Source organism: Mercenaria mercenaria, chromosome 5, assembly GCF_021730395.1.
Source record: "Mercenaria mercenaria strain notata chromosome 5, MADL_Memer_1, whole genome shotgun sequence".
Taxonomy (NCBI): Eukaryota; Metazoa; Mollusca; class Bivalvia; order Venerida; family Veneridae; genus Mercenaria; species Mercenaria mercenaria.
The window spans coordinates 44,776-333,133 of NC_069365.1; the positions used below are offsets into that span (position 1 = coordinate 44,776).

At 37.3% G+C, this 288,358-nt stretch overlaps 2 protein-coding genes, 2 long non-coding RNA genes and 1 pseudogene across 4 annotated transcripts; 1 reads left to right on the top strand and 4 right to left on the bottom strand.

The window, feature by feature from the left end:
- Window positions 1-27,395: 27,395 nt before the first annotated feature.
- On the bottom strand, window positions 27,396-168,104 carry LOC123556266 (transformation/transcription domain-associated protein-like; annotated as a pseudogene).
- Window positions 168,105-207,591: 39,487 nt separating this feature from the next.
- Window positions 207,592-218,796, bottom strand: LOC123558726 (uncharacterized). Its single transcript, XR_008370842.1, has 3 exons — window positions 218,700-218,796; window positions 208,654-208,729; window positions 207,592-207,756 (listed from the first exon to the last, which is right to left on the bottom strand). It is a non-coding gene; the product is annotated as an uncharacterized LOC123558726 (long non-coding RNA).
- Window positions 218,797-242,165: 23,369 nt separating this feature from the next.
- LOC128556932 (uncharacterized) lies at window positions 242,166-244,358 on the top strand. Its single transcript, XM_053542953.1, has one exon. The coding sequence runs from the start codon at window positions 242,166-242,168 to the stop codon at window positions 244,356-244,358; it is 2,193 nt and encodes a 730-aa protein (XP_053398928.1).
- A 21,978-nt stretch (window positions 244,359-266,336) lies between these two features.
- LOC128556822 (uncharacterized) lies at window positions 266,337-286,263 on the bottom strand. Its single transcript, XR_008370843.1, has 3 exons — window positions 286,107-286,263; window positions 282,480-282,608; window positions 266,337-266,554 (listed from the first exon to the last, which is right to left on the bottom strand). It is a non-coding gene; the product is annotated as an uncharacterized LOC128556822 (long non-coding RNA).
- LOC128556821 (uncharacterized) lies at window positions 271,249-273,422 on the bottom strand. Its single transcript, XM_053542479.1, has 2 exons — window positions 272,889-273,422; window positions 271,249-272,247 (listed from the first exon to the last, which is right to left on the bottom strand). Exons 1-2 carry the CDS (start codon window positions 273,100-273,102, stop codon window positions 271,916-271,918), a joined length of 546 nt encoding a protein of 181 aa, XP_053398454.1. The 5' UTR covers window positions 273,103-273,422; the 3' UTR covers window positions 271,249-271,915.
- Window positions 286,264-288,358: the final 2,095 nt, after the last annotated feature.

Below are 288,358 nucleotides of genomic sequence, written 5' to 3' on the forward strand. Positions count from 1 at the left end.
GTTGTTTTTTTTTTCAGATTTTTTGTGTGTTTCCTATTCGTTTTCTTCCGTATTTTTGTTTCTTTCTTTGATGGTTTGTTGTCGAGCACGCTTGCGGTGAGCTCGGTATAGTCGCCACTTTTGGTGTATGTGCGTGCGTGCGTCCGTCCAATTTTGTCCGGACCATAACTTTGACATGCATGGACCAATCTTGTTTATATTTCGCATTAATGTTTAACTCAATGAGAAGGCATGTCATGCGCAAACCACATGTTCCTATCTCAAAGGTCAAACTGAAGTTTGTCTGGAGCATTTCTCCTTCATGCATGGTAGGATTTTGATGTAACTTGGCATGAATGTTCACCATTATAAGACGGAGTGTCATGCGTAAGAAGCAGGTCCCTAGGTCCAAGGTCAAGTTCGCACTTAGAGGTCAAAGGTGCTGGTGGGCTCGATATTCTGCCCGTGGGCATACTTGTATTTGTATAATTTATATGTCTTTATATAACACACTAGTATGTTCATTATTTGCAGGGCTTAGTGCATGCATTTAATCAATATCATCTTTGTTATGTAATAAACTATTCTGATCTGCCTTTAGATACCTCTCTGTCGTATTGTCACAGAGCTCATGAAGGAATCTTAATTTTTATGCAAAAGTGAAATAAAAATTAAAAAAAAAAATTAAATGTCGGTGCTGAGTTTCGAACCCATACGGCAAAAGATCTGTTGAACGTGGACTATATGCTTTACCACTGAGCTAATTCGTAACTGCTACAAAACCTGGAAGTATTTAGATTGTAACATGTTAGGAAAATGTTGAATTCCCTATGTTCCATTTTAATCTTTTTATAGTCATGTTTGTAAATATCAAGTTATCGTTGGGGCATAGTACAACACTTACAAACCGATTTTATTACTGTTATTAGAAGTTAACATAAAGTGATAAAATCAAATATATATTGTGTTTCATTTATAGTAAAAGTTACAGTGTATGGTTTTTAATCTAATTCAAAGTACTGTTAAATCAATGTATGCATGAACTTGGCAATATTATGTTTACATAGACTATAAGAGCGATTGTTGATATTTTCAAATTTGGTTGCGTTATCTATTATGCCTTATCTGAAATGTTAACAAAATATAATGTATTATGAATGTACAAATAATTTGAGATTATAGAAAAATCTTTTAAATGTAAACAATGAAAACAAGAATATATAACATGATAGTGTTTTTGTCAATCTGCAAATTTCATTGTAAAAATCTAAGACAAACATCCGATAAATAGTATGTCTTTATTTTGGAAAAAAGACATCATAAACTCCTGGGTTTTCCCTAACCTTACTAACTTTTCACATACTTCTAGAATAATAATTCATTGAAGAATATCTCAATTTACATTCTTTTCAAACAACAGACATCTTTTAGTAAAGAACTTGGCGTCTAATTAAAACATCAAGCATACTTCCTGAAATATTGAAGAAACAAAGATGGCGTAGTTTGATAATATTGAAAACTTGATATATGTGTTTTGTTTAGAAATACGATATAATTAAAACATACACATGCGGAAGCTTTTTATGTATTTGGTGCAATTCAATACAGCTGCCGATAACACAAGAGTCAATAAACTTCTGGAGCATGTAAAACAAATACCAGCATGACCAGATAGACAGAGTTGTCGAAATGATTACTCAACTGAATTCATTCATTTAAGATTTAAATGTATATATAGTCCAGTTTTTCTACTACAAGATCTAAACACAAATACATGGTACAAAAGTATAGATGTTGTCTTCAAAACCATTTTCTTCCAGAATTTTATACAAAGGATATGTCCTGTATTGTAATCTCGTTATTGTTATTTCGTTCGAAAATCTTCATGATGAATACGTAGCTATACATGTATTTTCAATAATATGTTGATGTGAATATTCTGTTCTAATTGTATTATAATCATTGTTGCAGAAAACTACATTCATGTGTCAACATTTGCTGTTATTAACAGGGATATACACAGATCATTCTGGATTATAAATGAAAGTAAGTAAAATGTCTTCTTCCTTTATATTACAGATTCTGTTGATTAACTTTTGTCCAATAATAGCTTGACATTCACAAATTTTATTCAAGTACGTAATAAATGATTAAAAAATGATGTTTTGTCATTTTATTCAAACGTCCATACATTTCTAATAATGAAATTTTAAAGCTGATTTTAAACAATAAACTGCTACGAAAATTTCTTTCACAATTCATACAATAAATATTTGCATTAACAGAATAAAAGTATGATAGGTGATAGGTGATAGAAAATCATACAGTCATATATTAAAGAAAACCGGAAATCTGAAGCGTATAACTTGTCTATAAATATATATAAGGGCTAAGGTATGTATTTTGGAAGTTAATACCCATGAATTCATCAAAATAGCTGACTGTATTATTCTTACCATGGGCGCATGATGAAACTGTGTTAAAGTAACTACTTTTCTTAAAAAGAAATCATATTTAATATTATGTTTTTATTACTTTCAGGTTGGATCTTTAAAAGCGACCACGTTACCTAACTGGAATAGCGTTTTGAAGGAGATGTATATTCGTATTGCTTTGAATATTACAAATATATGGACATTTGTTTTCGTAATGTGAAATGATAACGTTTCTCGAAAATGTCAGGACAGAAACATTCAATAATTACATTCTAACCGTATCACGTTGTGTAAGATGTGCAAACAGTGACAAAAAATCATGATGGAATATATCGAAAATCTTGTAATCTTTCACAATTTGTAATTATTTCTATGATGACTAATGGCAATACATGCAAGCAACATGTATTTTGTCTATTTACAGAAAGTTAAATGCAATAGGAATTGTATTCTTTTTCACACAGTATCAGTTACCTTGGACATTCAGTTTTCTGAAACTTATCAGAATTTTACCCGTTATCTTGGCTTTCCTGTATATATTTATTCTTTATTAGATGACATATACATGTATAATTACATAACACAGTGCTTAAATTCTGATAGCAACAGCAAAACTCATCTTTTCATCAGATTTCAGAATGTCTAGAATTTTGAGTGCAATGTTATCACTCATTTTATTTATCTGATTTAAGATAGATACACACAATATCAACATAGGTCGCTTATCAGAATTCTGATAGCCATAACAACGGTCAGATTTTCTTCTGTCAGATTTCAATTGTTTTGTAACGGCTTATCGGAATTCGGATAGCAACATTGACATACATTATTTATTTCCTCTGTTTATAATTCAGATAGTAAAGTCAATGTTCTTGTTTTCTACTGCCTGCTATCAAATGGTGTTTATCTGAATTCGGATAGCAAACGCAACGCGCAGTTTCTCTACTGTTCGGTTCCAGATCGTTTTACGCTGTGGCTTAGGCGAATTCGGATAACAACGATAATACATACACAAGATCTATTTCATATATTCCTGATGAGATACAAAACTTATAGTTATTTCAATTCAGATAGCAAAGTCAATGCTAGGTTTTTTTGAACTGCATGATTGCTTATCTGAATTTGGATAGCAAAAACGAAACACAATTTTTATTCTGTCCAACTTTAGATAGTCAGTATTTTATAAACTTGTCTGAATTCGGATAATAATACAAACTCACAATTTGGTCAAGTGTATTTACTTGTTCGTTTAATGATCAGGTACAAGGTCTCTTCCGTAAATTATCGTATTTGGTAAAGTGTATATTTGCTTAGGACAGCGTAGCATAATGAATATTGGATTTAATCTGACAGTATTTTGTATTTGTATAATTGATATAAAATGAATTGAAGATAATCTAAGTCTGCCTTTTATCTGATTTCGGATAGAGCAGTTTTCTTATACATATTTAGATATGCGGTTTCCTGTTCCCTGCTCGAGGTGTCTTATATTTAATATACATTCATGATTATTAAAGTTATGAAACATTTACTTGTTCTTTTTGTGATTTTCTGATAAGTTCTCGATAAATCAAGCATTTTGACAGTTTGGAAACTGTCAAATACAATTGGAACGTGTTCACTGTTGGTACTGATCACTTGTGTGAAGTTTCATTAAATTGTGTCAAGGGGATGAGGAGAGATGGTGCGCACAAGATTGTGTCTATGTATATAGTATAGTAACAAAAAAACAAAGTCCCATAACTCTGCAATTTTTTTTTCTAAAAGAACCTAACATGCCCCATGCACAACTACTGTTGGTACTGATCACTTGTGTGAAGTTTCATTAAATTCTGTCAAGGGGATAAGGAGAGATGGTGCGCACAAGATTGCGTCTACGGACAGACGGCCTGACGGACAGACAGACAGACAGACAGACAACCTGAAACCAGTATACACCCCCCCCCCCCCTTTCCTTACAACTTTGTTGTCGGGGGGTACAACATGTTGTAGAACTGGAAAATAAATATTTTGGCATAATTATCTGTAATTAGAATAAATTTATATACATTATACTGACAAAGTGAAAATGTACGGTTATACCTATTTTCCTTCAACCATTTTATTTTAAAACAAGAACTCGTAGAACACGAAATGCCCCCCTTGATGCATTCAATACTTGCAGATGAATAGAAATTATTTGGTCACTGAGCAACGTTCTACTGTTCTGGGTCAATGTGACCTTGACCGTTGACCTACTGACCTCAAAATCAATAGGGGTCATCTGATGGTCATGATCAACCTCCCTATTAAGTTTTGTGATCTTAGGCCCAACTGTTCTCAAGTTATCATCCGGAAATGGCTTAACTGTTACGGGTCACTGTGACCTTTGATCTACTGACCTCAAAATTAATAGGGGTCATCTGCTGGTCATGATCAACAACCCTTAAAAGTTTCGTAATCCTAGGCCCAAGTGGTCTCAAGTTATCGTCCAGAAATGGTTTAACTGTTCCGGGTCACTGCGACCTTGGACCTTTGACCTACTGACCTCAAAATCAATAGGGGTTATCTGCTCCCATCAACTTTCATTATCCTTAGGCACATGTGTTCTCAAGTTATCGTCCAGACATGGTTTAATGGTTCTGGGTTGCTGTGATCTTGACCTCTGACCTACTGACCTCAAAATCAATAGGAGTCATCTGCTGGTCATGACCAACCTCGCTATCAACTTTCATGATCCTAGGCCCAAGTGTTCTTAAGTTATCATCCAGAAACCATTTCACTGTACTGGGTCACTGTGACCTTGACCTTTGTCATTCTGACCTCAAAATCAACAGATATCATCTACTGGTCATGACCTCATACAGTGGTGTGGGAGACATAATAAAGGGTTAATTTATAGGTAATGATTTTAATACAATACTACTTAAATTGGATACTTTACCCAAACACACATGGAAACTAAACTTTTTATACTGTCCTGGCTAATCAGCTTCAAAGTAAGATAATAGTATTACTGTAGACTGTCAAAGTCTAATACACTTAACCTCAGGCCAAAAATCTGCAACCAACATGTGTTCAACTGCAAGTATATCTTTTTTAATTTTTCACTTTTAAAATACAAACAACGACTATATTTTTGTTTTTGTTGGGTTTAGAGTAACACCAACACAATATATTTGCTTGTTTTGGGTTTAATGCCGTTTTTCAACAATCTTTCAGTTATGTAATAGTTTGCACTTAACCTAACCAGTGTAATTTGCCCATATGAATCAGAGGTGGAGGACGAATGATTTCAGACACAATGTCATTTATCAAATCATCAGTCATAGAACACGTGTGCCCCACCCAGGAATCGATCTCACCACCCTGCGAACCAACACAACAGCGGCCATATGATGACTTTTCAAGCTTTTGGTGGAGAAAGACCCGAGGTGACCCCCTGGGCATTGTTTCTGGCATTGACCGGCACCTGGGTAGAACCACTGATTGGTAGATCCAGTTTGATGGCTTTTTCTCATGAGAAATTCTACACCTGAAGCATGGTTTGGAACTGGCATTAGTGAGGGGGAACCAGCATTAGTGTGGGGGAACCGGCACCAGTGAGGGGGAACCGGCACTAGTGAGGAGGAACCGAACCAGTGAGGGGGAAACCGGCACTAGTGAGGGGGAACCGGCACCAGTGAGGGGGAACCAGCATTAGTGTGGGGGGACCAGCACCAGTGAGGGGGGAACCAGCCCTAGTGAGGGGGGAACAAACACCAGTGAGGGAGAACCGGCATCAGTGAGGGGCAAGTGATTAGAAGTCTGTTTCCAGTTTAGTATGTTAATGAATCTATACTATAACTTATACAAGGTGTTCTTGCAAATATTTAATGAATCAAATGATGAGCTCTATTTTTGTCTCAGTTACATAGGGCAACAGATAAGCTTATTCAGAGTTAATTCAGGGTCTTATCCCATCAATTTTGTTTGAAAAGGTATTGGCTAATATGTATTAGGTATTCGTTAGCATGTTACCCTATTATTGTTGCTTCATCTCTGTGCACATGACTGAGCAGGCACTAAACAGTTTTCAGAGCTTCTTGGACTAAAGTTGCTGACATTAATTTCAAAGCCTCACACAAAAGTCTGTAACCACACACCTGAAATAAAAATATTGCAATATTAACACAACTATATGTTTATCATTTCAAACCATGTGCAATACATGTCTAATATCTAGTTTTTGCTTACAAAACCTGAATTTTGTGCTTTAACAGTTGCGAAACCTGATGACGGAAAGAGCTAAATCTGCCAAGTTTTTAATCGCTTCAGAAAATTGCATGCCAATGATAGCAACAAGTGCTACTCAGTTTCTTACTCCAGTAATACCGTAAAATCTGAAAGTAAACACAAATATATGTGCAATCCGTACCAATGTTACACTATTCAAATTTTACCGAGGCCTACGTCCTCTTTAAGCTAGATCAACAAAGGCATGGTCTATTAGCAATATATCTCTCTGACTTATTTCTTCCAATTGTCAATGAAATTAATCCTTATAACTTGAGAAACTTTTCAACTGTTCAAAGACATTCATTCCAAATGATCCCCACTTCTAAAATTATGGAATAAACTGGACCAAAATACTCATCATTAAGAGACCATTTTAAAGACATTTGCTGCAGTTTCTTGCAAGAGAGATGGGGCTAAAGTTTCCCAATAATAGAATTTGTTCAAACTTTATGTATGAAAACAATTTCATGTTAGAAACAGAAAAATGCAAAAACAATCATAGATCACTGTGCATGTTTAGGAGTTATCTGCCCTTAAAATGGATTTTTCTTCAAATTTCCATATTTAAAGGAAGACAACTCCTTAACAAGCATGGTGACCTTCGATTTTTTTCATAATTCTGTTTCTAACATGTCAGATCTGTTTAAAAACCACTTAAGACTAAACTCTACATGTGACTGTGGTAGTGTCATTGAAGATGCTGAACACTACTGTTTCAAGTGATAACAATTTACTTTACAGAGGCGTAATTTATTTTTGGCTACTAGAATCTTTCATCCTTTGAGTACAGATAAACTATTGTTTGGAAATGAACAACAATCAGATGCTGAAAATGAATTCATTTTTCAAGAGACACAACACAAAAATTCATCAAACATACAGAAAGATTCAAAACAAAATACAGGAATCAATCAGTAAACCATATCAGTCATTAACATGTCTAGCCCGCTGGCTGTCAATTGTTAAAAGGACGGGGAGTGCAAAAAAAAACAACATGCATGTTGTACCGGTACTACAGAAAAGTGGTCTGGATTTTTCCATATGACCAATAATAACAAGAGCTGTCACTAATGGTGACAAATGCCCCCGCAGCACTTTGACCTTTGACCTGGTGACCCCAAAGTCAGTAGGGGTGGTGTACTCAATAAGTACTATCAGCATGTGAAGTTTGAAGGTCCTGGGTGAAGTGGTTCGCGAGTAAAGTGCCTTCATGCTAAAAGTTAACATTGGCCCCAGTGACCTTGACCTTTGACCTGGTGACCCCAAAGTCAGTAGGGTTGGTGCACTCATAAAGTACTATCAGCATGTAAAGTTTGAAGGTCCTGGGTGCAGTGGTTCGCGAGTAAAGTGCCTTCATGCAAAAAGTTAACGTTGGTGCCTGTGACCTTGACCTTTGACCTGGTGACCCCAAAGTCAGTAGGGGTGGTGTACTCAATAAGTACTATCAGCATGTGAAGTTTTAAGGTCCTGGGTACAGTGGTTTGTGAGTAAAGTGGCTTCATGCAAAAAGTTAATGTTGGCCCCTGTGACCTTGACCTTTGATCTGGTGACCCCAAAGTCAGTAGAGGTGGTGTACTCAATAAGTACTATCAGCATGTGAAGTTTGAAGGTCCTGGGTGCAGTGGTTCGCGAGTAAAGTGCCTTCATGCAGAAAGTTAACGTTGGTCCCTGTGACCTTGACCTTTGACCTGGTGACCCCAAAGTCAGTAGGGGTGGTGTACTCAATAAGTACTATCAGCATGTGAAGATTGAAGGTCCTGGGTGCAGTGGTTCGCCAGTAAAGTGCCTTCATGCAAAAAGTTAACATTGGCCCCTGTGACCTTGACCTTTGACCTGGTGACCCCAAAGTCAGTAGGGGTGGTGTACTCAATAAGTGCTATCAGCATGTGAAGTTTGAAGGTCCTGGGTGAAGTGGTTCGCGAGTAAAGTGCCTTCATGCAAAAAGTTAACATTGGCCCCTGTGACCTTGACCTTTGACCTGGTGACCCCAAAGTCAGTAGGGGTGGTGTACTCAATAAGTACTATCAGCACATGAACTTTGAAGGTCATGGGTGCATTGGTTCGCGAGTAAAGTGCCTTCATGCAAAAAGTTAACGTGACTAACGAACGAACGAACTAACTAACGGACAAACAGTTGAAAAAAGTAATATGCCTCCCTTTGGGGGCATAAAAAGTTATAATATCAGCTATTTATAATAACAACAAAGGGAAATTATTCTAGGCTCTTGCACATGACACTCTATCTTATGATGGTGAACAATTGTGCCAAGTTACATCAAAACCCCTCTATGCATGAAAAAGTAACGCTCCTGACAAAGTCATTCTTCAATTTGACCTCAGTCTGTGACCATGACCTTTGAGATAGGATCATCGGATTTGCATATGACACTCCTCATTGAGGTTAACATTCATGACAAATATAAACAAGATTGGTCAATGCATATCAAAGTTATGGTCCAGACAAGATTGACCTTAGACCTAGGGACCTGGTTCTTGTGCAAGACACTCTGCCTCATAATGGTGAACAATCAAGCCAAGTTACATCAAAATCCCACCAAGCATTTAGAGGAAATGCTCCAGACAAACTCAATCTTCAATTTGACCTCAGTCTGTGACCTTGACCTTGGAGATAGGATCATGGGGTTTGGGTATAACACTCCTCATTGAGGTTAACCTTCATGCCAAATATTAACAAGATTGCTCAATGCATATCAAAGTTATGGTCCGGACAAGATTGGACGGACGCACATACACCAAACCGCCAAAAGTGGTGACTAAGTCTAGCTCAACGCAAGCGGGCTCAACAAAAATCATTAACAAGAGCTCCGCCAAGCAGGGCAATATACACCAGAAGGGTTACATCAGAGGATGGGAGAAAAATTGAAAGAACTTGACTGTTGATGCCCAAAGGACAGGAACAACAAAGGGAAGAAATTCCAAAAAAAAGTTCACAAAACAAGAGAGCCATGAAGGCCCTGTATCACTCACCTGACCTAGGAATCATTTAGATTAACATTCTGACCAAATTTCATTAAGATATGGTCATAAATGTGGCCTCTAGAGTGTTAACTAGCTTTTCCTTTGATCTGACCTGGTGACCTAGTTTTTGATCCTACATGACCAAGATTCAAACTGGACCTCGAGATTAAGCAAGATTAACATTCTGACCAAGTTTCATGAAGAAAGTCATAAATGTGGCCTTTACAGTGTTAAGAAGCTTTTCCTTTGATTTGACCTGGTGACCTAGTTTTTGACCTCAGATGACCCAATATCAAACTCATCAAAGATTTTATTGAGGGTAACATTCTGACCAAGTTTCATTAAGATTGGGCCAAAATTAAGACCCTTAGTGTTAACTAGCTTTTTCTTTGATTTGACCCGGTGACCTAGTTTTTGACCCTACATGACCCAGATTCAAACTTGACCTAAAGGTCATCAAATTTAACATTCTAAGTTTTATGAAGATACAGTCATAAATGTGGCCTCGTGTTAACAAGCTTTTCCTTTAATTTGACCTAGTGACCTAGCTTTTGACCATACATGACCCATATCAACTTGACCTATAGATCATCAAGATTAACAGTCTGACCAAGTTTCATTAAGATATGGTCATAAATGTGGCCTCCAGAGTGTAACTAGCTTTCCCTTGATTTGACCTGGTGACCTGGTTTTTGACCCTACATGACCTTGAATCATTAAGATTCTGACCAAATTTCATGAAGATACAGTCACAAATGTGGCTTCTACAGTGTTAAGAAGCTTTTCCTTTGATCTGACCTGGTGACCTAGTTTTTGACCCCAGATAACCCAATATCAAACAAGAGTGCCAGAATGTCACAATATACGCCCGTCACAGCAAATTTCTTTACACTAGCACCTGTATTTGCAAATGGAATTTTAATTTTCTAGTTATTTACAATGTTGTTTTTTTTTTAGAAATTATTGTAATTCTTTTATTTTTTTAAGTCCACAAAAAAAATCCTTACCAGGTAGAGATACCTTAAAATTCACCCAAAATTTGAAAGTAACATCAATGTTGTACCACAGAAAAGTGGTCTTGGTTTTTCCCTACGGTCAATTATAAAAAAAGTTATAATGTAAGTTATTTATAGTAACAACTAAGGGTAGTTAACCTTTAAAGAGAGAGAGAAAAAAAAATAAAAAAAAAATAAAAAAAAATTAGAAGTCCATACAAAAATCCTTACCAGGTAGAGATAGCTCCAAAAACACCTCAGAATTGGATGTAACATGCATGTTGTACTACAGAAAAGTGGTCTCGATTTTTCCCTACGACTTGTAATGAAAAAGTTACAATATAAGCTATTTATAGTAACAGCAAAGGGAAGTAATTCAAAAGAAGGAACCAGTGCATGACACTCCGTCTCATGATGGTGTACAATTGTGCCAAGTTACATCAAAATCCCTCCATGCATGAAGAAGAAATGCTCCGGACAAAGTCATTCTTGTATCTGACCTTTGGCCTCTAAGTGTGACCTTGACCTTAGACCTAGGGACCTGGTTCTTGCGCATGACACTCCTTCTCATGCTTGTGAACATTTGTGCCAAGTTGTATCAAAATCCCTCAATGCATGAAGAAGAAATGATCCGGACAAAGTTTTCATTCTTGTATCCTTGACCTCTAAGAGTGACCTTGACCTTACCCCTAGGGACCTGGTTCTTGCGCATGACACTCCGCGCATGACACTCAGTCTCATGATGGTGAACAATTGTGCCAAGCTACATCAAAGTCTTTTCATGCATGAAGAAGATATGCTCCGGACAAAGTTTTCATTCTTGTATCCTTTGACCTCTAAGTGTGACCTTGACCTTAGACCTAGGGACCTGGTTCTTGCGCATGACACTCCGCGCATGACACTCCGTCTCATTATGGTGAACAACTGTGCCAAGCTACATCAAAATCCTTCCATGCAAGAAGAAGATATGCTCCGGACAAAGTCATTCTTGAATTTTTCATTCTTGTATCCTTTGGCCTCTAAGTGTGACCTTGACCTTAGACCTAGGGATCTGACACTCCGTCTCATGATGATGAACAATTGTGCCAACTTTCATCAAAATCCCTCCACGCATGAAGAAGATATGCTCCGGACAAAGTCATTCTTGAATTTGACCTTTGACCTCTAAGTGTGACCTTGACCTTAGACCTAGGGACCTGGTTCTTGCGCATGACACTCCGTCTCATGATGGTGAACAACTGTGCCAAGTTTCATCAAAATCCCTCTATGCATGTAGAAGATATGCTCCGGACAAGGTCTGTGGACGCCGCCCGCCCGCCCGCCAGGGGCTTTCCCATAATACGTCCCGTTTTTCAAACGGGCGTATAAAATCGTCCAAGATTTTATTGAGGGTAACATTCTGACCAAGTTTCATTAAGATCGGGCTATAATTGTGACCTCTAGAGTGTTAACAAGCTTTTCCTTTGACCTGGTGACCTAGTTTTTGACCTCAAATGACCCAATACTGAACTCGTCCAAGATTTTATTGAGGGTAACGTTCTGACCAAGTTTTATTAAGACAGGCCAACATTGTGACCTATAGAGTGTTAACAGTCAAATTGTTGTTGACAGATGACGGACGACGAACACAGGGTGATCACAAAAGCTCACCTTTGACCACTTCGTGCTCAGGTGAGCTAAAAATCTTTACAAGGTACAAATGTCAAAATACACCAAATAATTAGAGGTACCATCCATGTTGTACCACAGAAAAGTGGTCTCGGTTTTTCTGTACGACCAATGATATAGAAAAAAAGTTTCAAAATAAGCTATGAATAGTAACATAAAAGGGAAGCAATTCAAATTCTTTTTTTGTATGTGAACAAACAAGAGGGCAGAGATGGCCCTAGGTCGGTCACCTGAGAAACAAACTATATAACAGTGTAAACATGTTTGATCTAGTGATTTCATGGAAACAAATATTCTGGCCAATTTTCATTAAGTCTGGACCAAAAATGCGGTCTCTCGAGTTTAAACAAGTACTTTCTTAGATATGACCTAGTTTTTGACCCTAGATGACCCATATTAAAACTCAACCTAGATTTCATCGAGGCAATCATACTGACATAATTTTATGAAGATAAATTGAAAAATATAGCCTCTATTGCAAACACAAGGTTTTTCTTTGTTTAGACATAGTGACCTAGTTATTTTTATCCAAAATGGCCCATATTCGAAACTGACCTAGATTTTATCAAGGCCAATTATTCTGATCAAATTTCATGAAGATCAGTTGAAAAATACAGCTTCTATTGCATACACAAGGTTTTTCTTTGATTTGACCTAGTAACCTTGTTTTGACCCCAGATGACCAATATTCTCTCTTAGCCTAGATTCCATCAAGGCAATCATTCTGACCAAATTTCATGAAAATCAATTGAAAAATACAGCCTCTATCACACAAAATTTTTCTATAATTTTTCTTTGATTTGACCTAGTGACCTACTTTTTGAACCCAGATGACCCATAATAAAACTCGATCTTGATTTTATCAAGGCAATCATTCTGACCATTTCATGAAAATCAATTGAAAAATACAGTCTCTATTGCATACACAAGATTTTTCTGTAATTTGACCTAGTGACCTATTTTTTGACCCCATAGGACCAATATTCAAACATGATCTAGATTTCATCAAAGCAAGCATTCTGACAAATTTCATGAAAATCAATTGAAAAATACAGTCGCTATACACAAGGTTTTTCTATAATTTGACCTAGTTTTTGACCCCGGATGACCCATTTTCGAACTAGGCCTAGACTTTATCAAGGCAATCACTGCAACCAAATTTATTGAAGATCAATTGAAAAATACAGCTTCTATCGCATACACAAGGTTTTTCTTTGATTTGACCCAGTAAACTAGTTTTTTACCCCAGATGACCCATTTTCGCATTTGGCCTAGATTCCATCAAGGTAATCATTATAACAAAAAATTCATGAAGATAAATTGAAAAATACAGCCTGGTGTGGTGAACATTTGTGCCAGGTTTCTTTGAAATCCTTCAAGCAATTCAAGAGTTACAGAGCGAACAAAAAACAAACTGATATGACTTTTGACTCCTAAGTGTGACCTTGACCTTGAAGCGAGACATCCAAAACAACACTCTGCATGTCATCTCAGTATGGTGAATATTTTTGTCAAGTTTCTTTGAAATCCTTCCAGGGGTTCAAGAGTTACAGAGTGGACACAAAATTGCTAACGGACAGATGGACACCGGGGGTATAACATACTACATCCTGTTGGGCGTATAAAAATGCAACATGTAGCCAGATCAGGACTTGGACCTGAGACCTTCCTATATCTATGCTCAGTCAAAGTCTAGACTGCTCAGCCTATGGGTGCCATCACTCGTCTGCAAGGGCTGGATAGTATGTATGAAATGTTATAGTTCAGAATAATTTCCAAGTCCAAGTGCCCCACAATCCTGCCACAGTAACATGGTTTAATGACTCAGGTTAAACAATTTTTAAGATGTTTGCAACACAAACTTTTAAGAACCTTATGTGTATTTTTCACTTAGTTGGCCATAACTCATGCCTAGCTGAGTAAAATCCTAAAGGAGAACACTTCATAGGCTATAAAACAATCCTCTAATGTTTTTTGATTCGAGGTCAAGTACATTTTAACATACATGTTTCACAAACCTTTTTTTTTTTGAGTAAGTCTGGTCTTGTGTAGTGAAATAATGACTGTAGCTAACATATTTTTGGAGCTACGCGCGACAAAACATTAAAATGACAACTTTTTCCTAGGTCAGGGGCAATAACTCCTACAATACTGAATGAATCCAGACGCGAAACCCCATGCTGTATTGTCCCGTACTTAAAATATTCTGAAAAAGTTGCCCCCCCTTTGAAAATGAATGCCATTTGTAAAGAAATAAAAATAAACGATGACGGCTGTGTTTCACCTTGTTATATGAAATTTCAACACTCGCACGCTATTGCAAATGCATCAAAACGAACATGTGTAACAGTTCCTTGAAAATGGTGAGTTTTTAAAGGCGTTTGACTGTCCGGAAGTGGGGCTCCTTTAGGCAGTCCTTTCCCGGAATTCAATGTTTATATCAATTAACTGACACTTGTTTTGAAGAGTATCTATCATTACAAAAAGGGGCCTCTGTGGCCGAGTGGTTAAGGTCTTTCAAATCACTTGCCCCTCATCGATGTGGGTTCGAGCCTCACTCGGGGCGTTGAATTCTTCATGTCAGGAAGCCATCCAGCTGGCTTACGGAAGGTCTGTGGTTCTACCCAGGTGCCTGCTTGTGATGAAATAATGCACGGAGAGACACCTGGGTTCTTCCTCCAAAAGACATTTTTTGCAACCAAAGATATTAAAGAAACCCAAAGATATATAATCAAAAGAAACTTTTTTAAGACATAAAAGAATTGAAAGAGTGCAAAAGATATCAAATTGAAAGAAAGACATTTAATGAAACCAAAGATTTTAAAGAGACCCAAAGACATCTAATCAAAAGAAAGTTTTTTAATGACACTAAAGAACTGAAAATGACCCAAAGATTTTAAATTCAAAGAAAGACATTTAATGAAGCCAAAGATTTTAAAGGGCCCCAAAAATTTATAATGAAAAGAAAGTTTTTAATGACTCAAAAGAATTGAAAGTGAGCCAGTGTTTAAATTAAAAGAAAGATCATTAATGAAACCAAAGATTTTAAAGGGGCCCACAGATATATAATGAAAAGAAAGTTTCTTAATTACACTAAAGAATTGAAAATGAGCCAAAGATTTTAAATTAAAGAAAGACATTTAATGAAGCCAAAGATTTTAAAGGGCCCCAAAAATTTATAATGAAAAAGTTTTTATTGACTCAAAAGAATTGAAAGTGAGCCAAAGTGTTTAAATTAAAAGAAAGATCATTAATGAAACCAAAGATTTTAAAGGGGCCCACAGATATATAATGAAAAGAAAGCTTCTTAATTACACTAAAGAATTGAAAATGAGCCAAAGATTTTAAATTAAAGAAAGACATTTAATGAAACAAAAGATTTCAAAGGGACCCAAAGTTAATAAAATCAAAGATATATAATCAAAAGAAAGTTTTTTAATGATACAAAAGAACTGAAAGTGAGCCAAGGAGTTGAAATTAAAAGAAAGACATATAATGAAAACAAAGATTTTATAGAGACCAAAAGATATATAATCAAAAGAAAGATTTTTAACGATACAAAAGAATTGAAAATGACTCAAAGATTAAAAGAAAGACATTTAATGAAACCAAAGATTTTAAAGGGACTAAAAGTAGATGAAACAAAAGATATATAATAAAAGAAAGTTTTTTAGTGACATTAAAGAATTGAAAATGAGCCAAAGATTTTAAATTAAAAGAAAGACATTAAATGAAAACAAAGATTGTAAAGGGCCCAAAGATACATAATATAAAAAAAAGGTTTTCTTATGACACAAAGATTGAAAGTGAGCCAAAGATTTTAAATTAAAAGAAAGACATTTAATGAACTAAAGATTTAAAGGGACCAAGATATATAATAAAAAAAGTTTTTTAATGACAGAAAAGAATTGAAAGTGAGCCAAGGAGTTTAAATAAAAAGAAAGGAATTTAATGAAGTCAAAGATTTTAAAGGGGCTGAAAGATATATAATCAAAAGAAAGTTTTTTAATGACAGAAAAGAATTGAAAGTGAGCCAAGGATTTAAATTAAAAGAAAGGAATTTAATGAAGCCAAAGATTTTAAAAGTCCAAAGATATATAAATCAAAAGAAAGGTTTTTTAATAAACAAAAAGAATTGACAATGAGCCAGATTTTAAATTAAAAGAAAGACATTTAATAACCAAAGATTTTAAAGGGACAAAAGTTAATGAAATCAAAAGATATATAATCAAAAGAAAGTTTTTTAATTACACAAAAAATGAAAGTGAGCCAAGGATTTTAAATTAAAGAAAGACATTTAATGAAACAAATCAAGACCACAAGTATAAATAAATATAATCAAAAGAAAGTTTTTAATGACACAAAAGAACTGAAAGTAGCCAAGGAGTTGAAATTAAAAGAAAGACATATAATGAAAACAAAGATTTTAAAAAGAAGTTTGTAATGACACTAAAGAATTGAAAGTGAGCCAAAGATTTTAAATTAAAAGATAGACATATATTGAAACGAAAGATTTTATAGAGACCAAAAGATATATAATCAAAAGAAAGATTTTTAACGATACAAAAGAATTGAAAATGACTCAAAGATTAAAAGAAAGACATTTAATGAAACCAAAGATTTTAAAGGGACTAAAAGTAGATGAAACAAAATATATAATAAAAGAAAGTTTTTTATACATAAAGAATGAAAATGAGCCAAAGATTTTAAATTAAAGAAGACATAAATGCTAAGATGTAAAGGCCAAAAGATATATTTAAAAAGGTTTAATCACAAAGTTAATGGCAAAATTAATTAAAGATTAATGAACAAAATTAAGACCAATTTATAAAAATTTTTAATGACAGAAAGAATTGAAAGTGAGCCAAGGAGTTTAAATAAAAGAAAGAATTTAATGAAGCCAAAGATTTTAAAGGGGCTGAAAGATATATAATCAAAAGAAAGTTTTTTAATGACAGAAAAGAATTGAAAGTGAGTCAAGGAGTTTAAATTAAAAGAAAGGAATTTAATGAAGCCAAAGATTTTAAAAGTCCAAAGATATATAATCAAAAGAAAGTTGTTTTTTTTTTTATGACAGAAAAGAATTGAAAGTGAGCCAAAGATTTTAAATTAAAAGAAAGACATTTTTTGAAACCAAAGATTTTAAACAGACCCAAAAATATATAATCAAAAGAAAGATTTTTAACGATACAAAATAACTGAAAATGACACAAAGATTAAAAGAAAGACATTTAATGAAACCAAAGATTTTAAAGGGACCCAAAGTTAATGAAATCAAAGATATATAATCAAAAAAAGTTTTTTAATGACAGAAAAGAATTGAAAGTGAGCCAAGGACTTTAAATTAAAAGAAAGGAATTTAATGAAGCCAAAGATTTTAAAGGGGCCGAAGGATATATAATGAAAAGAAAGTTTTTGAATGACAGAAAAGAATTGAAAGTGTGCCAAGCAATTTAAATTAAAAGAAAGGAATTTAATGAAGCCAAAGATTTTAAAAGTCCAAAGATATATAATCAAAAGAAAGTTGTTTTTTTGATGACACAAAAGAATTGAAAATGAACCAAAGATTTTAAATTAAAAGAAAGACATTTCATAAAACAAAAGATTTTTAAAGGGACTAAAAGTAAATGAAACAAAAGACATATAATAAAAGAAAGTTTTTTATTGACATTAAAGAATTGAAAATGAGCCAAAGATTTTAAATTAAAAGAAAGACATTAAATGAAACTAAAGATTGTAAAGGGGCCCAAAGATATATAATTAAAAAAAAGGTTTTCTAATGACACAAAAGAATTGAAAGTGAGCCAAAGATTTTAAATTAAAAGAAAGACATTTAATGAAGCCAAAGATTTTAAAGGGACCCAAGGATATATAATCAAAAAAAAGTTTTTTAATGACAGAAAAGAATTGAAAGTGAACCAAGGACTTTAAATTAAAAGAAAGGAATTTAATGAAGCCAAAGATTTTAAAAGTCCAAAGATATATAATCAAAAGAAAGTTTTTTAATAACAGAAAAGAATTGACAGTGAGCCAGAGTTTAAATTAAAAGAAAGACATTTAATGACGCCAAAGATTTTAAAGGGCCCCAAAGTTAATGAAATCAAAGACATATAATCAAAAGAAAGTTTTTTAATGACTCAAAATAACTGAAAGTGAGCCAAGGAGTTTAAATTAAAAGAAAGACATTTAATGAAGCCACAGATATATTATCAAAAGAAAGTTTTTAATGACAGAAAAGAACTGAAAGTAAGCCAAGGAGTTTAAATTAAAAAAAAAAGACATATAATGAAACCGAAGATTTCAAAAAGAAGTTTCTAATGACACTAAAGAATTGAAAGTGAGCCAAAGATTTTAAATTAAAAGAAAGACATGTATTAAAACCAAAGAGTTTAAATAGACCAAAAAAAATATAATTAAAAGAAAACTTAACGATTTAAAAGAATTGAAAATGACCCAAAGATTAACAGAAAGACATTTACTGAAACCAAAGATTTTAAAGGGACCCAAAGTTAATGAAATCAAAGATATATAATGAAAAGAAAGTTTTTTAATAACAGAAAAAAACTGAAAGTGAGCCAAAGATTTTAAATTAAAAGAAAGACATTTAATGAAACAAAAGATTTTAAAAGGGACTAAAAGTTAATGAAAAAAAAGATATATAATCAAAAGAATTTTTTTTAATTACTTGAAAGAATTGAAAGTGAGCCAAGGAGTTTAAATTAAAAGAAAGACATTTAATGAAGCCAAAGATTCTAAAGGAGCCCAAAGATATATAACCAAAAGAAAGTTTTTAATGACAGAAAAGAACTGACAGTGAGCCAAGGAGTTTAAATTAAAAGAAAGACATACAATGAAACCAAAGATTTTCAAAAGACGTTTCTAATGACAATAAAGAATTGAAACTGTGCCAAAGATTTTAAATTAAAAGAAAGACATATACTGAAACCAAAGATTTTAAAAAGACCAAAAGATATATAATCAAAAGAAAGATTTTTAACGATAAAAAAGAACTGAAAATGACCCAAAGTTTAAAAGAAAGTGTCTGGAGAATTGAAGAATAATGCGTTGTGTATTTGCTCTTTTTATTAGCGGAATCGATACAAGTCAATACAATGACGTAACATACGTCGACGCGCCGGTAAGTCGTCTGCTGCAGGAACGCGCCATAACGAACGCCTAGACTTTCCAACAGAAAGACATTTAATGAAACCGAAGATTTTAAAGGGACCCAAAGTTAATGAAATCAAAGATATATAATCAAAAGAAAGCTTTTTAATAACAGAAAAGAATTGAAAGTGAGCCAGAGTTTAAATTAGAAGAAGGACATTTAATAAAACCAAAGATTTTAAAGAGACTAAAAGGTATATAATCAAAAGAAAGTTTTTTAATGACAGAAAAGAACTGAACATGAGCCAAAGATTTCTAATATAGGTATATAATCAAAAGAAAGTTTTTTAATGACAGAAAAGAACTGAACATGAGCCAAAGATTTCTAATATGAAGGCCCTGTATCCCTCACCTGACATATTGACCTATAGATCATCAAGATCAACATTCTGACCAAGATATGGTCATAAATGTAGCCTCTAAAGTGTTAACTAGCTTTTCCTTTGATTTGACCTGGTGACCTAGTTTTTGACCCCACATGACCCAGATTCAACCTGGACCCAAAGAATATCAAGATTAACATTCTGATTAAATTTCATGCAGATGTAGCCATAAATGTGGCCTCTAGAGTGTTAACAAGATTTTCCTTTGATTTTACCTAGTGACCTAGTTTCTGACCCCACCTAACCCAGATTTGAATTTGACCTATAAATCCTTGAGATAAACATTCTGACCAAGTTTCGTTAAGATATGGTCATAAATGTGGCCACTACAGTGTTAACAAGTTTTTCCTTTGATTTGACCTGATGACCTAGTTTTTGAACACAGATGACCCAAAATCAAACTTGTCCAAGAATTTATTGACGGTAACAGTCTGACCAAGTTTCATTAAGATTGGGCCAAAATTGTGACCTCTAGAGTGTTAACAAGTTTTTCCTTTGATTTAACCTGGTGACCTAGTTTTTGTTCCCACCTAACCCAGGTTTGAACCTGACCTGGATCATCAAGATTAATATTCTGACCAAGTTTCCTTAAGATATGGTCATAAATGTGGCCTCTAGAGTGCCAATTAGCTTTCCCTTTGATTTGTTCTAGTGTCCTAGTTTTTGACCCTACATAACCCAGATTCAAACTAGACCTTGAAATCATCAGGATTAACATTCTGACCAAGTTTTATGAAGATATAGTCATAAATGTGACCTCTACAGTGTTAACAAGCTTTTCCTTTGATTTGACCTGGTGACCTAGTTTTTGACCCAAGATGACCCAATATCGAACTTGTCCAAGATTTTATTGAGGGTAACATTCTGACCTGGTTTCATTAAGAGTGAACCAAAATTGTGACCTCTAGTATTAACAAGCTTTTCCTTTGATTTGACCTGGTGACCTAGTTTTTGACCCCAGATGACCCAATATCAAATTTGTCCAAGATTTTATTGAGGGTAATTTTCTGACTAAGTTTCATTAAGATTGGACCAAAATTGTGACCTCTAAGAGTGTAAACAAGGTTTTCCTTTGATTTGACCTGGTAACCTAGTTTTTGACCCTACATGACCCAATATCAAACTTGTCCAAGATTTTATTGAGGGTAACATTATGACCAAGTTTCTTTAAGATTGGGCCAAAACTGTGAACTCTAGAGTATTAACAAGCTTTTCCTTTGATTTGACCTGGTAACCTAGTTTTTGACCCCGGATGACCCAATATCAAATTTTTTCGAGATTTTATTGAGGGTAACATTCTGACAAAGTTTCATTTAGATTGGGCCAAAATTGTGACCTCTATAGTGTAAACAAGCTTTTCCTTTGATCTGACCTGGTGACCTAGTTTTTGACCGCAGATGACCCAATATCGAATTCATTAAGATTAGGTAAAAATTGTGACCTCTAGAGTGTTAACAGTCAAACTGTTGACGACGGACGGATGAACGACGACGGACACAGGGCAATTCACAAAAGCTCACCTTGAGAACTTCGTGCTCAGGTGAGCTAAGAAAGAAAGACATTAAATGAAACAAAAGATTTTAAAGGGACTAAAAGTTAATGAAACCAAAGATATATAATCAAAAGAAGTTTGTCTGTAGTGTGTTTTTAGTGAATAAATGACATGTGTTTCACTTTGTCATTAGTTTTCGCGACTCAGAATTTGTTAGTGTTGCTGTATTAACTTTAATTTGAATAATGATGGTAGAGGACCACTAGTCAATGCAAACATACCAAATATCAAAAGCCTATGCCTTGCAATTTCAGACGAGAAGATTTTTAAAGTTTTTTTCCTATATATGTAAAACCAGAGACCCCCATGGCAGGGCCTCTTTTTGCACCAGGGTAATTATTTGAATAATCCTGGTAGGTAACGACAAGGCAATGCTTCATACCAAATATCAAAAGCCTAGGTCTTGTGGTTTCAGGCAAGAAAATTTTCAAAGTTTTTCCCTATATAAGTCCATATAAACCATGTGACCCCCCTGGGTGGGGCCATATTTCACCCTGGGGGGATCATTTGAACAATCTTGGTAGAGGCCCACTAGATGATGCTACATACTAAATATCAAATCCTAGGTCTTATGGTTTTGGACAAGAAGATTTTCCAAGTTCTTCCCCTATATAAGTCTATATAAACCATGTGACCCCTGGGATGGGGCCATATTTCACCCTAGGAGGATAATTTGAACGATCTTGGTAGAGACCCACTAGATGATGCTACACCCTAGGCCTTGTGGTTTTGGATAAGAAGATTTTTGAAGTTTTTCCTTTCGGTTTCCATGGCAACCAGAGTTTTGTATGGAATTCAATTCTTTGAATAATTTTTAAAGAAGACCATCCAGGGCTCATCCCTGTGAAGTTTCATCAAAATTGGCTTGGTGGTTTAGGAGGAGATGTTGTTTAAAGGAAGGTGTGGACGGATCGACGCTGGACTTGACCTAGAGATCATCAAGACCAACATTCTGACCAAGTTTCATAAAGATTGGGTCACAAATGTGGTCTCTAGAGTGTTCACAAGCTTTTCCTTTGATCTGACCTACTGACCTAGTTTTTGACCCCACATGATCCAGTTTTGAAATTGACCTAGAGATCATCAAGCCTAACATTCTGACAAAGTTTTCTAAAGACTGGGTCACAAAATGTGGCCTTTAGAGTGTTCACAAGGTAAATGTTGATGGACGCCTAACGTCGGACAATGACCGGGCACAATAGCTCACCTTGAGCACTTTGTGCTCTGGTAAGCTAAACACAAGAAAGTAGGTCAGTAGGTCAAGGTCACAGTCATGACCCTATTTACTTGGGGTCATTAGGTAATTATAATTAAACAGTCAAGGAAATAATTATGTTCAGGTAATTTTTAAAATATTTTTTCCTATTTAACTCATATACAAGTGTCCCCCAGGGCGTAATTTATGAGTTAAGTCTTGTTAAAAATATAAATAGGCAATGCTAAATACCTATTTGCAAACATCAAAGGTCTATCCTTGAACTTTAGGACAGGAAGATTTTTAAAGATCTTTCCTATATAAGTCTATGTAAAACTTGGGACCCCAAAGGCAGGGCCTCTTTTCACCCTAGGGACATAATTTAAATAGTTTTGGTAGAGGACCACTAGGCAATGCAACATACAAAATATCAAAAGCCTAGACCTTGCAGTTTCAAGCAAGAAGATTTTTAATTCTTTTTTTTCATGTACAAGTCTACGTAAACTTGGGACACACTTGATGGGGCCTCTTTTCAAATAAGGGGCATTACTTGAATACTGTTGTTAGAGGACCACTAGGCAATGCAGCATACCAAATATCTAAATCCTAGGTCTTGTGGTTTCAGATAAAAAGGTTTTTAAAACTAGATGCCCACGGGCAACAGGTCGAGTCCGTCAGCTGTCAAAAGAACTGGGAACTTGCTGGTCATGGCCAACCTTACTATCAATTTTCCTGAAACTAGGCCCAAGCGTTCTTAGTTATTGCCTGGAAACCATTTTACTGTTCCTGGTCACTGTGACCTTGACCTTTGACATACTGACCTCAAAATCAATAGGGGTCATCTGCTGGTCATGACCAACATCCCTATCAATTTTCGTGACCGTAGGCCTAAGCGTTCTTGAGTTATCATCCGGAAACCGTTTTAGTGTTCAGGGTCACTGTGACCTTGACCTTTAACATACTGACCTCAAAATCAAAAGGGTCATCTGCTGGTCAATACCAACCTCCCTATCAACTTTCATGATCCTAGGCCCAAGTGTTCTTGAGTTATCATCCGGAAACTGTTTTACTATTCAGGGTCACTGCTACCTTGACCTTTGACATACAGACCTCAAAATCAATAGGGGTCATCTGCTGGTGATGTCCAACCTCCCTATCAACTTTCATGATCCTAGGCCCAAGTGTTCTTGAATTATCATCCGGAAACCGTTTTACTATTCAGGGTCACTGTGACCTTGCCCTTTGACATACAGATCTCAAAATCAATAGGGGTCATCTGCTGGTGATGACCAACCTCCCTATCAACTTTCATGATCCTAGGTCCAAGCGTTGTTGAGTTATCATCCGGAAACGGATTGGTCTACATTCCGACCGACCGACATCTGCAAAACAATTACCCCTCCTTCTTTGAAGGGGGGCATAAAAAAAATTATTGTAAGTGAACAAAAAAGAGATCTGCCAAATAAAAACAAGAGGGCTGCAATGCAGAGCATTATACACAAAGCAAAGTCATATATGACATTCGACCCTTAAGTGTGACCTTGAACTTGAAGCGAGTCGTCCGGAACATGCGCTCTGCACGTTGTCTTGGTGTGGTGAACATTTGTGTCAAATTTCTTTGAAATCCTTCAAGGGGTTCAAGAGTTACAGAGCAGACACGAAACAAACTGATATGACCTTTGACTCCTAAGTGTGACCTTGACCTTGAAGCAAGACATCCAAAACATGCGCTCTGCACGTCGTCTCGGTGTGGTGAACATTTGTGTCAAGTTTCCTTAAAATCCTTCAAGGGGTTCAAGAGTTATAGAGCAGACACGAAATTGCTAACGGACGGACATCAGCATCATAACATAATACATCCCTTCGGGCGTATAAAAAGATTGCAAAATGTTACATTATAACTTATTTGTAGTAACAACAAAGGGAAGTAAATCTCAAAAAAAATAAAATTATAAGTCCACACAAAAATCCTTACCAGTAGAGATAGGTCAAAATACACCTCGAAATTGGATTTAACATGCATGTTGTGCTACAGAAAAGTGGTCCTGATTTTTCCCTATGACCAGTAATAAACAAGAGGGCCATGATGGCCCTATATCGCTCACCTGTTATCATTGCACTTGAGGGCAAGAAGGTCCTTAGAAAAAAATATCTAAGCCCGAAGGACAGGAACAACAAAGGGAAGAAATTTAACCAAAAAGAAAAAAAAATCTTACAAGGTATAGATATGTTAAAATACACCTAAAAATTGGAGGTACCATCCATGTTGTACCACAGAAAACTGGTCTCGTGTTTTCCCTAAGGCCAATAATAAAAAAGTTACTAAAAATAAGCTATTTATAGTAACGTAAAAGGGAAGTAATTAAAAAAAAATAAATATTGTAAGTGGACAAAAGAAGGATCTGCCAAATAAATCTGTTGACATAAATGAAATTTCAGATCAGTATCTTCAGTAGTTATGGAGATATATCAATTTTAATTTGAAATAAAGGGAGGTAATTTGACATAAAATCAGTCCATAGTTATCTACCCTGATTGTCTCAGTCCAACTAATAACAATAATGAAATTTCAAATAAGTCCTGTAAGTACTTACTGATATAAATCCATTTTGATTCCAATCAGGGGAGGTAATCAGATATGAAATAACTCTGGAACCTACGATTGGATCTGATTTGTCATGGAATCCAAGATTTATTGTTGTTGAAGATATTTTGGAAGTTTGTATCAAATTAAAACCATAAATGAAGTCTCTATATGGCTGCAAAAGCCCAAATAGCCAATTTTGGACCTTTAAGGGGCCATAACTGTGGAACCCATGATGGAATCTCGCCAGTTGAAGAAAGGAAGCAAGATCTTGTGGTGATACAAGTTGTGTGCAAGTTTGGTTAAAATCAAATCATAAATGAAGCTGCTGTTGTGCAGACAAGGTCAAAATAACTGATTTTGGCCCTTTCAGGGGCCATAACTCTGGAACCCATTATGGGATCTGGCCGGTTCAAGAAAGGAACCGAGATCTTATGGTGATACAAGTTGTGTGCAAGTTTGGTTAAAATAAAATCATAAATGAAGTTGCTATAGTGCAGACAAGGTCAAAATAGCTAATTCTGGCCCTTTCAGGGGCCATAACCCTGGAACCCATAATGGAATCTGGCCAGTTCAAAAAAGGAATCAAGATCTTATGGTGATACAAGTTGTGTGCAAGTTTGGTTAAAATGAAATCATAAACAAAGCTGCTATTGTGCAGAAAAGGTCAAAATAGCTAATTTTGGCCCTTTCAGGGGCCATAACTCTGGAACCCATAACGGGATCTGGCCAGTTCAAGAAAGGAACCGAGATCTTATGGTGATACAAGTTGTGTGCAAGTTTGGTTAAAATAAAATCATAAATGAAACCACTATCGCGCAGACAAGAAATTGTTGACGGACGCACGGACGCACAGACGACGGACGAAGGGTGATCACAAAAGCTCACCTTGTCACTATGTGACAGGTGAGCTAAAAATCCCTCTATGCATGAAAAAGAAATTCTCTGCACAAAGTCATTCTTGTATCTGACCTTTGACCTCTGTGACCTTGACCATAGACCTAAGGACCTGGTTCTTGCGCATGACACTCCGTCTCATGGTGGTGAACATTTATGCCAAGTTACATCAAAATCCCTCCATGCATGAAGAAGAAATGCTCCGGACAAAGTTGTCATTCCTGTATCCTTTGACCTCTAAATGTGACCTTGACCTTAGACCTAGGGACCTGATTCTTGTGCATGACACTCTGTCTCATGATGGTGAACAATTGTGCCAAGTTTCATCAAAATCCCTCCATGCATGAAGAAGCAATGCTTCGGACAAAGTCGTTATTGAATTTGACCTTTGACCTCTAAATGTGACCTTGACCTTTGAGATAGGAACCTGGGGTTTGCACATGACACTCCCTCTCACTGAGGTTAACATTCATGCCAAATATAAACAAGATTGCTCCATGCAGGTCAAAGTTATGGTCTGGACAAACAAATCCGAATGGAGGCACGCACATACACCGAACAGCCATTTGGACAACTATGTCTTCACTTCCTCAAGCGGGCTCGACAAAAAATTCTATATATGTTTATGTAAAACCTAGGACCCCCGGGGCAGGGCCTCTTTCCATCCCAGGGGCATTATTTGAACAATCTTGCTAGAGCACCACAAGGCAATGATACATACCAAATATCAAAGGCCTAGGTCTTGTGGTATCAGACAAGAAGATTTTTAACGTTTTTCCCATATATGTCTATGTAAAACTTGGGACCCCTGTGGCAGGGCCTCTTTTCACCTCAGAGGTATAATTTGAACAATATTCATAGAGGACTATTAGATAATGTCACATGCCAAATATCAAGGCTATACGGCCTTATTATTAATGCCGCTTCAATACACTTAACAGTGCAATATTGCGACTTTGACCTTTGACCGGGGTTTTTAATGCATGTTGTCTAGAGAAGTTTAACAACTGATGCTAGTTTTATGAAAATCCTTCCCATGGATAAAATATATGAAATTTAAGATATTTGATCCTTTAACCTGAAAATGTGACCTTGACTTTGGATCTAGTGATCCGGGTTGTGCACTCTGTCTGGACACTCTGTCTGGACGAGGTTAAAACTAGACACTAGCTTTATTATTTTATCAGCTGTTAAGAAGATAAAGGGTGGAGCAGTGGATGGATGGTAGTATAATAATGCTTTTTACCTCTTGTCATGAGGAAAGCACCTACAGAAGGACTTTAAAAGACAGTATCAGTACCTTTTAAGTCCTTTGCAGTTGAAGACCTATCCCTGAATAAACTGTCTCCTGGTTACCATGACGACACTAAGCTGGTCCCTGGTTAAACTGTCTCCTTGTTACCATGACAACTCTAAACGACGGCATCTCCTAGTTGCCAAGACAGCCCTAAGCTGGGTCTTTGTTAAACTGTCTCCTGGTTACCATGACAACACAAAGCCAGCGTCTCCTAGTTACAAATTCAACCCTAAGCTGGGTCTTGGTTAAACTGTCTGTTGGTTACCCTGAAAACCCAAAATACACTTGACAAATACATACAGTATAACAAGAACACGAAATGCCCCCCTTGATGCATTCAGTAATTGCACAAGGAACAGAAATTATTTGCTCACTGTAAACAAAAGTTCTACTGTTCTTGTTCAATGTGACATTAACCTTTGACCTACTGACCTCAAAATCAACAGGTGTCATCTGCTGATCATGATCAACCTCCCTATTAAGTTTAGTGATCCTAGGCCCAAGCGTCCGTAAGATATCATCCGGAAAGAGTTTAACTGTTCCGGGTCAATGTGACCTTAACCTTTAGCCTACAGACCTCAAAATAGGGGTCATCTACAGGTCATGACCAACCTCCCTATCAAGTTTCATGACCCTAGGCCCAAGCATCTCAAGTTATTGTCTGGAAACAGTTTAAATGTTCCAGGTCACTGTAACCTTGACCTTTGACCTACTGACCTTAAAATTAATAGGGGCCATCTGGCCAATCTGACCTTGAACTTTGACCAAATGACCTCAAAATCAATAGGGGTCATCTGCTGCTCATAATCAATCTCCCTATCAATTTTCCTGATCCTATGCCCAAGCGTTCTTGAGTTATCATCCGGAAACCGTTTAACTGTTCCGGGTCACTGTGACCTTGAACTTTAATATATTGACCTCAAAATCATTAGGGGTCATCTGCTGGTCATGACCAACCTCCCTATCAACTTTTGTGATCCTAGGCCCAAGCGTTCTTGAGTTATCATCCGGAAACCATTTAACTGTTCAGGGTCACTATGTTTTGTTTGTTTGTTTTGGGTTTAAAACCGTTTTTCAACAGTATTTCAGTCATGTAATGGTGGGCAGTTAACCTAACCAGTGTTCCTGGATTCTGTACCAGTACAAACCTGTTCTCCGCAAGTAACTGCCAACTTTCCCACATGAATCAGAGGTGGAGGACTAATGATTTCAGACACAATGTCGTTTATCAAATAGTCACGGAGAACATACGCCCCGCCCAAGGATCGAACTCACGACCCCGCGATCGGTAGACCGAGGCTCTACCTACTGAGCTAAGCGGGCGGGCTTCAGGGTTGCTATGACCTTGACCTTTGACATACAGATCTCAAAATCAATAGGAGTCATCTGCAAGTGATGACCAACTTTCCTATCAACATTCATGATCCTAGGCCCAAGCGTTCTTGAGTTATCATCTGGAAACGGATTGGTCTACATACAGACCGACCGACATCTGCAAAATAATATACCCCTCCTTCTTCAAAAGGGGCATAATAAACAAAGCAATATCTTATAAAAATCTGTTCTCATCAGCTTAACATCTAGTGTCCATAGGATACAGGTGCCCCCCCCCCCCCACACCTATCACTGTGCATTGTTTCATGACTCTATGTGAAAATATTTTCAAATGGACAAAGAGGGTGGGGGTGCTGTAGGGCACAAAAAAAAACAATTTTAAAAGCTAAAAAATTTGATACTGTGTTTTGTGCATATTTTCAACAAAGCAATTCAGTTATATATATTGGCAATCAGTTAAACACTCCTAATGCCTTTGTTTATAACATGGCTGCCACAGTTATGACTATAATAGATATTAATTTTTTGCTAAGACCAATAATCATTTTCACTTATATTTGTCAAAAGTTTGAATACTGATTAATATTGGAAGTTTTACTGAACCCATTTTTAGCTCGACTTTTCAAAGACAAGAGGGCCATGAAGGCCCTGTATCGCTCACCTGACCTATTGACCTAAAGATCATCAAGATAAACATTGTGACCAGTTATTAAGATATGGTCATAAATGTGGCCTCTAAAGTGTTACATAGCTTTTCCTTTGATTTGACTGGGTGACCTAATTTTTGAAACAACATGACCCAAATTCGAACTTGACCTAATGATTACCAAGATTAACATTCTGACAAAGTTTCATTAAGGTATGGTCATAAATGTGGCCTCTACAGTGTAATCTAGCTTTTCATTTGATTTGACCTGGTGACCTAGTTTTTGACCCAACCTGACTCAGACTCAAACTGGACTTTAAGATCATCAAGATTAACATTGTGACCAAGTTTCATGAAGATACAGTCATAAATCTGGCCTGTACAGTGTTAACAAGCTTTTCCTTTGATTTGACCTGGTGACCTAGTTTTTGACCCCGGATAAGCCAATCTCTAACTCATCCAAGACTTTTTTAAGGGTAACATTCTAACAAAGTTTCATCAAGATTGGGCCAAAAATGTGACCTCTAGAGTGTTAAAAAGCTTTTCCTTTGATTTGACCTGGTGACCTAGTTTTTGACCTTAGATGACCCAATATCAAACTTGTCCAAGACTTTATTGAGGGTAACATTCTGACCAAATTTCATTAAGTTTGGGTAAAAAATGTGACCTCTAGAGTGTTAACAGTCAAATTCTGACGACAGAAAACTGATGGACGACGGACACAGGGTGATCACAAAAGCTCACCTTTGAGCACTTTGTGCTCAGGTGAGCTAAACATGAGGGCCATGAAGGCCCTGTATCGCTCAGCTGACCTAATGACCTAAAGATCATCAATATTAACATTCTGACCAAGTTTCATTAAAATATGGTCATAAATGTGGCCTCTAGAGTGTTAACTAGCTTTTCCTTTGATTTGACCTAGTGACCTAGTTTTTGACCCTACATGACTCAAATTCGAACTTGACCTAAAGATTATCAAGGTTAACATTCTGACCAAGTTTCATGAAGATACAGTCATAAATGTGGCCTCTAGAATGTTAACAAGCTTTTCCTTTGATTTGACCTGGTGACCTAGTTTTGACCCAACCTGATCCAGATTTAATCTCGACCTAGGATTATCAACATCAACATTCTGACCAAGTAGCTTTAAGATATGGTCATAAATGTGGCTTATACAGTGTTAACAAGCTTTTCTCTTGATTTGACCTGGTGACCTAGTTTTTGGCCCCATCTGACCCAGATTTAGAGCTGACCTGAAGATCTTCAAGATTAACATTCCGACCCAGTTTCATTAAGATATGGTCATAAATGTGACCTCTAGAGTGTTAACTAGCTTTTCCTTTGATTTGACCTGGTGACCTAGTTTTGACCATACATGACCGCGATTCAAACTGGACCTAAAGATCATCAAGATTAACATTCTGACCAAGTTTCATGAAGATACAATCATAAATTTAGCCTCTAGAGTGTTTACAAGCTTTTCCTTTGATTTGACCTGGTGACCTAGTTTTTGACCCCAGATGACCCAATATCAAACTCCTCCAAGATTTTATTGGGGATAACATTCTGGCCAAGTTTCATTAAGACTCGGTCAAGATTGTGACCTATAAAGTGTTAACAAGCTTTTCCTTTGATTTGACCTGGTGACCTAGTTTTTGAACCCAGATGACCCGATATCAAACTCATCCAAGATTTTATTGAGAGTAACATTCTGACCAAGTTTCATTAAGATTGAGCCAAAATTGTGATCTCTAGAGAGTTAACAGTCAAATTTTTGACGACGGACGGATGGACGTCGGACACAGGGCAATCACAAAAGCTCACCTTGAGCACTTTGTGTTCAGGTGAGCTAAAAAGTAGAGCTATTGCACTGACCCCAGCATCTGTATCGCCGTTGGTTAAAGTTTTTGATAAAGTCAAATATCTCTGTTAGTTTATTCTAATTTCTTTTAGCTCAATTGTGATGAAACCTTGAAGCTTATTTGAACCACTCTCAAGTCCACTTCCTGGAAAAACTAGTACTGGTGTCATATGAGAAGTCATGTTCGTGACCCCATTGGGGCTCGAACCCACGATCCCTGGATTGACTTGAAATTTAAAATACTTATTTATTATCGAAGTTTACACCAGGAGAATCAATGCCAAAAACTTGATTTGAATTTGGATGGAGTTATGCCCCTTTTTGACTTAGAACTTTTGGTTAGAGTTTTTTATAAAGTCAAATATCTCTGTTACTATCAAAGCTATTGACTTGAAACTTAAACTACTTATAAAATATCAAAGTCTACACCAGGAGAAACAATGCCCATAACTCTGTTTTGAATTTTGATGGAGTAATGCCCCTTTTTAACTTAGAATTTTTGGTTAAATTTTTTGATGAAGTCGAATATCTCTGTTACTATCGAAGCTTTAGACTTCAAACTTAAAGTACTTATTTAATATCAAAGTCTACACCAGGAGAAACAATTCCAATAATTCTGGTTTGAATTTTGATGGAGATATGCCCCCATTTTAACTTAGAATTTCTGGTTAAAACTTTTGATAAAGTCAAATATCTCTGTTATTATCAAAGCTTTTAACTTGAAACTTAAAATATTTATTCAATATCAAAGTCTACATCAGGAGGAACAATCCCCATAACTCTGATTTGAATTTTGACAGAGTTATGCCCCTATTTAACTTTCAATTTTTTGGTTAAAGTTTTTGATAACATCAAATATCTCTGGTTTTGATTTATTTTTTGGTTAACATTATATAAAGTTTCTACTAGCAAAGCTATAATTCAGAGTCAAACACTGTGAAAAGTAAAGCGCTTTGTCTTTTGGATAGCTCTTGTTTTATTACCTCCTTGTATGACTTTGATTCCACAAGTCCATTAACAGTTTTTCTAATCATGTCGTTCTATTTGGATATGCTGTTTCACCTGTTTTAAACATAACATTTAAAGCTTTAAGGTAGTCCTTCATGTCTGACAAACCGGAAATGATGGCGTAACGTCATTTATCCAGAAAACGTAGAATAAAGTCTGGATTCAGTGTACAAAATTTAAAATCATTTTATGAATTCATTGAAACCTGCAAGTAAATTTATTACAATGGCACTGTAGCTATATTTCTAGATCCAAAATATGATATTAAAACATATGACAGGTTAAACAATTCTAAAACAAGGCAGTCTGAAAGACAGCTAAATCCCCTGCCACTGCTATGGATAGTGAAAGGGTAAACCTTTGATTTAGCTGTGACCTTGACCTTGAACTGACATGGCTGACTCATGAATTCTGCAAAACGTCTTGATGAGGTGATAATTTGACCAAAGTTTCATGAAAATCCTTCAAGGGGTTTAGGAGATACAGAGCTGAAACCTTTGACCTTCAGTTGTGACCTTAACCTTGAGTTGACATGGCTGACTCATGAGTTCTTGATGAGGTGATCATTTGACCCAAGTTTGATGAAAATCCTTCAAGGGGTTAAGGAGATACAGAGTGGACACCAAATGGAAGGCTCAAACCTTCGACCCTTAGTTGTGACCTTGACCTTGAGCTGGCATGGTTGACTCATAATTTCTGCACATCGTTCTGATGAGGTAATCATTTGACCCAAGTTTTATAAAATTCCTTCAAGGGGTTTAGGAGATATAGAGCGGACACGAAATGGAAGGCTCAAACTTTTGACCTTCAGTTGTGACCTTGACCTTGAGCCGACATGGCTGACTCATAAGTTCTGCACATCGCCTTGATGAGGTGATCGTTTAACCCAAGTTTTATAAAATTCCTTCAAGGGGTTTAAGAGATATAGAGCGGACACAAAATGGAAGGCTCAAACTTTTGACCTTGAGTTGTGACCTTGACCTTGAGCCTGCATGGCTGACTCATGGGTTCTGCACATCGTCTTGATGAGGTGATCATTTGACCCAAGTTTTATAAAATTCCTTCAAGGGGTTTAGGAGATATAGAGCGGACACAAAATGTCAGGCTCAAACCTTTGACCTTGAGTTGTGACCTTGACCTTGAACCGACAAGGCTGACTCATGGGTTTTGCACATCGTCTTGATGAGGTGATCATTTGACCCAAGTTTCATGAAAATCCTTTAAGGGGTTTAGGAGATATGGACCGGACACGATTTTGTTACGGACGGAAGGACGGACGGACGGAAGCAGACCATTCCTATAATCCCTCCGCCACAGCGGGGGATTAATAATGTCTTAAAATTAGCATGACATATCCGGTCCACTTTAATCATGGTCAAATATCTCAAAATTGAGCACACAGACATATACATTTTATTTCAACAGATTTTAGGCCATGCACTTTATAACTGTAAGAAGTTTCATCAAAATCTACATTGTAGAAAAATTTCTATTTGCTAAAATGTTTTGAAAGTTATGATTTTCCCATAGACTCCAAATACGAAATATTGCACGAGATTCAAATTTTTCAAATCAGTCAAGAAAAAACTCAAGCACATGACCTTATCATTTTATTTGCTGGATTTTCTAGGTATATTCTGAAGTTTTGAAAAATCAGAGTTTAATCAAATTTTACATTGTCAGGATCCATGCTATTCGCTAACGGTTTCTCTGATTGCAGTAGGCTTTAAAAGCGAACAGCATGGATCCTGACCAGACTGCGCTGATGTGCAGGCTGGTCTGGATCCATGCTGGTCGCAAACCCACTATGTTGATTTTTTCATGGCACGGCTCAAATCAGTTAACAGTATTCTTCATGAATTTTGACTCTGTTGTGAAACACAATGACAATTACTTACAATATCAAAATCAATTTTCATTTTTATATATATGTCAATGTATAAATCATAAGAGAAAAGTCAAGTTGCATCCCAATATTGACTGTTTTTGCAGCGGGCCACTCAACAGTTGAGAAAGCCACTTTAAGTTGTCATATGCAATCTGAAATGTTCGGAATTGCGTAAGCAGGAGGACTAGTAACTTTCGGAATTACACCTGAAGTGTAGGAATTCAAGTTATGCTGAACATAGCTTATATTGTAAACCATGGTATCCGATATGTTAAACAAGAGCTGTCCATAAGACAGTCAATGCTCGATTATTCGAGTTTTAATGTTAAAATATCTATAGAGTTTCAATCAAGTATCTGCAACCAATAACTTGCATGTAAATCTTTAACCAGGACTTTTATGTCCAAAAGGTGGCATAATTTGGCCAAAATGCATGTCAAGGTTATGGGACTTGATGCTATCACGTAGATTTATAACCCCAAAGACACCTGTGAAGTCTCAATTCAATATCTGCATTAGTTTTGGAGAAAATAACTTTTATGTAAAACTTTAACCAGGATTTTCCATGTCTAAAAGAGGGCATTATTTGGCCAAAAAATGTCTTTGATAGTAAATAACTACTGTGAAATCATTTATTTTCGTTGGCACGCAATTTCGTGGTTTTGGCCAAAACGGCTGTTTCGTGGGGACGTAAATTCGTGGATTTTCATTTTTTGTAAAAAAAAAAAATCATAATTTCCACAGGAATAGATCTACAGGTACTTGGGTTCCTTACATGTGAAACCTACACGTGTCAAACAGCGCTACCATGGTTACCGAATTTGCAATCTACGCCGCAGGAGATTAGCGAGTGATCATGTGCCAATTTACAACCGCGTTACCTATAATTATACGACCCCTAATTTGCAAAACATTTTAAAACTGTGAAATATTCAATAAGAAAAGTCGGTGCCAATTAAAAAGTGTCAAAACGTAGCAGCTTGCACAATTAGCATTCATAATCAAAACAAATATAAAGTTGATCATTGATCATTTGATCGTGTTTTAAACAAAAACTAGTTATTATACTGCAAATTAAAACAAACTATAATAGATTTAAATAATGTTGTATAATAGATTTAAATAATGTTGTTTTTAATCCGTAGTGCTAGTATAACCATAGTAATCCTTCATAAACTATTATAAACTGGTCCGATTTTTTTTTCCAAAATGAATGGCGCGTGAGGCTGCATCTAAAATTACATTGTGTTGAAATTGTGCATGTGTTATTTCCTGCCGAGAAACGTGTAATGTGAATTAAGTATTAATGCATCGGACGCAAATCTAGCAATTAATTTATAATATTTAACTGTTCCAAAGTCGTAGTATTTTACTACATGTCAGTAAAAATAAAGGCTAGTGTATAAACATTGCATAGCGGGGTCGAAAAAATCAAATAACAGCCGTATTATAGTGTGGTTGGTGCGTGACGCTATGTCAAACTTCTATTTTTAGTATCTACTTTTACTTTGACAAGCATGTCATAAACAAACCATGGGTACATTTCTAAATTAAATAGTCGGTTTTGTTTCCACGCATACCTATGATTATCGTTGATGGAGTCTCCATAAACTACACGAAAGCTGCAGGTTAGTACTGCCGCATGTATACAACTACGAATCAGATTGAACGGCTATGGTGTCTTGTTTTGCGAGTTTGCGTAGGCCTACTATTTAAATTATCGTGGGCACAATTTGTTCGTTGGGACTTAAATTCGTGGTTGAGCTCAACCACGAAATCCACGAAAATTAATCCCCCACGAATAATAATGATTTCACAGTATTTAAGTTTATAATAATAATAATATAATAATAATAATAAAGACTTTATTTAACGAGGCTACATATTCGCCAAAACGATCTTCCATATGTGCCTCAACAATGTGTCAAAAGCTTTGTTAGTAACAGAGATGTTTGACTTAATCAAAACTAACCAAAACATTCCAAGTAAAAAAAGGGAATAACTCTGTCAAAATTTAAATTAGAGTTATGGGGATTGTTTATTCTGGTGTAGACTTTGATAGTAAATAATATTTTTAGTTTCAATTCAATAGCTTCGACAGTAACCAAGATATCTGACTTCCATCAAAAACTTTAAGCAACAGCGACAGCAACACCGGGCAAGTGAATTAGCTCTACTTTTTCTTCAAATAGCTTCCTCACATGAAGAATTCAACGTCCTGAGCTCAAACCCACATTGGCGAGAGGCAAGTGATTTGAAGTCAGCGACCTTAACCACTTGACCACGGAGAAAGAAAACAAGGGAATTGTGGCAGCAAAACTGACAGAAGCTACCGACCCAATTGCCTTAACAGTTGCTACGGTCATAGCAATTTCAATGTTTCATAGGTACTAATACAAAGTATTGGTTCTAATAGGTACTAATACAATGTATTGGTTCAAATCAAAGAAGTATAAAATATACAGAATGGCAACTGTTCTAATAGGTACTAATACTGTGACAATGTATTGGTTCAAATCAAAGAAGTATAAAATACACAGAATGGCAACTGCACTAATAGGTACTAATACAATGTATTGGTTCAAATCAAAGAAGTATAAAATACACAGAATGGCAACTGGCTGTAATCTCGCGTGATCTCATGTTAGAGCGTGAATCGGCGTTATCTTAGTCACAGCAAACATCGGCGAGCATGGAGTTACAATTTGTATCTTTAAAACTTAGTAACATTTAAAATACATGTTAGCTTCTGAAACAACATAAGTTTAATGTGAAATAGTCTTAAGACACAAATACACGTTTCTTACCATCAAAAGAAGCGTGGTCATATGGTGATAATTAATTTACCAATGAATAATTGACAGTGCATACAAACTGGCGTGTTGAGAAAGCGTCACTTGGTAAGGAGATCTCGTTCAGCTGTTACGTTTTTTAGGTGAGATTTGCTCTATATGTCTTTCAAGTTGCCGATCTATTTATTTTTATAGCTCTTTGTTCAAACTGATTGTATTAAAGTGTAATGATGTTAACTTTTTAATAATTCTGACAAAAAATCTTTTTTCAACAATTGTCTTTTATCAATGTCATCCCTAAACCTTTTGAGACTGGTGAATTTGTAAGTTAGATTATGTCTGAATTTAAGTCTGAGCATTATGTACAATTAAATGTGTGCACCGCATTTAGCCCATTTACAGGTTTGATTATATTACTGGTCTGACTGTAACAAGAGCTGTCTGTTGACAGCACGCTCGGCTATTCGAAAAATTGATGTAAGTTTGGGTTCCTAGTTATTTTTCGAATGGTCTAGCTAGAAGGTTTGAGTAGAAAAGTTCCATACCCCTGCCTACATACAGAGACCATGATGGAAAGCAAATGTACAAAGTTTCAAAGTCATATTTCAAACAGTCTAGACACAAAAAGGAATGGTATGTGAAACTTAACAAATTTCTATGTCCAACAAGGCAGTCTGAAAGATAGCTTAATCCCTCGCCACTATTACGGATAGTGAAAGGGTAAATCTTTTACCTTGAGCTGTCACCTTGACCTTAAACTGACATGGATGACTCATAAATTCAGCACATCATCTCGATGAGGTGATCATTAAACCAAAGTTTCATGAAAATCCTTCATGAGGTTTAGGAGAAACAGAGCGGACACAAAATGGAAGGCTCTAAAGTTCTAAATGGAATTCTGTTCTTTGAAACATTTTGAAAGGGGGCCACCCAAGAATCATTCCTGTGCAGTTTGGTGTAAATCTGCCAAGTTGTTTTGAAGAAGACTTCTTTTAGGAATTGTTGACGGACGGAAGATGCACTGTTGACATCGAGCATTCACAAAAGCTTACCATGAGCCTTTGGCTTAGGTGAGCTAATTAACTAATCTGAAATCATTGTTACAAGAGTTTTAACTTGTAGAACCACTGTCGCTCTGCTTCTATGAAAATCACCAATCTAGAATCAATGATCTCTAGTACAAGTCATTGAGCATGTAAATTCTTTATTTAAAACCAAATGTATTGAAAGTTTTTTAATTGCTGAAGAAAATGTTAACACTCACTGAGTATCACTGGTATATCTCTAGGGGCTCCATTTCTAATGTCATTTGTAATCATGGTATCTGTGACAGCTAGACAACAATGCTTCAGGTCTGAAATGAACATCAAACATGTTCTAGATCTCATTAATGTTACCACAGCAATAAAATACTTTGTCAAGAAGTATCAGAAAAACCGATGGATGCTCCACATCTTTACATCTCCTCTTGTTAGTAAAGCTTCCTATGAAGTTTCTCTAAATTCCAACCAGTGATTCCTGAGAAATTATAACTCTGGACAGGAATTGTATTATAGTATACTATTGCTGAATAATCAAATGGCCATTACTGGGTGAAAATCATCCAACCCGAATAAGAAGATAATATGCATATCTCCTCTTGATAGTAAAGTTTTCTATGAAGTTTCGTTAAATTCCAACCAGTGGTTCCTGAGAAATACCCCAGACGAGAATTGTACTATAGTATACTACGGTTGAATAATCAAAGGGCAATAACTATGTGAACAAGAGGGTCATGATGACCCTGGATCGCTCACCAGAGTAATATGAGCTACATGTTTCAAATGTCAAACTGATGATTTTTAGAATTTTTTTTGGAAGATTTTCTGATGTACAATCAAGTAACCCCTGGGGCGGGGCCAAGTTTACCCCGGGGGTCATGAATGGAACAAAGTTTGTAGAAGTCTACTAGGCAATGTAACATATCAAATATCTAAGATCTAGGCCTTCTGGTTTATTTTTAGCAAATTTATGAAGATTTCCCTATATACAATCAAGTAACCCCTGGGGCTGGGTAAATTTGACCCTGGGGGTCCAGATTTGAATTTTTTTGTAGAAGTCTACTAGGCAATGCTACACGTCAAATATCTAAGATCTAGGCCTTCTGGTTTATTTTTAGAAAATTTTTGAAGATTTTCCTATGTAAAATCAAGTGACCCCATGGGGCGGGGTCAATTTGACCCCGGGGGTCATGATTTGAAAATTTTTGTAGAAGTCTACTAGGCAATGCTACACGTCAAATATCTAAGATCTAGGCCTTTTGGTTTATTTTTAGAAATTTTTTGAAGATTTTCCTATGTAAAGTCAAGTGACCCCTGGGCCGGGGTCAATTTTGACCCCGGGGGTCATGATTTGAACAGATTTTGTAGAGGTCCATTAGGCAATGCTACATGTCAAATATCTAAGCTGTAGGCCTTCTGGTTTATTTTAAGTAAAATTTGAAGATTTTTCTATGTAAAATCAAGTAACCCCATTGGGCGGGGTCAATTTGATCCCGGAGGTCATGATTTGAACAAATTTTGTAGAAGTCTACTAGGCAATGCTACACGTTACATATCTAAGATCTAGGCCTTCTGGTTTATTTTTAGAAAATTTTTGAAGATTTTCCTATGTAAAATCATGTGACCTCTGGGGCGGGGTCAATTTTGACCCTGGGGGGTCATGATTGAACAAATTTTGTAGAGGTCCACTAGGCAATGCTACACGTGAAATATCTAAGCTCTAGGCCTTCTGTTTATTTTTAGAAAATTTTTGAAGATTTTCCTATGTAAAATCAAGTGACCCCTGGGACGGGGTCAATTTTGACCCCGGGGTCATGATTTGAACAACTTTAGTAGAGGTCCTCTAGGCAATGCTACATGTCAAATATCTAAGCTCTAGGGCTTCTGGTTTTTGAGAAGAAGATTTTTTAAGATTTTCCTATGTAAAATCAAGTGACCCCTAGGGCGGGGTCAATTTTGACCCCGGGGTCATGACTTGAACAAATTTGGTAGAGGTCCACTAGGCAATGCTTCACACCAAATATCTAAGCTCTAGGGCTTCTGGTTTTTGAGAAGAAGATTTTTTAAGTTTTTCCTTTCTGTTGCCATGGCAACCAGAGTTCTGCATGGAATTCAATTCTTTGAACAATTTTTAAAGAAGACCATCCAAGGAACATCCCTGTAAAGTTTCATCAAAATTGGCCTGTTGGTTTAGGAGGAGATGTTGTTTAAAGGAAAGTGTGGACGGACGGACGCCGGACGGTGAGCGATCACAATAGCTCACCCTGAGCACTTTGTGCTCTGGTGAGCTAAAAATCTTCCAACCATAGCAAGACGATGATATGTGCATCTCCAGTTGATAGTGAAGCTTCCTATGAAGTTTCGTTAACTTCCAGCCTATGGTTCCTGAGAAATATCATGGAAAGGAAATGCCGGACGGACGGACAAATCGGCAAAAATAAGCTTCCCCTTCAGGGAGCATAAAAAAGATGTCCATATATTCTCCAAATTGCCATCTATTTATGTATCAGGTTTCATGAAAAAATATCTTGTACTTTTTATTATAATAAGTCATAGGAACAACATATTTTGCCATAGCAACAAAACAAAAGGACAGTCTTATGACAATTTTTTTTTAATGAAAGTTTGGTGAAATATGTAATTTTTAATGTAGCAAATATAATATTAGTATAAAAGTTCTTATATTCATACAGTTCTTCAGGCTGAGAATATTTATCAAATAAATCTAACACTTACACTTAAATCATTCTTATTCCCTTAACTCCATCTTGTCAACCAAGATATAGGAAAGTCAAATTTCAGAAAATCTAACATATATTATGTTCTTTGTTTGTTTTGGGTTTAAAACCATTTTTCAACAGTATTTCAGTCATGTAGGCAAGCAGTAAACCTATCCAGTGTCCCTGGATTCTGTACCAGTACAAACCTGTTCTCCGCAAGTAACTGCCAACTTCCCAACATGAAATATCAGAGGAGGAGGACGGATGATTTCAGACACAATGTCTTTTATCAAATCGTCAGGGAGAACATACGCCCAGCCAGAGGATCAAAATCACGACCCCGCGATCCGTAGACCAACGCTCTACCTACAGAGTTAAGCGGGCAGGCTCATATTAAGTTGAGGTAGTACCTACACTTTTTAAAGAAAGGAAAAGTGAGATGTTTAAGAAGTTCACCTCTAAGACCATCAATTTCCCCAAAACATAAACCAACTTTTTGACTTGAAATCTTTGAATACATGTATATCAATCATGTCTTTTTATTTGTTAAATGATTCTTTGATCTAGAAGATACAATTCCAAGGGACACAACTAGTACAAGGTTGACCACCAGTGTGGAGAATGTGTTGCATGTAGATATAATAATAATGCCATTTTGTTGATACATATTTAAATAGATATAATATACTCAGCATCACTGAAAAGTTACCACCCTAATGGCCCTTATATTTTAAAAATCGCATTGCACTGTGTTAAAAGCATAACTCGACTACATTTTTGACGCAACTGAGACGTCACTGGTATAAAGATTTGTAAAATTCGATGAACTCCATTTGAGGCACGGGCTGCACGTGCAAAATGACTTTTTCGAGCAATATCGACATGTACGCAAATTCTATCGCAAATCATTTATCGCACTTGAAAGTTAGTCGACAGACTAAAAGGAATACGTTAAAAAAAACCAGAATATCTTTGCTAAGAATTCCTCATTTAAGGCACGATCAACGCCATCAGGGCATTGGCACGGTTGATGCTGAACTTTCATGTCGTTAAATTGCACGTCGTATGTGCTGTTCTCACCTGACAGTCATGAAATGGATTAGGAGACATGATCAGACAGGGTCTATGAGTAATAGACCGTGCACAAACCATGAAAAAGTGACATAGATATTGTATAAACAAGTAAAGAGGTATATATTGAGTGGTAACTTTTCAATGACACCCAGTATATTTAAAACAAACACTACACTTATAAATCTAAATGGTATCTGCGAATGTGTTATGCTTTGTAGTAATATAAATAAGTGATATAATTAATACCTGAAATATTCTCAACTTTAGAGCACCTGTCTGGGTAGTTTCTTTTTATCCCTTCCCTGCTGTCTGCCTGAATCAAGGTTTTGAACTTGTTCGTGACTGTAGTTTGTCTTAATTTTGTCTTGCTGACAAATTTGTGCCTGCTTCAGGCTACTGGTTTCTTCTTCCACAGTAGTTATGTTAACCTGTCTGATCTGTTCCCTGGTACATCTGGAATTGAAATTGAAATCTGTAAGATTTTAATTTTTATATTTAACTGTAAAACATTTGTCTTCCTATTAAACAAAGAAGAGAAAGTGTAACACTGTTATGCATCAAAGTCAAAAATTGTTCTTCACAATTATTTCTTTAAAGTGTCAAACATTTAAGTTGCATGCTGGGAATGAAAACCACAAAAAATGTAAATATTTGGTGGGTGTCATGAAGGATGAAGGTAGTCGGAATCTTAAATACTGTATACATGTACCATGGCATCGTGCACCTGGTATGAAATTGGAACAAGAGGGCCATGATGGCCCTATATCGCTCACCTGTTATCATTGCACTTGAGGACAAGAAGGTCCTCAGAAAAAATATCTAAGTCCAAAGGACAGGAACAACAAAGGAAAGAAATTTAACCAAAAAGAAAAATAAATTCTTACAAGGTACAGATATGTCAAAATACACCTAAAAATTGGAGGTACCATCCATGTTGTACCACAGAAAAGTGGTCTCGGTTTTTCCCTACGGCCAATAATAAAAAAGTTACTAAAAATAAGCTATTTATAGTAACGTAAAAGGGAAGTAATTAAAAAGAAAATTATTGTAAGTGAACAAAAGAAGGATCTGCCAAATAAATCTGGTGACATAAATGAAATTTCAGATCAGTATCTTCATTAGTTACAGAGATATACCCATTTTAATTTGAAATAAAGGGAGGTAATTTGACATAAAGTCAGTCCATAGTTATCCACCCTGATTGGCTCAGTCCAACTAATGACAATAATGAAATTTCAAATAAATTCTATAAGTACTTACTGATATAAATCCATTTTGACTACAATCAGGGGAGGTAATCAGATATAAAATAACTCTGGAACCTACGATTGGATCTGATTTGTCATGGAATCCAAGATTTATTGTTGTTGAAGATATTTTGGAAGTTTGTATCAAATAAAACCATAAATGAAGTCTCTATATGGCTGCAAAAGCCAAAATAGCCAATTTTGGACCTTTAAGGGGCCATAACTCTGGAACCCATGATGGAATCTGGCCAGTTCAAAAAAGAAACCAAGACCTTGTGGTGATACAAGTTGTGTGCAAGTTTGGTTAAAATCAAATCATAAATGAAGTTGCTATTGTGCAGACAAGATCAAAATAGCTAATTTTGGCCCTTTCTGGGGCCATAACTCTGGAACCCATTATGGGATCTGGCCGGTTCAAGAAAGGAACCGAGATCTTATGGCAACACAAGTTTTGTGCAAGTTTGATTAAATTCAAATCATAAATGAAGCTGCTATTGTGCAGACAAGGTCAAAATAGCTAATTCTGGTCCTTTCAGGGGCCATAACTCTGGAACCCATAATAGAATCTAGCCAGTTCAAGAAAGGAACCAAGATCTTATGGTGATACAAGTTGTGTGCAAGTTTGGTTAAAATAAAATCATAAATGAAGCTGCTATTGTGCAGACAAGGTCAAAATAGCTAATTCTGGCCCTTTCAGGGGCCATAACTCTGGAATCCATAATGGAATCTGGCCAGTTCAAGAAAGGAACCAAGATCTTATGGTGATACAAGTTGTGTGCCAGTTTGGTAAAAATCAAATCATAAATAAAGCTGCTATTGTGCAGACAATGTCAAAATAGCCGATTTTGGCCCTTTCAGGGGCCATAACTCTGGAACCCATAATGGGATCTGGCCGGTTCAAGAAAGAAACCGAGATCTTATGGTAATACAAGTTGTGTGCAAGTTTGGTTAAAATAAAATCATAAATGAAACCACTATCGTGCAGACAAGAAATTGTTGACGGATGCACGGACGGACGAAGGGTGATCACAAAAGCTCACCCTGTCACTATGTGACAGGTGAGCTAAAAAAAACAACAAGCAAACATTTAAAATGTATGTCAGAATGGCTATCTGCATGCCAGTAAAAGAATGATATGAAAATTTATACAATAATGCAAGTCTAAATACAAATTCTATCAACCTATCCTCTATACCCTAAAATCCGCTACACCCTTAAAGCACTGTTAACAAGTTATTGTTTTTTCTGATAGGACATTTCTCCCAAAGCAATATTTGGAAGAGATATTGCAACCTGTAAGGTGGACACCTTGATATAGGTTATGAAAATTCAGTTATTTTCGAGTTTGCAACACGAGGACAGATGGAAAAGATGTCCTTGACAACAATTACAGAGGAAAATATTACCAAGATGCCAAGGATACAGGACAGAATGGGGTGCCTATAATCTGCCGATATAAAAACAGGTCAGCAGTATTCGACCCTAGAAGAAACAGTCATAAATTGTTTCCCTAACCTGTCAATCTAGATCTTTAATGCTTCTTTCAGAACAGAATATATTGAGACTTTTAGAGCTTCCTTTATTCAAACCATTATTTTTTTTTTTTGGGTTTAACCTTGCACCAACACAATTAAAGGTCATATGGCAACATTACAGCTTTGATGGTGGAGGAAGACCCCAGGTGCCCCTCCGTGCATTATTTCATCATGAGCAGGCACCTTGGTAGAACCACCAACCTTCTGTAAGCCAGCTGGATGGCTTCCTCACATGAAGAATTCAATGCCCCGAGTGAGGCTCGAAATCACATCAATGAGGGGCAAGTGATTTGAAATCAGCGGCCTTATTCAAACCATAATAGTGCTAGAGTGGTATACCTAATTTCTTATAAAAAGTGGCAGGAATTCTGTCTGTTAGTTTTAATATTTATGTGTCTGTCAGTTTGTCAGTTTAACTGGCTGGAAAACATTTAAGGTAGCCTACATTACCGGTATGAGTTATAGACTCTGATATAGTAACTACTGCTGTTATAAACAACATTAGGTCCATACTTTGGCTAGGTTTACAGACATGTAAGGGCATAACTTAACTGCTAAGGTGCTTGGACACTTCTTATATATTCTCTACAGTTGTATTTTCTAGACATTGAAAATAGCTCATTTCACCCTTCAAAATGTTCAACTGTATACAAACATTGACTAAAAGTTTGTTTGCTTTAGTTAACCTAGTTTAGAGCTACTCTAGAACTACTCGGTTCTTGTGTTCCGCCTGCTTAGCTCAATAGGTAAGAGCATTGGTCTATGGATCTCGGGGTCGCGAGTTCGATCCTCGGGCAGGGCGTATGTTCTCCGTGACTATTTGATGAACAACACTGTGTCTGATATCATTAGTCCTCCACCTCTGATTCATGTGGGGGAAGTTGGCAGTTACTTGCGGAGAACAGGTTTGTACTGGTACAGAATCCAGGAACACTAGTTAGGTTAACTGCCCGCTGTTACATGACTGAAATACTGTTGAAAAACGGCCTTAAACCTAAAACAAACAAACAAAACAAACTTGGTTCTTGTTTAAGTTACAAGTGTATAACATCAAGGAACAAGCACAGACCTTAATATACATTATAACTGCTAATGTACAATGTAAAGCCAAAATGTTGTGAGGTCTTGAATGCCTTGCTGCTTATTATCAATAGATCTTTAAGCTTTACAACTGCGACTTCTTATCTGGTAGCTTACTATGTCCTCCGTCAAAATACTTAATTCAGTAAAATGATTTTCTAAAAACTCTGTTAGGGTTACCATAACTACCAAATGGTGTCGATAACTGTCTCCCCGACTTTTTGTATGTGTGGTTATCTTATATTCGTATTGCCTTAATGCTATTGCTTTATGGACTATCAGATGATGTGGATCAATAACAAGAGGGCCATGATGGCCCTATATATCGCTCACCAGAGTTGATCTGGCCTACTGACTTAGTTTTTGACCCCACATGACCAAGAGTTAAACTTGACCTAAAGATCATCAAGACAAACATTCTGATTAAATTTCATAAAGATTAGGTTACAACTGTGGCCTCTAGAGTGTTCACAAGCTTTTCCTTGGATTTGACTGGTGACCTACTTTTTGACCCCACATGACCCAGATTCAAACTTGACCTATAGATTATCAAAAAAAAAATCTGACTAATTCTCATGAGTTTCAACCTTAAATTATGGTCTCTGAAGTGTTGAAAAGATTTTTCTTTGATCTGACCTAGTGACCTAGTTTTTGAACCCAAATGACACAGATTCAAACTTGACCTAGAAATGATTAAGACAAACATTCTGACCCAGTTTCATAAAGACTGAGTCACAAATGTGGCCTCTTTAAAGTGTTCACAAGCTTTTCCTTTGATTTGACCAGGTGACCTAGTTTTTGACCCCACATGACCCAGACCCAAACTTGACCTAAAAATCATCAAGCCAAACTTTCTAAGTTTCATAAATATTGGGTCACAACTGTGGCCTCTGGAGGGTTCACAAGCTTTTCCTTTGATATGACCAAGTGACCTAGTTTTTAATCCAACATGACCCAGTTTCAAACTTGACCTAGAGATCATCAAAACTAACATTCTGACAAAGTTTCATAAAGATTGGGTCACAAATGTGGTGTCTAAAGTGTTCACAAGCTTCTCCATTTATCTGACTTGCCGACCTAGTTTTTGACCCCTCATAACCCAGTTTCGAACTTGACCTAGAGATCATCAGGACTAACATTCTGACCATGTTTCATAAAGATTAGGTTACAAATGTGGCCTCTAGAGTGTTCTGAAGCTTTTCCTTTGATCTGACCTACTGACCTAGTTTTTGACGCCACATGACCCAGTTTCAAACCTGACCATCAAGACTAACATTCTGATCATGTTTCATAAAGATTGGGTCAAAAATGTGGTCTCTGGAGTGTACACAAGCTTTTACTTTGGTCTAACCTACTGACCTAGTTTTTGACCCCACATGACCCAGTTTCAAACTTGACCTAGAGATCATCAAGAATTACATTCTGACCAAGTTTCATAAAGATTGGGTCAAAAATGTGGTCTCTACAGTGTTCACAAGCTTTTCCTTTGATCTGACCTACTGACCTAGCTTTTGACCCCACATGACCCAGTTTCAAAACTGGCCTAGAGATCATTAAGACTAATATTCTGACCAAGTTTCATAAAGATTGGATCACAAATGTGGCCTCTAGAGTGTTTCACAAGGCAAATGTTGACGGACGCCGGACAACTGATGACACACGCCGACGGACGTCGGACAATGACCAGTCACAATAGCTCACCTTGAGCATTTCGTGCTCTGGTGAGCTAATAAACAAGAGCTGTCCTTAAGACAGCCGGTGCTCGACTATTCGAATCCTTGTCACAAAAGCAGAAATATTAATCTAAGTCCAAAAGGGTGCATAATTTTCCAAAAATACATGTCAGAGTTATGGGACTTGATGCAATCAACTAGTTTTATAACCCTGAAGACATATGTGAAGTTTCAATTGAATATCTGCATTTGTTTTGCAGATGGTAACTTACACACAAAACTTTTAATCATTTTTATGATAATATCATTGCAGAGCATTCACTTCTTTTAAGGTTATGAATTATTGCAGTGATAATGCATGTTTTCTCTCTGTGTTAAAACATCAGTTAAGCTTCAGAATTATGACTGATCGATTGGTACCAGAGTCAGGTTTGCCAGTCTTCAAATATTTTCACAATTGATTCTTCCAATGTTATAACATGGACAAAGCATCCATTAACCCTAATCTAGAATAATACCTAGTAATAAATCCTCCCAAAAATAACAATTCGTGTCTATAAAAGCTTAGCCATATATAATGCACTGCCATTTGTAATCAGCTCAAAAATAACTGAGAAATATAGCCACATATACCAGATTGTTCCTTGGTCTAAGACAAAAACTAGATGCCCACAGGCAATATGCTGAACCCACCAGCTATCAAAAGGACTGGGTGTTGCACCTTTACCCCAACCCCAACCTTTTGGATGGCTTGCTTCAAGGTAAAGGTCACATGTGGGGGTGAAAGGTCATATGAATTTGTTTCATGTCTGCTCTGTACATCTTGAACCTCTTGAAGGATTTCGAAGACACTTGATACAAATGTTCACCACATCGAGACAACTTGCAGAGGGCATGTTTCGGATATCTCGCTGCAGTGTTCCCACTCAGATTTTTTTTCAGGGGTAAACTTACCCCCTGGGTACAAAAACTGGGGGTAAAACACAAATTTTTGGGGTATGAAATTTGCCGTGAAGCCAGACGCCGAAAGCTTCGACCGCGACATTCTTGCAGATGAGACAGTTTCCGGGGACCCGGATGTAGATCGGTAACCGTTTAATAAGTGTACATTCATTTACCAATGCGTTAAAAGATACAACCCGTCTACATTTTTTGACGTCAGAGAGCTGTAAGCCAATCGATTAGCAGATGATGCACTGCGGCAGTATTTCCAAGGTTTATTTTTGTACACATAGCGTGGGATTCCAGCTTAGCGGATTCGTCCCCGGCAGTTTCGTACGCGCGCGATCTCGCACCGGGTAAAAAACACTTGCGTGAATTTTATTTTTATAACGTGATTTACGTAGTATTTTACGTGAGTGGGAACTCTGTCGCTGCAAGGTCAAGGTCACACTAAGGGGTCAAAAGTTTTACCTTTGGGTGTATATTGCTCCACATTGCGATGCTTTTGTTAAGAACAAAGAAATACATTCAATAACACTTGATTTCCCCGGTGGCATCCTTGTCGATACAAAGCAACCCAAGTCCAAAACGAGGTCAAGTTCAAGGTTAAGGTCAAACTGAGGTCAAGTGATGTCTGAAGATGAGGAATGGTCACAGGTTACATCTGCATTAGTATCAAGTAATTCTAGTTAGGGGTATTGATGCTAGACGAAACGGTCCCATTTGGTTGACCTAGTAAGGAAGGACGGACGAACGAACAGACAGGACAATCACTATATGCCTCCTGCATCAGTTATTGATCTGAAATGGTTCTCCATGTTCAGGGCCCTGTGACCTTGACCTTTAATGGGGTGACACCAAAATCAATAGGGGTCATCTGTTAAGTTTCAACATTATGGGTCAAGTGGTTCTCAAGTTACTGGAAATGTTTTTCCATGATCAGGCCCCTGTGACCTTGACCTTTGATGGAGTGACCCCAAAATCAATTCTGGTCATCAACTCTGTCAGCTCTATCACTGTGTCAAATTTAAACATTTTAGATCAAATGCTTCTCCAGTTATTGATAGGAATTAAAGTGTGATGGATTTTGGCTCCTGTGACCTTTACCTTTAGAGTGACTGCAAAGTCAATAGGGGTCCGATGTAGTTTCAACATTCTGTCTCAAGTTATTGATCAGAAACGGTTTACCATGTTTAGGACCCTGTGATCTTGACTTTGTTGGAGTGACCCAAAAAACAATAGGGGTCATCTTCTCCATACACCATATCAACACATGAAGTTTTAAAGTTCTATGTCAAATGGTTCTCCAATCATTGGCTGGAAATGAAGTGTGATGGATGGACAGGGCCAAAACAATATGTCTCCCCTAAGCCGGACAAGATTTTTCTATTTTCAGTTCTGGTGGCCATTGTGTGCAGCAAAGCAGAACACATCAGCAATATGCACAACTAGGCTTAGTACTGATCACTCCTGTAAAGTTTCATAGAAATCCAGCCAGCAGTTTGACCTAAGAAAGCTGGACAAGATTTTTCTATTTTGAGCTCTGATGGCCATTTTGTGCAGCGAAGAGGAACTTGCTGGCGACATACACAACTAGGGCTGGTACTGATCACTTCCGTGAAGTTTCACAGAAATCCAGCCAGCAGTTTGACCTGTGAAAGCCGGACAAGATTTTCCTATTTTTAGCTCTGGCAGCCATTTTATGCAGCAAACTGGAATGTGCTGGCAATATGCATAACTAGGCTTAGTGCTGATCACTCCTGTAAAGTTTTGTCGAAATCCAGCTTGCAATTTGACCTGCAAAAGCCGGACAAGATTTTTCTTCTATTTTCAGCTCTGGTGGCCATTTTGTGCAGCGAAGCAGAACATGCCAGCTTTATGCACAACTACAGTTGGTACTTATGACTCCTGTGAAGTTTCATTGAAATCCAGCCAGCAGTTTGATCTGTGAAAGCTGGACAAGATTTTTCTATTTTTAGCTCTGATGGCCATTTTGTGCAGCGAAGCGTAACATGCTGGTGATATGCACAACTGAGGCTGGTACTGATCACTCCTGGAAAGTTTTGTTGAAATCCAGCCAGCTATTTGACACGGTGGCAAAGGCAAAACCAATATCTCTCATAAAATTGGGGAGACATAATTCTAAGTTTACACAAGAGCGCCGCCATGCGGGGCAATATACGCCCAAAGGCTTACATCATAGGATTGGAGCAAAATTTTAAGAACTTGACTGTTGTAGCCCCAAAGGACTGGAACAACAAAAGGAAAACTTCAAAAAACAAATCTAAGTCCACAAAAAAAAAATCAAAGTCTACAAAAAAAATCCTTATCAGGTATAGGTATGTAAAAATACACCTTAAAATTGGAGGTACCATCCATGTTGTACCACAGAAAAGTGGTCTCGGTTTTTCCCTATGGCCAATAATAAAAAAGTTTCAAAATAAGCTATTTATAGTAACATAAAAGGGAAGTAATTCCAAAAAAAAAAATTATTTAAGTACAAAAAAGAGATCTGCCAAATAAAAACAAGACCACTGCAATGCAGAGCAATATACACAAAGCAAAGTCATATATGACCTTTGACCCTTAACTGTGACCTTGACCTTGAAGCGAGTCATCCGGAACATGCGCTCTGCACATCGTTACAATGTGGTGAACATTTCTGCCAAGTTTCTTTGAAATCCTTCCAGCAGTTCAAGAGTTACAGAGCGGACACGAAACAAACTGATATGACTTTTGACCCCTAAGTGTGACCTTGACCTTGAAGCAAGTCATCCGGAACATGCGCTCTGCACGTCGTCTTGGTGTGGTGAACATTTGTGTCAAGTTTCTTTAAAATCCTTCAAGGGGTTCAAGAGTTACAGAGCGGACACGAAACAAACTGATATGACTTTTGACTCCTAAGTGTGACCTTGACCTTGAAGTGAGACATCCAAAACATGCGGTCTGCACATCGTCTCAGTGTGGTGAACATTTGTGTAAAGTTTCCTTGAAATCCTTCAAGGGGTTCAAGAGTTACAGAGCGGACACAAAATTGCTAACGGACACCAGCGTCATAACATAATACGTCCCTTCGGGCGTATAATAAAATCTTTACCAGGTACAGATATGTCAAAATACACTTAAAAATTGGAGACAGCGTCCATGTTGTCCTTTGAACCCTAAGTGTGACCTTGACCTTGAAGGCTCGGAGCCATCTGAAACATGCACTCTGTATGTCATCTCAATGTTGTAAACATTTCTGCCTAGTTTCTTTAAAATCCTTCAAGCAGTCAATAGTTACAGAGAGGACATGAAACAAACTGATATGACTCCCAAGTGTGACCTTGACCTTGAAGCGAGCCATCAAAAACATGCGCTCTGCACGTCAAGTTTCTTCGAAATCTTTCAAGGGGTTCAAGAGTTACAGAGTGGACATGAAATTGCTAACAGACAGACAGATGGACACCTGGGGCATAACATAATACATCCCTTTATGTGTTAAAGGATTTTAAGAGACCCTGAATCTGATAAGATATAAAGCATTTACCTGTCCAGGAGCATTTGAACCCGAATGTGCAAACTCGTATTCATTGGCCCCGCCTCTCTTCGCTGGCCCTGATGGAGCATTATCAAATGCTATCTGTTCCAACAATAGGTGAGATCTGTACCAGAGGTTATGTGTTTGACCCAAATACTGTAATGATATTGAAAAAATCTTAGTCAGGGTAAAATATTTCTGCACAGTACAGAGATAGTTTGTGATTATTTCAATCCAGTCTTTTTTTCATTAACATTTCATACCCAATTTAGTCACAAACTAGCTGTTTTAATTTTGTCACAAAAAGAGGGTCATGATGACCCTCTATCGCTCACCTGAGTAATATGAGCTACATGTTTCAAATGTCAAACTGATACTACAATATTAAGAAAATATGTCAGTAGGTCACATTCATAGTCACTGAAAATCATTTTTAAGATTGGTGTGCGAAACTGTACATGTCATCAAAATTTCAAGGCTGTATCTTAAAAACAAGAGGGCCATGATGGCCCTATATCGCTCACCTGTTATCATTGCACTTAAGGACAAGTCTTCAAGGTCAAAAGATCATAATAGAAATCAATCAAAAGAATTATGAGAAAATATAGTTGAAATTTTCTTTAAGTAACTTTAAAAACAAGATTTGAAAACTTTTTGTAGAGGTCCACTAGGCAATGCTACATGTCAAATAGCTAAGCTCTTCTGGTTTATTTTTAGAAAATTTTGAAGATTTTTCTATGTACAATCAAGTAACCCCATGGGGCAGGGTCAATTTGACACCAGGGGTCATGATTTGAATAAACTTTGTAAAAGTCTAATAGGCAATGCTACATGTCAAATATCTAAGATCTAGGCCTTCTGGTTTATTTTTAGAATTTTTTTTAAAGATTTTCCTATGTAAAATCAAGTGACCCCTAGGGCGGAGTCAATTTTGACCCTGGGGGACAAGGTTTGAACAAATTTTGTAGAGGTCCACTAGGCAATGCTACATGTCAAATATCTAGTCTCTAGGCCCTCTAGTTTATTTTTAGAAAATTTTTGAAGATTTTCCTATGTAAAATCAAGTGACCCCTGGGGCAGGGTCAATTTTGACCAGGGGGTCATGATATGAACAAATTTTGTAGAGGTCCACCTGGTAATGCTACATGTGAAATATCTAAGCTCTAGGCCTTCTCGTTTATTTTTAGAAAACTTTTGAAGATTTTCCTATGTAAAGTCAAGTGACCCTTAGGGCGGGGTCAATTTTGACCCCCGGGTCATAATTTGAATAACTTTAGTAGAGGTCCACTAGGCAATGCTACATGTCAAATATCTAAGCTCTAGGGCTTCTGGTTTTTGAGAAGAAGATTTTTTAAATATTTTCCTATGTAAAATCAAGTGACCCCTGGGGCGGGGTCAATTTTGACCCCAGGGGCCATGACTGAATAAATTTTGTAGAGGTCCACTAGGCAATGCTACATGTGAAATATCTAAGCTCTAGGCCTTCTGGTTTATTTTTAGAAATTTTTTGAAGGTTTTCCTATGTAAAATGAAGTGCCCCCTGGGGCGGGGTCAATTTTGATCCCGGGGTCATGATTTGAACAATTTTAGTAGAGGTCCACTAGGCAATGCTACATGTCAAATATCTAAGCTCTAAGGCTTCTGGTTTTTGAGAAGAAGATTTTTTAAGATTTTCTTATGTAAAATCAAGTGACCCCTGGGGCGGGGTCAATTTTGACCCCGGGGTCATGATTTGAACAAATTTGGTAGAGGTCTACTAGGCAATGCTTCACACCAAATATCTAAGCTCTAGGGCTTCTGGTTTTTGAGAAGAAGATTTTTAAAGTTTTTCCTTTCGGTTGCCATGGCAACCAGTGTTCTGCATAGAATTCAATTCTTTGAACAATTTTGAAATGGGGCCATCCAAGAAACATCCCTGTGAAGTTTCATCAAAATTGGCTTGTTGGTTTAGGAGGAGATGTTGTTTAAAGGAAAGTGTGGACGGATGCCGGACGGACGTACAACAGACGGACGGACGCCGGACGGTGAGCGATCACAATACCTCACCCTGAGCACTTTGTGCTCAGGTGAGCTAAAAAAGTAGGTCAGTAGGTCAAGGTCACAGTCAGGTCACCCCTAATAGCTTGGGGTCATCAGGTATTTATAATTAAACGAAGTAGGAAATATTATCAATTAATTTTTGAAGTATTTTTTCCTATATAACTCATATAACAAGTGACCCCTGGGGTGGGGCCTCTTTCAACCCAGGGGCATAATTTTCACAACCTTGTCAGAGATCCACTAGGCAATGCCAAATACCAAATATCAAAGCCCTAGGTCTTGTGATTTCAGACAAGGTTTTTAAAAAAAAAATTCCTATGTAAAACCTAGAACACCCTGGGTGAGGCCTTTTTTCAACTCAGGTACATAATTTGAACAAGAGGGCCATGATGGCCCTATATCGCTCACCTGTTAAACATGGCCTCAGAATCATCAAGATAAACATTCTGACCAAGTTTCATGGAGATTATAGGGTCATAAATGTGGCCTCTACAAAGGACAGGAACAACAAAGGGAAGAAATTTAACCAAAAAGAAAAAACAATTCTTACAAGGTACAGACATGTCAAAATACACCTAAAAATTAGAGGTACCATCCATGATGTACCACAGAAAAGTGGTCTCGGTTTTTCCTTACAGCCAATAATAAAAAAGTTACTAAAACTAAGCTATTTATAATAACTAACAAGAGTGCAAGAATGTCACAATATACGCCCGTCACAGCAAATTTCTTTACTCTAGCACCTGTATTTGCAAATGGAATTTTAATTTTGTGGTTGTTTAGTAATAACTGTAAGTGTTTTGTTTTTCTAAGTCCACAAAAAAACTCCTTACCAGGTAGAGATACCTTAAAATACACCTAAAATTGGAAAGTAACATCTACGTTGTACCACAAAAATGTGGTCTTGGTTTTTCCGTACGGTCAATTATAAAAAAGTTACAATATAAGTTATTTATAGTAACAACTAAGGGAAGTTAATCTAAAAAACAAACAAATAACAAAAAAAAACAAGAGGACTATGATGGTCCTGAATCGCTCACCTGTTCCCACATGACCCAGTTTTGAGTATGACGTCGTTTTTTCTATTATTTGACATAGTGACCTAGTTTTTGAGCTCATGTGACCCAGTTTTGAACTTGACCTAGACATTATCAAGATAAAAATTCTGACCAATTTTCGTGAAGATCTATTAAAAAATATGGTCTCTAGAGAGGTCACAAGGTTTTTCTATTATTTGACCTATTGACCTAGTTTTTTAAGGCACGTGACCCAGTTTCAAACTTGATCTAGATATCATCAAGGTGAACATTCCGACCAATTTTCATGAAGATCCATTCAAGGGTATGGCCTCTAGAGAGGTCACAAGGTTTTTCTATTTTAAGACCTACTGACCTAGTTTTTGATCGCAGTTGACCCAGTTTCAAAACTGACCTATATATCATCAAGATAAACATTCAGACCAACTTTCATACAGATCCCATGAAAAATATGGCCTCTAGAGAGGTCACAACATTTTTTCATTATTTGACCTACTGACCTACTTTTTGAAGGCACGTGACCCACTTTTGAACTTGACCTAGATATCATCAAGATGAACATTCTGACCAATTTTTATGGAGATCCATTCACAAGTAGTGACCTCACTAGGTTTTTCTATTTTTAGACCTACTGACCTAGTTTTTGACCGCACATGACCCTGTTTTGAACTTGACCTAGATATCATCAAGATGAACATTCAGACCAACTTTCATACAGATCCCATGAAAAATATGGCCTCTAGAGAGGTCACAAGGTTTTTCTATTATTTGACCTACTGACCTAGTTTTTGAAGGCACAGGACCCACTTTCAAACTTGACCTAGATATCATCAAGATGAACATTCAGACCAACTTTCATACAGATCCCATGAAAAATATGGCCTCTAGAGAGGTCACAAAGTTTTTCTATTATTTGACCTACTGACCTAGTTTTTGATGGCACATGACCCAGTTTCAAACTTGACCTAGATATCATCAAGGTGAACATTCTGACCAACTTTCATGAAGATATCATGAAATATATGGCCTCTAGAGAGGTCACAAGGTTTTTCTATTTTTAGACCTACTGACCTAGTTTTTGACCGCACGTGACCCAGTTTCAAACTTGACCTAGATATCATCAAGATGAACATTCAGACCAACTTTCATACAGATCCCATGAAAAATATGGCCTTTAGAGAGGTCACAAGGTTTTTCTATTATTTGACCTACTGACCTAGTTTTTGATGCCACGTGACCCAGTTTCGAACTTGACCTAGACAACATCAAGGTGAACATTCTGACCAATTTTCATGAAGATCTTGTGAAATATATGGCCTCTAGAGAGGTCACAAGGTTTTTCTATTTTTAGACCTACTGACCTAGTTTTTGACCGCACGTGACCCAGTTTCGAACTTGACCTAGATATCATCAAGGGGAACATTCTGACCAATTTTCATAAAGATCCCATGAAAAATGTGACCTCTAGAGTGGTCACAAGCAAAAGTTTACGCACGCACGCACGGACGGACGATGGACGACGGACGCTGCGCGATCACAAAAGCTCACCTTGTCACTTTGTGACAGGTGAGCTAAAAAATTTTAAAAAAAATTGTAAGTCCTCACAAAAATCTTTACCAAGTAGAGACTGGTCAAAATACACCTCAAAATTGGATGTAGCATGCATGTTGTACTACAGAAAAGTGGTCTCGATTTTTCCCTAAGACTAGTAATGAAAAAGTTACAAAATAAGCTATTTATAGTAACAACAAAGGGAAGTAATTCTAAAGAAGGGAACTGCGCATGACACTTCGTCTCTGATGGTGTATAATTGTGTCAAGTTACATCATAATCCCTCCATGCATGAAGAAGAAATGCTTCAGACAAAGTCATTCTTGTATCTGACCTTTGGCCTCTAAGTGTGACCTTGACCTTAGACCTAGGGACCTGGTTCTTGCGCATGACACTACATCTCGTGGTGGTGAACATTTGTGCCAAGTTATATCAAAATCCCTCTGCATGAAGAAGAAATGCTCGGGACAAGGTTTTCATTCTTGTATCCTTTGACCTCTAAGTGTGACCTTGACCTTAGACCTAGCGACCTGGTTCTTGCACATGACACTCCGCCTCATGGTGGTGAACATTTGTGCCAAGTTATATCAAAATCCCTCTATGCATGAAGAAGAAATGCTCCGGACAAAGTTTTAATTCTTGTATCCTTTGACCTCTAAGTGTGACCTTGACCTTAGACCCAGGGACCTGGTTCTTGCGCATGACACTCCTTCTCATGATGATGAACAATTTTGCCAACTTTCATCAAAATCCCTCTATGCATGAAGAAGATATGCTCCGGACAAAGTCATTCTTGAATTTGACCTTTGACCTCTAAGTGTGACCTTGACCTTAGACCTAGAGACCTGGTTCTTGCGCATGACACTCCGTCTCATGATGGTGAACAACTGTGCCAAGTTTCATCAAAATCCCTTCATGCATGTAGAAGATATGCTACGGACAAAGTCTGTGGACGCCCGCCCGCCCGCCAGGGGCGTTCCCATAATACGTCCCGTTTTTCAAACGGGCGTATAAAAAGGGAAGTAATTAAAAAACAAGAGGGCCATGATGGCCCTATATCGCTCACCTGTTATCATTGCACTTGAGACAAGAAGGTCCTCAAAAAAAATATCTAAATCCAAAGGACAGGAACAACAAAGGGAAGAAATTTAACCAAAAAGAAGAAAAAAATTCTTACAAGGTATAGATATGTCAAAAAACACCTAAAAATTGGAGGTACCATCCATGTTGTACCACAGAAAAGTGGTCTCGGTTTTTCCCTATGGCCAATAATAAAGAAGTTACTAAAAATAAGCTATTTATAGTAAGGTAAAAGGGAAGTAATTTAAAAAAAAAGAATATTGTAAGTGAACAAAAGAAGGATCTGCCAAATAAATATGTTGGCATAAATGAAATTTCAGATCAGTATCTTCATTAGTTACGGAGATATACCCATTTTAATTTGAAATAAAGGGAGGTAATCTGACATAAAATCAGTCCATAGTTATCTACCCTGATTGTCTCACTTCAACTATAACAATAATGAAATTTCAAATAATTCCTGTAAGTACTTACTGATATAAATCCATTTTGATTACAATCAGGGGAGGTAATCAGATAATAAAATAACTCTGGAACCTACAACTGGATCTGATATGTCATGGAATCCAAGATTTATTGTTGCTGAAGATATTTTGGAAGTTTGTATCAAATAAAACCATACATGAAGTCTCTATATGGCTGCAAAAGCCAAAATAGCCGATTTTGGACCTTTAAGGGGCCATAACTCTTGAACCCAAGATGGAATCTGGCCAGTTCAAGAAAGGAAGCAAGATCTTGTGGTGATACAAGTTGTGTGCAAGTTTGGTTAAAATCAAATCATAAATGAAGCTGCTATTGTACAGACAAGGTCAAAATAGCTAATTTTGGCCCTTTCAGGGGCCATAACTCTGGACCCCTTTATGGGATCTGGCCGGTTCAAGAAAAGAATCAAGATCTTATGGTGACACAAGTTTTGTGCAAGTTTGATTAAATTCAAATCATAAATGAAGCTGCTATTGTGCAGACAAGGTCAAAATAGCTAATTCTGGCCCTTTCAGGGGCCATAACTCTGGAACCCATAATGGAGTCTCGCCAGTTCAAGAAAGGAACCAAGATCTTATGGTGATACAAGTTGGGTGCAAGTTTGGTTAAAATAAAATCATAAATGAAGCTGCTATTGTGCAGACAAGGTCAAAATAGCTAATTCTGGCCCTTTCAGGGGCCATAACTCTGAAACCCATAACGGGATCTGGCTAGTTCAAGAAAGGAACCAAGATCTTATGGTGACACAAGTTTTGTGCAAGTTTGGTTAAAATCAAATCATAAATGAAGCTGCTATTGTGCAGACAAGGTCAAAATAGCTATTTTTGGCCCTTTCAGGGGCCATAACTCTGGAACCCATAATGGGATCTGGCCAGTTCAAGAAAGGAACCAAGATCTTATGGTGATACAAGTTGTGTGCAAGTTTGGTTAAAATAAAATCAATAATGAAACCACTATCGTGCAGACAAGAAATTGTTGACGCACGCACGCACGGACGGACGGACTGACGACGGACGACGGACGAAGGGTGATCACAAAAGCTCACCTTGTCACTATGTGACAGGTGAGCTAAAAAATTATTATAAGTGACCAAAAGAAGGATCTGCCAAATAAAAACAAGAGCACTGCAATGCAACGCAAATGCAGAGCAATATACACACAAAACAAAGTCATATGACCTTTGACCCCTAAGTGTGACCTTGACCTTGAAGTGAGGCTTCCGAAACATGCACTCTGCAGGTTGTTTCGATGAGGTGAACATTTGTGTCAGGTTTCTTTGAAATCCTTCAAGGGGTTCAAGAGTTACAGAGCGGAAGGGAAATTGCTAACCAACAGACAGACAGACAGACGGACACCAAGACGATAACATAATACGTCCCTTCGGGCGTATAAAAAGGAATCGAGATCTTAAGGTGATACAAGTTGTGTGCAAGTTTGGTTAAAATCAAATCATAAATGAAGCTGCTATTGTGCAGACAAGGTCAAAATAGCTATTTTTGGCCCTTTCAGGGGCCATAACTCTGGAAGCCATAATGGAATCTGGCCAGTTCAATAAAGGAACCAAGATCTTATGGTGATACAAGTTGTGTGCAAGTTTGGTTAAAATCAAATCATAAATGAAGCTGCTATTGTGCAGACAATGTCAAAATAGCTAATTTTGGCCCTTTCAGGGGCCATAACTCTGGAACCCATTTTGGGATCTGGCCGGTTCAAGAAAGGAACCAAGATTTTATGGTGACACAAGTTTTGTGCAAGTTTGATTAAAATTAAATCATAAATGAAGCTGCTATTGTGCAGACAAGGTCAAAATAGCTAATTCTGGCCCTATCAGGGGCCATAACTCTGGAACCCCTAATGGGATCTGGCCAGTTCAAGAAGGGAACCAAGATCTTATGGCGATACAAGTTGTGGGCAAGTTTGGTTAAAATAAAATCATAAATGAAACCACTATCGTGCAGACAAGAAATTGTTGATGGACGCGCGCACGCACAGACGACGGACGAAGGGTGACCACAAAAGCTCACCTTGTCACTATGTGACAGGTGAGCTAAAAATCTTTGGAGGGGACCACTAGGCAATGCAACAAACTAAAACTCAAAAGCCTATGCATTTCAGTTTCGAACAAGAAGATTTTTAAAGGGTTTTTTTTCACATGCAAGTATATGTAAAACTTGGGACTCTGGGACAGGGCCTGTTTTCACCCCAGAGTAATAATTTGGACTATCTTGATAGATGACCACATACCAAATCCCAAAGGCCTTGGTCTCGTGGTTTCAGAAAAGAAGATTTTTAAAGTTTTTTTAAATATAAGTCTATGTAAAACTTGAGACACCCGGGGTGGGGCCTCATTTCACCCCAGGGGCATAATCTGAACAATCTTCATAGAGGATCATTAAATGAAATCACAAGTCCCCCCAAAAAATTCTTACCAGGTAAAGTAATGTCAAAATACATCTAACAAGAGCACTGCCTTGCGGGTGCTGATGCTCATCTGATTTTTTTTTTGTATAATAGAAAAATTGTCCTACCCATGATTTTCTAAGTCCAAAAAGGGCCATAATTCTTGTATAAAGTAGGATGGAGTTATGTTTCTTGATGTACATAGTCAGCTTATGACGGTGAACAACTGTCGCAAGTTTCAAAGCAATAGCTTTGATAGTTTAGGAGAAAAGCTGACCTAAAAATAAAACTTAACCAAGAAAACTGATGTTCTAAGTCCAAAAAGGGCAATAATTCTTGCAAAAAGCAGGATGGAGTTATGTTTCTTGATGTACAGGGTCAGCTTATGATGGTGAACAAGTGTTGCAAGTTTCAAAGCAATAGCTTTGATAGTTTAGGAGAAAAGTTGACCTAAACATAAAACTTAACCAAGAAATCTGATATTTTCTAAGTACAAAAGGGGCCATAAATCTTGCAAAAAGCAGGATGGAATTATGTTTCTTGCTGTACAGGGTCAGCTTATGATGGTGAACAAGTGTTGCAAGTTTCAAAGCAATAGCTTTGATAGTTTAGGAGAAAAGCTGACCTAAACATAAAACTTAACAAGGCAACGCCGACGCTGATCAAGTGATGACAAAAAATCAGATGAGCTAAAAATTGGATGTACCATTTATGTTGTACCACAGAAAAGTGGTCTCGGTTTTTCCCTACGGCCAATAATAAGAAAGTTTCAAAATAAGCTATTTATAGTAATAAACAAGAGCTGTCACTAATGGTGACAAATGCCCCCATAGCACCTTGACCTCTGACCTGGTGACCCCAAAGTCAGTAGGGATGGTGTACTCAGTAAGTACTATCAGCACGTAAAGTTTGAAGGTCCTGGTAGACGTGGTTCGTGAGTAAAGTGCCTTCATGCAAAAAGTTAATGTTGGCCCCTGTGACCTTGACCTTTGACCCCAAATCCAGTAGGGGTGGTGTACTCAATAAGTACTATCAGCATGTGAAGTTTGAAGGTCCCAGGTGAAGAGGTTCCCGAGTAAAGTGCCTTCATGCAAAAAGTTAACGTTGGCCCCTATGACCTTGACCTTTGACCTGGTGACCCTAAAGTCAGTAGGGGTGGTGTACTCAATAAGTACTATCAGCATGTGAAGTTTGAAGGTCCCAGGTGAAGAGGTTCCCGAGTAAAGTGCCTTCATGCAAAAAGTTAACGTTGGCCCCTATGACCTTGACCTTTGACCTGGTGACCCTAAAGTCAGTAGGGGTGGTGTACTCAATAAGTACTATCAGCATGCAAAGTTTGAAGGCCCTGGGTGCAATGGTTCGCGAGTGAAGTGCCTTCATGCAAAAAGATAACGCTGGCCCCTGTGACCTTGACCTTTGACCTGGTAACCCCAAAGTCAGTAGGGGTGGTGTACTCAGTAAGTACTATCAGCACGTGAAGTTTGAAGGTCCTGGGTGAAGTGGTTTGTGAGTAAAGTGCCTTCATGCAAAAAGTTAACGTTGGCCCGTGTCCGTGACCTTTGACCTGGTGACTCCAAAGTCAGTAGGGGTGGTGTACTCAGTAAGTACTATCAGCATGTGAAGTTTGAAGGTCCTTGGTGCAGTGGTTAGCGAGTAAAGTGCCTTCATGCAAAAAGTTAATGTTGGCCCCTGTGACCTGGTGACTCCAAAGTCAGTAGGGGTGGTGTACTCAATAAATACTATCAGCATGTGAAGTTTGAAGATCCCAGGTGTAGTGGTTCCTGAGTAAAATGCCTTCATGCAAAATGTTAACGTTAGGGGTGGTGTACTCAAAAAGTACTATCAAGACGTCTTGATGAGGTGATCATTTGACCCAAGTTTCATGAAAATCCTTCAACGGGTTTAGGAGATACAGAGCTCTAACCTTTGACCTCGCGTGGTGACCTTGACCTTGAGTTGACATGGCTGACTAATGAGTTCTTGATGAGGTGATCATTTCACCAAAATTTGATGAAAATCCTTCAAGGGGTTTAGGAGATACAAAGTGAACACAAAATGGAAGGCTAAAACCTTTTACCCTAAGTTGTGACCTTGACCTTGAGCCGGCATGGCTGACTCATAAGTTCTGCACATCGTTTTGATGAGGTGATCATTTGACCCAATATTTATGAAATTCCTTCAAAACGGTTTAGGAGATAGAGTGCAGACACGAAAAGGAAGGCTAAAACCTTCGACCTTGAGTTGTGACTTTGACCTTGAGCCAACATGGCTGACTTATGGATTCTGCATATTGTGTTGATGAGGTGATCATTTGACCAAAGTTTATTGAAAATCCTTCAAGGGGTTTAGGAGATATAGAGTGGACACAAAATAGAAGGCTCAAACCTTTCACCCCAAGTTGTGATCTTGACCTTGAGCCGGCATGGCTGACTCATAAGTTCTGCACATCGTTTTGATGAGGTGATTATTTGACCCAATATTTATGAAATTCCTTCAAAACGGTTTAGGAGATAGAGTGCAGACACGAAATGGAAGGCTAAAACCTTCGACCTTGAGTTGTGACTTTGACCTTGAGCCGACATGGCTGACTTATGGATTCTGCATATTGTGTTGATGAGGTGATCATTTGACCAAAGTTTATTGAAAATCCTTCAAGGGGTTTAGGAGATATAGAGCGGACACAAAATAGAAGGCTCAAACCTTTCACCCCAAGTTGTGACCTTGACCTTGAGCCGGCATGGCTGACTCATGAGTTCTGCACATCGTCTTGATGAGGTGATCATTTGACCCAAGTTTTATAAAATTCCTTCAAGGGATTTAGGAGATATAGAGCGGACACAAAATGGAAGGCTCAAACCTTTGACCTTGATCCGACAAGGCTGACTCATGGATTCTGGACATCGTGTTGATGAGGTGATCATTTGACCCAAGTTTCATGAAAATCCTTTAAGTGGTTTAGGAAATATGGAGCAGACACGAAAGTGTTAAGGACAGACAGAAGGACGGACGGAGACCATTCCTATAATCCCCCACCACTTGTGGCGGGGGATTAACAAGGGAGGTAAAAATGTCTTTAAAAAAAATTTCCTTTAAATTGAAATTTATCTATAAAGTAATGTTTCATATGATCTAAACATGGATAACATATCACTAGCATAGACAAGCAACCATTTGGTACTGACAAATATACAAAGTTTACTACAAAATACTCTTATTTCTCAAGATACATACTAAAAAGGGAGGTAATCAGATTTTACTGTAATGTTTAATTTCAAAACTGCGTGTGAAAAGATGTTTCTTATGAAGAAAGCATGAAAGTTTGTTTTTAAATATTATAAAGTATACTTTTTGGGGCCTCATTTTAAGCTTATTGCATTTAGTGAACTGCGTGTCTCCTCCTTTTTTTGGATTCAGAATACTTCAAAATAGTTACATATGAAGTTTGGTGCTTTCTTCACAAAGGAAACATCTTTTTCCTATAACCTACTCACTAATGGTTTCAGAGGAGATGTTGTTTAAAGGGAAGTGTGGACGGACGACGGATGGACAACACCGAACGGTGAGCTTTCACAATAGAGCTAAAAACATATGTGTCACCCCTATGTATATATCTTTAGTCTGGCACCCATTTTATGCAGCAAAGCAGAATGTGTCAGCGTAATGCATAACTAGGTTAAGTACTGCTCACTCCTGTGAAGTTTCATCAAAATCTGTCCAGTTTGGCCTGTGAAAGCCGTCGAAGATTTTTTTTTTTTGGCTCTCATGGCCATTTTGTGCAGTGAAGTGGAACGTGCCTGCGATATGCACAACTAGGCTTGGTACTGATCACTCCTGTGAAGTTTCGTCGAAATCCAGCAAGCAGTTTGACCTGCTAAGCCATATAAGATTTTTCTTTCTGTGGCTCTCGTGGCCATTTTGTGCAGCGAAGTGGAAGGTGCCAGTGATATGCACAACTAGGGTTGGTACTGATTACTCCTGTGAAGTTCCGTCAAATCCAGCCCACAGTTTGACCTGTGAAAGCCGGACAAGATTTTTCTATTTTAAGCTCTGGCCGCCATTTTGGCAGCGAAGAGGGATGTGCCAGCAATATGCACAACTAAGCTTGGTACTAATCACTCCTGTAAAGTTTCATTGAAATCCAGCCAGCAGTTTTACCTGTGAAAGCCAGACAAGATTTTTCTAATTTTAGCTCTGGTGGCCATGTCGTTCAGCAAAGCTGAACATGCTGGCGACATGCACAACTAGGCTTGGTACTGATCACTCCTGTGAAGTTTCATCTAAAACTGGCAAACAGTTTGGCCTGTGAAAAGCTTAATGCAGATGGATGGCCAAACAGACTGCGAAGGCAAAAACAGTATGTCTCCCCCATATAACAGTTTTTTTTCCCAAAATGTTTATGCATCCACCATTTTTCACACATGCACTGGAAATTAATATGACAAGTAAAAATTTGTCAATGTTTTCTAAAAGAAACTGAAAAAAAATTACCTTGAGTATTCTTGGTCTGATAGGTACTGGTGGAACACAAGAGTACTAGACTCTCCACAAATGTGTGTATTGCACTGGGATCTCAGTCCTTCTGAACAACATGGCTACCACTACACATAAACGGAACTAACTCTGCTCCAAGCATCTTGAACAAAAATACAAAGTCAGTAAAAAAGTGAAATAGTAAGAAAACAAACTTATATGAGATAACATCACTGACATAGTAATCTGTCTGCATTCTTAACTTATCTTAATTTAACATTAATTTAAAATTTAACATTTAAGCAGTACTTAACCTAGTTATCCATTACGCTGACACATTCTGCTTTGCTGCATAAAATGGGTGCCAGATTAAAGATATACAAAGTGCTTTTTCAAATTCTTAATGAAAATTATACAAGAGCTGTCCGTAAGACAGCGCACTCGACTTTTCTCAATGCTTGACTCTGAATTTGAGCTTTGCCAGTAAAAAAAAATCCAAGTTAAAAAGGGGCATACCTGTAAAACTTCAAATAATAGTTATGAGAATTGTGTCTCCGTGTGTAGACTTTGATAGAAAATAAGTATTTTGAGTTTCAAGTCAAAAGCTTTAATAGTAACAGAGATATTTGCCTTTATCAAAAATTTTAACAAAAAAAATGTAAGTTAAAAGGGCATAATTCTGTCAAAATTCGAATCAGAGTTATTGGGATTGTTTCTCCTGGTGTAGACTTTGATAGTAAATAAGCATTTTAAGTTTCTAGTCAAAAGTTTTGATAGTAACAGAGATATTTGACTTTATCAAAAACTTTAACTAAAAATTCTAAGTTAAAAAGGCATATAATTCTGTCAAAATTCAAACAAGAGTTATAGGAATTGTTTCTCCTAGTGTAGATTTTGATAGTAAATAACTATTTTGAGTTTCAAGTCAAAAGCTTTAATAGTAACAGAGATATTTGACTTTATCAAAAATTTTAACAAAATTTCTAAGTTAAAAAGGGGCATAATTCTGTCAAAATTCAATTCAGTGTTATTGGGATTGTTTCTCCTGGTGTAGACTTTGATAGTAAATAAGTATTTTAAGTTTCAAGTCAATAGCTTTGATAGTAACAGAGATATTTGACTTGATCAAAAACTTTAACAAAAAATTCTAAGTTAAAAAGGGGCATATTTCTGTCAAAATCAAATCAGAGTTATGGGGATTGTTTCTCCTGGTGTAGACTTTGATAGTAAATAAGTATTTTAAGTTTCAAGTCAATAGTTTTGATAGTAACAGAGATATTTGACTTTATCAAAAACTTTAACCAAAAATTCTAAGTTAAAAAGGGGCATAATTCTGTCAAAATTCAATCAGAGTAATGGGGATTGTTTCTCCTGGTGTAGACTTTGATAGTAAATAAGTATTTTAAGTTTCAAGTCAATAGCTTTGATAGTAACAGAGATATTTGACTTAATCAAAAACTTTAACCAACCGCCGGGGCGAGTGCAATAACTCTACATTTTCTTCGAAAACTCGAGCTAAAAATCACTGAATCTAAACAGATATTGTTCAATAAGATCTGAATGAAAGTTTTGAAAGAGTTCAATGTCCTTACCTGTTGTTTTTCAGACAGACCCTTCCATATCCTCAGGTATATATCTATCCATGATATATGGCTCAGATCAGTCGAGCTGTGACAACAACTGGCTTAAAACTCCCAAATACTGAACAGTCTGTAAAATATCAGAAGTTCATTAACTACTGGTTGGGTTTTAAGTCAAACCAACAAATTTCATGTCATGTGGCAAATTTCCAGTTTAATGTTGGAGGAAGACCCCAGATATTTCAGGTGGAACAACAGACCTTCTATAAGCAAAATGGTATGCTTCCTCACATGATGGCTTGAAAGAAACTCAAACATACAGAAGTGAGGGATAAGTGATTTTAAGACAGTGGCCTTAACCACTAAACCACAGAGGCTGCATATATAATTGACAGACTGTCATATCCGTGAATACATTAGTTTGCACCTCATAAAATCAGTTGGATTACCGAGGATACTGTGAAATCATTTAATTTCATTGGCACAAAATTTTGTGGTTTTGGCCAAAACGGCTGTTTCGTGGGGATGTAAATTCATGGATTTTCAATTTTTGAAAAAAAAATCAAAAAAATCATAATTTCCACAGGAATAGATCTAGTAAATCATTTTGTTCTTACTTGTAAAACCTACGTAAGTACCTATACAACCCCTAGTTTGCAAAACTAAATGAAATTGTGAAATATTCAATAAGAAAAGTCGGTGGCAATTAAAAAGTGTCAAACATTTTTTAACCATAGCACTTGGGATACAGTCTTGCACAATTAGCATTCATAATCCAAATAAATATAAAGTTCATCACATTGATCATTTAACAGTGTTTCAAATAAGAACTAGTTATTGTATAGCAAATTAAAAGAAAAATATTATAGATTTACCGATTTTATGTTGCTAAAAAAATGTGTTTTTGCACACGATTGCTAAACTTTCATTCAAATGTTGTTGTTTCTTTTGCAAAATGAATGCGCGTCTGCTTCTAAAATTACAAACTGCAGAACCTGTACATGCGTTATTTCAAGAAATGTGTAATGTAAATTGGGTAATAATGCATTGGAAGCAAATCTAGCAGCTACTTAATATAATATTTAATAGTTCCAAAGTAGTAGTAATTTACTACATGTCCGTAAACATAAACATTGCAGAGCGAGGCCAAAAAATACAAGTAACAGCCGCAGCATAGTGCGGTTGACATGTGACACCACGTCAAACTTCTATTTTTAGTATCTACATTTACTTTGACAAGCATGTCGTAAACAAACCATGGGTAAATGTCTAAATGAAATAGTTCCTTTTGTTCCAATGCATACCTATGTTTATCATTGACGGAGCCTCCATATACATGCTGTAGGTCAGTACTGCTGCATGCACACAACTACGGACCAGATCGGATGGCTTTGTTGTCTGTTTTGGTGACACTGAGTATAATTTACATTATCGTGGGTGTAATTTGTTCGTTGGGACTTAATTTCGTGGTTGAGCTGAACTACAGAATCCATGAATATTAATCCCCCATGAATAATGATGATTTCACAGTATTCTATTTCACGACAATTTTTAAAACTCTAGATCCACTAACTAGCATAGATTTGCTTTAATTTGCTTCAAAATGATGCTCTTGTATAAACTAAGTCAAATTTATAACATTTTGTGACAGTCAAATTCTTCAATGACATTTTCTACAGCCTTACACCCTTGGGTCTTGTCAGTTTATCTTCAATTTCTCACAGGACCTTTACCAACATTTTCATCCACTTACTTCCTTCTAAAGACACCCCAACATGATAACTCAGGCTTTCCACTTTTATTTCTCACTGGCTCTTTGTACTTGTTACTCTTTCAATGAGTTCACCATAGTTTATTCTAATTAAAGTCTACTGTCATCCTATATACATCTACCAATGTTAGCTTAACTCAAATTGTTCTTACACTGACTTCCCTACAATTCTCCAGGAACTTTGCTTGTCTCTACAATAATGTCTGTAAGTTCTATTTCGGGTCCTGTATCTCTTTCTTTGGAGATTCTGTCTGTGTTGCCTCATCAGCAGCAACACCAAGTTCTACATCTATCTCATCCTGTATCAGATAAAGCACATAGTAATCTCCATGCAACAATATGCTATAACTGACATAAATATGTTTCATCTTCACCCAGCGAAATAAATGAATAAAACAGACAGTTTCTGTTTTAAATCTGTAAAGACAATTATAGTGCTTGTACTCCAAACCTGACATAGATATATAGTCTGTGAAACAATACTACTGTAGCTAACAGGTTCAATTTTTCTGTTGATATTAAGTTTGTTTTGTTTACTTTATTGGGACTGAGTTTACGTCACACAGCCATATTTAATGTAGGAACTGTCCAGATTTTGATGGTGAAAAAAATCAGAATGTTAACAATGGCTATCACACTTCTTAGTATTTATCACAGCAGACAAATATAATCATCTTGGCATTTTTTCAAAATATTTACAGCAAACAAGTGATTACAACAAATGATCTACACTGGCAGTTTGAAGATCTTTAAACCTTCAAAGTCATTAATTTTCTTTCACTGGTAAAACAGTCCTAATTCAGGATGTCAAAGAAGTTGTCTTCCATCATTACATGTAAAAATTTAGATAGCATAAGACCCATTTTCTGTTGGTGTATGTAGGTACCATCACACCAGACAGCAGAACAACCATTTCCAAATATAAAGTTGTCAAAATGTTAAAAATATGAAACTATCTACTTTGTTACTTAAGTTAAACATACTTTACTCAAACTGTAGAATTCCTTATATCAATTCACTGTTTGATCTAGAAGTGTCCACCCATCAGAATACTGCTGTTGAAAACCTTTAACAAACAAGAAATGTAATATTAATATTACTATACACAGTAACGAAATCTAACATTATGAAATCATTAATATCGACCAGGTACTAATTTTTGTTAGTTCGTCAGGTTTAGCATCGCACCAACAAAATTTATAGGTCATATGGCTACATTCCAGCTTTGATGGTTGAGGAAGACCCCTAAGGTGCTCCTCTGTGCCTTATTTCATCACAAGCCAGCTGGAAGGCTTCCTCACATAAATAATAGAACGCCCTAAGTGAAGTGAAGGTCCTGGGTGCAGTGGTTCGCGAGTAAAGTGCCTTCATGCAAAAAGTTAACATTGGCCACTGTGACCTTGACCTTTGACCTGGTGACCCCAATGTCAGTAGGGGTCGTGAACTCAATAAGTACTATCAGCATGTGAAGTTTGAAGGTCCTGGCTGCAGTCGTTCACGAGTACAGTGCCTTCATGCAAAAGTTAACGTTGGCCTTCATGCAAAAAGTTAACATTGTGACGAACGAATGGATGGACAGTTGAAAACTAATATGCCTCCCTTTGGGGGCATAAAAAAAAGGTTTGTAAAGATAATTTCTACTTTTTCCCTACTTAACAGTAGGACAGTTTTTAGTATATCATAGTTTTTCTTATCTGTACAAATTAGGTCATAAAATAGTTGAGTAACAAATCACAGTAAAAATTTATGTTATCTCAATTATCATTTTCAGTTCTTAAATTTTTTCTTACAGCTTGATAATAAATGTAAAATGCAGATGAATGTAACCTTACTAAATAATCTTTTAACCTTCAGCCTGCTGCCAGTAACTGATTCTGCCTTTGCGACCAGTGCAGACGAAGATCTTTCAAACACTCTATGTGGAATACTGCTGTTTTCATTAGGCAAGCCCACATAGGGACTGACCACAAGCTATTATAATTACAGCTGCTGTGTGTCCAGTGTGTATGCAGTTAATTATCCTAGTCTTTGTTATTAAACTATCAATTTATATGTTTTGAAAACTACCCTCTAATTTTATGCATGTGCCATGCTTAGCCTAATGTTGATAAGCTAGTGAGAATATATATTATATATATATGTCTGGAAAGGCACCTGGTCATGATGAAATACCGAGTGAATTTTTGAAAATCGACTTGGCCTTGGCAATGCTGCACAGTCTGTTTAATAGGTGTTACACCAGTGGAACTGTACCATCAGAGTGGTCTAAAGGTATTACAACACCTATTCCAAAGTCATCTACTTCTGACACTAGGAATCCCCTTTCTTATAGGGGTATCACATTAGCACCTTGTATGTACAAGATTTACTGTAGTCTTTTGAATACTAGATTAACAGATTGATGTACACAGGAAAATGTTACATGTGATGAGCAAAGTGGCTTTTGTAAAGGTAAAAGCACTGACCAAGTACATTCTCTTACAACAATTATAGAAACTCGTAAACTTAAAAGGCTTCCAACTTTTGCCGCGTTTATCGATTTCAAGAAGGCGTATGACATGTTAGATAGAAATACTTTGTGGAATAAGTTGCAGCATCTTGGAATGCAGGGTAGACTGTTTCATGTCATAATGTCACTGTACAAGGATGTTAAATGCTGTGTTCCTCTGAATGGCTTTGATACACATTGGTTTGATATAAAGTGCGGCTTAAAGCAGGGTTATCCGCTCTCCCCGATGCTGTTTAACTTGTATATTAATGATTTAACATCTACAATCAATAGTTTAGATAAAGGTATTAGGATAGAAGATACGAAAATAAGTATTTTACTATATGCTGATGATGTTGTACTTATAGCTGAAAATGCAGAGGACTTGCAGTTTATGTTGAATCAACTGTCAGTTTGGTGTTCTCAAAATAAAATGATGGTAAATTGTGAAAAGTCTAAAATTATACATTTTCACACAAATGGTACTACAGTGTCAGATCATGTTTTCAAAATTGGAACAGATGTATTAGAATATGTACATAGCTATAAATATTTAGGAACTGTACTGAATGAATTCCTTATTTCCATGAGATAGCTAAAACTGTTGCTATGTCGGCTTCAAGAGCTGGACTGATTATTTCAAAGAGTAAAGCTTTTGGTGGTTTTCACTACTCAACTTTCACAATGCTGTATGATAGTATGGTATGGCCAATTATTAGCTATAGCGCTCCATTGCGGGGGGACAGGTCGTTCTCATGTATCAATGCGGTCCACAATAGGGCCATGCGGTACTATCTTGGGGTAGGGAAATACACTCCAAATGCTGCTTTGATTGGGGAGATGGGTTGGAAGCCACTAAACATTAGACTCTGGGGTTCAGTATTCAGACAGTACTTAGAGTTATGAATATGTCAAATGCAAGAAAGAACAAAGTTATATTTTCATGGTCAAAAAAATGAAAATATTAGGTATAGTTATTATAGAATGAAAAACTGTCTTCAGAATATTAACTCTATTCATTTGTTGAATCATGTTGGTGGAAACTATAAACCTGTAATCAACCTTATTGAAGAAAAATTGTTTAAAGTTGAAAAAGTAAAATGGAAAGCATTGTTAGATAGAAATATTTCTATAAGAGGAAATGGTGGTACTAAGCTGAGAACCTATAGAATTTTTAAGTCAGATTTTTGTTCAGAAAAATATTTAAAATCCAATATGCCTTTTCATTATCGATCAGCTTTTACAAAATTTAGATGTGGTGTAGCACCATTACGAGTGGAGACCGGAAGATATGAAAACTTAGCATTAAGGAGAAGGTGCTGTTTTAATTGTCATGATGTTTTAGAAGATGAGAAACATGTTTTATATAACTGCCCCTTGTACAATGAATGAAGAACTGAACTGATTTCTGCAATAAATAGTATGCCAAATGTTACCTATGAAAACTTGTCAGATGATGAAAAACTACTTGTAACATTTAAACATGATAAGAATGCATATATTGCTGCCAAAACCTGCTATAAAATTTTATCCGAACATAGGAAATTCTTATATTCTAGGTCATAAATGTACTTTTGTATATATATATTTTGAATTCTCAGTCACTTCAAAAAATTGCCCTATCCATATATGATTTGAACACATTATATATATATATGAATTAGGCTTCTTACAATTTTAGCAATTGTGTACAGTAATTAGTGTTTTTTTAACTTGACTTTTAAAGTTAATGTAGAGGTTGAGTATCTCTGTTGCTAACAGAGTTATTGACTTTGAAACTTAATACTTATTTACTACCGGTATAAATTCTATACCAACTAGAACAATCCCCGTAACTCTGATTTGAATCTTGATAAATTTATGCCCCTTTAGTTTTTTTTTTTTTTTTTTTTTATACTTGAGGCTTAGAATGGTTATTTGCTATCACAGTCTAAATCCAAAGTCAAACACTAAGGTTGGCGAGTGCTGTCCTATGGATGGCTCTTGTTAGACATGTCACTGCGAAAAATATGTGCATATACGGGAGTATATGGTCCCGTATATGTCTAATATACGAAATATGTGCATATACGGGAGTATATGGTCCCGTATATGTCTAATAGACGAATATATATAAAAGGTATCTTTCCTGAAAGTATGATCAAAACCTACGTCTTAAACATACTTTTGGACCTTGACAATCCCTAACTTTGAATACTGACATAAACTGTTGAAACGTATTTATGCTAAGTATGAATGAACGGATCCATGTGAGAAAAACATGAATGTCCAATTAAAGAATACGGGATTCCCGTATATGGAATGTTCCATATACAGGAAAAATGTTTCCGTATACGCCCATATATTAGGAGTATACGGAATGCGTACACCCCCATATACGGAACCATTTTCCGCAGTGTGTGTTATTTTAAGAACATCATAGAAATGTTTTAAGATTCATTGATGTGATTTTATGGTATATCATTGGTTTTAATGATGATAAGGTTTTTATGGTATAGTATTGTTTTATTGCCGTAATGTACAAACTGCCGTATGTATAGTCTCATATAAATCATCTATGATTGGTCACATACATGTTCTTGTGATATTTCGATAATTGTAAATTATAATGTACATGTAATGTGAATGAGACTTTAATAAAATATTTGAATTTGAATTGAATTTGAATTTTATATTATGTATTTAAATAGCTAATATTCACTAACAGATAGCATTCATTTGGCCATTTAAATAAATATATTTTGACCAAGTTGCACCTAATTACAGATGACTTTCACAAGGATAAACTTCAAACAGGAGGGCCATGAAGGCCCTGTATCGCTCACCTGACCTATTGACCTAAAGATCATCAAGATTAACATTCTGACCAAGTTTCATGTAGATATGGTCATAAATGTGGCCTCTAAAGTGTTGAATAGCTTTTCTTTTGATTTCACCCAGTGACCTTGTTTTTTACCCAACATGACCCAGATTTGAACTTGACCTAAAGATCATCAAGATTAACATTCTGACTAAGTTTCATGAAGATATATTCATAAATGAGGCCTCTAGAGTGTTAACAAGCTTTTTCTTTGATTTGACCTAGTGACCTAGTTTTTGACCCATCTGACCCAGATTTGAACTTGACCTGTAGATCATTAAGATTAACATTCTGACCAAGTTTCATTAATATATGGTCATAAATGTGGCCTCTACAATGTAAACGAGCTTTTCCTTTGATCTGACCTGGTGACCTAGTTTTTGATCCCAGATAACCCAATATCTAACTCGTCCAAGATTTTATTGAGGGTAACATTCTGACCAAGTTTCATAAAGATTGGGTCAAAATTGTGACCTCTAGAGTGTTAACAAGCTTTTTCTTTGATTTGACCTGGTGACCTAGTTTCTGATCCCAGTTGACCCAATATCAAACTCGTCCAAGATTTTATTGAGGGTAACATTCTGACCAAGTTTCATTAAGATTAGGCCAAAATTGTGACCTCTAGAGCGTTAACAGTCAAATTGTTGACGATGGACGGACGACGGACACAGGGTGATCACAAAAGCTCACCTTTGAGCACTCTGTGCTCAGGTGAGCTAAAAAGCATGCTTGAACTAAAGCAGCATACCTTCAAAGTCACAATGAATAAAAAATATAAAGTAATGACTAATATCAGGTTTGAATTGATTATTACTCTGCATAGACGTTTTACAAGACGTCAAAACTCTGTAGGGTGACAGTAGTCATCTAGCCCGCCTGCTCAGCTCAACAGGGAGAGCACAGATTTACTTGCTGTCCCCTTTGAGCTATTCTCAAAGGAGCTTGCACTGAATAGAATTTTACCAACTTATGTATCAATAAATCTGAAAACATTTGGAAAGCTATATGCTTACACAAGATAAATCACTAAGATCAGAACAGTTAGACTAAAGGTGTTAAAACTGTTTTGTTGATTTGACTCATGCAACAGAAGATGCATGCATGACTCTTTAAAAGAAATTACTGGAGGAACTCTAACTATTAATAGTAAAATCTATAAAATTTAATACATTCCATGGATTTAGGTAATGTTCAACAGATATTTATTAATGTTCAACAGATATTATTAAAAGAAGGTACAATTAAGATCTATGTTAAAGAAATCTTGGCTAGAACCAACAGCCACAAAAAGAACATGCTTGTATCCCGCCTCCTACTCATTTAAAAGGTTTTGGAGATGGTAGCTGATATCCAGTAAGAGAAAAGAACAAAGCCTTGAGGGACTGCAGTCTACATACAGAAAAGTTCAGTCAATTGAATATGTACTAATGAAAGACCAGGTTGACCTAATGAAGTTCCAGAAAGACATTATTCAGCCTCATGACTGAACTACATCTATGTTACAAGCTACTAGAACCATGACCACTGACAATCTGACTGTTAGAACTGACTTGAGCATCATTTTGAAGGTCGGTGTCTAAGCAATCACTCTCAAATGGTGTGCATTGATGGGGAGTTATGGAAACTTTGTTGATGAAATACAGTGTACATATGGGTCACAAACTAAATCCCAAAAGTTACATATATTTACTGTTGGTGAAAAAAGGAGGTGCTATTGAATGATTTGTTGTTACTACACCAACACCTCTCAGTTGTTCTTTCCTTTTAAGCCTATAAAAGCTACAGTTTGGTTTTGCCACATATTATAACATGCTCAAATTCAATGCTGAGAAAACAGAAATAATAATGTTGATATCAAAGTTGAGGAAGACCAGTGCCTCTGCAACTATGTATGTGAGGAATACATGAATCTCAGGCAGTGTTAGACTTCAAATTAAGACACTTGCTGCAGTTTCTTGTATGAGAGATGGGGTAAAAATTTCCCAATAATAGAATTTGTTCAAATTTATATATGAACACAGTTTAATGTTAAAAACAGAAAACTGCAAAAACAATCATAGGTCACCGTGCTTGTTTAGGAGTTATCTTCCTTTAAAACTAGATTTTTTCTTCAAATTGGCATACTCAAGGGCAGATAATTCCTGAACAAGCATGGTGACCTTTGATATTTTTCAAAATTCTATTTCTAACTTGACACTGTGTTCATATACAAAGTTTGAAAAAATTCTATTATTGGGAATTTTTTTACCCCAAACTGTAGCATGCATCCTTAACGTGTTCAACTCTGTATGCAGGGCCGTGTATCCACAATTGCACATAATAGGCCAGACCAGACGGTACCTAACCTGTGATGCAATAAACATTTTTATGAATTGTTTCCCTACCTCGCATTTGATTATCGCAATGCATTGTTTCATAGCACCATATTGCACAAACAACAACGTTCACAAAACCTTTTCAGTCTCAGCTGAGTTTGATAACGAAACTTTATTTAAGAAATAATATATCTCATTCAGTGATCTGTCACTGAATAAATCATTGTTTGAAGTTCAGATGCGAAGAAATTATATCACGAGGGCCCAGATACATTATTTTGATTCTAACATGTTACCAAGGACTTTAAAGTGTATTCTTGACGGCATTCATTTAATATTTGCCAGTTTTCAATCGTTTTCTTTTCCAGCATGCCATTATGCCGTTTAGCGCAATGATGTCATAATTGTGACATCACAATCGTGAATTCTTGTTTAATAATTCACTGTTTTCAGCCGCCTTCTTTGTTTAATAGGAAAATGAATCAGATCGTATTAGAATTGTCATTTATATTTAAACAGCATGTTTAAAACTAAATTTTATGTTAATAACTATTTTCAAATGACTATCCAGTATTGATGGTCAGTGTCTGGTGGTATTTATCCTTCAAGATTCAGTAAAATTGATATTAAAATTTCAAACTCAGCTGAGACCATAAAATGTTTTGTGAACACGGGGCCAGAACTCAGCAGCTCGCATTACAACTAGAACATCTGATCATAGACAGGTACACCTTTATAGAAGGAATCCCACTGGGCTAGCAGCGAAAATATATACTCAAACCTAAAAATTTCTACTCAATCTTCCTCAGTCTTATTATTTACAACATGATAAAGTTTATGGGGAGAACAGGGACCCAAGATCAAAAGATACTGTGTCATTAGAAGTACCAAAGTCTTCAACCTTGATGTCGACAACTGGAACAACCATCTGAATCTCACTGACAAAAACTCATTGGAAACGAAATATTATTTGATTAAGTATAGCCAGCAATATAAAAATCTTATGATCTGAAGTTTTTTTGGTGCTATTTTTTATTTATTCATCTTTGTTAAGGTGTTTAATTCAATTTATGTGGTGAAAAACAAACTAAACGACAACATACACGTACTTTAGTCTGAATATTGAGTTGTATTTTCTACCTTATGCATCTAAAAATGTTCAGATAATATTTTTATTACACTTTGTTTTGTCGTTTGGATTAAGACTATTCTTATAGATCTTTTAGGATTTTTAACATTCTGCAAAGATCAAGCTGTCTGCAGTGTAAATAGTGAAACTGCAACAAAGGGAAGTAACTCAATTTCTGTAATTATATATAGTAAAGAAAAACCATAAATAGCTGAAATCTATTCTTAAAAAGTGTCTTTACTCAGCATTTGTATAACAAGAGGACCATGATGGTCCTGAATCGCTCACCTCTTCCCACATGACCCAGTTTTGAGTATGACGTCGTTTTTTCTATTATTTGACATAGTGACCTAGTTTTTGAGCTCATGTGACCCAGTTTTGAACTTGACCTAGATATTATCAAGATAAAAATTCTGACCAATTTTCATGAAGATCCATTGAAAAATATGGTCTCTAGGTTTTTCTATTATTTGACCTATTGACCTAGTTTTCGAAGGTACGCGACCCTGTTTTGAACTTTACCTAGATATCATCATGGTGAACATTCTCACTAATTTTCATGAAGATCTCATGAAAAATATGGCCTCTAGAGAGGTCACAAGGTTTTTCTATTTTTATACCTACTGGCCTAGTTTTTGACCGCACATGACCCAGTTTCGAAATTGACCTAGATATCATCAAGGTGAACATTCAGATTAATTTTCATGAAGATCCATTGAAAAATATGGCCTCTAGAGAGGTCAAAAGACTTTAATAATTTTAGACCTACTGACCTAGTTTTTGACCGCAGTTGACTCAGTTTCAAACTTGACCTAGATATCATCAAGATGAACATTCAGACCAATTTTCATACAGATCCCATGAAAAGTATGGCCTCTAGAGAGGTCACAAGGTTTTTTATTATTTGACCTACTGACCTAGTTTTTTATGGCACGTGACCCAGTTTCAAACTTGACCTAGATATCATCAAGGTGAACATTCTGACCACCAATTTTAGAAATTTTTATGGAGATCCATTCACAAGTATGGCCTCTAGAGAGGTCACAAGGTTTTTCTATTTTTAGACCTACTGACCTAGTTTTTGACCGCACATGACCCTGTTTCGAACTTGACCTAGATAGCATCAAGATGAACATTCAGACCAATTTTCATACAGATCCAATGAAAAATATGGCCTTTAGAGAGGTCACAAGGTTTTTCTATTATTTGACCTACTGACCTAGTTTTTGACGGCATGTGACCCACTTTCGAACTTGACCTAGATATCATCAAGATGAACATTCATATTAACTTTCATACAGATCCCATGAAAAATATGGCCTCTAGAGTGGTCACAAGGTTTTTCTATTATTTGACCTACTGACCTAGTTTTTGATGGCATGTGACCCACTTTCGAACTTGACCTAGATATCATCAAGGTGAAGGTTCTGACCAATTTTCATGAAGATGTCATGAAATATATGGCCTCTAGAGAGGTCACAAGGTTTTTCTATTTTTAGACCTACTGACCTAGTTTTTGATAGCACGTGACCCAGTTTTGAATCTGACCTAGATATCATCAAGATGAACATTCAGACCAACTTTCATACAGATCCCATGAAAAATATGGCCTTTAGAGAGGTCACAAGGTTTTTCTATTATTTGACCTACTGACCTAGTTTTTGATGCCACGTGACCGAGTTTCGAAATTGGCCTAGATATCATCAAGGTGAACGTTCTGACCAATTTTCATGAAGATCTTTTGAAATATATGGCCTCTAGAGAGGTCACAAGGTTTTTCTATTTTTAGACCTACTGACCTAGTTTTTGATGGCACGTGACCCAGTTTCGAACTTGACCTAGATATCATCAAGATGAACATTCTGACCAACTTTCATAAAGATCCCATGAAAAATGTGACCTCTAGAGTGGTCACAAGGTTTTTCTATTTTTAGACCTACTGACCTTGTTTTTGACCGCAAGTGACCCAGTTTCAAACTTGACCTAGATATCATCAAGATGAACATTCTGACCAACTTTCATGAAGATCCCATGAAAAATGTGACCTCTAGAGTGGTCACAAGGTTTTTCTATTTTTAGACCTACTGACCTAGTTTTTGATCGCACGTGACCCAGTTTCGAACTTGACCTAGATATCATCAAGATGAACATTCTGACCAACTTTCATAAAGATCCCATGAAAAATGTGACCTCTAGAGTGGTCACAAGCAAACGTTTACGGACGGACGGACGGACGGACGGACGGACGACGGACACTGCGCGATCACAAAAGCTCACCTTGTCACTTTGTGACAGGTGAGCTAAAAATGATTTAAAAACTGGCTAAAAACATTTATTGAGTGAGTTTGATCTTTACCTTACTTTTATTCATTTTTTTATAAATGGCAGCCATTTTGAGTAACTTCGGCCATACTAATTTTTTCAAACTTCCTTTCACTTATTTTTCAAAGACACTATATTCTTGCTTTCTATCAAGTTTGATACTTTTCCCGCAAACAGCATGATTTTTTCACCATATGCCTGCACCCCTTCTACCCAGTTAAGGGTTCTGTCCAAATTGGAAGACGGACAAGTTCATTACAGACATTTAGCATGGTTAAATAAACATGTCCGAAGGAAACACAGAACTTTGTCCTTTGTGCACTGGAAGAAAATTGTGTCTCATAAATATAATAATTACCTGTAGATGTTGATGACAAGTTCTAAAAATTGTGCATTTAGTTCCTGATCATCAATCTTTTCCCTATATGTACCATCAGTTTAACCAGTAGAATGGCCTTTTCTCAGATAAACTGCACCTGATTCAAAGCGGTTGTACCCTATACAAATAAAAAAATAATAATGTAAACAATAGCTGTCACAGGAGACAACGCGCTCGACTATTTCAATACTGGATAGTGAAACTGGGCACATCTGAGAAAACTGGAGCTGTCACTGAAGTGTTTAAGGTCTCCAGTGGTGGATAACGATACTGCACAATAGCTTGAGTGTGTGTCAAACATATAAAGTAATAAGAGAGGTAAAGATAGAGTACCAAAACATTATATAAGTACAATTCTAAGCAAAAAGGGGGTATAACTAGAAGATGCTTTTGTAGAAAAGTGCATGTCTCTCCAAATGCAAGAAATCAATAGGGGACAGGAGCAGAAGTCAAAGAGACACTGACGGCTGAAATAGGGATAATTATTTGGCATGTCCAATCATCCCACTTAGTTTCAACATTCTGAGCCTAGTGGTTCTCCAGTTATGAACTGGAAAACAGTTTTCCATGTTTAGGCCCCTGTGTCCTTGACCTCTGATCAAGTGACCCCCAAAACAGTAGGTGTCATCTACTCTGCATGTCCAATCATCCTATCAAGTTTCAACATTCTGAGTCAAGTGGCTCTAAAGTTATTGATGGAAAAGAGTTTTCTATGTTCAGACCCCTGTGACCTTGACTTTTGATGGAGTGACCCCTAAATCAAGAAGTTTACTCTGTAAGTCCTATCACACCATGAAATTTGAAAGTTCTATGTCAAATGGTTTTCAAGTTATTGACTAGAGATGGATTACCATGTTCTTTCCGCTGCAACCTTGACCTTTAATAGAGTGACTCCAAAAACAATAGGGGTCATCTACTCTGTAAGTCCTATTACCTTATGAAGTTTCAACATTCTGGGTCAAGTTACTAACCAAAATGGATTTCCATGTTCTGTTAGCTACGACCTTGACCTTCAATAGAGTGACCTTAAAATCAATAGGGGTCATCTACTCTGCTTGTCCAATCCCCCTATGAAGTTTAAACATTCTGTGTCAAGTGGTTCTCAAGTTACTGACCAGAAATGGTTTTCCATGTTCAGACCCTGTGACCTTGACCTTTAATAAAGCGACCCCAAAATCAAAAGGGTCATCTACTCTGCATGACCAATCATCCTATGAAGTTTCAACAAGTTTTAACATTCTGGGTCAAGTGGTTCTCAATTTACTGATCGGAAACAGTTTTCCATGTTCAAACCCCTGTGACCTTGAACTTTGATGGAGTGACCCCAAAAACAATAGTGTTCGTCTACTCCATACACCCTGCCAACCTATTAAGTTTAAAGGTTCTAGATCAAATGGTTCTCCAGTTATTGATTGGAAATGAAGTGTGACGAACGGACGATAGGAAGGACTGACAGACAGGGCAAAACCAATATGTCCCCCCAGTGGGGGTTGGGGAACACATAAGTCATAAAACATTGGCGCAAGAGTTATGCACCTTGTGTCATATGATATGGGTGATAATGTGGAACAACTACTTTAAGTTTGAATCAAATCTATTTAGGAACAACAGGAGATAAGGAGAAAAAAGACAAAGTGCAAAATTTTTTTAACCTAGGTGAGGACGCATAAAGATGCCAACACCGGGTTGAGTGGGATAATTCTCCTTATAGTTGAGCTTAAAAGTAACAAGAGGGCCATGATGGCCCTATATCGCTCACCTGTTATCATTGCACTTGAGGACAAAGGACAAGAAGGTCCTCAGAAAAAAATATCTAAGTCCAAAGAACAGGAACAACAAAGGGAAGAAATTTAACCAAAAAGAAAAAAAAAAATTCTTACAAGGTACAGATATGTCAAAATACACCTAAAAATTGGACGTACCATCCATGTTGTACCCACTGGCACCAGATCAGAAAGAAAATCCCTCCGTATGTGTTATACCCTACCCCGAGGTATTCTATAAGAACCATGGTCATGAACGGGAAAGTGCACTAACCCGTTTCAATCGTACATTTCTCAACTTAAACGCGCAGTTCGGTGAATGGGTACCTAGTATATTGAACAAGCGATAATTTATCTTCCATCGTGCACCATTCACATTGTCCCAATATTCCATATTGCTGAGATTATCAACATATTTTATACTTTCGTCAACGTTACAGAAAAAACTTGCTTGAACTTCCCTAATGAACATCTGGTCTAGAGGTCACGGCAGTACGCACATGTTTGGCGAAACGTAAACAAACAAAAACAGATTTTAAAAAAATCACAATTGTATATGATCTTTAATTTGAAATTGTACATTGGTCTGCATCTGTTCTGTATATTTTATTCATTTTGCACATTTTGCTGCATTTTCACATTTTAGCGAACACGTGTAGTAAAATGACGATTGACATACATTTTCACAACAGCCAATCAGAATGGTTTGTAATCTAGAACGGAACTTCACCAGGGAAGTTCAAGCAAGTTTTTTGTGTAATGTTGAAATTACTATAAACTATGCGTTGTTTTTCTAAGATAAAATGTATTGAAAAAATGTGACCGGTACACAATGGAAGATAAATTACCACTTGTTTGATATCCATAGTACACATTTACCCCACTGCGTGTTTTAGGTATGAAATGCGCGATTGAAACGGGTTAGTATATTTTCCCGTTCACGACCATGGTTCTTCTAGAATACCTAGGGGTAGGGTATAACACGTACGGAGGGATTTTCTTTCTGATCTGGTGCCAGTGGTTGTACCACAGAAAAGTGGTCTCAGTTTTTCCCTACAGCCAATAATAAAAAAGTTACTAAAAATAAGCTATTTATAGTAACGTAAAAGGGAAGTAATTAAATAATAAAAATATTGTAAGTGAACAAAAGAAGGATCTGCCAAATAAATCTGTTGACATAAATGAAATTTCAGATCAGTATCTTCATTAGTTGTGGAGATATACCCATTTTAATTTTAAATAAAGGGAGGTAATTTGACAAAAAATCAGTCCATAGTAATCTACCCTGATTGTCTCAGTCCAACTAATAACAATAATGAAATTTCAAATAAGTCCTATAAGTACTTACTGATATAAATCCATTTTGATTACAATCAGGGGAGGTAATCAGATATAAAATAACTCTGGAACCTACGACTGGATCTGATTTGTCATGGAATCCAAGATTTATTGTTGTTGAAGATATTTTGGAAGTTTGTATCAAATAAAACCATAAATGAAGTCTCTATATGGCTGCAAAAGCCAAAATAGCCAATATTTGACCTTTAAGTGGCCATAACTCTGGAACCCATGACGGAATCTGGCCAGTTGAAGAAAGGAAGCAAGATCTTGTGGTGATACAAGTTGTGTGCAAGTTTGGTTAAAATCAAATCATAAATGAAGCTGCTATTGTGCAGACGAGGTCAAAACAGCTAATTTTGGCCCTTTCAGGGGCCATAACTCTGGAACCCATTACGGGATCTGGCCGGTTCAGAAAAGGAACCGAGATCTTATGGTGATACAAGTTTTGTGCAAGTTTGATTAAATTTCAAATCATAAAAGAAGCTGCTATTGTGCAGACAAGGTCAAAATAGCTAATTCTGGCCCTTTCAGGGGCCATAACTCTGGAGCCCATGAAGGAATCTTGCCAGTTCAAGAAAGGAACCAAGATCTTATGGTGATACAAGTTGTGTGCAAGTTTGGTTAAAATAAAATCATAAATGAAGCTGCTATTGTGCAGACAAGGTCAAAATAGCTAATTCTGGCCCTTTCAGGGGCCATAACTCTGGAACCCATAAAGGAATCTGGCCCGTTCAAGAAAGGAACCAAGATCTTATGGTGATACAAGTTGTGTGCCAGTTTGGTAAAAATCAAATCATAAATAAAGCTGCTATTGTGCAGACAAGGTCAAAATAGCTAATTTTGGCCCTTTCAGGGGCCATTACTCTGGAACCCATAATGGGATCTGGCCAGTTCAAGAAAGGAACCGTGATCTTATGGTGACACAAGTTGTGTGCAAGTTTGGTTAAAATAAAATCATAAATGAAACCACTATCGTGCAGACACGAAATTTTTGACGCACGGACGGACGGACTGACGACGGACGAAGGGTGATCACAAAAGCTCACCTTGTCACTATGTGACAGGTGAGCTAAAAAGAGAAATTACCAGTGCTGTAAAAATTTCTGCTTGTGTTTTATCACTACTTTATATTTTATTGACAGTGGTCGTTAATAACACTGTTCTCCAGTAATATCAAGTTTTTGGAGGATAAGTGTCAACAGCCCCTATTGTACACATTTATCTGCACAAAATCAGCAAGCATGACGTTACCTTAGTTTTGACCAGTCCTCAACCACTTTTGTTCTAGCCTTCATCATTTGACAATCTGGAGTTTTCTCAACGAGCCCGACAAAGATCTGAAAAACTCTTCCTCATTAACATCGCCATGACAACAACCCCATTCTTCACTAGGTCAGGCTGAGTATCAGATGTTCACTCGCAACTGAAAATACATTATTATCGTATGCTGAGTCATCTGTTTCTTTCAATTTTATGCTTCAATGACATGCTCTCTATATCTGAATAGAACAGTATTTGCTTGACAATGCTTAATAATTTGTTAAAGTTTTACATATGAAAAACTTATTCAATACAACTGACATAACGGCTGGTCAAACATTCATATCAAATCCATACTTCTGTAAAGTGAGTTACCACAGACATACGATGTAAGATATAAAGAACTAAATACAATATATTTTCATACAATATCTATCTAGCATTATATAAATGTTTAACTGTTAAAGAACAGTAATTTTCGCTTTCATGAATATCATACATTATAGTTACGCAGCAACTCATACATTGCTCCCTCACTGAAATAAATTCAATCATGGGCAACATGTCAAGCCTGCCAGCTCTCATAAGGACAATGAATTGCTCTTACGCTCTTACTCCACACAAAGTCATTCTTGTAGCTGAACTATGACCTCTAAATGTGAACCTGACCTTAGACCTAGGGACCTGGTTTTGTGCATGACTCTCCAGCTTAAAATGGTAAACAATCATGCCAAATTACATCAGAATCCCGTCGTGCATTAAGAAGAAATGCTCCGGACAAATTTCATTTAACCTTTGACCTTGACTGTGACCTTGACTTCTGAGAAAGGAACATGGGGTTTTCGCATGACACTCCCCATTGAGGTTAACATTCATGCCAAATACAAACAAGACTGGTCCATGCATGTTAAGTTATGGTCCACACACACACTCATACACCAAACCACCAAAAGTAACAACTTAGCCGAGCTCACTCGAGTGGGCTTGACAAAAAAACCAAAAATATCCTATGCATCTACACATTAATTTCAAATTCAGACTAAATTGATTCAAAATCAAGAGTTTACCTGGGTTAGACATAGTAATGCTAGGCTGTAAATGCTCTCTAGCCATTTTAGTAAGCACTTTCGATAAAGTTGTGATCTATATAGCACTGGTTGTGTATACGTGGTGCTGTCTGTATCATCAGTGTACTGAACAACTGGGAGGTTGATCCATTCATTGCCCTGGAAACAGCAGATGTTCCATTTCAAAGGCTTTTCATGAAAATGAATGTACATGAAATAATAATGCTCAAGTTGAAATAAATGCTGTTTACAAATGTGCAAAATTTTGTCTTGTACACAGACTTTAATCATTGTGTATATAGCTTTTTATCATTGTGTACATAGCCTTTAATCATTGTGTATATACAGTAAACCTCGCTTATAAGGAACAGCATGGGACCTCTAAAAATTATTCCTTACAACCGAGGTTCCTTATATTCGTATAGCGAGTTAGTTCCTTGTAACCGAGGTTTGTATAACAAACACAATTTGTATAGCAAACAGTATTTGACTAACGTCTGAAAAGGGCTCACTCTTACACTCCGGAACGACCATGAATCTTTATGTGAGAAAGTTGCCAGTCTAGTACAGGTCCTTTCCTGGAGAGATGATAAGGTCTGCATGCATATGGCTGAGATACTGTTGAAACACGGCATTAAACCTAAACTAAACCAAAATGTAAGTCAGTAAGAATGACAGTAATTTGTGTTTATTTTTTGTCGGTTATTTCTATCTTCTTTTTTAGAGAGCGCTTCATTATGACTATAAGATATATGTTGTAGTTAGTTCCCTTACCTTGCTCGACTGCATGTTATGATAGGCATCAATACTAATATAAAATAACTGATCAAATTTTTATTATAAAAATGATAAATTTGTCTACCCATTAAGATCTAAAAGTAGGAAGTTTTGACATACTGTGTATTGCGACTAGACAGCGGCGCCATACATACAGATTAACGTGTACATTATAGTATCCTATAGTTTCCCACTGTCCATTTTAGCACCTGCTTCATTTTTTACAATTGGAAATTTGGTAACCTGGACTGTTTGCCATTGTTAATCACGCATTATTAGCATATTTGTTTAGGATAATATGACCGTGACTGATTTTCGTTCGCTATTGTTACGTGAAATACCCTAATACATGTAGCTTTAGTACATAATTTTGAGTAAATAAAAATCTACTAACTTCTAGTATTTGGTAAATATTAATGATGCTATTATATATTTTCTTTTTATCATATCCATAAATATCATAGAAATGAAATAATTTGTGTTTATTCATGCGCACGAAAGCGCGTGAAAGTGCTGGCATTACTCTGACGTCTTCAGCATTTCTGCTGCTTACTTCCGGTTTTCAATTATTTTTATTCTTTATGTCTGTTCGCTATAACCGAGGTGTTTTCCATTGAATTTTGTACTTTGGGACTGGAAGAAGTGTTCCGTATAACCGAGTGTTCCTTATAACCGAGTTCCCTATAACCGAGGATTTTTACATTGAATAAAGAAGGAATTAGATCGGGGAATTGAAAACTGTTCCTCATAACCAAGTGTTCTTTATATCCGAGTTCCTTATAAGTGAGGTTTACTGTAGCATTTCATCATTTTGTGTATACAGGCTAACCCTTCTTTCGCAGCCAGCCAAGGGAAACAGACAATTTGGCCACTAAAGCGAAGTGACCGCTGATCAGATGGGCAGCCAGAATATTTATATATTTCACATCGCAATTCTAATGATCTTCTCAGCAATTCACAACGCCAGTGTGTGTTGGAAAAAAAACTGTCATTTTCGCCATTTATTTCAGTAAAAGGAAACTACTCTACTAACTTTTAGCCTAAACTAAAATCTAAGATCGCTGTTAAGTTCCGAAAAAGAATTGGGATGCTTATATATCTTTCAAAACAATTATTCTTAGTATTTTGAGAAACAAGAGGGCCATAATGGCCCTATATCGCTCACCTGTCATCATTGCACTTAAGGAAAAGAAGGTCAAAAAATCATAATCAAGATCAATCAAAAGAATCATGAGAAAATATAGATGAAATTTTCAGAAAGGTACAGATATGTCCAAAATACACCTATAAATTGGAGGTACCATCCATGTTGTACCACAGGAAAGTGGTCTCGGTTTTTCCCTATGGCCAATAATAAAAAAGTTACTAAATAAGCTATTTATAGTAACATAAAAGGGAAGTAATTAAAAAAAAAATATTGCAAGTGAACTAAAGAAGGATCTGCCAAATAAAAACAAGAGCACTGCAGTACAACGCATATGCAGAGCAATACACACACAAAACAAAGTCATACGACCTTTGACCCCTAAGTGTGACCTTGACCTTAAAGTCAGCCAACTGAAACATGCCCTCTGCACATCGTTTCCATGAGGTTAAACATTTGCGTCAGGTTTCTTTGAAATTCTTCAAGGGGTTCAAGAGTTACAGAGGGGAAGGGAAATTGCTAACCAACAGACAGACAGACGGACACCGAGGCGATAACATAAAACGTCTCTTAGGGCGTATAAAAAGGAATCGAGATCTTAAGGTGATACAAGTTGTGTGCAAGTTTGGTTAAAATCAAATCATAAATGAAGCTGCTATTGTGCAGACAAATTCAAAATAGCTAATTCTGGTCCTTTCAGGGGCCTTAACTCTGGAACCTATTATGGGATCTGGCCAGTTTATGAAAGGAACTAAGATCTTATGGTGACACAAGTTTTTGTGCAAGGTTGATTAAATTCAAATCATAAATGAAGCTGCTATTGTGCAGACAAGGTCAAAATAGCTAATTCTGGCCCTATCAGGGGCCATAACTCTAGAACCCATAAAGAAGTCTGGCCAGTTCAAGAAAGGAATCAAGATCTTGTGGTGATACAAGTTGTGTGCAAGTTTGGTTAAAATCAAATCATAAATGAAGCTGCTATTGTGCAGACAAGGTCAAAACAGCTAGTTCTGGCCCTATCAGGGGCCATAACTCTGAAACCCATTATGGGATCTGGCTGTTTCAAGAAAGGAACTGAGATCTTATGGTGACACAAGTTTTGTGCAAGTTTGATTAAAATAAAGTCATAAATGAAACCACTATCGTGCAGACAAGAAATTGTGGACAGACGACGGACAAAAGGCGATCACAAAAGCTCACCCTGTCACTACGTCACTATTGTGCAGACAAGGTCGAAATAGCTAATTCTGGCCCTTTCAGGGGCCATAACTCTGGAACCCATAACGGGATCTGGCCAATTCAAGGAAGAAACCAAGATCTATTGTGATACAAGTTGTGTGCAAGTTTGGTAAACAAGAGGGCCAAGATGGCCCTAGGTCGCTCACCTAAGAAACACACCATAACAGTGTAAAACATGTTTGACCTAGTGATTTCATGGAAACAAATATTCTGACCAATTTTCATTAAGATTGGACTAAAAAATTGGTCTCTTGCGATAAAACAAGCATTTTCTTAGATATGACCTAGTTTTTGACCCTAGATGACCCATGTTCAAACTCGACCTAGATTTTATCAAGGCAATCATTCTGACCAAAATTCATGAAGATCAATTGAAAAATACAGCTTCTATCACATACACAAGTTTTTTCTTTGATTTGACCAAGTGACCTAGTTTTTGACCTCAGATGACCCATATTCAAATTCGACCTAGATTTCATTAAGGCAATCATCCTGACCAAATTTCATAAAAATCAATTGAAAAAAAACAGTCTCTATCGCATACACAAGATTTTTCTTTAATTTGACCTAGTGACCTAGTTTTTGACCTCAGATAACCCATATTCAAACTCGACCTAGATTTCATCAAGGCAATCACTCTGACCAAACTTCATGAAGATCAATTGAAAACTACATCCTCTATTGCATACACAATGTTTTTCTTCGATTTGACCTAGTGACCTAGTTTTTGAACCCAGATGACCCAATTTCGAACTCGGCCTAGATTTTATCAAGGTAATCATTCTGGCTAAATTTCATGAAGATCAGTTGAAAAATACAGCCTCTATCGCATACACAAGGTTTTTCCTTAATTTGACCTAGTGACCTAGTTTTTGACCCGAGATGACCCATTTTCGAAATCGGCCTAGATTTCATTAAGGTAATCATTCTCACCAAAATTCATGAAGATCAATTGAAAAATACCGCCTCTATCGCATACACAAGGTTTTTCTTTGATTTGACCTAGTGACCTAGTTTTTGACCCAAGATGACCCATTTTCGAACTCAGCCTAGATTTCATCAAGGCAATCATTCTGACCAATATTCATGAAGATCAATTGAAAAATACCGCCTCTATCGCATACACAAGGTTTTTCTTTGATTTGACCTAGTGACCTAGTTTTTAACCCGAGATGACCCATTTTCGAACTCGGCCTAGATTTCATCAAGGTTATCATTCTGACCAAAATTCATGAAGAATAATTGAAAAATACAGCCTCTATCGCATACACAAGGTTTTTCTTTGATTTGACCTAGTGACCTAGTTTTTGACCCGAGATGACCCATTTTCGAACTCGGCCTAGATTTCATCAAGGCAATCATTCTGACCAATATTCATGAAAATCAATTGAAAAATACAGCCTCTATCGCATACACAAGGTTTTTCTTTGATTTGACCTAGTGACCTAGTTTTTGACCCGAGATGACCCATTTTCGAACTCGGCCTAGATTTCATCAAGGTTATCATTCTGACCAATATTCATGAAGACTAATTGAACAAGAGGACCATGATGGTCCTGAATCGCTCACCTCTTCCCACATGACCCAGTTTTGAGTATGACATCGTTTTTTCTATTATTTGACATAGTGACCTAGTTTTTGAGCTCATGTGACCCAGTTTTGAACTTGACCTAGATATTATCAAGATAAAAATGCTGACCAATTTTCATGAAGATCCATTGAAAAATATGGTCTCTAGAGAGGTCACAAGGTTTTTCTATTATTTGACCTATTGAACTAGTTTTCGAAGGTACGTGACCCCGTTTTGAACTTTACCTAGATATCATCAAGGTGAACATTCTCACTAATTTTCATGAAGATCTCATGAAAAATATGGCCTCTAGAGAGGTCACAAGGTTTTTCTATTTTTATACCTACTGGCCTAGTTTTGACTGCACGTGACCCAGTTTCTAAACTGACCTAGATATCATCAGGTGAACATTCAGATCAATTTTTATAAAGATCCATTGAAAAATATGGCCTCTAGAGAGGTCAAAAAGATTTTTCTAATTTTAGACCTACTGACCTAGTTTTTGACCGCAGTTGACCCAATTTCAAACTTGACCTAGATATCATCAAGATGAACATTCAGACCAACTTTCATACAGATCCCATGAAAAGTATGGCCTCTAGAGAGGTCACAAGGTTTTTTTATTATCTGACCTACTGACCTAGCTTTTTAAGGCACGTGACCCATTTCAAACCTGACCTAGATATCATCAAGGTGAACATTCTGACCAATTTTCATGAAGATCCATTCAAGGGTATGGCCTCTAGAGAGGTCACAAGGTTTTTCTATTTCAAGACCTACTGACCTAGTTTTTGATCGCAGTTGACCCAGTTTCAAACCTGACCTATATATCATCAAGATCAACATTCAGACCGACTTTCATACAGATCCCATGAAAAATATGGCCTCTAGAGAGGTCACAACGTTTTTTCATTATTTGACCTACTGACCTACTTTTTGAGGGCACGAAACCCCACTTTCAAACTTGACCTAGATATCATCAGATGAACATTCTGACCAATTTTTATGGAGATCCCATGAAAAATATGGCCTCTAGAGAGGTCACAAGGTTTTTCTATTTTTAGACCTACTGACCTAGTTTTTGACCGCACATGACCCTGTTTCGAACTTGACCTAGATATCATCAAGATGAACATTCAGACCAACTTTCATACAGATTCCATGAAAAATATGGCCTCTAGAGAGGTCATAAGGTTTTTCTATTATTTGACCTACTGACCTAGTTTTTGAAGGCACGTGAACCACTTTCAAACCTGACCTAGATATCATCAAGATGAACATTCAGACCAACTTTCATACAGATCCCATGAAAAATATGGCCTCTAGAGAGGTCACAAGGTTTTTCTATTATTTGACCTACTGACCTAGTTTTTGAAGGCACGTGACCCACTTTCAAACTTGAACTAGATATCATCAAGGTGAACATTCTGACAAATTTTCATGAAGATCTCATGAAATATATGGCCTCTAGAGAGGTCACAAGGTTTTTCTATTTTTAGACCTACTGACCTAGTTTTTGAACGCACGTGACCCAGTTTCGAACCTGACCTAGATATCATCAAGATGAACATTCAGACCAACTTTCATACAGATCCCATGAAAAATATGGCCTTTAGAGAGGTCACAAGGTTTTTCTATTATTTGACCTACTGACCTAGTTTTTGAAGGCACGTGACCCAGTTTCAAACCTGACCTAGATATCATCAAGGTGAACGTTCTGACCAATTTTCATGAAGATCTTGTGAAATATATGGCCTCTAGAGAGGTCACAAGGTTTTTCTATTTTTAGACCTACTGACCTAGTTTTTGATGGCACGTGACCCAGTTTCGAACTTGACCTAGATATCATCAAGGTGAACATTCTGACCAATTTTCATGAAGATCTTGTGAAATATATGGCCTCTAGAGAGGTCAAAAGGTTTTTCTATTTTTAGACCTACTGACCTAGTTTTTGAAGGGACGTGACCCAGTTTCGAACTTGACCTAGATATCATCAAGATGAACATTCTGACCAACTTTCATAATGATCCCACAAAAAATGTGACCTCTAGAGTGGTCACAAGCAAAAGTTTACGGACGCACGGACGCACGTACGCACGGACGGACGACGGACGACGGACACCGCACGATCACAAAAGCTCACCTTGTCACTTTGTGACAGGTGAGCTAAAAATACAGCCTCTATCGCATACACAAGCTAAATGTTGACAGACGACAGACGCCGGACGCCGGACATCGAGCGATCAGAAAAACTCACCTGAGCATTGCTCAGGTGAGCTAAAAACAAATTATGAATAAAGCTGCTATTGTGCAGACAAGGTCAAAATAGCTAATTTTGGCCCTTTCAGGGGCCATAACTCTGGAACCCATAATGGGATCTGGCCAGTTCAAGAAAGGAACCAAGATCTTATGGTGGTCAAATTGTGTGCAAGTTTGGTTAAAATAAAGTCATAAATGAAACCACTATCGTGCAGACAAGAAATTGTGGACAGACAACGGACAAAGGGCGATCACAAAAGCTACGTGACAGGTGAGCTAAAAATATATAAATAAAATCACAAATATCTTGATACTAATTAAAGATCAAGTATTATCTTTTACTCAGATCAAACTGTGAATAGCAAAACTGACACGATTTGACACGCTAATTGCATATATTTACTGGCCATTTGATCGTAACAAAAAGACGAACACACCTTTTGTTATCAGTTTGAACTGAGAAGCTTCAAAGACCGCGAAGTGGGCATCCAAAGTCATACACTTCCATTTAGAAGACAAAATCCTTGTTAACACATAGAATTTCAACTAAGAGATCAAAATCAGTAATTATTATCAAAATGTCGCGAAAAAAAAAAAACAACCCCTCCGTAAATACACAAATGTTGATATTTTCGGAAACGTCCTTTGTGCTCGAACATTCCCGAGATTTTGGAAAAATAACTAGAGGGTCATAATGACCCTGGATCGCTCACATGTTTCAAATTACAAACTGATGCTAAAATATTAAGAAAGTCAGTAGGTCACATTCATGGCCAATGAAATTCAGTTTTACGATCGGTGTGCAAAACTGTGTATGTCCTCCAAATTTAGAGGCTGTATTTTATATAAGAGGGCCATGATGGCCCTATATCGCTCACCTGTTATCATTGCACTTAAGGACAAGTCTTCAAGGTCAAAAGATCATAACAGAAATCAATCAAAAGAATTATGAGAAAATATAGTTGAAATTTTCTTTAAGTAACTTTAAAAACATGATTTGAAAACTTTTTGTAGAGGTCCACTAGGCAATGCTACATGTCAAATATCTAAGCTCTTCTGGTTTATTTTTAGAAAATTTTGAAGGTTTTTCTATGTACAATCAAGTAACCCCATGGGGCAGGGTCAATTTGACCCCAGGGGTCATGATTTGAATAAATTTTGTAAAAGTCTACTAGGCAATGCTACATGTCAAATATCTAAGATCTAGGCCTTCTGGTTTATTTTTAGAATTTTTTTTAAAGATTTTCCTATGTAAAATCAAGTGACCCCTAGGGCGGAGTCAATTTTGACCCCGGGGGACAAGGTTTGAACAAATTTTGTAGAGGTCCACTAGGCAATGCTACATGTCAAATATCTAGTCTCTAGGCCTTCTAGTTTATTTTTAGAAAATTTTTGAAGATTTTCCTATGCAAAATCAAGTGACCCCTGGGGCGGGGTCAATTTTGACCCCGGGGGTCATGATATGAACAAATTTTGTAGAGGTCCACTAGGTAATGCTACATGTGAAATATCTAAGCTCTAGGCCTTCTAGTTTATTTTTAGAAAAATTTTGAAGATTTTCCTATGTAAAATCAAGTGACCCCTGGGGCGGAGTCAATTTTGACCCAGGGGGTCATGATATGAACAAATTTTGTAGAGGTCCACTAGGTAATGCTACATGTGAAATATCTAAGCTCTAGGCCTTCTGGTTTATTTTTAAAAAACTTTTGAAGATTTTCCTATGTAAAGTCAAGTGATCCCTAGGGCGGGGTCAATTTTGACCCCCGGGTCATAATTTGAACAACTTTAGTAGAGGTCCACTAGGCAATGCTACTTGTCAAATATCTAAGCTCTAGGGCTTCTGGTTTTTGAGAAGAAGATTTTTTTAATATTTTCCTATGTAAAATCAAGTTACCCCTGGGTCGGGGTCAATTTTGACCCCGGGGGCCATGATTTGAACAAATTTTGTAAAGGTCCACTAGGCAATGCTACATGTGAAATATCTAAGCTTAAGGCCTTCTGGTTTATTTTTAGACATTTTTTGAAGATTTTCCTATGTAAAATCAAGTGACCCCTGGGGCGGGGTCAATTTTGACCCTGGGGTCATGATTTGAACAATTTTAGTAGAGGTCCACTAGGCAATGCTACATGTTAAATATCTAAGCTCTAAGGCTTCTGGTTTTTGAGAAGAAGATTTTTTAAGATTTTCTTATGTAAAATCAAGTGACCCCTGGGGTGGGGTCAATTTTGACCCTGGGGTCATGATTTGAACAAATTTGGTAGAGGTCCACTAGGCAATGCTTCACACCAAATATCTAAGCTCTAGGGCTTCTGGTTTTTGAGAAGAAGATTTTTAAAGTTTTTCCTTTCGGTTGCCATGGCAACCAGTGTTCTGCATGGAATTCAATTCTTTGAACAATTTTGAAAGGGGGCCATCCAAGGAACATCCCTGTGAAGTTTCATCAAAATTGGCCTGTTGGTTTAGGAGGAGATGTTGTTTAAAGGAAAGTGTGGATGGACGTACAACGGACGGACGGACGGACGGCGGACGGTGAGCGATCACAATACCTCACCCTGAGCACTTTGTGCTCAGGTGAGCTAAAAACAAGAAAGTAGGTCAGCAGGTCAAGGGCACAGTAAAGTGACATCATATTACTTCGGATCATCAGGTAATTATAATTAAACAGTCTTGGAAATAGGATGAAAAAGGATCAGATAATCATTTAAGTATTTTTTTCTATATAACTCATATAATAACTAAATGACCCCGGGGCAGGACCTCTTCAAAGCCCTGGGGCATGATTTGAAAAATTTTGGTAGAGGACTACTAGGCAATGCATCATACCAAATATCAAAAGCCTAGGTCATGTGGTTTTAGACAAGAAGATTTTTGAAGTTTTTTTTCCTATATAAGTCTATAAAATACTTGGGACCCCCAGGGCAGGGCCTCTGTTCACCCCAGGGGTACATTTTGAGCAATATTGGTTGAGAACCATAAGACAATGCTACAAACCAAATATCAAAGGCTTAAGTCTTGTGGTTTCAGACAAGAAGATTTTTAAAAAAAATTCCAATATAAGGCTATGCAAAACTTGGGACCCCAGGGCTGGGCCATATTTGACCCTAGGGGGATAATTTGAACAAACTTGGTAGAAGACCACTAGAACAAGAGCACCGCCTTGCGGGTGCTGACGCTCATTTGATTTTTTTGTTTAATAGAAATATTGTCCTACCCATGATTTTCTAAGTCTAAAAAGAGCCATCAATCTTGCAAAAAGCACGATGGAGTTATGTGTCTTGATGTACAGCATCCGCTTATGATGGTGAAAAACTGTTGCAAGTTTTAACGCAATAGCTTTGATAGTTTAAGAGAAAAAGTTGACTTAAACATAATACTCAACCAAGAAAATGATTTTCTAAGTCCAAAAGGGGCAATAATTATTGCAAAAAGCAGGATGGAGTTATGTTTCTTGATGTACAGGGTCAGCTTATGATGGTGAACAAATGTTGCAAGTTTCAAAGCAATAGCTTTGATAGTTTAAGAGAAAAAGTTGACCTAAACATAAAACTTAACCAAGAAATCTGATATTTTCTAAGTCCAAAAGGGGCCGTAAATCTTGCAAAAAGCAGGATGGAGTTATGTTTCTTGATGTACAGGGTCAGCTTATGATGGTGAACAAGTGTTGCAAGTTTCAAAGCAATTGACTTAACCAAGAAATCAGATATTTTCTAAGTACAAAAGGGGCCATAAATCTTGCAAAAAGCAGGATGGAGTTATGTTTCTTGCTATACAGGGTCAGCTTATGACGGTGAACAATTGTTCCAAGTTTCAAAGCAATATATTTGATAGTTTAGGAGAAAAGCTGACCTAAACATAAAACTTAACCAGGCAACGCCTACGCCGATGCCGATCAAGTGATGACAATAACTCATCTTTTTTTTTCAAAATGGTGAGCTCTGGTGCATTTTATGGGTGTAAAGTTTGTGGTATGGGAGGAGGTATTCCAGTTATTTTAGGGGGACCACGGGGCTGTCCCCCTGGAAAATTTTGAAGTACAGGTACAAAATGGTGGGCTCTGGTGCATTTTTGGTCTTAATTTTGAGGGGTACTCTCCTCATTTTATGATTGGGGGTCAGGGGGCTGTCCGCCTGGAACTTAAGAAATACAGGTATGAAATGGTGGGCTCTGGTGCATTTTATGGATGTAAAGTTTGAGGTATGGGAGGAGGTATTCCAGTCATTTTAGGGGGTCAGGGAGCTGTCCCCTGTAAACTTCTGAAATATAGGCATGAAATGATGAGCTATGGTACATTTTTTATTGTAAATTTTTAGGTATGGGAGGAGGTATCCCAGTCCTTTGAGGGGAGCCTGGGGGAGGTTGAACAAGAGCTGTCACAGGAGACAGTGCCCTCGACTACTTTGATGCTGTATAGTGAAATAGGGCACATCTGAGGAAACTAGAGCTGTCACTGGAGTGTTTAATGACTCCAGTTGTGGATGAAGATATTGCACAATAGCCTCAGTCTATGTCAAAAATATCAACTTAAAGTAATAAGAGAGGTAAAGATAAAATGTATCAAAACACTATATAAGTATATCCTAAGCAAAAAGGGGCATAATTCATTAAATATTGGTGCCAGAGTTATGCACCTTGTGTCATATGATGTGGGTGATGATGTTGAACTTAAATTTAAAATTTGAATCAAATCCATTCAGTAATAACAGTGATAGAGTGAAAGTGCATCAAATCTTTAACCTAAAATTCTAAGTAAAAAGGGGGAATAATTAATGAAAAATTGGTGCCACATTCTCGGTGTCATATGGTGTGGGTGATGATGTTGAACAACTATTTAAAGTTTGAATCAAATCCATTCAGTAATAACAGAGACAGAGTGAAAATGCATCAAAATTTTAACCTAAAATTCTAAGTAAAAAGGGGAAATAATTCATAACAAGAGCTGTCTCCATAGGATGACACATGCCCCCGATGGCACTTTGAATGAATAGTTATGGCCGATGTTAGAGTTTAGGACCTTTGACCTACGGAGCTGGGTCTTGCGCGCGACACGTCGTCTTACTGTGTCACACATTCATGCGTAGTTATTTTAAAATCCATGCATGAATGACAAAGATATGGACCGGACACGCCGATCAATGCACTATCATGAAAAATGACCTTTAACGTCTAAGTGTGACCTTGACCTTTGAGCTACGGACCTGGGTCTTGTGCACGACACGTCGTCTTACTGTGGTACACATTCATGCAAAGTTATTTGAAAATCCATCCATGGATGACAAAGGTATGGACCGGACACGCCCATCAATGCACTATCCTTTAACGTCTAAGTGTGACCTTGACCTTTGAGCTACGGACCTGGGTCTTGCGCGCGACACGTCGTCTTACTGTGGTACACATTCATGCCAAGTTATTTGAAAATCCATCCATCGATGACAAAGATATGGACCGGACACGAAAATTGCGGACAGACTGACAGACCGACGGACCGACAGACGGACAGACGGTTCAAAAACTACATGCCTCCCTTCGGGGGCATAAAAAATTGGTCCCAGAGTTATGCACCTTGTGTCATATGATAAGGGTAATGATGTTGAACAATTGTTTAAGTTTGAATCAGATCCATTCAGTGAAAGTGCATAAAAATTTAACCTGAAATTCTAAGTAAAAAGGGGAATAATTCATGAAAAATTGTGCCAGAGTTATGCATCTTGTGTCATATGATGTGGGTGATGATGCTGAACAACTATTTTAAGTTTGAATCAAATCCATTCAGTAATAACAGAGGTAGAGTGAAAGTACACCAAAACTTTAACCTGAAATTCTAAGTAAAAAGGGGAATAATTCATGAAAAAATGGTGCCAGAGTTATGCACCTTGTGTCATATGATGTGGGTGATGATGTTGAACAACTATTTTAAGTTTGAATCAAATCCATTCAGTAACAAGAGCCATGTCAGACATGGCTAATCCCCCCACCGGGCATATCATAATTGAAGGATGTGGTCCGCATCAGGGGTTTTAAGATGTGGAAGAAAGAATAAGTCAGTAGTGAGGTGGTTTACTGCTAAATTTTATTAATTTTCATGAAGAGTATAGCTATGATGTTTTTCTATATGGCTACTGTAAAAAGAAGGAATGGAAAGCTAACAGGGAACAAGAGTGCCAGAATGTCACAATATATGCCCGTCAAAGCAAATTTCTTTACTCTAGCAGCTGTATTTGTAAATGGAATGTTAATTTTGTGGTTGTTTAGTAATCATTGTAAGTCTTTTGTTTTTTAAAGTCCACAAAAAAACTCCTTACTAGGTAGAGATACCTTATATATAATTAAAATTAATAAAATACACCTAAAACTGGAGAGTAACATCTATGCTGTACCACAGAAAAGTGGTCTTGTTTTTTCCTAGGGTCAATTATAAAATGTTACAATATAAGTTATTTATAGTAACAACTAAGGGAAGTTAATCTTTAAAAAAAAAAAAAAAAAAAAAAAAAATTGCAAGTCCACACAAAAATCTTTATCAGGAAGAGACTGGTCAAAATACACCTCAAAATTGAATTTAGCATGTTTGTTGTACTACAGAAAAGTGGTCTCGATTTTTCCCTACGACTACTAATGAAAAAGTTACAATAAAAGCTATTTAAAGTAACAACAAAGGGAAGTAATTCTAAAGAAGGGAACTGCGCATGACACTTCGTCTCATGATGGTGTATAATTGTGCCAAGTTACATCAAAATCCCTCCATGCATGAAGAAGAATGCTTCGGACAAAGTCATTCTTGTATCTGACCTTTGGCTCTAAGTGTGACCTTGACCTTAGGCCTAGTGACCTGGATCTTGCGCATGACACTCCGTCTCGTGGTGGTGAACATTTGTGCCAAGTTATATCAAAATCCCTCAATGCATGAAGAAGAAATACTCCGGACAAGGTTTTTATTCTTGTATCCTTTGACTCTAAGTGTGACCTTGACCTTAGACCTAGGGACCTGGTTCTTGCGTACGACACTCCGCCTCGTGGTGGTAAACATTTGTGCCAAGATATATCAAAATCCCTCCATGCATGAAGAAGATATGCTCCGGACAAATTTTTTTAAGAAAATATGATAAAGGGGAATAACTCAAAAAATAGGCAAGGTAGAGTTATTGTTCTTGCACACTGCACTTCCTCCCAATGTGTTCTATCAGTGTATGAAGTTTGAAGAAATCCCTCCAGTACTTTTGGGGTTATGCTCCGGACAAAATGTTTTAAGAAAATATGATAAAGGGGAATAACTCAAAAAATAGGCAAGGTTAGAGTTATTGTTCTTGCACACTGCACTTCCTCCCAATGTGTTCTATCAGTGTATGAAGTTTGAAGAAAATCCCTCCAGTACTTTTGGAGTTATGCTCTGGACAAATTTTTTTAAGAAAATAAGATAAAGGGGAATAACTCAAAAAATAGGCAAGGCAGAGTTATTGTTCTTGCACACTGCACTTCCTCCCAATGTGTTCTATCAGTGTATGAAGTATGAAGAAAATCCCTCAAGTACTTTTGGAGTTATGCTCCGGACAAAGATCGTTGCGGACGCACGGACGGACGGACGGACAGACGGACGCACGGACGGAGAGCATTTCTAATATCCCCTTCACCTTTGGTGGGGGGATAAATAACAGAGATAGAGTGAAAGTGCATCAAAACTTTAACCTGAAAATCTAAGTGAAAAGGGGGGACAATTCATGAAATATTGGTGCCAGAGTTATAACCCTTATGTCAGATGATGTGGATGATGATGAGGAATAAGTATTTCAAGTTTGAATCAAATCCATCAAGTAATTACAGAGATATGTTGAAACAAGCAAATTCAATTTGGTATCCCCCGCCGAAAGGGTTTGTGGTGAGGAATGGCAAAAAAATATATCCGTAAAAAAGTTAAGGATGTTAATAAGAAGCAAATAATTTCAACAGAAAACAAATGTTTCATTAAAGAGTACATAATAAATGTATGATACTTTGATCCTGACTAAAGAATTTATTTTGAATGGGATATGCTTACTGTAATAAGCTTAGCTTTTAAACTTAAATGCAGTTAATTGAAATGTGAGCTTGAAGTTTAACTGGAACGAAATATTGTCTTTGAGTGGTTAGGCACCAGGTGTTGCTGTTTAACATGTACTTAAAAGAACAGATGTCCTTAAGAGAACACAGGTAAGATATCTTGAACATGTCTGAGGGCAAGGTTTGTGCAGTCACAACTTAACATGTTGAAGGTTTGAACATTTAAAAAAAAAAAAAAAAAGGAATGGAAATATTTATATATACATATATGTATATATTTATTTTTTTAGGGAGTGGGGGTGCAGGGGAACGGGAGAGGAAACAAAATTTCACAAGTTGATTATAAATATTGATTGAAAATTAAAAATTAAAAAAAAAAAAAAAAAAAAAAAGGTGAAGTTGGGGGGTGGGGGGCAGAGGATGCATGATCAGTGGTGGGCATGACTGGGTGGAGAAGTGAGGTGGGGGAATGGTACAACTTGGAAGGTTTGAAAAAAATCTAAAATAAGAAATGAAAAAAAAAAAATAATTTTTTTTTGGCGGGTGGGGGGGGGGGGGGGGGGGGGGGGGGGGGGGAAGGGGGTGTGACCAAGGCAAGTGGGTGACAAGGTGTGGGTGGGCAACTTCACATGTTTATAATAAATGTTCACAGAAAAGAACGAAAGAAATTTAATGAAATTCTGCCAAATGGTAAGTTTGTTATGTATAAATATGTGGATTTTTAGACAATTAAAGGGCAATAACTCTGAAGTTACAAAAGAAATCCGTACAAAATTGTCTGTGCACAACCACATTATAGTACTCTAAATTCTGTTAAAGTTTCATAGTTCAAGGTCAAATATATAAAAAGTTATGATGCAGAAATTGCCATATGTATAGATCTATAGTACCCTATATGGTTAACACTAGAAACTTCTAAGGGCCATAACTATGGTGTTACTTGGGCAATCTGTCTGAAACTTGATGGGCCCATAACCCCATAGTGGTGAACATGTATATTATGAAGTTTGTTTGAAAAAAATCTAAAATAAGGATTTTGGGGGGGGGGGGGGGGGGGGGGGGGGGGGGGGGGGGGGGGGGGGGGGGGGAGGGGTGTGATCAAGGTAAGGGGGTGACCAGGTGTGGGTACACAACTTCACATGTTTACAATAAATGTTCATGGAAAAGAATGAAAGAAATTTAATGAAATTCTACCAAATGGTAAGTTTGTTATATACAAATATGTGGATTTTTATACAATTAAAGGGCAATAACTCTTAATTTACAAATAAATCCGAATGAAATTCTGTGTACACAACCACATTATGGTGATCAAAATTCTGTTTAAGTTTCATAGTTCTAGGTAAAATGTATCAAAAGTTATGATGCAGAAATTGCCATATTTATAGTACCCATATAGTTAACACTAGAAACTTCTAAGGGCCATAACTCTGGTGTTACTTGGGCAATCTGACTGAAACCTGAGGGGCCGCAAGAACTCACAGTGGTGAACATGTATATGAAGTTTTAAATAAATATTCCCAACCATTTCCTAGATATGGCTCCGGACGGACGGAAAGACGGACGGACGGAAAGACGGACGGAAGGACGGACGGACAACGCCAAAACTATATCCCTCCGACTTTCGTCGGGGGATAAAAAGAGAAAGTGTAAAAAAACTTTAACCAAGGTGGGGACACAGAAAGACGCCGACGCCGGGTCGAGTAGGATAGTTCTCCTCATACTTCGTATAGTCGAGCTAAAAACAGGTACAAAATGGTGGGCTCTGATGCATTTTTTATATTAATTTTAAGGAACTGGGAGGGTTTTTTTCCTCATTTTAGTGGAGGGGGGTGGGGGGGGGGGTCAGGATGTTCTCCCTTTGGACATTTTTTAAATATAGGTAAGAAAAGGAGACATCTGGTGCACTGTTGGGTCTAAATTTTGAGAAATATTAATCCTTTGCCAAAATAGTTGGGTGCAACTTTGATGAGTATATGTCACTTCCCAGCAAACTTGAGGGGAGGTGAGATTTGGGCACCTTCTGTCCAGTCCTGGGCCTTGGCCTGAATCTTTTATATTTACACAGCTGGACTTACTTCGCAAAATATATGGTCTGTCTATTTTCATGATGCTTTGAGGTCCTCAATGTACAGAGCTATCTGTTATCTCTTATACTTCAATATCAATGTCAGTACATGTATTCAACTCACATAACAAACTGTCAACAAGTTTCTGCATACATAAGAGGTCACTAGCAGCATGTCAAAAGTCTCTAGAGCCTTACCAGTACACCATCAGTCCTTATATTATGTAAACAAAAAAACATTATACAAACAGACTAACAACATTTGTTAACATATTTCTTCTTCTTTTATGATAAACAAGAGGACCATGATGGTCCTGAATCGCTCACCTGTCCCAACATGACCAAGTTTTGTGAGTATGATGTCGCTTTTTCTATTATTTGACATAGTGACCTAGTTTTTGAGCTCATGTGACCCAGTTTTGATCTTGACCTAGATATCATCAAGATAAAAATTCTGACCAAGGTTCATAAAGATCCACCAAAAAATATGACCTCTAGAGAGGTCACAAGGTTTTTCTATTATTTGACCTAATGACCTAGTTTTTGAAGGCACATGACCCAGTTTTAAACTTGACCTAGATATCATCAAGGTAAACATTCTCACCAATTTTCATGAAGATCTCATGAAAAATATGGCCACTAGAGAGGTCACAAGGTTTTTCTATTTTAGACCTGCTGACCTAGTTTTTGACCACCAGTGACCCAGTTTTGAACTTGCCCTAAATATCATCAAGGTGAACATTCTCAAAAATTTTCATGAAGATCTCATGAAAAATATGGCCTCTACAGAGTTCACAATGTTTTTCTATTTTTAGACCTAATGACCTAGTTTTTGACCGCACATGACCCAGTTTCGAACTTGACCTAGATATCATCAAGATGAACATTCTGAACAATTTTCATGAAGATCCATTGACAAATATGGCCTCTAGAGAGGTCACAAGGTTTTTCTATTTTTAGACCTACTGACCTAGTTTTTAACCGCATGTGACCCAGTTTCAAACTTGATCTAGATATCATCAAGTAAACATTCTGACCAAATTTCATGAAGATCCGTTGAAAAGTATGGCCTGTAGGGAGGTCACAAGGTTTTTCTATTTTTAGACCTACTGACCTAGTTTTTGACCGCACGTGACCCAGTTTCAAACTTGACCTAGATATCATCAAGATTAACATTCTGACCAACTTTCATAAAGATCCCATGAAAATGTGACCTCTAGAGTGGTCACAAGCAAAAGTTTACGCACACACGGACGGACGACGGACACCGCACGATCACAAAAGCTTACCTTGTCACTTTGTGACTGGTGAGCTAAACAGTAGGAATAGTAGGATTTTCTTTTTTTTAAAAAGTAGAAAAAAAGTAGGAAGAGACCTAAAAAGTAGGAAAAGTAGGAAAAAGTAGGACTACTTGAAAGCCTGCCTAAGGGGATAATTTGAACAATCTTGATAGAGGACCACTACATAATACTACACACCAGATATTAAAGCCCTAGGCCCTGTGGTTTTAGACAAGAAGACTTTTAAAGTTTTTCCTTTCAATTGCCACGGCAACCAGAGTTCTGCATGGAATTCAATTCTTTGAATAATTTTGAAAGGGAGTCACCCAAGGATCATTCCTGTGAAGTTTGGTGTAATTCTGCCCTGTGGTTTTCAAGAAGCAGATATTTTTTAGAAAATGTTGACGGATACATGACGGACGACACACGACAGACATCGAGTGGTCACAAAAGCTCACCATGAGCCTTTGGCTCAGGTGAGCTAAAAATGATTAGCCGCTGATAGGGGTAAATATGGGGGCAGTTGACCGCAGATGAGGGGTGACTGCTGAAGCGGGTAATAATATACAGTAAAAATCGACGGAGGCGTCACATGAAACATTCAACAAGAGTGCCAGAATGTCACAATATACGCTCGTCACAGCAAATTTCTTTACACTAGCAGCTGTATTTGCAAATGGAATTTTAATTTTGTAGTTGTTTACAATGCTTTTTTTTAGAAATTATTGTAATTCATTTATTTTTCTAAGTCCACAAAAAAAAATTACCAGGTAGAGATACCTGGTCTTGGTTTTTCCCTAGGGTCAATTATAAACAAGAGCTGTCACTAATGGTGACAAATGCCCCCGCAGCACCTTGACCTTTGACCTGGTGACCCCAAAGTCAGTAGGGGTGGTGTACTCAATAAGTACTATCAGCATGTGAAGTTTGAAGGTCCTGGGTGAAGTGGTTCGCATGTAAAGTGCCTTCATGCAAAAAGTTAACGTTGGCCCCTGTGACCTTGACCTTTGACCTGGTGACGCCAAAGTCAGTAGGAGTGGTGTACTCATAAAGTACTATCAGCAAGTAAAGTTTGAAGGTCTGGGTGAAGTGGTTCGCAAGTAAAGTGCCTTCATGCAAAAAGTTAACGTTGGCCCCTGTGACCTTGACCTTTGACCTGGTGACCCCAAAGTCAGTAGGGGTGGTGTACTCAATAAGTACTATCAGCCTGTGAAGTTTGAAGGTCCTGGGTGCAGTGGTTCGCGAGTAAAGTGCCTTCAGGCAAAAAGTTAACGTTGGCCCTTGTGACCTTGACCTTTGACCTGGTAACCCCAAGGTCAGTAGGGGTGGTGTACTCAATAGGTACTATAAGCATGTGAAGTTTGAAGGTCCTGGGTGCAGTGGTTCGCGAGTAAAGTGCCTTCATGCAAAAAGTTAACGTTGGCCCCTGTGACCTTGACCTTTGACCTGGTGACCCCAAAGTCAGTAGGGGTGGTGTACTGAATAAGTACTATCAGCATGTGAAGTTTGAAGGTCCTGAGTGCAGTGGTTCATAAGTAAAAGACCTTCATGCAAAAAGTTAACATTGGCCCCTGTGACCTTGACCTTTGACCTGGTGACCCCAAAGTCAGTAGGAGTGATATACTCAATAAGTACTGTCAGCATGTGAAGGTTTGAAGGTCCTGGGTGCAGTGGTTCGCGAGTAAAGTGCCTTCAGGCAAAAAGTTAACGTTGGCCCTTGTGATCTTGACCTTTGACCTGGTAATCCCAAGGTCAGTAGGGGTGGTGTACTCAATAGGTACTATAAGCATGTGAAGTTTGAAGGTCCTGGGTGAAGTGGGTTCGCGAAGTAAAGTGCCTTCATGCAAAAAGTTAACGTTGGCCCTGTGACCTTGACCTTTGACTGGTGACCCAAAGTCAGTAGGGGTGGTGTACTGAATAAGTACTATCAGCATGTGAAGTTTGAAGGTCCTGGGTGCAGTGGTTCATAAGTAAAAGACCTTCATGCAAAAAGTTAACATTGGCCCCTGTGACCTTGACCTTTGACCTGGTGACCCCAAAGTCAGTAGGAGTGATATACTCAATAAGTACTGTCAGCATGTGAAGGTTTGAAGGTCCTGGGTGCAGTGGTTCGCGAGTAAAGTGCCTTCAGGCAAAAAGTTAACATTGGCCCTTGTGACCTTGACCTTTGACCTGGTAACCCCAAAGTCAGTAGGGGTGGTGTACTCAATAGGTACTATAAGCATGTGAAATTTGAAGGTCCTGGGTGCAGTGGTTCGCGAGTAAAGTGCCTTCATGCAAAAAGTTAACGTTGGCCCCTGTGACCTTGACCTTTGACCTGGTGACCCCAAAGTCAGTAGGGGTGATATACTCATTTGACCTGGTGACCCCAAAGTCAGTAGGGGTGATATACTCAATAAGTACTGTCAGCATGTGAAGTTTGAAGGTCCTGGGTGCAGTGGTTCGTGAGTAAAGTGCATTCATGCAAAAAGTTAACGTTGTGACGAACGAACTAACTAACTAACGAACGAACGGACGGACAGTTGAAAACTATTATGCCTCCCTTCGGGGGCATAAAAAAGTTACAATGTAAGTTATTTATAGTAACAACTAAGGAAGGTTAATCTTTAAAGAAAGAAAAAAAAAAATTGAAAGTCCGTACAAAAATCCTTACCAGGTATAGATAGCTCAAAATACACCTCAGAATTGGATGTAACATGCATGCTGTACTACAGAAAAGTGGTCTCGAGTTTTCCCTACGACTAGTAATGAAAAAGTTACAATATAAGCTATTTATAGTAACAACAAAGGGAAGTAAAGCTTACGGAAGGTCGGTGGTTCTACCCAGGTGCCCGCCCGTGATGAAATAATGCACGGATGGGCACCTGGGGTCTTCCTCCACCATTAAAGCTGGAAAGTCGCCATATGACCTATCATGTATCGGTGTACAATTGTGCCAAGTTACATCAAAATCCCTCCATGCATGAAGAAGAAATGCTCCGGACAAAGTCATTCTTTTATTTGAGCTTTGGCCTCAAAGTGTGACCTTGACCTTAGACCTAGGGACCTGGTTCTTGCGCATGACACTCCGTCTCATGCTTGTGAACATTTGTGCCAAGCTACATCAAAGTCCTTTCATGCATGAAGAAGATATGCTTCGGCCAAAGTTTTCATTGTTGTATCCTTTGACCTCTAAGTGTGACCTTGACCTTAGACCTAGGGACCTGGTTCTTGTGCATGACACTCCGTCTCATGATGGTGAACAATTGTGCCAAGCTACATCAAAATCCTTCCATGCATGAAAAAGATATGCTCCGGACAAAGTTTTCATTCTTGTATCCTTTGACCTCTAGGTGTGACCTTGAACCCTTAGACCTAGGGACCTGGTTTTTGCGCATGACACTCCGTCTCATGATGACGAACAATTGTGCCAACTTTCATCAAAATCCCTCCATGCATGAAGAAGATATGCTCTGGACAGATATTCTTGAATTTGACCTTTGACCTCTAAGTGTGACCTTGACCTTAGACCTAGGGACCTGGTTCTTGCGCAGGACACTCCGTCTCATGATGGTGAACAACTGTGCCAAGTTTCATCAAAATCCCTCCATGCATGTAGAAGATATGCTCCGGACAAAGTCTGTGGACGCCGCCCGCCCGGGACGTTCCCATAATACGTCCCGTTTTTCAAACGGGCGTATAAAAAGGGAAAGCCTACTTATACTTTATTTATAATTCCCCTAGTCCTTGGTTGCTGACAGATTCATCCATACACAGAGAACTGACTAAAGAATACTGAAACCTGAAGTCATGTTTATAAAATCTGATTCTTAAAAGAAAGAAAGCGGAAAAAGAAAATACAAACTTGTCATTATTGGTGAGTTCCTCATAGACCACCTTGCTGACACACGCATACAGACATTCTAGTTCCTTGTACTTTGATGCCACTGGTTCTGTTGGGAAAAAGCTCATCAGTCGTGATTACAGACTGTGTACTCCTCGTAACCTTGGTGTTTGGACAGTTCATACAGGCAGTTATCCTTTTTCGTAGAGGCTTAAAACTGGCCAGTAACTGATGTTTTTCCTGTAATGAATGAATGTCATAACTGTTACTTTTATTACTTCAGAAACTCAGCGTCTTATGAATACTTACAAATCATCAATCATATACTGGGAAATCATCTAATTTTGTGAGTAATAATTTTGCTTCTAAAAACAGCTATTTTATTGTGGTATGTATTTGTGGTTTTCCGCAAGAGGTTCAGATGACGATGACCCTGGATTGCTCACCCGAGTAATATGAGCTACATGTTTCAAATGTCAAACTGATGCTAAAATATTAAGAATGTAGGTCAGTAGGTCACATTCATGGTCAGAAAAAAATTCTAGAGTAAGCCAACTGTGTCATATGATGGGTTGACTGTGTGGGAGAGGTGTAATAACCAAGATAAAGTGAAAGTGTATCACATCTTTAAACTGAAATTCTAAGTAAAAATGCTGCATAACCGTAAGAAGTAGTGCCAAAGTTATGGATACTGTGTTACACAATGTTGGTGATGATAGATACTAACTTATATAAGTTTGAATCAAATCCATTCAGTAATAAAGTGTGACAATGCATCACAACTTTAACCTGAAATTGTAAGTATATGGGGCAAAATGTATTAAATATTTGAATTACTGGCCTTGTGTCATAATGGTTCATCAACAAGACAAGTATTTTAATTTAAATCAAATCCATTCAGCAATAACAGAGATAGACTGAATGTGTAGTTTCAACCAAGTAGATGCATTAGTTTTAGAGATTATAATAATAATATTGCCATGCAAACATTTAACCTGTTGTTTTTTACCTTTGCTGAAATATAATTCAGAGTTATAGGACATGCATGTTTTTACATGTTTTATCCACTCAATAACTTGTTTCAATTCATTATCTGTACTGATTTATGGTGGGGGCAATTTGTATGCAAAACTTCAACCTAGATTTATTAAGTCCAACAAGAGTGCAAGAATGTCACAATATACGCCCGTCACAGCAAATTTCTTTACTCTAGCACCTGTATTTGCAAATGGAATTTTAATTTTGTGGTTGTTTAGTAATAACTAAGTGTTTTGTTTTTCTAAGTCCACAAAAAAACTCCTTACCAGGTAGAGATACCTTAAAATACACCTAAAATTGGAAAGTAACATCTATGTTGTACCACAGAAAAGTGGTCTTGGTTTTTCCCTACGGTCAATTATAAAAAAGTTACAATATAAGTTATTTATAGTAACAACTAAGGGAAGTTAATCTTAAAAAAAAAAAAAAAAAAAAAAAAAATCAAAAAAAAATTTTAAGTCCTCACAAAAATCTTTACCAGGTAGAGACTGGTCAAAATACACCTCAAAATTGGATGTAGCATGCATGTTGTACTACAGAAAAGTGGTCTCGATTTTTCCCTAAGACTAGTAATGAAAAAGTTACAATATAAGCTATTTATAGTAACAACAAAGGGAAGTAATTCTAAAGAAGGGAACTGTGCATGACACTTCGTCTCATGATGGTGTATAATTGTGTCAAGTTACATCAAAATCCCTCCATGCATGAAGAAGAAATGCTTCGGACAAAGTCATTCTTGTATCTGACCTTTGGCCTCTAAGTGTGACCTTGACCTTAGACCCAGGGACCTGGTTCTTGCGCATGACACTACGTCTCGTGGTGTGTGAACATTTGTGCCAAGTTATATCAAAATCCCTCTATGCATGAAGAAGAAATGCTCCGGACAAGGTTTTCATTCTTGTATCCTTTGACTCTAAGTGTGACCTTGACCTTAGACCTAGAGACCTGGTTCTTGCGCACGACACTCCGCCTCATGGTGGTGAACATTTGTGCCAAGTTATATCAAAATCCCTCTATGCATGAAGAAGAAATGCTCCGGACAAAGTTTTCATTCTTGTATCCTTTGACCTCTAAGTGTGACCTTGACCTTAGACCTAGGGACCTGGTTCTTGCGCATGACACTCCTTCTCATGATGATGAACAAGTGTGCCAACTTTCATCAAAATCCCTCTATGCATGAAGAAGATATGCTCCGGACAAAGTCATTCTTGAATTTGACCTTTGACCTCTAAGTGTGACCTTGACCTTAGACCTAGGGACCTGGTTCTTGCGCATGACACTCCGTCTCATGATGGTGAACAACTGTGCCAAGTTTCATCAAAATCCCTTCATGCATGTAGAAGATATGCTCCGGACAAGGTCTGTGGACGCCGCCCGCCCGCCCGCCCGCCAGGGGCGTTCCCATAATACGTCCCGTTTTTCAAACGGGCGTATAAAAAGGGGAATATTTCTTTTGCAATTCATATAAAGGACTTGATGCTGTAACCTATTGTTTATCACATGAAAACTGAGTTTAACATAGTCACAGTATATAAACGAACTGAACCCCAACCGGATCTTGCGAGCGGATTTCAGTGTTAGCCATTTTGCGTTGAGAGAGTTGAGTTAAAAATTCGTGTTCATGAGGATACTGTTGAACGGTAAGTAAGTCAATCTGTATGTATATTGTAGCCAACAAACTTTATTGTTGACCTATGATACGCAACATTATCATTTTTAGCATTAAGACAATAAAATTCATGAAACTCGCCGCAAGCTAGAACAAAATCGGCACTACATACGAAAGAAAATTGGGTTTTATCAAGTTTAGATTGGTCGAAGACGGAGTTTTGAGTTTGTACCGCTGCAATTAATTCATTACAAAAGGTATTATGGTTATTTGTTATATGACGGAACGATTTTGAACATAAAAACAAGACTTAAAGCCAGGGTGTAAAATAGGCCTACTGTACGTTTCTTGCCGGTGATTCTGAACCGCACTTGCGAGTTTACGCGATATATCTGTACCATGTTTTGGGAGTATTTTCAAAGATGCTTTACGTTTCTTGGGAGAAGAAATTTATCATTTAAAGCATTTTTTGTTTATTTTCAGGCAAAATGAAAGAATTAAGCTGCATAAACTGCAAGTTCCGGACAATAAACTTTGGCGAAATCATTTTTCACAATTTGGAAACCCATGAAGTAAACAATCTAAGGATCAAAGTTTCAAAATTCGACTTAAAAAGAAAGGAAATTATTTCATACTCAAAAGACTTCAAAGATATTTCCAAACAATTTAAAACACTCTAAAAGGACTTTAATTCCAAATGATGACACAAAAACAGTGAGAGTTTCAAGGCTAGAAGACGTTTCGCCCATTAAAAAGCTCCAAAACCAAAAAAACACCAGTGAAAGATGTTCACAAATTGCTGGAAGAATCTGAGGATATTGAGAGTTCAGATGAAGATGAAGATACTATGCAACTTGCTTTCCAAAATATGACTTTGCTACAATCCACATCTTCAACGCAAAGAGACACTTGCTTTGTCCTGAGCACAGATTCTTCGCAAACATTTACAAGATTCCTTCATCGATCAGAAGATTCTGTCATTAATTTCGCTGTGCCATCACTGACTTGTCTAGAAAAATATCTCATTTGGCTGAAAAACTGAAACAAAGTCGTCTAAACAAAGCCTGCAGTAGTCTTTAGTATATGAACCTGCAAGCAACCATCGGATAAATATTTTATAACTGCAAAAAGCGGGGTAATTCAGTAAATATGCCTGACAAAGTTATGTGTCTTAATGGTATGATACTGCCCTTCGATCGTTTCAACGAATTACCTTCAGCAGTACTGAAGACATGAAGTGGCACGCAAAACTTTAACCCGCATTTCTATGTAGAAAGGGGGTCAGTCAATCAAATGTTGGAATTATGGGCCTTGATGGCAAGGTAAAGGTAAATTTTATTTACCGTCGCTTTGTGAAACAATTAACATAAGCTCTGTAGAGCTTTTGAGCGACCATATTTGCAAGATACTGTTGACCCCGAAGACATGTGCGTAGTTTCTACCAAATACCTTCAGTTTTCTTGGAGAGATAAAGTTTCATGCAAAACATTAAGCAAAGCATTACGCCGGCGTCAACACCAAGGAAGATGCATGAACACGTGAGTAGAATAGCTCAGACTATTCGTTGAATCGTCGAGCTAAAATACAAAAGAACAATGATTGCAAACGCAGAGGAGACATGTTACTAGTAGTTATTATATCGTATCAAGATATAATTTCTCTTTCCATAATTAATTATCAGATTCATGTAAATATTTTTGTTTCCAGGTAGGGATGCATTAGGCAATAACTAGTCATTCTATGTGCAGCTAAATGCTTAACATTACTTATAGTACTTATAAAACTCGAAAACAACTTTAGATGCGCCATATTAATTGTTGTGGACACAGTAACTTCACATTCGGTACAATAAAAGACAAAAGGTGGATATAAAGGCAATGGAAATTCCCCTACGTGACTCGCAAGATATGGTTCAGTGAACTCACAAGTGAGGTACAGATCATAAGATTGATTTTTGCAAGACGGGTTCAGTATTCAAACAGTTGCCTTGTTTACTTTCCATAATTTTCTATATAACACACATGTCCTGGTAGGTATATGCCACCGGTTTAGTGAAGAAAATACATTAAACAACACCTTAAACACGAGTAATGGTATAGATAAACGGTTTTATGCATAAAATTCCTTGTGTAATCGGCGAGTGTTGAAATAAACGAAACACGTTGAGAAGAGTACAGCGTTTTATCCGCAATTATAGGACGAAAGCTGGTAAAGACTGAATTTATCCGGATGGATAAAGTATTTCCTGATATGATACAATCATTTACATACCGCCTCAGCATCATTGCAACAAGTTGTTTATAATTATTTAGATAGTCCCACCTATTTTCGTCAATCGGATCCTGAAATCTGCTTGCAAGATCCGGTTGGGGTTCAGTTCGTTTATATACTGTGATAGTATCTGCAATGGTTAACAAGAGGGTCATGATGACCCTAAATTGCTCACCGGAGTAATATGAGCTACATGTTTCAAATGTCAAACTGATGATAAAATACTAAGAAAGTCAGTAGGTCACATTCATGGTCAACGAAATTCAGTTTTACGATTTGTGTGCAAAACTGTGTATGTCATCAAAATTTCGAGGCTGTATCTTAAAAAAACAAGAAAGTAGGTCAGTAGGTCAAGGTTACAGTCAAGTGAGATCATATTACTTGGGGTCATCAGGTAATTATAATTAAACAGTCTTGGAAATAGGATCAGATAATTAAGTATTTTTCCTATATAACCCACATAATAACTAAGTGACCCCAAGGCAGGGCCTCTTTTAACCCAAGGGGCATAATTTGAAAAAATTTGGTAGAGGACTACTAGACAATGCATCATACCAAATATCAAAAGCCTTGGTCGTATGATGCGAATGGTATTTTGTAAGTTTTTTTTCGCCCCAAGATGGACATGTAAAAATCGCACTGTCCGTCCGTTCATGCATGTGTGCTTCTGGTAAATTCTTATCCGAGATGTAAGTCTTCCATCCATAAAGGGATTTTGAAATAACTTGGCATAAATGTTTACCATAATGAGATGACGTGTCATACGGAAGACCCAGACCTCTAGCTCCAAAGTCAAGGTCACATTTAGAGGTCAAAGGTTAACATGGTCTGTTTCGTGTCCGGTCCATAACCCTGCCAGACAACTGTAGCATTCTTGGGCATGCTTCGGAGGCATTTGCGACCAATATTAACAGCTCTTGTAATATTGAGCAGATGTGTCACGTTTATGACTGAGGCTTCTTAGGGCAGGGCCAAGGTCACAAAATGATACTAGTATGTGATTTTTTGCGCATACAACTGTGGCATTCTTGGGCCTACTTCGGGTGCATTTGTTACCAATAGTGACAGCTCTTATTTTTCATAATTATTATAAGAAACTTTAAGTTTATTTAGATCTTTAATTTGCTACCTAAATATACATTGCCGTATAAAAAGGTATGGGTATAGATTTATCATTACATTTTCACAAGAAATGATATCATAATATACTGTGATCAGGCAAACGCCAAGAAGACACAACGAAATGTGCTAAAAAAACTGTGCGCACACCATCGAGAAGATATTAAAACCTTCAGTCTTCTTGACAATGAAAGTAATGAGTACAACTAATCAAGAGGCTTGTAGTTCAAGGCCTCTGTTTTAATTGACATGGCAACGATTTGAATAAATATTATATAGTTTAAAGTCGTTCTAGTCCTCCAAATCTGATTCACGTGAAAAAGTTGTCAGATACTTGTGGATGTAAATACAAGTATTGAATACTGGAAACTGACAGTTTTCACGAATGAAAGATCAACAAAACAAGAAATGTAATTTGAACAGTTTCCCATCTATTACCACTTCCCATCTATTACCACTGTCAATCTTATTTCAGACAAGTTAGAATGTATCACGATCATTAAACTGGGCTATTTTCTAAATTTATGTTCCAAGTAATTGTACAGAAAATCATCACAATTTACAATAGCAGATTAATGATTAATCTGGAGGAAATTTGTGTTGTTTGTATTTTTTGCAATTATATCATTGTCATTTTTTTTGTTTGTATTTTTTGCAATTATATTATTATCATGAAGCATTCTCCTCCTAGACGGACGAGTTTGCCCGTATTAACTTTCAGACAAATATCAAGACCTGTTTAGAATTTAATGTTAAAACTTTATATATTAAGTAAAGTCATTTTTAGAACAATTTTCAAGATATGTAAAACTGGTTGGAAATTTCTCATTTAAAATGTACTTTATTTTGAAACAGAATAAGTTAGTGATACTGTATTTACAGAGTCAGTCACGCATTCAGCTTAAATGACAGGCACGGAATTCTCATGATTCTACTGCATTGTTTCGGTCACTTACGCATAACTTTAAATTTAGTCTCTGACAAGTGTGTGTGCCGACAATTCGACTTAGTGGTTACAGCATTGGACTATCATCCGAGCGACTGGGGTTCGATTCCCGCTACAGGCACTTGAGACTTTTCACCATCTTTGTGTAAACAGTAAAGGTATAGACCTCGTCAGAACAAAGAAGCCGGTAGGTAAATTCAATTTATTTCCATATAAGCAATTAAGCCTGGTGTGTGAGTCATTCTGTCAAGAACTTTTGCTTACTATTATGGTAAAAGCCACATGTCTGTAAGCAAACCCTGTTATACAATACTTACTTTAACTGGAGGTATACATGCAGTTAACTGACTCATAGGTGTCTTCAGCACAAGACTTAGTGCAGGTGATTTCAAGCTCACAGCCATTGGAACAGAGCACCCTCATCCTGAAGATATTAATATAAAGAAAAGAAAAAGCTGCCAAAAGAATGAAAGAAACATGGCCTAAATTTAATATTGCATGTAAATTAAGTTTTCTAAATATTATGTATTCATCATGAAGCAAAACTGTTTCAATACAGACCATCATGATGTAAGAGAAATAATCCACAATTGTTAAAATGAAACTATCTTATAAAATATGAAAGGTAATTTCATAAAATGTTTTCTCTTTACAAAAAACAGTGAAGTAAAAGTTTCTGAAATGCTTACTAAAATTATCTACATAAGAGACACTATCAGAATGTTCAAGGTTTATTTATTTAGACACAGTTCAAAACTTACTGGTTATCAAAATTGATTCTAGAATTTACAGTGAAGAACTTTATTTAAATGTAGTTCAAATACAGAAACAATAAGCTACTGCACAACCATTCTATACTATATGAAATATCAGGTTTTTGCCACTGGTTTACTTGAATAATTTTACTTAATCCTATTTTACTTTGTGTGGCTTTCTACTTGATGAATTACCACTGTATTTTGTAAGCTATCTTTTACAAATTAAATCCACTTAAAAAAGACTGTTGGTTGCCACTGTGAGATACAAAAATTAACTTTAACCTTGCTATTGTAACTTGCAAATTAAATACACTAAAATTCTTGCCACTTTGTAAAACAAAATATCACTAATGTACCATGCCATAGACTTACAAAGTCTGTTGAGATCAAATAGTCTGTAATAATATTAATTTCTTCACACCGACACTAAATTATTTTCTCAGAAAAACATTTTCTCTCTAGGCTCATCTCAACAGACAGAGGCAAGAGATATTGTAAATTTTTTAGAAAGTGGTATCCGAGAGGATTGATTTTATGGCCAGGTGCTTTACATTCAATGACTCTAACGGCTGATGCCAGTCTAACCATGCCACTGTCTTTAACAAACAAGAGGACCATGATGGTCCTGAATCGCTCACCTCTTCCCACATGACCCAGTTTTGAGTATGACGTCATTTTTTCTATTATTTGACATAGTGACCTAGTTTTTGAGCTCATGTGACCTAGTTTTGAACTTGACCTAGATATTATGAAGATAAAAACTCTGACCAATTTTCATGAAGATCCATTGAAAAATATGGTCTCTAGAGAGGTCACAAGGTTTTTCTATTATTTGACCTATTGACCTAGTTTTCGAAGGTACGTGACCCTGTTTTGAATTTTACCTAGATATCATCAAGGTGAACATTCTCACTAATTTTCATGAAGATCTCATGAAAAATATGGCCTCTAGAGAGGTCACAAGGTTTTTTTATTTTTATACCTACTGGCCTAGTTTTTGACCACACGCGACCCAGTTTCGAAACTGACCTAGATATCATCAAGGTGAACATTCAGATCAATTTTCATGAAGATCCATTGAAAAATATGGCCTCTAGGGAGGTCGAAAGATTTTAATAATTTTAGACCTACTGACCTAGTTTTTGACCGCAGTTGACCCAGTTTCAAAACTGACCTAGATATCATCAAAATGAACATTCAGACCAACTTTCATACAGATCCCATGAAAAGTATGGCCTCTAGAGAGGTCACAAGGTTTTTTTATTATTTGACCTACTGACCTAGTTTTTAAGGCATGTGACCCAGTTTCAAACTTGACCTAGATATCATCAAGGTGAACATTCTGACCAATTTTCATGAAGATCCATTCAAGGGTATGGCCTCTAGAGAGGTCACAAGGTTTTTCTATTTCAAGACCTACTGACTTAGTTTTTGACCGCAGTTGACCCAGTTTCGAACTTGACCTATATATCATCAAGATAAACATTCAGACCAACTTTCATACAGATCCCATGAAAAATATGACCTCTAGAGATGTCACAACGTTTTTTCATTATTTGACCTACTGACCTACTTTTTGAAGGAAATGGTGCCTCTTCAAAAATTTTAACTGTAGAAAAACTTAAGTGCATTATATTGTTTACATTCTGTTTTGAGATACAATCAAACCCATTTTGAAGTTTTTAAACAATACACCTAAAAAGTGGTGAAAATGATTCCAGACCAAATGTTTTGGACATTTTTTTAAGTAGGTTCTACCTTTAAACTACAGGTTGCTGCACTAGCTTATACTAAAGAAACACTGAGCTTCTATTAATGTTCAAGCTTAGAAAACATAAAATAAACTTCTTACTAACTGACCCTTAATATAAATTTAGTGTGAAATCAAATGATGAACTGTCTGACAGTAGTTAAGCAAAATATTTTTCTCCCATTTTATCACTGATTATCTATCCTCACAGCAACACTGACAGAAAACTGACTTGGTGGAATTCCTTCCCAAATAACTGTGTGAGACAGTTCCTCCCCAACAGCTATAAGGGACAGCTGGCTTGGTAGAATTCCTCCCCAACAGCTGTAAGGGACAGCTGGCTTGGTAGGATTCCTCCCCAACAGCTGTAAGGGACAGCTGGCTTGGTAGGATTCCTCCCCAACATCAGTAAGGGACAGATGGCTTGGTAGAATTCCTCCCAAACAGCTGTAAGGGACAGCTGGCTCAGTAGAATTCCTCCCCAACATCTGTAAGGGACAGGTGGCTTGGTAGGATTCCTCCCCAACAGCTGTAAGGGACAGATGGCTTGGTAGAATTCCTTCCAAACAGCTGTAAGGGACAGATGGCTTGGTAGAATTCCTTCCAAACAGCTGTAATGGACAGCTGGCTTGGTAGAATTCCTCCCCAACATCTGTAAGGGACAGCTGGCTTGGTAGGATTCCTCCCCAACAGCTGTAAGGGGCAGATGGCTCGGTAGAATTCCTTCCAAACAGCTGCAAGGGACAGCTGGCTTGGTAGAATTCCTCCCCAACAGCTGTAAGGGACAGCTGGCTTGGTAGAATTCCTCCCCAACATCTGTAAGGGACAGCTGGCTTGGTAGGATTCCTCCCCAACAGCTGTAAGGGACAGATGGCTCGGTAGAATTCCTTCCAAACAGCTGCTGCAAGGGACAGCTGGCTCGGTAGAATTCCTCCCCAACAGCTGTAAGGGACAGCTGGCTCGGTAGAATTCCTCCCCATCAGCTGTAAGGGACAGGTGGCTTGATAGAATTCCTTCCCAAAAGCTGTAAGGGACAGTTGGCTTGGTATAATTGCTCCCCAACAGCTGTAAGGGACAGGTGGCTTGGTATAATTGCTCCCCAACAGCTGTAAGGGACAGGTGGCTTGGTATAATTGCTCCCCAACAACTGTAAGGGACAGGTGGCTTGGTAGGATTCCTCCCCAACAGCTGTAAGGGACAGGTGGTTCGGTAGAATTCCTTCCCAATAGCTGTAAGGGAAAGGTGGCTCGGTAGAATTCCTCCCCAACAGCTGCAAGGGACAGCTGGCTTGGTAGAATTCCTCTATAACAGCTGTAAGGAACAGCTGGCTTGGCAGAATTCCTCCCCAATAGCAGTATGGGATAGGTGGTCTGGTGGAACTCTTTCCAGATAACTGTAAGGGACAGGTAGCTTGGTGGAATTCCTCCCCAATAGCTGAAAGAGACAGCAGCTGGCTTGGTAGAATTTTAACAGCTAATTTGAAACAGAATTATAGGACAGTATAGGACAGGTGTATGGAAGTTTGCTGGCTTGTGGAATATCCTCGGCAGCTGAGAGAGAGCTGGCTTGGTAGAATTCCTCCCCAATAGCTGTTTGGGACAGCTGGCTTGGTAGAATCTTCTTTAAAGCCGTTAAAACCGTTTTAACAGCTAATTTGGACAGAATCACAAGTCAGTATAGGACATGTGTATGGAAGTTTGCTGGCTTGTGAAATATCCTCCTCAGCAGCTGAGAGAGAGCTGGCTTGGTAGAATTTCACACAGCAGCAGTTTTGACAGTTAACTGGGTTGAGATTCCACTCAAAGAAGAACAGACAGCTATTTTTAGGAGAAGTATGGGACAGCTGCTAGCTTGGTTGAATGTCCACCTCCGCAGCAGATCTGGACAGTTGGTAGTAAAGATAGAAAAACAAGTGAGTACAACTGAAACTTCAACATTAAATTTTGTTGTTTGCAAAACTGACCGGTTTCCATCCCATGGTTCTATCAAGAATATAAATCAGTGAGTCAGTTAGTAATGCCTAATTCAAAAGAGAATGTTCTGATTGCCTTGACAGTAGAATTCTTCTCAAAAATTAATCAACTTAACAATCATAGACAAAAGTTATAAACTCTTACATTGTTGAACTTCTTAAATATTCAATGTAATAATATTTCGGAAGTGAACCTAGCCAGCAACCCAATGTCTAACTTCTTTACAAGTAAATACTGTTGCAATACTTTACTGATAGGAGTTTTGAGGCCAACTTCCATTCATCAAATTCAAGAGCAAGTCCCCTGTCTTTTATTTAAATTTACAGGTAAAGCCATTTGAGTAGGGTATAATGTTACTCAGAAAAAACACGCTGTGTTCTTTATCTTACAATGTTGATATTATACAACTTCAAAAGAAAGTGAATGGCTGATGATCTTCCTACATTCTACCATATCATCCCTGTCACTGAAATTTTGTCCAAAAATTATTAACATGATGGCCAAATATTGCCCTTAAAATGTGTTGATATGGTAGTTTTCATAAAAACCCAGTAGCCAGAATTGAACTTTTGCCTTGTTCTACCATATCCCTAACAGCTATCAGGATCTAATCATTATTATTCATTAATAATATGAAACAGGAGTAGTTTAACCAGTAGCCATTTTGTATTTGGCTTTTATCACCAGTACTACAGTCCTCTACCAATGAAATTCAGTGTTTGACCAATGAATATCTTAATTTTGAACAACAAGTTAGAGTGAATAGCCAAAAAAACACACTGTGTTCAGTGAGCTATGACTTAACAGAATGTTCAGGTAGAACACTGAAATCATATAGAAATAAAAAATTGATAGGAAAAAAATCAATGTCCTACAAATGCAAAACAAACAACAACAAAACCATGACGACCAGCAACCCTCAGATTTCAATGTGTGGATTTTCACTAAACCAAGTAAATGGCCTGGCTACAACTGATGCAAACACTGTATGATATGGTAGTACCTATTACCTTGTTATTTTGAGGGCTGACTTAAAACACTATCGTACAGTACTCTTTCACACTAACAGTGGCAGAAAAACACCTTATTTTACCTTATCATCCCTATCCACTGAAATTTAGTCCAAAAATACAACCCTTATATAAGATGCAGTGATATGGTAGTTTCTTGAAACCTTTAGCCAGTATGTCTTTGTCTTATCCTACCATATCCCTAACAAATAATTTCTAAATGAAATAAGATATAGCTTTTCCATCTTAACTATGGTCTGTTATAATACCTGGCCTCCGCTTGATTTTGTTTAAACCGGCCTGGCTATCTGTAAGAGTTGACAAAGTAAATGATAAGGTAGTATCCTTAACTGCAATTCAATTTTGGGGCATAAAGCATATTGGCAGACACCTTTCCTAAAATACTTCTATGAGTATTGCATTAAACTTAAAACAGAATCAATGTCTGCATCTAATTAACACTATAATTATGCTTTAGCTCTTAATAATTAGGAGAAATGATCTAATGACTATAGGTGACACTGTTACAGTGACTAATACCTTTCCTAAAGCAGTGGCTGGTATCTTCCTTCCAACAGTGGCTGACTCTTAAAATGTGGTTTAAGTTGCTACAAACATAAGAGTAGCTAACACTGTCTTGAAATGTTTTTTCTTTAATGTAGTTTATGATGAACCAATGTTATAACTTTGTAACGACAATTCAGTATAGAACCCAGTGGCTGTTTATTACCATGAAACTCATCCTATATTATACCATAACGGCAGTTCAGTAGCAAAACATTTCTGTAATGGTAGTTAAGATAATACTTAACAAGAGCTGTCCGTAAGACAGCGCGCTCGACTTTCCTCAGTGCTTGACTCTGAAACAGAGCTTTGCCAGTAAAAAAATATCAAAGTTAAAGAGACTTTATCAAACACTTTAACAAATATTCTAAGTTAAAAAGGGGCATAGTTCTGTCAAATTCAAAGCTGAGTTAAGGGGATTGTTTCTCCTGGTGTAGACTTTGATAGTAAATTACTATTTTAAGTTTCAAGTCAATAGCTTAGATAGTAGCAGAGATATTTGACTCTTCAAAAACTTTAACCAACGGCGACGGCAATGCCGGAGCGAATATAATAGCTCTACTTTTTCTTCTTTTTTGAAAAGTCGAGCTAAACATGTAGCCAGTATCAAATGATAAGTTCATTACAACAGAAAGTGACCATTATCTTTGTGTGTTAATTGGTAATATTCCTACATCTTTTTGTCTTAATCAGAACAAGAGCCATGTCAGACATGGCTAATCCCCCCACCGGGCATATCATAATTGAAGGATGTGGTCCGCATCAGGGGTTTTAAGATGTGGAAGAAAGAATAAGTCAGTAGTGAGGTGGTTTACTGCTAAATTTTATTAATTTTCATGAAGAGTATAGCTATGATGTTTTTCTATATGGCTACTGTAAAAAGAAGGAATGGAAAGCTAACAGGGTACAAGAGTGCCAGAATGTCACAATATATGCCCGTCAAAGCAAATTTCTTTACTCTAGCAGCTGTATTTGCAAATGGAATGTTAATTTTGTGGTTGTTTAGTAATCATTGTAAGTCTTTTGTTTTTTAAAGTCCACAAAAAAACTCCTTACTAGGTAGAGATACCTTATATATAATAAAATTAATAAAATACACCTAAAACTGGAGAGTAACATCTATGTAAAAATGTTACAATATAAGTTATTTATAGTAACAACTAAGGGATGTTAATCTTTAAAAAAAAAAAAAAAAAAAAAAAAAAATTGCAAGTCCACACAAAAAATCTTTATCAGGAAGAGACTGGTCAAAATACACCTCAAAATTGGATTTAGCATGTTTGTTGTACTACAGAAAAGTGGTCTCGATTTTTCCCTACGACTAGTAATGAAAAAGTTACAATAAAAGCTATTTAAAGTAACAACAAAGGGAAGTAATTCTAAAGAAGGGAACTGCGCATGACACTTCGTCTCATGATGGTGTATAATTGTGCCAAGTTACATCAAAATCCCTCCATGCATGAAGAAGAAATGCTTCGGACAAAGTCATTCTTGTATCTGACCTTTGGCCTCTAAGTGTGACCTTGACCTTAGGCCTAGTGACCTGGATCTTGCGCATGACACTCCGTCTCGTGGTGGTGAACATTTGTGCCAAGTTATATCAAAATCCCTCAATGCATGAAGAAGAAATGCTCCGGACAAGGTTTTTATTCTTGTATCCTTTGACCTCTAAGTGTGACCTTGACCTTAGACCTAGGGACCTGGTTCTTGCGTATGACACTCCGCCTCGTGGTGGTAAACATTTGTGCCAAGATATATCAAAATCCCTCCATGCATGAAGAAGATATGCTCCGGACAAATTTTTTTAAGAAAATATGATAAAGGGGAATAACTCAAAAAATAGGCAAGGTAGAGTTATTGTTCTTGCACACTGCACTTCCTCCCAATGTGTTCTATCAGTGTATGAAGTTTGAAGAAAATCCCTCCAGTACTTTTGGGGTTATGCTCCGGACAAAATGTTTTAAGAAAATATGATAAAGGGGAATAACTCAAAAAATAGGCAAGGTAGAGTTATTGTTCTTGCACACTGCACTTCCTCCCAATGTGTTCTATCAGTGTATGAAGTTTGAAGAAAATCCCTCCAGTACTTTTGGAGTTATGCTCCGGACAAAATGTTTTAAGAAAATATGATAAAGGGGAATAACTCAAAAAATAGGCAAGGTAGAGTTATTGTTCTTGCATACTGCACTTCCTCCCAATGTGTTCTATCAGTGTATGAAGTTTGAAGAAAATCCCTCCAGTACTTTTGGAGTTATGCTCCGGACAAAGATCGTTGCGGACGCACGGACGGACGGACGGACGGACGGAGAGCATTTCTAATATCCCCTTCACCTTTGGTGGGGGGATAAACAAGGCAGTCTGAAAGACAGCTAAATCACCCGCCACTGCTATGGATAGAGAAAGGGTAAACCTTTGATTTTAGCTGTGACCTTGACCTTGAACTGACATGGCTGACTCATGAATTCTGCACAACGTCTTGATGAGGTGATCATTTGACCCAAGTTTCATGAAAATCCTTCAAGGGGTTTAGGAGATATAGAGCTGAAACCTTTGACCTTCAGTTGTGACCTTGACCTTGAGTTGACATGGCTGACTCATGAGTTCTTGATGAGGTGATCATTTGACCCAAGTTTGATGAAAATCCTTCAAGGGGTTTAGGAGATACAGAGTGGACACAAAATGGAAGGCTCAAACCTTCGACCCTAAGTTGTGACCTTGATCTTGAGCTGGCATGGTTGACTCATAATTTCTGCACATTGTTTTGATGAGGTAATCATTTTACCCAAGTTTTATAAAATTCCTTCAAGGGGTTTAGGAGATATAGAGCGGACACGAAATGGAAGGCTCAAACATTTGACCTTCAGTTGTGACCTTGACCTTGAGCCGACATGGCTGACTCATAAGTTTTGCAAATCGCCTTGATGAGGTGATCGTTTGACCCAAATCTGATGAAAATCCTTCAAGGAGTTTAGGAGATATAGAGCGGACACAAAATGGAAGGCTCAAACCGTTGACTCTAAGTTGTGACCTTGACCTTGAGCCGGCATGACTGACTCATGGGTTCTGCACATCATCTTGATGAGGTGATCATTTGACCCAAGTTTGATAAAATTCCTTCAAGGGGTTTAGGAGATATAGAGCGGACACAAAATGGAAGGCTCAAACCTTTGATCTTGAGTTGTGACCTTGACCTTGAGCCGACAAGGCTGACCCATGGGTTCTGCACATCGTCTTGATGAGGTGATCATTTGACCCAAGTTTCATGAAAATCCTTCAAGGAGTTTAGAAGATATAGAGCGGACACAAAATGGAAGGCTCAAAACCTTTGACCCTAAGTCGAGACCTTTACCTTGAGCCGGCATGGCTGACTCATGGGTTCTGCACATCGACTTGATGAGGTGATCATTTGACCCAAGTTTTATAAAATTCCTTCAAGGGGTTTATGAGATATAGAGCGGACACAAAATGGCAGGTTCAAACCTTTGACCTTGAGTTGTGACCTTGACCTTGAACCGACAAGGTTGACTCATGGGTTCTGCACATCGTCTTGTTGAGGTGATCATTTGACCCAAGTTTCATGAAAATCCTTCAAGGGGTTTAGGAGATATGGACCGGACACGATTTTGTTACGGACGGAAGGATGGACAGACGCAGACCATTCCTATAATCCCTCCGTCACGGCGGGGGATTAAATAAGCAATTAGTGTCTTAATCAGTCATGAAACAATAGCTGTCCGTAAGACAGTGTGCTCCACTATTCGGCAATTTGACAGTAAAATGAATACATGTCTAAATAAGAGACCTCTACTTTAAAAGGAAGATACACCAAGGAGCATAATTCTGTCAAAAATATATGTCTATAAATGAAGCTTTCGAAAAAATGTAACATGAAAATTATAACAATTTTGTGACCTTGACCTTCGGTATAATGGACCCAGCCCCTGCGCATACAGTATTTGTATGCTGGACAATGTTTGTGTGAACTTACAGTAAGATATAAGCAATAGTAACAAAGATATGACAGAAAAACAAAGATTGCTGAAAAACTTTAACCTTAAAAATAACCTAAGTATAACACTTTGGTGACCTTGAACTTGGGTACCATGGGCCCAGCCCCTGCACATAATTTGTTTGTATGCTGGACAATGTTTATGTGAATTTTCAGTAAGATATAAGCAATAGTAACAAAGATATGACAGAAAAACAAAGGTTGCTGAAAAACTTTAACCTTAAAAATAACCTAAGTATAACACCTTGGTGACCTTGACCTTATTTATATTGGCCCAGCCCTGCACATACTTTGTTTGTATACTGGACAATGTTTATGTGAAGTTATTATTATTATTATTATACCAGATTTACATAGCGCCCTTTTCATGATGACAAGTTACAGTAAAATATAAGCAATAGTAACAAAGATTTGACAAAGGTTGCCGGAAAATTTTAACCAAAGCTCACGCCGAAGCCGGGGCAAGTAGAATAGCCCCCCTATTCTCCAAATAGTGGAGCTAAAATATTAACAAAGCATAGCCAGTACCTCTGCCTTAATCATTCAATTAATTTTAAAGGACAGCCAGTATTTGTTTGAAATCATACAAAATTTCCCCAATGCTATTTCAGTATGAAAATGCTTGAAGAAAGATTTATCAGGAAGAAAAACAGATCCATCAATTCTGGCCGTAATATGATAACAAGAGGGTCATGATGACCCTGGATCGCTCACCAGAGTAATATGAGCTACATGTTTCAAATGTCAAACTGATGATTCTTAGAATTTTTTTGGGAGATTTTCTGATGTACAATCAAGTAACCCCTGGGGCGGGGCCAAGTTTACCCCGGGGGTCATGAATGGAATAAAGTTTGTAGAAGTCTACTAGGCAATGTAACATATCAAATATCTAAGATCTAGGCCTTCTGGTTTATTTTTAGCAAATTTATGGAGATTTCCCTACATACAATCAAGTAACCCCTGGGGCTGGGTAAATTTGACCCTGTGGGGTCCAGATTTGAATTTTTTTGTAGAAGTCTACTAGGCAATGCTACACGTCAAATATCTAAGATCTAGGCCTTCTGGTTTATTTTTAGAAAATTTTTGAAGATTTTCCTATGTAAAACCAAGTGACCCCATGGGGCGGGGTCAATTTGATCCCGGGGGTCATGATTTGAACACTTTTTGTAAAAGTCTACTAGGCAATGCTACACATCAAATATCTAAGATCTAGGCCTTTTGGTTTATTTTTAGAAATTTTTTGAAGATTTTCCTATGTAAAATCAAGTGACCCCTGGGACGGGGTCAATTTTGACCCCGGGGGTCATGATTTGAACAGATTTTGTAGAGGTCCACTAGGCAATGCTACACGTGAAATATCTAAGCTGTAGGCCTTCTGGTTTATTTTTAGAAAATTTTTGAAGATTTTCCTATGTAAATCAAGTGACCCCTTGGCTGGGGTCATGATTTGAACAGATTTTGTAGAGGTCCATTAGGCAATGCTACATGTCAAATATCTAAGCTGTAGGCCTTCTGGTTTATTTTTGGAAAAATTTGAAGATTTTTCTATGTACAATCAAGTAACCCCACTGGGCAGGGTCGATTTGATCCCGGAGGCCATGATTTGAACAAATTTTGTAGAGGTCTACTAGGCAATGCTACATGTGAAATATCTAAGCTCTAGGCCTTCTGTTTATTTTTAGAAAATTTTTGAAGATTTTCCTATGTAAAATCAAGTGACCCCTGGGGCGGGGTCAATTTTGACCCCGGGGTCATGATTTGAACAACTTTAGTAGAGGTCCTCTAAGCAATCCTACATGTCAAATATCTAAGCTCTAGGGCTTCTGGTTTTTGAGAAGAAGATTTTTTAAGATTTTCCTATGTAAAATCAACTGACCCCTAGGGCGGGGTCAATTTTGACCCGGGGGTCATGATTTGAACAAACTTGGTAGAGGTCCACTAGGCAATGCTTTACACCAAATATCTAAGCTCTAGGGCTTCTGGTTTTTGAGATTTTTTTTAAAGTTTTTCCTTTCTGTTGCCATGGCAACCAGAGTTCTGCATGGAATTCAATTATTTGAACAATTTTTATTTAAAGAAGACCATCCAAGGAACATCCCTGTGAAGTTTCATCAAAATTGGCCTGTTGGTTTAGGAGGAGATGTTGTTTAAAGGAAAGTGTGGACGGACGGACGGACGCCGGACGGTGAGCGATCACAATAGCTCACCCTGAGCACTTTGTGCTCTGGTGAGCTAAAAAAAACAACCCAAAAAACTTCTATTTCGGCAATAATACAATTCCAGTATTCTGATAAATTTTAACACAATGCCCAGGAATTTGTCAGCTATTGTGATTCGGTCTAAAAAATATTTGAAAATCATTACACATGCACACTTAAAAAGTAAAAATTTTACCAGATATAACTAATCTAAGAATAATCAGTAGCTGCCAGTTCCTCTGAATTTTACAACAAAGCTAGCCAGTATTTTCTTGCCTCAGTCGAGCATTTAATAACAAAGCACAGCCAGTATTTTCTTGCCACAGTCGAGCATTTAACAAGGCAGTCTGAAGGACAGCTAAATTCCCCGCCACTGTTATGGATAGTGAAAGGGTAAACCTTAGACCTTTAGCTGTGACCTTGACCTTGAACTGATATGGCTGACTCATGAATTCTGCACAATGTCTTGATGAGGTGATCATTTGACCCAAGTTTCATGAAAATCCTTCAAGGGGTTTAGGAGATACAGAGCTCAAACCTTTGACCTTGAGTTGTGACCTTGACCTTGAGTTGACGTGGCTGACTCATGAGCTCTTGATGAGGTGATCATTTGACCAAAGTTTGATGAAAATTCTTCAAGGGGTTTAGGAGATACAGAGTGGACACAAAATGAAAGGCTCAAACATTTGACCCTCAGTTGTGACCTTGACCTTGAGCCGGCATGGCTGACTCATGGATTCTGCACATCCTCTTGATGAGGTGATCATTTGACCTAAGTTTGATGAAAATCCTTCAAGGGGTTTAGAAGATATAGAGCGGACACGAAATGGAAGGCTCAAACCTTTGACCTTAAGTTGTGACCTTGAGCCGGCATGGCTGACTCATGAGTTGTGCATATCGTCTTGATAAGGTGATCATTTAATCCAAGTTTCATAATTATCCTTCAAGAGGTTTATGAGATACAGAGCGGACACGAAATGGTAGGCTCAAACCTTTGACCTTTAGCTGTGACCTTGACCTTAAGCGGACATGGCTGACTCATGGGTTCTGCACATTGTCTTGATGAGGTAATCATTTGATTCAAGATCCATGATATCCTTCAAAGGGTTCAGGAGATACAAAGTGGACACAAAATGGAAGGCTCAAACCTTTGACCTTGAGTTGTGACCTTGAACTTGAACCGACATGACTGACTCATGGGTTCTGCACATCGTCTTGATGAGGTGATCATTTCACCCAAGTTTCATGAAAATCCTTCAAGGGGTTTAGGAGATACAGAGCAGACACAAAATGTTATGGAAGGAAGGACGGAGACCATTCCTATAACCCCCCACCACTTCTGGCTGGGGATTAATAACAAAGCACAGCCAGTATTTTCTTGCCACAGTCGAGCATTTAATAACCAAACACAGCCAGTATTTTCTTGCCACAGTCGAGCATTTAATAACAAAGCACAGCCAGTATTTTCTTGCCACATTTCCATTTTTTCTATTCCTACACACTATTAGACGAAAGTTTGCTTTAAAGATGACCTTAAATGAAATAAATCGAGACTGGTGGTGTAGTGGTTAAGTATCTGATGCTTACCTTATGAAGGCAGCAAATGATGGACTGGTTAGCACCATGTACTAAATACTGCTTGCTTACTTAATGTAAATGTGACAAATTAGACAAATCCTTTAACTTAGACATCCTTATTTCTCCAATACTTTAACTTGAGAAAGCAGCAAACATGCAAAGTGCAGTGCAAGGGAGGGAGGTGTATTGTGCAAGGGAGTAAAGTATGCCACCTTCTCAACTGAATGTTCATAGTCAAAGATCAGAAAAATAAAAGAATGCAGAAAAAGGGTTTAAAGTGTTAATGAAAAAAAAATATGTTTAAAGTTGGTAGATTTAGAAAAGCAGGCTTGGATTCAGTACTTGGTGGAAGATTAAACTAAGACTTTTTCTGGAGTTACCTAGATGGAATTCTCCATGTTACTCTCAAGACCTAACAGATTCATTTTGACCTTTGTATTTATTTAATTTATTATACAAATTTTAGCTATAACATTCAATGGTGATACATTTGGAGATCTGGTCTGATTATAAATTTAAGGGCCAAAACTTATCTTTAACTGGCTTATTCATTGGTCTTGACCTAGATTTTGCAAAAATAAATTGACTAATATCCAAACAAGAGCTGTCTCCATAGGATGACACATGCCCCCGATGGCACTTTGAATGAATAGTTATGGCCGATGTTAGAGTTTAGGACCTTTGACCTACGGACCTGGGACTTGGGCGCGACATGTCATCTTACTGTGGTACACATTCATGCCAAGTTATTTGAAAATCCATCCATCGATGACAAAGATATGGACCGGACACGCCCATCAATGCACTATCCTTTAACGTCTAAGTGTGACCTTGACCTTTGAGCTACGGACCTGGGTCTTGCGCGCAACACGTCGTCTTACTGTGGTACACATTCATGCCAAGTTATTTGAAAATCCATCCATCGATGACAAAGATATGGACCGGACACGCCCATCAATGCACTATCCTTTAACGTCTAAGTGTGACCTTGACCTTTGAGCTACGGACCTGGGTCTTGCGCGCGACATGTCGTCTTACTGTGGTACACATTCATGCCAAGTTATTTGAAAATCCATCCATCGATGACAAAGATATGGACCGGACACGCCCATCAATGCACTATCCTTTAACGTCTAAGTGTGACCTTGACCTTTGAGCTACGGACCTGGGTCTTGTGCGCGACATGTCGTCTTACTGTGGTACACATTCATGCCAATTTATTTGAAAATCCATCCATCGATGACAAAGATATGGACCGGACACGCCCATCAATGCACTATCCTTTAACGTCTAAGTGTGACCTTGACCTTTGAGCTACGGACCTGGGTCTTGCGCGCGACACGTCATCTTACTGTGGTACACATTCATGCTAAGTTATTTGAAAATCCATCCATCGATGACAAAGATATGGACCGGACACGAAAATTGCGGACAGACTGACAGACCGACAGACGGACAGACGGTTCAAAAACTATATGCCTCCCTTCGGGGGCATAAAAAGATATACACCAGTTCTGGAGTGCAGACACAATTTTCTTAATTTTCAGAAATTCAAGGGCAGTAACTCTGAAAATACTGGCTGTTAATAAAAACCTAACAATTCATAGGGAGGCCTATCCTCTATTACCTCAGTCGAGGTAAGTAAACCCGTCCTTTTTCTGAGTAGACACAACCAGCTGTCCCTTATTCACGAGATTCATTGGCCATAACTCTGGAAACTGACTTGTCAAATAAATAGGTAGAGATTTTACAGTTCAAAGAAAACAATTACAGAGTGGACGCTCAATTTTTATTAATTAAAAGGTAATTAACGCTAGAGAAAATATGTAGCAAAGTTATTTTGCCAATAAGCATTCTGAACAGCTTGATAAAAGTTGAAAAAGTGCTGAAGTAAGAGTTGACCGTTTTTGTGAAGCTGTCTGCTGCTGGTTATCTATGTCCTGCCAAAGCAGACCTTTAAATACTACACAAATATTATGCTATCTTTTCAAAAAATGCTTTTTAAGAAAATACTGGCTTTCTAGTAGTAGTATGCTCAACAATATCTGACTCTTACACGCAAAAGCTTTCCCAAAATTGTCGAAGTTAAAAAAGTAAAATTTTGGCATTATAGAAACTGACTAGAGTGGCTACTATATTTTATCAAAGACCTGTTTAGAGCCTAGATGCATTTTATGCATTCAGTACAATAATTTTACTTTGACAGAAATAAATTTTCACAAAAGTGTTCAAATTATAAAGATACATTATTTTGCCTAAATATCAACCAGAATTATGAAACCTGTCATGTAATGTCAGTCACCTCACAAACCTGAAGATATAAACAAAATTTGAAAAACATTTTTTTTTCCTTATCAAAACATAACAACTAGATGTTACTTTTTTGAAAAAATACACATTCCTATTTCTATATTGATTAAGAAGATTTTTAAGAAATGGAATACTGAAACATTATGAATGGTGTTGTGTCGACTTGATGTACAAGACATGCATTGTAATAAAAGTGCACTGAACTATTTGAAGTCACTAACCGACATTAAAAAGCTATGTTGAAAAAGAGCAACTATTGATCTAGCCAATCCTGTTTAAATAACTTTTGCACAATACTTACTTTAATTAAAGATATACATGTGCTTGATTGATTCATGGAAGGGGTCTTCATCACAAAGCCATGTTGTTTCATGCTTACAGCCATTGGAATAGAAGTATTCTAATATCTGAAATTGTAAATAAATGACTTAAATTTAATACTGCAAACATACTGAGATTTTTTTGTTTGTTTTGGGTTTAAATGCCGTTTTTCAACGGTTATGTAAAGGCGGGCAGTTAATCTAATCAGTGTTCCTGGATTCTGTACCAGTACAAACCTGTTTCCCGCAAGTAACTGCCAACTTCCCCCATATGAATCAGAGGCAGAGGATGACTGATTTCAGACACAATTATCAAATCGTCAGGGAGAACACAAGTTCTGCCAGAGGATCAAACTGACACAACCCTGCAATCCACAGATCTGCGCTCTACCTATTGAGCTAAGCGGACAGGCATTGAGTTTTCTATATTACTCAAGTACTTGCGGATTTTTTTCAACTGAGTACTCGCTTACTCATTAAAACTGGTTTCCGTAACTGGAATAGGTGAGAATTGGCCGTATTTAGCATTTGTCCACTATTAAAGGGAGATCATATGAAAATATCAGTTGTTTCACCATGGCAGGCTTTCAAGTGACCTTTGATGAAGAAACTAGGAGAAAAATAGGAACCTCTGATAAAAAACAAGAGGACCATGATGGTCCTGAATAGCTCACCTGTCCCCATATGACCCAGTTTTGAGTATGATGTCGTTTTTTTCTATTATTTGACATAGTGACCTAGTTTTTGAGTTCATGTGACCCAGTTTTGAACTTGACCTAGATATCATCAAGATAAAAATTCTGACCAATTTTCATGAAGATCCATTGAAAAATATGGCCTCTAGAGAGGTCACAATTTTTTTTATTATTTGACCTAATGACCTATTTTTGAAGGCAAGTGACCCAGTTTTAAACTTGACCTAGATATCATCAAGATGAACATTCTCACCAATTTTCATGAAGATCCCATGAAAAATATGGTCTCTAGAGAGGTCACAAGGTTTTTCTATTTTTATACCTACTGACCTAGTTTTTGATTGCATGTGACCCAGTTTCAAACTTTACCTAGACATCATCAAGGTGAACATTCAGACCAATTTTCATGAAGATCCATTGAAAAATATGGCCTCTAGAGAGGTCAAAAGGTTTTTTCTACTTTTAGACCTACTGACCTAGTTTTTGATCGGAGTTGACCCAGTTTCGAACTTGACCTAGATATCATCAAGATGAACATTCAGACCAACTTTCATACAGATCCCAATAAAAAAAAATTTGGCCTCTAGAGAGATCACGTTTTTTTTATTATTTGACCTACTGACCTAGTTTTTGACTGCACGTGACCCAGTTTCAAACCTGACCTAGATATCATCAAGGTGAACATTCTGAATAACTTTCATGAAGACCCATTGAAAAGTATGGCCTCTAGAGAGGTCACAAGGTTTTTCTATTTTTAGACCTACTGACCTAGTTTGGATCACACGTGACCCAGTTTCAAATCTGACCTAGATATCATCAAGATGAACATTCTGACCAACTTCCATAAAGATCCCATGAAAAATGTGACCTCTAGAGTGGTCACAAGCAAAAGTTTACGGACGGACGCTGTGCGATCACAAAAGCTCACCTTGTCACTTTGTGACATGTGAGCTAAAAAAAAGTAGGAATCTGGTGATAAATAGTAGGAACTTACGAGAGCAAACTCAGCAGTTTTAGAACAATAGCATCAACGGTGCGTCTCACCAGCAATGTGCATAGCGCCAAGAGGGGGTAGGTATGGCAGGAGGGCCTCTGTCCAAGTTGGGGAGTGATGAGTGGGGTCTCTCCCTGAATGTTTTTGATATAATGTCTAAGTTCTGAAGTACTGGAGGGGTACTCCCCTCCTTTTAGTGGTGACGGTGTGGGGTCAGGGGCCTGTCCCCTGGAGAATATTGAAATACAGGTATGAAATGGTGGGGCTCTGGTGCATTTGTTTTGTCTACATTTTGAGGTATGGGAGTGTATCCCAGTCATTTTAGGGGGTCAGGGGCTGTCCCCCTGGAAATTTTCGAAACACCAGTATGAAATGGTGATCTCTGGTTGCATTTTTTGGTCTTAACTTTTGGGTATGGGAAGAGGTATCCCAGTCATTTTAGGGGGGTGTCAGGGGGCTCTTGTCCAAGATTTTATTAAGGGTAATATTCTGACCAAGTTTCATTAAGATTGGGTCAAAAGTGTGACCTCTAGAGTGTTAACAAGCTTTTCCTTTGATCTGACCCGGTGACCTAGTTTTTGACCCCAGATGACCAAATATCGAACTCATTCAAGATTTTATTAAGGGCAACATTCTGGCCAAGTTTCATTAAGATTGGGCCAAAATTGTGACCTCTAGAGTGTTAATAATCTTTTCCTTTGATTTGACCTGGTGATCTAGTTTATGACCCCAGATGACCCAGTATCGAACTCGTCCAAGATTTTATTGAGGGTAATATTCTGACCAAGTTTCATTAACATTGGGTCAAAATTGTGACCTCTAGAATGTTGACTAGATTTTCCTTTGATTTGACCTGGTGACCTAGTTTATGACCCTATATGACCCAGATTCAATCTGGACTTTGAGATCATCACAATTAATATTCTGACCAAGTTTCATGAAGATACAGTCATAAATGTGGCCAATACAGTGTTAACAAGCTTTTCCTTTGATTTGACATGGTGACCTAGTTTTTGACTCCGGATGACCTAATATCAATCTCATCCAAGATTTTATAGAGGGCAACATTCTGACCAAGTTTCATTAAGATTGGGCCAAAATTGTGACCTCTAGAGTGTTAACAAGCTTTTCCTTTGATTTGACCTGGTGACCTAGTTTTTAACCCCAGATGACTCAATATCAAACTTGTCCAAGATTTTATTGAGGGTAACATTCTGACTAAGTTTCATTAAGTTTCGGTCAAAAGTGTGACCTCTAGAGTGTTAACAAGCTTTTCCTTTGATTTGATCCGGTGGCCTAGTTTTTGACCCCAGATGACCAAATATCGAACTCATCCAAGATTTTTTAAGGGCAACATTCTGGCCAAGTTTCATTAAGATCGGGCCAAAATTGTGACCTCTAGAGTGTTAACAATCTTTTTCTTTGATTTGACCTGGTGACCTAGTTTATGACCCCAGATAACCCAATATCGAACTCGTCCAAGATTTCATTGAGGGTAATATTCTGACTAAGTTTCATAAGACTGGGTCAAAATTGTGACTAGTGTTAACAGTCAAATTGTTGACGACGGACTGACGACAGACGACTGACGACAGACGACGGACACAGGGCAATCACAAAAGCTCACCTTAGTGCTCAGGTGAGCTAAAAAGTAGGAAAAAAGTAGGAACACACCTAACAAGAGTGCCAGAATGTCACAATATACGCCCGTCACAGCAAATTTCTTTACTCTAGCACCTGTATTTGCAGATGTAATTTTAATTTTGTGGTTGTTTAGTAATCATTGTAATTCTTTTGTTTTTCTAAGTCCACAAAAAAACTCCTTACCAGGTAGAGATACCTTAAAATACACCTAAAATTAGAAAGTAACAACTATGTTGTACCACAGAAAAGTGGTCTTGGTTTTTCCCTACGGTCAATTATAAACAAGAGGACCATGATGGTCCTGAATCGCTCACCTATCCCCACATGACCCAGTGTTGAACTGAGTATGACGTCGTTATTTCTATTATTTGACATAGTGACCTAGTTTTTGAGCCCAATGTGATGTAGAAAACATCAAGAAAAAAAATTTTGCCCAAATTTTTTTCATAGATTAAATTAAAAAATATGGCCCTAAAAGGGGGAACAAAGGTTTTCTTTTAAATTTGACCAATAAACCTAGTTTTTTAAAGGGCCGGGGACCCACTTTTAAACTTGCCCTAGATATCATAAAAGGTGAACATTCTCCCCAATTTTCTAAAGATCCCGTGAAAAATGGGGGCCTCTAGAGAGGTCACAAGGTTTTTCTATTTTTCGACCTACTGACCTAGTTTTTGACCGCACATGACCCAGTTTCAAACCTGACCTAGATATCTTCAAGCTGAACATTCTCACCAATTTTCATGAAGATCCATTGAGAAATATGGCCTCTAGAGAGGTCACAATGTTTTTCTATTTTTAGACCTACTGACCTAGTTTTTGACCCCACGTGACCCAGTTTCGAACTTGACCTAGATATCATCAAGGTGAACATTCTGACCAATATTCATGAAGATCTCATGACAAATATGGCCTCTAGAGAGGTCACAAGGTTTTTCCATTTTTAGATCTACTGACCTAGTTTTTAACCCCACGTGACCAAGTTTCGAACTTGACCTAGACATCATCAAGGTTAACATTCTGACCAATTTTCATGAAGATCCATTGAAAAATATGGCCTCTAGAGAGGTCACAAGGTTTTTCTATTTTTAGACCTACTGACCTAGTTTTTGACCGCATGTGACCCAGTTTCGAACTTGACCTAGATATCATCAAGGTGAACATTCTGACCAATTTTCATGAAGATCCATTGAGAAATATGGCCTCTAGAGAGGTCACAATGTTTTTCTATTTTTAGACCTACTGACCTAGTTTTTGACCCCACATGACCCAGTTTCGAACTTGACCTAGATATCATCAAGGTGAACATTCTGACCATTATTCATGAAGATCTCATGAAAAATATGGCCTCTAGAGAGGTCACAAGGTTTTTCTATTTTTAGATCTACTGACCTAGTTTTTAACCCCACGTGACCCAGTTTTGAACTTGACCTAGATATCATCAAGGTGAACATTCTGACCAATTTTCATGAAGATCCATTGAGAAATATGGCCTCTAGAGAGGTCACAAGGTTTTTCTATTTTTAGATCTAATGACCTAGTTTTTGACCCCATGTGACCCAGTTTCGAACTTGACCTAGATATCATCAAGGTGAACATTCTGACCAATATTCATGAAGATCTCATGGAAAATATGGCCTCTAGAGAGGTCACAAGGTTTTTCTATTTTTAGATCTACTGACCTAGTTTTTAACCCCACGTGACCCAGTTTCGAACTTGACCTAGATATCATCAAGGTGAACATTCTGACCAATTTTCATGAAGATCCATTGAGAAATATGGCCTCTAGAGAGGTCACAAGGTTTTTCTATTTTTAGACCTAATGACCTAGTTTTTGACCCAACGTGACCCAGTTTCAAACTTGACCTAGATATCATCAACATGAACATTCTGACCAATTTTCATAAAGATCTTGTGAAATATATGGCCTCTAGAGAGGTCACAAGGTTTTTCTATTTTTAGATCTAATGACCTAGTTTTTGACTGCACGTGACCCAGTTTCGAACTTGACCTAGATATCATCAAGGGGAACATTCTGACCAATTTTCATAAAGATCCCATGAAAAATGTGACCTCTAGAGTGGTCACAAGCAAAAGTTTACGCACGCACGGACGCACGCACGCACGCACGCACGGACGACGGACGACAGACGCTGCGCGATCACAAAAGCTCACCTTGTCACTTTGTGACAGGTGAGCTAAAAAGTTACAATATAAGTTATTTATAGTAACAACTAAGGGAAGTTAATCTTAAACAAGAGGGCCATGATGGCCCTATATCGCTCACCTGTTATCATTGCACTTGAGGACAAGAAAGTCCTCAGAAAAAATATCTAAGTCCAAAGGACAGGAACAACAAAGGAAGAAATTTAACCAAAAAGAAAAAAAAATCTTACAAGGTATAGATATGTCAAAATACAACTAAAAATTGGAGGTACCATCCATGTTGTACCACAGAAAAGTGGTCTCGGTTTTTCCCTACGGCCAAAAATAAAAAAGTTACTAAAAATAAGCTATTTATAGTAACGTAAAAGGAAAGTAACTAAAACAAGAGGGCCAAAATGGGCCCCAGGCCTCACCTAAGAAACACACCAAACAGGTAAAACATGTTTGAAAATAGTGATTTCATGGAAAAAAATATTCTACCAAATTTTCATTAAAATTGGGCCCAAAAAATGGTTCTTGCGATAAAACAAGCTTTGTTTTGATACGGCCTAGTTTTTGACCCCAGATGACCCCTGTTCAAACCGACCCGATTTTTATCAAGGCAATCATTTTGACCAAAATTCTGAAGATCAATTGAAAATACCCGCTTTATCACAACACAAATTTTTTCTTTGATTTTGGACCTAGTGACCTTGTTTTTTTACCCCCAGATGACCCATATTCAAATGACCTGATTTATTAAGGCAATCATCCTGACCCAAAATTTTAAAAATCAATTGAAAAAAACGTCTCTATCGCATAAAAAGATTTTTCTTTAAAATTTTACCCAGTGACCTAGTTTTGACCTCAGATAACCCAATTTAAACTCGACCTGATTTATCAAGGCAATCATCTGACCAAAATTTCAGAAGACAAATTGAAAACTACATCCTCTATTGCATACACAATGTTTTTCTTCGATTTGACCTAGTGACCTAGTTTTTGACCCCAGATGACCCATTTTCGAACTCCGCCTAAGATTTTTATCAAGGTAATTATTCTGGCTAAATTTCATGAAGATCAGTTGAAAAATACAGCCTCTATCGCATACACAAGGTTTTTCCTTAATTTGACCTAGTGACCTAGTTTTTTGACCCCAGATGACCCATTTCGAACTCGGCCTAGATTTCATCAAGGTAATCATTCTGACCAAAATTCATGAAGATCAATTGAAAAATACCGCCTCTATCGCATACACAACGTTTTTCTCTGATTTGACCTAGTGACCTAGTTTTTGATCCGAGATGACCCATTTTCAAACTCGGCCTAGATTTCATCAAGGCAATCATTCTGACCAATATTCATGAAGATCAATTGAAAAATACAGCCTCTATCGCATACACAAGGTTTTTCTTTGATTTGACCTAGTGACCTAGTTTTTAACCCGAGATGACCCATTTTCAAACTCGGCCTAGATTTCATCAAGGTTATCATTCTGACCAATATTCATGAAGAATAATTGAAAAATACAGCCTCTATCGCATACACAAGGTTTTTCTTTGATTTGACCTAGTGACCTAGTTTTTGACCCGAGATGACCCATTTTCGAACTCGACCTAGATTTCATCAAGGCAATCATTCTGACCAATATTCATGAAGATCAGTTGAAAAATACAGCCTCTATCGCATACCGAGGTTTTTCCTTAATTTGACCTAGTGACCTAGTTTTTGACCCGAGATGACCCATTTTCGAACTCAGCCTAGATTTCATCAAAGTAATCATTCTGACCAAAATTCATGAAGATCAATTGAAAAATACTGCCTCTATCGCATACACAAGGTTTTTCTCTGATTTGACCTAATGACCTAGTTTTTGACCCGAGATGACCCATTTTCGAACTCAGCCTAGATTTCATCAAGGCAATCATTCTGACTAATATTCATGAAGATCAATTGAAAAATACAGCCTCTATCGCATACACAAGGTTTTTCTTTGATTTGACCTAGTGACCTAGTTTTTAACCCGAGATGACCCATTTTCGAACTCGGCCTAGATTTCATCAAGGTTATCATTTTGACCAATATTCATGAAGAATAATTGAAAAATACAGCCTCTATCGCATACACAAGGTTTTTCTTTGATTTGACCTAGTGACCTCGTTTTTGACCCGAGATGACCCATTTTCGAACTCGGCCTAGATTTTATCAAGGTTATCATTCTGACCAATATTCATGAAGATTAATTGAAAAATACAGCCTCTATCGCATACACAAGCTAAATGTTGACAGACGACGGACTACAGACGACAGACGACGGACGCCGGACATCGAGCGATCAGAAAAACTCACCTGAGCATTGCTCAGGTGAGCTAAAAAAAAAAATCCAAAAAAAAAAAAAAAAAAATTGTAAGTCCACACAAAAATCCTTACCAGGTAGAGATTGGTCAAAATACACCTCAAAATTGGATGTAACATGCATGTTGTACTACAGAAAAGTGGTCTCGATTTTTCCCTACGTCTAGTAATGAAAAAGTTACAATATAAGCTATTTATAGTAACAACAAAGGGAAGTAATTCTAAAGAAGGGAACTGCGCATGACACTTCGTCTCATGATGGTGTATAATTGTGCCAAGTTACATCAAAATCCCTCCATGCATGAAGAAGAAATGCTTCGGACAGTCATTCTTGTATCTGACCTTTGGCCTCTAAGTGTGACCTTGACCTTAGACCTAGTTCTTGCGCATGACACTCCGTCTTGTGGTGGTGAACATTTGTGCCAAGTTATATCAAAATCCCTCCATGCATGAAGAAGAAATGCTCCGGACAAAGTTTTCATTCTTGTATCCTTTGACCTCTAAGTGTGACCTTGACCTTAGACCTAGGGACCTGGTTCTTGCGCATGACACTCCATCTCATGATGATAAACAATTGTGCCAACTTTCATCAAAATCCCTCTATACATGAAGAAGATATGCTCCGGACAAAGTCATACTTGAATTTGACCTTTGACCTCTAAGTGTGACCTTGACCTTAGACCTAGGGACCTGGTTCTTGCGCACGACACTCCGTCTCATGATGGTGAACAACTGTGCCAAGTTTCATCAAAATCCCTCCATGCATGTAGAAGATATGCTCTGGACAAGGTCTGTGGACGCCGCCCGCCCGCCCGCCTGCCCATCCGCCCGCCAGGGGCGTTCCCATAATACGTCCCGTTTTTCAAACGGGCGTATAAAAAGTAGGAGTAGAAGTAGGACTATTTGAAAGCCTGCCATGGGTCCTGTAAGCAGTGACATAATGATATAAAACCATTTTTTATTGTTGAATATAGTTTTCAATAATAACTTTGTGCTAATGGGGAAAGCTCGAGAATGTAAACCCAACACAGATGTTAACAGTTTATTGATATATTATAAGGAACATTTCATATCTATGTAATTACTTTTTTAAATTATAAAGGATATGTTTTCTATGATGTACGGTTAAAATTTAACATTTGTACACAGTTTGTCACCTTAGTGTTAAAAGTAAATAAGTCTAGTCGACCAAAAAGCCCAAAGTTGGAGTATGCACAAAATATTTTTACATGAAAAGGTTCGACAACATGTTCCTTCATAGAAACTGGATGATGTAATTTTGTAATCATTGAGCATTTTTAAATATTCAAGATGGCTGCCAAAAATGCAAAGATGACATGTCCCCTAAATTACAGGAGTTTAGGACAAGATTGCAGTGTAAAAATTATTATGTTTATTGCTAGAGGTAACATGACAAACATCAAATGTGAAATTTAGAGAAGAAATTCATTCCAAACTAGATGTGTGTCCATAGGACACAGATGCCCCCCCATCCTGCCACTGTAACATAGTTTTATGATTCGTGTTAAATAATTTTTAAGATGTTTGCAACACAAACTTAAGAACCTTATGTGTATTTTTCACTTAGTTAGCCCTAATTCTGGCCTAGCTGAGTAAAATCCTTAAGAGAACACTTCACAGGCTATAAAACAATCCTATAATGTTTTATGATTCTAGGTCAAGTACATTTTAACATACATGTCTCACAAACTTTTTTTTGAGTAAGTCTGGACAAGAAGTCTGGTCTTGTGTAATGAAACAAGAGGGCCCTGAAGGCCCTGTATCACTCACCTGACCTACTGACCTAAAGATCATCAAGATTAACATTCTGACCAAGTTTCATTCAGATATTGTCATAAATGTGGTCTCTAAAGTGTTAACTAGCTTTTCCTTTGATTTGACCCAATGACCTAGTTTTTGACCCACATGACACAGATTCGAACTTGATCTAAAGATCATCAAGTTTAACATTCTGACTAAGTTTCATGAAGATACAGTCTTAAATGTGGCCTCTAGAGAGTTAACAAGCTTTTCCTTTGGTTTGACCTAGTGACCTAGTTTTTGACCCCACCAGACCCAGATTTGAACTTGACCTTAAGATCATCAAGATTAACATTCTGATCAAGTTTCATCAAGATATGGTCATAAATGTGGCCTCTACAGTGTTAACTAGCTTTTCCATGATTTGACCTGGTGACCTAGTTTTTTAACCTACATGACCCAGATCCAAACTAGACCTTAAGATCATAAAGATCAACATTCTGACCAAGTTTCATGAAGATACAGTCATAAATGTGGCCTCTACAGTGTTAACAAGCTTTTCTTTTGATTTGAACTGGTGACCTAGTTTTTGACCCCAGATGACCCAATATCGAACACATCAAAGATTTTACTAAGGGTTATATTCTAACCAAGTTTCATTAAGATTGGTCCAAAATTGTGACCTCTAGAGTGTTAACAAGCTTTTCCTTTGATTTGACCTGGTGACCTAGTTTTAACCCCAGATGACTCAATATCGAACTCACTTAAAATTTTACTGAGGGTAACATTCTGATCAAGTTTCATTAAGATTGGGCCAAAATTGTGACCTCTGGAGTGTCAACCAGCTTTTCCTTTGATTTGATCTGGTGACCTAGTTTCTGACCCAGGATGACCCAATATTGAACATGTCCAAGATTCTATTGAGAGTAACATTCTGACCAAGTTTCATTGAGATTGGGCCAAAATTGTGACCTCTAGAGTGTTAACAAGCTTTTCCTTTGATTTGACCTGGTGACCTAGTTTTTTACCCCAGATGACCCAATATCAAACTCGTCCGAGATTTTATTGAGAGTAACATTCTGACCAAGTTTCATTAACAGTGTTAACAGTCAAATTGTTGACGACAGACGGACGACGGACGGACACAGGGCGATCACAGGTGAGCTAAAAACTTAAAATACAAAATAAGTCAGGGGTCAAAACTCCTACAATACTGAATGAATCCGGACGAGAAACCCCAGGTGCACAACTGCACATGCTGACCAACATTCCTGTGAACTTTGGTGACTCTAGGTCGAATACTTCTGGAGCTATGCACGACACAACATTGAAATGACCAATTTTTTACTAAGTCAGAGGCCATAACTCCTACACAACTGAATAATTCCGGACGCGAAATCCCAGGTGCACAACTACACATGCTGACCAACATTCCTGTAAAGTTTTGTGACTTTAGATCAAATACTTTTGGAGCTAGGCTCGACACAACACTATAATGACCAATTTTTACAAATTCAGGGGCCATTACTCCTACAATACTGAATGAATCTGAACGTGAAATCCCAGGTGCACAACTACACACACTGACCAACATTCCTGTAAAGTTTTGTGACTCTGGGTCAAATACTTTTTGAGCTAGACGCGACACAACATTTTCAGAAGGACGGACGGACAAAAGCAAGTCTATAATATTATGCCCCCACCACTCATTGGGGGGGTGGGGGGTGGTGGCCACAAAAATCCAAAATGGCGGTCAAAATGGAAAAACCCTGTATATTGCATTGAACACTCTGAATGTGCAGACTTTTTTGACGGAATATGGGTATTTCTAATAATTAAAATGTTTTCAACACTTTAAACGTTTCTTCAGTAATTTAATAACAAAATGATGGATAAAATGGATATTCTTATTTAAAAGCACAACAATTCGAACATAAATTTGCTATAAATGCTTGTAGTAATTTATCAATTGTCATTTCCATGTTTCTGCGCGAAAGATTGGCATGTTTAAATTTGTTAATATTTCATATTCTCCGTCAGAATGACTAGAATCATTCACTGCATTACTGAGTATTTCATCTACATCCTTCGCCGTTCTTTTTTGACAGCTATAGTTTTAATGGCAGTTACATGATATTGTGCAAGTGAGGTAACAGAAAGACAGCGGGATGTTGCACATGATTATTCTGATCCAGAAAGGATGAACAAAGCTGGGTTAGGGCATTTTTCCAGGATTATTGTCGGAACAAGTCTCTTCAGAGATGGATCCTTGCTCCATCTAAAAATGATAGCATCAAAATTTGAAGGGCCTGGGTCGAAACCATTCTATCATACGCATGTCTGTAATGTGTGCTCAGTCTTAACATTTTCCTTAAACGTTTCCAATGTAGGTGGCAACGGTTGTTGTTTGGACACCTTTTGAGCAGTTTTGTTTCCCATTTTTCATGTCCAATTATCATTTCTGATATCAGACAGCCTAACACCTCTCATTTCATAGCAGGCAGAAAAACTGATATCCAAAGACCTTGTTCATGTCCATTCTACACCTCCAAGTTTGTTTAGAATACATCCTCGTTTCACCCGTTTGACAGCCTTTGCATATCCAGTGTCACATGGTTTAGTAACAGTATCGCATCTAGACAGGGTATGAGCTGCTAAGAGCTGGAATGTAATAACTGAATGTTTTCCACTACGCGGGGAAAGCCGGGCTGGTTATTATATGGGCATATTGACATCATATTATGAAGTAGTGTCCTGTTTTCCATTCCATGCTGTCCCTCCGATTTTGGAAATCCTGTCTTACACAGGCAGTCATATAGGATCCTTATAGTCTTACATGTTGCTACAATATCCACTATTGTCTGCTGAACACAGTTTCCTGCATCAGTAGAGAGCATGAAAAATCCTTTAAAATTTATTTATTTATTTTGTTGGGTTTAACATCGCACCGACACAATTATAGGTCATATGACGACTTTCCAGCTTTGATGATGGGGAAGACCCCAGATGCCCCTCCATGCATTATTTCATCACAAGCAGGTTTTGGGTAGAACCAACGACCATCCGTAAGCCATCCTTACAAGAACAAGAGGGCCATGAAGGCCCTGTATTGCTCACCTGACCTACTGACCTAAAGATCATCAAGATTAACATTCTGACCAAGTTTCATTAAGATATGGTCATAAATGTGGCTTCTAAAGTGTAAACTAGCTTTTCCTTTGATTTGACCTGGTGACCTAGTTTTTGACCAGACATGACCCAGATTCAAACAGGACCTTGAGATCATCAAGATTACCATTCTGACCAAGTTTCATAAAGATATAGTCATAAATGTGGCCTCTACACTGTTAACAAGCTTTTCCTTTGATATGACCTGGTAGTCTAATCTTTCATCCCACCTGACCAAGATCTAAACATGACCTATAGATCATCAAGATTAACATTCTGCCCAAGTTTCATCAAGATATGGTCATAAATGTGGCCTCTACAGTGTAAACTTGCTTTCCTTTGATTTGACCTGGTGACCTAGTTTTTGATCCTACATAACCCAGATTCAATCTGGACCTTGAGATCATCAAGATTACCATTCTGACCAAGTTTCATGAAAATACAGTCTTAAATGTGGCCTCTACAATGTTAACAAGCTTTTCCTTTGATCTGACCCGATGACCTAGTTTTTGACTCGACATGACCCAGGTTTGAATTTAACCTACAGATCATCAACATTAACATTCTAAGTTTCATGAAGATACAGTCTTAAATGTGGCCTTGTGTTAACAAGCTTTTCCTTCGATTGACCTAGTGACCTAGTTTTTGACCTCACCTGACCCAGATTTGAATTAAACCTATAAAGCCTCAAGATTAATATTCTGACCAAGTTTCATTAAGATATGGTCATAAATGAGGCCTCTACAGTGTAAACAAGTTTTTCCTTTGATTTGACCTGGTGACCTAGTTTTTGAGCCTACATGACCCACATTCAAAGTGGACCTTGAGATCATCAAGATTAACATTCTGACCAAGTTTCATGAAGATACAGTCATAAATGTGGCCTCTACAGTGTTAACAAGCTTTTCCTTTAATTTGACCTGGTGACCTAGTTTTTGAACCAAGATGACCCAATATCAAATTTGTCCAAGACTTTATTGAGGGTAACATTCTGACCAAGTTTTCATTAAGATTGGACCAAAATTGTGACCTCTAGAGTGTTAACAAGCTTTTCCTTTGATTTGACCTTGTAACCTAATTTTTCACCCCAGATGACCCAATGTCAAACTCATCCAAGATTTTATTGAAGGTTACATTCTGACCAAGCTTTATTAAGACTGGGCCAAAATTGTGACCTCTAGAGTGTTAACAAGCTTTTCCCTTGATCTGACCTGGTGACCCAGATGACCCAATATCGAACTCGTCCAAGATTTTATTGAGGGTAACATTCTGACGAAGTTTCATCAAGATTGGCTCAAAATTGTGACCTCTAGAGTGTTAACAGTCAAATTGTTGACGCCAACACCGACAACGACAGACAACAGACACAGGGTGATCATAAAAGCTCACCTTTGAGCACTTCGTCCTCAGGTGAGCTAAAAATTCAACGCCCATAGTGAGGCTCAAACACACATCAATGAGGGACAAAGAGCTTAACCACTCGGCCACGGAGGCCCCTTTAGTGTATAAAAGTTACCCAACAAATCTGGATATGGCATCACATGTCACTGTCAAAAATTCTGGTCACACACCAACTGGTGTGAAATTATGACATCAACTCTCCTACTTGCTAGTCCTTAAATCTACTCTATCAATGACAACTTTCATTTAAATCTTTAAGGAGCCTGTGTTTGTCACCTTGTGACTGAAGCCTGCAGGTAGCCTCATGACCTTGTCTATCAGATGAACCTTGTTAATCGTAAACTAAATACCATGACACATCACAGACATATTATACAGTCCTGAATAAACACAGGCCACGGGGAGTAGAATATACTGATTGAAGGAACTAGTGCTACAGTGGATGATAGCTACATGTAAGGTACAAAAAATATTCAACTATTATGCCCTGTGTATTAGCTGCTCATGCTCTGTCTGTCTAAATACGATTATGCTTCCATGCTAAGTGGCATTGGAAAGACAGCTGTTGCCAATCTGGACAAAAGTGGATATGTTGATGCAAATATGAACAAGATTTTTGAAGAAGCTGTTATATTGCAGCCTGTTAGGGTAAAAAAAGAGCTGAAAGTAAATCAGGTACGACATTTTGGGTATCAAAAATGGGAAAGAAAACCATTCCAAAAATGCACAGACTATAACCATTCTCACCTATATCAGACTCTTTCTATGAGAATGTCAAAGGAGCACACATACAGGCACGTATATGGAGGAGTGCTTTGGACCCAGATCCTTCAACTTTTGATGCCACCAGGTTTTTTATGGAGCAATGGTCCAAACTCGAAGAGGCTTGTGCTGACGACAATCCCAGAAGACAACACACTCCCCCACTTTTCTGTTGTGATTGTGCATTAGAATAATCATTTAAATTATCCCCGCGGTATTGTTTTGTAGCTCTCATTGCCTGCACAATATTCTGTACCTGCCAGATGGACGAAGGCTATTGGTGAAATATTCAATGATGCAGATGATTATTCTAGTGATTATGTCAGTGACTTCGAAATTTGAAGTGCTCAATTTCAGTCCTCCATTAGCTTTTTTGAAAGTCAAACTGGATATAACATATTTGAATAATAGTGTTCTAATACCAAGACAGTGTAAAGGTAAGTTTATTTAATACAGTAACATTGAGATGACATTCATCCATATATGGCAAGATGTATTGAAATATTTTTATATTTGTCTATTATCAGTCATTTAATCTGATCCGATATTGTGTGATACTTGAAACCTGACTGGTGCCGCCTATGCAAGTGTAGATTGTTCTATAACTCACCTTATACAAAATTCACAGCGCGCATTTATAAAAATTAAATGTTCCTAAAAACGGAGCTTTTCAAAATCTTTTACTAAAACACTATAAATTGAAAATATTAATCACCAACCACCTCGATCGGTACTGGAGAGTCACCTAAATTATATTGGACAGGCTGAAGCTTTATGTTTTCTTGTTTAACACCACTATGCTAGCGTTTTACATTATGTCAACGTCACCTACTTTGGCGTGTTGCAACATAAAAATTAACTAGAAACTGCTTTTGTAACAAGAGGACCATGATGGTCCTGAATCGCTCACCTCTTCCCACATGACCCAGTTTTGAGTATGACGTCGTTTTTTCTATTATATGACATAGTGACCAAGTTTTTGAGCTCATGTGACCCAGTTTTGAACTTGACTTAGATATTATCAAGATAAAAATTCTGACCAATTTTCATGAAGATCCATTGAAAAATATGGTCTCTAGAGAGGTCACAAGGTTTTTCTATTATTTGACCTATTGACCTAGTTTTCGAAGGTACGTGACCCTGTTTTGAACTTTACCTAGATATCATCAAGGTGAATATTCTCACTAATTTCCATGAAGATCTCATGAAAAATATGGCCTCTAGAGAGGTCACAAGGTTTTTCTATTTTTATACCTACTGGCCTAGTTTTTGACCGCACGTGACCCAGTTTCGAAACTGACCTAGATATCATCAAGGTGAACATTCAGATCAATTTTCATGAAGATCCATTGAAAAATATGGCCTCTAGAGAGGTCAAAAGATTTTAATAATTTTAGACCTACTGACCTAGTTTTTGACCGCAGTTGACCCAGTTTCAAACTTGACCTAGATATTATCAAGATGAACATTCAGACCAACTTTCATACAGATCCCATGAAAAGTTTGGCCTCTAGAGATGTCACAAGGTTTTTTTATTATTTGACCTGACCTAGTTTTTTACGGCACGTGACCCAGTTTCAAACTTGACCTACATATTATCAAGGTGAACATTCTGACCAATTTTCATGAAGATCCATTCAAGGGTATGGCCTCTAGAGAGGTCACAACGTTTTTTCATTATTTTACCTACTGACCTTCTTTTTGAAGGCACGTGACCCACTTTCGAACTTGACCTAGATATCATCAAGATGAACATTCTGACCAATTTTTATGGAGATCCATTCACAAGTATGGCCTCTAGAGAGGTCACAAGGTTTTTCTATTTTAAGACCTACTGACCAAGTTTTTGACTGCACATGACCCTGTTTCAAACTTGACCTAGACATCATCAAGATGAACATTCAGACCAACTTTCATACAGATCCCATGAAAAATATGGCCTTTAGAGAGGTCACAAGGTTTTTCTATTATTTGACCTACTGACCTAGTTTTTGATGGCACGTGACCTATTTTCGAACTTGACCTAGATATCATCAAGATGAACATTCAGACCAACTTTCATACAGATCCCATGAAAAATATGGCCTCTAGAGGTCACAAGGTTTTTCTATTATTTGACCTACTGACCTAGTTTTTAATGGCACGTGACCCACTTTCGAACTTGACCTAGATATCATCAAGGTGAACATTCTGACCAATTTTCATGAAGATCTCATGAAATATATGGCCTCTAGAGAGGTCACAAGGTTTTTCTATTTTTAGACCTACTGACCTAGTTTTTGACCGCACGTGACCAAGTTTCGAACTTGACCTAGATATCATCAAGACGAACATTCAGACCAACTTTCATACAGATCCCATGAAAAATAATGCCTTTAGAGATGTCACAAGGTTTTTCTATTATTTGACCTACTGACCTAGTTTTTGATGGCACATGATCCAGTTTCGAACTCGACCTAGATATCATCAAGGTGAACGTTCTGACCAATTTTCATGAAGATCTTCTGAAATATATGGCCTCTAGAGAGGTCACAAGGTTTTCTATTTTTAGACCTACTGACCTAGTTTTTGAAGGCACGTGACCCAGTTTCGAACTTGACCTAGATATCATCAAGATGAACATTCTGACCGACTTTCATAAAGATCCCACAAAAAATGTGACCTCTAGAGTGGTCACAAGCAAAAGTTTACGGACGTACGCACGCACGCTTGGACGAACGCATGGACGACGGACGCTGTGTGATCACAAAAGCTCACCTTGTCACTATGTGACAGGTGAGCTAAAAAAGCACATGTCTCCCCAAATGCAAAGTCCTATAGGCAAGAAGTCAATAGGGGTCAGGAGCGAAAGTCAAAGAGACACTGATGGTTGGCTGCAATAGGGATCATCTACTTGGCATGTCCAATCATCCCGCTAAATTTCAACACTATTGGCCTAGTGGTTCTCAAGTCACTTTTCAGGCTCCTGTGACCTTGACCTTTGATCAAGTGACCTCAAAATAAATAGGGGTCATCTACTCTGCATGTCCAATCATCCTATTAAGTTTCAACATTCTGGGTCAAGTGGTTCTCAAGTTATTGATCGGAAATTGTTTTCCATGTTCAGGCTCCTGTGACCTTGACCTTTAACAGAGTGACCTCAAAATCGATAGGGGTCATCTACTCTGCATGTTCAATCATCCTATGAAGTTTCAACATTCTGGATCAAGAGGTTCTGAAATTATTGATCGGAAATGGTTTTCAATGTTCAGGCCCCTGTGACCTTGACCTTTGACGGAGTGACCCCAAAAACAATAGGGGTCATCTACTCTTCATGACCAATCATCCTATGAAGTTTCAACATTCTGGGTCAAGTGGTACTCAAGTTATTGATCGGAAATGGTTTTCCATGTTCAGGCCCCTGTGACCTTGACCTTTGACGCAGTGACCCCAAAAGCAATAGGGGTCATCTACTCTACATGACCAATCATCCTATTAAGTTTCAACATTCTGGGTCAAGTGGTACTCAAGTTATTGATCGTAAATGGTTTTCAATGTTCAGGCCCCTGTGACCTTGACCTTTGACAGAGTGACCCCAAAAACAATAGGGGTCACCTACTCCAGCAGCCCTACAACCCTATGAAGTTTGAAGGTTCTAGGTCAAATGGTTCTCCAGTTATTGCTCGGAAATGAAGTGTGATGTACAGATGGATGGGCGGATGGATGGACAGGGCAAAAACAATAGGTCTCCCCCAGAGGGGGGGGGGGGGGGGAGGGGGGAGACATAATTAACCCTTTTTACCAATTGACAAACTGGTCATTTTTTTATGTTTTAACAATGTATAGACGAAAAGATATTTGCCATTCCTATACAGCGACGGCAACCAATATCCGAATAAAACTTATCCGAATATGAGCTTCATGAACAGTAGTCAAGCTTTGTTTAGAACAGACAAATTTCCACCATTATACCTTTATTATGCATCTGCATTAAGATTATCTTCTTGAATCAAATTTTACAAATGCAAAGATGGGGCGTTTTAAAATCCTTGAGTGTATTCTTACAGTTATTCATTGATAAAGCAAACTGGTCACAAATCATACCATCCCATGGGATATTCTTGTATATGTTTTGTGTTCAATAAGAACATTTATTTTATCCACCGCTTTGTTATAAAATTACTGAAGAAAAATTAAAAGTGTTTTAAACATTTCTAACTATCAAAGGTACTCATTTACAGTAGGAAAACCTGCACATTCAGTGTGTCTAATGCAAAGTATAGGGATTTTCCGTTGTGGCGGCCATTCTGACAGCCATTTTGGATTTTGTTCATATGATTTTCTTCCTTTTTCATATAAATTTAGTGTTTATCTAGTTACCTCTAGCAACAAAATTAATATATACATTAACTAGAATGTGTCTGTAGGACACAGGGTGTGCCCCCCACAGGTACATTAGTCACAAATAAGGGGCAATAATTCAAATGTTTGCAGTCTTAATGGGGTATAGCCTCAACAAACATTTTATGAAAAGGGTTCATTATTCTAGGCCCTATACTTTTTGAGCTATGAGCATCACAAACAAAAAATCCACTATTCTGGCTATTTCAAGGGCCGTAACTCTGTAATAAGAGTAAGATTCTCAAGAAGAATGCCAAGTGTGTAAGGCCACATCATGATAAAGACTCCTGCAAGGTTTCCTGAACTTACATCTAATACTTTTTGAGCTAGGCACATAATTAGGTGAAAAAGTGCATTTTTTTACTATTTCAGGGGCCATAACTTTAAAAATAGGGGTGGAACCTGCCAAAAAATTAGAGGTGTGCAAGTTTATATCATGATAAAGACTTATGCAATTTTTCAACCATTTATATTAAATACTTTTTGAGCTAGGCGCGTCACAAGGTGAAAATGTGCATTTTTGACTATTTCAGGGGCCATAACTCTAAAAATAGGGGGCATAGCCAGACGAAAAATAGGAGGTACGCAAGTTCATATCTTGATATAGACTCATGCAAGGTTTCATCAATTTATATGAAATACTTTTTTAGCTAGGGGTGTCACAAGGTGAAAATGTGCATTTTTGACTATTTCAGGGGCCATAACTCTAAAAATAGGGGGCAGACCCAAAGAAAAACAGGAAGTGCGCAAGTTCTTATCATGATTAATACACATGCAAGGTTTCATGAATCTATATCAAATACTTTTTCAGCTAGGCGCGTCACACGGTGAAAATGTGCATTTTTGACTATTTCAGGGGCAATAACTCTAAAAATAGGGGGCAGACCCAAAGAAAAACAGGAAGTGCGCAAGTTCTTATCATGATTAATACACATGCAAGGTTTCATCAATTTATATGAAATACTTTTTGAGCTAGGCGTGTCACAAGGTGAAAATGTGCATTTTTGACTATTTCAGGGGCCATAACTCTGAAAATAGGGGGCGGACCCAAATGAAAAATAGGAGGTGCGCAAGTTCATATCATGATTAATAAACATGCAAGGTTTCATGAATCTATATCAAATAGTTTTTGAGCTAGGCGTGTCACAAGGTGAAAATATGCATTTTTGACTATTTCAGGGGCCATAACTCTAAAAATAGTGGGCGGAGCCAGATGAAAAATAGGAGGTGCGCAAGTTCATATCATGATAAAGACTCATGCAAGGTTTCATCAATTTATATGAAATACTTTTTGAGCTAGGAGTGTCACAAGGTGAAAATGTGCATTTTTGACTATTTCAGGGGCCATAACTCTAAAAATAGGGGGCGGAGCCAGACGAAAAATAGGAGGTGCGCAAGTTCATATCATGATAAAGACTCATGCAAGGTTTCATGAATTTATATCAAATACTTTTTGAGCTAGGAGTGTCACGAACTTCGGACGGACGGACGGACGCACGCACGGACAGACGGACGGACGCACGGACAAGACCAAATCTATATGCCCCCACCACTCATGGGGGGGCACAATAATCCTGTCCAAATCCTCCATAATTTAGAGATAAGTCAATTATGCATTTTTGGTGGCCATCTTGGATATTTCAAAATGCTTAATGATGACAAAATTGCATCATGCAGTTTCTATGAAGGTACATGTTGTAGATCCTTTTTATGCAAAAATATTTTGTGCGTACTGCAATTTGCGGTTAAGTAGCTAATTGGCATTTGGCATACTGACTAGTCCTTCTTTAAGTCAATGCAGTTATCAACTTCTTGCGCTGAGGTGTGATGTGATTCTAATTGTTTATGATTATATAAGTGATACTGCAATAAACGGTATTAATTACAATTTACAGTGAACATGATATCGCAAACAAATGTTACCTGTCAGGGGTCGTCATTGACCACTGTGTATCAGTTCACACCTTTATGTTGTATAATCTGGGTAATTAATAAAAAATATGACAGTTTGGTGACGTTTAAACAGCCACGTTAAAATGGACGTGTTTGTACAGCAGTCTTTCCAGCGTTTTTTCTTTTATATTTCTATTTATTTTCACCTCTACAGTGTTAACTAGCTATTACTTTGATTTGACCTGGTGACCTTATTTTTGACCCCACCTGACCCAGATTTGAACTTGACCTAAAAATCACCAAGATTAACATTCTGACCAAGTTTCATTCAGATATAGTCATAAATGTGGCCTCTAGAGTGTTAACTAGCTTTTCCTTTCATTTGACCTGGTGACTTAGGTTCTGACCCACACATCACCTAGATTCAGTCTTGACCTGATGATCATCAAGAATAACATTCTGAATATGATTCATGAAGATACTGTAACAAATGTGGCCTCTAGAGTGTTTACAAGCTATTCCTTTGATTTGACCTTGTGACCTAATTCTTTATCCCAGATGACCCAATATCAAACTGGAACAAGATTTAATTAAAGATAACATTCTGACCAAGTTTCATTAAGATTGGGCAAAAATTGTGACCTCTGGAGTGCTAACAGTCAAATTGTTGACGACAGATAACGACGGACGACAACAGCGGACACAGGGCAATCACATAAGCTCACTTTGAAAACTTTGTGCTCAGGTGAGCTAATAAGAGAGCTTTGGTCAATCAGTGGGATTACATTTCAAGGAATGCTGCAACCATGATTACCACAGAAATTAGTCCCCACTAGTATCAATGATTTTATAGTAATTACGTGTGAAAAAATTTCTGCTTAAGTCACAAACTATCATAAATCATTAAAGCAACTTCGACCAAATCACTCAAATTCAACATTGTACTGACTGCAGTATCTCACTATGACAGTTCTACTTCAGACTGCAATGGCTTCTTATGACCTTATGGGACTTGAAGGTTCTGGGTCAAATGGTTCTCAAGTTATTGACTGGAAATGGATTTCCATGTTCTGTCCACTGCGACCTTGACCCTTAATAGAATGACCCCAAAAACAATAGGGGTCATCTACTACGTAAGTCCTGTCTCCTTATGAAGTTTCAATATTCTGGGTCAAGTGGTTCTCAAGTTATTGACTGAAAAGAGTTTTCTATGTTTATCACCCTGTGACCTCGACCTTTGATAGAGTGATCCCAAAATCAATAGGGGTCATCTACTCTGCATGTCCAATCATCCTATGAAGTTTCAACATTCTGGGCCAAGTGGTTCTAAAGTTACTGACTGGAAATGTTTTCCATGATGTGAAAACTTTAGTGGTGTTAGTATTCTCATCATTTCGGTCTATAAAAACAAGTTTTCAAATCTATGTACTGATCCTGCATTGAACATTATGGTCAAACACATTTTGTTTAAGTTTGGTGAAAATCGGATGAGAAATGTTTGACTTAAGAGTGCGGACAAGCTTTGTGACAGACAGACACACAGACAGACTGGAGTAAATCAATATGTCTCCCACACCACTGTGTGGTGGGTGACATAATTAGTGCCCAACAAATATTAATGATTTCACAGTACTCAATGCAGTCAAACAAGACAGAACAAAATTTCCCAAACAGAAAAGCTGTAGTCATTTTCACACTGGACACAACTGATTCTGTAGTCTGATCACAATCTGTACTGTTTGCCATTCAGTCAGTATCTTTTTGGTAAGCACCCTTTTAACAGTTTTAAAATGGTATTGTTTAAATTGAAAGATAGAAATTCAGCAGGGTAAAGGTTAACTTACCAGTATAGTTAGAAGGAAGCACAATAACTCTAAGGCTGTACATATGCTGTTGAAATCTGGCTGCTGACTTTCTACAGTTTATCAAACCAAGCCATACATCCTGTCTCAAGGCCATTTTCAACAGTGCCACACATCTCGACAGCACCTCTCCCGGCGAGCCTGCTACCTCACTCACCTGAATAGATATTACTGCTTAAAAGCTACACGAGTTATCTTCAATATTAAATCAGAAATTAAATATTAAATATAATGCATATCATACTTGAGAGCAATTTCCCTATCAGCAGTATTTCATTGTTGGATTACTTTGTTGGGTTTTACGCCACATCAATAAAAGTTTGTCATAAGGTGGCAATTCAGAATTTGATGGTGGAGGAAAAGGTATCAGTCCATCCATCATTACAGGCACAGGTGAGCACCTGGGTAGATCCACTGGATGGCTTCCACAAATGAAAAATTCTTCACCCCAAGCAGTGTATTGAACTAGAGGGACAAATAATCAGTGGCCTTAACCACTTGAACATGGGGGCCCCATACAATATTTGATATTCTATATCTAAATAATCTTGTAATCTTGTGCAGTACAAATGAAGTTCTAAATTATTTGTGATATAATTCGAATAAGAAAAAATGCAACGAATAATAGGGCCATGATGGCCCTGTATCGCTCACCTGAGTTGCTTGCTTGAACAGTTAAAATTTCTACTAAATAATTACAGGTAGGCAATAAGTATATTTGTTTGTGTTTTGTTTTGTTATTTTCCCCCGGGATGGGGCCAGTTTTAACCCAAGGGGATATTTGAGCAATCTTGGTAAAGGACTACTACACAATGCTACATACCAAATATCAAAGCTCTAGGCCATGTGGTTTTGTACAAGATTTTCAAAGTTTTCCCTCTATAAGTCTATATAAACCATGTGACCCCCAAGGACCCATATCTGACCCTAGGGAAGTTGAACAATCTTGGTAGAGGACCATTAGATGATGCTACATACAAAATATCAAAGCCCTAGGCCTTGTGGTTTAGGACAAGAAGATTTTCAAAGTTTTTCCCTGTACAAGTCAATATAAACCATTGACCCCTATAGCTTTTAATTCTTCCCGCTGCCCTGCTCACATATCCATCATCAAGGTTTAGCAGTATATCACAAAACAACAGATTTTTTTAGCGAATGAACAGCATCTTGACACACAACTTATCTGTCCAATACATGTTTACTGTTCTGTCCCACGGAGTTGGATACTTAAAATATTCTAAATGAGTTGTCCCCCTTTAAATAAGAATGCCATTTGTAAAGAAATAAATGTAAACAATTGTCAAAACGATGTTTTACCTAGTTATATAAAGTTTAAACACTCGCACGATGTTGCAAATGCATCAAAACGAAGACATGTAACAGCTTTTTAAAAATGGTGCTGGACTGTTCAGAAGTGTGGCCCCTTCATGTAGTCCCTTTCCAGAATTCAAAACATATATGAATAAATTGACAATGGTTTTGTACAATAATATAAATGTTTTATATGCTGTTATATTTTCATGAAAAACCATGCTTTCTTTCTATGATTTGATAACATTTGAACTTTTTTTCTCCAAAACATGGACCTATACCTTAACCTCTTACCTATGTGTCATCTGTATCCATGGCCTCTATGTCTGCCGCAACTTGACTTTTCCTTGCATGATCTCTCCTTGACCTCTCCCTCTTTATCTATAGCCTGAAGGGCTTGTAGAATCTTCAACAGCTGTGGTTTATTCCAATCTTCTCTTTCTCGTTCTGTGCCTAAGCCAGTCATGAAGAGCAAAGGACTGAAAAAGAATTGTTTCAATCTCAGTAAAAAAAGGTCTGCTAGTTGCAAGAAAAATGAGTAGATTGAAATGATGGACTGAGCAGACAAATGAACTTTGGTATACAGGCATCTAGGTTCTTAATTTTGATATACAAATGTAAATGATGATTTGTTATCATTAGATAAAGTTCACATTATCCCTTAGCTCAGAATTTGAACAGTCTTTGTAGAGGCCCACTAGACGATGCTATATACCAAATATCAAAGCCCTAGGCTTTGTGGTTTTGGATAAGAAGATTTTCAAAGATTTTCCCTATATAAGTCTATATAAACCATGTGACCCCCAGGGTGGGGCCATATTTGACACTAGGGAGATAATTTGAATAATCTTGGTAGCGGACCACTAGATGCTGTTACATACTAAATATCAAAGCCCTAGGACCTGTTGTTTTGGACAAGAAGATTTTCAAAGATTTTCCTTTATAAGTCTATGTAAACCAGATGACCCCAAGGGCGGGACCATATCTGACTTGATCTAAAATCTTGGTAGGGCCATACCAAATTGATTAATAGTTCTTCGGAAAATTTTCAAAAAAAATAGGAGCGGGCGAGCAAAATTTTTATTTTATTTTTTTTTTCTCAATTTTGATTTTTTCAGAGGCGGGTAGATTTTACATGGAGCAAGCGGGCGTTTTTTATTTTTTTTCCCAGCTTGAACCCTTGAGGAGGCGGTTATGATTATATATAAAGTTAACATTTCTTTAGAAATAACACAGAAATCAAACATTTACAGTGTGGGTAACACAGTACATAGCTTTTCTATATGTTTTAAAGACTACATGAATGATTTTGCAAATAAATTCATGCCAAAACTCACTGAATCACTTTATTTTTTTATTTTGTAATTTTAATTACTAAGGAATAGGTGTCTTATTTTTAATTTAGATTTTTCTACATTAATCTGAAGACATGCCTATTTAATGGCACAGGATGAGGAATATTTAAGACAAAACAGGCACATGATTGTGTGGAATAACATTTCTTCTGAAACACAGTTAGATGGCTTTGACACATGAACAAATTTGTGCCCCTAGTGGAACTCCAACCCATAGAGGTGAGGGGAAGTAATAAACCACTTGACCAGTGAGACCAAACGGAGTTGGGCATACAGATGCTTCGACATTGCTCGAATCCCTTTGGAATAATTTCTTAACAGATCATGATCAGGCTAGCTTAAGCTTTTGTGGTAGAGATTCATTTCAGGCAAAAATAATAACAGACGGACAAAGAATGATCCCAATATGGCCACCCTTAAAAGTGTTGTTTGTTGTGCTTTGACTGAACTAGAAATTTAGAGTTGGGGAAGTCTGTTTTTTTCAGTTTCTTTCGTTCAATCAATTTACAGCCAATTTTAAATATATCCTGGCGTCATGTGTACAAACAGGCAAAACTGGGGTTACAAATTATTTTCATATCAACACTACTTATTTGAAAAGCTAAACAATTTTTAAATTGACTAAATGCGTTTTGATAGAATATCTGACTGCTGTACTAAAGAAGTTACGTTCAAAAAGATTTGGGCCGAGACAATGTGGTAGGTCGGTCAGGATCTGTGAACAAATATTTTTTTAAGATAGTAGTTGGCCTCAGCTTTGGGCTCTAGATCTAACATGCTGAATTAAACAACTGATAACAAATGGTTTGAAAACTTTATATATGAACAATATTTTCAAATATTTTTAACTGCATCCCCGTGCACGTCTTACAAGTCGGGCTTCGTTCTTTTCACTGTATTGAACAAAAGTAGAATGTGCCTATTTCATTACCTACCGGCACATCGAAGGCCATGTGTGGCACTAGCACAGACACTCCAGATTTAAAACAAATGATGAACAACACCATAATTCCTGACTTTTTGAGTTTGGATCATAAGCTACATGTATCACGGACGCATGAAATCCGATCAATATCACTTTGACGCATTAAAACAGCGATAAAACCTGTTTTGCCGTTATTATTCCGGACCGCGTAATCGAAAAAAAAAAAAAAAATTTCGGAGATTTTTATGTACGTGCGGGCGGGTAATTTTTATTTTTTTTTCTCGGAAATGAAATTATTGATGCGGTAGTTCCGACGAACGACATATCAATTTGGCATGGCCTAATATATCACGAACTATGTTACCTGGCAGGCTACCTTGAGGTAATATATCATAAACTATGTTACCTGGCAGGCTACTTTCAGGTAATATATATCACGAACTATGTTACCTGGCAGGCTACCTTCAGGTAATATATCACGAGCTATGTTACCTGGCAGGCTACTTTCAGGTAATATATATCACGAACTATGTTACCTGGCAGGCTACCTTCAGGTAATATATATCACGAGCTATGTTACCTGGCAGCCTGCCTTCAGGTAATATATACCACAAACTATGTTACCTGGCAGGCTACCTTCAGGTAATATATATCACGAACTATGTTACCTGGCAGGCTACCTTCAGGTAATATATCACGAACTATGTTACCTGGCAGGCTACCTTCAGGTAATATATCATAAACTATGTTACCTGGCAGGTTACCTTCAGCAGGAAATTCACAACCCCATTACAGTACTGTTTCACTATAGGTTTACCACTCTCTGTCCACTTAATGGCTGGACCTGGGATTCCTACGGCACCAGAAGAGTATCTAGCCTTTTTCACCTCGCCTGGTGGGTCAACTGAGCTAGCCCTTTTCATAGACCCTGGAGTGGCATCACCTGATCCCTGTAACACATTCAAGAAAAATTTAATACCTGGTGTAAAAAACACTAATAGTACAGATATAGTTTTACATATTAAACAAGAGGGTCATGATGACCCTGGATTGCTCACCTGAGTAATATGAGCTACATGTTTCAAATATCAAACTGATGCTAAAATATTAAGAAAGTAAGTTAGTGGGTCACATTCATGGTCACTGAAAATCAGTTTTAACATCGGTGTGATAAATTGTACATGTCATCCAAATTTAAAGGCTCTATCTTAAAACAAGAGGGCCAAGGTGGCCCTAGGTCGCTCACCTGTGTAACATACCATAACAGTGGAAACATGTTTTACCATGTGATTTCAGTGAGACAAATATTCTGACCAATTTTCATTAAGATTGGACCAAAAAAATCTGGCCTCTTGAGTGTAAACAAATGTTTTCTTTGATTTGACCTAGTTACCTATTTTATCCCCCACATCACCCATGAACTTGTCCAAAATTTCATGAAAACAAACATTCCGACAAAGTTTCAGGAAGATTGATAAACAAGAGGACCATGATGGTCCTGAATCGCTCACCTCTTCCCACATGACCCAGTTTTGAGTATGACATCGTTTTTTCTATTATTTGACATAGTGACCTAGTTTTTGAGCTCATGTGACCCAGTTTTGAACTTGACCTAGATATTATCAAGATAAAAATTCAGACCAATTTTCAAGAAGATCCATTGAAAAATATGGTCTCTAGAGAGGTCACAAGGTTTTACTATTATTTGACCTATTGACCTAGTTTTCGAAGGTACGTGACCCTGTTATGAATTTTACCTAGATATCATCAAGGTGAACATTCTCACTAATTTTCATGAAGATCTCATGAAAAATATGGCCTCTAGAGAGGTCACAAGGTTTTTCTATTTTTATACCTACTGGCCTAGTTTTTGACCGCACGTGACCCAGTTTCGAAACTGACCTAGATATCATCAAGGTGAACATTCAGATCAATTTTCATGAAGATCCATTGAAAAATATGGCCTCTAGAGAGGTCAAAAGATTTTAATAATTTTAGACATACTGACCTAGTTTTTGACCACAGTTGACCCAGTTTCAAACTTGACCTAGGTATCATCAAGATGAACATTCAGACCAACTTTCATACAGATCCCATGAAAAGTATGGCCTCTAGAGAGGTCACAAGGTTTTTTTATTATTTGACCTACTGACCTAGTTTTTTAAGGCACATGACCCAGTTTCAAACTTCACCTAGATATCATCAAGGTGAACATTCTGACCAATTTTTATGGAGATACATTCACAAGTATGGCCTCTAGAGAGGTCACAAGGTTTTTCTATTTTTAGACCTACTGACCTAGTTTTTGACCGCACATGACCCTGTTTCAAACTTGACCTAGATATCATCAAGATAAACATTCAGACCAACTTTCATACAGATTCCATGAAAAATATGGCCTTTAGAGAGGTCACAAGGTTTTTCTATTATCTGACCTACTGACCTAGTTTTTGATGGCACGTGACCCACTTTCGAAAGTGACCTAGATATCATCAAGATGAACATTCAGACCAACTTTCATACAGATCCCATGAAAAATATGGCCTCTAGAGAGGTCACAAGGTGTTTCTATTATTTGACCTACTGACCTAGTTTTTGACCGCACGTAACCCAGTTTCCAACTTGACCTAGATATCATCAAGGTGAACATTCTGACCAATTTTCATGAAGATCTCATGAAATATATGGCCTCTAGAGAGGTCACAAGGTTTTTTATATTTTTAGACCTACTGACCTAGTTTTTGACCGCACGTGACCCACTTTCGAATTTGACCTAGATATTATCAAGATGAACATTCAGATCAACTTTCACACAGATCCCATGAAAAATGTGGCCTTTAGAGAGGTCACAAGGTTTTTCTATTATTTGATCTACTGACCTAGTTTTTGACGGCACGTGACCCAGTTTCAAACTTGACCTAGATATCATCAAGATGAACGTTCTGACCAATTTTCATGAAGATCTTGTGAAATATATGGCCTCTAGAGAGGTCACAAGGTTTTTCTATTTTTAGACCTACTGACCTAGTTTTTGAAGGCACGTGACCCAGTTTCGAACTTGACCTAGATATCATCAAGATGAACATTCTGACCAACTTTCATAAAGATCCCATGAAAAATGTGACCTCTAGAGTGGTCACAAGCAAAAGTTTACGGACGGACGGACGCACGCACGCACGCACGGACGACGGACACCGCGCGATCACAAAAGCTCACCTTGTCACTTTGTGACAGGTGAGCTAAAAAGTGGCGAGTGTTTACAAGCTTTTCCTATGATTTGACCTAGTGACCTAGTTTCTGACCCAACATGACCCAGTTTTGAAAATTGTCCAAGAATTCATGAGAACAAACATTCTGACCAAATTTTACGAAGATAGAATAAAAAATTGTGCTCCCTAGGATGTAAACAAGCTTATTCTTTGATTTGACCTGGCGACCTAGTTTTTGACCCCACATGACCCAGATAAAAATTCCTATGATATTCCATGCAGACAAACATTCTGACCAAGTTTCATGCACATCAAATGAACAAGAGTGTTAGCAAGCTTTTCCTTTGATTTGACTGGGTGACCTTTTTTTTTGACCCCATATGACCAAGTTTCAAACTTGGCCTAAGAATCATCAAGATAAAACATTCTGACCAAATTGCATGAAGATAGGATCATAAATGTGGCCCGAAGAATGTTAACAAGCTTTTCCTTTGATTTGACCTTATGACCTACTTTCTGACCCCATATGACCCAGTTTCAAACCTGGCCTAGATATCATGAAGATCATACATGTGATATGTCCCGGATTGTCCCGGAAATTACATACTCGTCCCGGTGTCCCAGACAGTCTTGAAATGTCCCGGAAAAATAATAATACAGGAACAAATAAAAATAATTCCTAAAAAACTTGTTTTTTGTCTATAAGTTGAATTTTACACATTAAACAGTCTACGGTGTCACATTGTTTATTCCTAATCAGTTTCATGCCCTCGAGCGGGACACGTGTTGATTAAGCCTGCTTTGATCATGCGAAGATCTTTTGATGACACTGATTAAGTTACAGTCACTTATTATGATGACCCTGATTAAGAACTGACAGGATTATGCAATCAATAACTGTTTTATGATACTTAAATTAGGAACAATAGTCGTAAATCCCGTTGTTTTTAGCACGTTGGCGGTAAAGCTACATGTAGCCTTTATGGAAGAGATTGTTGAAAACAGTCAATTAAACGATAATTATTTTAAAAGGTTGTAATCATTTAAGATCTAGATCGATTGTCACACATATTCTAAATTAAAATGTTGAATGCCTTTGCCGACAGACCCATGGAAATTGACCCGACCCCAAATATTTTATATTGTCGATTTTATCTACAAGATTTATTTTATTCCTTTAAGGATTCAATTTAATCATTAGATAAATGTTTAAGCTTTAGAATGATACCAAATTAGCTAGAATCTAAATCACGATGACCAGGTTGATTCTTCGTATATAATAAGTCTCCGAATTCTGTTCACTTCGGGAATGCAATAAATTCACGTGCCGAACTATAGATGTGTTTTACCCGTACTGTACATGTATTTACCTCCCTTAGAAAGCTAGACGACATTTGCAGCAAATTAATACAAGCGAATTAACAATGTTTGTCTCAGGAAACTACATGTAACATTATGATATTTATGCATGAAACAAACGAATACCAATGTCACGGTGTATGTCCCGGACAAAAGGTAAAAATCCTGGAAATTTTAACTCAGAATCCCGGAAACGTTCTGAAAAATTATGGCATGTATGATGAAGATAAACATTTTGACCAAGTTTCAAGAAGATAGAATCATAAATGTGACTTCTAGGTTGTTAACAAACTTTTCCTTTGATCTGATCTGATGACCTAGTTTTCGACCAGACATGACCCAGTTTGAATCCAGGCCTAGAGATTATCATGATAATCATTCTGTGCAAGTTTGTATAAAATCAAAGCATAAATGAAACCTCTATATGTCCGAAAGGGCCAAAACAGAAAATTTTGCCGCATTCAGGGGCAGTAACTCTAGAACACATAATGGAATCTTGCCAGTTTTCGTAAGGAACAGAGATCTTATTGTGACTTAAGTTGTGTGTAAGTATGATTAAAGGGTAAGTAAAACCTGACAGTAAGTTGATTTTATATGAAAGCCGTCCTCAAGCCTTTCATAACGCTGGAAGAATTTTTAAAATCGGACCACTATTGAAAAAGATATGGCAGTTTGAATTTTAAGAAAATGGCTGATCATGGAGGCAGCCATTTTGGTGTGTTTATGACGTCATTTACACACCGCTGAATTCTTTATTTAGCATATAACCTTTTAAATAGATTATTTTTCAAGTTTTTTGAGTGTAAGGTGTAAAGCATGGTAATTTCTTCCATTAAAGCTGAAAAAAGCAGAGAAATTATTCTACAGAAATAAGTATATACAGTTCAAATGTGTATTTTAGATATATAATAAATCCGCTATTTGTTTTTTGTTGCCATGGAAACAAAATGGCCACCAATTTGACCAAATATTTAAATGCTCATAACTTTCTCATTTTTACTCCAATTTTGAAAATTCTTTCACTTCGTTAAATGATTTAAGAAATCCCAGCAGACGAAATTAAAATAAGAACAACGTTGCCTTTCCCTTTAAAATCAAACATAAAATGACACTTCTAACGTGTTCACAAGGTAAAAATTATCAAATTTTGGCTCTTTCAGGGGTCAATCAGGGGCCGTAACTCCAGAACCTATGAATGGATCTGATAGATTCATCATGGAATCCAAGATTTATTTTGTTGAAGATATTTTGCAAGTTTGTATTAAATCGAACCGTAAATGAAGTCTCTATATGACTGCAAAATGCAAAATAGCAAATTTTGGACCTTTAAGGGGCCATAACTCTGAAACTCATGACGGGTCTGGCCAGTTTTTGAAGGAACTGAGATACTACGCCAATACAAGTTTTGTGCAAGTCTGATGATAGCTGATTGCAAAATGTTGTCTCTATCATGTTCACAAGCCAAAAATAGCCAATTTTGGCACTTAAAGGGACCATAACTCTGTAACCCATGATGGTATCTTGCCAGTTTTCAAAAGGAACCAAAATATTATACCAATACAAATTTTGTGCAAGTCTGATTAATGTTGATCACAAAATGTGGTCTCGATCATGTTCACAACCCAAAAATGGTAAATTCTGGTCCTTTAAGGGGACATAACTCTGGAACCCATGATGGGATCTGGCCAGTTTTTGAAAGGAACCAAAATATTATGCCCATACAAGTTGTGTTTCAGTGTTTAGAAGACTGCATCCTTAATCTTTCTACAACTGAAATGAAATCACCAGCTATTACTCTGAACAACAGAATTAATTTGAAAGAAATTTAAAGAAACCATTAGGTCCATCCAGTCAAAAGATAGGAAACATCAAATATGCAGTAAGTTTTAACCCCTATATAGTAATATAGCTTAAGAAAGGAAATAGGCCAAACGGCAAAAAAATTCCTATTGACCTTTGATCTCAAAGTGTGACCTTGACATTTAAGCTAGGGTTCTGGGAGTTGTGCAAGACATGTCGTCTCATCATGGTGAACATTTATGCAAAGTAATATTGAAATCCCTTCATGAATGGCAGAGTTATGGGCCGGACAGGAAAAAACTCTATTGACATTTGACCTCCAAAACTGACCTTGAGCTAGGGGTTCGAGTTGTAGCCCATGACATCTCATCTCATCATGGGGAACATTTGTGTCAAGTAATACTAAAATCCCTTCATGAATGGCAGAGCTATGGACCGTACAGGAAAATCCCAGTTGACCTTTGACCCCCAATTGTGACCTTGACCTTTGAGTCTAGTGTCAGGGATTTGCGCATGACATGTTGACTCATCATTAGAAACATGAATGACAGAGTTATGGAACGGACACGAAACAGACCCTGTTCATGCCATCTTTACATTTGACTGCAAAGTGTGACCATGACTTTTGAGCTAGGGGTCTAAAAGTTGTGCATGACACATCGTCTGATTACTTGTGCCAAGTAATATTAAAATCCCTTCATCGATGTCAGAGTTGTGGAATGGACAGTAAAAAAGCCCTGTTGACCTCAGATTGTGACACTGACCTTTAAGCCAAGGCTCCCAGATTTGCCCACGACACATCGACTCATCATTGGAAACGTTTGTGCCAAGGGATATTAAAATCCCTCTATGAATAACAGAGTTATGGACTGGACACAAAACAGATCCTGTTCATGCCATGTTAAAATTTGACTGCAAAGTGTGACCTTGACATAAGGATGACAGGGTTATGAACCAGACACAAAATTGTGTATGGATGAACACACAAACGGACAGAAAAGCGCATTCTGATAGTCCCCAAAACTGATTTTCATCCAGTAGGGGACTAACAAGTGACCTCAGGGCAGGACCTCTTTTCACACCAGGGTCATATTTGAATGATCTTGTTACAGAACCACAGGCAATGCTACATACCAATCAACTTTAAGACAAGAAGATTTAAAGTTTTTTCCTACATAAGTCCATGTAAAACTTTTGAACCCCTGGGTGGGGCCTTTTTTCATCTCAGGGGCATACTTTGTATAATCTTGCTACAAGACCTCTATGCAATGCAAAATACCAAATATCAAAAGCCTAGGTTTTGCAGTTTCCGACAAGAAGATTTTTGAAGTTTTTACCTATATAATTTCTATGTAAAACTTGGGATCCCAGGGGCATAATTTAAACAGTCTTCATAGAGGACCATTAGATGATGTCATATGCCAAATATCAAAGCTCTAAGCCTTGCCGTTTTGGACAAGAAGATTTTTAAAGTTTTTCCTTTTGGTTGTGATGGCAACAAGAGTTTTGTGAGGAATTAAATTCCTTGAATAATTTTTAAAGAAGATCAGCCAAGGAATATCCCTGTAAAGTTTCATCAAAATTGGCTTGGTGGTTTAGGAGGAGATGTTGTTTAAATGGAAGTCAGAGGGTGAGCGATCACAATAGCTCACCGGGAGCACTTGTGCTCAGTGAGCTAAAAAGGGGAGAATGCTAAAATCGCCTACAGAGCAAAATCAACAGGAACACTTTATATAAACAGGAACTATGTTAAATGGCTAGGAACAATATGTTAATAAACATAAACACTTACATCAGCTGGATCACTGTTCTCCTTAATTCTCTGTATTTTACCACTTGATTATCACCTCTGCCAAATCTACCACCAGCTTACAATGTTCTATTGTTGCCTGAAATAACAACAAATTCCTATGTATTTTTCAGTTCTTACTACTACAGAATCATCCTGACAAGAAATGTCATCATCACATGTTAGGTTAAATGCTTGTTTTAGCAGTATTACATCTGTAACTTAACCTAGCCAGAACTCTTCATCAATAATACCCCCATTCTACATATACAAATGACAACTTCTACACAAGAATCAAAAGAGAATGTCTTCAGATAGCCTATCTTCATGAAGAACATTTGCCTGAGAAATAAACCTTTGAGCCCCTGATTCTATTGCACCAACTTCATACAAACAGCTATATTATTATGGCAACATTCTGCCTTACAAGTGAAGAGTCAGTCCAATGCATTATGACTTCTCGGCAAAATTCAACCAGCATCCCACAGAATCAGACTGCTTGTTCATTCTAACAAGAGCACAGCCTTGCGGGTGCTGAGCTCATCTGATTTTTTTTGTATAATAGAAAAATTATCTTACCCATGATTTTCTAAGTCCAAAGAGGGCCATAATTCTTGCAAAAAGCAGGATGGAGTTATGTCCCTTGATGTACATGGTCAGCTTATGATGGTGAACAAGTGTTACAAGTTTTAAAGAAATAGCTTTGATAGTTTATGAGAAAAGCTGACATAAACATAAAACTTAACCAAGAAATCTGATTTTCTAAGTCCAAAAGGGGCCATAATTCTTGCAAAAAGCAAGATGGAGTTATGTTTCTTGCTGTACAGGGTCAGCTATTGATTGTGAACAAGTGTTCCAAGTTTCAAAGCAATACCTTTGATAGTTTAGGAGAAAAGCTGACCTAAACATAAAACTTAAGGTGGAATAGCACTTTGTAATTTTTTTACAACCCGCATATGATTTTGATATCATATTAAAGTAGATGTTATCCCCGGCATGAATGTGTAACTGTTTTCTTGGTTATTAGTGAAACTTTTTAGCTATGACGTCGCAAACATTACCATGAACGTCTGTTTTGGCGCCACGTTAAAAAGCGATAAAAAATCGGTTTATTTTCTCTCGTTTGTTTATTTTTCAATTTACGGCAATGAAATTTACATCTTTATGTGTGTTATACAAAGGTCTACGGCGCTGGATAGTATTTGTCACTTTTGTTTTCAAAACGATGGATAAAATGAAGAAAAACGACTTTCTCAAAATTTTAGTTTTATTGAAAAAATCGCACACTCGTTTAATTAACGGGAAAACGGCTCGAAATATTTTTGCCAAAATTTTATATATTCAAGATAAAATTATGTTTAATAAAATGTCAAAAAACTGAGAACTTTTACCTTCTAGTATTCTTTTTAATCACTGATTTTGTTCCCTATCCGACGAACAAAAAGTGACGTCAAAGTGCGTTCTTTCATACAAAGCGGATATGGTTTCATAAGAATATTCTATATACTTAAAAAGGCATGTATGCACTGAATATTCCCCTGTAAAATTTAATTAATGTACTTCATTTTTCTCAATTCTTAATTGTTTTATAATAAAAATATTTCATGAATGAATTTTATAACAATTCTGTTTCCAGATCTTGTTTAATCTTGCAAAAATATGCCGTCATGTAGGCAATCAGTCATTCAAAAATATACCAATTTTTCATTTTTTTATGAAAGAAAAATTGTTTGAAAATTTTAATAGCTGAAGAATGTAAAAGCTGAAGAACGTTAAAGAAGGATCTCGAGCCCGCCCGCTTCGCTCAGTAGTGCGCAGATCTGCGGATCGCGGGTTCGTGAGTTCGAGCCCTGAGCGAGGCGTACGTTCTCCGTGACGATATGATAAAAGACAGTGTCTGAAATCATTCGTCCTCCACCTTTGATTCATGAGGGGAAGTTGCCAGTTACTTAGCGGAGAACATGTTTGTACTGGTACAGAATCCATGAAGACTGGTTTGCTCAATTGCGCTCCCTAACATAACTGAAATACTGCTGAAAAACTCAAGACAAACAAACAAAAGAAGAACCTCATGACTACAGTGAGATCACACGAACATGTGACATAACAGATTCAATCAAGTGTAGTGATAAAGACAATGTCTTACAGGAAGACTTTTCCGCAGGTAACATATCTTTTTCTTCCGCAGTCTCATTACTATACTACTATAAACGAAACCCGCTTCCAGAATGATAAAAATGGAATTACTAAATAATAAATTACAATATATAAAAAGTGAGCCGCTGTGCCATTCAGTTATTTCGCCTATCTGAACATTACCACCACTCCTACCCCCACCCCCCCACTCCGCCCCTCCCCCCACCAACAAAAAAATATCAAAAGAAAAAGAAACGTCGTATCAAGTTTGGTCTTCGGGAATAACGAAATACGATTGTATTAATCAAATTTGCGATAAAAAGTGGTGAAAGTAATGAATAGTTTGTGATATATTTGTCTGTCCCCAACGAAATATTGCTACTCTATCCCCACTTACCTGACCCCCATCCACCCCGCATCCTGAACAGTCCATCGGTGAGTCCAACAGTGACACGATTTGACTTTTAAATAACACAATTTTTCATGTCATATAGATACAGGAAAATATTCATGCACGAGTGCATGCAAGCGTGCGTGCGTCCGTCCATCTGTCCGGCTAATTTTTGTCCGGATCATTACTTCGTCGTATATTTTGAAAATACTTTATGCTTTACTCAGTGAGATCGATTCTCGCGAGCAACCATAAGACCTCTATCTGTAAGGTAAATGTCACACTTGACTGAGGGGGTTAGATAAAGGTTGTGCTCACAAAAATCATCACACTGAGCAAGTAGCATTTTCCCAATGTGGTGCAACAAAAATTAAACAGACGGATGTTGAGAATGATGTCATACTGACATAATTTTAATCATATACTAAGCGGTTTTCCAGCCCGTCTGTGCATTATTCAAGTGAAGAGATAAATTGTTATGCGCAGGAGATTATATGCATGCACGAGATAAGATGTCAAACACACAAGACAAAAAGACAATATATCATGCGCTCGAAATAAGACGTCGTGGGCTCGAGATAAGATGACTTAATCTAAAATAAATGTCTTTTTCCTAAACATAACATCGCATAATACAGTGCTGGTATCCTTAAAATATTAACACTGTGAAGTTCGATCTTGTTTGTAGACAGGGATTTTTCCATAAAGAATAAAAACATTAAAAGTATGTCAACATTCAAATTATTTGCAACAATTATTTGCAACTTTTTTTCCAACATGATGAAATGCATAAATTTGCACATTGTCATGACCTTGAGCAGGGCATACAAGCAATATTAAGTGAGATGGTCGGAAAAAGTGCTAGTGTAACTAACAGGTCAAAAATAATGAACTCATTGTCATCATATTTTGATAGAAAATGAAAATGTACTGTAGCAAATGCAATTTTATGTAGGTTTCAGCGCTGTTGTAAGTGCGCATATACGAGTAGCATTTCATTTCTTAATTTCGTATTTTTTTTAACTCCCGAGTTGTTGAAATTCAGAATACGACAGCTTGTGCAATTTCATTGTACACGCTTAAAATGCACATGTAAAACATAAATCTGATAAGTTATATTTTTAGCTATGTGTAACGGGCAAAAAGATGGAATTTATTTGTAAAAACTATGCAAGTTTTTTTTTTAACATCCATAAAAGTTCACTGCACGTACATGTAACAGTTTGGGATCGCATCGATATTGCGCGGAACAACCTATATCGAATGTTTAATCAAATGCAATAATTCTATAAGACTATGTGTCTTTCATTCTTATCCTTTCCTACTTATCTTGCTCAAACTATGATGTATGTATTTAATTTAATTTGTATATGTATGACTGGGAATAAAATATGTTTAAACTAAATGCAATAATACATTTTTCCCAATTTAATGCAGATACTGCTTGTTTTTTTTTTCACTCAATAGCCATTTTTGATTTATTCTAAAAACAAAGTTGTGATATGCAAGACATTTTTCACTTATGTTCATAAGATGTTTTTTTTTTTCAGTAAAAATGTTCTGAATAGAAAATAGAATCGAATTCTTTTATTATCTCCACACAGGAAGAGTACGTAATACATGCAAATAAACATTTAACATAAAGTAATTTTTCTAAAAAAAAATACATAATGCAAAAATACTTAAAGCTTGATACTTTGCTATTTCTGTCATATGCACATACAAACAAAGCGTGAGTGAAAACGTATTGTATCTGTTCATCCATATTATTCTATTGATGCAAGATTAATTAGATAGAGTTTATGCGTTATATTTTGACGTCACATTTTACTGACGGATATGTTTAATAAACCATAAATTAAAAAAATACTGGGTGGTAAAAGTACTTAATTTTTTAATATTCTATCAAACAGAAGTTTATCTTGAAAATATAAAAAATTGGCAAAAAAATTTCGAGCCGTTTTTCCGTTAAACAGACAAGTGTGCCATTTTTTTCTAAAAATCTAAAAAATGAGAATGTCGTTTTTCTTCATTTTTTTCAAAATTTTGAAAATAAAAGTGACAAGTACTGTCTAGCGCCGTATATCTTAGTATAACAAACATAAAGATGTAAGTTTCATTGCTGTAAATAGAAAAAAAAACAAATGAGAGAAAATAAACCGATTTTTTATCACATTTTAACGTGGCGCCAAAACAGACGTGCATTGTAATGTTTGCGACGTCATAGCCAAAAAGTTTCACTGGTTACCAAGAAAACAGTTACACATTCATGCCGGGGATAACTTCTACTTTAATATGATATCAAAATCATATGCGGGTTGTAAAAAAATTACAAAGTGCTATTCCACCTTAACCAGGCAACGCCGACACCGATCAAGTGACAATAACTCATCATTTTTTTCCCAAAAATCAGATGAGCTAAAAATGAATGAATGGGAGTGGGGGGGGAGAAGATGTGCATGATCAAAGTGTTTGGGGAGACTGGGTTGAGTAGCGAGTGGGTGGGGGTGGGGGCAGGGTACAACTCTGCATGTTGATAAATATTTATAGGTTTAAAATTTAAACAACAGGGTCATAATGACCCTGGATCGCTCACCTGAGTAATATGAGCTATTTGTATCAAATGTCAAACTGATGCTAAAATATATGGAAAGTAGGTCAGTAGGTCATATTTACATGTCACCAAAATTTCAAGGCTGTATCTTAAACAAGAGGTCCATGAACGCCCTGTATCGCTCACCTGACCTATTGACCTAAAGATCAACAAGATTAACATTCTGACCAAGTTTCATTAAGATATGGTCATAAATGTGACCTCTAAAGTGTTAACTAGCTATTCCTATGATTTGACCCCGTCACCTAGTTTTTGACCCGGATTTGAACTTGACCTTAAGATCATCAAGTTTACCATTCTGACTAAGTTTCATGAAGATACAGTCATAAATGTGGCCTCTAAAGTGTTAATAAGCTTTTCCTTTGATATGACCTAGTGACCTCGTTTTTGACCCCACCTGACCCAGATTTAATCTTGACCTAAAGATCATCAAGATTAACATCTTGACCAAGTTTCATTAAGATATGGTCATAAATGTGGCCTCTAAAGTGTTAACTAGCTTTCCTTTTGATTTGACCTGGTGACCTAGATTTTGACCCAGCATGACCCAGATTTGAACTTGTCCTAAAGATTATCAAGTTTAACATTGACTAAGTTTCATGAAGATACAGTCATAAATATGGCCTTTATAGTGTTAACAAGCTTTTCCTTTGATTTGACCTGGTGACCTAGTTTTTTAACCCCACCTAACCCAGATTTGAACTTGAGCTATAGATCATCAAGATTATTCTGACCAAATTTCATAAAGATATGGTCATAAATGTGGCCTCTAAAGTGTTAACTACAGTGAAACACCGCTCGCTCGAGGTCGCAAGGGGATGAGCAAAATGCTCGAGTTATCCATGGTTTCGAGCGACCCAAACATTGACCAACATACGAAGAAAATTGAAGTTTGTTTTTTACCAATTGTCATCGAGACCATTTGCAGAGGAAACGGTGAGGCGTAATCATAACACACTCGTGACGTTTTCACAAAAACATATTGCAAACGTTATTTATGATAGATCGTAAATGGCACATGTGAAGAAACAGCTAAGACATTTTATTTTCATGTTTTTTTTTTTTTTATTTTAAATACTGTAATCGAATTCGCAATTTTCTTCTCCAAATTAAGATCTCATAATTATTGTCTCAATTTTATGAAAAGGCTATCTTATTTCCTTTATTTGCGTGCAAACAACTGTTGATTAAAATATTAAGACCTCATAATTATCTCCTCGATCCCGCAGAAAAAAGTAATAATTAATAACAATATTGATCAGTAAAAATTTTTTTCCACCTTTCATCAATAATTAATCTCATTATCAGGTCAAATATACCGGCAAACATACATTTAAGATAGTCGGGGAATAGACCATGCAATCATCACGGCGTGCGAAAATTTTAAATTAACCGATACATTCTGACCGCCGAAGGTGTGAAAAATTTTGACACCTCTGCTCGAGTTTGCCATAAGCAACAAAGAGTAAATTAATACACAGGGACCAGGTGTCATGCTCGAGCGATCGAGTTATCGATGCTCGACCCAGCCATGGTAATTTCACATAGAAAATAGAAGGAAATCGGCCGGGACCACATGAATTGCTCGAGTGAGCCCGGGTGCTCGAGTCATCGATGCTCGAGCGAGCGGTGTTTCACTGTAGCTATTCCTTTTATTTGACCTGGTGACCTAGTTTTTGACCTGATATGATCCAGATTCGAACTTGTCCTAAAGAGCATCAAGTTTAACATTCTGACTAAGTTTCATGAAGATACAGTCATAAATATGGCCTCTAGAGTGTTAAGAAGCTTTTCCTTTGATCTGACCTGGTGACCTAGTTTTTAACCCCACCTAACCCAGATTTGAACTTGAGCTATAGATAATCAAGATTAACATTCTGACCAAGTTTCATTAAGATATGGTCATAAATGTGGCCTCTACAGTGTCAACTAGCTTTACCTTTGATTTGACCTAGCTTTAGATCCTACATGGCCCAGATTCAAACTGGACCGTAAGATCATCAATATTAACATTCTGACTAAGTTTCATGAAGATACAGTCATAAATGTGGCCTCTACAGTGTTAACAAGCTTTTTCTTTGATCTGACCCGGTGACCTAGTTTTTGACCCCAGATGACCCAATATCAAACTCATCCAAGATTTTATTGAGGATAACACTCTGATCAAGTTTCATTAAGATTGGGCCAAAATTGTGACCTCTAGAGTGTTAACAAGCTTTTTCTTTCATTTGACCTGGTGACCTAGTTTCTGACCCCAGATGACCCAATATCAAATTCATCCAAGATTTTATTAAGGGTAACATTCTGACCAAGTTTCATTAAGATCGGGCCAAAAATGTGACCTCTAGAGTGTTAACAAGCTTTTCCTTTGATTTGACCTGGTGACCTAGTTTTTGACCCCAGACGACCCAGTATCGAACCCATCCAAGATTTTACTGAGGGTAACATTCTGAACAAAAGGTGCAAACATCTGCGGGTTGACTATGGTTTATGACATAGTTTTAATATCACCAGCAGTGTAACTGCCAAAATCTAACATTAATGTTTAAGTGCTTGATCTTTTTTTTTTGAATGATAAAACTCATATAATCACTGACTCAAGACTAGTTATATTCTGTTATAAGTACAAAAGAAAAATTAAACACACTTTTACTCCTTTGTAAAAATATATCCACTTATAGAACTTTTATGATAAGTAAAACATACAACACATTTAAAAATGAGTATCTTTACTATTGTTTTCCATTTGATTTAATTTGTTAATTGTTATTTTTTATTTTTATTAGATACATTTCCATAATGCAGCTGGGCAGAACAAAAACAACTATGTCATTTGGTATGCAGTTATGGAGCACTTTAATAGGTAAGATTTCTTAGTCTAAAATAAACAATTTTCTATACTTGTTTTTAATGTGCCCATGATATATAACAAATAACTAAATGTATTGCATGCATGTAACAAGCATTTTTAGTATGTCTTCAAAAAAGGGTGTAAAATAATAATGTACTGAGGCAATGTACAATGTATCTGTTTCCAGCATTCTGTGTAAACATGAATTGAGCAGACTTACGATAAGCCTGGTCAGTTGTGCAGGGTGATTATGGTTAAACAGTTCACTTAAGCAGTACTAAATGGCTTCAGAAAGGTCTTGCCATTATTATGATGTGATGTAAAAGAAAGTTGTTTCCTGCATATTTTGCTAGACTTATTTTACAAGTTTCAGTTTGAAGATGGCTTGGTACCAGTTGATAATAATTATCTTTAGGTTCTCTAGACAGATCTATGATACAGATACTACAGTATTTTTATGCAAACTGTGGTCTCATTTTAGGCTGAAACACTCTCTCATGTTTCATTTTAGTAAAAGATTCATCAAATCCATAGAACAATTATAGAACCTATGATTGTATTTCAAGCTGAAAAACTTGGATGAATGCATGTAGTTCACTAAGTTTTGAGAAGTTTTATCTTTCTGCAATTAGTATTAAGCTATCATTTTAGCCACATCAGGAGAAAACCAACGTTGTGCCTTTGTGACTGGTAGGAAATTACGTGATTATATCTGACTATCATCTAAAGACAACTAGAAATTGCTTTTGTAAAAAAGCACATGTCTCCCCTAATGCAAAGTCCTATAGGCCAGAAGTCAATATGGGTCAGGAGCGAAAGTCTAAGAGACACTGATGGTTGGCTGCTGCAATAGGGATCATCTACTTGGCATGTCCAGTCATCCCGCTAAATTTCAACACTATTGACCTAGTGGTTCTCAAGTCACTGTTCAGGCTCCTGTGACCTTGACCTTTAATCAAGTGACCTCAAAATAAATAGGGGTCATCTACTCTGCATATCAAACCATCCTATTAAGTTTCAACATTCTAGGCCAAGTGGTTCTCAAGTTATTTTCCAGAAATGATTTTACATGACCAGGCCCCTGTGACCTTGACCTTTAATAGACTGACCCCAAAATCAATAGGGGTCATCTACTCTGCATGTTCAATCATCCTATGAAGTTTCAACATTCTGGGTCGAGTGGTTCTAAAGTTATTGATCGGAAATTGTTTTCTATGTTCAAGCCCCTGTGACCTTGACCTTTAACAGAGTGACCCCAAAATCGATAGGGGTCATCTACCCTGCATGTTCAATCATCCTATGAAGTTTCAACATTCTGGATCAAGTGGTTCTCAAGTTAAAGACCAGAAATGGTTTTCCATGTTCAGGCCCCTGTGACCTTGACCTTTAATGGAGTGACCCCAAAAACAATAGGGGTCATCTACTCTGCATGTTCAATCATCCTATGAAGTTTCAACATTCTGGGTCGAGTGGTTCTCAAGTTACTGACCGGAAATGGTTTTCAATGTTCAGGCCCCTGTGACCTTGACCTTTAACGGAGTGACTCCAAAATCAAGAGGGGTCATCTACCTTAATGTACAATCATCCTATGAAGTTTCAACATTCTGGGTCAAGTGGTACTAAAGTTATTGATCTTATGGTGATACAAGTTGTGCGCAAGTTTGGTTAAAATCAAATCATAAATGAAGCTGCTATTGTGCAGACAAGGTCAAAATAGCCAATTGGCCCTTTTAGAGGCCATAACTCTGGAACCCATCATGGGATCTGGCAGGTTCAAGAATGGAACCAAGGTCTTTTGGTGATACATGTTTCGTGCAAGTTTGATTAAATTCAAATCATAAATGAAGTTGCTATTGTGCAGACTAGATCAAAATAGCTAATTCCGGCCCTATCAGGAGCCATAACTCTGGAACCCATTATGGGATCTGGCCGGTTCAAGAAAGGAACCAAGATCTTGTGGTGATACTCTTTGTGTGCAAGTTTGGTTAAAATCAAATCATAAATGAAGCTGCTATTGTGCAGACAAGGTCAAAATAGCTAATTTTGATCCCTTCAGGGGCCATAACTCTGGAACCCATAACGGAAACTGGCCAGTTCCAGAAAGGAACCAAGATCTTATGGTGATACAAGTTGTGTGCAAGTTTGGTTAAAATAAAATCATAAATGAAACCACTATCATGCAGACAAGAAATTGTTGACGGACGCACGGACTGACAACGGACGAAGGGTGATCACAAAAGCTCACCTTGTCACTATGAGCTAAAAAAATTCCCCAAAAAAAATTTCCAACCCACCTACCCTAATTTTTTTTTAGCATGTTACCGGAAACAAAGAATTATTTTTAGGACTTTTCTATCAAATTCTAATCAAAATAGCCCATTTCCTTCATCATCTGGCCAGATTTCAATTTTCACCAATGTTACCTTAGGCGTAAAAAAAAAATTGTTTTTTTCCGGTATCCCGACCTACCCTAAATTTTTGGCCCGACCCTAAATGTTTTTATGGCCTTGGAGAATATTTTTTCAACTTTTTAACAAAAAATTGTAAAATTGCACTTTTTATGCTTTAAACATGGTCAGTGATGTTAGAAATCAACTTAGTAGTGCTCTTAAGGCATAATCCCTTGATTTGTATTCATTTTTTGACACAAAAATAATTTCCGAAAAGTCTCCCTTAATAAAAAAAATTTCAAAAAAAAAAAATTTTTCCGACCTACCTACCCTAATTTTTTTGAGCATGTTACCAGAAACAAAGAATTTTTTTTTTAGGCCTTATAGGTCATAGCACACTAAATAGTTGTTTTTCTTTATTCTATATAAAACTGACCTATTTCCAATGGCCGCAGCACACATCAGGACCCATTTTAAATGTCTGTAACCTACATTTTCTTGAAGAATATTGTCAGTGCTAAATAAAAATCAAAAGAAAAGTGGGGGTCATGTTTGATGCAAGAAAAATAATTTCAGTCAGACACACAAACTGCAAAATCAGCTAAAAAACTAGAAAATGCTTTTGTAAAAAAGCGCATGTCTCCCCCAATGCAAAGTGCTATAGGCAAGAAGTCAATAGGGGCCAGGAGCGAAAGTCAGAGACACTGATGGTTGGCTGCAATAGGGATCATCTACTTGGCATGTCCAGTCATCCTGCTAAATTTCAACACTCGTGGCCTAGTGGTTCTCAAGTCACTGTTCAGGCTCCTGTGACCTTGGCCTTTGATCAAGTGACCTCAAAATAAATAGGGGTCATCTACTCTGCATGTCCAATCATCCTATTAAGTTTCAACATTGTAGGTCAAGTGGTTCTCAAGTTATTCCCAAAAAATGATTTTACATGAACAGGCCACTGTGACCTTGACCTTTAATAGACTGACCCCAAAATAAATAGCGGGTCATCTACTCTGCATGTTCAATCATCCTATGAAGTTTCAACATTCTGGGTCAAGTGGTTCTCAAGTTATTGATCGGAACTGGTTATCAATGTTCAGGCCCCTGTGACCTTGACCTTTAACAGAGTGACCCCAAAAACAATAAGGGTCATTTACTCTGCATGAACAATCATCCTATGAAGTTTCAACATTCTGGGTCGAGAGGTTCTCAAGTTATTGATTGGAAATGGTTTTCCATGTTCAGGCCCCTGTGGCCTTGACCTTTAACAGAGTGACCCTAAAATCGTTAGGGTTCATCTACTCTGCATGACCAATCAACCTACGAAGTTTCATCATTCTGGGTCAAGTGGTTCTCAAGTTACTGACCGGAAATGGTTTTCAATGTCCGGGCCCCTGTGACCTTGACCTTTCACAGAGTGACCCCAAAATCGTTAGGGGTCATCTACTTTTTATGGCCAATCATCCTATTAAGTTTCAACTTTCTGGGTCCAGTGGTTCTCAAGTTACTGACCAGAAATGGTTTTCAATGTTCAGGCCCCTGTGACCTTGACCTTTAATGGAGTGACCCCAAAATCGATAGGGGTCATCTACTTTGCATGTACAATCATCCTATGAAGTTTCAACATTCTGGGTCAAGTGGTTCTCTAGTTATTGATCAGAAATGGTTTTCAATGTTCAGGCCCCTGTGACCTTGACCTTTGACGAAGTGATCCCATAATCAATAAGGATCATCTACTCTTTATGACCAATCATCCTATCAAGTTTCAACATTCTGGGTCAGGTGGTTCTCTAGTTATTGATTGGAAATGGTTTTCAATGTTCAGGCCCCTGTGACCTTGACCTTTGACAGAGTGACCCCAAAATCAATAGGGGTCATCTACTCTTCATGACCAATCATCCTATGAAGTTTCAACATTCTGGGTCAAGTGGTTCTCTAGTTATTGATCGGAAATGGTTTTCAATGTTCAGGCCCCTGTGACCTTGACCTTTGATGGAGTGACCCAAAAAATCAATAGGGGTCATCTACTCTTCATGACCAGTTATCCTATGAAGTTTCAACATTCTTGGTCTAGTGGTCCTCTAGTTATTGATCGGAAATGGTTTTCAATGTTCAGGCCCCTGTGACCTTGACCTTTGACGGAGTGACTCCAAAAACAATAGGGGGGTCGTCTACTCCAGCAGCCCTACAACCCTATGAAGTTTGAAGGTTCTAGGTCAAATGGTTCTCCAGTTATTGCTCGGAAATGAAGTGTGACATACGGACGGACGGACAGACGAACAGGGCAGTAACAATATGTCTCCCCCAGATGAGGGGGGGGGGGGGGGGGAGACATAATAAGGAAAATAGCTCTACAGAGCAAAAAAAACCTGAGAACTATATGTATCTGCCATTATGCGACTACCATTTTTTTTTCGCGCCATTTTTCTATTTAGTGTATGTATGCCTGGACAGTGTTTTACCTGATTATTCCTCATGTTGAGCTTTAGCTGCTGTAAATTCTACTCAGATCCAATTTCTTTACAATACTTGTTATCTCTGCCAATTTATTCCAAAGATAATTGTCTGTTAACTTGTATATTTTTCCTATTTAATTTCACACAATGTTTCATGCAAGCCGCCATTTTTCATGCATCTGCTGACCTTGATAAACAAGAGCTGTCAGTGGACAGCGCGCTCAACTATTCTCAGTGCTTGATAGTATAATATAAGCAATGAGTAAAACTTTAACATTACAATAAGCATATTCTAAGTCGAAAAGGGGCCATAATTCAGTCAAAATGCTTGATAGAGTTGCCTCCTCCTTTTTACAGACTGGGGTCATGATGGTAAGCAAGTATGCAAAATATGGAAGCAATACCTCAATGGACTTTGAAAATATTTGGGGTGGTACGCAAACTTTAACATTTATTCTAAGTTGAAAAGGGGCCATAATTCAGTCCAAATACTTGATAGAGTTGCCTCCTCCTTTTTACAGACTGGGGTCATGATGGTAAACAAGTATGCAAAATATGAAAGCAGTATCTCAATGGACTTTGAAAATATTTTGGGGTGGTACGCAAACTTTAACATTTGTATGACGTCCAAGCTAACCCCGACGCCGGGGCGAGTAGGATAGCTCCCCTATTCTTTGAATAGTCGAGCTAAAAAACCTCTACCATACAGTTAAACTTTTATTTTTGGCAATGATTATCAAGCCTAAGATCACAGTCATTTTTACTATTATGTTCTATATAGGCACTGGACACTATTGCAATTTTGCATGCATTCCAATCCCACTAAAAATACCTGAACTCAACAGCACTATTCAAGAGAAAAAATTCCAGCCACACTAAACATGGGGTTGACCAGCTCTTTTGTCCACCATTTTGAACCAAATCACATGCATATGAAGAATACTCTCTAGATGGCCGCAAACAGGCAAAAGAGGCCCTATCAAAAAGTCATGTTATGCATATTCTGACATTCTCATTCTGTCAAATTGTACATGTACCTACTATTTCATATCTCCTCTATTAAATTATGCCATTTATTGCAGGTCTTTCAATAAAAAATTCACCAATATTCACCATCAAACAGATGAACTATTTTCCACATAACCACTTCCTTATTGTGGTCAACCAAGGGCAAATAACTGTGGTCTTGTGCCTATGTAGCAGTTATGGATGGTCAGCAGGTAAAATGAAAATAAAAATACTCAAAATGACTTTTATTTTGTTTTGTCAAAAATTAGGGTCGGCACTCCCGTAAACCAGAAAATAAAAAATACTGGCCTTATGAAGATAAAACAGAAAATGTGACCTCTAGAGTGTTAATAATGTGTTTCTAAGATCTGATCTAGCAACTTAAGACTTTTACCTTAGGTAACCCAGTGTTATATTTACCTGAATTTCATAGCAACATACATTCTTACAGTTTTATGAAGATTAGGTAAAAAAATGTGGGGACGCAGAAAGGCGCTGGGTAAGTAGGATAGCTCTCCATATACTTGGTATAGTCAAGCTAAAAATTGTTGGCAATCAATGCCGCACAAAGCATGCCACATAGTAATGGACAGCAGACACAAGACAATCCTTCCTACGAAGTTTTGCTGAAGTATAATCTGAACAAGAAATGGTGCTATAGAAAACTAATGCTGAATAATTAAAGGGCAACAGCTCTGTGAAAGATCATCCAGCAATATTTGCATTTCCTACTCTAACACCAAAAGCTTAATAATGTTTACTGTGACATCATCTGACTTCAAGGGCATACAATTTCATTGTTAACCCTAACAATAACTGCAGTGATATTAATTTGTGTAAAATAAAAGGAAGTTTCATTTGTTCATTCGGACTGAATTTTGTGGATTTGATACAACTACGTAATCCATAAAAATTAACCCTCCCACATATATCTATGATTTTACAGTCACCTAGACCTGTGTATTTGTAGTCTAAATGTACTGTCTCAAAGTATGGTTCAGGCATTCTGTTAAGAAACTGATTTTTCACAAAATTACTATAGAAATTTTATCTTGTTACCATTTCTGGTGGGAGGTAAGTCCAAGTCGTATATGAGGTCGGGATCACTTGAATCATACACTTTGTTCAGGCTCTCTCTCTGAGGAAAAGTCCAGCACATCACTGCCCTTTTACTGAAAACAAAGTTGTGATTTCACTTACAACCACATGTTTAATGATTTACTGTGTCTTAAACAAAAACAAACACACGGTGGGGAAACCAAGAATGCAACGTCATCAAAAAGCAGCGCAAATGAGCTGACCACACACAAATTTACGCCGATTCAGGTAAGAAAAGTCTTGTAACTTTTTTATTACTGCAGCTTTCGACTCTAGATAAAGAGCACCGTACCCGGCCTGGAGTATACTATTCTGCGGTAGTGTTCCATATTGTACGTATAGCTTGGTTTTTGCTCGAAAACGCGAACAGTTGGCAAAGAGGGTATGAGCTGTACCACACTTTTGTCTAAGAAAGTGAGTTTTGACCGTATTTTCGTGAAATGAGGACAGATTTGACGCTCATTTAATATCAGTGACGAGCATAATAGTCAACCATTGTTTTATTTTGCTGTTTACAAGGATATCTGACGATATTTTATTCAAAACAAACAACATTATTAAAATGAGAACATCCACACTGACGACTTTGTTGGAGAACATCCACACTCTTAATTACCATTATTGCAGTTATGCTTCCTAAAAGCTATGTCTTAGGCAGTCAAGCTACGTTATTCAACAGCAAATGTCGTCTATACATACAATCAGCAGTTCAAACCATTTACCCCAAGGCTATAGCCCAGTTAAAATAGATCTGCCAAATCGTATAGCAATGGCTGAGCACATGTTAGGCTAACATTAATCTCTGTGTATAGTGTGGCATAAGGACACGGTGTTCAGATTGATTGCATCCTAGGAAAAACATTATTTTAAGATAACAAGACAAATGTGCATAGAAGTCCTGCACAAAAAGTTTAAAAGGAATAGAGGATTGGAATAGTTATTGTATTGTTATTTTGTTTATAACTATATCCACCCCAAAGTGCATAAAACGCGGATAGTTAGTACTTTAACTAAATATTATAACTGTAAGATATTTTAAATCTTATTTCAGCAAATGGAAGTCTCTTTCAAATATCAAATACAATCCAACCTTATACATAAAAAGGGCATTATCACTTAAGGTGATTATGCACATTTGATAAACCGGCAGAAAGGCATACAATGTATTATCATTACGTAGACTAAAGCCTGGGTTCTGCATACGGAACCGAAATTCATTTATTGAATGGCAATCCCATGACAACAATATTATATTTCTAAAAATAAAACGTGATATTAAAATTGTTCGAACATTAAATAGTTCTAACTAATGTCTTTAAATCAGCTTGAAATGCGCTGATCTCATAAAATAAAGGCAATGTCTAAAGCCTAGTGGTAGAGCGTCCGCTTCGAGTGCGCAAGGTCATGGGTTCGATCCCCGGCCGCGTCATACCAAAGACGTGAAAAATGGTATCAGTAGCTCCCTTGCTTGGCGCTCAGCATTAAAAGGGAAACTGGCCTCTTCTCTCATACCCTCGTGGCGATTAATCCTATCAAAAATGAGGGGTCGAGAGTGAATAATATAAGTTGTAGAACTTCCTTTACAATTGACCTAAAATGAATTCTGTATAAACTTAAATAAAGGCACATATAAGACCGTAGCTTATATTTTCGACTGAGAAGATTCATTAAAAGCTTCATTGGGGACAATTTACTTTTGAAAAGATGGTTTCCTATAGGCACATATTACAAAAAGTTACTTAAGGTCAAAACATTTTGTTTAGCAGAAAAATCACATGGCACTATCAACATACATGTGATCTCCCGCGCGGGAGGGTCAAAATCCCGATTTTTTCACCTTGCCTCCCGTCTCCCGACAAAAACCATGTTTCTCCCGCTTTTCAAAAGAAAAAAAAATCAGTATTATGACTGGGTTGATAATTACCGAGGACTGCCAAACATGTTTGCACAGTAAATCAAAGAGTCACCGACTGTTGTGTATTATACATGTTTGACACACATGTAGCTGGAGGAAAGAGTTGTTTTTCACAGGTGAATTATTAATTGTTTGTTTTGATAAGGGATTAGACAAGCAGGGCATTTTCCACCTGTCTCACGGGGCCGAATATCTGCCCATTCTCATTGCCAATTAAGCTCCATCTTTTACCAGTTTGAAGCAAAAAACTCCCAGTCATAAGAATTAATTCCCAACTGAAATGAATTTTGATTATTCAAAGAAAAATTTTGCTCGGTAGATCTAATAAAATCACATAAATAATTGTTGGAAAAACCAACCCATTACTATTTTTAGAACAGGAGTGTTATTTCCCCTTATGGAGTTACGCCATTTTCTTCCAATGTTTACCAAATTAATTTGCTACTAAATCGGACATATTTCATTGAAAATTGGATGAAAACACACACTCATTTATTTGATAACATCAATCTACATTATTTTGGTATTAAGGGTAAATACATGTTGACGCATTTCTGTTTTCTATTTTTCATGTCAAAATCATCAGTATTTTTATACGAAAGTGGGTGGGGTAAGGAATTTACATAATTTATGAGTTGTGTTCAGACCAATTTAGAGCTTCGTTTTTTTAAGTCCTCGAGTAGAATACATGTTCACCTTCATTTCAGACCTAAATTGAGACTTTGTTTCTACAAATAATCTGTTAAGAAAGTTTAAAGTTAGAACAAGAGGGAGCTTCTGTAAGATAGCATGCTCGACTTTTCTCAGTGATTGACTCTGAATTAAAGCTTTGCCAGTAAAAGGGGCAATTAAAGCTTTGCCAGTAAAAGGGGCATAATAGTAAATAGCTTTGAATGTAACAGAGATATTAGACATTATATAAAACTTTAACAAAAAAAAAAATGAAGTTAAAAAGTGGCATAACTCTGTCAAAATTCAAATCAAGAGTTATGAGGATTGTTTCTTCTGGTGTAGACTTATATACATTATTTTGTGGCCAAAAATGTTGGATTTTGTCTCTACGTTATGTGTCCGCGCGCTTAATTTATGTCGATAAAAAACCTCCAGTTTTGAGACCCCAACTCCAGCTGAAAAATGGCAAACCTCCAGTTTTGGGATTCTGAACTTATCACATGTATGCTATCAATTTGCCAAAAGTTGCAAGTTTATTCTATAATTTGGAAAAAATCGGAGTTTAATCAAATTTCAAATCCGTGAAGAAAAAAATGGATCCGAACTTGTAGAAATACCTTAGGCATCATACGGGAAAGATTTTCATGTGACGCTTAAACTTTCGCCAGTATTTATATACCTTTCCACACTCCTCACATCACTGGTTTTCTCTCTCCGCTGTGACTGTCTAAGTGTTCCCGCAGAGCAGGTTTTCCGGCTGAAGCTTAGCCCCTAATATCACACTTCAATCAAATGCTGATTTATTAAAATAAATTTCCCATAATTTGAAATGTACTGCAATGCCATTGGACAAAAAAATAATTTCAAACACTAAATACTGTATTTAATAAATTTACTAGTTGCGGACACCTATTCACATTAGCAGATCTTAATAATTTCAAACTGTTTTATAGAGCTTGAGCCGTATTGTTCATTAATAGTAGTTCAGCCAGGAAAATTGTAAGGGTGTTTAAGTATAGGTTTGTGGTTTGGAAAAAGAAATTTACATATACTTTGTTATCTCGCATATGTAATTGGTGCCAAAATAATTTGAATGGAATGAAAAGTTTTATTTTTCAAATTATTGGCTAACCTGTTTAGTGTTTAAAATTATTTTTTGTTAACAAATTTAAGCTCCGCGTACAGTATGTGACTTAGCGGGTTTATAAACGACTGGAAGTAAATGTTGATTTACCGAAATCAATTTCCCCATAATTCCAAAAATACTGCAATGACATTGGAGAAAAATAATTTCAAAAACTAAAAAGGTGGAAAAAAGATTTATGTTTTCTTTTCCATTTTTATATTATATATTATATTATATATAACACGATCTTATTCATGTAGAATCTACTCTACTAAATATTTATATAGATCAAACGCCCTACGGATTGCAACAATATTTTCAAATTGACATTATTAAATTTATGTCATAAAAAGAAACAAATACTGTCATCTGAAACAAAATAACGAATGACGCGCAGATTGAATGCAGTGAAGCTTATCACTTTTACTTTACTTTTTCAGATGTCAGATTTTAAAACAAAAACGGTTTTGTCTTAGATTTTTCTAAATAGTGCATGATAATAGTGTGGATGTTCTCCAACAAAGTCGTCAGTGTGGATGTTCTCATTTTAATAATGTTGTTTGTTTTGAATAAAATATCGTCAGATATCCTTGAAAATAGCAAAATAAAACAAAGATTGACTATTATGCTCGTCACTGATATTAAATGAGCGTCAAATCTGTCCTCATTTCACGAAAATACGGTCAAAACTCACTTTCTTAGACAAAAGTGTGGTACAACTCATACCCTCTTTGCCAGCTGTTCGCGTTTTCGAGCAAAAACCAAGCTATACGTACAATATGGAACACTACCGCAGAATAGTACACTCCAGGCCGGGTACGGTGCTCTTTATCTCGAGTCGAAAGCTGCAGTAATAAAAAAGTTACAAGACTTTTCTTACCTGAATCGGCGTAAATTTGTGTGTGGTCAGCTCATTTGCGCTGGGTTTTGATGACGTTGCATTCTTGGTTTCCCCACCGTGAAACATATACCATTAAAACTTGAAAAGTGATTAATTGGTCGACAGATTCTCAAACTTTCAACACATAGAAAATGTAAAACAAAAGAGCCATGATGGCCCAAGATCGCTCATCTGAGTTACACCGCTTGCTTGCTTGAACAGTTTAGGTATGGTTAATTGTTTATGCAAACAAGAGCTGTCCGTAAGACAGCCAAGCTCGACTATTCGAAATATTGTCCCAGAAGCAGGAAAATAATATGAACTTAGGTGCTACCTAGAAGGCAGAGCTCCCTTGAAAAAGTCACCAGTGCCCCTTGAAAATTAAAGGAGTGCTGCTGGAATTATCTGGAATCCGTTTTAGGAAGTTTATGTTCATTAAGATCTAGATTCTATTAAAATTTTACGAATTGATGATAATTCATGATTTCTGAATGAATGTCTTAGAATGCATTAAGATTAAATCTTGACATGCGAAAACACTACAAATATGCTATATACGAACTAAAGAAAGTTACGGTTCTTTTCAGAAGGAAGAATGTGTCCAACTTTAATTAAGGCAAAAATACTGCTATGATAGACGTCTGGTATGGGAGAATGAAAATCATTTACATGTACAAAGCTTGTTTAAAATCCAAAAGACTAGCCATCTGTAAAAGTTAGTGATGAGAATTTTACCCAGAGAAAATCACTGTTTGCCGAAATTCTCGAAAACTTCTGTTTTATTTACTGAACTGCTAAGTTAACAGTCTATGACATTTTTATGGTTAATCTTTTAGCACTGCTGGTATAGAATAGGAATGGTAGTAGGAGCCTTTTGATGTTTGATAATTCATAGGCAATAGGTTTTTTTCCTAGTAATAAACTCTGGTCAGTGATTTTTAAGCTTGTGGATGAAATATATGTGAACGGGGAGAAGAGCGTTATGTGCTTTTCACTGTTCAATGTCTTAATAAAATATCCCAAAACTTTTTTAAAAGTAAGTTTTATCTACAGACAGTACTTTGGAACCTGACATCACTAACAAAACACTTATTAAATTTCCCATGAATGACTTTATTTTTTACAATGCTTTTAAAACTCATAATAAATAAATAAAAACTGAAATAAAAAAAACAAAAAAACAATAAAAACAAGAGCTGTCTCCGTAGGATGACACATGCCCCCGATGGCACTTTGAATGAATAGTTATGGCCGATGTTAGAGTTTAGGACCTTTGACCTACGGAGCTGGGTCTTGCGCGCGACACATCGTCTTACTGTGTCACACATTCATGCATAGTTATTTTAAAATCCATGCATGAATGACAAAGATATGGACCTGACATGCCCATCAATGCACTATCATGAAAAATGATCTTTAACGTCTAAGTGTGACCTTGACCTTTGAGCTACGGACCTGAGTCTTGCGTGTGACACGTCGTCTTACTGTGGTACACATTCATGCCAAGTTATTTGAAAATCCATCCATCGATGACAAAGATATGGACCGGAGACGCCCATCAATGCACTATCCTTTAACATCTAAATGTGACCTTGACCTTTGAGCTACGAACCTGGGTCTTGCGCATGACATGTCGTCTTACTGTGGTACACATTTATGCCAAGTTATTTGAAAATCCATCCATCGATGACAAAGATATGGACCGGACATGCCCATCAATGCACTATCCTTTAACGTCTAAGTGTGACCTTGACCTTTGAGCTACGGACCTGGGTCTTGCGCACTGCACGTCGTCTTACTGTGGTACACATTCATGCCAAGTTATTTGAAAATCCATCCATCGATGACAAAGATATGGACCGGACACGCCCATCAATGCACTATCCTTTAACGTCTAAGTGTGACCTTGACCTTTGAGCTACGGACCTGGGTCTTGCGCACTGCACGTCGTCTTACTGTGGTACACATTCATGCCAAGTTATTTGAAAATCCATCCATCGATGACAAAGATATGGACCGGACACGAAAATTGCGGACAGACCGACAGACCGACAGACGGTTCAAAAACTATATGCCTCCCTTCGGGGGCATAAAAATGCATCTGCTGAGGATCGAACTCCCAACCTTTGGTTTTCAAAGCGAACTCGCTAACCACTGCACCAGTGTGGAAGTAGGACGTCATCATCTCAAATACAAGTATATATAATAAATTTCAGTTATGGAAGCGTGATGAAAATCGTTTCGCATTGAAAATATTGTATTTTATCTGTTTTTTCTTCGTAAAAAATGTATTTAGCACTAAATTCTTATTATCAAACGCTCATTTACATTTTTATTCAACGTTCAAAGCAGAAAGCGAAACGCTTTTGTCAACCGTAAACAGCAAGCGTCTACTGACGTCTTACTGATTAATTACTATGAGCATTGTGTGCTGGAAGAAACCCGAACAACACCGATTCCAAGAAAGTACCACAAATTTTCAACTCGATAGTAATTCTTTACACAGTTTTATTCATTTTGTTTTTCACACGTTTAACTGTAATGCGACGCGTTTTAAGTTCAAAAGGGGGAATAATTTGACCAAAATGCATATCAGTTATGGGACTTGCTGCTATCAACTAGTTTTATAACCCCGAAGGCACATGTGAAGTTTCAATTCAATATCTGTATTAGTTTTGGAGATAGAAACTTGCATGTAAAACTTTAACCAGAATTTTCGAAGTCCAAAAGGGGGCATAATTTGCCCAAAATACATGTCAGAGTTATGGGACTTGATCCAGTGAGGTTAGTAATTGATCTAGAAAAAGAAAAAATAAGTTTCAAATCTATACGCTTTTTAGTAATAGCTGTATGTACTTGCATGCAAAACTTTAACCAGAATTTGCTAATACCAAAAGGGGACATAATTTGGCCAAAATGAAGGTCAGAGTTATGGGACTTGCTTCTATCAACTAGTTTTATAACCCCGAAGACACATGTGAAGTTTCAAATCAATATCTGCATTAGTTTTGGAGATAATAACTTGCATGTAAAACTTTAACCAAAATTTTCTAAGTATAAAAGGGGGCATAATTTGCTCAAAATACATGTCAGAGTTATGGGACTTGACCCAGAGAGGTTGGTAATTGACCTAGAAAAAGAAAAAATAAGTTTCAAAGCTATATGCCTTTAATTGATGGCTGTATGTACTTGCATGCAAAAACTTAACCAAGGTGTGACGCTGACGCCGACGCCAGGGTGAGTAGAATAGCTAGACTATTCTTCGAATAGTCGAGCTAACAAAATGTCTGTGAATCATTTTTACAGTAGTGCCAGTATTCTCACTGTTTGTTAGTTTTGGGGTTTAACACCATTTTCCTGTATTTCAGTTATGTGACATTGGGCAGTAAATCTAACCACTGTTCCTGTTTTCTGTACCAGTACAAACCTGTTCTCTGCAAGTAAATGCAAACTTTCCCACATGTATCAAAGGTGAAGGACAAATGATTTCAGAAATAATGTTTTTTATCAAATCATCATGGAGATAGAGAATAACAGGTTACTGTCTTTTGAGAAAGGGTTTCTCAGACGAGGCTAGATATGGTCCCTTTCTCAAAAGACAGTAACCTGTTATTCTATTTATCATGCCGTAATCTATTAACAACTTTTATCCTACCATAATGCGAAATAAAGTGCAACAAGGCAGTCTGAAAGACAGCTAAATCCTCCGCCACTGCTATGGATAGTGAAAGGGTAAAACCTTTGATTTTAGCTGTGACCTTGACCTTGAACTGACATGGCTGACTCATGAATTCTGCACAACGTCTTGATGAGGTGATCATTTGACCAAAGTTTCATGAAAATCCTTCAAGGGGTTTAGGAGATACAGAGCTGAAACCTTTGACCTTCAGTTGTGACCTTGACCTTGAGTTGACATGGCTGACTCATGAGTTCTTGATGAGGTGATCATTTGACCCAAGTTTGATGAAAATCCTTCAAGAGGTTAAGGAGATACAGAGTGGACACCAAACGGAAGGCTCAAACCTTCAACCCTTAGTTGTGACCTTGACCTTGAGCTGGCATGGTTGACTCATAATTTCTGCACATCGTTCTGATGAGGTAATCATTTGACCCAAGTTTTATAAAATTCCTTCAAGGGGTTTAGGAGATATAGAGCGGACACGAAATGGAAGGCTCAAACCTTTGACCTTCAGTTGTGACCTTGACCTTGAGCCGACATGGCTGACTCATAAGTTCTGCACATTGCCTTGATGAGGTGATCGTTTGACCCAAGTTTGATGAAAATCCTTCTAGGGGTTTAGGAGATATAGAGCAGACACAAAATGGAAGGTTCAAACTTTTGACCCTAAGTTGTGACCTTGACCTTGAGCCGGCATGACTGACTCATGGGTTCTGCACATCGTCTTGATGAGGTGATCATTTGAGCCAAGTTTTATAAAATTCCTTCAAGGGGTTTAAGAGATATAGAGCGGACACAAAATGGAAGGCTCAAACCTTTGACCTTGAGTTGTGACCTTGACCTTAAGCCGGTATGGCTGACTCATGGGTTCTGCACATCGTCTTGATGAGGTGATCATTTGACCCAAGTTTTATAAAATTCCTTCAAGGGGTTTAGGAGAAATAGAGCGGACACAAAATGGCAGGCTCAAACCTTTGACCTTGAGTTGTGACCTTGACCTTGAACCGACAAGGCTGACTCATGGGTTCTGCACATCGTCTTGATGAGGTGATCATTTGACCCAAGTTTCATGAAAATCCTTCAAGGGGTTTAGGAGATATGGACCGGACACGATTTTGTTACGGACGGAAGGACGGACGGAGACCATTCCTATAATCCCTCCACCACGGCGGGGGATTAAAAATAGGAGTGGACCAAATTTTGCTGTTTTGCCGGACTTCTTTTTTTAATTTTTTTTTCTTCAAAATGACGCAATCTTGTTTTTTAGAATAAATGCTAAAAGACATTTACGCTAATATTTTTATAAACGCGCTCTTGATAGGTACGTGAGACCATGTCAATAATGTATAGCGTATGCCTACCATATTTGCAATTACCACAAAAATGTTTTTAAAACGGAAACGCTCGTAGAAACGGAAAATGACTCATGCAAAGCGTTATTTCAGGACTTTAGCTCTCTGCATTTACATCATGGAATATTGCATCTGGAATGAACTTTCATGGAATAAAATCAACGGTAGATGAAACGGTACTGCCTATTTTTTCTGCCAAGCGTCGTTATGGCGTGTGTATTTAATTCACTTCAAACGTTTGCTTGGTGAGAATGGGTATCCGTCTAGCAACTGAATTTCGGATAAAATTTCACTTGAGAACAAATTGAAATTATTCTTTCGTGTTCAGCAAAACAGAGATGTGGTTACAAAACACAAGGTTAGCATTTGTTGTTTCTTCCGCTTTTTTATATTTTGGGATTTTAAAGACCTACTTCAGTGTCGTATAAGGGCGTAATAATTTTTAAAGGCAAAATGGACACAATCTGATGTTCTTGGATTTAATCATAGGTTTAAACAGTGCTAAGTGTTCTCAAGTCACTGACCTGAGAAAGCCTGCTTTTCTCAGACAGGCTTTATCAGGCAGTTGCTATAGTAATGGCATGATAAAACATACGCCCCGCCCAGAGTTCAAATTCAAATTGAGCTAAGTTGATGGGCTCACCGGTGTTTTCTAACCATAACATTGTAATACGTTTCTAGGAAATAAATACAGCTGGGTAATGTGTGTCTGTTGGGAGTGGGGTGGGGCATGATAAAGAAGTTGGGAAATGAAGATATTAATTTATACTCAGAGACAATATCAAGCAAGTAGATTTTATATATATATGGGAAAGTGACCACACACATTTTGCGGCCATGTTTTTTGACGAAATGCAATATGTACACTTTTCATGAAGGGTCACCCAAGAAACATTTGAATAAAGTAATTTTAAAATTAGGCCAGCAATTTCTAACAATAAGATTGAAAGTTTCCAAAATACAAGAGGGTCATGATGACCCTGAATCGCTCACCTGAGTAATATGAGCTACATGTTTCAAATGTCAAACTGATGATTTTTAGAAAAAATTTTGGAAGATTTTCCAATGTACAATCAAGTAACCCCTGGGGCGGGGCCAATTTTACCCCGGGGATCATGATTTGAACTAAGTTTGTAGAAGTCTACTAGGCAATATTACATATCAAATATCTGAGATCTAGGCCTTCTGGTTTATTTTTAGAATTTTTTTTAAAGATTTTCCTACGTAAAATCAAGTGACCCCTAGGACATGATTTGAACAAATTTTGTAGAGGTCCACTAGGCAATGCTACAAGTGAAATATCTAAACTCTTGGCCTTCTGGTTTATTTTTATAAAATTTTGAAGATTTTCCTATGTAAAATCAAGTGACCCCTGTGGAGGGGTCAAAATTGACCCTGGGGGTCATGATTTGAACAAATGTTGTAGAGGTCCATTAGGCAATGCTACATGTGAAATATCTAAGCTCTAGGCTTTCTGGTTTATTTTTAGAAATTTTTTGAAGATCTTCCTATGTAAAATCAAGTGACCCCTGGGGCGGGGTCAATTTTGATCCTGGGGTCATGATTTGAACAAATATAGTAGAGGTCCACTAGGCAATGCTACATGTCAAATATCTAAGCTCTAGGCTTCTAGTTTTTGAGAAGAAGATTTTTTAAGATTTTCCTAGGTAAAATCAAGTGACCCCGGGGGTCATGTTTTGAACAAATTTTGTAGAGGTCCACTAGGCAATGCTACATGTGAAATATCTAAGCTCTAGGCCTTCTAGTTTATTTTTAGAAAAATATTTAAGATTTTCCTATGTAAAATCAAGTGACCCCTGGGGCGGGGTCAATTTCAATTTTGACACCGGGGTCATGATTTGAACAAACTTGGTAGAGGTCCACTAGGCAATGCTTCACACCAAATATCTAAGCTCTAGGGCTTCTAGTTTTTGAGAAGAATATTTTTTAAGATTTTCCTATGTAAAATCAAGTGATCCCTGGGGCAGGGTCAATTTTGACTCCAGGGTCATGATTAGAACAAATTTGGTAGAGGTCCACTAGGCAATGCTTCACACCAAATATCTAAGCTCTAGGGCTTCTGGTTTTTGAGAAGAAGATTTTTAAAGTTTTTCCTTTCGGTTGCCATGGCAACCAGAGTTCTGCATGGAATTCAATTCTTTGAACAATTTTGAAAGGGGGCCACCCAAGGATCATTCCTGTGAAGTTTGGTGTAATTCTGCCCAGTGGTTTTCAAGAAGAAGATTTTTTTTGACGAATCAGACTAATTTTAACAATCTTGACGGAGGGTCACACAATGATCAACATGAGATTACTTGGAAATCAGGTTTGCAGATTCTGAAAATAATTTTCAAATTTTCCATAAAATACATATATTAAGAAAAAGTGGCCATTCCCTCTGGCAGCATTTTTTTTTTTTTTTTTTGATGAATCAGAGTAATTTGTACAATCTTGGTAGAGAGACTCACACAAGGACCATTTGAGTGAAATTATTTTTACAAGGCAGTCTGAAAGACAGCTAAATCCCCCACTACTGTTATGGATAGTGAAAGGGTAAACCTTTGACCTTGAGCTCTGACCTTGACCTTAAACTGAAATGATTGACTTACAAATTCTGCGCATCATCTTGATGAGGTGATCATTTCACCCAAGTTTCATCAAAATCCTTCAAGGGGTTTAGGAGATACAGATCTCAAACCTTTGACCTTGAGTTGTGACACTGACCTTGAGTTTACATAACTGACTCAAGTTCTTGATGTGTTAATCATTTGACCCAAGTTTAATGAATATCATTCAAGGGGTTTAGGAGATACAGAGTGGACACAAAATGGAAGGCTCAAACCTTTGTGACCTTGACCTTGAACCAGCATGGCTGACTCATGAATTCTGCTAATCATCTTGATGAGGTGATCATTTGACCCAGGTTTCATATGAATCCTTCAAGGGTATTAGGAGATACAGAGCTGGCACATAATGGAAGGCTCAAACTTTTGACCCCGAGTTGTGACCTTGACCTTGGGCCAACATGGCTGACTCATGAGTTCTGCATATCGTCTTAATAAGGTGATCATTTGACCTAAGTTTCATGAAAATCCTTCAAGGGGTTTAGAAGATACAGAGCGGACAAAATGGAAGGCTCAAACCTGTAACCCTTAATTGTGACCTTGACCTTGAGTCTATATGACTGACTCATAAATTCCGCACATCGTCTTGATGAGGCAATCATTTGACCAAAGTGTTATGAAATTCCTTCAAGGGGTTTAGGAGATACAGAGTGGACATCAAATGGCAGGCTAAAAGCTTTGACCTTAAGCTGTGACCTTGACCTTGAGCCGACATGGCTGACTTAAGTTCTGCACCACTGGCACCAGAACAGAAAGAAAATGCCTTTGTACATGTTATACCCTACTCCTAGGTATTCTATAAGAACCATGGTCATAAACGGGAAAATATACTAACCCGTTTCAATAGTACATTTCTCAACTTAAACGCGCAGTTCAGTGAATGGGTACCTAGTATATTGAACAAGCGATAATTTATCTTCGATCGTGCATCAGTCACATTGTCTCAATATTTCATATTGCTGAGATTATCAACATATTTTATGATTTCGTCAACGTTACAGAAAAAACTTGCTTGACCTTCCCTAATGAACATCCGGTCTAGAGGTCACGGCAGTGTGCACATGTTTGGCGAAATGTAAACAATCAAAAATAGAATTAAAACAAGAGCTGTCTCCATAGGATGACACATGCCCCCGATGGCACTTTGAATGAATAGTTATGGCCGATGTTAGAGTTTAGGACCTTTGACCTACGGACCTGGGTCTTGCGCGCGACATGTCCTCTTACTGTGCCACACATTCATGCGTAGTTATTTTAAAATCCATGCATGAATGACAAAGATATGGACCGGACATGCCCATCATTGCACTATCATGAAATATGACCTTTAACGTCTAAGTGTGACCTTGACTTTTGAGCTACGGACCTGGGTCTTGCGTGCGACATGTCATCTTACTGCGCCACACATTTATGCGTAGTTACTTGAAAATCCATCCATGGATGACAAAGATATGGACCAGACACGCCCATCAATGCACTATCATGAAAAATGACCTTTAACGTCTAAGTGTGACCTTGACCTTTGAGCTACAGACCTGGGTCTTGCGCGCGGCACGTCGTCTTACTGTGGTACACATTCATGCCAAGTTATTTGAAAATCCATCCATGGATGACAAAGATATGGACCAGACACGAAAATTGCGGACAGACCGACAGACGGTTCAAAAACTATATGCCTCCCTTTGGGGGCATAAAAAAATCACAATTTTACAAGAAAACTCGAAATGATGAATGAAATTCTTCTTGTATATGATCTTTAATTTGAAATCGTACATTGGTCTGCATCTGTTCTATTTTATTAATTTTGCACATTTATGCTGCATTTTCACATTTTAGCGAACATGTGTAGTAAAATGACGATTGACATACATTTTCACAACAGCCAATCAGAATAGTTTTGTAATCTAGAACGGAACTCCACCAGGGAAGTTCAAGCAAGTTTTTTGTGTAACGTTGAAATAACTATAAACTACGCGTTGTTTTTCTAAGATAAGATGTATTGAAGAAATGTGACCGGTACACAATGGAAGATAAATTACCACTTGTTTGATATCCATAGTACACATTTTAGCCCGGCTTATAAGTCATTCGATCTTGCACTTTTTAGTAGAGACAAGCCATGAACATAAAATGATCGAAGGTTATGTCAAATAGAAATCTGGATATGGAACACTGACTTTTCGCACCTTTTCTTGTCAGGGGCAGACAACTCATATAAAGGATATTTTAAGCAAATTTCTTTTTAAATCGTCATATTTCGCTCAATTTTTAATAAAACTTTAAGATTTTTGGGATTTTAGTGTTTTGTGTTAATATCTTTCTATTTATAGTATAAAAAGCAGGTTTACTCTCAAGTTTATTCATGCGCAACGAGTTCCGTTATTTTGATATAAATGCCCTTAGTAGTTATATTTTTTAATGAATCCTGATAAAATTGTTATATAATTTATCTTTATAGGAATGCAAAATTGAAATAATGTAAATAAATAATATATTTCAGAAAAAGACAAAAATATTCATTGTGGTTTATAAACAGCTATCAGTCCTTCTTTTTTATCAAAATTACTGTAACATGTTTGTAATATAATATTCATTTTTCAATACAAAACCCTTAAAACAACACCTATTATACTTTTGTGACATTATCCGCGATCGAATATATCATTTTCCTGAAAAAAAATCAGTTAACGCAATTAAAAGGGAGGTAATCGGTAAATTGATATATATTTTGCATATTTATCGCATTACCGTGATTAATGTGTTATAATATTGGTAAGTTACAAGTATCCAGGCACTTATGTATTTAGATTAAAATGTTCCTGGTCTCAAAAAGAATAATTGAGTGGAATCATTCATGGCGATTTACCATTAAATAGATTGCACATTCTGACATAGCTGGATTTGGTTGCAAGTTAAACAAAGCCAAAAGTAGTCAATCTCTGTATATTTAAGAAATAAAGATTAATATCATGGCGTAGCTCGAGTGATATAATAATACTCATCAGAACGACAAACAATGAAGAGCAAATCACTAAATTAGATATATTATTTCGATTCTAACACATTACGAAGGACTTTAAAGTACATCCTTGACGACTTCCATCAAATGCTAGTATTTGCCTATTTTCTGTTTTGTGTTGATTTCTTTTCCTGTGCGACTGACGTAATAATTGTACCGTCAGGAAAATGTATTGATATATAAAAGTACACAATAATCATCTAGGAAAATGAATTCGGTTGTGTTATAATGTGCGATAAACAACTGTTGACGCGCGGACTGGTAAGACAGCATTATGAAGTCCATTGTGACGTGAAATGGTGGCATGACGTTCAGTTTATTACTACTTGGATAAATGAAGCCCAGCAAAATTTAATATTAAAATTTCAATGACCATGTCAGAGTAAAAATAAAGAAGGCCGTCGAGTGGTTTTTCACCCGATTTATAACGGTTCAGAGCTCAGATGCGCAGAAATTGAACCAAAATGTTTTTAATATATCTACTTAAAATGCGATATCTTTAACAACGTGATTTATATAAAGACGTGACTGTGATATTTCAAGTGAAATGTTTCTATAAATCTAACAAAGCTGTTTTACTCTTTGTAACGGCATGATATGTGTATCCACCTGTATATTTTTGCAAACTCACGTAATAAAAGATGTACTCAAATGAACAGTACTAAGTCGCCATTTATTTCTTACGTTAATCAAACTGTATTTATATCTGACATATGAATATTTTTAGATTGAAAGAAAATTGACATCAGAACATTTAATCACACAAAGCACGAAAAAGTCTTACAGAGTTATTATTGACCTATCATCCAAAATGTCTATGGCCATAGTGTAAAATAAGAATCAGCTAAATATATTCGTGTTTTAAATGTTAAGGGGTGCGTATTTCTAACGCATCAGTGTAGTACATACCAAAATGGAAACTTCTAATTTGCTATTTGTATCATATATTAATAAGTACATGCTTTATTTGTCTTTCTTTAACATTGTTTAGTAATACACTGATTCAGTTTTGCATTACTTTAACTGTTTTTATAGATAAACTTTTTAACTTACGGAATATATTTATATTTATTTTATTTTGTTGGGTTTATTATCGCACCGACACAATTTTAGGTCATATGGCGACTTTCCAGCTTTAATGGTGGAGGAAGACCCCAGGTGCCCCTCCGTGCATATTTCATCACGAGCGGGCACCTGGGTAGAACCACCGACCTTCCGTAAGCCAGCTGGATGGCTTCCTCACGTGAAGAATTCTACGCCCCAAATGAGGTTTTGAACCCACATCGATGAGGGGCAAATGGTTTGAAGTCAACGACTCTAACCACTCGGCCACGGAGGCCCCCGAATATATTTATACTAGCATGCATCATCATAAAAGTGTCTTATGATGAATGTCCAGTGCAAACACAAAAGAATGACAACGCGACGTCTGTAAGCAATCGTACATCCAAACGTTCTGATATTTGTAGCCCCGTTTTGGAAAGCCAATTAACTTCGGTAGAACTATTCATTTAATTTTATTTCATCAAATGCAATCGTTTTAGAGTACTAAGTTGTGTAAAATGCTTATGTTCATCTTACATTCCCTTTCAGAAATAGACTGTGGTTTAGTGGTTCACATCCGGGTATGAAACATATGGTCATTTTTAGTTTATAGGGGGCGGTAGTCTTCACACGCGCTTTACATAAAAATCATGTATTTCATACCAAAATATAAATTTGTAAACCACGATGGTGATGTGTATCTTATAACCACTACTTGAAATATTCAGTCTAATTTTACATATTTGGGGATTTATACTTCTCGGGAACCCTACAGCAAATGTATTAATGTGGTGCACAATGCACTTTTCCCATTGGTCACATCCGATAACATACACATTTACCATACCCCAATTGTTCCACCTTTACGTAAAGTCGTAGTAATGGTATATAGGTTTATCGTTTATAATGCAGAAGAAATTTTAACATACACTAATGAGGTAGTCTGTCCAAATTGTAAAGTACATTTATAAATATTTTGTCTACAGTCATACGACAGACTAGCACAGTATATCACAGTATCTCACTGGTGAAATGCAGTTTGATACAAATATGTTAGATTAAAGTCGCAACACTATAAGAAAAACATTAAGCAATCATACATTTTTTTCTCATGAATTTATATAATTGAATAATGAATCTCTGACAGGTAAAAACACCCCAAAAATGAAATTTAGTAAGGCAATCGTTTCAAATATGCGCAAATGTTCATTTTTATTCATCAGTTAAAAAGTATATTCGGAGAATGAGTACCCCACCCCCCCATCCCCCACCACACACACACACACACACACAATACACCTTCTTTCTGGATATTTTGCCTTATCGGGATCACCTTGCAAACGTTTTAAATGACTACAATATACAACAAGAGCTCGTCGAACACGAAATGCCCCCCTTGATTCATTTAGTAATTGCACAAGGAACAGAAATTATATGCACACTGTAAATAAGTATATGTAAACCATGTGACCCACAGGGCGGAGCCATATTTGACCCTAGGGGAATAATTTGAATAATCTTAGTAGAGGATCACTAGATGATGTCATATACAAAATATCAAAGCCCTAGGCCCTGTGGTTTTGGACAAGAGGTTTTTCAAAGTTTTTTTCCTATATAAGTCTATATAAACCATGTGACCCTAGGGGTGGGGCCATATTTGACCCCAGGGAAATAATCTGAACAATCTTGGTAGAGGACCACTAGATTTTGCTACATACCAAATATCAAAGCCCTAGGCCCTATGGTTTTGGACAAGAAGATCAGAAACCATTTAACTGTTCCTGGCCAATGTGACCTTGACCTTTGACCTAATGACCTCAAAATCAATAGGGGTCACCTGCTGGTCATGACCAACCTCCCTATCAACTTTCGTGACCCTAGGCCTAAGCGTTCTTGAGTTATCATCCGGAAACTTTTACTGTTCAGGTCTCTGTGACCTTGACCTTTAAACATACTGACCTCAAAATCAATAGGGGTCATCTGCTGGTCATGGCCAACCTAACTATCAATTTTCCTGACACTAGGCCCAAGCGTTCTTGAGTTATTGCCTGGAAACCATTTTACTGTTCCTGGTCACTGTGACCTTGACCTTTGACATACTGACCTCAAAATCAATAGGGGTCACCTGCTGGTCATGACCAACCTCCCTATCAACTTTCGTGACCCTAGGCCTAAGCGTTCTTGAGTTATCATCCGGAAACTGTTTTACTGTTCAGGGTCACTGTGACCTTGACCTTTAACATACTGACCTCAAAATCAATAGGGGTCATCTGCTGGTCATGGCCAACCTAACTATCAATTTTCCTGACACTAGGCCCAAGCGTTCTTGAGTTATTGCCTGGAAACCATTTTACTGTTCCTGGTCACTGTGACCTTGACCTTTGACATACTGACCTCAAAATCAATAGGGGTCACCTGCTGGTCATGACCAACCTCCCTATCAACTTTCGTGACCCTAGGCCTAAGCGTTCTTTAGTTATCATCCGGAAACTGTTTTACTGTTCAGGGTCACTGTGACCTTGACCTTTAACATACTGACCTCAAAATCAATAGGGGTCATCTGCTGGTCATTAACAACCTCCCTATCAACTTTCATGATCCTAGGCCCAAGTGTTCTTGAGTTATCATCCGGAAACCGTTTTACTATTCAGGGTCACTGTGACCTTGACCTTTGACATACTGACCTCAAAATCAATAGGGGTCATCTACTGGTGATGACCAACCTCCCTATCAACTTTCATGATCCTAGGCCCAAGCGTTCTTGAGTTATCATCCGGAAACGGATAGGTCTACATTCCGACCGACCGACCGACCGACAGACCGACATCTGCAAAACAATATACCCCTCCTTTTTCAAAGGGGGGCATAATAAAATATGAGCTAGATACTTTAATAAATATATTAAGTTTTTTACATTGAGTCCCTTCTAAATGGGTTGAGGCATTAATGTGAATAAAAGTATTTGATATTGGATGTTTCGATTAGCTGTAATTCTGACATTTTACTAACAATATACTTTTCTAAATGAGTAAACATATGTGCATGTAGATATTTGAAAGGTATTTGAATAAAAAGTCTTTACGCTAGAAGATTTGGTAAGTGCATGTTGTCATACAGTTTACAGCTGTATGCAACATCGCGGTACAAATAAAATCTCTCTGACATATCCCTACAAATGTTCTTTAAGGGAATATTTCTTCTTTCGGTTTTATATATGTTCCTTGCTTTTTAACAATTAGAAAGGGTCTGATTTTCTTGGTATTTTATATGCCATCCCTTAGCCTAGCTCTGAGCGAAATAGTAATGAAATTAACCACTCTACATTATTCTTCATCATGTTATATCAAGTAATATATCAATGCAAAAGTATAGAAAAGAATTTAAATTCGAATTAAGATCTACGTATGAATTGTTTTTACATGAATACGAGGTTTAGTTCGTATCCACAAGAAAGAAATCAACAACATTTAAGATGAGCAAAATATCAGGCATCTCTCCCGTATGTGTGGACAAGTTTAAAATGACCCGAAAAGGCATTTATATTCGGAAGAATTCTAAAGCGATATAATCTAATTATGAACACATGTTTCCTCTTTTTTATAATATTATTATATAAAAAGTTTGTCTTTGTTTGAAAACAGGATGTAAAGTTTACGAAAAGTGATACGTCGTTTTAGATGATTTATCCCTGTTCATACAAATTATTCCAAAAGTCACCTTTCTTTGATATTTCTTAAAATAATGTAACTCTGAGAAGCTCTACATAGCCCAATTGTTTTGTCACCAGATTATAAGAAATTTCAAAAAGGGCGATAACATTTTATACGTTGCTGAACATGAACAAATTATTTTTACGATTTCAACAGTCTTAATGATGACGTCATAAAACAGTTTGCCCAGGCTTTCATGGTTGACTGATTCGTGTGTTCCATATCCAGAATTTATCTTCTGGTATTGTTCTTTAAGAAATGTATTATCTTAAGTCTCTACTAAAATGTGCAAGGTTCGGCCATATTTTAGGATTTATAAGCCGGGCTATTTACCGAACTGCGTGTTTTAGGTATGAAATGCGCGATTGGAACGGGTTAGTATATTTCCCGTTCATGACCATGGTTCTTATAGAATACCTAGAGGTAGGGTATAACATGTACAGAGGCATTTTCTTTCTGTTCTGGTGCCAGTGTTCTGCACATTGTCTTGATGAGGTGATCATTTGACCCAAGTTTCATGAAAATCCTTTAAGGGGTTTAGGAGATATGGAGCAGACACCAAAGTGTTACAGACAGAAGAACAGAGACCATTCCTATAATCCCCCACTACGCGTCACAGGAGACAGCGCGCTCGACTATTTCAATGTGGATAGTGAAACTGGGCACATCTGAGGGAAATGGAGCTATGACTGGAGTGTTTAATGACTCCAATGCTGGATGAAGATATTGCACAATAGCTCGAGTCCGTGTCAAAAATATTAAATAACAGGAGAGGTAAAGATAAAGTGTATCAAAATACCATGTAAGTTTAATTCTAAGTAAAAAGGGGGCATAATTCATATAATATTTGTGCAAGAGTTATGCACCTTGTGTCATATGTGGGTGATGATGTGGAACAACTACTTCAAGTATGAATTAAATCCATTTCTTAATAACTGCGATATAGGGAAAATGCATAAAAATTAGCATAAGATTCTAAGTAACAAGGAGCTGCGTTCAGTAAACGCTTGATGCCCCGGTGGCATCCTTGTCAATACAAAGCAAAGTCCAAAACGAGGTCAAGGTCAAACTGAGGTCAGGTGATGTTTGAAGACGAGGAATGGTCACAGGTTACATCTGTATTAGTATCAATTCATTCTTGTAAGCGGTATTGATGCTAGACGAAACGGTCCCATTTGGTTAACCAAGAGATGGCCCATATAAAGCAACCTAAGTCCAAAATGAGGTCAAGGTCAAACTGAGGTCAGGTGATGTCTGAAGATGAGGAATGGTCACAGGTTACATCTGCATTAGTATCAAGTCATTCTAGTAAGGGGTATTGATGGTAGACGAAACGGTCCCATTTGGTTAACCTCGTATGGACGGATGAACGAACAGACGAAAGGACGGACGGGGCAATCACTATACGCCTCCCGCATTGGCAGATGCCGGGGGCATAAAAAGAGGGCAAAATTCATGAAAAATTCGTCCAATGTTATGAACAATGAGTCATATGATGAGGGTGCTAAGGTAGAACAAATATTTTTAGTTTGAATCAAATCCATTTAGTAATAGGTCAGATATTAAGTGAAAAAGCACCAAATTAACCTGAAATTCTAAGTATAAAGGGGGGAAAATTCATAAAATATTGGTGCCAGAGTTATGGCCCTTGTGCCATAATTATGATGTTGGTGATGATGAGGAACAACTATTTTAAGTTTGAAGCAAATCCATCAAGTTATAACAGAGATAAAGTGAAAACATCAACACTTTAACCTGAAATTTTAAGTACAAAGGGGTGTAAATCATTAAATACAGGTGTCACAGTGTGTCAAATGATGCAGGTAGTGGAGATGAGCAATTATTTTAAGTTCAATCAAATCCATTTAGTAATAAGTCAGATATCTAGTGATACCAAATTAACCTGAAATTCTAAGTAACTAGGGGGCATAATTCATGAACTAGAATGTGTCTGTGGAACACAGGGTGTGCCCCCCAATGGTACATTTGTCACAAATAAGGGGCAATAATTCAAATGTTTTTAGTCTTAATGGGGTATAACCTCAACAAACACTTTATGAAAAAGATTCATTATTCTAGGCCCTATACTTTTTGAGCTATGAGCATCACAAACAAAAATCCACTATTATGGCTATTTCAAGGGCCATAACTCTGGAATAAAAGCTAAGATTCTCAAGAAGAGTGTGCAAGGTCACATCACGATAAAGACTCCAGCAAGGTTTCCTGAATTTACATCTAATACTTTTTGAGCTAGGCACATAATTAGGTGAAAAAATGCATCTTTTTACTATTTCGGGGGCCATAACTTTAAAACTAGGGGGTGGAGCCAGCCAAAAATGCAAGTTTATATCATGATAAAAACATAATTATGCAAGTTTTCAACCATTTATATTAAATACTTTTTGAGCTAGGTGCGTCACAATTTGAAAATGGACATTTTTGACTATTTCAGGGGCCATAACTCTAAAAATAGGGGGCGGACCCAAATGAAAAATAGGAGGCGCGCAAGTTCATACCATGATTAAGACTCATGCAAGGTTTCATGAATCTATATCATATACTTCTTGAGCTAGGCGTGTCACAAGGTGAAAATGTGCATTTTTGACTATTTCAGGGGCCATAACTGTGAAAATAGGGGGCAGAGCCAGATGAAAAATAGGAGGTGCACAAGTTTATATCATGATTAAGACTAATGCAAGGTTTCATGAATCTATATCAAATACTTTTTGAGCTAGGCATGTCACAAGGTGAAAATTTGCATTTTTGACTATTTCAGGGGCCATAACTCTGAAAATGGGGTGCGGAGCCAGATGAAAAATAGGAGGTGAGCAATCTCATATCATGATTAAGACTCAAGCAAGGTTTCATGAATCTATATCAAATACTTTTTAGCTAGGCGTGTCACAAGGTTAAAATGTGCATTTTTTACTATTTCAGGGGCCATAACTCTGAAAATAGGAGGCGGAGCCAGACAAAAAATAGGAGGTGCGCAAGTTCATATCATGATAAAGACTCATGCAAGGTTTCATTAATTTATATCAAATACTTTTCGAGCTAGGTGCGTCATGAACTTCGGACGGACGGACGCACGGATGCACGGACAAGACCAAATCTATATGCCCCCACCACTCATGGGGGGGGGGGGGGGGGGCACAAAAATTGGTGCCAGTGTTATGCACCTTGTGTCATATGATGTGAGTGATGATGTTGAACAATGTTTTGTTTGAATCAAATCTATTAAGTAACAAGAGCTCGTCGAACACAAAATGCCCCCCCTGATGCATTCAGTAATTGCACAAGGAACAGAAATTATATGCTCACTGTAAACAAGCTCTACCATTCTGGTTTAATCTGACCTTGACCTTTAACCTATTAACCTAACAAGAGATTACAGGGTGATCTTGGTGCCATCCACTGAGCCATTTTTGAATGTTGCAAATTTCAAGACTAGCTCAAGGTCAAAATCAATGTCAAATTTCATTTCGGTACAAAACAATGTGTATGTGGTCCAAATTTGAAAGCTGTGGCTTGAGAAATGTGAAAGCAGGTCACTAGATCAATTTCAAGGTCAAAGTTCATTTCGGTAGACAGAACTATGCAAGTGGTCCAAATTTGAAGCCTGTACCTTCAGAAATGTGAAAATAGGTCACTAGGTCAATCTCAAGATCAAAGTTCATTTCAGTACACAAAACTATGCTTGTGGTTCAAATTTGAAGGCTGTAGCTTGAGAAATGTGAAAGTAGGTTACTAGGTCAAAATCAAGGTCAAATTTTATTTCGGAACACAAAACCATGCAAGTGGTCCAAATTTGAAGCCTGTACCTTCAGAAATGTGAAAGTAGGTCACTAGGTCAATAACACGGTCAAAGTTTTTTTCGGTACACAAACCTATGCATGTGGTCCAAATTTGAAGGCTGTACCTTCAGAAATGTGAAAGTAGGTCACTAGGTCAATAACACGGTCAAAGTTTTTTTCGGTACACAAACCTATGCATGTGGTCCAAATTTGAAGGTTGTAGCTACAGAAATGTGAAAGTAGGTCACTAGGTCAAGATCAAGGTCAACTCCTGTCAAGGTTCATCTTGCCACTCAAAACTATACATGTGGTCCAAATTTGAATGATGTAAGTTATGGACATGAAGGTTCTAAGTTTTTCTCTATATAAGTCTATATGAACCATATGACCCTTGGGGCAGGGACATATTTGACCCTAGAGGGATAATTTGAACAAACCTGGTAGAGAACCACTAAATGATGCTACATTACAAAAAATCAAAGCCATAGTCTTTGTGGTTTGGACAAGAAGATTTTCAAAGTTATTCCCTATATAAGTCTATGTAAACCATGTGACCCCCCCCCCCCCAGGGCGGAGCCATATTTGACCCTAGGAGAATAATTTGAAAAATCTTAGTAGAGGACCACTATATGATGTTATATACAAAATATCAAAGCCCTAGGCCCTGTGGTTTTGGACAAGAGGTTTTTCAAAGTTTTTTCCTATATAAGTCTATATAAACCATGTGACCCCCGGGGCAGGGCCATATTTGACCCCTGGGAAATAATCTGAACAATCTTGGTAGAGGACCACTAGATTTTGCTACATACCAAACATCAAAGCCCTAGGCCCTATGGTTTTGGACAAGAAGATCAGAAACCGTTTTAACAGTTCCTGGCAAATGTGACCTTGACCTTTGACCTAATGACCTCAAAATCAATAGGGGTCATCTGCTGGTCATGACCAACCTCCCATTCAACTTTCGTAACCCTAGGCCTAAGCGTTCTTGAGTTATCATCCGGAAACCGTTTTACTGTTCAGGGTCACTGTGACCTTGACCTTTAACACACTGACCTCAAAATCAATAGGGGTCATCTGCTGGTCATTACCAACCTCCCTATCAACTTTCATGATCCTAGGACTAAGCGTTCTTGAGTTATCATCCGGAAACCGTTTTACTGTTCAGGGTCACTGTGACCTTGACCTTTAACATACTGACCTCAAAATCAATAGGGGTCATCTACTGGTCATTACCAACCTCCCTATCAACTTTCATGATCCTAGGCCCAAGCGTTCTAGAGTTATCATCCGGAAACGGATTGGTCTACATTCCGAACCACCGACCGACCGACATCTGCAAAACAATATACCCCTCCTTCTTCGAAGGGGGGCATAATAACTGAGATAAAGTGAAAGTGCTCCAAAACTTTAACCTGAAATTCTAAGTAAAAAGGGAAATAACTCATAAAATATTGAAGCAAGAGTTATAACCCTTGTGCCACATGATGTGGGTGATGATAAGGAACAACTATATATAATAATAAAAAAATATCAAGTCTGAAGCAAATACACCAAGTAATAACAAAGATAACTAGAGCTATCACTAAAGGTGATGAATGTACCCACCGCATGCACTGACACAGTACATTGCAATTTGACGCACACAAGATTGCATAATTATGTGGACTGTATGTATATAGACTGTATGTATACAGTATAGTAACAAAAAACAAAGTCCCATAACTATGCAAAATATTTATCTAAAAGAATGTAACATGCACCATGCACAACTAGGGTTGGTACTGATCACTTGTGTGAAGTTTCATTAAATTGTGTGTAAGGGTTTGGTAGATTAGGCACGCACAAGATTGCATATGCAGACTGTATGTACATAGTATGTTAACAAGAAACAAAGTCCCATAACTCTGCAATTTTTGTCGCTGAAAGAACCTAACATGCCCCATGCACAACTACTGTTGTTACTGATCACTTGTGTGAAGTTTCATTAAATTGTGTCAAGGGGATAAGGAGAGATGGTGCGCACAAGATTGTGTCTATGTATATAGTATAGTAACAAAAATACAAAGTCCCATAACTCTGCAAATTTTTTTTCTAAAAGAACCTAACATGCCCCATGCACAACTACTGTTGGTACTGATCACTTGTGTGAAGTTTCATTAAATTGTGTCAAGTGGATGAGGAGAGATGGTGCGCACAAGATTGTGTCTATGTATATAGTATAGTAACAAAAAAACAAAGTCCCATAACTCTGCAAATTTTTTTTTTTAAAAGAACCTAACATGCCCCATGCACAACTACTGTTGGTACTGATCACTTGTGTGAAGTTTCATTAAATTCTGTCAAGGGGATAAGGAGAGATGGTGCGCACAAGATTGCGTCTACGGACAGACGGCCAGACGGACAGACAGACAGACAACCTGAAACCAGTATACCCCACCTTACAACTTTGTTGTCGGGGGGTACAATGAGAAAGTGCATCAAAACTTTAACCAAAGTGAGGACGCGGAAGGACGTTGACGCTGACACCGGGTCGAGTAAGATTTCATACAAGATCACTTTCCACTATATACATATACATTGTAGGACAGTAACCACATCCCCTGGCAGCAGATAAATAGGAAGGATAATGAACAATCTTGGTAGAGGGTCACACAAGGAATATTTGTGTGAAGTTATACTAAAATCAGGCGAGCAGTTTCCCACAAGAAGTGTCCATTATATATATACAGGAAAAGTAACCATGCCCACTGGCAACAAGGTTTTTCACGAATCAGAACAATCTGAGCCAGATAGAAGATAGCTACATTATTAAAGGACCATTTTTGTGAAGCTATTTCAAAATTGGACTTGCAGTTCAGGAGATGCCATTTGAAGATTTTTCTATTTTTAGCTCTGGCAGCTCCTATGTGCAACCAAGCAGAACAGCTTTAACAATTTAGGAGGAAGACCATCAAGGGAACATCCAAGCCAAATGTCATCAACTTCTACCACAAGGTTTCAGAGGAGATGTTATTTGAACAAAAGTGTGGATGTATGCCGGACAAACAGATGCTGAATGCCAGATGTTGAAGGATCACAATAGCTCGACACGAGAACTTTGCTCAGGTGAGCTAACAAAACCAGTCAACTGAAACTAACATTAAGTCAGAGATATAATTTGCAAATGGCAGTTAAATATCTGTTGCATATCTGTTGCAATGTTGACTGTATTACAAGAAACAAACTGGTTTGTATTTTGTATTTTTAACAAATATTTCAATGTTGATCATAACCAAGTAAAAACACAAAGTAACTTACCTCTGTTTAATTCATGACTAATATCCACACCAACAAAAGTTTCTGCATATTTAAGATCCGGCACTGCAGTGAATGCATTACTTGTGTGTTCTCTGACACTACTCACACTACCAATGATGTCTGTACCATCGCCCTATAACATCGTCATCAATTGAGATGCTGATATCAAAACTGAAAAACAAGGGTGCCATAGTCACAAAGTACGTCTGTAAATAGCTGGTGAACAATTGTGTCAAGTTACATCAAAATCCCTCCATGCATGAAGAAGATATGCCCCAGAGAAAGTCATTCTTGAATTTGACCTTTGACCTCTAAGTGTGACCTTGACCTTAGACTGAGGGACCTGGTTATTGGCACTCCCTCTCATGGTGATGACCAATTTTGCCAAGTTACATCAAAATCCCTCCATGCATGAAGAAGAAATGCTCAGTACAAAGTCATTCTTGTATCTGACATTTGGCCTCTAATAGTGACCTTGACCTTAGACATTAGGTCCTGGTTCTTGCGCAAGACAATCCGTCTTATGATAGTGACCATATGTGCCAAGTTACATCAAAATTCCTCCATGCATGAACAAGAAACACTCTGGACAACAAAGTTTGTGGCCGCCACCCACTCGTCCATCCACATGCCAAGGGCATTCCCATATGTCCCATCTTTCAGACAGGCATATATAAATTACAATAAATTAAAACTGGAAGTGAAAATGGGAAAATTACACAACTTAACATCTCAAGATTAGGTCGCCCAGCTTATCGGAATTAAAATTTATATTTACTAATTAACAAAGAAAGTAATTTATCAACAAAATAAGTCTCAATTGTTTTGGTAGAAACTGTGAAATATTTTCAATGGTATAAATTTCATGGTTTTGTTCCAAACAATTTTTTGTGGGGGATATGAATTTTGTATTTCCAATTAAAGACAAAAGAATGGTAATTCTATGTGTTCATCAAGACTTAATTTTGCAGAATGATGCGACCACGAAATCCCTGTAAATTAGTTCCTTAAGAATATTACTTTTTTCAAAGTACATTACCAGATCTAGTCAGAAACAAGCTATATTACCTTTAAGTACAGCAACCTGATGTAGCTCAGCATTTTTTGCTGTTGATTCCCCAAAGTCTCATGAGCTTCGTCATGACTGAAATAGCAATATATGCAAATAATCAGTTAACTTCTTACATTATTCAGTTTTGTATGTTTAATTGCCCTAAAATAGAGAATGTAGGAAAAACAGAGTGTATTCTATTCGGCTCTAGACGTAAGCTCAATAAAATTCAAGATTTTTCAGTTCATTGTAATGGACATACAATTAAGGCACAGGACTCTGTTAAATACTTGGGAGCTATGTTGGATAAAGACCTATCTGCCACTTCTATTGTTAATAATATTGTTAATAAAGTCAATTCAAGATTAAAGTTTTTATATAGGCAAAAGAGTTATTTAAATGAATCATTAAGAAAAACTCTATGTAATGCACTCTTACAGTGCCATTTTGATTATGCTAGTTCGTCATGGTATTGTGGACTCACAAAACAATTGAAGTGTAAACTACAAATTGCTCAAAATAAGATTGTGAGATATATATTGAATTATGAATGTAGAACTTCTCTGTGTGTTTCAGATTTTAGTTATCTAGGTTTTTTAAATATTGAAAACAGGTGCAAGCAACTTAGACTTAATCATGTGTATAAAATATTTAATGACAAATGTCCGGCATATCTTAAAGAAAATTTTAAAAGGTGTAATGAACAACACCAGTATAATAGTAGAGGTAGTAGTACCAATTTTTATGTACCTGCTGTAAATGGTTTTACAACTTCAACTTTTTATTATAATAGTATTTTAGACTGGAACCAGTTACCTCAATTTATACATAATACTAAGAGTAAATATGCTTTTAAAAAGGAAGTTAAAAAGCACTTGATTTTAAATATGAAGTTGACTGAAGATTCCAGTTATATCTATTTTTAATTGTAAGTATAGTCAAATGTAGATTTTATGTGATATGATTTTTAATGTGATAATATTGTTCGTGTAATATATGTATGTCTATGTACTGACAACATAATTGTGCACTTACTCTGCATAAACTGTATCTATTACTATTATTTAAATTATTTAAATACTCTTATCCATTATGACAATATTTTCAAGGACCCTGTTGGAAATAAGCCGCAAGGCTTTTACAGGTTATCCTGTGTTTTTATATGTGTCATAATTGTGCACTAGTCACCAATAATATCTGTGATATCAAAGCTGTGTTAATATATTATGTGCTGTTTAAATTCAATGTATGTGATAATTGTGTCAATGTGATGTATATATTTACACGAATAAATCTATCTATCTATCTATCTATCTAATGTCTTTAATAAGGAATTGTTATTTGTCTGTTTGAAAAAATCATAACATCCAAGACACTAGTTTACATACAAAAGCTGAAACAAAATTTTTGAAGTATAAAATGAGTGCCAGACTGTTATTTTGTATACCCATCACAGCACATTACTTTTGACTAGCATTCAGTTTTCTCAAATTCAACCAATAAGTGGACAGTTACTACAATGCAAATGGTTACCAAACTTGGCCAGAGTAATATGCCCATAAACCTAGTGATGCAGTTTGGTGAACATTGTATAAACTGCTAAAACAAGGAAGTGGACACTCTCGATTTCCGTATTCTGGACTATATCACAAGGTAAGCTTTTAACTGTCATTGTCCAGTAATAAGAGGGTCATGAGGGCCCTAGATCGCTAACCTGAGTTTCAGAGCTTAAACAAAAAAGAAATATTAATGAACAAGAGGGCCAAAATGGCCATATATCGCTCACCTGTTATCATTGCACTTAAGGACAAGAAGGTCAAACAAGAGCTGTAGGATGACAGCGCGCTCGACTATTTGAAGAATTGATTGGAGAATGGGGTCAAAATATTACCACAGATATTCAGACAAAGAAAAAAAAAGATCAGACAAACAATGTTTCTGTATTTGTGGATTTCGATAAGTCTTGCATTAAATGGCAATGTGTGAACCAATTTCAAAGTCCAAAAAGGGCCATAATTCAGCCAAAATAGTTGTCAGAGTTATGTACTCTTGCCTACAGATTGAAATCATGATGATAAACAAGTGTTCAAAGTTTAAAAGCAATATGTCAAATAGTTTTGACAAAATGTGGACTTGTAAGAAAACAGAACAAATTTCCAAGTCCAAAAAGGGCCATAATTCAGCCAAAATAGATGACAGAGTTATGTACTCTTTCCTACAGATAGAGACTATTATATTGAACAAGTGATAAAAGTTTCAAAGCCATATGTCAAACACTTCACACAAAATATTAACTGGTACGAAAAACTTAACCAAGAATTCTAAGTCAAAAGGGGCCATAATTCAGCCAAAATCCTTGATGGAGTTATGTACTCTTGCCTATAACTGGACATGGTGATGGTAAACAGGTGTTGAAAGTTTCAATGCTTTATCTCAAAAGACTTTGTCAAAATATGAACTGGTACGAAAAAATTAACCAAGATTTCTAAGTCAAAAAGGGCCATAATTCAGCCAAAAGCCTTGATGGAGTTATGTTCTCTTGCCTATAACTGGACATGGTGATGGTAAACAAGTGCTGAAAGTTTCAAATCTTTATCTCAAAAGACTTTGTCAAAATATGAACTGGTACGAAAAACTTAACCATGATTTTTAAGTCAAAAGGGGCCATAATTCAGCCAAAATCCTTGATGGAGTTATGTACTCTTGCCTATAACTGGACATGGTAATGGTAAACAAGTGTTGAAAGTTTCAAAGCTTTATCTCAAAAGACTTTGTCAAAATATGAACTGGTACGAAAAACTTAACCATGATTTCTAAGTCAAAAGGGGCCATAATTCAGCCAAAATCCTTGATGGAGTTATGTGCTCTTGCCTATAACTGGTCATGGTGATGGTAAACAAGTGTTGAAAGTTTCAAAGCTTTATCTCAAAAGACTTTGTCAAAATGTGGAGAGGTATGAAAAACTTAACCAAGGTGTGACGCCGATGCCGTGGTGAGTAGGATAGCTCTACTTATTCTTCGAATAGTCGAGCTAAAAATTATAATCAAGATCAATCAAAAGAATTATGAGAAAATACAGTTGAAATTTTCTTAAAAGTTACTTCAAATAAAATTATTTTCAAATCAGGCCAGTAGTTTCATGCCCGAAGGATTACATCAGAGGAGGATAGGAGCAGAATTTTGACTGATGAAGCCCAAAGGACAGGAACAACAAAGGAAAGAATTTAACCAAAAAGAAAAAAAAATTCTAACAAGGTACAGATATGTTAAAATACCACTAAAAATTGGAGGTACCATACATGTTGTACCACAGAAAAGTGGTCTCGGTTTTTCCCTACAGCCAATAATAAAAAAGTTACTAAATAAGCTATTTATAGTAACATAAAAGGGAAGTAATTGAAAAAAATTACTGTAAGTCAACAAAAGAAAGATCTGCCAAATTAAAACAAGAGCATTGCAATCGATGCAAATGCAGAGCAATATACACACAAAACAAAGTCATATGACCTTTGACCTCAAAGTGTGACCTTGACCTTGAAGTGAGCCATCCGAAATATGCGCAATGCACGTCATTTCGATGAGGTGAACATTTGTGTCAGGTTTCTTTGAAATCCTTCAAGGGCTTCAAGAGTTACAGAGTGGAAGGGAAATTGCTGACCAACAGACATACAGACAGACGGACACCGAGGCGATAACATAATATGTCCCTTCTGGCTTATAAAAAGAAATCGAGATCTTATGGTGATACAAGTTGTGTGCAAGTTTGGTTAAAATCAAATCATAAATGAAGATGCTATTGTGCAGAAAAGGTCAAAATAGCTAATTTTGGCAATTTCAGGGGCCATAACTCTGGAACCCATTATGGGATCTGGCCAGTTCAAGAAGGGAACCAAGATCTTATGGTGACATAAGTTTTGTGCACGTTTGATTAAATTCAAATCATAAATGAAGCTGCTATTGTGCAGACAAGGTCAAAATAGCTAATTCTGGCCCTATCAGGGACCATAACTCTGGAGCCCATAATGGAATCTGGCCATTTCAAAAAAGGAACCAAGATCGTGTGGTGATACTCGTTGTGTGCAAGTTTGATTAAAATCAAATCATAAATGAAGATGCTATTGTGCAGAAAAGGTCAAAATAGCTAATTTTGGCAATTTCAGGGGCCATAACGCTGGAACCCATTATGGGATCTGGCCAGTTCAAGAAGGGAACCAAGATCTTATGGTGACATAAGTTTTGTGCACGTTTGATTAAATTCAAATCATAAACGAAGCTGCTATTGTGCAGACAAGGTCAAAATAGCTAATTCTGGCCCTATCAGGGGCCATAACTCTGGAGCCCATAATGGAATCTGGCCATTTCAAAAAAGGAACCAAGATCGTGTGGTGATACTCGTTGTGTGCAAGTTTGGTTAAAATCAAATCATAAATGAAACTGCTATTGAACAGACAAGGTCAAAAAAGCTAATTTTGGCCCTTTCAGGGGCCATAACTCTGGAACCCATGAAGGAATCTGGCCAGTTCAAAAAAGGAACCAAGATCATACGGTGATACAAGTTGTGTGCAAGTTTAGTAAAAATCAAATCATAAATGAAGTTGCTATTGTGCAGACAAGGTCAAAATAGCTAATTCTGGCCCTTTCAGGGGCTATAACTCTGGAACCCATTATGGGATCTGGCCGGTTCAAGAAAGAAACCAAGATCTTATGGTGATACAATTAGTGTGCAAGTTTGGTTAAAATAAAATCATAAATGAAACCACTATCGTGCAGACAAGAAATTGTTGACGCACAAAAATAGCAAATTCTGGCCCTTTAAGGGGCAATAACTCTAGAAGCCATGATGGGATCTGGCCAGTTTTCGAAAGGAACTGAGATATCATGCCAATACAAGTTTTGTACAAGTTTGATCAAAATTGCTTGCAAAATGTGGTCTCTATCTTTTTCACAAGAAATTGTGGACGAACGGACAGACGACGGGTGATCACAAAAGCTCACCCTGTCACTACGTGACTACTAGGTGAGCTAAAAATAGATCAGGCCTTAGAAGCTGATTACATAAAACAGTGTGACAAACAGTTCAAACAATATATGATTCTTAGATCCCTAAAATTGGGTTGAAACAAGCAGCTGCGTTCAATAAACACTTGATGCCCCCCGGTGGCATCCTTGTCAATAGATTTTGCACCTAAGTCCAAAACGAGGTCAAGGTCAAGGTCAAACTGAGGTCAGGTGATGTTTGAAGATGAGGAATGGTCACAGTTTACATCTGTATTAGTATCAATTCATTCTTGTAAGGGGTATTGATCCTAGACGAAACGGTCCCATTTGGTTAACCAATTGATGGCCCATATTAAGCAACCTAAGTCCAAAATGAGGTCAAGGTCAAACTGAGGTCAGGTGATGTCTGAAGATGAGGAATGGTCACAGGTTACACCTACATTAGTATCAAGTCATTCTAGTAAGGGGTATTGATGCTAGACAAAATGGTCCCATTTGGTTAATCTCGTACGGACGGATGGACAAACGGACGAACGAACAGATGGACGGACAGGACAATCACTATATGCCTCTCGCATCAGTAGATGCTGGGGGCATAAAAATTACACAAGACAACTGCTGCAAGCTCAGGGTATTTTGAAAGGTCTCTTCAGTGTGGTTATCTGCATACCAGGTACCAGTCTCTATGGCCCTTTATCTTTCACGAGTAGTAATCATTTAAAGGTATTTTTATATTTTGCACTAGTGGTCTATAAAAGGGGGCTGGTGCCCCCATTTGAAGAACCATTCATGATTAGATGTTGTTTAAAGGTATTTCTAGTTTTACCTTTAGCTGCCCCTATAAGGGGCCAAGCACCCGGTATGAAAAAAAAAATTTAGAAAGGACTTTTTAATGATGCTACAGACAAAAGTTTAAGATCTATCAAACAATTAATGAGAAAAATTTGTTTAAAACTATCTAGAAGCCACTAAAAGGGGCCAAGTTCCCTTATTTGATGAAATTTTGGAGCAGCCTTATATGGTGTTACAGATCAAGTTTAATGAAGATCTGTTGAGAAGCAAATGAGAAGAAGTTGTTTAAAGCTTTCTCTCTCTTTAGCACTAGTGACCCCTTAAAGGGGCTTAACATCCTCATTCAAAAATAAATTAGGCGAGGACCATACAATGATGCTACAGACACGGTTTGATGAAGATCCATCAAGTAGTTCATGAGGAGAGGTCTTCTCAAGGTATTTCTTTTTTTAGCTCCAGTGGCACCTAAATGGGGCCCAAGTGTCTCCTTTAACATAAATTGGTGAATACTTAAATAAAATTGGTATAGGACCTTACAATGATGCTACCGACCAGTGGCATTTACCAGGGGCACAGCTCCCCCATTTGAACAGAATTGGGAATATACCTTACAATGATGTTACAGAACAAGTTTGATGAAGATCCATCAGGTGGTTTATGACAAAAAGCCATTTTAAGGTTTTCTATTTTTAGGTGTAGTAGCCCCTTAAAACTGCCAGGCTCAAACATTTGAACAAGCTTGATAGAAGACAAGGAGGCTACTGAGCAAGTTTGGTGCAATTCTGACAAGTAGTTTCAGATGAGATGTCTTCTGAAGTATGAGCAGACTAAAGGATACCTGATGGTGAGCAATCACTATAGCTCATCCTCAGCACTTTGTATTCAGGAGAGCTAATAAAACTGCAGTTACAAAATATATTTCTTGCATAAAAACTACTTTTTTCACTGGATCCGCCCATGTATTAACGGGAGAAAAATCGAGTGCAAACAAGGCAATTCACGTGCTGCTAATACATGATTTTTATTTTTGAAATGCTTTCCCGGGGACGTGTATGTATTTCTGCGCAGATTGACATCTGGTATCTGCGTCTTGTTTCTTTCATAAAAACCTCTTCTTGAAGCATAAAAAATGCAATATAAACCATAGAATGTTTTGATGTATCAGTAACTAACGCCAAATGCGCTGCCCCCAACAATGTTCGTACTCGTTTCTTCCCTTGTTTACTCCCCTTTTAGAACTCGGCGTAGATTCAGATTTTGTAGACAACCGTGAATGTTAAAGAATGGCGTGTAACCTGTGCAATTCTTTAATTTTAAAAAATGATATTTATGATTTTGGTAAGTATCAGTCAGTATGTTTTTATCTAATTTCTTGAAGAATTTATATAAACAGCTTGGAAGCTTGACACTACGTTCGTACTCATCTGTACTCCAAACTATGTCCGTACTCAATATAACTCGAATGTAAAGTTATTATTCTTGAAATTGTGCTCGAGTGCACCAAATTGTGAATTGATGTGAAAAATTATTGGTAATTTTATGTTTGTAATAATGAGAGATAAAAAAAATCGTTTAAAAACCTTCAGGATGCGCTTTTGATAGTGTTGTTTATTTCTGGGCCCTGGATATGGATATTTAAAACATGTTTACCGTTTCCAAGAATAACAGGAATGGTAAATAAAAAAGAGCACCGCCTTGCGGGTGCTGACACTCATCTGATTTTTTTTGTATAATACAAATATTGTCCTACCCATGATTTTCTAAGTCTAAAACGGGCCATCATTCTTGCAAAAAGCAGGATAGGGTTATGTTTCTTAATGAACAGCATCCACTTATGATGGTGAAAAACTGTTGCAAGTTTTAAAGCAATAGCTTTGATAGTTTATGAGAAAAGCTGACTTAAACATAATACTCAACCAAGAAAACTGATTTTCTAAGTCCAAAAGGGGCCATAAATCTTGCAAAAAGCAGGATAATGTTATGTTTCTTGATGTACAGGGTCAGCTTATGATGGTAAGCAAGTGTTGCAAGTTTCAAAGCAATAGCTTTGATAGTTTAGGAGAAAAGCTGACCTAAACATAAAACTTAACCAGGCAACGCCGACGCCCATCAAGTGATGACAATAACTCATCATTTTTTTTTCCCAAACAATCAGATGAGCTAAAAATGTACCGGAATCGTCAAGTCATCACATATGAAAACAAGAGGACCATGATGGTCCTGAATCGCTCACCTCTTCCCACATGACCCAGTTTTGAGTATGAAGTCGTTTTTTCTATTATTTGACATAGTGACCTTGTTTTTGAGCTCATGTGACCCAGTTCTGAACTTGACCTAGATATTATCAAGATAAAAATTCTGACCAATTTTCATGAAGATCCATTGAAAAATATGGTCTTTAGAGAGGTCACAAGGTTTTTCTATTATTTGACCTATTGACCTAGTTTTCGAAGGTACGTGACCCTGTTTTGAACTTTACCTAGATATCATCAAGGTGAACATTCTCACTAATTTTCATGAAGATCTCATGAAAAATATGGCCTCTAGAGAGGTCACAAAGTTTTTCTATTTTTATACCTACTGGCCTAGTTTTTGACTGAACGTGACCCAGTTTTGAAACTGACCTAGAATTCATCAAGGTGAACATTCAGATAAATTTTCATGAAGATCCATTGAAAAATATGGCCTCTAGAGAGGTCAAAAATTTTTAATAATTTTAGACCTACTGACCTAGTTTTTGACCACAGTTGACCCAGTTTCAAAATTGACCTAGATATCATCAAGATGAACATTCAGACCAACTTTCATACAGATCCCATGAAAAGTATGGCCTCTAGAGAGGTCACAAGGTTTTTCTATTTTTAGACCTACTGACCTAGTTTTTTAAGGCATGTGACCCACTTTCAAATCTGACCTAGATATCATCAAGGTGAACATTCTGACCAATTTTCATGAAGATCCATTCAAGGGTATGGCCTCTAGAGAGGTCACAAGGTTTTTCTATTTCAAGACCTACTGACCTAGTTTTTGATCCCAGTTGACCCAGTTTCAAACTTGACCTATATATCATCAAGATGAACATTCATACCAAATTTCATACAGATCCCATTAAAAATATGGCCTCTAGAGAGGTCACGTTTTTCCATTATTTGACCTACTGACCTACTTTTTGACAGCACGTGACCCACTTTCAAACTTGACCTAGATATCATCAAGAACATTCTGACAAATTTTTATGGAGATCCATTCACAAGTATGGCCTCTAGAGAGGTCACAAGGTTTTTCTATTTTTAGACCTACTGACCTAGTTTTTGACCGCACATGACCCTGTTTCGAACTTGATCTAGATATCATTAAGATGAACATTCAGACCAACTTTCATACAGATCCCATGAAAAATATGGCCTTTAGAGAGGTCACAAGGTTTTTCTATTATTTGACCTACTGACCTAGTTTTTGAAGGCACGTGACCCACTTTCGTTCTTGATCTAGATATCATCAAGATGAACATTCAGACCAACTTTCATACAGATCCCATGAAAAATATGGCCTTTAGAGAGGTCACAAGGTTTTTCTATTATTTGACCTACTGACCTAGTTTTTGAAGGCACGTGACCCACTTTCGAACTTGATCTAGATATCATCAAGATGAACATTCAGACCAACTTTCATACAGATCCCATAAAAAATATGGCCTCTAGAGAGGTCACAAGGTTTTTCTATTATTTGACCTACTGACCTAGTTTTTGATGGCATGTGACCCATTTTCGAACTTGACCTAGATATCATCAAGGTGAACATTCAGACCAATTTTCATGAAGATCTCCTGAAATATATGGCCTCTAGAGAGGTCACAAGGTTTTTCTATTTTTAGACCTCCTGACCTAGTTTTTGATGTCACGTGACCCAGTTTCAAATCTGACCTAGATATCATCAAGATGAACATTCTGACCAACTTTTATAAAGATCCCACAAAAAATGTGACCTCTAGAGTGGTCACAAGCAAAAGTTTACGGACGGACGGACGCACGGACTGACGGACGGACGACGGACGCCACGCGATCACAAAAGCTCACCTTGTCACTTTGTGACAGGTGAGCTAACAATACATAAAGTCGTCGTGTATTGTTTTTATGCAAGAATAGCGACAATACACATTTGTTTTGTGTATTAACGTCTGCAGAAACACTTGGGATATGTTTGTGACCTCGACCTTCGGTCTGCAGACGTTAATACACAAAAAAACGTGTATTATCCCTACAAAGATACTCACATCAGGCTGTTGTTGTTGTTCCTCAGTATCACTGTATACAACCAACAGTTCCATCATTAATTAGCTCTAGGCATCACATTTCTTTATCACAAGATCCTTCTCCTGCAACTATATATTCTGAAATATATATTGTAGCATTTACAATTAATTATCTAAAACATAATTCTTCATATAATCAAAAATCCATAGTTATCAGGGCTTCAGAAATTTGCCAGTTTCTTCGTTTTAGAACAATTTTTAACTTTTCAGACAAGTTTATACGATGAAGAGTGCCAGACTGTCACAAAATAGGCTGGTCATTGAACTTGGCCTTATCCAAGGGTTATAATCCAAGAGTGTCTGTGGCAATTTGGCTGCTTATCAAAGTTGGCCAAGATATTATGCCCACAAACATTGTCAGCAAGTTTGACGAAGATTGGATGAAAACTGTTCGATCTAGAGAGCAGACAAGGCTAAATTAACAGTTTTTGAGGAACTGAAGGGCCATTATCCAAGAGTGCCTGGGGCGATTTGGCGGATCAACTTTGGCTGAGATATTATGCCCACAAACACTGTCAGCAAGTTTGGTGAAGATGGGATGAAAACTGGTTGACTTACAGAGTGGACATGATTTGGACACCAACTGCCCACCGCAACAGAGGTTCACATAATACACCCCGCTCTTTCAGAGACGGGTGTATAAAAAGTGGGAAAAAGCAGTTGTGAAAAAATGTAGAAAAACTATCAAATCAAAGTCCAAAAGGTGCCATAATTCTTGCACAAAAGCAGGACTGAGTTATGTTTGTTGCTGTACAGAGTCAGGTTTTGATGGTTAACAAGTGTTGCAAGTTTTAAAGCAATAACTTTGATAGTTTAGGAGAAAAGCTAACCTAACAAGAGGACCATGATGGTCCTGAATCGCTCACCTCTTCCCACATGACCCAGTTTTGAGTATGAAGTCGTTTTTTCTATTATTTGACATAGTGACCTAGTTTTTGATCTCATGTGACCCAGTTTTGAACTTGACCTAGATATTATCAAGATAAAAATTCTGACCAATTTTCAAGAAGATCCATTGAAAACTATGGTCTATAGAGAGGTCACAAGGTTTTTCTATTATTTGACCTATTGACCTAGTTTTCGAAGGTACGTGACCCTGTTTTGAATTTTATCTAGATATCATCAAGGTGAACATTCTCACTATTTTCATGAAGATCTCATGAAAAATATGGCCTCTAGAGAGGTCACAAGGTTTTTCTATTTTTATACCTACTGGCCTAGTTTTTGACCGCACGTGACCCAGTTTCGAAACTGACCTAGATATCATCAAGGTGAACATTCAGATCAGTTTTCATGAAGCTCCATTGAAAAATATGGCCTCTAGAGAGGTCAAAAGATTTTTCTAATTTTAGACCTACTGACCTAGTTTTTGACCGCAGTTGACCCAGTTTCAAACTTGACCTAGATATCATCAAGATGAACATTCAGACCAACTTTCATACAGATCCCATGAAAAGTATGGCCTCTAGAGAGGTCACAAGGTTTTTTTATTATTTGACCTACTGACCTAGTTTTTTAAGGCACGTGACCCAGTTTCAAACTTGACCTAGATATCATCAAGGTGAACATTCTGACCAATTTTTATGGAGATCCATTCATAAGTATGGCCTCTAGAGAGGTCACAAGGTTTTTCTATTTTTAGACCTACTGACCTAGTTTTTGACCGCACATGACCCTGTTTCGAACTTGACCTAGATATCATCAAGATGAACATTCAGACCAACTTTCATACAGATCCCATGAAAAATATGGCCTTTAGAGAGGTCACAAGGTTTTTCTATTATTTGACCTACTGACCTAGTTTTGATGGCACGTGACCCACTTTCAAAATTGACCTAGATATCATCAAGATGAACATTCAGACCAACTTTCATACAGATCCCATGAAAAATATGGCCTCTAGAGAGGTCACAAGGTTTTTCTATTATTTGACCTACTGACCTAGTTTTTGATGGCACGTGACCCACTTTCGAACTTGACCTAGATATCATCAAGGTGAACATTCTGACCAATTTTCATGAAGATCTCATGAAATATATGGCCTCTAGATAGGTCACAAGGTTTTTCTATTTTTAGACCTACTGACCTAGTTTTTGACTGCACGTGACCCAGTTTCAAACTAGACCTAGGTATCATCAAGATGAACATTCTGACCAACTTTCATACAGATCCCATGAAAAATGTGGCCTTTAGAGAGGTCACAAGGTTTTTCTATTATTTGACCTACTGACCTAGTTTTTGACGGCACATGACCCAGTTTCGAACTTGACCTAGATATCATCAAGGTGAACGTTCTGACCAATTTTCATGAAAATCTTGTGAAATATATGGCCTCTAGAGAGGTCACAAGGTTTTTCTATTTTTAGACCTACTGACCTAGTTTTTGAAGGCACGTGACCCAGTTTCAAACTTGACCTAGATATCATCAAGGTGAACATTCTGACCAATTTTCATGAAGATCTCGTAAAATATATGGCCTCTAGAGAGGTCACAAGGTTTTTCTATTTTTAGACCTACTGACCTAGTTTTTGAAGGCACGTGACCCAGTTTCGAACTTGACCTAGATATCATCAAGCTGAACATTCTGACCAACTTTCATAAAGATCCCATGAAAAATGTGACCTCTAGAGTGGTCACAAGCAAAAGTTTACGGACGCACGCACGCACGCACGCACGGACGGACGACGGACGACGGACACCGCACGATCACAAAAGCTCACCTTGTCACTTTGTGACAGGTGAGCTAAAAACAAAACTTTACCAAGAAATCTGATTTTCTAAGTCCAAAAGGGGCCATAATTATTGCAAAAAGCAATGTAGAGTTACGGTACTTGCTGTGGAGAGTCAGCTTTTCATGGCAAATAACTGCTCTAAGTTCTAAAGCAATATCTTTGACACATAAGTAGAAAAGTTGACCTAAACGCAAAACTTAACAAAATCTAAACAAAATGGCAATCAGATATAACACTGAAATGTTTTTGTCATTCTTTGATTACTAAAGCTGACCTAGTTATCATCTTAATGCAAACACACTTATTTCTTTACCAAATGGAAAAATATGTGTATAAATACAGTGGGACAAGTAGACCTTACTGAAGTGTAGCAGGATGTGATTTTGACAGACTGAATTTTCAAAATTTCAAAAACCCTGAATACAATTAATGTTGCACTTTTACCTAGGACAAATTTGCACAAAATATACATAAATACAAACTTAGCAAAAATAAAATGATGTCAAAAATTTGATTTTACAGTATTCTTCGAACCTTTAAACTGCACAACTGCAATTTCTGCTTCTGGTTCACTTGATAAATCCCCTTACCTTATTATCAAGAAAGAATGAATACTTCTGGTTGTTAAAACAACAGCAAGAACCTTCTCTGACTTGCCTCCTGCATTCTTCCAGTCAACCATCCCTTGTAAAGCAAAACTCGATTGTCAGCAAGGTTATTTGATATCTGTGGAAAGTTTAAATACTTCAGTTAATCTTTTTATAACAACAACGGCATCACGGAAAAATATTTCAAAAACAAGAATGATGTCAAAGCTGTATGACAAAAGAACTCTCGAACATTGGCAAGTGATGAAGATGCAAGCAAGGCTGGAACCCACAGAAGGGCAGGGCAAAGGAATCCAATTCACCTTTCGTTGCCATGGAAACCATAGTACTGAACAAAATCTAAAGGGCAATAACTCTGCAGTTACTGAAGACATCCTGATGAATGACACGCATGCACACCTGTCCTATAATGCTCAATATCTGTTATCTATTAAATTCCATGAAGAACTATCAATAGATTACTTTGTTATGTGATAATTTATGGACTGTAAAATTATTAAAGGGCAATTACTCTAGTTAGTGAAGAGATCCTTACGATACTGCACATGCATCACTGCCCTTAAGTGATCTACACATGTGTAAAACTTCATGAAAATCCATCAGCAGATTATGCTGATACAGTTAAAAACAGTCTTTTTTACCAGAACAAGGCGAAAATATGTATTTACTGGGTATTTACTGGGTCAAGGGTGATAATACTGAATTATATATATTTATATATACAGTGCAACCTCTGTAGAGCAACACCCTTTGGGAGATACAAAATATTGACTGTTGTATAGAGGTTGTTGTTCTGGAGAGGTAAATTTGTATATTTTAGCTTAGGGAAATTTTGATGATGTTGTTATAGAGAGGTTTTTCCTTTAGAGAGCTGCTCTGGAGAGGTTGTATTCTACATAGATTGAATATAATCTTGAATTATAAGCATTTTCAGTCTTTTCAAGGGGAAAAACTCTGCTTTGACTGGGGCATAACTCATTACATATTCGTGCCAGCATTGTGGACCTTGTGTCATATGGTGAGAGTGATGACGTGAAACACCCATCCAATCTATTTAATTACAAGAGCACCGCCTTGCGGATGTTGATGCTCATCTGATTTTTTTGTATAATTTTTCTAAAAAATTGTCCTACCCATGATTTTCTAAGCCCAAAAAGGGCCATAATTCTTGCAAAAAGCAGGATGGAGTTATGTCTCTTGATGTACAGTGTCAGCTTATGATGGTGAACAACTGTTGCAAGTTTTAAAGAAATAGCTTTGATAGTTTATGAGAAAAGCTGACCTAAACATAAAACTTAACCAAGAAATCTGATTTTCTAAGTCTAAAAGGGGCAATAATTCTTGCAAAAAGCAGGATGGAGTTACGTTTCTTGATGTACAGGGTCAGCTTATGATGGTGAACAAGTGTTGCCAGTTTCAAAGCAATAGCTTTGATAGTTTAGGAGAAAAGTTGACCTAAACATAAAACTTAACCAAGAAATCTGATATTTTCTAAGTCCAAAAGGGGCCATAATTCTTGCAAAAAGCAGGATGGAGTTATGTTTCTTGCTGTACAGGGTCAGCTATTGATGGTGAACAAGTGTTCCAAGTTTCAAAGCAATACCTTTTATAGTTTAGGAGAAAAGCTGACCTAAACATAAAACTTAACCAGGCAACGCTGATGCCGACGCCGACACTGATCAAGTGATGACAATAACTCATCATTTTTTTTTCAAAAAATCAGATGAGCTAACAAGAGGGCCAAGATGGCCCTAGGTCGCTCACCTGAGAAACACACCATAATACACCATAACAGTGTAAACATAGACCTAGTGATTGCATGGAAAAAAATATTCTGACCAAGTATCATTAAAATTGGAGCAAACACAAGTATTTTTTTTTATTTGACCTAGTGACCTAGTTTTTGACCCCAGATGACCCATATTCGAACTTGACCTAGATTTTATCAAGGCAATCATTCTGACCAAATTTCATGAAGATCAATTGAAAAATACAGCCTCTATCACATACACAAGGTTTTCCTTTGATTTGACCTAGTGACCTAGTTTTTGACCCCAGATGACCCATATTCAAACTTGACCTAGATTTCATCAAGGCAATCATTCTGACCAAAATTCATGAAGATTAATTGAAAAATACAGCCTCTATCGCATACACAAAGTTTTTCTTTAATTTGACCTAGTGACCTAGTTTTTAACCCCAGATGACCCATTTTCAAACTCTTCCTAGATTTCATCAAGGTTATCATTCTGACCAAAATTCATGAAGATTAATTGAACAAGAGCTGTCTCCATAGGATGACACATGCTCCCGATGGCTCTTTGAATGAATAGTTATGGCCGATGTTAGAGTTTAGGACCTTTGACCTACGGACCTGGGTCTTGCGCGCGACACGTCGTCTTACTGTGGTACACATTCATGCCAAATAATTTTAAAATCCATGCATGCATGACAAAGATATGGACCGGACACGCCCATCAATGCACTATCATGAAATATGACCTTTAACGTCTAAGTGTGACCCTGACCTTTGAGCTACGGACCTGGGTCTTGCGCGCGTCACGTCGTCTTACTGTGGTACACATTCATGCCAAGTTATTTGAAAATCCATCCATGGATGACAAAGATATGGACCGGACATGAATGCACTATCATGAAAAATGACCTTTAACGTCTAAGTGTGACCTTGACCTTTGAGCTACGGACCTGGGTCTTGCGCGTGACACGTCGTCTTACTGTGGTACACATTCATGCCAAGTTATTTGAAAATCCATCCATGGATGACAAAGATATGGACCGGACACGAATGCACTATCATGAAAAATGACCTTTAACGTCTAAGTGTGACCTTGACCTTTGAGCTACGGACCAGGGTCTTGCGCGCGACACGTCGTCTTACTGTGGTACACATTCATGCCAAGTTATTTGAAAATCCATCCATCGATGACAAAGATATGGACCGGACACGAAAATTGCGGACAGACTGACAGACCGACAGACTGACAGACCGACTGACAGACCGACAGACGGTTCAAAAACTATATGCCTCCCTTCGGGGGCATAAAAATACAGCCTCTATCGCATACACAAGGTTTTTCTTTGATCTAACATAGTGACCTAGTTTCTGACACCAGATAACCCATTTTCGAACTCGGCCTAGATTTTATCAAGGTAAACTTCGTAAGATTAATTGAAAAATACAGCCTCTATCGCATACACAAGGTTTTTCTTTGATTTGACCTAGTGACCTAGTTTTTGACCCCAGATGACCCATTTTCAAACTCGGCCTAGAATTCATCAAGGTTATCATTCTGACCAAAATTCATGAAGATTAATTGAAAAATACAGCCTCTATCGCATACACAAGGTTTTTCTTTGATCTAACATAGTGACCTAGTTTCTGACCCCAGATAACCCATTTTCGAACTCGGCCTAGATTTTATCAAGGTAAACTTCATGAAGATTAATTGAAAAATACAGCCTCTATCGCATACACAAGGTTTTTCTTTGATTTGACCTAGTGACCTAGTTTTTGACCCCAGATGACCCATTTTCAAACTCGGCCTAGAATTCATCAAGGTAATCATTCTGACCAAATTTCATGAAGATCAGTTGAAAAATACAGCCTCTATCGCATACACAAGCTAAATGTTGACAGACAGAAGACAGACAGACAGACAGACAGATGCCGGACATAAGAGTGTTCAGAAAAACTCAGGTGAGCTAAAAACAGAAAATGGTGAAAACACATCAAAACTAAACTGTAATTCTTAGTACAAGAGGGTCATGATGGATCGCTCACCTGAGTAATATTAACTACATGTTTCAAATGTAAAACTGATGCTAAAATATTAAAAAAGTAGGTCAGTAGGTCACATTCATGGTCACTGAAAGTCAGTTTTAAAATCTGTGTGCTAAACTGTATATGTCATTCAAATTTCAAGGCTGTATCTTAAGAAACAAGGAAGTGGGTCAGTAGGTCAAGGTAACAGTTAAATGACCCCTAATTACTTGGGTTCTTAATAAAACAGTCTAGGAAATATGATCAGATAATTTTTGAAGTATTTTTTCCTATATAACTCATATGAAAACTAAGTGACCCTCGGCGGGGCCTCTTTTCACCCCAGGGGCATAAATTGAATAATCTTGTTAGAGAACTACTAGGGAATGCTATATATCAAATATCAAAAGCCTAGGCCTTGAACTTTCAGTCAAGAAGATTATTATTAATTTTGTCCTATGTAATTCTATGTTAAACTTGGGACCCCCAGGACAGGGCCTCTTTTTACCCCAGGGGCATAATTTGAACAATCTTTGTAGAGGACCACTAGGCAATGCAATAAACAAAATATCAAAAGCCTAGGCCTTGCAGTTTCAGACAAGAAGATTTTAAAAATATTCCTATGTAAGTCTATGTAAAACTTGGGACCCCTGGGACAGGGCCTCTATACCCCAGGGGCATATCTGAACAATCTTGGTAGAAGACCACAAGGCAATCCTACATACCAAACATCAAAGACCTAGGTCTTGTGGCTTCAGACAAGAAGATTTTTAAAAGTTTTTTCCTATAGAAGTCTATGTAAAATTTGGGACCCCCAGGGCGTGGCCTCTTTTCACCCCAGGGGCCTATCTATCTATCTATATTTAAGTTTAATTACGGTCCATCTGCCCTTTCAGACCAGGGGCATAATTTGAACAATTTTTATAGAGGATCATTAGATGATAACACATGCCAAATATTGAACTCTACGCCTTCGGACAAAGTTTCAAAGCTATATGCAATATGTACCTGCATGCAAATCTTTAACCAAGGTGTGATGCCAACACCCACGCCAGGGTAAGTAGAATAGCTAGACTATTCTTTAATAGTCGAGTTCAAATGGGGCATAATTTATGAAAAATTGGTGCCATAGTTCAAGACCTTATGTAATATAGCAGATGCGGAACAATTACTCTGAATCAAACTGATTCAGTAATAACCCAGAGTGAAGGGCATCAAAACTTTAACCTGAAATTCTAAGTAAAAAGGGGGATAATTCATAACATACTGGTGCAATAATTAATATCTTTGTGCCACATGATGTTGGTGATGTTGAGGAATAACTATTTTTAAGTTTGAAGTAAATCCAACCAGTAATTACAGAGATACAGAGAATGTACATCAAAATTTTAACCAGCAAGGAGCCGACAATAAAGGATGCGAATGCATGGAGTAGGATAGCTCTTCATATACTTTATACAGCCAAGCTAAAAGTGCCTTCCGACCCTCAATACAATTAATTCTGGCACTGCTTTAAGATAATCATATTTAGGAGATAAACTTTGATTCAATTTTTAGCAATGATTATTCCGTTTGAAAAATTCACTTCCCTTTCCAAGCTTATAATGTAAAATTACAAATTAATCATAAATCTACCTTTATCACTTTTAATGACAGCAATGAGGACCGGATACTTTGTGAGTCTCTAAGTAGTAGCAAAAAATCAGGAATCTCTCATTTTCTACAAAGGGGATGCTGTGTTCTGATCTGAAAACAAAATATTTTTGAATAACAGTCATATATATTATCTTAATAAACAAGATGGTCCTATATTGCTCACCTGAGTGATATTTGTGTCAGTGGAAGTATATCATATGACATACATATAAACAAGTGAATGAAGTATTGCCAAGCAAAAGAAAGTCCACTACTGGAAAGCTCCTAATTTTCTCTATTGTTATTTATAGTAACAACAAAGGGAAGGTAATCCTTTAAAACAAGAGGGCCATGAAGGCCCTGTATATCTCACCTGACCTATTGACCTAAAGATCATCAAGATCAACATTCTGACCAAGTTTCATTAAGATATGGTCATAAATGTAGCCTCTGAAGTGTTAACTAGCTTTTCCTTTGATTTGACCCGGTGACCTAGTTTTTGACCCCACATGACCCAGATTCAAACTTGACCTACAGATCATCAAGATTAACATTCTGATTAAGTTTCATGAAGATACAGTCATAAATATGGCCTCTAGAGTGTTAACAAGTTTTTCCTTTGATTTGACCTAGTGACCTAGTTTTTGACCCCCACCGACCCAGATTTAAATTGGACCTATAGATCATCAAGATCAACATTCTGACCAAGTTTCATGAAGATATATCATAAATGTGACCTCTAGAGTGTTAACAAGCTTTTCCTTTGATTTGACCTGGTGACCTAGATTTTTATCCTAGATGACCCAATATTGTGCTAGTCCAAGATTTTATTGAGGGTAACATTCTGACCAAGTTTCATTAAGATTAGGCCAAAATTGTGACCTCTGGAGTGTTAACAAGCTTTTCCTTTGATTTAACCTGGTAACCTAGTTTTTTTACCCCACCTGACCCAGATTTGAACTTGACCTATGGATCATCAAGATTAACATTCTGACCAAGTTTCATTAAGATATGGTCATAAATGTGACCTCTGGAGCGTTAACAAGCTTTTCCTTTGATTTGACCTAGTGACCTAGTTTTTGACCCTACATGACCCAGATTCAAACTGGACCTTGAGATCATCAGGATTAACATTCTGACCAAGTTTCATGAAGATATAGTCATAAATGTGACCTCTACTGTGTTAACAAGCTTTTCCTATGATTTGACCTGGTGACCTAGTTTTTGACCCCAGATGACCCAATATTGAACTCGTCCAAGATTTTTACTGAGGGTAACATTCTGACCAAGTTTCATTAAAACTGGGCCAAAATTGTGACCTCTACTGTGTTAACAAGCTTTTCCTTTGATTTGACCTGGTGACCTAGTTTTTGACCCCAGATAACCCAATATCGAACTCGTCCAAGATTTTATTGAGGGTAACATTCTGACCAAGTTTCATTAAGATTAGCTCAAAATTATGACCTCTAGAGTGTTAACAGTCAAATTGTTGATGACGGACGAACGGACGGACGGACGTTCCCACAGATGGACCTTTATTGGGTATTTATTTTGTTAAAAAGTACCCAATAAGCGACAAAAAGTACCAAATAAACACTACGGAATGAACAGAATTTACCGTTACCTATTGTTCTCTGTACCCAACGAATCTTCATTCGTGGGCTCGGACTGACGAACGGACGACGACGGACACAAAAGCTCACCTTGAGCGCTTCGTGTTCAGGCGAGCTAAAAATATATATAATATTAGTCCACACATAACTCGTTACCAGTTAAAGAGTCAAAATACACCTACAAATTAGATACAAGAAACGCGGCAATGCCACGAAACCAGGTTTTCAACACTTTTCATAAGAATAAACAAGAGTGCCAGAATGTCACAATATACGCCCGTCACAGCAAATTTCTTTACTCTAGCACCTGTATTTGCAGATTAATTCTTTTGTTTTTCTAAGTCTACAAAAAAACTCCTTACCAGGTAGAGATAGAAAGTAATAACTATGTTGTACCACAGAAAAGTGGTCTTGGTTTTTCCCTACGGTCAATTATAAAAAAGTTACAATATAAGTTATTTATAGTAACAACTAAGGGAAGTTAATCTTAAAAAAAAAAATACAAAAAAAAAAAAAAAAAAAAAAAAAAAAAAAACCCAAAAATTTTTTTAAGTCCACATAGAAATCCTTACCAGGTAGAGATTGGTCAAAATACACCTCAAAATTGGATGTAACATGCATGTTGTACTACAGAAAAGTGGTCTCGATTTTTCCTTACGTCTAGTAATGAAAAAGTTACAATATAAGCTATTTATAGTAACAACAAAGGGAAGTAATTCAAAAGAAGGGAACTGCGCAAGACACTTCGTCTCATGATGGTGTATAATTGTGCCAAGTTACATCAAAATCCCTCTATGCATGAAGAAGATATGCTCCGGACAAAGTTTTCATTCTTGTATCCTTTGACCTCTAAGTGTGACCTTGACCTTAGACCTAGGGACCTGGTTCTTGTGCATGACACTCCGTCTCATGATGGTGAACAATTGTGCCAACTTTCATCAAAATCCCTCCATGCATGTAGAAGATATGCTAACCCTAACCCTAACCTAACCCTAACCCTATTTTTAGTAACAATGACCTTGACCTTGATCCCAGAAACCCCAAAATCAATCCCAGCCTTTGTCTTGATATAAGCTACATACATACCAAGTTTTATTCAAATATCTTTACCGGAACAAAAGTTATTGACCGGAAACCCTTTTTCTATTTTAAGGAACAGTGACCTTGACCTTGACCCCAGAAACCCCAAAATCAATCCCAGCCTTTGTCTTGATATAAGCTACATACATACCAAGTTTTATTCAAATATCTTTACCGAAACAAAAGTTATTGATCGGAAACACCAGTTTGACGCCGCCGCCACCGCCCGCCCGCCCGACCGACATCTACCCCAATCTAATAACTCAGTGGAAAACCTGGTTAATAACATGCATGTTGTACCATAGAAAAGTGGTCTTGATTTTTCCCTACAGCCAGTAATAAAAAAAGTTACAATATAAGCTATTTATAGCAATAACAAAGAGAAGTAATTCTAAGAACAAGGGTGCCTCAGGGTGGTGAATATTTGTGCCAAGTTACATCAGAGGCCCTCCATGCATGAAGAAGAAATGTTCTGGACAAAGTCATTCTTGACTTTCAACCTTTGACCTCTAATTATGACCTTGACATTAGACCTAGACACCTGGTTCTTGCACCTGACACTCCATCTCATGGTGGTGAACATTTGTGCCAAGTAATATTAAAATCCCTTAAAGGATTGTTGAGTTACAGACTGGAAAGGAAAAAAGCCCTTTTGGCCTTTGACTTCCAAGTGTGACCTTGACCTATCAGCTATGGGCCTGGGTTTTGCACATGACACGTCTCATCCAGGGAAATATTTGTGTCAACTGATATCTAAATCCTATTTTGCTTGACAAAGTTATAGACTAGACAAAAAAACTCCTATTGACATGTGTTTTCCAAGTGTGACCTTGACCTTTAAGCTAGTGTTCTGGGAGTTGCACATGACAGATCATCTCATCATGGGGAACATTTAAGCAAAGTAATATTGTAATCCCTTGATGGATGGCAGAGTTATGGACTGGACAGGAAAAACAAGAGCTGTCTCCATAGGATGACACATGCCCCCGATGGCACTTTGAATGAATAGTTATGGCCGATGTTAGAGTTTAGGACCTTTGACCTACGGAGCTGGGTCTTGCACGCGACACGTCGTCTTAATGTGTCACACATTCATGCATAGTTATTTTAAAATCCATGCATGAATGACAAAGATATGGACCGGACATGCCCATCAATGCACTATCATGAAAAATGACCTTTAACGTCTAAGTGTGACCTTGACCTTTGAGCTACGGACCTGGGTCTTGCGTGTGACACGTCGTCTTACTGTGGTACACATTCATGCCAAGTTATTTGAAAATCCATCCATCGATGACAAAGATATGGACTGGACACGCCCATCAATGCCCTATCCTTTAACGTCTAAGTGTGACCTTGACCTTTGAGCTACGAACCTGGGTCTTGCGCACGACACGTCGTCTTACTGTGGTACACATTTATGCAAAGTTATTTGAAAATCCATCCATCGATGACAAAGATATGGACCGGACACGCCCATCAATGCACTATCCTTTAATGTCTAAGTGGGACCTTGACCTTTGAGCTACAGACCCGGGTCTTGCGCGCGACACGTCGTCTTACTGTGGTACACATTCATGCCAAGTTATTTGAAAATCCATCCATCGATGACAAAGATATGGACCGGACACGCCCATCAATGCACTATCCTTTAATGTCTAAGTGTGACCTTGACCTTTGAGCTACGGACCTGGGTCTTGCGCGCGACACGTCGTCTTACTGTGGTACACATTCATGCCAAGTTATTTGAAAATCCATCCATCGATGACAAAGATATGGACCGGACACGAAAATTGCGGACAGACCGACAGACTGACAGACCGACAGACAGACGGTTCAAAAACTATATGCCTCTCTTCGGGGGCATAAAAAACCCTGTTGACCTTTGACCTCTAATTGTGACCTTGACCTTTCAGCCAGTGGTCCAAGTTATGTGCATGACACATTGTCTTATCATGAAAAATATTTGTGCCAAGTAATATTAAAATCCATTAATGAATGACAGAGTTATGGACCGGACACAAAACAGACCCTGTTCATGCCATGTAAACACTTGACTGCCAAGTGTGACCTTGACCTTTGAGCTAGGGGTCTGAAAATTGTGCACAACACATTGTCTTATTACAAGGTATATTTGTGCCAGTAATATTTCAAGTAAAATCCCTTCAAGGATAACAAAGTTATGGACCGGACAGGAAAAAAGCCCTCTTGTCTTCTGACCTCCAATTGTGACCTTGATCTTTGATCCACGGGTTCGGGTCTTGCACATGACACGTCGTCTCATCATAGGAGCATTTGTACCAAATAATGTTAAAATCCTTTTTATGAATGACAGAGATATTGACCGGACACAAATTTGCAGACGGACAGATGGAAAGACTGACAGAATGGCAGACAGAAAAGTGTATTCCCATAGTCCCTGAAACTGGTTTTCAACCAGTACAGGACTAACAAACAGACAGGTGGAGACATATATATCCATTCAAGTTAAAATAAAAGGGGATTATTTGTCAAAAATTCACTCCAGACTTGTCTACTCTGATTGTATGGGACCAATCATGCAAGTAGTTACCAAAATAGGTTCATTTTAATTAAAGACAAAGGGAGGTAATTTGAAATAAATCAGTCCAGAGTTATCTGCCCTGATAATCTGAGACCACCTGACGACATTATACTTGAACTTTCAAATCAATCATATACAACTGATTAGGACTGGTGAAGAAAGAAAATTCAAAACAATGTGAAATATAGCAATTTTTATAAATCAAGGGAACAAAACTCTGGTCCTACTGAACTGACTTAGCTCTTGAAACTCCATGATCTTTTAATCATACACATTCTGTGTAAATATTATTTGGATTGGTGAAGAAATGAATTTGCTCAAGTTAAAGAAGGGAAAATATAGCAATTTCTGTAAAATCAAGGGCAAGTAACTCTAGTAATAATGGTCATATTTCATTCATCATAAAATTCATCCGAGATCTTACGCTCATACACATTCTGTATTAATATGATTTGGATTGATGAAGGAATGAAGTTGTTATAGCGTAAACAAGGTAAAATATAGGGATTTTTGCAAAATCAAGGGCCCGTAACTCTGGTCCTACTTGACCAATATTGTTCAAAATTGAAGTCATCCTTGGCAAGATCTTATTGCAATACATATACAGTAGAATTCCGCTATTAAGACCACCCATGGTTCTTTATAAAACTGGTCTTATTAGCGGTCTGGTCTGATTAGTGGACAAGGGAAGGTCTGGCAGATAATAACACACTGGAATACAATCAAGACGCAATAATGACAAACACAGTGTTCAATTTATATATAGCTTTATTTTCTTTAATTTCTATATATACTATTATTTTATAACCAATAATAAGACATGATTTTTAATATCACAATTAATCAAAGAATTACGGATCAAACTGTGTATTATTTAAGGACGCACTTAACTGATACTGATTTGAATTTTGTTCAATTAAAGACAATTACAACAATATCAAACCTTTTCAAACTTCATTCTCTTCATTCTCCGCTGAAATCCCAAACGTGTTTACATTAGTAATAACAAACAAACACTGTTTAGATCTAATTAAATCCGTTTTAATCCAGTCAATTCGATCAGCGGGCATTCGTCTAATTACAAACAAATTAATTATTTCAATATTTTCTTATGTTAAAATAGCGATGTAAAACATCTTTAAATAACAATTTCAGACAATCAAACAGTTTGATACGTTGTTTTGGTAACGTTTAAAAGACTTGTTAGCAATTAACGGATAAATACACAATATACACGCTGAACGTGTTAACACGATGTGGCATGTGTTAATTCCTGCGGCGATTCGCGGTAACATACAGAAAAATTTGAGTGGTCGTAATTGCGGTGATTAATTAAGTGTGAAAAATTCAAACAGTTCTGGAACTGGTGGTCGCAATAGTGGATTAGCGGTCTGGTCGCATTTTCGGACAAACGACCATTGGTTTTAAGAAAGAAATATTCCGTTCTTTGCAAAAATCGGTCGTATTAGCGGTGCGGTCGTAATTTCGGCGTGGTCGTAAGTCGGAATTTTACTGTACTATGTAAATATGTTTTGGACTGGTGAAGAAATGAAAGTGCTAGAGTAAATCAAGGAAATATAACTCTGGTCCTACCAGCCCAATTTTGCTCAAAGTCGAACTCATCCAAGATCTCGAGGTCATGCACATTCTATGTAAATATGATTAGGATTGGTGAAGAAATGAAGATGCTAGAGTGTAAACAAAGTGAAATGTAGCAAATTTTGTCACTCAACGGCACATTACTCTTGACATACTGATCCGATCAAGCCCATAAAATCAAACTCATCCGAGGTCTTGTGACCTAAAACATTGTGACCAAAGCTGATTAAGATTACTTCAAAATTCTGGATGTTAGAGTGTAAACAAATTAAATGTGAACGGACAGACAATGGATGGACAACAGACATTCATGGATCCTAATAGCTCACCATTAGCCCTTGGACAGACTGACAAAACAAAGACTAACATATGCTTCATCTTTTCGGGGAGCGTTGAAATCACAACATTTGTACAAACAAGAAAATGACAAATGGAAGAGTTATTTCAAACCTAAAATGTGGATCAATCATGATATAACTGATATACCTATAAAAAGTCTTTCACATATATACACTGATATGTACTAACTAGAGCTGTATCTGAAGGCGATTAATACCACCAAACACAATTTAGATACTGGGATGGTAAGTGCCTTGCATTTTATTTTGATGTGGTAAACAAATGAATAATGCATACGTGAAAAAATGCCGGACCTTCTTACAGTCAAGTTTGAGTACAACGAAGTCCCTATATATGAAATCATTGAGTGTAATAAAAAGTCTTTGTTCCCATGAAAGGACCTTCAAACACTTTCTCAATATGATTATATATCCAGTCACCTGCAACTGAGTCCCTGGAACAACTAAGGTAACCATACAATCATCAGGGCCTTTCAGTGTGTGGCCTCCTCCCTTTGTCTTCTTCCAGTATGGACTCCTGTGTGGCCTCCTCCCTTTGTCTTCTTCCAGTATGGACTCCTGTGTGGCCTCCTCCTTTTGTCTTCTTCCAGTATGGACTCCTGTGTGGCCTCCTCCCTTTGTCTTCTTCCAGTATGGACTCCTGTGTGGCCCGATGCATTTCCTGAGATACAATAGCATCACTCGTAGTCTTCCACAATCTGTAACATATAAACTATCATGTTAGTTTCAACTCTTCCTGAATTTCTATTGTAATCAAATACAAGAGCTGTCACAGGAGACAGCTCACTCCTCTATTTCGATGCTGGATAGTGAAACTGGACACATTTGTTGAAGCTGGAGCTATCACTCCAACATGGCTGAAATATTGGATAATAGCTCGAGCCTGTGTCAAAAGTATTAAGTAATAAGAGCGATAAGGATCAAGTATATCAAAACATTAAATATTTCGTATAATTCTTAGCAAAAAGGGGACCTAATGCATGAAATATTGGTGCAACAGTGATGCACCTTATGTTGAATCAAATCCATTTTATAGTAACTTGAGATATAGTAAAAATGCATCAAAATTAACCTTTAATTCTAAGTAAAAGGGGGATTATTCATGAAATAATGGTGCAAGAGTTATGGCCCTTGTGTAATATGATGTGAGTGATTATGTTGAACAACTATTTTAAGTTTGAATCAAATCCATTTAGTAATAACTGAGATAAAATGAAAGTGCACCAAAACTTTAACCTTAAATTCTAAGTAAGGCCATAATAAATTAATTCCTAGATTATCATCCAAATTTTGTTCAAAAAGGGGGCGGGGGGTAAAATTTTATTTTTTATTTTTTATTTTATAAAACAACTGTACACCGGGGTTCCATTGGACCCAGTCTTGGGATTTTGACTCTTGAAATAAGCAAATGTGTACAAACAGACTCCTTAGGTTTCAGCTGATGGGTCCTTTTCATCAACATGAGGTTTACTTCAGTTTAAACGGTACTTGGACAAAAGCCTCCTGGCCCCGTGTTCACAAAACATTTTTCGATCTCAGCTGAGTTTGAGTCTGAAATTTTAATATTAGTTTTACAGAAACTTCTAGGTTAAATTCCAACTGAGACTGACCATCACTACTGAAAAGCCTCTTGAAAATAGTTCTTAACTTAAAATTTAGTTTTAAACATGCTATTTAGATATAAACGACAAATCAAGTTTCATTATCAAACTCAGCTGAGACTGGAAATGTTTTGTGAACACGGGGCCTGGACAAAACCCCCTTGGTCTAAAATGCCCCCCTGGTATATTTTTCAGGGTGGACAAAAGACCCCTGTTTTTTAAAAAGAACAAAAGCTCATTGATGATAAATTAGCATAATATTTGTCTGAATTTTCACCTAATTACACCTGAAAATTACAAAAGATCAATAAGATTTTGTGTATGCATTTAAGAATTTTTTTATTTTTATTTTTAATTTAATTGATTTTGTATCTATCTTTCTTTTAAATCCTATTTATGTTATGTATATACTGTGAAATAAGAAATATACTATCATCAAGGGTTTTTTGTCCACCCTGAAAAATACATCAGGAGGCTTTTGTCCTGTCTTCTAAATAGATCAGGGGGCTTTTGTCCACCTTGAATAAAATACCATGGGGCTTTTGGCCACATGACCATTTGTAGACCAAGGGGCTTCTGTCCAGGGGGCTTTTGTCCTACATTCGTTTAAACTCATAAAATAAAGCCTTAATATGTAGTCAAAATGACAGCTACATAAATTGAACCCCTAGTATAATATTATTATATTTGTTGGGTTTTTTTTCCTTTTTTTTAAAATTAAATATTTTGAATAATAGAAAGCAACTGTTCCAAAATTTCAGACTGGTATCGTTCAGAATGACATGAGTTTCTCAATTCAGACTGATAACGAATGGTGTGACAGTCTTTTTGTTACGATCACATAGCCAGTAATGATCGGTAATTAGCTTGTCACCTGGTGTCAGTTTTGTTGTTCACAGTTTGATCTCGGTTAAAATAATTCCCGATTTTTATAATTATCCTAATATTAGTGATTTAAAATATTTCTTTCATCAAAATACTTTAAGATTTATATGACATTAATTTTGTTTTAAAGTAAAATGAACTACTTGATCTTCTACAATCTCGATACGAAACATAACGGCAATCTTACATTTTAGCGTATACAGTAAGCGCGGAGAGTAGTTTCCCTTTACCAAAATGGCGAGGAACAGAAACAAAATAAGTTTTAAAGGTGGAAAGTCGTCTTAACCTGTGTATAATGAGCACTCACGATTCGAGGTTGGTCCCAGGGGTAAAAACAAGAGCTGTCTGATGACAGCGCGCTCGACTATTCGAAGAATTGATTGATTTGTTTGTTTGTTTTGGGTTTAATGCTGTTTTTCAACAGTATTTCAGTCATGTAACGGCAGGCAGTTAACCTAACCAGTGTTCCTGGATTCTGTACCAGTACAAACCTGTTCTCCGCAAGTAACTGCCAACTTCCCCACATGAATCAGAGGTGGAGGACTAATGATTTCAGACACAATGTCGTTTATCAAATAGTCATGGAGAACATACGAACTATTTTTAAACAGCCATTATTTGCTGAAATACTTTTTATTAGTCTTTTGCTCTGAATAATAATCAATATTTTGCCTCTTTTATGTAATTATATTGAAATGTTATGCGGAATGTAAGAAAATGGATGATGGTAACTGATGTGATTGGGAATATAGTTGGCTGAAAGGTAACTTATTACGGTCATTTACAAATAAAAATTGGGCAGTTTGATTTGTTATACCTATTTCCCAGTTTCTGTTGATAATTTGTTACTTAAATACTAAAACTAAGCTCTAAAATTGTTCAAATTTCAGTATAAAATTGTGGTGTCTTGAATTAAATTGATGTTACCATGGAAACGAAGCCCGTGACTGTAACGGCGGACGTGCGGGTTTTAGTCACTTATGAGTTACATAATTATCTCCCCTTGTAAAAAACGCCATTTGTAATGGAAACGTTTTGCCAACGTTCTGGCACGTTTCTTTGTTGAAGAATTTTGTGCGTTGCGTCGACTATAAGGCCCAAATAGAGGTATAATGTTTGTAAATTAACTGTATTATTATTGTTTTATTGATATTGAAAGTGATTGTACGTTTTGGCGTGAATTTCTCTATTTTCTAGTGAAAAATCTATTGCAACATTTCGGATACACTTTTCGGATAGGATTATTTTTGAATGTATTTTTTGTTTGATTTCAGTTCGACGGATTAAACTCCTGTAAAAGAACTATTTGGGTTTTGGTTATTATTCTTCTGGCATGCGGTCAGCTTATGTTGTCACAGTCGAACTCTATGGAAAATTGGAGCAACCACAGCTGATGAGAAGAGTATTGACCAGTTGACCCCAAGATCCAGCTGCCAAGGTTCTTAAAGAAAATTGCGTCAAGTTCAGGCATTTTCCAAGAAAAGGAAATTGTAAATTCAGAGATTGTGTGTGACCCCAAGATCCAGCTGCCAAGGTTCTTGAAGAAAATTGCGTCAAGTTCAGGAATTTTCCACGAAAAGGAAATTGTAAATTCAGAGATCGTGTGTGACTGGTTACAATTATAGAGATTTCCTGGGTGCATGGATAAATACTCGGCCAGTTTTATAGCAGTTTATGCTCAACTCGTGTACTTTGTTTAAACTTTAAAGGTGTTTACCTGATTTGTGAGTTTGGAATGCTCAGCCATTTATACATGTACTTCGTAAAAAAAAATGTTTAAAGGTGTTTTGTCAGACTTAGTGAGCTTAGAATGTTTGATCATTTTTTTATGAAATTCGTTTAAATGTGTTTAACCAGACTTCAGGCTGAATATGCTAGGCAACTTATCCATGTATGTAATTTGCCTAAAGGTGGTGTACTAGACTTCATATACTTGGGAGGCTCAACCATTTCTTATATGTGTGTATTGTCTTTAAAGGTGGTGTATTAGACTTTGTAGTTCGGGAATGCTTGACCACCTACAACTGTATTAAAATTTGACTGAACGCTGGTGCAACCATCGGCGTTTAGTTTAAAGTGACCACTCCTTCCTGTCTATTTTTTTGTTGGTTGAATTAGCCATTTGTTAAAATGTCAGACCGGCCCGAGACATCATCTCATGATACCATTGTCCCTCAAGAGCCCGAGACCGATAATGTCTCTCTACGAAGGAGTGAAAGAGAACATAAACCCTCCGAACGGGGCTTACAATATGAAATCGGTATGCGCGAAAAGAAGTTCAAATCTGCCGTATCAGCGTGGCGTGCCAACATTAGCAAAATGTCAGTACTACTCTCTGATAGCGATAATCTTGATGAAATCCGCAGTGGTAGAGATAATCTTGAACAGTCACTCAATGATACTAGGGTTGCCTTCAGTAGCCTAAATCAGTTACTTGAGTCTGATGACACCGGGAGTCAGGTATGTACGGTCTTAGGAGACCTTGAAATGGAACATCAGCAGTTTATGTGTAAAATTGCCGATAGGATTTGCGAAATAAGGTCCGAAAATAACTCTGTGAATACTCGTGTTTCGTCACGCAGTAGTCGGTCAAAAAGAACAAAATATTCAGCTGCTTCAAAACGCTCAGACGCGGCAGTCGAAGCTGCAATATTAAAAACGAAATTAAGGTATATTGATGCCGAAGCCAAATCAAGGGCTGAATTTGAAAGGGTCATTACTCAAAAGGAATTAGAAATGGCTGAAGTCAGATTAGGGATATATAATGATGCATGCTCAGAAATATCAGATACAAATGTGCTCAAGGTTATACCTGAATTGCTTGTCCCTACTTGCAGTAAAGAAGAAATTGTTAGTAATTATATAAACAGTTGTGACCCTCAAATGGATACTGTACAGGAAACTCCTATTGTAAACCAGTCCTCTATGACACACAAGGTTTCCATTGCTACTGAAACATTTGTCTCTGACTCTCAGGTCAATGTGAAGTCTCCTCTTATTCCTACTACTACAAACCTTTCTGTTGCTCCACAAACTTCAAATGAAAACACTGTAAGTTCAGCTGAGCCATTAGTGCACTTTCCACCTAGGACCAACTTATCTTTGGCTGATAACTCACCTTCACAAGAGATTGTTAATCTCACAAAATCTTTGACTGAACATCTTATGATTAACCGTCTCCCACCTCCAGAACCTGGCATCTTTGATGGTGACCCTCTGAAATACCCGGGCTGGAAGTCAGCCTTTTCGACCTTAATCGAACAAAAGCGTATCCCTGCTTCAGAAAAGATCCACTACCTAAGGAAATACCTTGGAGGTCCAGTAAGGGAAGTAGTGGCAAATTTCTTTTTACTTTCTTCAGAAGAAGCTTATGAAGAGGCTAAGTCGGTATTAGACCACCGTTATGGTAACCCTTTCAGAGTGGCTTGTGCATTCCGTGACAAACTCGAGTCTTGGCCTAAGATCTCATCCAGAGATTCTCAGTCTTTGTTAAAACTTGCTGATTTCCTCAAACAGTGCCTAACGGCAATGCAGTCTATTTCTAGCCTGTCTGTTTTGAATGACTGTCAGGAAAACAGAAAGATTCTTTCAAAATTGCCAGAATGGGTCGTTTCAAGGTGGAACAGGTCAGTCGCTGATTATAGGGAACGGCATGACAGCTTTCCCCCCTTTCGTGTCTTTGTAGAATTCATGACAAAGGAAGCGAAGATTGCTAGTGACCCTGTCACTTCGCTACAGTCTTTAAGAAGCCAAAATCTATTGGACAACCCTAAAGGTACCAAGTTTACAGGCCGATCAGACAAGAATCAGTTTGGTTCCCGTGCTTTCGCCTCATTCTCTAGTGATAGCTCTACTCAGACTTCCAACCCCAAGGTCAGTAGACCCAACTGCCCCCTGTGTAGTAAATCACATGCACTTGATTTATGTAATCAGTTCTTAGCGAAAACCCTAAATGACAGAAAGAGTTTTGCTCGTGAAAAGGAGTTATGCTTTGGCTGTCTTGGTACTGGCCATATTTCAAAGTTTTGTAAAGGTCGCTTGAAATGTAAGTTCTGTACGAAGTTGCACCCCTCATCTTTGCATGGAGATAAGAAAGCCCCGTGTAACTTAGGCGAAAATAGCGACAAAAATCAAATAGATGGTGAGAGGACTCATACAGGTGTAACATTTCTAAGTGACAGTAGCGCACCTAATAAGTGTTCTATGGTAGTTCCGGTGTATGTTTCACACATTGATAACCCAGGTGTGGAACAGTTGGTGTATGCCTTGCTTGACACCCAGAGTGATACTACATTCATACTTGATGACACTTGTGACGAGTTAGGTTTGTCTGGTGTGGAAGTCAATCTTTCTCTCTCTACGATGTATGCCGAGAATAGACTGGTTAAGAGTTTGAAGGTGAAAGGGTTAATGGTGCGTGCATTTGACAACCCTATAAAAATTTCACTCCCAGATGCCTTCACTAGGAGTATTATACCCGCAAATCGCTCTCATATACCTACTCCCGACACAGCTCTTTCATGGCCACATCTACAGGGTGTTGCAGAATATTTGTCTCCCTTGTTACCATGCAAAATAGGGTTGCTTATTGGTTATAACTGCCCACAGGCTTTGGTACCTAGAGAAGTAATTCCTCCAGTTGGAGATGGACCATATGCCCAGAAAACTGACCTTGGTTGGGGCATAGTCGGTATTGTAGACTCGTTTGCAGATCAGGATTGTATTGGATTTAGCCACAGAGTTGTTACTTGTGAGCTCCCTCATTCATTGAGAACGAGTGAAGAGTCACGCTCGAATGTTCTGTTTTCACTTCGCACTTCGACTAAAGAAGTTGCACCCATTGATGTAATTAAGCTGATGGAGCATGACTTTAAAGATTCTGCCGATCATGGTAGTCCTGTATCATAAGACGATAGGCGGTTTCTTTCAGTTTTAGACAAACATATCTCTTTGAGAAATGGTCACTATGAAATGCCCCTCCCCTTTCGAGATCAAGAACTCTCTTTGCCTAACAACAAGTCTGTTGCCTTGCGTCGTTTAGGTTCTTTGATAAAGCGCTTTGACAAAGACAAAAAATTTCGGTCTCATTACTCCGATTTCATGCAGCGCCTTATTGATAATGACCATGCAGAAAAGATTCCTAGCAGTGAAACAGATGCTGACAGCGGTCGTGTATGGTATGTCCCACATCATGGGGTATACCACCCCAAGAAACCCGATAAAATTCGCGTTGTCTTTGACTGTAGTGTTTCTTACCAAGGCCATTGTCTTAATTCATACCTCCTTCAGGGTCCAGACCTAACCAACAAGCTTATTGGTGTTTTAACTCGGTTCAGGAAGGAAAGGGTCGCCATAATGTGCGACATCGAACAGATGTTTAACCAGTTCCGTGTCATCCCAGAACACAGAGACTTTCTAAGGTTTCTATGGTGGAGTGGTGAGGACTACCATAAACCCCCCGAAGATTTTCGCATGAAGGTACATTTGTTCGGGGCAACATCCTCCCCTGGCTGCGCCAACTTTGGCCTTAAACGACTGGCCTCTGAAAATGAAGTAGAATTTGGTAGTGATGTCACTTCCTTTATCCATAGGGACTTTTATGTCGATGACGGGTTGAAATCATTTCCCACTGCGAAGGAAGCAGTAAGTTTGATTGACAAGAGTAAAGAATTGTGCAGTAAAGGCGGGCTAAGGTTGCATAAGTTTGTGTCCAATGACAAGGATGTTATTGCACATTTTGACCCATCAGATAGGGCTAAGGATTTGAAGGATATCAATCTATTGAGTGACAAATTACCGATAGAAAGAGCTCTTGGCATTCAGTGGTGCACAGAGTCAGATACCTTTCAGTTCAAAATTGAGGCAAATGATCGACCACTAAACAGGCGTGGAATCTTATCTGCTGTAGGTTCATTATATGACCCACTAGGCTTTATCTCCCCTGTTGTTTTGATTGCTAAACAAATACTTCAGCAGCTTTGTTCAGACAATCTGGGCTGGGACGACCCTCTACCAGACTATCTAAGAGTGAAGTGGGAGAAATGGCGGGCTAGTCTTGCGCATTTAGATACCTTAAGAATAAAGAGGTGTTTGAAGCCTGAGGGGTTTGGTGAAGTGGTTTCGGCAGAGCTGCATCACTTCTCCGATGCAAGTTCCACAGGTTACGGTCAGTGCTCTTACATACGGCTAGTAAATGCAGAAGGGTCTGTGCACTGTTCATTTCTCTTTGGCAAATCCAGAGTGATTCCATTGAAGCCAATAACTATTCCACGTCTTGAGTTGTCTGCTGCTCTGTTGTCGATAAGAGTTAGTCTACTTCTTGAGCAAGAGCTTGACCTTGAATCTGTTAAGCATTTCTACTGGACTGATAGTCGAGTTGTGCTAGGTTATATTGCAAATGAATCGAAAAGATTCCATGTTTTCGTTGCCAACAGAATTCAACAAATTCGTGACCATTCAGAAGTGTCTCAGTGGAAATACGTGGAGTCTGCACAAAACCCGGCAGATATTGCATCGCGTGGAGTCAATCCTGAGGAGTTGACAAGCAATTCTCCTTGGTTTGTTGGTCCAGATTTTCTTTGGTCAGGTACTTTGCCAAATGCAGAAATTGAAGCTGAAGTACATGCAGCTGACCCAGAAGTAAAATGTGTTAAAACCCTCGCAACAGGTGTTAAGGAAATTCAGTATCCTTGCATGATCGATCGCTTGAGTTATTTCTCAGATTGGCATCGTGCAAAAAGGGCTTTCGCGTTGTGTCTCAGGTTTCGAGACAAACTGTTTCAGAAATATGTTCATACTAGGAATACACACAATGACGAGAGACAGAAACAACATTTTCAATCTCTATCTTTTTCCCATTATCAGTCTCCTTCTGTTTCGAAGTTGCAGGCTGCAGAACTACAAATACTCAAACTCTTACAATCTATGCACTTTCAGCATGAAATTGCTACCCTGAAAAGGAATAGTGTTCGAGGTTCTAGTGATAGGAATACTCTTAAAAATCACCGCAAGATTCTTAAGCGAGAGTCTCACTTGCTACGGCTAGATCCTTTCCTAGATCAAGACGGTATCATTAGGGTTGGTGGTCGAATCAGACAGCTTGATGTCCCTAGCAATGTTAAACACCCAATCATTGTGCCAAAGGAGGTCACATTACAGACCTAATAATAAGACATTTTCATCAAAGGGTATACCACCAAGGGCGTGGCATCACTATTAATGAGATTCGAGATCATGGCCTTTGGATAATTGGTATCAGTTCAGGTGTTTCCTCAGTAATATATAAGTGTGTCACATGTCGTAGGCTTAGAGGCATGGTTCAAGATCAGAAAATGTCCGACCTCCCGACTGACCGTTTAGAACCTGCTCCCCCCTTTACCTACTGTGCAGTGGATTATTTTGGTCCAATTTTGATTAAAGAGGGGAGAAAGGAGTTGAAAAGGTATGGGGTACTGTTTACATGTCTCTTGTGTAGAGCAGTTCACGTTGAGACTGCAAATACGTTAGAAACCGATTCATTCATAAATTGCCTTCGACGTTTCATATCAATACGTGGACCTATTAGGCAGTTACGCAGCGACCGAGGTACAAATTTCGTGGGCGCTCAAAATGAGTTTCATGAAGCTGCATCAAAATTAGATTCGGAACGTATTCAGGAATATTTATTAAAGGAGAATTGCGACCTAATTGATTTTAAGATGAACGTACCTTCGGCAAGTCACATGGGTGGCGTTTGGGAACGCCAGATTAGGTCAGTTAGGAATGTTCTCGATTCGCTGTTGTTAGAGCACGGTACAAATTTAGATGACGAGAGCTTAAGGACCTTCTTATGCGAAGCTTCCGCTATTGTTAATAGTAGGCCACTCACTGTAGACAGTTTGAATGATCCACTTTCACCCACACCTTTGACTCCTAATCATCTGTTAACGCAGAAATCTAAGGTCATCTTACCCCCACCTGCGAACTTTCAACGTGTTGACCTTTACTCAAGGAAACGTTGGCGGCGGGTACAGTATTTAGTAGATCAGTTCTGGGTTAGATGGAAAAGTGAATTTCTGCAGAATCTGCAAACGCGAAATAAGTGGCATTTTCGTAAACGTAATGTTCAAATAGGTGATATAGTGTTACTGAAGGATGATAACCTTCCACGAAATCAGTGGCGTTTGGGTCGAGTTTTAGAAACGACAACAGATACTGATGGTCTTGTTCGAAAGGTTAAACTTGCTTTACCATCTGTAGGCTCGGGGAAACAAACGAGTTTAGTGTACTATGAGAGACCAATTCACAAACTGATCATTTTGTTGGAGACCGAAGAAGTCCCCGTCGGGAAGCCATAGATTGTGTTGACATGAGGCTTTCTGGTAGTTTATTCAGTGTATGGACAATTACAAGTGAAAATCAGTATTTTCCCTTTTTGGGTAACTGTACTATAAGCAGACAACACTGTTATGTTATTTTGCATCATGTTTATTTTGTATTATGTTTGGGACATGTAAAATTAGTAATGTTATTACTAATTTGGGGAGCCATGTAACGGCGGACGTGCGGGTTTTAGTCACTTATGAGTTACATAATTATCTCCCCTTGTAAAAAACGCCATTTGTAATGGAAACGTTTTGCCAACGTTCTGGCACGTTTCTTTGTTGAAGAATTTTGTGCGTTGCGTCGACTATAAGGCCCAAATAGAGGTATAATGTTTGTAAATTAACTGTATTATTATTGTTTTATTGATATTGAAAGTGATTGTACGTTTTGGCGTGAATTTCTCTATTTTCTAGTGAAAAATCTATTGCAACATTTCGGATACACTTTTCGGATAGGATTATTTTTGAATGTATTTTTTGTTTGATTTCAGTTCGACGGATTAAACTCCTGTAAAAGAACTATTTGGGTTTTGGTTATTATTCTTCTGGCGTGCGGTCAGCTTATGTTGTCACAGTGACCTATATGTCTAATTGTAAAATTCAAAAGCGTTGACACTGGTCTATTTAAGGAACACAGCTTCGGCTTTTTATTTTCATTTCAACAATATCCATGAGAATAATAGCAGCATGCAGAACGATTTTTCAATAAAAATGTCAGACGACGGGCACTGCTGTAAGTATTTTAAGCTGTGAAATTTGTTAAATTAACTGCAATTCATATGAAAATATTACTAACGTTAGAAATAAGATGTTTTAAAGCTACATTAACAAGAAAGATAATTTTATATAATATTTTTTTATAAGAAATTACGATAAAAAGCAACATATAAGCTATTTTAAACATCTCTGTTGCCATGGTTACTCTAAACTTTAAGAAAAACATAGTACCATGTAATGTTCTTGGTATTTTGCTAATCATATTACCCAAATATTCCATGTTGGTCAATAACAGAATGGCACTGAAGCCGTCGAAAAACCCGTTTTCATACATATTTGTTGAAAAATGAGAAAATGCGTTACCTTGGAAACACGAGCCCAGCGACATATACATTTTAAGCTTTTATTAGAAAGCTAATGCGCATACTAGTAAAACTATTAATTATGCAGACTTCTACGGATAACAATGAAACCAAAATACACTGAAAAGTGTTAAATATCCGTATTTTCCTTCTTCTTTCTATATAAAATACCTTAAAAGGGTCATGTACTTCAAACCTGGATAAAAATTGTACTTGAAGGGACAGAGATAAATGGAACTGAGATTGTAGCAGTTAAAACATTAAATTACACGAAATACAAAAAATCATTGCGGTTCAACTAATTTGAATTTACCCTGGTAACAAGGTAACCTACCTCCTTAAGGCCATTTTCAACACACTGAGTAATTCAGTCATGTAACTGCGGGCAATTAACCTCACCAGTGTTCCTGGATTCTGTACCAGTACAAACCTGTTCTCTGCAAGTAACTGCCAACTTTCCCACATGAACCAGAGGTGAAGGACGAATGATTTCAGACACAATGTCTTTTATTAAATCATCACGGAGAACAAAACACCCAGCCCGAGGATCAAACTCACAACCCTGTGATCCATAGACTGACGCTCTCCCTATTGAGCTAAAGCGGGCGGGTAACTGTGCACAGGGTAACTATTCTCACAAATTCTGTTATCATGTCAATCCAAAAAATTTGATTAACCCTAACCCTGCTAAATTATTTGGACAGTATTATTAACTGTCACAAAGGTGGTTACGAAAAAAGATACTAGCAAATAGTGCAGATCATGATCAGACTGCATGGATGTGCAGGCTGATCATGATTTACACTGTTTGCAAAGGCAAAATCAGTCATTTCTAGCATGATAAGGGTTAAAATGGAACACAAATTTCCCATATTTCATTTACTGAATTTTGAAACCTGCAAATCCACATTTAACATCCCTACGAATAGCCTTTATGGTAATTTTTTCTTTGTATCTTATGAGAGACGCTACGAAGCATGCACCATTGACTGTATAAAGAGATGCACATTCTAACTCAGCAAATATCCCTTCATTTGTTTCCTTGGTGAAAATACAAAATAAAAAATTTCCAGTTGAAGACTGATACTGATCTCTCATCTATTTTGCAACAATCTATTGTGTTCAGATAAGGTCGTGCAGCTGAGCAACCTTGAATCCATTCCTTCAAAAAGTGTTTGAAGAGTTGAACACCCCAAATTTCTTCACTAATTTTGTGAAATTAAGAAAAGGCCATAGTGCCAGAAAAAAAAGCATTCTTTATAGTCATCTTCACATGAAGGTCCTTCATCTGTGAAACTTTCAAACATATCCCTTTGATAGTGTTTGAGGAGTTGGATACACAAGATTTTTCTCCAGGTTCTATATAGCAAAACTATCAACAAGTCATAACTGCAGCAGAAATATTCACAGAACAAGAGGACCATGATGGTCCTGAATCGCTCGCCTGTCCCTACATGACCCAGTTTTGAACTAAGTATGACGTCGTTTTTTCTATTATTTGACATAGTGACCTAGTCTTTGCGCTCATGTGACCCAGTTTTTGAACTTAACCTAGATATCATCAAGATGAACATTCAGACCAATTTTCATACAGATCCCATGAAAAATATGGCCTCTAAAAGAGGTCACAAGGTTTTTATATTATTTGACCTACTGACTGAGTTATTGAAGGCATGTGACCCAGTTTCAAACTTGATCTAGATACCATCAAGGTGAACATTCTGACAAATTTTTATGAAGATCCATTCAAAAGTATGGCCTCTAGAGAGGTCACAAGGTTTTTCTATTTTTAGACCTACTGACCTAGTTTTTGACCACAGTTGACCCAGTTTCAAACTTGACCTAGATATCATCAAGATGAACATTCAGACCAACTTTCATACAGATCCCATGAAAAATATGGCTTCTAGAGAGGTCACAAGGTTTTTTTTTATTATTTAACCTACTGACCCAGTTATTAATGGCACGTGACCCAGTTTCAAACTTGACCAATTTTCATGAAGATCCATTCAAAAGTATGGCCTCTAGAGAGGTCACAAGGTTTTTCTATTTTTAGACCTACTGACCTAGTTTTTAACCACAGTTGACCCAGTTTCGAACTTGACCTAGATATCATCAAGATAAACATTCAGACCAACTTTCATACAGATCCCATGAAAAATATGGCCTCTAGAGAGGTCACAAGGTTTTTCTATTATTTGACCTACTGACGTAGTTATTGATGGCATGTGATCCACTTTCTAATTTGACCTAGATATTATTAAGGTGAACATTCTGACCAATTTTCATGAAGATCCATTCATAAGCATGGCCTCTAGAGAGGTCACAAGGTTTTTCTATTTTTAGACCTACTGACCTAGTTTTTGAACGCATGTTACCCAGTTTTAAACTTGACCTAGATATCATCAAGATGAACATTCAGACCAACTTTCATACAGATCCCATGAAAAATATGGCCTCTAGAGATGTCACAAGGTTTTTCTGTTATTTGACCTACTGACCTAGTTTTTAACAGCACATGACCCAGTTTCAATCTTGACCTAGATATCATCAAGGTGAACATTCTGACCAATTTTCATGAAGATCTTGTGAAAAATATGGCCTCTAGAGAAGTCACAAGGTTTTTCTATTTTTAGACCTACTGACCTAGTTTTTGACCACACTTGACCCAATTTCAAACTTGACCTAGATATCATCAAGGTGAACATTCTGACTAATTTTCATAAAGACCCCATGAAAAATGTGACCTCTAGAGTGGTCACAAGCAAAAGTTTACGGACGGACAGACGACGGACGCTGCGCGATCACAAAAGCTCACCTTGTCACTTTGTGACAGGTGAGCTAAAAAAACAAACTTCCTTTAGGGACATCTGAATATCAAGCTTGTTCATCTGTGGAAGTTTGAAGCAAATCAGGCTAACAGTGTGGAAGGAGTTGGACACATTTCAGGACGTACAGACAGCCACAATGCCTTACCCACATAAATGTGGGGGCATAAAAACTAAGCAAATCATGAAAATGTATCAATGGAATATTACGAGCTGCATTTTCACACCTGCATTCTTGCATTCCAGTGGTACACTAGGGTTCCATTATATTTCCAATCAGACAATTCAATCTTACACGGTTGTTGTTCAATATTCTCATTTTTTGAGCTGTTATTTGTTTTGTTTCAATACTGCGAGCTGATGCCCTTTATTCATAAGAATGATCTGACTAGCTCTAACCTTGTTGGAACAGTTCATACATGTGCATGTCCACCAAAAGAATGTTATTAATGTGAATCAATAACTAAATGTTTTCAGTGATTTATTCCTAACTAGACCTGCATTACCTTTCAGATTCCATAGCTGTCTGTAACTCTGCAGGAACTGTGTCAACTTTTTAACCTGGCAGCTTTCACATCTGATGTCGGAGAAAAAACAAAGATGTCTCCTAAAAGTACAATGAAAATATTAGCACACCATTGTGAGTTTATATTGTAATTCACAGTGCAATTAAGGCAATACCCATATTATAATAAGCCCTCTGAAACCAACACTCGGTTAAATTTTTGTTTTAACTTTTATACCACATATACATAAAGAATACACCAAACTGTTCATAAAATAAGGAGAAAAAGCTTTCAAAACAGGTTGTTCTTAATTGAACAGCACATTTTTTCCTATATTACATGAACTTTGCCTGTTCACATTCTATTTCGTAGAAGACATTTTGTTGTTACTTTTATGATTATTGTATGTCTAACATATTTCTCCAGGTAGTCTGAGAGTTGAAAGTGTTACAATGTACATTTAAACAAGAGGGTCATTGACCCTATAGTGCTAACCTGTGTACAAGGCTTCAAGTGTGTTTGTATTAGTACAGAGTTAGGATTCTTCTCTGTTATACTATATTATATACATGTCACACACACTTTTGAACCTAGGGCAATAATTTGAACAATTATGGTTGACATTACAAATCTGATATCAAACACCATATATCAAGGCTCTATTATTGATTCAGAGAAGAAGATTTTCAAAGTTTCTAATATAAAGCCTACAGTGTGTAAATGTCAGACACAGGGGCCTGGCCAATTTTTTTTTACCTTAGGGCAATAATTTGGATAACTTCAAGTATAGTATTCATAAAGGGAATTGACATTATAGGACTTAAGGTACGTTAAAGTGGCCCCTCGACATTGAGAAAATAGACTATTTGTGTACTATGTAAGTTAGTAATTGCAAAGAGCCTAAAGTTCCGTCTTCCTATACTAATCTCAACAAGAGGGCCAAGATGGCCCTAGGTCGCTCACCTGTGTAACACACCATAACAGTGTAAACATGTTTTACCTAGTGATTACAGTCATGGAAACAAATATTCTGACTAATTTTCAGTAAGATTGGACCAAAAAATGTGGCATCTTGAGTGTAAACAAGCATTTTCTTTGATTTGACCTAGTAACGTCAATTTTTACCTCACATTACCCAGATACGAACTTGTCCAAGACTACATGATAACAAACATTCTGATAAAAATTTATATAGAATAAACAAGGAGCTGCGTTCAATAAACGCTTGATGCCCCCGGTGGCATCCTTGTCGATACACAGCAACCTAAGTCCAAAACGAGGTCAAGGTCAAACTGAGGTCAGGTGATGTTTGAAGATGAGGAATGGTTACAGGTTACATCTGTATTAGTATCAAGTCATTCTAGTAAGGGGTATTGATGCTAGACGAAACAGTCCCATTTGGTTAACCTCGTACAGACGTACAAACGAACGAACAAACGGACAGCACAATTACTATATGCCTCCTGCATCAGTAGATACCCGGGGCATAAAAATGTGCCCCCTAGGGTGTAAACAAGCTTATTCTTTAATCTGACCTGGTGTCCTAGTTTTTGACCCCACATGTCCCAGATAAAAATTCATATGATATCTCATGTAGACAAACATTCCGACCAAGTTTCATGCACAATAAATGAACACGCTTTTCCTCTGAATTGACTGGGTGACCTAGTTTCTGACCCCATATGACCCAGTTTCAAACTTGGCCTAGAAACCATCAAGATAAACATTCTGACTAAGTTTCACCAAGACAGGGTCATAAATGGGGCCTCAAGGTTGTTAACAAGCTTTACCTTTTATTTGACCTGATGACCTAGTTTTTGACCCAATATGACCTAGTTTCGATCAAGGCTTAGAGATCATCAAGATAATCATTCTGTGCAAGTTTGTATCAAATCAAAGCATAAATGATATGGCTGAAAAGGCCAAAATAGAAAATTCTGTAGCAACTCTAGAAGCCATGATGGAATCTAGCCTTAGAGATCTTATTGTGACTTAAGTTGGGTGTAAGTGTGGTACAAAATCAAATATAAAATGTCACTTCTATTGTGTTCACAAGGTAAGTTATCAAATTTTGTCTCTTTTAGGGGTCAATTAGGGGCCGTAACTCCGGAACCTATGACTGGATCTGACAGATTCATCATGGAATCAAATAATTGTTGTTGAAGATATTTTGCATATTTGTATCAAATCAAACCATAAATGAAGTCTCTATATGGCTGCAAAAGCCAAAATAGCAAATTCTGGCCCTTTAAGGAGCCATAACTCTGGAACCCATGACGGGATCTGGCCAGTTTTTAAAAGGAACCAAGATATTATGCCAATACAAGTTGTTTGCAAGTTTTATTAAATGTGATATCTCTCACGTTCACAAGCCAAAAATAGCAAATTTTGGCCCTTTAAGGGCCATAACTCTGGAACCCATTAAGGGATCTGGCCAGTTTTCGAAAGGAAAACTCATAAAATATAATTATACGGCTGCATTATCCTATATAGCAGTTAATAGCAGTTAATATTTCTACAATGTTCTATTGAAATCCTTCCAACCATGTCTGAGATATGACTCTGGATGGACAGAAAATGGCATAAAATACTATATATACAATTACAAAGATCTATAAATCTTGTCAAACTATCTGTTCCAAACTTACAGGGTGGCATTTCCCTACAGCAGTTAACATTTCCACCATTTTTTATTTAAATGTCATGGATAACTATGGTTTCACATGAACAGACAACGCAAAAACTGTATCCCTCCACCACAGGTGGGGATAACATTCTGATACACCACACAATGACTTGGTAAGGTAAAACCATTCAACAAAATGTCATGAAAACATGTATTTTCTGTCATCTGCTGTGTGGTCTTAAGTAGCCTTATTAAAATTTCATTGGAAACTCTAAACTGTAAAATGAAGTTGCAGCTGTATCTGGCTACTCACAGCTTTTATTTCTGTTTCCTCTTTTTTGAAATCATATAATTAAAGAATGTCATGGAACTTTCAACAATACATGCTTGGCATATATTTTCAAGTCATTAATGCAACAAATGACACAGTTTACTTAAGCCTTATAATTATGGCCTATACAGTTTTGAACATTTTCAAACTGGCTTTAATTTGAAAAACTATATAGAGCGGGTTCGAGTCTGGCCCGCTGTCGACAGTAACTGGCCACTGTGCAGAAACACCCTTTATTTATGCCGTTGTTAAATCAATTTGCGCAAATACGGAAGTTTTCAGTCTGCCATTTTTAAAAATTTGAAAATCAATGATATTCAGTACATTTTCAGTATTTTAGCGACAGATTTAATTTTAGCAGCAGTAACTTATCTATATTTAACATCTGACATGTGCAATTTATTAAAATTTCAAGGTCAAACAAAATGTAGTTTCGAGAAATCGAATTTACAATCTTATAAATCGATATCGTAAAATCTATGTTCGTAAAAGCTTGATGGAAACTGAAGATGTTTCAAAACTATTTTTAGAGAGGCCGAGGAAGGCCGACGAAATTTTTACAATTCTTGTCAACTCGGACACTAGCACAAAAATCATTAAAGTAAAAAAGTACAAAGATCTAGATCTGATGACTTTAAATATTATAATGATATCTATAATAAAATGTTATATACCGAAATATAAATAGATATTCTATTGTTTTAACCAGAAATCACGCATTCAAGATCTCACTAAATTCGCTCTAATTAGTGTTAATTGGCATCCATCGAGTTTATCATTCATTCGTCGATTACCAACTTGTCAATTTGCAGATAGTAAAAAAAAGTTAGAAAGTTTCAGACTGGATTCCCATGCTGCTCAAGAGCAGTATTGTTTGCTGCTTTTTTTCCCTTATGACTAATACAGATCTACATTTTGTCCAGATATGAAAAGAACATATTATAACTTCTATTTTGCGTGTTTTGATCGTAAATGAACACAAATGAGCTTTAGCCTAATAATACGTTTGTGGGCATTGAGGGCCTATCGCATTAATCTTTGGGACAACTCTAATTCTAGAAAAATAATATTTCAATATTTTTCTGTCTTTTATATACGAGTCAGCATCTAGGTAGTAGCTAGTGTCCAAAAGGGCCTCCATGGCTGAGTGGTTGAGGTTGCTGACGCAGAACCACTTACCCTTTACCCAGTTACCTGGGGGCCTTTTTCTACATGTTTGTTCCTGCGAATTTATGTCGAAGATATGTTTCAAATGAATTTTGAGTGCTTATTTTAATTCATTAAAGAATTATTACGAATTTTTTTATCAAAACAGCCTTGTCTTTTTAAAAACTTTGTCACAGCCGGTGAAACCAGTCTGTGTGGCTGACCTGCATCGAAAACGGCCAACATCGGCAGACGACACTAGACAGTAATTACATTGACTGGTTATCAATTCGTTCAATGTTTACCGCAATTAACTCCTGAAAGTGTGCGGGACAGTCTGATCTACATTTAGACTCACTAGAATACGAAATCGAAACTAGAATATTCCTCATAAGGTACTGAATTAATTAAACGGCCGAATAACCCCAAACCCAGTCTATTATTGTTTGCTACCAGAATGTTTATCCACTATAAGGAATTTATTTTTTTTTTTATAAACAAATTAGATCTTCTATTAAAATATATTTTTTTTGTTCAAAACATGTCACTGAATACTGCTGAAATTTCAGATTTTTTTAGAAAAATGGTCATTTTTACCATATTTAGGTCACATGTCTTTAGTAGTGAGCATACTCAAGGACCACAAAAATATTTTGACCATAGGTCCAGCTTCTTTTACAGAATTTATGGTCATTTTTTATTGCGGTTGACAGATGTGCTTGTCGTGAAAATTTCAGATAAGTTTAGAAATTCTGTCAAAAACTGAAGGTTTCCCATACCCATAATGTTAAATGTATTTTCAGTTAAGTCAGATACTTCCTTCTATAATGAATATATTGTAAAACAATACTTCTTGATGAAAGAAAACGTATTCTTTACTCCAGTTAGAAACTTCTGGTTTTTAGGCCATTTTGGGGCAAATGTGAACCTTCTCCTTTTGCATATCACTTACAAACAATGCGTTTGAATATTTGGAAACAGTTTCAAATGATTTTAATGAAAAACTAGAGCTGCTTTTGAGAAAAGCGCATGTCTCCCACAGCTGCCTAGTCATCTGAACAGTTATGTATCTGAGTCAACCATGCATCAATACATGTATCACTGGAATCTGTGTATGGAGTGATTTTCGTTAATTCAAGGGCCATAATTCTGAAGTGCCTTGGCCGATTTGGCTAGATATTAAACTTAGCAAAGGTCTTATTGGCAAACACATTTTGTTCATGTTTGGTATAGATCGGATGAGAACTGTTCAAGTTAGGGCGCAGACAAGAGTAAAAAGGCCAATTTTCAGTAATTCGGGGGCCATAATTCTGAAGTGTCTGGGGCAATTGGCTTGTTATCGAACTTGGCTGAGGACTTACTGGTTAACACATTTTGTTTAGTTTGGTGAAGATTGGATGAGAACGCTTCAACTTAGAGCGCAGACAAGATTTGTGACAGACAGACACACACACACACACATGGAGAGCTGTGAATAAATATATCTCCCACACCACTATGTGGTAGGAAACTGAAACTGAATAATTTGATTAAATGCCTATTTTTATACAATGATATATTCAATGGCGTTGTACATAATAATGATAATAATAGTTATTATAACAATATTAACTAGAAATTGCTTTTGTAAAAAAGCACATGTCTCCCCCAATGCAAAGTCCTATAGGCAAGAAGTCAATATGGGTCAGGAGCGAAAGTCAAAGAGACACTGATGGTTGGCTGCAATGGGGATCATCTACTTGGCATGTCCAGTCATCCTGCTAAATTTCAACACTATTGGCCTAGTGGTTCTCAAGTCACTGTTCAGGCTCCTGTGACCTTGACCTTTGATCAAGTGACCTCAAGTTTTTTAAGTTTCAACATTCTGGGTCAAGTGGTTCTCTAGTTATTGATTGGAAATGGTTTTCAATGTTCAGGCCCCTGTGACCTTGACCTTTGACGGAGTGACCCCATCTACTCTGCATGTCCAATCATCCTATTAAGTTTCAACATTTTAGGTCAAGTGGTTATCAAGTTATTTTCCAGAAATGATTTTACATGACCAGGCCCCTGTGACCTTGACCTTTAATAGACTGACCCCAAAATCAATAGGGGTCATCTACTCTGCATGTTCAATCAACCTATGAAATTTCAACATTCTGGGTCATGTGGTTCTCAAGTTATTGATCGGAAATAGTTTTCCGTGTTCAGGCTCCTGTGACCTTGACCTTTAACGGTGTGACCCCAAAATCGATAGGGGTCAGCTACTCTGCATGTTTAATCATCCTATGAAGTTTCAACATTCTGGATCAAGAGGTTCTGAAGTTATTGATCGGAAATGGTTATCTATGTTCAGGCCCCTGTGACCTTGACCTTTAACGGAGTGACCCCAAAAACAATAGGGTCATTTATTCTGCATGAACAATCATCCTATGAAGTTTCAACACTCTGGGTCGAGTGGTTCTCAAGTTACTGACCGGAAATGGTTTTCAATGTTCAGGCCCCTGTGACCTTGACCTTTAACGGAGTGACTCCAAAATCAGTAGGGATCATCTACTTTGCATGTACAATCATCCTATGAAGTTTCAACATTCTGGGTCAAGTGGTTCTCAAGTTACTGATTGGAAATGGTTTTCAATGTTCAGGCCCCTGTGACCTTGACCTTTAATGGAGTGACTCCAAAATCAATAGGGGTCATCTACTTTGCATGTACAATCATCCTATGAAGTTTCAACATTCTGGGCCAAGTGGTTCTCTAGTTATTGATCGGAAATGGTTTTCAATGTTCAGGCCCCTGTGACCTTGACCTTTGACGGAGTGACCCCAAAAACAATAGGGGTCATCGACGGACGGAAGGACGGACAGGGCAAAAACAATATGTCTCCCCCAGAGGGGGGGAGACATAATAATGACAATAACAGCATTATTGTAATAAACAGTCCTGATCGCACCCCTCCCCTTGAGGTCATTTTACCCCTATTGCCAATACCAGTACTGAAAGGTCCAATACTAAGGAAAGTGAACATTTTAATTTCTTTTAAAAAGCACAGAAACTATTTCATTTTATTGGAAAATGAAAGCTGGTATGTAGAAATTCGAAATAAATCGCAGTATATGTACAATTATTTTTCTATGAAGTATGAAGGAAGTTAAAAAGACCTGGGGGGTCATTCTGTCGATTCATTGAAATTTCAACATAATACACATACATTTCTTTGAGTTCCAAAGACCTTCTGTAAATTTTGACCTGCCAATCTTCATTATTTAGTGTCTTGCAGAAGTCTATGCACTGGCTATGAAACAAGAGCTGTCTGATGACAGCGCGCTTGACTATTCGAAGAACTGATTGAAGAATGGGGTCAAAATATTTCCACGGATATTCAGACAAAAGAAATAAATAGATGAGACAAACAATGTTCCTGTATTACTTTGATTTCGATAAGTCTTGCACTAAATGGCTATATGATCCAATTTCAAAGTCCAAAAAGGGCCATAATTCAGTCAAAATAGTTATGTACTCTTGCCTACAGATGGAAATCATAATGATAAACAAGTGTTCAAAGTTTAAAAGCCATATGTCAAATAGTTTTGACAAAACATGGACTTGTATGAAAACAGAACCAATTTCAAAGTCCAAAAAGGACCATAATTCAGCCAAAATAGATGACAGAGTTACGTTCTCTTTCCTACAGATAGAGACTATTATACTAAACAAGTGATAAAAGTTTCAAAGCCATATGTCAAACACTTTACAAAAAATATGAACTGGTATGAAAAACTTAACCAAGATTTCTAAGTCAAAAGGGGCCATAATTCAGCCAAAATCCTTGATGGAGTTATGTACTCTTGCCTATAATTGGACATGGTGATGGTAAACAAGTGTTGAAAGTTTCAAAGCTTTATCTCAAAAGACTTTGTCAAAATATGAACTGGTACGAAATATTAACCCAGATTTCTAAGTCAAAAAGGGCCATAATTCAGCCAAAATCCTTAATGGAGTTATGTGCTCTTGCCTATAACTGGACATGGTGATGGTAAACAAGTGTTGAAAGTTTCAAAGCTTTATCTCAAAAGACTGTCTAAATATGAACTGGTACGAAAAACTTAACCAAGATTTCTAAGTCGAAAGGGGTCATAATTCAGCCAAAATCCCTGATGGAGTTATGTACTCTTGCCTATAACTGGCCATGGTGATGGTAAACAAGTGTTGAAAGTTTCAAAGCTTTATCTTTAAAGACTTTGTCAAAATATGAACTGGTACGAAAAACTTAACCATGATTTCTAAGTCAAAAGGGGCCATAATTCAGCCAAAATCCTTGATGGAGTTATGTGCTCTTGCCTATAACTGGCCATGATGATGGTAAACAAGTGTTGAAAGTTTCAAAGCTTTATCTCAAAAGACTTTGTCAAAATGTGGACTGGTACGAAAAACTTAACCAAGGTGTGACGCCGACACCGACGCCGACGCCGTGGTGAGTAGGATAGCTCTACTTATTCTTCGAATAGTCGAGCTAAAAAATTGCCAACTCACTTTCCCTTAGTAATGGACCTTCTGCACGTTTGATAAACCGGAAGTGATGGCGTAACGTCATTTATCCGGAAAACGTAGAATAAAGCCTGGATTCGGCGTACGGAAATGAAAATCATTTTCTGAATTAATTGAAATCTGTGAGTAAATTTATTAAATGGCACTGTTGCTGTATTTCTAAAATTAAAATATGATATTAAAACATATGACACGTTAAAATAATATAATATAATAAAATAAAATATTATAATTAGTGTGAAATGTCCTTTTCCCTTTAATCATGGTCAAATATCTCAAAAATATGCACACGGACCTATACATTTTATTTCACCAAACTATAGGCCATGTGTTTATTTACAACTGTGGGAAGTTTCATCAAAATCTACATTGTAGAAATATTTCTATTCGTGAAAATGTTATGAAAGTAATGATTTTCCCATAGACTCCCATTATGAAATATTGCGTGAGGTCCCAATTTTTCAAATCAGTCTAGCAAACAAGAGGACCATGATGGTCCTGAATCGCTCACCTCTTTCCACATGACCCAGTTTTGAGTATGACGTCGTTTTTTCTATTATTTGACATAGTGACCTAGTTTTTGAGCTCATGTGACCCAGTTTTGAACTTGACCTAGATATTATCAAGATAAAAATTCTGACCAATTTTCATGAAGATCCATTGAAAAATATGGTCTCTAGAGAGGTCAAAAGATTTTAATAATTTTAGACCTACTGACCTAGTTTTTGACCGCAGTTGACCCAGTTTTAAACTTGACCTAGATATCATCAAGATGAACATTCAGACCAACTTTCATACAGATCCCATGAAAAGTATGGCCTCTAGAGAGGTCACAAGGTTTTTATATTATTTGACCTACTGACCTAGTTTTTTATGGCACGTGACCCACTTTCAAACTTGACCTAGATATCATCAAGATGAACATTCTGACCAATTTTTATGGAGATCCATTCACAAGTATGGTCTCTAGAGAGGTCACAAGGATTTTTCTATTTTTAGACCTAATGACCTAGTTTTTGACCGCACATGACCCTGTTTCGAACTTGACCTAGATATCATCAAGATGAACATTCAGACCAATTTTCATACAGATCCCATGAAAAATATGGTCTTTAGAGAGGTCACAAGGTTTTTCTATTATTTGACCTACTGACCTAGTTTTTGATGGCACCTGACCCGCTTTCAAATTTGACCTAGATATCATCAAGATGAACATTCAGACCAATTTTCATACAGATCCCATGAAAAATATGGCCTCTAGAGAGGTCACAAGGTTTTTCTGTTATTTGACCTACTGACCTAGTTTTTGACCGCACGTGACCCACTTTCGAACTTGACCTAGATATCATCAAGGTGAACATTCTGACCAATTTTCATGAAGATCTCATGAAATATATGGCCTCTAGAGAGGTCACAAGGTTTTTCTATTTTTAGACCTACTGACCTAGTTTTTGACCGCACATGACCCAGTTTTGAACTTGACCTAGATATCATCAAGATGAACATTCAGACCAACTTTCATACAGATCCCATGAAAAATATGGCCTCTAGAGAGGTCACAAGGTTTTTCTATTATTTGACCTACTGACCTAGTTTTTGAAGGCACGTGACCCAGTTTCAAACTTGACCTAGATATCATCAAGGTGAACATTCTGACCAAGTTTCATGAAGATCTTGTGAAATATATGGCCTCTAGAGAGGTCACTAGATTTTTCTATTTTTAGACCTACTGACCTAGTTTTTGACGGCACGTGACCCAGTTTCGAACTTGACCTAGATATCATCAAGATGAACATTCTGACCAACTTTCATAAAGATCCCATGAAAAATGTGACCTCTAGAGTGGTCACAAGCAAAAGTTTACGGACGCACGCACGCACGGACGGACGACGGACACCGCGCGATCACAAAAGCTCACCTTGTCACTTTGTGACAGGTGAGCTAAAAATCAAGCACACGACCCTATCTTTTTTATTTGCTGAATTTTTTAGGTATATTATGAAATTTTGAAAAATCAGAGTTTAATCAAATTCTACATTGTAGAACAAATTTCGATCCAAACGTGCAGAACTACCTTAAAGCATCTGGTACGCCCAGACAGGCTGCATATAGAGGTTCAAACCCCCTGGTTAATGGTGCCATCATATACTATTTAAGAAAGAAATACTACACACTTCCCTAACTATAGAGCCTTACCAACAAGTGCGTTTAACAAACTTTGGAGATATAAATCTTGAAATGTAAAACCTTTTACAAAAATTTAAGAACTATCACCTGCTGTTTTCGCATGATAAACAATTATCAAAAATTTAAAACAATGCCACGAAATCTCTGAAATACAGTCTTAAGGTTTTTTTGAATGTGTCTAGTGATTTACTTTTGCGTAGTTCTAACGGCAGTTCATTCCAAGGTTTTGGACCAACAGTACAGAAACTTCTATCATTGAATGTTTTGCACTTGTTGTATGGAACAACATAACAACATTCAGAATTTCAGATGATCTCAAACCTTGTCTACTAGGCATATACTCTGTAAGCAGTTCTGTTAAATACAGAGGTGCTCTGCCAATGTGACAGCTATACATGAACGAGAGTATCTTGAACTCAATTCTTGCTTTCACCGGCAACCAATGTAAGTGGTACAATGTTTGTTTAGAACTGTCAAATTTCCTCCTGTTAAGGACAAGTTTTGCTCACATGTTTTGAATACGTTGCATCTTACGCACCTCACAGTTAGCTACACCATACAATATGACATTGCAATAATCCAGATGTGAAATAACTAGAGACAAAACTAAAATTTCAGTGGCTGTTTTTGTTATGTATTTTCGGATGTTCTTAATCCGTAGGTAATTCAACATGGCTGTAGGACATTTGCGATTTATATGATCTTTAAAGCTCAAGGTTTCCTCAAGAAATGCACCAAGATATCTAATTGTGCTTTCACGTTTGACATCATCACCATCAATGTTAATGGAATTTGTAAAACATTTGTTCAATTGAGGTCTGCTGCCAAACATAATAAATTCAGTTTTGGAAGTGTTCATTTTCAGTTTGTTTCTATTCATCCAAGTCATTTAACATTATATTTTTCGTTGCATCACCAGCCTTTTTTCTACATACCTCTATATTTTCATGATGCATGGGTGCTTTGTAATTTCCTTTGCCATGACAACACATATAACATTTTTTATAAAATATGGTATGATTTGATTTCCCTTAGATAACTGTATTGCAATATACTTGATTCTAGTTTCTGCATGAACATAAGAAACAAGAGGGTCATGATGACCCTGGATCGCTCACCTGAGTAATATGAGCTACATGTTTCAAATGTCAAACTGATGATTTTTAGGAATTTTGGAAAATGTTCCGATGTACAATCAATTAACCCCTGGGGCGGGGCCAATTTTACTCCGGGGTTTGTAGAAGTCTACTAGGCAATGTTACATATCAAATATCTAAGATCTAAGCTTTCTGGTTTATTTTTAGCAAACTTATGAAGATTTCCCTACGTACAATCAAGTAACCCCTGGGGCTGGGTCAATATGACCTAGGGGGTCAAGATTTGAACAAATTTTGTAGAGGTCCACTAGGCAATGCTACATGTCAAATATAAAAGCTCTAGGCCTTCTGGTTTATTTTTAGAAAATTTTGAAGATTTTTCTATGTACAATCAAGTAACCCCATGGGGCGGGGTCAATTTGACCCCGTGGCCATGATTTGAATAAATTTTGCAGAAGTCTACTAGGCAATGCCACATGTCAAATATCTAAGATTTAGGCCTTCTGGTTTATTTTTAGAAATTTTTTGAAAATTTTTCTATATAAAATCAAGTGACACCTGGGGCGGGGTCGATTTGACCCCGGGGGTCATGATTTGAACAAATTTTGTAGTAGTCTACTAGGGAATGCTGCATGTCAAATATCTAAGATCTAGGCCTTCTGGTTTATTTTTAGAAAAAATTTGAAGATTTTCCTATGTAAAATCAAGTGACCCCTGGGGCAGGGTCAATTTTGACCCCGAGGGTCACGATTTGAACAAATTTTGTAGAGGTCCACTAGGCAATGATACATGTGAAATATCTAAGCTCTAGGCCTTCTGGTTTATTTTTAGAAAAATTTTGAAGATTTTCCTATGTAAAACAAGAGCCATGTTAGACATGGCCAATCCCCCCGCCGGGCATATTATAACTGAAGGCTTAAGTTCCTGGCAAGTTAAAAAGTATTAATTTTGGGGAAAGCTTTGAAGAACCATTTAGTTGTGGTCCGCATCAGGGGTTTTAAAGATGTGGAAGAAAGAATAAGTCAGTGCATGGTGAGGTGGTTTACTGCTAAATTTTATTACTTATCATGAACAGTATAGCTATGATGTTTTTCTATATGGCTACTGTAAAAAGAAGGAATGGAAAGCTAACAGGGAACACGAGTGCCAGAATGTCACAATATATGCCCGTCACAGCAAATTTCTTTACTCTAGCAGCTGTATTTGCAAATGGAATTTTAATTTTGTGGTTGTTTAGTAATCATTGTAAGTCTTTTGTTTTTCTAAGTCCAAAAAAAACTCCTTACCAGGTAGAGATATCTTAAAATACACGTAAAATTGTAAAGTAACATCCATGTTGTACCACAGAAAAGTGGTCTTGTTTTTTCTCTACGGTCAATTATAAAAATGTTACAATATAAGTTATTTATTGTAACAACTAAGGGAAGTTAATCTGAAAAAAAAAAAAAAAAATTGCAAGTCCACAAAAAAATCTTTACCAGGTAGAGATTGGTCAAAATACACCTCAAAATTGGATGTAGCATGCATGTTGTACTACAGAAAAGTGGTCTCGATTTTTCCGTACGACTAGTAATGAAAAAGTTACAATAAAAGCTATTTAAAGTAACAACAAAGGGAGGTAATTCTAAAGAAGGGAACTGCGCATGACACTTCGTCTCATGATGGTGTATAATTGTGCCAAGTTACATCAAAATCCCTCCATGCATGAAGAAGAAATGCTTCGGACAATGTCATTCTTGTATCTGACCTTTGGCCTCTAAGTGTGACCTTGACCTTAGACCTAGGGACCTGGATCTTGCGCATGACATTCTGTCTCGTGGTGGTGACCATTTGTGCCAAGTTATATCAAAATCCCTCTATGCATGAAGAAGAAATGCTCCGGACAATTTTTTTTAAGAAAATATGATAAAGGGGAATAACTCAAAAAATAGGCAAGGTAGAGTTATTGTTCTTGCACACTGCACTTCCTCCCAATGTGTTCTATCAGTGTATGAAGTTTGAAGAAAATCCCTCCAGTACTTTTGGAGTTATGCTCCGGACAAAATTTTTTAAGAAAATAAGATAAAGGGGAATAACTCAAAAAATAGGCAAGGCAGAGTTATTGTTCTTGCACATTGCACTTCCTCCCAATGTGTTCTATCAGTGTATGAAGTCTGAAGAAAATCCCTCCAGTACTTTTGGAGTTATGCTCCGGACAAATTTTTTTAAGAAAATAAGATAAAGGGGAATAACTCAAAAAATAGGCAAGGTAGAGTTATTGTTCTTGCACAATGCACTTCCTCCCAATGTGTTCTATCAGTGTATGAAGTTTGAAGAAAATCCCTCCAGTACTTTTGGAGTTACGCTCCGGACAAAGATCGTTGCGGACGGACGCACGCAAGCACGCACGCACGGAGAGCATTTCTAATATCCCCTTCGCCTTTGGCGGGGGGATAAATAAAGTGACACCTGGGGCGGGGTCAAATTTGACCCGGGGGTCATGATTTGAACAAATTTTGTAGACGTCCACTAGGCAATGCTACATGTGAAATATCTAAGCCCTAGGCCTTCTGGTTTATTTTTAGAAAATTTTTGAAGATTTTCCTATATAAAATCAAGTGACCCCTGGGGCGGGGTCATGATTTGATCAATTTTAGTAGAGGTCCACTAGGCAATGCTACATGTCAAATATCTAAGCTCTAGGGCTTCTGGTTTTTGAGAAGAAGATTTTTTAAGATTTTCCTTTCGGTTGCCATGGCAACCAGAGTTCTGCATGGAATTCAATTCTTTGAATAATTTTGAAAGGGGGCCACCCAAGGATCATTCCTGTGAAGTTTGGTGTAATTCTGCCCAGTGGTTTTCAAGAAGAAGATTTTTTTAGAAAATGTTGACGCATGACGGACGACGGACACTGAGCGATCACAATAGCTCACCATGAGCCTTTGGCTCAGGTGAGCTAAAAACAGTGATTTTCCAGGATTTTTAAGTACTTATTATGCAGCAATTATACCATGTCACTAATACAGGTTTTCTCATGGAACAGCCCATATATATGATATACAAAACTAGGCTTGACAGCGGTAACTCCTGTGAAGTTTGGTAGAATTACAACTAGTGGAATATAGGTGCAGTAGTACAGATAAAACAATGGTCATGACTGCTAGAAATCATTAAATCAGAAAAAGACAATGCACAACTACGCTTCACACTAAATACATGTGAGATTTTGTAAATTCAGCCTAATGGTTAACAGCAAGAAATGTAAACACTGGAAAACACGACAAATCAAGGGCTACAACTCTGCTGTAAATCACTAACTGTAACAAAGCAATGCTATACGTAACTTGGCTTGGCATTTATCACTCCTGTAAGGTTTGGTGCAAGAGAAATTGTCAAAATAAAAAAAATTGAGAAATAAAGGGCCATCACTCCCCTGAAAATCACTGAACCCAAACATGCCCATAAAAGACTTAGCACTGATCATTCCTGTAATGTTTGGTAGAAATCTACCCTATTATACCGATAACATAACAACTAGGCTTGGCAATTAATTAATAATCACTTTTATGAAGTTTGATGTAATTCCTCTGGGTAGTATTGGAGCAGTCACATCGACAAGGTAAAATATGACAAGTCAAGGGCCAAAACTCCACTGAAAATCACTACCAATAATATGCAAAATGAGGTTTTGTACTGATAACTCCACCCAATAATACAAGAGAAGTGTTCAATACATCATAAATTCTGATGACGGCTAAAAATCACTGAACCAGAAAATACCAACTATATTCACAACTCGGCTAAGCAATGGTCACTCTTGGGAATTTGTTGGAGGAGTTTTGTGTACAAAGTTTGTAACAGACAGACAGACAGACGGCACTAAATTAATATGTGGGAGAAATAATTTAGGATGCTCCCCGTGTGATGCATATGAAATCAAAATAGAAACTCCATTTTTTGTTTTTTCCCTTGCTCTGATTATCAGGCAGCATATTTTTGAAACACACCAAATTACCCGTATACCATAGTCATCCGCGATCCATCCTTTGACAGGTCCAGTAGTTTGTTTTGTGATTTTTGATCAATTTTTTTCTTCTGGATCCTAATTTTTTACTCTCTGATTATCATAAATTTTATTTTCATGGGATATGATAATAGAATCACACCACTAGAAAGCATGAAACACCAGGAGAAGAAGTATCACCCTAAAATATATGAAGTGGTAACTGGTTATATAAACTATTGAGCATTTACAGCTGGTGACCCGACAGCCTTAGGTCCAAGCATTCTTCAATTATTGACTGGAAACCATTTTGAGCACAAGGTCACAGTAGGTCTTTTAATTTCTGCCATTTCTTCACTGATTTTTAAGACGGTTTTTGGAAGAAGAGGATGGGTAAGAGGTAGGATGAATGTTCAGTGTTCTTCAGTCTACAGTCCTAAGCACAAGCTTTCAAATGAAGAACCAACCTTGATTTGCAAATTTTTTCATTCACTTTCATCCATACTGTCACCCCTTTCATGTTGCTGTTCGTTGTCATGGTAACTTGGAGGTGAAGAGGAATCTGACATCTCCGCCTCCTTCTAAGCATCAAGTCCATTTCCCTCCATACTGACAGTGGTATCCTTTCTTATACATCTCATCAACAAAGCTGTACAGTAATGGGATCATTCTAAAGCATCCAACATTTTCCTAGAAAATAACAAGAGGGCCATGATGGCCCTGTATTGCTCACCTGAGTACCATTGCTCAAAATGATATGATCCAAGTTTTGACATAGAGCACATAGGCATACACATTAAATATCCAGGATAAACATTTTCTTGTAACAGTCCCTTTTGACCTAGACAGGGCTAATTTCCATACCAAGTTTTAGGGACCTAGGCTCAAATGCTGCACTTTTGTACTAACATGACTATTCCTTACCCTGGAAGACTTAAAGAACATTTAAAACCAATCTCTTTAGATGCTGCTGAGATATACAGTCCAAACCTGGTATCTCAAATTTCGATGGACCGTGCTTTTTATTTCGCGATAACCGAAATTCGAGTTATGAGGAGGGACGTATATGGACAAAATGAGTACACATTACGAAAAGATTTGATAGAAAACTAGAAACTGTTTCCTTGATACCGTCTATAGGCTGTCGGCTTTTTACGCGTACAAGATTCCGTACAGTTTGTGTTTATCAAAGTTTTCAGTTTTTCAAAGAATAAAAATGATACTAACCTCAAATGATTTTAAGACAAGTTTGTTTTTTATGCTAAGTTTCTCTCCCAGAGGATTGACAGCATTTCAATTTGACATTTTGAATGAATGATGCTTTCCCCCAAGAAGTTAATGTTTACAGTCTCATCGTGATTACCTCTAATTAATCCTTATTAAAGATCCCAACTGTTCAAACTAATTAATTCATTAGTTTAAATTAAAAGCAATTTTCATAACGTCTCAAAAACCAATGACTGCTGATTAAAGAAATCTAATGTTTACATCAAACAATTATCATTATGGCACGCGCAAACAAGTATGACACCATCTCACTTTGATAATTGCCGCATCTTTGATATGTCAGCATCACGGCTTTCTGGATAGGCAATAAACATGGACATGTGTTAAAAACAGCCACATTCACAATGACATGTGTGAAATTTTATCGCATATTTTTCTCACTTCTACTTACCGAGTTTACAATGCACTTGAATTTTATTGACGGGACTGAAAATCTCTTTCGACACATCTGGAGTTTTGGTAAGTCAAATTTTGACGTAACTGAAGTTGAATTACATAATTTTATATAAAGAAGGAAATTTGACAGGACTTGAAAATTTCTTCGACTTAAGCGGAATTTCGAGGTAAGCGAGTCTGAGATACCGAGTTTCGACTGTATATTCGTTTACATAAAATAAAAGGAGGTAATTTGTCATAAATTCAGTCCATAGCTATCTACCCTGATTGCCTCGGTCCAACTAAAGACAATAATGAAATTTCAAATGAGTTCTATAAATATTTACGAAGATAAATCCATTTTTATTAAAATCAGGGGAGGTAATCATGCATTGGTACATGTATGTAGAAGACAGAGAGCACAAGCCTGTACAAACAATATATTAGTAAAATATTCATATTGATAAATGTTCAATAAAGAGTTATCTAATATGACTATTTCTTACTATGGAAGACATAAATAACGTTTCAAACCAAAGCTGCTAAGGTGTATTCATTTAGATAAAAAATAAAGGGAGGTAATTTGTCATAAATTCAGTCAATATGCATCTTCACTGATTGTCCAAGTCCATCTGTTGACATAAATGAAATTTCAGATCAGTATCTTCATTAGTTACGGAGATATACCCATTTAAATTTGAAATAAAGGGAGGTAATTTGAAATAAAATCAGTCCATAGTTATCTACCCTGATTGTCTTAGTCCAACTAATGACAATAATGAAATTTCAAATAATTCCTGTAAGTACTTACTGACATCAATCCATTTTGATTACAATCAGGGGAGGTAATCAGATATAAAATAACTCTGGAACCTACGACTGGATCTGACAGATTTGTCATGGAATCCAAGATTTATTGTTGTTGAAGATATTTTGGAAGTTTGTATCAAATCAAACCATAAATGAAGTCTCTATATAGCTGCAAAAGCCAAAATAGCAAATTTTGGACCATTAAGGGGCCGTAACTTTGGAACATATGATGGAATCCGGCCAGTTCAACAAAGGAACCAAGATCTTGTGGTGATACAGACGCATTCTCAGTCAACCTGGTCAATTGAGGTATTAGAAAGTGAAATTTTTCACTTTCGCTGATTTGTATTTCAGAATTACCAGCGGTGTAAATAATATATCTCGTGCCTAAATGTGAATTTTTACCAGTTACAATAAAAAGGTTTCCAAGATATATATGTTCAAATCTTTAAAATGACATGCTGTGCTCAAAAATTATCAACTTTACAACAGGACTAGCATTCATTAATATGCAATCATGATGCAAGTTGTTACAAAAATATGTACATCAGTTATCAAATCTACAGAGTATGGTCTAAACTTTTGTTTAGTGTAAGTTACTGTATTGATATTATTATGTAACTTTTACCTTTGGACGCATAAAAAAATGAAATATTTGTTGTTGATTCCATTTTCCAATATACCTTCTCTTTTGATTTAAATAGAATAATAACAAGCAAACACATATATTTAGTGTGCAGTCTAAGTGAATCAATAATATCTTCATATTCTCAGGCGACTGAGCTAGATTTGCCAAAGATACAATGATAATGATACAACTGCTTTTTTCATTGTCTCGTAGATTACACTAGTCTGGCTCGTAGATTATCAGATTATCGATTAAGCTATACAATTAGTGTAAATACTAAACCTGTCAAAGTATAAAACTATTCATATCAAGGTTACAGTAAAACAATCAATCATATAACATAATAGGTGAATTATACAAAAATACTCAAGAACCATCATCTTCTATACTGAAATTTTATCACTTTATTCAGTGGCCACCTGCCGTCCGCGGCCAGCGGCCACCGAATTTGTCTCCCGACCGCCGTATTTGACCCCTTTCAGCGGCTATTTTTCTTCCGAAACCAATTATTTTTAGGCGATAATCGCCGAAGATACCCGATTTTTGAGAAGCATGTGATTGCTAAGTTTCACGTGACTTCACCACAAGGACAACAAAATGACATGAGCTTCTCAATTAAAACTGATAACCAAAGGTGTAATTCCTTTTTTGTTATGATCAAATGGCATGTAATTATCGGCAATTAGCGTGTCACCTCGTGTCCATTTTGTTGTTCACAGTTTGATCTCAGTTGAAGAAAGTACTCGATAACTAATTGGTAGCATAATATTTGTGATTTTTTATACTTCTGTCATCAAAATACTATCAAATTTATACGAAATTAATTACGTTTGAAAAAAATATAAACCACTCTATCTTTTACAGATCATAACGGCAATCTTAGATTTTAGCGTAGACAATAAGCGCGGAGAGTAGCTTCCCTTACCAAAATGGCGAAAATTGTAAACAAAATTGTTTTGAAGTTGGAAAATTGTCTGTAACGATTTTTGTTGTAAAAAAACCATGCCGGAGTTTTAGACTGCTAAGATGACCATTCGTATTGCGAAGGCAAATGCACGTCATTGTACCCTGGTAAAATAATAATAAAAAAACCGAAAAAGAAACAGGCCTAAAGGCTAAACTGGCTAGAAAAATACATATACTGGTTGCACCTCCGATCAGCGGTCACCCGGCTTAAGCAGCCAAATTGTCTGCTTCCCCTGGCTGGCTGCTTAAGACAGGTTAGACTGTACTTAAATGACAGAGCCATGTCACAAAATACCAACACAGTATGCAAAGTAAATTTTGTTTAGAAGTCTTATTACCTTCTCTGATATTCTGTGTATATTATTAAGGAAAGAATCTGTCTTACATAAAAGAAATCAGTGAACTATAACATACAATCCAGCAAATACACAATCAAAGTTTGTCACGTAGATTAGTAGATTATAAAAACATCTAGCTTTGTAACACCTGAATGTCTAATCATGATTATATATACTTCTATTACAACTATTATTCTGTTTGATGATAAAGAAATGTGTTCATCTACACTTTTTATCAATAACATTTTTCTTCCTTTTTTTCTTGAAATACAACAACATTTCTGATGATAATCTGTGGATACGTGTGAACGATGCATCTCCAAAATAATCAAAGTGAATGTTTTGATGCTCTAGTGTATTTCTTTGCCTTTCAGTTTCAACATCACAAGCATTATAAGGCATTATGCGGGAAGTATCCTCTGGTTCTAAACACTAAAATATCTGTAATTTCCTTTCACTATTCTATCAGATTTGACTTTAAGCAGGCGCTTGTGATTTCTTTCCTTCCATTCCAAGATCAGGCCTCGACCTTAGCGGTGGACCGTTGGACCGACGCAACCAAAATATCGGCAGGTCCACTAACTATCAAAAGTTGGATAGACCGACGGTCAACCAATTTTCAGTCACGGTCTGCAAAAGTGAAGAATAGGGGAAAAATCGTACGCATATCGGCGAATTCACAAAACGAAAGTTGATTTTGCCTTAAGTACGGCATTTTACAGTTACAAGCATTGGCGAGTGGAAGTCAGGATAGCACGAATGGACTACTTCACTGATCGGGCGAGTGGTATTTACGTGGTAACTTTACCAAATTGAGAAATTACATCAGGCAAAATAACCTGGATTGACTGGAATTTACCCGCGAATCGTAAAAATATCAAAACGTCATGCTGGTAATTTTCCATTCACGAGCACGTGCGCCCTATCGTAATATCTAATTTACATCGCGGTTACTTTTGACACAAAAAACGCGCTTACAGTTTGCCCTACTTTGTTATCCAATCAGAGGGCAAAGTTTTTAAAAATATTTGAAAAATATATCACATAAAATACGTTTTACTTATTTTATGGCATAAAATATGTCACGTATTTTCTCTCGATAGTGTGAGGAACGTGACGTCATCGGCCGTAACACAGGGGCGGGATTTATGCAAATAAGCAGGTTATGGAAATTAGTTGATCAAGTACAAATAGTTCAAAGCAAACACACAAACACAAAAATGAACTTTATTCAGCATGGCCAAATATCCAGTGAAAACTGAAAAGAACGGTTGAACTAGTATATATCAAATGTAGTTTGAATAAATGTCTGTCACTCTATCGAATTCGTTTGAAATAATCAACTAGACTGAAAAAGTGTGTAGCCCCGATCTAATGTCAACCTACCATAAGCAGTTCCACCAAAAGTTCACAAAATATAAGTACAGTCACGAAACAAATGAAATTTCTACTTAAATTTCCATCAAAATTTTTTTACCGATGTGTGTAACTATCATGACTTTCTGAACACCAGCTGGTACGTTCACAGTTAATACAGATTCGCTTTCATTTGGTAATTCTGTTTTGCTGCTTTCCGGTTTCAACACACTTGAGAATCTAACGTTTTTCGAAATTCCGCGAGTGTGGGATCGTCCGTTTTAAACAAGTTTACATGTATCGATTTCTCTGTACGTAAATAACGTTGAATTCCTGCTGCGATATTTTGCAAAGTTGCTGGCGGGTAGGATTCACCGTTCTTCCGCTTAATTTCACAAAGCGTTTAAGCCAAAAGTCCATTTCCTGGTAAGACTGAAAGTTTCCGATATCCAGAGGAATTGGAAAGCCCGCCTCCGATGCAGTTTCTGGTTGCAGGTTGCGATTCTCGGCCCATTCTTTCCACATATTTATCGCCCATATATTACTTCGAGTCGTGTTGGCAGGAACAGCGTTCCTCTGCTTGTTCTTGATATCTACTGTAGACAGCGGCTTCTGAAATATACCTGCAAAGAGAAAAGAATATTTATTTAATTTAAACTTCCACAAACACGGCACGTGAAAGGGTTTGTGGTAAATTCATTGTCATTCCGATTGTTATCTATTTTAAGTTTCATGAAATTCTACCAACTGGCTACTGAGAAATGGCAGCGGACGTGGATTTTTCATTAAATCAACGGCAATAACTCTTAAGTAAAAATGACTAATAAAAAAATGACGGACATCATGTATTAGTTATTGGTCAAATATTTATTTTAAGTTTCATGAAATACTATCTGCAAGTTACTGAGAAATGGCAGCAGACAGACGGAAGAACACATGCTTTCATTAAATCAAGGGCAATAATTCTAAGGAAAATTGACCAATCCAATAAAAAAAATGACGGGCATCATTGCAGTATGTTGGTCCATATTTATTTTAGGTTTCATAAAATACTACCGGCTAGTTGCCGAGAAATGACTGCGGACGGAAGGACGCACGGAAGGGCACACGGACGGCCAACGTACGCCATTTCAGTATCCCCTCCCTTTCATCGGCGGGAGATAATGAAACATTACAAATCAGAGCAAAAATATTGCTAGAATTTTTAGCTCTAGGACCGGTTACCAAAAAGCACTAAGTTAAAATTAAATTAAAAAATACATACTGTTGCACACTTCTGCTGGGGTGTTCTCTTTGTTTTCTGCTTGATTTCTAGTATCATTCTTGGCGTCGTAGAGTTGTTGCGTGTCGACAATAAGAAACTGCGAAACAGTAACATCATTTTGACCAAACGGAATATAAAAGTAGTCATCGTTCAGGAAATCTAATTGATAATCCAGCTCAGTTTTGTGTTCTGTTGAAACTGTCTTTTCTGCCATATTTTAGTTACTTTCGACATGTGCATATACATGTAATACCATTCACGAATTAACACTGTGAAAAATGAACCCTGGCTATTGGTATTTGATTGACGTTTCAAGACAACTTTTCCCTCTCTAGACCTGTCAATCAAAATTCTTATGGGCGGACGTTTATCACTTCAAAGCGTACGCCGACATGGCGTACGTGACTTTTTGCACAGGCAAACTGTAAATCAGTTATTGGTCATATCAAATTTTATAGAACTTATTGCTGCGCTCCGCTACGCTACGCTTGCAATAAATTCCATAAAATTTGATATTTGACCAATAACTAATACGTAGTGCATTCATTTTTTAATATAATCGCTTCAAATTTTCAACACCGCTTGAGAACTAATAGAGTTTGAATTCTATAACAATTTTAATAAGATATCGACAGGAATGCAGGCAAAATTCTTTTAAAACGATCAAATTTTCATATAATGTTTTGTAAAATTTCAAACAGCGCGATCTTGATTATTTACTTCTTTCTTAAAGTAAATAAACGGTACATACTATGGTAATAAAATTAAGACTTTTGACCAGAAAGTACAAAAAACACAATTAAAAAATCTTAAATAATGAAAAAGCGGCAGCAATTTAAATACATGGAGTAAAACGATTTTTGGCAAACAGATTTCTGTTAGCGCGACAGAATAGGTTACGTGACCTCGTGAACGTAAATAGAAATGTGGTTTTAAAATAAAGCAGTATGATGTTGTTGCGGATTTTAATAAGTTTTAAATGGTTCTTCGTACATATATTTTTTGACTCAACACTTTGTTAGATATTCTTCTCAAACAATAAATTGTAAATTCCTTGAGGGCAAATAGGTCACAGAGGTAGGATATACACTATAATCGTTCACGGTTTGACACATTTACATGTCAGTTTATTCGGGATATTGCACATTCGCTTTTAAAAAATTAAAGAAAAAACTTTTTTTACTGATTTCTTCTCAACAATTTAAGGAATCGAGAAAGTACGATAAGACAGTGATCTGTCACATGGCGCGAAAACATGACGTAATGCCATGACAATCTCGGGCAACTATACCGCTTTGATCTCCACTTCAGATGCCATAATAATCGACACACTTCTTTTAGCTCTTTGTGGGGTGTTAATTGATGATGAAAACAAGGCCAATTACTTAGTTTATCATCAGAATAATTACCGATAATTGTTAATGGTTTTTTTTTTTTCACTTTCAACAGAGTGCTACAGTCTTCCATTTCTAATTATTTTAGAAATAAGTCCTGTTTCTTTGAGTCATATGAAGTTATGACGTCTACAACATCACAATTTATGTAATAGAATTGGAGGTCCACTAAAGTCTGAGCAGGTCTACTAGATTTTAGCAGTTGGTGGGCCTGCTGGCAACTGCTGAAAAAAGTTAAGGTCGAGGCCTGAAGATGTCAATTTTTAATTTCCACGGTGTATTCCATTCTGTACTTTTTCATAATTTTTCCAGTGGCTTACATATGGACAATCTGTGGGCTTTTTTGTACAATTTTGTCTTGGGTATCCTTTCCCAACTTTCCTCGATCGAGTATTCTCCAAAACTCAACCATTTACAGCCTTCTTATTTCTGAAACTTTTTTAGGATTTTTCAGTAGTTGCCAGATTTACTTCTTGATTTGACTGTTTCCTTTCCGCATCTAAACATTACAAAGTACTCCTGTACTTACCAATTAGTACACACCTAAAGGGTCGTTTTATGTTATGATGCCAGTGTCTGTCTGTCTGTTCGTTCAATTGTTAGCAATTTCGTGACAGCTTTGTAACACTTGAATCCCTTGCAAGATTTTGAAGACACTTGACTCAAATGTTCACCACATTAGGAGAAAGTGCAGAGTGCATGTTCTGGAAGCGTTGGTTTGCTTCAAGATCAGGTCAAGTTTATAGTAAACCTAGACATTAAACATAACTACGGCGAATTGTTAACTTTGATTCAAGCTATGTTGTAATATAAATTTGTAGAGCTCTATGATATTATATTAGATAATATAATAATATTATGCTAACTTCTTAAATGTCGTAAAGGCAAGCAACATATCCTAGAATTTAGGTGTTAAAAGTGTTTTACAGAACTCACGATGTCTGCGGAACATTACAGAAAGGGAAGAATTAGGATTGGCTACAACTCTTAAAATATAATTGTCAAACTTTCCATCATTCTACCCCCTGAACTATGGGACACTTCTTTATAATATACGGGACATCGTTTCCATGAAAATAGCAACCTACATAGAAACTGAGGTAGCACTGGCTATACGTTTTGAAAGAAAGTAAATATATACAGTATCTATCTTACATCTCGAATATATTACGCTAGTATGTATCTTACGCATCCCCGATCTTGTATCGAAATCTTGGGAAAAATGCTTACATTGGAATGTAATTGGAATATTACGCACCGAAAAATCAGTCAGAAAACGTTGTTTACAAACTTGAAATCGGCCATTAGCGGCATGCGTAAAATTGATTTCTCGTGAAAATCGCAACTGCTGAATAATCGGTTACAGACAACAGTGACAGTATCTGACAGACAAATTCTTTCTAAAGTATTTGAGAACTTTCTCAAGCTTTGACCACCTTGGTACACTTTAACAGACGTGTGAACAAACTCCTCATAATTATGGGCACATCAAATGAGAAAATCGTGGCTAATTAGCATGTTTGTTTAACAATGTACGAGCCGCTGTATTGATCAGTAATAATTTGCTGGAAATAACAAACAATCTGTTTTAATTGCCATTTATTTGAGCATCCTTGAAAGATAATGATTTTAATGATAAAACACCTACAAGCCGGAACCGCGAAATTTTGTATTTTGCCTAATTATTAAACTGACACATTATCCGGTGCTCTGGATATGTACGATACTTATTAATTACATTTACAAATACAAAAAATTTAAACTCACAAATAAAATCACTTTACCATGTATCATCAGAGGTTCTGTTCTGTACGTGTTTTTAGACCCACCCAATAAAACGCTCTTCAAGAGGAGGTTAAAAAAGCACGGCCCAAAATGTAAACACATGACAGTTGACAAATTGTCCAATTTTCGCCGGTATTTTCGGGTTTTCAAGCTGGGAAAAAATGTTTGAAGCTCTACCTTGGTGTATATTACGCATCCCTTTGAGAAAATGAAAAAAATCGTAAAAAACTGCGTAATATATTCGAGTTTTTACGGTATTCGAAAAATTCGTAACAGACCTTGATTCAGTGTCTGTACAGTGTCCAGAATTAAAATATTAACCAACAAGAGCGCCGCCATGCGGGGCAATATACGCCCGAAGGCTTACATCATAGGATTGGAGCAAAATTTTAAGAACTTGACTGTTGTAGCCCCAAAGGACTGGAACAACAAAAGGAAAACTTCAAAAAACAAATCTAAGTCCACAAAAAAAAAAATCAAAGTCTACAAAAAATCCTTATCAGGTATAGGTATGTAAAAATACACCTTAAAATTGGAGGTACCATCCATGTTGTACCACAGAAAAGTGGTCTCGGTTTTTCCCTACGGCCAATAATAAAAAAGTTTCAAAATAAGCTATTTATAGTAACATAAAAGGGAAGTAATTAAAAAAAAAAAAATTATTGTAAGTACAAAAAGGAGATCTGCCAAATAAAAACAAGACCACTGCAATGCAGAGCAATATACACAAAGCAAAGTCATATATGACCTTTGACCCTTTAGTGTGACCTTGACCTTGAAGCGAGTCATCCGGAACATGCGCTCTGCACATTGTTTACAATGTGGTGAACATTTCTGCCAAGTTTCTTTGAAATCCTTCCAGCAGTTCAAGAGTTACAGAGCGGACACGAAACAAACTGATATGACTTTTGACCCCTAAGTGTGACCTTGACCTTGAAGCAAGTCATCCGGAACATGTGCTCTGCACGTCGTCTTGGTGTGGTGAACATTTGTGTCAAGTTTCTTTGAAATCCTTCAAGGGGTTCAAGAGTTACAGAGTGGACACGAAACAAACTGATATGACCTTTGACTCCTAAGTGTGACCTTGACCTTGAAGTGAGACATCCAAAACATGCAGTCTGCACATTGTCTCGGTGTGGTGAACATTTGTGTAAAGTTTCCTTGAAATCCTTCAAGGGGTTCAAGAGTTACAGAGTGGACACGAAATTGCTAACAGACAGACGGACAGACGGACGGACGGACGGACAGACGGACACCAGCGTCATAACATAATATGTCCCTTCGGGCGTATAAAAAGACACCCTGGAAGCAGACAATATTTGTATGCACCTGGTTTGAGTAGGAGGGTATTAACGAATATAAAGAACTTTACAAATGGCAAAAAGTAACGTTTTTCAACGAGCATAAGATGGGGTTTGTATTGTAGGTATGACTCATAGATTATGTTCAAAATATTTAACTTAAATCAATATAAGACAGTGGTACCTTAAAACAAGCCCCTTAGATTATAGATTAAAAATTACAATTTAGATGTAAATTGTTGGACACTGCAAATAAAATCAAGAGAAAAGATTACAGTAAAGTGATGAATTTTTATTCTTGGCAATGTATTGTATGCTCTTGAAAATCACACAATATGATAGGATTATTATATTCAAACGATATATGGTCCACTTTTTTATTTTTGTCCTGTAGATTTCCAAAATTTGGAGACATGTGACTAGTAGACACGGAAATGTACAAAATTATTCTTTTCTTAAATTTTCATGTCTCTTCCTAAAGCCTAGCATACCATTACCTAAAACAATGCATAAGTTTATTCTACTGCGGACCTTTTGCACACAAACATACACCTATTTAAACATAACAAGAGCTCGTCGAACACGAAATGCCCCCCTTGATGCATTCAGTAATTGCACAAGGAACAAAAATTATTTGCTCACTGTAAACAAAAATTCTACTGTTCTGGTTCAATGTGACATTGACCTTTGACCTATTGACCTCAAAATCAACAGGGGTCATCTGCTGGTCATGATCAACTTCCCTATTAAGTTTAGTGATCCTAGGCCCAAGCGTTCTCAAGGTATCATCTGGAAAGGGTTTAACTGTTCTGGGTCAATATGACCTTGACCTTTAGCCTACAGACCTCAAAATCTATAGGGGTCATCTACAGGTCATGACCAACCCCCTATCAAGTTTCATGATCCTAGGCCAAAGCGTTCTCAAGTTATTGTCTGGAAACGGTTTAAATGTTCCGGGTCACTGTAACCTTGACCTTTGACCTACTGACCTTAAAATCAATAGGGGTCATCTGCTGGTCATGATGAACCTCTCTATCATCTTTCATGACCCTTGGCCCAAGCGTTCTCAAGTTATCGTCAAGAACCGTTTAACTGTTCCTGACCAATCAGACCTTGAACTTTGACCAAATGACCTCAAAATCAATAGGGGTCATCTGCTGGTCATAATCAATCTCCCTATCAATTTTCCTGATCCTAGGCCCAAGTGTTCTTGAGTTATTGCCCAGAAACGGTTTTACTGTTCCTGGTCACTGTGACCTTGACCTACTGATCTCAAAGTCAATAGGGGTCATCTGCTGGTCATGACCAACATCCCTATCAACTTTCACGATCCTAGGCCCAAGCAATCTTGAGTTATCATCTGGAAACCGTTTAACTGTTCCGGGTCACTGTGACCTTGAACTTTGATATACTGACCTCAAAATCAATAGGGGTCATCTGCTGGTCATGATCAACCTCCCTATCAACTTTCATGATCCTAGGCCCAAGTTCTTGAGTTATCATTCGGAAACTGTTTAACAGTTCAGGGTCACTGTGACCTTGACCTTTGACTAGTGTTATTTCTGGAGCGACACAGCAGGGTGCCCCGCCCTGCCCTTTTTTACTGCCGCCACGCTGCCCTTAAAATGTGCCCTCTTGCCTGTTATCTTCTGTTAAATCCTGCCAATTTCCCTGTTGACATGCCTCGCGATTTTTTGATTAGCAAGTTACGTCATGGCGAGTGCACACAGGTAATGAGAATCATTGAAGTGTTAAAACTAACTGGTAAAGAGTATGGATCCTGTGTGATGTCAAAAAGACGTTCGTAAGCGGCCAGCTGATTACCGAGCACGTGAAAAGTGCCCTAGATTTTTTTTGTGCAAAATTTAAGTTAGACCGTTGTTTAGTATAATAACAAGTATTATTAGTATATATCAATGCAGTTTGATTCTACTGTAATTTCAACTAGAAAATGCACAAATTTAATGAATATCGAAAGTAAAAGTAAGTTTAGAATGTCCGTTCACGAATCTTACTACTCCCGATGTCGTATGCAATTTTTCCATATTTCTTTCAAAAAAGCTGACTGTCGGTTTATTGTTTATGATGAGAAACATCAAAATTTGAGGAACTATCTTTGGTTTACCCTCATGGGTCATGTACACTGAGTAAAAGCTACTTTCAGACAACATTCCGAAAGCGTACCAGTATCTGGATAGTATTATTTTGGATATGCGTTTTAGTAAGCTTTAATCTGACTGTAATAGCACTTTTCTGTTAATGAAATATTGATGAAAGACCTGATCAATACAACATGACTTTTGATAATTATTAGTTTACAATGTGACCTGAAACAGGCCTTTTACTTATAATGTTGTTCACCACATGATCTTGGTTTCAAGATTAAGCTTATATTAAGGCCCTCCACTATTTCATATGAATAAGTTGACATTCTTGGTGACATTTTTTAAGAGAAAGGCTTGAATGGTTTAACCTAAACTTTAAAGTAAGTAAAAAGCCTTTGTGAACTATGTTACTGGTTTTGGGAAGATTTACCACTTTCTTCTGTGACATTTCTTTTAAGTGTGCAATAAAGATAAACGGAATACATATTAACTATAGACATCTAGAAATGCAACTACTGCTATGGTAACTTTCACATCTAAAAGAGCACCCTGCCCCCTTCAGACAGCACCCTGCCCCTTTTAGGCAGCACCCTGCCCTTTTTGAACTCTAGAAATAACACTATTGACATACAGATCTCAAAATCAATAGGGGTCACCTTCAGGTGATGATCAACCTTCCTATCAACTTTCATGATCCTAGGCCCAAGCGTTCTTGAGTTATCATCTGGAAATGGATTGGTCTACATACAGACCGACCGACCGACCGACATCTGCAAAACAATATACCCCTCCTTCTTCGAAGGGGGGCATAATAAAAATCTACCCGCGACATTGAGTTTTTGAGACCAATACTTTTCTTTTACCATTATGAGCTATACTGAAATTGATGCAAAATATACTAAACCAGTGTTAATTTTCGGCGGAAAGGTTGTTCTTAACTATAACAGTGATTACTTCTGTCATCAATCTGTTTAGGTGAAAATAAACAATATTACAGATCGGCGACATCAATTGACCAGGTTAACTGAGATTGCGTCTACAAGTTGTGTGTAAGTTTGGTTAAAATCAAATCATAAATGAAGCTATTGTGCAGACAAGGTCAAAATAGCTAATTTTGGCCCTTTCTGGGGCCATAACTCCAGAACCCATTATGGGATCTGGCCAGTTCAAGAAAGGAACCAAGATCTTATGGTGATACAAGTTGTGTGCAAGTTTGGTTAAAATAAAATCATAAATGAAGCTGCTATTGTGCAGACAAGGTCAAAATAGCTAATTTTGGCCCTTTAAGGGGCCATAACTCTAGAACCCATAAAGGAATCTGGCTGGTTCAAGAAAGGAACCAAGATCTTATAATGATACAAGTTTTGTGCAAGTTTGGTTAAAATCAAATCATAAATGAAACCACTATTGTTGACAGATGCACGCATGCACGCACAGACGACACATAATGGATGAAGGGTGATCACAAAAGCTCACCTTGTCACTATGTGACAGGTGAGCTAACAATAATCAACATCAAAGTTGAACTGAAATTATATGAAAAAAGGTGACAAAATTCATGAAACAGTTGTTCCAGAGTTCTTGAAATATGATGTGGAAAGTGATGTTTAAGAACATTATTAAATTGCACCAGATTTATATAGCGCCCTTTTCATGATCAACACGTTCAAAGGCGCTTTACATATAGCAAACGCAGCCACACAGGGCACAAAATTCATCCTCTACTAATACAGACACAGAGCGATCTGACCAGTGGGACAAAGTGAGATAAAGCCAGAACAAACAGAGAGAAATCCATTTTAGATACAAGCCTGTCCGGCTAACTTAGCCTAGCTCTTTGCGAATATACAGTCTGGTTCTTTAACATGCCCGGTGTATAGCACCAATACACACTAAGCCGTCTTTCCTGGGAAGAACCAGTGCAGGCCTCTTAGTTAGGTGGGAGGCACTCTAGAGCATCTCAGAAATTTCCAATCCTTGGACCTCTGGATTGACAGTCAAGCGTGTTACCACTAGACCATCGGCCCAGAACATTTTTAAGTCTGAATCAAATCCACAGTTATGACTGATTGTATCTGACACCGTAATAGCTTTGAGTGTATCTTACACCGATATGGCTGCGAGTGTAATGACTGCAACTGTATCTGACACCAGAACAGTTGTAATTGTATGTGATATCATAATGGCTGTGAATGTATCTGACACAGTGATGGATTTGTGTGACTATATCTGACATTATAATTGCTCAGAGTGTATGACACCATAATGGTCGTGAGTACACCTGACACCATAATGACTGTGTGACATTATGATTGCTACTGAGTGTATCTGACACCATAATGGCTGCGAGTGTATCTGATACCATAATGGCTGTAACTGTATCTGACACCATAATGGCTGCGAGTGTATCTGATACCATAATGGCTGTAACTGTATCTGACACCATAATGGCTGCGAGTGTATCTGACACCATAATGGCTGCAAGTGTATCTTGACACCATAATGGCTGTGAGTGTATCTGACACCATAATGGCTGCGAGTGTATGTGATACCATTATAACTGTGAGTGTACACATGTGGCACCTGATGGCTGCATGTGACTACGTCTGACATCATAATTGTTGTTGGGTGTATCTGACACCATAGTAGCTGTAAAAGTATCTGATACCATAATGGCTGTGAATGTATCTGATAACAATTTTTATTATTTATTTAATTTTGTTGGGTTTAACATTGCACTGACTCAATTATGACAACTTTCCAGCTTTGATGGTGGAGGAAGATCCCAGGTGCCCCTCCGTGCATTACTTCATCTCAAGTAGGAACCTAAGTAGAACCACCGACCTTTCGCATGCCAGCTGGATGGCTTCCTCACATGAAGAATTCAATGCCTGGAGTGAGGCTCAAACCCACATCGATGAGGAGCAAGTAATTTGAAGTCAGCAACCTTAACCACTCAGCTACGGAGGCCCCCACAAACAATTGTAACTGTAATCAACAACTTACTTAGGTCAGTGGTTTCCAGATCAATAGTGGTAAATACTGCTACCCCAAACACTTCTGTTGGTCTGAAGTTGCCACCAGGTAATACATCCAGCAATGTCTTTATATCAGTGTCCTTTACATAGCCACTTCCTGTAAAGGAGACTGGATAATAAATTATGGCAATAATTTGAATAAACAAAAAATAAATAATTTTAATAAATACAATGTGTTTGTAAAAATGCTCCCATGATGGCCTGTCACAGGTGTGTTATATTGACAACCATTAGCCATCTACACTTATTAACTCGGAATTATTTTCACCCTCAAAGTGAAAGATTTCTTGATCTTTGCCCTAAATGGCAACTACTGACCAAAGGCAATCATTCTTTGATGTTTCACTCTATAAGACAAAGCACTCAGAAAAACTGTTCTCAGTCTCAAATCCACCCTGTCTCAAGGAGTCTCAATCCTTAAATATTTGACCTCTACAGTCCTAAGTCTATCTTTTTACTGATTCAGTTTAAAGATCAATGTAACCTTGACCTTTGACTTACATAGCACCCAAAATATTAGAGATCATCTTCAGGATGCAGACAATTACCCTACATAGTTTGATCACAGTAGGCCAAGCCTTCCCTAATTATGAAGAGGAAAACATTTTCAGTAAGAAATTCACTGCTGACCTCAAGAAAAACAGGGATCGTCTCTTGACCACTGACCACAGGCAATCATCCCATATAGTTTGATTACTGCATATTACATATTCCGTCTTATATGCCATTACATATGATGGATACGTAAATATTCTGAAAAGATTGTCTCTCTTTCAAAATGAATGTCATTTGTAAAGTAAAAACAAGATCACTGCCTGTCTAGCCCTAAGGAACTTTGACTCATGAAATACATGAACCGTATTTTCCGGACAATAGGCCGCAGCCTATACGTTTAAAAAAGTGAAACTTTAGGGGTACGGCCTATGCATCGAAGTGGCCTATACATCATTTTATTTTTTCTAAATGGGCTTCTCATGCTGCCTATAAATAATATCAATATTACAACTCGGTATTTGAAATAGATTTTAACACGAAATCAATATGTTTTATGTTCATAATTAAAAAAATTCCCATCTTTGTAAAATCTCCACGAAAGACAAACTGTGAAATTAGCCCAGTTGTTTTGCATCTCTATAATGTTATGTACACAAAAGATGAATAGACGCAAACAGACAATTACCGGTGTTGCGTCAAATATGTGTAATCTGATTACCGAACAGAACAGTGTTTCCGTTACATACCTCAAAGTAGCGACCAACATATTGATTTCTATTCTCTTCAGAGTATGCAACCAAACAATTTTCTCTTTTTTCCGTCGGTGTAGCCATATTTTGCTTATTCGATCAAATCAGGTTGAAAGTACAGAATGGACAATTTTGCCGAGAGGGCCTTTGAAAACAGCTATAGATAATTTACAGTTCAGACTTTATAGTTCACTGCATTCGACGGATTAACAAGTGTGATTACCAGTAAATACAACCGACTTCAATGGCTATTTATCGAGGACAGCTAGTCTTTATAAAACACGGTCAAAATCGCCGCATTGAGGAGTATTGGCCACGGCCAATATGCCGGAGCGGCCTATACCATAAATTTTATTTCTAATATAGTTAAAATATATGGCTGCGGCCAATACGGTGCAGCGGCCTATTGTCCGGAAAATACGGTAGGTGCAAAATTAAAATCTTTAAACCATCTTACAAAGTTTCAAAACTATATCTGTAACAATTTTTTGAAAAGCTGTTATTTTTGTGAATTTTCAGAAGTGTCAAAAAAATCTAAACAATCCTAATTTCTTCAAGGTTCACTAGGGGGCAAGTACTCAACATAGGGTGTAAAATGAGTTTTTGAACCATCCTACAAGGTTTCAAAGCAATATATGTAAACGGTTTTGAGAAATTGTCATTTTTGTGAATTTTCAAACAATAGGGTCATTGACTCTGAAGCGCTCACCTGTGTAAAAGGTTCAAATGTGCCCCCAACTGAAGACTGTTGGTGAATGATCTCATAATGATGCTAAAAATCAAGTTTGATGAAGATCAATGAAGTGGTTCATCAGAAGGAGTCATTTAAAGGCATTTGTAATTTTCGCTCTGGTAGTCCCTAAAAGGGGCCAATCATCTCCATTTGAACAAATTAGGAGAAGACCTTGTTACAATCCATCCAGTTCATGAGATTCAGAGAAGTTATTTAAAGGTATATGTTACTTAATCTCTAGTGGCCCTAAAACGGACCCCATATGTATAAAATTGGCAGAGACTTTATAATAATGCTACAGACAAAGTCTGATGAAGATCCTTTGGGCTGTTCCTGAGAAGAAGTCTTTTAAAGTTTTTTTTTCTATTTATGCTCTAGTGGCTTAATCTGAACAAACCTAGTAGAGGACATTATAATGATGCTACAGACCAAGTTTGATGAAGATCTATCAAGCAGTTTATGAGAAGAAGTCTTTAAGAGGTATTTCTAATTTTGGCACTAGCAGCCCTTATTCACTGGGGCCAAGTGCCCCTATTCGCAAGGGCATACCCAAACACAAAGGGGGTGGGTGTTGGAGGCGGTGTGCATCCCACTGGTGGGAGGAAATTTTTGAAATATTGAGTTTATTTGGTGGCTGCTTTTTAGCGTGGTACTTTGACAAAATATTATACATACATGTATATAGTGTGTAACGGAAGTAACGTCCTTGATTTTTAACTAATTTGGGAGATGACCTTATAATGATGCAACAGACCAAGTTTGATGAAGATCCATCGAGGGGTTCATGAGAAGAAGTTCTTTTAAGGTATTTTTCCATTTTTATCTCTGGAGGCCCCTAAAAGTGGCCAAGGTGAACTGTTTGAACAAAATTGATAGAAGTCCATGCAAGAATGTTACTGACCAAGTTTGGTGTAATTTTGACTAGAAGTTTCAGAGGTTAAGACGTTAAGTAAAAATGTTGACACAGGAGGCAGGACAATGGACAACAGATGCTAGAGCATCCACCTTTACTGACAGCTCACCCTGAACAAAGTTCATGGGAGCTAAAAAAAAATATTCTGACCATTTTTCAGAAAGATAAAGAAGAAAATTTGGCCTTTTTTATTTTTTACTATTTGAGCCTGCGACCTTGACCTTTTTTTTTTTACTTCAAACATCCAAGTTTCAAACTTGACCTACTTTTCTGACATTTACAAGAACATCAGGTTAAAAATGTGGCCAGTCGAACCCTTCTAAGATTTCCCTGTGTGACCTACATTTTGACTCCTGACAGCCAATCATTAAACCAATCTAAGGTCAAACATTGTGACCATGTTTTAGTAAGATTTGACAATAAATTATATATGATTTTGATGGTCTATAAATCAAATTGCTGACAAAGCACTATCGATTACAAACACAGGCGAATCACAACAGCCCGCCTCGAACTAGAAATTAAAAGACATTGAATTTTATAAAACTTTCTGATATTTTTAGAAAATTTTAATATTTCAGTCTAATGCTACAGATATGAAATATAAGTAAACTAACTCAGTTTGTTCATAAATTGAGTAACTCTGTTAAGTTAAAGGCAATGACTTTGTGAGTATGAAGTCTATTTCAGAAACACTATACTTACTTAATTGGGAGTACATGTAGTTAATTCAAGCTGACTGTTAGACAAAACTGCACTATTACATGCTCACATTCATCAAAATTAAACCTGAAGTTATAAATAACAACAAAAACAGAAAGCAACCAAAACATTGGTTAAGACATGAATAAATTAACTTGCATAAAATATGACAACATGTTAAAGCAACATAAATTAAAAAGACATGAAATAAAAGACAATTTCTGGAAGCAGCTACCTTCAAGCAATACAAAAGCACACATGAAAGCAATGCATTTACATGCACACACATATAAAACAAGAAAAAAAGACATTATGAAATAAGCACATATAAAAGAAAGCATCAAAGCATAAAGCAACCCAGTACATAGAAAACAAGCAAAATAGCATAAAGCAGCAAATCAGTAGCTAGAATAGGCAGAGCATGTGCAGCCCTCTCTGCTCCAGGTATTGACCAAACTTTTGAACTGGTTAAATTGGTTTCTTCCCTAAAATGTTGTGGCAGAGAGTTCCAACAAAACTTGGTCGCTGTGAAACGAAGAGCTGCTGCCATAGCTAGAGGTTCTTACCCTTGGAATGTCGGCTGTGTCCTTGTACCTAAAATAGTAATAAATATATTTGATTCAAGTATGATGGGCCTTGTTTTTATGACTGGTACTATCATGGGAAAGAAATGTGTGGTTTCAATCAGTTGGTATTATCACGTGAAAGGAATGTGCAGGGTTTCAATCAGCTGGTATTATCTTGGGAAAGGAATGTGCAGTGTTTCAATCAGCTGGTATTATCTTGAGAAAGGAATGTGTGTGGTTTCATTCAGCTGGTATTATCATGGGAAAGCAATGTGTGAGGTTTCATTCAGCTGGTATTATCATGGGAAAGGAATGTGTGAGGTTTCCTTCAGCTGGTATTATTGTGGGAAAGGAATGTGTGAGATTTCATTCAGCTGGTATTATCGTGGGAAAGGAATGTGTGAGGTTTCATTCAGCTGGTATTATTGTGGGAAAGGAATGTGTGAGGTTTCATTCAGCTGGTATTATCGTGGGAAAGGAATGTGTGAGGTTTCATTCAGCTGGTATTATCATGGGAAAGAAGAGTGCAGGGTTTCAATCAGTTGGTATCGTGGAGAAGAAAATACAGTCCAACCTGTACTAACGGTCACCTCCGATCAGCGGTCACCTCCGTTTAGCGGTCATTTTATGACGCCCCCGACGGATTTTCCTCTATTTCATCACTTTATTCAGCGGCCACCTCCCGTCCGCGGCCAGCGGCCACCAAAATTGCCTCCCGACCGCCATATTTGACCCCTTTCAGCGGCCATGTTTCTTCCAAAACAAACTATTTTTAGGCGATGATCGCCGACGATACCCGATTTTTGAGAAACACGTGATTGCTTAGTCTCGCGTGACTTCACCACACAGACGCCAAAATGACATGAGCTTATCAATTAAAACTGATAATCAAAGGTGTGATCCCCTTTTTGTTCCGATCAAATGGCCAGTAATTATCGGCAATTAGCGTGTCACCTCGTGTCAATTTTGTTGTTCACAGTTTGATCTCGGTTAAAGATAATACTCGATATCTAATTAGTAGCATACTATTTGTGATTCTTTATATTTCTTTCATCAAAACGCTATTAAATTTATTCGAAATTTATTGTGTTTGAAAGAAAATAAGCCACTCGATCTTCTACGGAACATAACGGCGATCTTAGATTTTAGCGTAGACAGTAAGCGCGGAGAGTAGCTTCCCTTACCAAAATGGCGAAAATTGTAAACAAACTTGTTTTGAAGTTGGAAAATTGTCTGTAATAGTTTTTGTTGTTAAAAATCACGCTGGAGTTTTAGATTGCATAGAAGACAATTCGTATTGCGAAGGCAAATGCACGTCAAGTTATCTTGGTAAAATAATAATAGAAACTAAACAAGAAATGGGCCTAAAGGCTAAACTGGTCGGAAGTCTGAAAAATACATATACTGGCTGCAACTCCGATCAGCGGTCACCTGTCTTCAGCGGCCAAATTGGCTGCTTCCCCTTGCTGGCTGCTTAAGACAGGTTGGACTGTACTGAAATTTCATTCTATTGGTATTATCACTGAGAAGGAGTGTGAGAGCTAAATATCTGACTTAGAGACCTTGCCACTTTATGTTACACATTAAACCTTGCTACCGTGTGTTACAAACTTACTCATACAAAATACTTTGCCACTTTGTGTTACAGATTAAACCTTGCTACTGTGTGTTACAAACTTACTCATATGA

What these genes read in the sequence shown, in the direction of transcription:
- LOC128556932 (XM_053542953.1), top strand. Translation starts at nt 242,166, where the DNA reads ATGCCCCTCCCCTTTCGAGATCAAGAACTCTCTTTGCCTAACAACAAG.
- LOC128556821 (XM_053542479.1), bottom strand. Translation starts at nt 273,102, where the DNA reads ATGGCAGAAAAGACAGTTTCAACAGAACACAAAACTGAGCTGGATTAT. An exon ending in CCCAGCAGAAGTGTGCAACA is followed by an intron (nt 272,248 to 272,888) that starts GTATGTATTTTT and finishes TTCTCTTTGCAG; the next exon opens with GTATATTTCAGAAGCCGCTG.